Raw genomic sequence first — 271,172 nt, 5'->3', positions numbered from 1 at the left:
TAGCACATGTAAACACACACACATGCGCACACACACAAAAGCACACACTCACACACACACACACGCACACACTCACACACACTTCAATCACCGTCGACCATTGAGCTGCATAGCACATGAAAACACACACACATGCGCACACACACAAAAGCACACACTCACACACACACACGCACACACTCACACACACTTCAATCACTGTCGACCATTGAGCTGCATAGCACATGAAAACACACTCACACACACACAGACACATCAATCACTGCCGACCACTGCAGCTACATAGCACATCTAAACACACACATCAATCATGGCAGACTACTGCTGCTACATATCTCTCTTACACACACACACACACTCACACCCAAACACACACACTACAATCACTGTCGACCATTGCAGCTATGTAGTACATATAAACACACACAGACACACAACTCATTGCCAATTACTGCAACTACACCACATATAAACACACTGAGAGACATACTTCCTTACACCCACTTCAATCATTGCTGAATTTTACAGCTACTTATCACAAATATAATACACACACACACACACACACACACACACACACACACACAGACACACATTGTGTGGGCAGACTAGAGACTGGAGATATAAGTCACAATACAAAACAACATTAAATCCTCTCTCTCTCTCTCTCTCTCTCTCTCTATTTGTATTTCTACATTTCTGGGAGTGTTGTCCTACAGGCAGATCAGTTTTGAGTGTTTGACTTTTACAGCTATCTTGTTTCTTCAACATTAGTTAAAGTATTGTGCTTCTATCAGATGAGCATGTTTGAAGATCATATTTATTGGACACTGCACAACACCGTCTTGACCTAAAACTGGTCACAAAGTACAGTCACGGCAGCACACTTGCTAGCTATCAAGCTAATAGAATGCTAGCTAACACAGCTCCATGATCTAACCCCCACTCTGCCACACACACACACACACACACACGTGCGCACACACACGCGCACACACACGCGCACACACAAATGTTAGAGATTTGTAGTATTGTGATCTTGTTACAAATTTCAAACCAGCTTCATCCTCCATTTTGAACAGAAAGCTGCATTAAACTGCCACAATGCCTCCTGACTAAACTTGATCCGTCATGCAGTGCTCAGTTAGCCAAATCCACACAAGCTGATAAACCTATTAAACAGATGTTCTGTTAAACAGATCAAGTGAAAGGCAGGCAAACTTTGTCATTTCTGTGGTTTAAAGAGTGCAAAGGAAAGAGCTGATGATTCTTCCTGCTTTTTTAGACTGTGCAATATTCAATCAGCAACAACCTTCATGTCGAGTGTCTAATAGTAAATTGCAGTTTCTGCTGCAGCTGCATTACTGTGCTGACTGAATATAACGCAGATGACTACGTGCACTGTCTAATAACACCACCCACTTCTGCGGGGATGATGATCCAACCCAGAATTTAGCATTGCTCTGATTCCCTCTACAAAAAGCTAACTTTTTCCTAATGGATTACGGCAGAAATTCCGCCTTTTTTTCTTTTCTTTTTTGGGATCCTTACACATTTTGTTTGAGATAACCTTCACAGCTTTACCCAGGTTTTATCAATTCTGAGGCCTATATTGAAGCTCCAAAAGCAAAATGCTCAAGGCTATACACAAACTCAACCATGGACTTTGAAGCTTGAACTCAATACAACAAGACTGTAGAAGATTTGTATTGCTGTTTAGCGTGATGAGTTCAAGTTGAGATGAAACTACCCTTCTATCATTCATAGACTGGACTAATTTATGTTATAGAAGCTGACCATTTCAGCTACATAGAACCCACACACAAACACACACCTATATCAATGAATTGATGATTGATGTAAGGAGAACATTTTTTTAAGAAGTTTTTGTCATCACTGTTTTGGGACTGTTGTAATGTTCAAGTTTCACAACATTGTTGGTGAGAGAAGATACTTTGCACAGTTTCCACAACAAGAAATCTAACTGTAAGAGGAGAAATACTGTGACACAAAGAAGATGAGAAAAGACGCAGTATTATAACAGAACGTGTTTTCTATCTGAAATGCATCCCCACACCCCGCTGTGGATTATTCTCGTGTTACTCACTGCTTTATTGAATTGATACGGCTATTAGAATAAAACTTGCAGCAGTTTATTACTGCAAGGAAGGTGTGTGGGTGTGTGTGTTTGGGATCCTTTTCTTTCTATATTCTTTCTCTATTTTTTTTTTTTTTCATTTTCTTATTCTTCATTTTCTGTATTCTAGAATCAGCATGTAATCATGCTGCAATGTTGTAATGTCTTGTTCTCTCAGGGTTAAAGCGCGACTAATAGCTGCCGCTGTCAGATGAGAGAAAGATCCCAGCAGGAGTAACAAGGAGGAATTTCAGTGGAAGTCATGCTATTGTTCCCTGACCTTTACACACACACCCACACACACACACACACACACACACACACACACGTGTCTCCACTCAGTCCGCATAGACAATCACATATATAAAAATACAGACACTCACATACACTGACACACAAACACAGAAATAAACACTCACATACATAAACACATAGACACACAAACACAAGCCTCGACTCAATCAGCAGACACTCACATAAATAAACACTCGCTCACACACAGACACACACACACACATCTCCACTCAATCAGCATATACACACAGACACACTCACTGATTAATTATTAATTATTTGTTTCAATAATCTACATTAAAAACAAACCTAATTCAAACCTTTTCAGCTTGCAGAATTCAGATGAACACATTTGCTCTGTGAGTTCTGCGTTCTGTTCTCCCTGTGTGTGTGTGTGTGTGCGAGATTGTCTATGTGTTTGCATGCATGTAAGTGCATATGCTGATTGAGTACAGACTTGTGTGTAATCTTCAGTAGAGATATAATCATTTTTATTTTATTGATGTACATTATTCACTTTATCTGGATCTGGGTCATGGTGGATCATGACTTATGCACACACTCAGTTATTATTACTTATTCATACCTTATTTCAAATGCTGACTCCCACAGACGCAATACAGACGAATTCCAGGTGCTTGCTGCAGTGTCTTTTTGATGACGTCATAGTGGGCCTTAAAGCTGTTGCCCAATCAACAGTGTCGGTTAAAATGATGCAGAATCAATTATTCATTACGCTTCTGATTTGAAAATTGTAGTATACAACACTCTGTAGTATAATTCTCTATAATGGGAGCTCTTTAATGGTCAGGAGCCGCACATACAAACCAGGCACTGCATTATCAATACAAAACAAAACTAGCATCAACAGTGAACATGAAATAAATGAAACGTGACTCTCACATACATACCTGGAATATTACATTTACATTACATTGGTTATAGTGAAACCTTCTCTGCTGGTCTAAGAAACTGTTTCTATATTTGTTCGTGAGTCGTGGTTTTCACTCAGCACTTTGGAACAATAACGATGTAGCTTAAGGTTTATTAAATTTGGTACAACAACAGAAACATATTCACCCTGTGCTCAAGAGATCACAAGCTCCAATCCGGAGGATGAGACTTCACAGCCATCAGGAGGTCATTACACGTTCAGCTGTCAATCAGAGCAAAACTAGGCAATCCTCAGCTTCTGTGAGATCATGTACAGAATGTGGAAGAGGGCAGAGTGTTTTCCTGCATTTCTGCATCCTGTGTGATACAGTAGGATTTGGCAAATGACCAATTTAACTGAGTGGCTAAAACCAAAAAAACAAATAAATAAGCTGCTACGAGGGTAAAGGGAAACTGACAGAGATTTCTTTCAGGGTTCAACTTTGTAATGAGACACAACAAGAAACAATGGGGTCACCAACGGCAGTTCAAGAATGGAGAGTAGACAATAATCTCTCTCTCTCTCTCTCTCTCTCTCACACACACACACACACACACACACACATACAAAGCTAATTAGCATGCCAATAGTTTGACCTCGTTCCCCTGTCACAGATTACCACCCAGTTCATTCCTATTCATTTAGCACCACCAAGCCAACTGGGTATTTAAGACAACTTTTATAGCTAATTATAGCTAGTTTATGTTCCTGTGTTCAACCAATGTTACTAACAACCTAGTGCTTGTAAGCATACAGCATATTTAACACTAACACTGACACTGAGACATAAGCTATATTACACGCGACATTATGCTTAAGGTCATACTACTTTATCTCCTCGTGTCCTGTGGCTTCAGCTTAGACCTGACTAATCTCATAATCTTGCGTAATTTGACTAGAAGCTAGCAAGCTAGTCTCTGCAAGGTATGATACATGTTTTCTAGTGACTCTTGTGTGTATGATGTGATGTGATGTGATGGGTATCTCTTTATACCTTTTGCCACAGGAAGCATGGCTGAGGCACTGTTTCACAAGTTCAGCTCACACCTTTAGGGTTACGGGTTTGATTCCTGCCCAACACCTCTGTGTAGTTTGGTGTTGGATTACTGCTCAGAAGACCGTGAGTTTTAAATCCCAGGTCCACCAAGCTGACACTGCTCGGCCCTTGAACAAGACCCTTAACTCTCATTTGAGTAAATGTAATTTACTCTGAATGAGGGTGTCAGCAAAGTGCCAGAAATGTAAATGTTGCTATGGAGACAAGAAAGATGGGACTGGATTTTTGGATGCGTTAACTCCTCAAAGCAGACGATACCATTTCATCTCCTCTAGTCTTCACCAAACCCTCCCCTGATGTGGTTGTACTACATTATGGATTGTAATATGTGGAGGTCTATAGGCTGAGGGTTGTACAGGCTGGACAACTTCTTGTCCTGCATCGGATGCTGAGAGAATGTAGCAGGTGGGGTGTGGTTGTTTCTGCATGGGTCTGACATGTGACAGCTCATATTGTCTCAGTTATATTTATGAGATTTCTCACTCTCTCACCATGAACATTTGTAAGCAGAATTGGTGACAGGCGACGTGAAAAGTTACTGACCGTGTTCAGTGCCATGCGACACGAGCATAAATAAAACACACATGCACTTCACACCAAGACTGCTATGTGGGAGTGGCCTTCTACCAAGACTGTTAAAACCCTAGTGTTAGCTATGGACAAATACCCTTTAATATTTAGATTCTAGACACAGACATTACTTTTCAAATAAAAGAGACAGCACTATACACATACACACCTACACACACACATAGAGGACTAAAACAACTGAACCTGCTTGTATGCCGCACCCGTTATCTCTCCCATTCTCTTCCCTACTCTCTCTCTTACCCTAGGTGTCAGGATGGAGTGTTCACTCCCTCCCTCTCTCATCCTTCCATCGTCCGTGGACATCCAGTGCTCTTCCGTCTCTCGCTCCAACAGGTGAGACCAAAAAGATCAAAATCCGCCAAACACACACCCGCACACACATGCACACTCTGCAGCTCACCTCCTCAGAGCTCAGAGCGTCTCACAGCTTACACACCCACACATGCACGAAATCACATGCATCCACGCTTCCCCTAAGCTCATACTCCGTTACCATGCACGTTCAAACACGAGAACACACACACTCACACGCTCACTGCCAACAGTTGTTGAGCTCTGGCCACTCCTTCCTCTCTCTCTCTCTCTCTCTCTCTCTCTGTCCATCTCTCTCTCCCCCTCTCTGCTGTTGCCAGGCAACTATTCAGTTGGGCCATCCCCTGACATCAACTAGAGCGTGTGAGCCTACCACTGCACACACTTACACACACAGTTCTCCAGTAAACCTTGTAAAAAAAAAACTGTAAATTGTTAATACCTGTATTTTTCGAATTTGTTCCATTTAGTTCATATACACAGGCTTCTATGAGAACATTTTTAAGGAAAACTCTCCGTATGAAATATATTTATATTAGTGACCTTGTGATTGTGCTTGTGTGCTGCTCTGATGACACAAAGGTACATTGCTTTTCACACTGCAGCTACAAAAGGAATAAAAGTATCAAAGGTTTGAAAGCTAAGGATTTGGTTTGGAGCTGAAAACAGAAAGAGTTCCTTTACTAACTCAATTTTTTCATCCAATTTCTTTCATTCTTATCCTACACAGATCCTGGAGTCTATCCCAGTGGACTTGGGGCATGAGGTGTGGGGCACCCTGGACAGGGTATCAACCCGTCACAGGGCACAATCACACACACACCATGGACAATTTAGAGATGCCTATCAGCCTACAACACATTTTTTTTGTCTGAGGGGGAAAACCAGAGATCCCTGAAGAAACTAAAGCATGGGGAGAACATGCAAACTATTATTAATTTATCCAGTTCTCAAGCTACTGGAAACAGCACACACTCAATATTCCAGAATCCAATGCAGCTATACAATGCCATCATGCTGAGTTATGAAAGCAGGCAAGCAGGACGGTGCAGAGGATGATGTTAGAGTGAAATTAGGAAAACTGATCTATTCATACAGAGGTGACTAGCTTTAAAGGACTAAAGCTCTGCCGCATCACTCTCTTCAGGCAACGATGAAGCGCTGGTTAAATCTATCTGTCTAACTGGCTCCACTATGAACAGGGAGTCAAAAAGCATTGTGGATAATCGTGATATCTAGAATTTATATTTTGCATCATGTCTACTTAAATCACTAGTCGCTAGTTACTCAAAACCATTGATAGTTATACATCAATCAAAGGTGCAGTGTGTAACCATTATGGTAAAACATTTAAAAAAGTATTCTTGCTGAGTCAGGAAAGGGAAACGTTTTCTAAAACATGGTGCTCCTGAACTGATGTGGGTCACTCTGGCAAGCCTGAAGTAGTCTTCACAGTCAAAGCAGTTGGGTCACATTTGGAATTCATGTACATCATACACCACTGATACTTTATACATTATACATCATTACGCTCCAGTGTTTTTCACTGCATGTCTCCAGTCACAGTTCCTACTACTGGTTGCTACAGTATAATAATCACGTTTATCAGTGGCGGGAACAAAAAACATTCCACTTGACAACCAATCAGTTTCTTTTCCGCTAAAATGAAACCTTCTGGAGGGAGATTTGGTTTGTGTATAACATACAGTACAGCAGTGTTTTTTCAGGCATCATATCATACGAGATAAAGAAGAAGCAGTGTGTGCTCTTTGCTAATGATCACGTGCGCACTACTGTCTTCACTCCTATTGGTAGTCGCTTCCACCAAGTCACTCAATATTTGCATAAAGTTCACGTTTCTCAACTTTGCCGCATGGCCGGACACTCCTACTTTCATCTAGTGGTTAGTGTTTCATTGAAAATAAATGCTTTCCAGTCAGTAATGTCTCTGTGACTTGCTGTACGTGCGAATATAGCATTAGTTAGCTATCGATGTAGAATTGATAAGAGACTCGAATGCATTCTTTCTGTAAAAAATTAAAAATACTGCAAAGAATTCAGTGGTGCACCTTACACCCTGGAGTCTTATATCCAGGAAGCACATGCTTTAAGCTTGTTATCATTCGGAACAGTAGTGAGTGAAAGAGGAGCCATTTTTCATTCTGCTTCCCACACTGCATCAGTTCTGCCCCAGTTTCTAATTTTCCATAATTCCCAGGAGTTCAATACAAACGCACTCACCCATACACACACACACACACACACACACACACACACACACACACACACTCTCACACTGTACATACAGTAGATGGTTCTTATGATTGTATATAGTAAGAAAGAGAAGGTGAAGCACAGAGAGGTAGGAGGAACACAGACAGAAAAAAGGAAGAACACAGACAATGAAGACAGACAGACAGACAGATAGATAGAGGTAAAACTGGGAGCGTTGGATGGAACAAACACAAGGGTGGGTGTTATTTCAGTGCAGGCATGGCACATCAATACCACTTCCTGTTCACACATCAAAAATAAACCTCATGTACCACAGACACACACACACACATGCACACACACATGCACGCGAGATATGACACACACATAAGGTGTAACATTAGCTTTACTCTCAGTGTATAATTGTCGCCACTTTGACTCAATATAAGTGTGCAACTATAAGTGTATGATGGTTCAAGAGTGACTGATCCTCAGGGCTTTAATCTTGCCATAAAAAGACACACACACACACACACACAGAACTGTGCAGTTGGCACTCTTTGCATTCTCAATGTCGCTCTCAAGGTCAGGATCCATTCATCTGTATCTTCACAGCTCCATCCGAGTCTCTACAGCTAAGTTACACACTAAAGATAAAACAAACCTGCACTAAACGTCCATTGCAGTTCCAAGATCTTTTTAACATTTAAAATCTTACATATACAGTGTGTAGTCTAATAAATGACAGACTAAAATAAATGGGGACTGGAGGCCGGTATTTATTCAATGAAAGTTATCTGTATTCAGTGTTGCATTACACAGCCGATTAAATCAATTTCCTATGCTCCACATTTAGATGCAAATGTCCTGCATGCAGTTGATGCCCGTAAGGTTGCCAGATTTTCTTGAGTAAAAGCATCTTAAACAGGGATTTGCAGTAGCCTCTCTACAACACTTTCCTTCAAACACGAGCATGTACCTTTAAAGACGTTCAGAAAGATCAGAGATCAGAGAAACACAAACCAAAGAAGGAAATAACTCGTTTTTTTTCTGTGTTATCAAATGTAATATGAAAAAAGTAACACAAAGGGATGAGATCATTTAAAAATTAAAACTAAAAAAAGCCTAAAACAATGCTAAACAAATAAGAAGTACAAAATAGCACTTTTTATTTATTTTATACATATATGTTTAAACCAAGTTCTACCACTAGATGTATATTATTTTATCATGCTTTTAATTTGTTATTTGAATGAATAAAATACGAACAGTGTAAGAATTTTTTTTCAGTGCACTGAACTGCTAATAAGAAGTGTTCCTTATTTATACAATAATCAATTTGTTGCTCAGGAAAAACAGGGTTTCAAATTAGAGACAGTTCAGCATTGATGTTGCTTTTAAACAGCCTACTCATACTGACCACTTGATAAGACGTATATTATTTATCAGTCTATTTTGTAGGTTTATAGCACCTGTTTATCTGTTAGCTCTGAGCCTGAAGTCATGTGGTATTGCAGCTAGACAAGTTTGTAAAGAGACAACGTGTGGATAAATCTTAAAAAAACCCATTACCCCACACAATCTTTCTTTCTTCAATTCATTCTCTCCCAGACAAATTTTCCCTTCTTTGCTTTGTAAACTTTCAATCTTTGGAAAATACCGAAATCATGTATTAATTATTGAATTATTATCTTTTTTCCAACCTAAATTGAGCTCTCGCTGTCATTTCTATCTATTACCACTAGATGGCAGTGTTCAGTAAAAAAGAAGACTTTTATTCAACTTATTATTTGAATACTGACATCTAGTGTTGGGACACACAATTACACTGTGTGTGTGTGTGTGTGTGTGTGTGTGTGTGTGTGTGTGTGTGTGTGTGTGTGTGTGTGTGTGTGTGTGTGTGTGTATGTGTGTGTGTGTGCGCGTGTGTAAAATCACATCTTTTTAGGCAGGTCTTAATATCTACTGCTTAAAAATACTGGGGGCCTTTGAGCACGGCCTTTAACCCTCACCGTTCCAAATTCACTGTGATGTAGCATATACACTCACCAGCCACTTTATTAGGTACACCTTACTAGTACCGGTGTGGTCTTCTGCTGCTGTAGCCCATCCACCTCAAGGTTCGACGTGTTGTGCGTTCAGAGATGCTCTTCTGCATACCTCGGTTGTAACGAGTGGTTATTTGAGTTACTGTTGCCTTTCTATCAGCTCGAACCAGTCTGGCCATTCTCCTCTGACATCTGGCATCAACAAGGCATTTGCGCCCACAGAACTGCCGCTCACTGGATATTTTCTCTTTTTTGGACCATTCTCTGTAAAGCCTAGAGATGGTTGTGCGTGAAAATCCCAGTAGATCAGCAGTTTCTGAAATACTCAGACCAGCCCGTCTGGCACCAACAACCATGCTGCGTTCAAAGTCACTTAAATCACCTTTCTTCCCCATTCTGACGCTTGGTTTGAACTGCAGCAGATCGTCTTGACCTTGTCTACATGCCTAAATGTATTGAGTTGCTGCCATGTGATTGGCTGATTAGAAATTTGCGTTAACGAGCAGTTGGACAGGTGTACCTAATAAAGTGGCCGGTGAGTGTATATGTGACAAATAACGTTTTCTCTCTATCTATATATGTTCTCACTTTATCAATGACTTAAAATGCATCACTAACACCCTCCAATTCATTCTCTCCTCCACTGGTTACACCCCAAAACACCACCCATCGAATCAAAACAAGCCATACAAGAAGAAGTAACTATTCAAAGTCACTTAAATGTGACCAAGCAATGCAACATTTATCTAATTTAAAATAAAAAAATACATATCACATGCTCGGAATCATCCTCCTACCTGATAATAGAAGTTGTCTGTCTGATATGAGTTTGTGTCCATGGTGGTTGAATCCAGAATGTTCTTCAGGATCTCATCACAACCTGAAAGAAGACAAATGAGGCAATATTTATCATGAGTATATTGCCTGACAAAAACTATTTTTAAATGTATAGTACAGATGATGGAAACCTCCATCCATTTTCTGTGCTGCGTATCCTACACAGCGACAAACGGAGTCTGGAGTCTATCCCAGAGGACTCCGGACACGAAGCAGGGGACCATCACCGGAGACACTCTCACACACACTCACACACTACAAAAAGTTTAGAATTACCAATATTTAGAATCATTTCTTTGGAAAGAGGGAGAAAACTGAAATACCCCCAAAAGAAACATCTGAAGCATGAGGAATAAACCACCACGCTCCCAACCCTGATGGAAAAACATGAAAGTAACTTGTGCCTGTGGTCTTCCAGAGTGGTGTAAGTGTTCATTCATATTCAGTATCCATTTTTGTCTCTTATATTAAACATATGTGTTTAATATTGAAAGAACTGGTTAGACTGGTTTGACTGGTTAATGCAGGAGAATCAGAATATATATAGATTACTTAATTCTATTTAAAAAAGTGTATTTTAGTAAAGTATTTTAATTTTGTAAATAGTGTCAAGGCTGTCGGGTCAAAACAAGTGGAAGTAAATTTCCACTTGTACAGCATATAGTACACCAGATCGGATATGTCAAATGTCATCACATCCCAACCTCGGGCACAGAAGGTGACTGACCACAGGAGATGTAGTACAGGAGACAAGAGCCAGAAGACAATCAGAGGGAGAAACAGAGTGTGTGTGTGTGTGAGAGAGAGAGAGAGAGAGAGAGAGAGAGAGAGAGAGAGAGAGAGAGAGAGAGAGAGAGAGAGAGAGAGAGAGAGAGAGAGAGAGAGAGAGAGAGAGAGAGAGAGAGAGAGAGAATTAAAGTCATCTAATTAATCCATTGTGGAATTGTTCTGGATATTTACACTTGTTTTGCCTAAAGACATAACTATAGCTTGCGAGTGGAGAAACTCACTGATGATTACAGAAAGCAGGTAAAAAACAAGCACTGGTTAATAAATTTTTATTCTCTTCTAATAATAATGGCAATAATGATAGCATAATTGTTTATATCATTAGTATTGTGAATAATTAGGCCAAACCCAACAGTGCACACTATAGTACTAAATAGTATGAAAACACAAAAAAGCAAAAGCGTGAAAAAGACACCAGGGGCAACAGGACACATCGATGTTAGTACTGAACATACTGCTAAATCAAAACAGCCTGGGAATAAAACAATATTTATTTACAGGAACATTTTCCTAATAGCAGCTTTAAAGTTTCAGGGTTAAAAGAGTTAAGAAGATAAGCAGCATTTCCGGATGTAGAGATAAACGTCTCCTCAACTGAATGAGGCGTCATAAGTGCCGATGGAGCCGTGCATGTGTCCTTTTCAGTCAATTTAATCCCATAAATCTGTTCAATATATGACACATATTGTGATATGGAACATTGCCTATTACAAAAAAAGCCACTCAGACCCATTTATAGTGATACAACAGCAAGCTTAAGTACACCATGAATTAGTAAGAGCAGATAATGTGTGTGTGTGTGTGTGTATGTGTGTGTGTGTGTGTCCTGGGGCCTCATTAGCAGCTCAGGACACCAGGAGACAAGCTCCAAAAACACACAACCAAACATACAGTGTGACTCCTCTGAGCCAGTTACTCTAGTGTGTACACCAGTGTGTACATCAAAGCATCAAGTTATAATCCTTAAGAAACTAGTAAACACCACTGACCACTGTACACTGAAATGATTGATTTAAAAATGCTTGATTTGTATGTTTGCATGTATACATGCAAAAATAACAATACTGCTTCTATAGATACTCATAGAAATATATAAATGTTACATTCATCAAACTGTTTACATGCTTACATTCATCAAACTGTTTACATGCTTACTGTTTACAAGCTGTTTACATGCTGTTTTGCACACTTTTTTACTTTTTTGCTCTTTGCACACACTGTCTAACATTTCAGTCATTTTGCTCATACTGTACAATATTTCAGTTGTTGCTGTTTTTGCACAATCTTATACACTATTTCAGGGACCTGCTGCTAAGAAACTGTGTTCATTCTAGTATTACTGCACGCAATATTGTCTGAACAGTATTTACATACAGTATTGACACTGGTCGGTCAGCGCTGTTTTTTGTTTACTGTCTTTTGTGTACTGTCTTTTTTCTATTTTGCGTATTGTCTTGTAACCTTTTGTCTGCACTGTCTTTTGTCCAGCACTGTCTTGTCTGTCTTGTTTGTATTGTCCTGCACTGTCTTGTTTGTCGTGTCTTGCACTGTTTGCACCAGGTTGCACAGTTGCACTTTATGTGGCTAGGACTACTTACTAAGTCCTAGCCCTGTCTTTGTTTTATGTAGCACCATGATCCTGGAGAAACGTTGTCTCATTTCACTGTGTACTGCAACAGCTATATATTGTTGAAATGACAATAAAAGCTTCTTGACTTGAAATGTTTTGTAATAAAATCCACTTTTCTGTAGCAATGATCCTACTCTGTGTCATAGGGCACCTGTCTTCTGTCCCAGAGGACTTGGACACAGGGTGGATAGGGTGCCAATTCATTAAAAGTTCACGCACCATTCACACAACATAGGCAAAAAAACTGGAGTATCCTGAGGAAATCGTGATGCACAGGGAGAGCATGAGGGAGGAACTGAACATCAGCGTCAAGGGTGAAGTGCAAGCATTAATTTCACAGACTGACTTAATTTCACTGATTTCTTCTTCAAAATTATAAACCTTATTAATGGATCCCCTACCCACTTGTTTCTTTAAACAGATAATACCAGTAGCTATCCAACCCATTCTAAGATAATAAATTCTTCCCTTAGCACTGGCTATGTGCCGAAATCTTTTTTCCTTTGATTAAAAAATCTGACCTCGACCCAAGCCAGCTATCCAACTATAGGCCAATATCAAACCCCTCCTTTATCTCCAAGATCCTAGAAAAGGTTGTAGCTCAGCAGTTATGCTCATACCTACATAGGAATAATATTCATGAAATGTATCAGTCAGGATTTAGGCCTCATCATAGCACAGAGACAGCGCTGGTTAAAGTTGCTGGTCTCTGATCAGGGTTGTGTCTCTTTGATGGTGTTGCTTGATCTTAGTGCAGCTTTTGATACCACTGACCATGCTATTCTCCATGATAGGCTAGAACATGTTGTTGGTGTTAAAGGGACAGCCCTCTCCTGGCTCAGGTCTTATTTGACAGATCACTATCAGTTCATAGATCTAAATAGTGACTACTCTAAACAAACTAAGGTAATGGTCTGTGTTCCGCAAGGTTCTGTTTTAGACCCATTGCTTTATCTCTCTATATGCTACCCCTTGGTGCAATTATACGTATACATGGTATTGTTGATGACACCTGCATTGCTGATGACATATGTTTCAGCTAAGATTGTGTGAAGGACATTAGACAGAGGATGCTTACTAACTTCCTCCTTCTTAACTCTGACAAGACAAAAGTGCTTTTACCAGGTCCACAGGCAGCCAAACGTAAGCTTTCTGATTACAGAGTAACTCTGGATGGTCTTTCTATTACATCATGTGCAGCAGTAAAAAACCTTGGTGTGATTATTGATACCGGTCTCTCATTTGAAGGGTAGCCTTATTTCATCTCAGAAACATTGCTAAGATAAAAAAAAAAGATGTCATTATATGATGCAGAAACATTAGTTTATGAATTTGTTACCTCTAGGTTGGCTTATTGTAATGTTTTACTGTCTGGATGTTCCAGTAGGAACATAAACAAGCTCCAGTTAGTCCAGAAAGCAGTAGCAAGTGTCCTAACTAGAACCAGAAGATATGAACATATCACCCCATTGCATTGGCTCCCAGTCAAGTTTCTAATTGATTATAAAATACTATTACTAACCTATAAAGCACTTGAGAGATCTTTTAGTTTTTTATGATCCATCATGCCGACTTTGATCAAAAGGTGCAGGCTATTTGGTAGTACCTCAAGTAAGAGGCTATAGCAGGGGCAGAGCTTTTTCCGTCAAGCTGAAGAAGGAGTCCTATCGAGCCTGGTTGGCTTGGGGGACTCCGGAGGCAGCTGATAGGTACCGGAGGGCCAAGCAAGCTTCAGCCCGGGTGGTTGCGGAGGCGAAAACTCGGGTCTGGGAGGAGTTCGGTGAGGCCATGGAGAAGGACTATCGGTTGGCCTCAAAGAAATTCTGGCAAACCGTCCGGCGCCTTAGAAGGGGGAAGCAGTGCCCTGCACACACTGTTTACAGTGGGAGTGGGAATTTGCTGACTTCGACTGGGGACATCCTCGGCGGGTGGAAGGAGTACTTCGAGGATCTCCTCAACCCCACCAACATGTCTTCCACTGAGGAAGCAGAGACCGAGGGCTCGGTTGTGGACTTGTCGATCCCCCAATCTGAGGTCACTGAGGTAGTTGAAAAGCTCCTCAGTGATAAGGCACCGGGGTGGATGAGATCCGCCCCAAGTACCTCAAGTCTCTGGATGTTGTGGGGCTGTCTTGGTTGACGCACCTCTGCAACATCGCGTGGCGGCTGGGTACAGTGCCTTTGGACTGGCAGACTGGGGTGGTGGTCCCTCTGTTTAATAAGGGGGACCGGAGGGTGTGTTCCAACTACAGGGGGATCACACTCCTCAGCCTCCCCGGAAAAGTCTATGCCAGGGTACTGGAGAGGAGAATTCGACCGATAGTCGAACCTTGGATTCAGGAGGAACAATGCGGGTTTCGTCCCGGTCGTGGAACACTGGACCATCTCTATACCCTTGCCAGGTTGCTGGAGGGTTCATGGGAGTTTGCCCAACCTGTCCACATGTGCTTTGTGGATCTGGAAAAGGCATTCGACTCTGTCCCTCGTGGTGATCTGTGGGGGGTGCTCTGGGAGTATGGGGTCCGGGGCCCTCTGCTAAGGGCTGTCCGATCCCTATATGACCGGAGCAGGAGTTTGGTTTGCATAGCCGGCAGTAAGTCAGACTTGTTCCCGGTGCATGTTGGACTCCAGCAGGACTGCCCTTTGTCACTGGTCCTGTTCATTATTTATATGGACAGGATTTCTAGGCACAGTCGGGGGCCGGAGGGAGTCCGGTTTGGGGACCACAGGATTTCGTCTCTGCTTTTTGCAGATGATGTTGTCCTGTGTGCTTCCTCAAATCAGGACCTTCAGCGTGCACTGGGACGGTTTGCAGCCGAGTGTGAAGCGGCAGGGATGAGAATCAGCACCTCCAAGCACCCGGAAAAGGGTGGCTTGCCCCCTTCAGGTTGGCAGAGAGCTCCTGCCTCAAGTGGAGGAGTTTAAGTATCTTGGAGTCTTGTTCACGAGTGAGGGATGGATGGAGCGGGAGATCGACAGGCGGATCGTGTATCTTCTGCAGTGATGCGGTCGACATACCGGTCTGTTGTGGTGAAGAAGTCGATCTATTTACCAGTCGATCTACGTTCCTACCCTCAAGTATGGTCATGAGCTTTGGGTCATGACCGAAAGGACAAGATCCCTAATACAGGCGGACGAAATTAGTTTCCTTCCGTAGGGTGGCTATCTCCCTTAGAGATAGGGTGAGGAGCTCAGAGTTGAGCCGCTGCTCCTCCACATCGAGAGGAGTCAGCTGAGGTGGCTCAGGCATCTGTTTCGGATGCCTCCTGGACGCCTCCCTGGGGAGGTGTTCCGGGCATGTCCAACCGGGAGGAGGCCCCAGGAAAGACCTAGGACATGCTGGAGGGACTATGTCTCTCGGCTGGCCTGGGAACGCCTCGGTATTCCCCCGGAAGAGCTGGAGGAAGTGTCTGGGGAGAGGGAAGTCTGGGCATCCCTGCTTAGTCTGCTGCCCCCGTGACCAGGCCCCGGATAAGCGGTAGAAGATGTATGGATGGATGGACTCAGACATAGTCTCAGTGTTTTAGTCCAAGCTAAAAACATATTTGATTAGTCTAGCTTTTTATGAATAGCATTTCTTAGGTAAAGAAGCAGATCTGGAAGGTTCATGGGCATAAAGTGTTTGGTGAACTGGGATGTCTAGATGTTCAAGATTGCAGACTGTGGAGTGGTGGGACGCTTTACATCCCAGGAAGCCCTCAGATCTGTGTCACCTTCTGGCCCTAGCCTTTTAGTTATGCTGTCATAGCTAGTCTTACCGGATTCCCTGCCTGCACTTTGCACATAATTTAAATTTACATTGTATATCACCTGATTACAATTATAACTAACAATTTTCTTCTCTCTCTCTCTCTCTCTCTCTCTCTCTCTCTCTCTCTCTCTCTCTCTCTCAGTGTTCCAAATTCCTACTCTGATTGTCTCTTCTTACTTCGTCAATCCTGATGTTCTACCCGTGATTGGAGTCTCGTCGCCCTGTGTGCACTCTGCCGGGGATTGCATGGTCAGCCAGTGTCTCATGGGATTGTTGTGGAGGGAGCCACCCGGAGACTGTCATGCCTTCTTTGAACCAATGTTGTGTCAGTCAGCTGTATGGTCTGGTCTTTATCAGCAATCATTTGAAGACTTTGACAGGAAGAAATTAGTGTTAGGTCTGTGGTGAAGAGTTTGTGCTAACCCATTTCCTCAGGAGCTCTCGGTTGCAATATTATAAACTGTTGTAGAAAGGACATTATTTACATTTACATTATTTGTGTCACCCAAATGAGGATGGGTTCCCTTCTGAGTCTGGTTCCTCTCAAGGTTTCTTCCTCATATCATCTCAGGGAGTTTTTCTTTGCCGCCATCGCCTCCGGCTTACTCATTTGGGATAGGGATAGATATATAGTATTTTAAATTTTAAATTAATATTATTGTTATCATTATTATTATTTTTTTTCTACTCTTTTTTTGCTCCTATAATATACCTGCGGTTAGTTTAACCATGCTTTCAGAAACAGCGGCTGGATTAACCACAGTAGGGTCGCTATATTGTCTTCAACAATAAAAATACAGACATATGCAGAGATCACATAGTTTAAACTACAAACCAAGAAAGAAAAAAACTCAATAATGCATGACCTTTTAGGACTAATACCATGATAATAAGATCACACACAAACACACAAAGAAATTGCAATGTGTATGGATGTAAACTAGGGGAAATCTCACACTGTTACCTTTAATGGCGAACACCCCATGGCAGAAGTCTTTAAAGTTGATCTTGCCGTTAGCATTCGGGTCCAGACACTCAGCAAACGTCTTCATCTGGAAAATGAGGACGAGGACGAATAAACAAATGAGTAAATAAACAATCAGAAGAGCACATAGTAAATAATATATAACTTACATAAGCAGTGAAGCAGTGAATGGTTTTCTTGGTTGTAGGTAATGAATCAACGACAATGAGAAAATGGATTCTTTGCTTACAGCAATTTTTTATTTGACTCACACCAACAATTTTTTTTTTTCTAGAGAATAACAACATTTTTTTATGAGGTTATAGCTGAATAATCATGCATTTATACTTGCTTAAAAAACTGATGAGAAGTTAAAGCATTTATTAATCAAAGGTATAGATGTTTATTAAGATACAGGGAAAAAATAATTAAATACACCCCATTCAAGACTGACACCAGAAAATAAGCTCTGGTTTTAAATGTTAATAAATAATAGTGTCTGATAAATGAATAAATGTTACTGTATTACTTTCACTTCAGAGCCGCCAAGACCACGTTTTTCTCTTCTGAAAATATTCACTTGGTAACAATAAAGTGATAACAGTGAATCTAATTCATGAACCTTTTATTAAAGTCGAGAGTAAATGTTTTTGTAAGCCAGCAGAACTAAAATCAACCGTAAATGATGAGACATTTAGCTGATTTACATTTGGTGACGCCCATAAAACTCTGTAAAAGGCAGAACTCACAGCAACTGAAGTGACAAGTAAATGGCAACAAAAGACAGAAAGAAGTGTCAACGCCAATAGAAATAGATATTCTTTATCAAGATTAACAGCACCTCAAAAGTCCAGAGGTGAATTAGAGAAAAAAAATAAAAGTGAGATGAAGAAAACTGAGAGAGAAAAAAAACTACTGTAATTAGGGAACCAAGTATATCACTGGGAATCTGCTCATTTTAGTGTTTCTGTGTTCCTACCAAACATCTCCTTCATGCTAATGCACCATCTGGAAAAGCATTATGTGTCATTAAAGTATATAGGTTTCTTAGGATGTTAGCACACCACAGAGTATATGGCGCATAACAGCTTGAGACATCCCAGATCACTCACTTATCACGTATAGTGCTGGCTCTAATAAAGTGTTGCACAGCATGGGAAAAAGATGCTAAGGGCAAAGAGTGCCGATTTATAAGCCAGCTTTCATCCTGAGGGTTAAATCCGCAATCAGCTGAGACAACTGTTTAGGGTTTATGGCTGTACGCAGACAAATGAGCCTTGGACAGCATTTGTTTATTCATAATTGAATGACTAGCTTTATTTGTCTTCATTTTATGGGTTTGTGTTGGCTTTAATGCCAGCAACATAAAACGACTTGGTTTCATAAAACATATGTTATTCATAGAGCTAGCATGAGGACGTATTTTTGATCAAGACTCTAAAGTCTAGATCTAGATAAAAGCAGTTGACAGAATAATCCATATATAAAAGGGATGAAATCTGTGTGAATTATATGAAGTCAAGGTATCAAGGGATCAAGGTATTTATTAGTTTGTCTTGAATGCAGAATTTATACACACTCAGGAGCAAGAGTAGGAATACCAATGTTTTATTTCTGAAATAACAAGATTTTTATAAATACCATAAAAACGAATTGTGTAAAATGTTCCTGTGAATGAATTATGAATGTTAGGTGAATGTTAAATGAGGCCAATTAATGGTCCCTGTGCCTACAAAAAGGTGAATTTGTAAATCATCTTCAACCTGCACAAAATTTGTATAACGTCTTCCAATGTTTGCTGTGCAGTAGTTGTGAAGGTGTAACATGGGGAAATTCGACTTCTTTTCTCTTCAGCACAGTGATTCTGAGAGCCTGCAGGCTCTGCCATTCATCATGTCACTAAATGTGTAAAGAAATCACACTATTTGCTTTACTGGTCAAACAATCTGCATCTTAATCACAAGATGATCTACACGACAGTTAGTGCTCTATGATGGTGCTGCTTTTATGATTAAACTGCTGCTCAAATTATGCCATGAGTACAATGGATATCAGGATCCTGAGGAACAGCCCTGTGCTTTTTTTTATTTACCTGCAGGGTATATCGATTGCCTTATCACTTATTTCCCAACTGTGTCATTAAGCCTTGTTCTGGAACATTGCAATTTATCCTTCAGCACCAATAAAGTGCTGATAGCCTGTCCGCCTCTATGTCTGTCTGTTTGTCTGTTTCTCAGCGTGTCTGTCAGCATGTCTGTCATTCAGTCAGTCTGTCAGCGTTTCTGTCATTGTGTCTGTCTGTCTGTCTGACAGTATGTCTCTTTGCCTGTCTGTCTGTCTGTTAGTCAGTCAGTCAGTCAGTCTGTCTGTCTGTTAGTCAGACTGTTTGTCTGCCAGCCTGTTTGTCTGGCTGTCTTTCAGTGTGTCTGTCAGCATATCTCCCTACCTGTCTGTCTGTCTTTTAGTCTGTCTGTCAGCATATCTCCTGGTCAGTCTGTCTGTTTGTCTGTCTGTCTTTCAGTCTGTCTGTCAGCATGTGTCCCTGTATGTCTACATGTCTCCCTATCTGTCTTTTAGACTTGTCTGTCTGTCATTCAGGCTCTCTAACTGTCTGTCTGTCTACCTTTCTGTTAGACTGTTTGTCAAACGGCATTAAACAACAAAATCAAATTAAACTCTTGTAATCTGTCAGTGCATGGCAACAGGGCTGTAGTTAAGTAACCTACATAACCAGCCATGTTCATGAACTATTCACTTCACACAAACAAGAAAAAAACAAACCATGCTTTCATGTCACAGGCATCACTGAAGATTCCCTCATTCACAGTGGATATAATGCTGCACTGTTTTAGTTCAGAAAGCGCGTAATTAATTATACCGTATGACAATCGAGCACTAATTGGAGGGAAAAAGCTTGTGTTGATCCAAACTCTGAAGGGCAAAACTGCTTACATCTTGAATGTTTAACTACAGGTCTGTTTGTGTTCTAATAATCATGGCTCATTGATATTGAAAACCCTGGCACTTTCACAGAGATAATGCTGATGTATATGTAATTATTTATATTTATACATTTTATATATGTTTATATATAAATTTACAAATACAATAATAATAATAATAACAGCAACAATAATAATACATTATTATTATTATTATTATTTTTTATTTTATTTATTTATTTATTTGTGAGAATCTATTATAACACCTACACATACTATTAATCACCCCAGTGTCATCACTGATCAGACTCATGCATAATCAGCATAGCAGAAAGCTGTGTGCCATAACAAGTGCAACAACAGTCTGAACAACAGCAAGCAATCATTCAGTATAAAAATAAACATATTCAGGACAAGCCGATTTGTGTCACACACATCCAGCATCATGTCTAATTTAACTGTCTAGGTGAAAAACAAAATGCATGTCAAAAATGAGTAATGCCAACCTGTTTGACTAAAACCACACACACACACACACACACACACACACACACACACACACACAGCCAGAGATTAACAGAGACAGCAGACTACACAGAACTGTAATGATGATAGCAATTAATGCTAAACAGTTAAGTGTCACTTAACAAATACTAACAGAGATCACAAAAGATTAACAGAACATTTAACAGCTTAAATATAATATGAAGACTATAAGTAATATAGTAAGACATATTAAATATAATATGATGGCGTTTTTTACCTCTTCATCCGTTTGGCCGAACTGCCTCCCGAGATGCACGAAGTGTTCAACTCGAATAAATCCACCTTCATCTTCATCACACATGTCGAACACTTCTTTCAGCTTATTCACTAACAGCACGAGATGCTCTGGCTGGGAAGAAGAAATGCCCTCCATCGTTTATCATTAATGTCGTTCAAAACACGATTACATGAACAGCACGGAGAGCTGGAGTGTCACTGCCATCATCAAAGCTCTCTCTGCTTTACTGTTGGCTTCATCGTCGTCATCATCATCAGCAGCAACAGCAGCAGCGTTCTCGTCATCATCATCAACATCATCAGTACCATATGATCAGAGGGAGGGTGATGGTGGTGATGTCAAACAGAGACCCCGCCCACTTCCTGATCGCCTTGTTACTGAGGAGGAGAAGCTAAATGGCTAAGCAGCTATAAATGAAATGTATTATTAATTATTGTATTAATCTTCACTTTTCCATATTTCCTGACTGATATATTGTTTCCTTTAGCGTCTCAACCAAAAGTAGCATTAAGTCAAATAGAAAAAGTAATAAAATAAATGTTAAAAAAAAAAAAAACAATAACAATCTCCATTTGATATTATGGATTTAGAAATATCTTTATTATCTTATCTCTGGTCAGAATTACAGGCAATTACCTTCCTTTAAATAAATAAATAAAAACTGATTATATAGTCATATTTACACATTAAAACATTTTATATAAGTAGCAGAGTTTATCTGTTGTTTTTAATATATTATGAACCTGGCTGTACTAAATAGAAAGGAAATTTCTATCTATAAGCAATTTGTTAAAGTTCCCTGGTAGAAAAATGCTACCTGGTCTATTTCTATATCTTCCAAAACTGTATATTTTGTTTGTGTGTTTTGACGAACGTAGCCTCAGATCCGTTTTATTCATTCTGAGATGCTTTTCTGCTCATTATAGTTGTTGACTGTTGAAGTTGAGTTCTTGTCTGATCTCTCAAGGTGTTTCCAGCCGAACAGCAGCTCCTCGCTGAATGTGTTTTGTTGTATAAATTCTAGCCACTGTGAGAAAATCTCAAGAGATCAATATCTCCAGTAAGTCAGCCCATCTGGAATCAACAACAGGCCAACTCTGTGAGGATCCTGAGGCATTTAGAGATGTACCAGCTCCAGTTGGATTCTGCTTCATGAGGACGCAAACTACATGTGGTCTTTGAGGACAACAACCTCCTAATCAATGCACAATTGTAGGACTGAACATTTATAAATCACACCCTCCAGTGTCACCCAAATGAGGATGAGGTTCCCTTTTGAGTCCGAGTCAACGTTTATTCCTCTTCCATTCCGTTATTCCTTTCCAGTTGCCTCAGTAAATTCAGATTACATCATTTGGGATAAATACAAACACATTTAACATGTCTAATATTAATCTTGAACCTTTGTATATCAATCTTTGCATAATATTCAAACACTTTTAATATATTTTTAATGTTCTGTAGAGCTGTTAAAAGCACTTAACACATACATTTTAATTGAAATTGAACGACCATTCTGTGTTCAAAGCTTCTTGTATCACATCTTTTTACTCTGATGATTGATATGAACATTACAAATCTTAAACTGTGTCTACATGACTTTATGCATTGCTGCTGCCATATGATATTTGTGTACATTGAAACTTTCATCAATAAGAGACCTTCTCTATGGATCAGGCTATCATAGGAGACACCTTGTGGTCGTTCATATGGATCTTTCCAATATACCATGTGTTTCTTGAAACTCCAATTCCAAAACCATGCACATTAATGTGGAGTTTATCCCAATATTACTGTTACATAGCAGCTTCCGCTCTTCTGGTAAGGCTTTCGATTAACTTTTAAAGCATGGTTGTGGGGATTTGCCTATTCACTATTCATATTATTTCATTTGATGGATAGCAAATTGTTTCATACCTGCAAGTGAATAATTTCTCATTACATTTCCACTTCTTTGAATTCCCTTGGGCATTATTCTTGAGCACCATTGCATAAATACAGTGAAATTACAGTGAAATAAAAGAACTTTCCCACCAGGAATTCATACAGGATTTCTTTCCAAACTGTTCTCTCATTTATTCTTATATCTGACAGAGCAATAAGGTGCTTAATATTTTACCTCCTGTCTGTACATACATTTAAGAAAATAAACATTTATACAAATAAAAACCATTTATTCAGTTAATATTCACATTGACTTAAAAAGGCAATTGTAATACAAAAGTGCTACTAAATTCAAAATGTTGTCAGTTTGTGTTCGGCAGAATAAGCCTGGGTTCGATGAGCGACTCCCAACGCTCAGTCATCTACAAAAAACACAAGAATAGAACTGTTATAACACTCATTTACACAATACGGCATTCGTTTCACCTTTAATTGCGCGTCTTGCTAGTCATGAATGTGATATCTTGGCAAAAGTGTGAAGTGTACATTATGCAGTTATTCTACCAAATTAATCAATATATGCTTGGAAAATGAGTCTAGAAAATCTATCCTAAGCAAATAAAAGGGGGAACACACCAATATTTGAAGTGAATTAATTTTAAGTGCAAAAACACAGTATTTAGAGATACTGATAACACACAGTACACATACTCTCTACAAAATCCTAATATGTGGTTTGGAGAACGCGTGCACGTGTTACCTGAGAACCGAGAGCGACCGCATACTCCACTGTCTCAGAGCCGTCTGGGTTCACGTACACCAGATCAAACTTCCCAGGTTCAGTTCGAGCTAGAAGACAAAACACATTGTAGCTCAGGCAATGCTGGGTTTAAACATGTTGAACATAATATACGTTAAAAGCTAATTTACAAGCTTAAGTATGGTAACAAATATCCAATGTAAGAAAGGAATCCATAGAAGACTCCACAATATGAAGGAATGACTGGGAAGGAAGAAACAAAGATATCCAGAATCCCTTTTTAAGTTAAAATAAGAATGTCATCACACAATATAAAAGAAAATGCAGCGGAATTAACACTCTGACCAATCAGAATTAAGCATTCAGCAGTGCAGTGGTATAATAGCAGTCATTAACCAGATAAGTAAGTGATTAAGCACCAATCGATACAGTTATCACAAGAGAGAACCATTTATAATTCTAAATTTCAAGACATGTCTGCAAATCAGACCATTAATATGCACATTAAACCATCAAGTCCAGTAAGCCAGCATTTTAGATCAGTATGCACCTTGTGTTTGTACACAACAGATTGATGTACAATAATGTAGAAATACATATATAGCACTTCATTAGGAGCATCTGTATACCTACTCATTCATGCAACTATTTAATCAGCCAGTGCAGTGTATAATATCAGCCAGCAGATTGTGTACAAAATGTGATTCAATAAATTGGGACAGTGTGGGTTTTTTTGTTTTGCAAGAAAGAAAGACAGAAAGTAAGTCAAGAAAGAAAGGCAAGAAAGGCAGGCAAAAAAGGCAAGAAAGGAAAAGGCAATAAAGAAAGAAAGGCCAGAAAAAGAAAGAAAGGCCTCAGATTCCTTTTGTGTGTGGAACCCAGTGTGGTTTTCTGCTTTTGTAGCTCATCCACCTGAGGCCAACTTCACACTGAGCTGTTCATCTGCTCACCGTCCTGGTAAATGTTATATCTTTACAGAGACCTTCAGCCACATGACTGGCTGATTAGATAACTGCATGAATCAACAGGTGTTCATAATAAAGTGTTCATTGTGTCTACACTGTATAATTCCCACTGAGCTCCATCATGTACCTTGATTCTGCGTCAAAAGCTCCAGTTCAATCATGTTAGTGCTGTGATTAAAACCAATGATCTTTCCTTCCTGGGGAAAAACAAAACAAAAAATCAGACACTTCCTCCTGTTTATCATATAAAACAGTTTACTATAAAAACGGACAGAGGAAAACATTGCAGACGGAAGATGAGGGAAGTTTCCTCCGGTCTTTTATACGCCTTTTAATGGTGACACTTGTACTGGTTGTGTTTCAAATCACAGGGTTATGATCAATGCACTTGTTAGAAAAAAAAAAAAAGTAAAAAAAAAAATTTTTCATCCTTTACATTTATTAAAGAAACAAGGTCAGGAATAATAATAATAATAATGCATGGCCTCTTAGGACTTCTGTATAAAGTGGAAACAGATGTATGCTTTTTTGTGGTTCTGTATACAAGTGTACAAACAGCACTGAAACCTACTTTATACTCCGACACTTCTGGTGTGTAGTTCTCTGTGAGCTCTAAAAGCTGTGGGTGGGAGAAATAGAGCAGATCAATAAATAATAAAGAAGGCAGTGTAATAAATAAAACATTAACTAGATTTGTAAAGTTTTTCACGACAAACTTTGATGTTGGCTTTGACAAAGCAAGTATTCGCAAAGGACGGTGTTTTTTGGAGGCGAGCGGACATAAGGATCAGTGTTACGTTTGGAGGCAAGTGGACAGAAAGCTAGGGTGCCAAAACATTTGGAGGCAAGTGGAGACGAGCATGTGACGTCATCCGAATACACGTGAGGCAGTTCCCCTCATTGTTCTGAGTGTTTTGATATATGACATGTCAATGATGTAAAAAGTTTTTTGATTTTGCATATATTGGGGGCAGGGTAGGGGCACGGTGGCTTAGTGGTTAGCACGTTCGCCTCACACCTCCAGGGTTGGGGGTTCGATTCCCGCCTCCACCTTGTGTGTGTGGAGTTTGCATGTTCTCCCTGTGCCTTGGGGGTTTCCTCCGGGTACTCCGGTTTCCTACCCCCGTCCAAAGACATGCATGGTAGGTTGATTGGCATCTCTGGAAAATTGTCCGTAGTGTGTGATTGTGTGAGTGAATGAGAGTGTGTGTGTGCCCTGCGATGGGTTGGCACTCCGTCCAGGGTGTATCCTGCCTTGATGCCCGATGACGCCTGAGATAGGCACAGGCTCCCCGTGACCCGAGGTAGTTCGGATAAGCGGTAGAAGATGAATGAATGAATGGGGGCAGGGTTGTGGGACAACCGAAAGGCCAGTCGGTACACCAATTTAAAAGTTTGTTCAGAGTATCACCCTAAAGGAGCTGGTCCAGTTTGGTGTAGATAGTTCGAAAGCTTCCCAAGTTATAAACCTCCAAAGTTTATAATGGGAGTCTATGGGAAAAAAGGCCACTTTGAGACCCGGTACCAGAAGTACCGGTATTCGGATCGCTTAGAAAAGTAATAGCAACAAACTACAGACCAGGGTCCACAACATATCCGAATTTGGTGCATGTGGCTCGAAAGCCCTAGCTGGAGTTACTCTTTATAAATTTTTGTCTAAGCTTAAATAGGAAAACAGAATGTTGGCTTCTACAAAGCGACATAACTATAGAACTCGGACCTGTTCTTCTCTAAAAATAGCTTCATTTCAATGCAGGTATTGAAATCTCTTAGTTACACAAAATAAAAGATTAAATCAATTAAAAAAAAGAAATAAAAGTCAGTAAAACCTTTGTGTATTAACTAAAACTGAAAGCACTCACACACGAACACTTACACTCGCACTCACATACACACCTTACCTTAAAAACTATTTTCTGTCCCACTGCAGGAGGAGCAGCGAGGAGAGGTAGAGTGCTGTAATCCAGCCTGGGACTCGGCTCTGGAGGATTCTGCCACACCCAGACGCACGCACGCACACACACAGACACGCACGCACGCACAGACACGCACACAGGCAGACGCAGACGCAGACACACACGCGCACACAGGCAGACGCAGACGCAGACACACACGCAGACACAGACACACACACGCAGACACAAACACACACGCAGACGCAGACACACACGCAGACGCAGACACACACGCAGACGCAGACACACACGCGCACACAGGCAGACGCAGACACACACGCAGACACACACGCGCACACAGGCAGACGCAGACGCAGACACACACGCAGACACAGACACACACACGCAGACACAAACACACACGCAGACACAGACACACAGATGAAATATCACATGAAATAACCGCTCGGCAGATCACTGTTCACGGATGTAGTACATCTAGGTTCATCGAGTCATACCAAATCAAATGATTCCCGACTTACATTGTCTGCCATTTAGAATGATGTATTAAGATGCTGTACTTGTACAAATGCATTGTAATATCGTTACAAAGCTCAAAGTGTCATTGTCTTCTTCTGAATCCAATTTAAATGCTTACACACTTACTACATAATACATAGCAATGGAATGTTGAACACTTCACGTACTCAACACTCACAGCTTTGCGTTTGTAGCAGATGGAAGGAGCTACAAGAGGAAAATAATTTCAAGATTTATTTTTCAACATTTTAAAAATTCTGCTGAAACATGCTTTGCTGTCTAATGTTGGTCCTTCAACTTTTATCTCTGAGGGCGACATGGTAAAAGGACTTAGGATCAAATTTTAGTAATGAGGAGTGGTTATCTGTTTGTACGTGTTTTCAAAAGGTGTCTCATTATCGGCCCACGAACAAAATGATAAATTTATCCACAGGACTTATCTAACTCCAGTCTGACTTCATAAAATGTTCCCCAATTCTTCTCAATTATGTTTCAAATGTGGGACAGACATTGGCACAGTGATGCATGTGTTTTGGGACTGTGATAAATTCAAATGTTACTGGAAAGAGATGCATAAGTTTATTCGGAAGATTATTGGAAAGACTTTTGCATCTCCAAATGTTTACCTTCTGAACTGTAAAGCTAGTCAGTGCCTTGACTGTGACAAAGAAGGTGTACTGAACTTTTGTATATATCTAGCGAAAAAATGTATATTATTACTATGGTCAACTCCTCAGATACCCTCAGTCAATATGTGGATAAGTCAAGCCGCCACTCTTTTACCTCTGGAAAAACTAACGCATGACCTGCATCTTTGGTCTTCTTTGTGGAACTTTCTGGAAGATGTTCGGTAACTGATATATCCTTTTAATAGTCCCGGTTATTTACTTCGATATGCTCTGCTGTATTATTATTTATTTTTATTATTTTTTCCTATTATTGTATTATTTTTGCACTTTGCATGTCTATGTATGAACACGTATTTCCAAAGATTGTAAGGTGATATGGCCTATGTGGCTGTATGAGATACCGGTACCACTGTGTTGTGTTATTGCTAAAATAAAATAATAATAATAAAAAAAACTAATAATTAAAAAAAAACATTCTGCTGAAGGTAGTGGCATCACATCGTGTGTGTTTGATGTCATTTGCCACCGACTGGGAAACGTCTTATACTTCCACATTAATAAAAAAAAACTGTTACTGTTCCATTTGGCACGATACTAACCTTTCTTAAACTTTTACACTACAAACTAAAGTGCATAGAGCATAGTGTAAGTACATAGAATGTCATTTAGTCCATAACTTATGTCTTTAACATGCCTAGAACACTAGAACTTCTCACCTGCAGCAGCACGCTTCTATTCGTTTGGATCACTTTCTCCTTTCTCTGCTCTTCATCGTCATAATTATGATGAAAATTTTGCTTCCAAGGCGTGCCTCTGGCCCTACCAAAGCCGCCCCTGACCCCACCTCGACCTTTCACCCTGTCCGTGAAGCCCCTCCCCCTTCCGCGAGGGGTCAATCCGATCATGAGCTGAGGATTTGGTTTCTTTATAACAAGCTCTATGTCGCTGCTGCTGGATGAGTCCGAGCTCGCCTCTTTGTCCTTGTTGTCCTGGAGCATCGTCCCAACTGGAGTGGACGGAGTCTGAGACGCACCGTTTTCTACCACAGCACACGAGTCGGGTGCAGGTTTTACGAGTTTGGGTGTCGCAGGGACATTTGCTTTGGCCGCCTCATCTTCAGAAGACGAGGAATAATCTGAAGAAGATTGCGTTTTAGACTTTTTAGGATTTCCGTAAGGTTTTTTGGAGCTGGAGATTTTGCTGGCTTCACCTTTGCGATCAGAAGGAGGTGGCTGTGTTTGCAGTAAGGACACAGATTTAGAGCTGCTCAAAATTTTTTGCTGAACTGAAGATTTTTTCCCTTTTCTGGAATCATCTTCTTCTTCTGATGAGGAGGAGGCAGTGTTAACGGATTTCTGTTGAACAGGAGTGGATTTCGCAAGAATGTTTACTTTCCCGTTTGCTGCTGAAGCTTCATCTTCTGATGAGGGCGATTCTGAAGAAGTCACTGTTTGTGTTTTCTTTGCTGCTGCCGAGTTTGTAGCAGATTTCACTGGAACAGAAGACGTTTGCTCTTTGGGTGTCTTGGTATTGGTGTGTGTTTTGAAGCTTGTGTTAGGTTTTGGAGATTTCTTCACTGGGACTTTTTCCGATGAAGATTTTCTCGTCACAGGATGTTTGGGTTCCGCAACCTGAGTACGTTTGGACTTGGATACAGAAGGATTTTGAGAATCGTTCTCACTGCTGTCTGAAGAATCTGAGCTTCTATCACACACACCTGATGAACTAGCTTTTCCATTAGTAAGGCTAGAAGCAGCTTTCTTGCTGCTCTTGTCTGTCTGGGACTTTGTGGATGAATTCTCTTTAGCAGGGACGGCTGCTTTAAATACGTCTTCACACTCCACCTGTTGCTCTTCAGTCTTCTTTTTCTTTGCTTTGTGTTTTCTCTTTTTCTTCTTTGCACCCACTGGTTGCGGGAAACCGTCTGCCTCACTCGCTTCGAATCTGTTCTTCTTGGCTGCTGTTTGAAACGAGCCTTCTTCGTCTCTAACCCGTTTTTTCCCAGCATGCTCACAAGAAACACTGGACACCTTCACCCTGTTAATGACAAGGAAAGAAGAAGCATCACAGATACAATTGCAAGTAAACAACAGCTATAATTGGCCCAGTAGGTATAGGAAATTGAATCAGAGTAGAATAAATCACTAAAAACCTGGGCATTCAGGAGGTGTGAGAGTTTCACCCTATAATAACATCGGCTCAACACATCTTAGTATCTTCACAATATAAATATAAAATGAATTGTTTTGCACTATTCAATCTGATTTGTGGGGGGCACGGTGGCTTAGTGGTTAGCACGTTCGCCTCACACCTCCAGGGTCGGGGTTCGATTCCCGCCTCCACCTTGTGCGTGTGGAGTTTGCATGTTCTCCCCGTGCCTCGGGGGTTTCCTCCGGGTACTCCGGTTTCCTCCCCCGGTCCAAAGACATGCATGGTAGGTCCATTGGCATCTCTGGAAAATTGTCCGTAGTGTGTGATTGTGTGAGTGAATGAGAGTGTGTGTGCCCTGCGATGGGTTGGCACTCCGTCCAGGGTGTATCCTGCCTTGATGCCCGATGACGCCTGAGACAGGCACAGGCTCCCCGTGACCCGAGGTAGTTCGGATAAGCGGTAGAAGATGAATGAATGAATGAATCTGATTTGTACTGAAATCTAAGTTTAAACAAGCCAAATTAGACACGATTGCATTTGTACTACAAAGTGAACTGGAAAGCAATACAGGAATTATGTAGTAATGCAATGAAATATGCACAATGTTTTAAAGGAAGTTACCTTATACTGTCATTATCACGAACCACATAGATGCTCTCTGCAGGAGGAAGAAAACAATCCTCAATGAAAAGGTCCAAACATGTTTGTCGGCTGTAGTCGAACTTTTCTCTAATAACGCAGCACAAATCTGCAACAACACGACATTTATTCAAATCCACCAGCACCCAGCTCATGCGGCAGTCGGGCATGCAAGGAGGAGAGTAATCAAAGTGTAGCCGAACTCGAACCGCGTTGACACTGGAGGCCGCCATGTTCCTGTGACCACGCGGGAGGAGCTTCTACATACGGGAATTTGATGGTTACGTCACCGCGAATACGGAAGTGAATTTCACCCCTTCGTTTCATTCCTTAAAGTACTATTGTGTTCTTTTATTTACGTTAAAACATTTTAGTGTTGCGTATGGTCTAAAATATATGACCCAGGATTGTATACATGACCCTGTGGTATAGTTCAGCTCGTTTGTGGCTCATTTCAAACAATAAGGTAGCAACATAACAGAAAAGTAAATAAAGCTGATAGACCAATCAGAGGCTTTGACACTAAAGACTCTTTCTTTAAATAATAAATCAATACCTCCATCAAGAAAATACAATTACAGTTACAGTATCAACAATTATGTTTTTTTTCCTTGATATATAACATTTGTGGATTGACTGTAGGAGTAATGTTGTCCCTGTGTCATTTATTATTGAAATACACCAATCAGACATAATATATCCACAGGCCTAATAATATTGTCACGTGGATATCTACACTAGATGTCGAATTGGGGTTCAGAAAATGCGTCAAAACCGCCGCCATCTTTGTACAGGGGGCTTGTACTTCAAATGCATGCACGATGCCGGACTTCTGTGCTGTGTTTGGTTGTTCAAACGAAAGAAATATAAAAACCAGACAGCAAGGGATTATATTTCACAAGTGAGAATGTGTTTTATGATGTTGAATGTTAGGAAATTATATTTCTTGTTCCGTTGGTTTGTTTTAGTCCTTGGTTAACGACCACAGCTAATCCATGTTAGTTACCCTTTAGTTTTTGACAGTTAGGAAAACAGACAATGTTTGTAGATTCCGAAGCTCTTAATAAGGACATTAAAAATTGACCCATGCTTTTTTTGCTTAAAGGTGAAGACCCAACTTTATGTATGTTTTGTAAGATTCCCTTATCTGTCAAACATATTTTATTAGATTGTCCTGGACTTAACACAAGAAGAATGCTCTTTTATCAAGTTACTTCACTTAACTAAGGACATATTTAATGACATTATGCCTGAAAAGGTTGTGGATTTTTTTATTGTATGTTAATTTTAAAAAAAAAGCATGATATGACTTTCTGTTTATATTTGTTTTGTTTTTATTGTATTTGTATGATATTTGTGTTTTTGTAACTACATTTTTTCTATGAAAATAGCTTTGATTGCTGACATGGCATTAAATAAAATAATCTGAATCTGTTTGTAGATTCCCAAGTGATAAACATATTTTGAAAAAGTAGATTATCTTAATATCAAAACCTTAAATTTTCTCTGGACTCAATGATAAATACATGAGAAGCCTTTATATACAGCGAGATGGTTTGTCATGGTGAAGCCTATTCTGGAAACGCCAAGGTACTGTTAGGAAACAAGCACAGGAACAGACCATGATGCCTTGAGTTGTGATGCATTTACATTGCCACCTCATGAATAATTAAAAAACAAAAAAGAAACATAAACGCATAGTCTTAAAAATTAGATTTATTTGCAGCCAGTCAACAATAAATAGACTTGACAACTTTCCATTTTAAATCTAACAGGCAAGGCTTGTTATGTTTTGTTACAATTGATGATTTGATTATCTCTTGCTGTATTAATAAACTGGAAAGTAATTGAATTCACAGTATCAGTGCAATACAGACAAAAATAAAATCAAACTTTTTTTATTTGGCTTCAAATCAGCTTCAGATTTATGATAATGATAAGATTTTTAAGCATATTTCTAGGCATTATAACATATATGCATATTCACATCCTACTTAATGTTATTTGGATTATAATTAAAAACATATTCCACATTTGAGATTTCCTGATCTCAGAGGTGTATGAAAACATACTGTGTTATACCACAGCGTTGATGAATTATTGAATCTGATTGGTCAGAAGTTGATTAAATTATTGTAATAATAAACAGGCATGGTTATTGTTCCACAGAAAATATCCTTCTGGTTTTGCATTTTAAAGGCACGTAGATTATAAATGTGTTTTCGGAATAAATATGTGACAGTAGGCCTGTAATTAGCATGTATTTTGGTTATATCTCATGGTAAAGACTTGGAGTCTGAGACCCTCCTCAAGCTGACTTTCGATGTGACTGGTCACATTTTTTCAATTTCTGAGACATCAGCAGCAGCCTGAATAAAGAGAAAACACCAACACAAATACTTAGTATTGCACTGAACATAAAGTCAAATGCAGCAGCATACAAAGAAATCCAGTGTCTATGACAACAATTGACACCCATTTCCTGTACCACTTTTGCTACACAGGCTCACGGGGAGCCTAGATTCTGTCCCAGGGGACACCTTTTACAGGGTGCAAACCTATCACAGGGAACAATCACACTCACTTACACGCCTATTCACATGCCATCGACAATTGAGAGCTGCTTACAACCTTACGATCAGCTTACAACCTATGTCTTTGGACTGGAGGATGGAAACAGGAGTACCCAGTGAAAACACAGACAGAAGCGTGGGAATTGAACCTCCAGCCCCAGAGGTGTGATGCACTAAGCCACTGCCACTATTTTAGCTGTTAAGCCAAATACTGAGTACAGCCTTTAAACCTCGGACTGCAAATTCATGACTAATCAAAAATCAAAAAAGTTTTGCTCCGTCATGTGCCATTCATGTTCAAACAAGTTCGGGAGCAAAAATAAGTCTGGGGGTCACTTAAAGAATAACATAGAATAACAATTCTGGCAACACACTGATTCACACTGTAAACAATTTATGGCTCTGTTAAAGTGTCAGTGTTTTACAATACCTTGTAATTTGTCCTGAGAGTCAAATGAATATATACTGTACAAGAAGTATAAATCACAACCACACAAGTTGACAAATGAAAAAATCCTGGTACTAAGAAAAGTGTTTACGAATGTTGAAATTCAGCATTGGCCAAAAATCTTGGTGCATCACTACAGTTGGGTATTAAAAGACAACCAGACGTAACAGTGTGTCACAGTGTGTCAGCAACATTGGAGATGATTTCTGGTGTGTGTCATATGAAAAGGAGATATTTAAACCATTGGTTCTTGGGCTATGTAAATATCTTGGTGCTGGATTGAGACCTATACTTTACAGTACTACAGCACCACTGACTAAATTGTAAACACAGACATACACTCAGTTGTTCTTGATGGGGAATCATCTAATCTTTCCCTGCACTTCATCTTTAAATTTAAATACAATATCTAGGTTCATTCTTTTGTCACTCTTCCTGGAATCTGGAATATCACCTCTTTTCCGTTAGTTGACTGAGTAGTCCTGAAGAGTCTGAAAATTCATATTAATATTATTTACACACCAGGGTTTAACATCTCAGTATTCCTATCATACTCTACCATCAAATCTAAATGTGGCTACACAGGCTAAAATAATAGCATTGACCATTTCTATTGATGAATATATAAACTTAGAAAAAACTCTCACAGGGAAATAGCCATAAGAAGAGTAGGAAGCAGCTGGTTGTATAGAGTAAGGCGCTTCTGAATCCAAGAGGTCTGGTTGATAGCTCTGATATGCTAAAAAGAAAACACAATAACAACGCATAAGTAATACATATCAAGAATATTCTGAAATGATGATATAAAACAATACAGCCCCTGCAGCCTCTCTGCAGCAATCTTTGCCTACTTTACTAAATAATTTGTGGAGATTTTTCAATCTCTACTGTATAGTTGAAAACTGTCATTTTTTTTATAACTTACAAATAACCTAGAAAATTAATAACACCATGATAAACCATGGTCTGATTGATAAAAAGATATTTTAAATGGACATTAAAGATAAATTAATAAAATATAATCTGACTGTTATCTGACTGTAGGCTGAATTAAGCTTTCATTACTTGATCAGTATCAATCAAGTTCATAATGCTTTACACACAAACCAAATGTATTGTCAAGCACCAGGGGGCACTAATCACTCAAGCAATGTTAAAAGTGAGGCTATGCAAGGCATTGTGGGATTTTGTGCTTAATGAATAAGTATCAATCATGTTCCAAAAAGGGGATGTGTGGAGTTTGAAGTATATTTAAATCTGAGGAATGCAATGTGTGCTTTTTACAGCATTTATAAAAATAGCTTAAGCTCACAACTATTACAGAAAAAAAAGTGTTGCAGCATCATCACCTGGTGTGCAAAACCCATACTGTGAGTGATGAGGCAGGATGCTCTGCTGTCCGAGCATGGAGCTGGAGGGATGTGAACACGGCACATCGTCGTATAACTCGGAGACAGGCACATGTTCATTTGTATACAAAGATACTGGAGAAAGACACATGCGATGCGGGTAAGGAGTTTCCTGATGTCCAACCAAGACTGAACCTGAAGAGATAGAATCAAGTCTGACATTAATAAAGTACAAAATGCAGATGATGATTGAGGCCACAAAGTTAGCTAGCTGGTGCTGTATTTTCGCTTTTTTTCTGCATACTCCTATATATGACTAATCTTTTTCAAGGTTACTGAATTTCCTCATCCAGTCCTTCAAATAAACTGGGATAATAAAGTTTCAAGATTTAAAGCATTTTCACAGTGGCCTAAAAATCTGTGTTTCCTCTAGGTTTCAAATTTAACATAGAAAGTAACTGGATTGGTTATATTAACATGTCAGTAGGTGTGTGTGTGTGTGTGTGTGTGTGTACACAGTGCCTCCTATTCAGGATACCCAGTTTTCTTGGGATGACTGAATGAATAAATGAAGGAATTAAAGCATTCTGTTCTGTCTATTTTTTTATCTACTTGATGAAATACTACCAACCCTCTCTCATCACAGCAGAGTTTTCTTGTGGTGAAATAAACATTGCATGATGGAAACATTTTGATGATCTGCTGGTCAGCGGGATCCCAGCATGAAGCTTGGCCTTGTTGACAGGAGTGAGTCTCTTTAGTGTGACTACAAGCTCTGGCTTTTCCCGTTTGAATTTGGGGTTACAGAAGTGGTGCGGTTCGGCCACGTCGAAGCTGCCGAGTTGCTGTCCAGAGACGTCACGGTTTGGAGGCAATTTTCTGAATCCATAAAGATTCAGCTGGCGAACGAAACTGGTGAAGTGCGTCGTTTTGAAGTACGCATTTCTCTTCCTAGTCTGGGACATCAGCACTTCAGCGTTGAAGGCTTGTTCATATATAAGTATCCCTTCTCCACTGGCGTCCCAGCAGACTGAGCAAACTTCAGGATCGTTGACCAAATGCCATAATTTGCCAGGGAAGTTGCTGAGCTTGTTCAACGAGCTGAAACATGCTTCTTTGACCTCCACACCAGCTAAAGAATCCATCCTAGACATCTGAGTGAAGAATGGAGATCAGCTGTAGTTATTTATTTATCTAGAAATGTTACAAACTACAAGAATTCAAGAGCATAACAGTTGCTCTCTAGCACTGAGGCTATAGTAGAATGCTATAGCTAACACATAACATTCACTAACAGCATTAATGTTACCATAGTTGAACGTGAGATTTGCCCTAAATATTCAAATAAACACAAACCCAAAAGGCTATTTCTGTAGGAATTAAACGATCAAGTGTAAGATATTTCTAATTTTTGAGAACATACACCTGCTATTTGGTTTCGTTTGTGAGATATTTGTCGTATTGTCGTATTGTCGCTTCGTCTTCGGGAACCGTTACTTCACTTCGGCTTCGAATCACTTAAACGAGTTGCTTCTTCCCAATCACGCGCTCCGTCATTAACATATTTATGAATATTTAATGAGCTCGCGTCGGATTTATCCAATCAGAGTAAAGCGAGTCTTTGAATTTGAACAATTACAAGTCCTGCTGAGTACTGAAGGTTTTTATAAAAAGATTTTATACGCACAGAGTAAACTTTTAAAACTCAGAAACTATGTTTAATAGAAACTATTTTAGTTCAGAAACTATGACAAAAATATGGGAATATGTAGCCTCATTAGCAAAAATAAATAAATAAATAAATAATGACGCTGTAGCCTTAATCTGTAAACCCTGAGGGGGCGGGGCGACGTCTACAACAGACCATTATTGGCCTGTAAATCCTGAGGGCGCGGGGCGACGTCTACAACAGACTATTATTGGCCTGTAAACCCTGAGGGGGCGGGGCGACGTCTACAACAGACTATTATTGGCCTGTAAAACCCTGAGGGGGCGGGGCTACGTCTACAACAGACTATTATTGGCTGATGAGTGGTTAATCATCTCAATCATCTCCTTTTGCTCTGCTCCTATATTATAACTATGGTTGATTGACCTGTAGGGGACAATCTATTGCCGTTTGACTTGGTTTAAATACAGCAAAGAAGAAGATGTTAGTAGTAGTTTCTTTTTTTATTGCATAACGACAAACATAAAACACACATTTTGTTCAATGCCACACGAACAAGAGGTATCAGTCACATAGGTTACCAGAAAAGAAAGGAAGAAAATTACAAAAAAATTGAATTCTTTTAAAATACTACATGTTTTCTGAGCTTTTTTGTTTTTTACTTTTTCCAAAGGAGTGCTGTATAACTTGAAATCATTTATAAAATGGGACAGATTTGGTTTACAAAGGGCCCACTTTGTTTTGTGTATATGGTACTTTCCTAATACAATAAATAGCTGTATAATTTTCAAGAAACTCCGTGTAAGACAGACAACAAATACCCATCAGAATTTAACAGCTGTTTTACCAAAATAATCCCTTCATTAAGCCAGTTCTGATAGAAAAGTGATTTGTTTTTAAATAATATTACTTTGTTATTCCAAATGCAATAACTGTGGTGATAAATTGTGTTTATAGATCAAATTCCATGCTAACAGGGTCTGTCTATGGAAACCAGCCAGTTTAACCCGAATTTTATCAACAGAAATATTATATTTCAACAAAAAATGTATGACCCCAATTGAGTTAAATATATATTTAGGAAATACATTCCAAACTAAATTCTATGAACCATCTAATCTTGAAAGTATTATTGAGTGTACTATAATCCAGAACCTCTAGCCCCCCTTGTTCTTTAGTATTGCATATGACCTCTTTCTTTAAATAATGGGGTTTTTTTTCACCAGATAAAGTCACAATATCTTATCCAAATCGTTCATCACAATACAGGGCACATCTAATGATAAAGAATTGTATACAGATCTGGAAATACCTTCTGCCTTAGAAAATAACACCCTCCCAAAAATTTATAAATCTCTCATTAACCACAAATGAAATTTCTTTTTTGTTTTTTCAATAATTGGTTCAAACTTTAACTGGCTTCAGTAGTAGATCATAGATATCTATACCACAGATGTCGCCTTGGGGTCCTAAAAATGCGTCAAAAACGCCGCCATCTTTGTACATGGGGCTTGTACTTCAAATACATGGACGATGCCGGACTTTTGTGCTGCGTTTGGATGTTCAAACAAAAGAAATCTAAAAACCAGACAGCAAGGGATTACATTTCACAAGTGAGAATGTGTTTTATAATATTGAATGTTAGGAAATTATATTTCTGGTTATGTTGGTTTGTTTCAGTCCTTGATTAAAGACCACAGCTAATCCATGCTAGTTACCCTTTAGTTTTTGACAGTTAGGAAAACCGACAATGTTTGTAGGTTCCGAAGCTCTTAATAAGGACATTAAAAATTGACCCATTCTTTTTTTGCTTAAAGGTGAAAACCCAACTTTATGTATGTTTTATAAGATTCCCTTATCTGTCAAACATATTTTATTAGATTGTCCTGGACTTAACACAAGCAGAATGCTCATGTGGATGAGCGAATGAATAAAGTGCTCGCAGACTGGGCAGGAGAAGCTAGGAGAAAAAAAAGCGATCTTCTTTGCATTGAAATTTTGTTTTTGCTGCAATCAAATGCTTAAATGACAATGTCAATGTCATGCTGTGGGTCTTGAATCTCTTATGGCATGTAAAGGCTTGGCTTTCCTTAAATCTTTCCTTTAATCTTCAATGAAAAGTAAACTGAAATTATAGTTTTTAGTCCATCTAAACTTTCAAATTCCCCGAAACTAGATTTGGGAGGGATGTCTTTGTGTCTGAAATCATGGGATAAAAAAATCTTGGTTTCATTTTTGATGATGGTCTAAAGTTTGACCGACAAATAAATTCAGTCGTCAAAGCTTGCTTTTTTCAGCTGCGTCTGCTTTCTAAAGCTATGTCTTTTCTTTCTTTTAAAGATTTTGAAAAAGTTATTCACGTTTTTATTTAATCTAGGCTGGACTACTGTAACTCGCTTTATTTTGGAATTAGCCAGGCAGCTTTATCCCGCTTGCAGCTTGTCCAAAATGCTGCGGCTCGACTCTTGTGTGGGGTGAAAAAGAGGGAGCATATTACTCCTATTCTACGCTCACTACATTGGTTGCCTGTTTGTTTTAGAGTGGATTTTAAAATTTTGCTCCTCGTTTTTAAATCTCTAAATGGTTTGGCCCCCCCTTATCTCAGTGAGTTATTGATTGCGTATCAACCCACTAGATCCCTTCGGTCTTCCAACCAGGATCTATTGTTTACCCCAAAGTTGAGGCTTAAGTGCAGGGGAGATTGTGCTTTCTGTATTGCTGCCCCCAGGATCTGGAATGCCTTGCCACTGTCCATTAGACAAGCCTCTTCTCTTAATATTTTTAAGTCCAGGCTAAAGACATTTTTATTTTTAAAAGCATATGGCTGATGGGTTATCTGTATTATTTTTCTGTTGTTTTGTTGTGTGTTTCTCTGTTTTTAATTACCTAATTTAAAGAACGACAGAAGTTTGTCGACAGAAGTTGTAAGTAATTGTGCTATATAAATAAATTGTCATTGTCATTGTCATTAAATATTGTGTGCACATTCATAATTACCAGAGATTAGAATTGTACAAGTGCAGATTAGTATATACCTGGACGAGCAATAGTAGTAAAGTATGCAATAAGCAAATAAAGAGGATGGAAAGGTAGAGTATATATTTACAATAAGAAAATTGGTAATGTTGCTTCCTCGCTTCCAAAACTCTGGGTTTTTTTCTGTGTAGAGTTTCTCTGCATGCACCTTTTGTGTTCACCTGCACGGGTGTCCTCTGGGTCCTCTGATTTTCTCTCAATTCACAATTACCAGCTAGTGGATTGGTGAATGAGTCTTTGAATGTGTGTGTACTTGATTCCCTGCAATGGGCTGGTATCCTGAACTGGTGTTCATAGGATACGCCTCAGATCCAAGTATAAAGTGAACACCAAAGATGAATTTAATATATTAATAATTAATTAATACGTACAAAAAGTATGTTAATTCGAGACTAAGTCTTAACAGTAACAGTATAGATGCGTGAATAAGATGTCAACAGACAATGTGACAGCTCTTGTCATGTGAGTCTTATGTCATGGGTCATTTATTCGACTCTGTTTAATTAAACCTGGATTTTGTCATAGATATCTAGACACTAGATGTCGCATTGGGGTCCTAAAAATGCGTCAAACCCGCCGCCATCTTTGTACGGTGCTCCTTTACCTCAAATGCATGCACGATGCCGGACTTTTGTGCTGCATTTGGTTGTTCAAACGAAAGAAATCTTAAAACCAGACAGCAAGGGATTATATTTCACAAGTGAAAATGTGTTTTATGATGTTGAATGTTAGGAAATTATATTTCTTGTTCCGTTGGTTTGTTTTAGTCCTTGGTTAACAACCACAGCTAATCCATTTTAGTTACCCATTAGTTTTTGACAGTTAGGAAAACTGACAATTTTTATAGATTCCGAAGCTCTTAATAAGGACATTAAAAATTGACCCATGCTTTTTTGATTAAAGGTGAAGACCCAACTTTATGTATGTTCTGTAAGATTCCCTTATCTGTCAAACATATTTTATTAGATTGTCCTGGCTTAGTGGTTAGCACGTTCGCCTCACACCTCCAGGTTTGGGGGTTCGATTTCCGCCTCCACCTTGTGTGTGTGGAGTTTGCATGTTCTCCCCGTGCCTCGGGGGTTTCCTCCGGGTACTCCGGTTTCCTCCCCCGGTCCAAAGACATGCATGATTGGCATCTCTGGAAAATTGTCCGTAGTGTGTGATTGTGTGAGTGAATGAGAGTGTGTGTGTGTGCCCTGCGATGGGTTGGCACTCCGTCCAGGGTGTATCCTGCCTTGATGCCCGATGACGCCTGAGATAGGCACAGGCTCCCCGTGACCCGAGGTAGTTCGGATAAGCGGTAGAAAATGAATGAATGAATGCCTGAAAAGGGTTTGGATTTTTTTTTTATCGTATGTTAATTAAAATTAAAAAATGTATAATATGACTTGCTGTTTATATTTGTTTTGTTTTTATTGTATTTATATGATATTTGTGTTTTTGTAACTACATTTTTGCTATGAAAATAGCTTTGATTGCTGACATGGCATTAAATAAAATAATCTGAATCTGAATCTGTTTGTAGATTCCCAAGTGATAAACAGAGACGTCAGCATTATATTTTGAAAAAGTAGATTATCTTAATATCAAAACCTTAAATTTTCTCTGGACTCAATGATAAATACATGAGAAGCCTTTATATACAGCGAGATGGTTTGTCATGGTGAAGCCTATTCTGGAAACGCCAAGGTACTGTTAGGAAACAAGCACAGGAACAGACCATGATGCCTTGAGTTGTGATGCATTTACATTGCCACCTCATGAATAATTAAAAAACAAAAAAGAAACATAAAAGCATAGTCTTAAAAATTAGATTTATTTGCAGCCAGTCAACAATAAATAGACTTGACAACTTTCCATTTTAAATCTAACAGGCAAGGCTTGTTATGTTTTGTTACATTTGATGCTTTGATTATCTCTTGCTGTATTAATAAACTGGAAAGTAATTGAATTCACAGTATCAGTGCAATACAGACAAAAATAAAAATCAAACTTTTTTTATTTGGCTTCAAATCAGCTTCAGATTTATGATAATGATAAGATTTTTAAGCATATTTCTAGGCATTATAACATATATGCATATTCACATCCTACTTAATGTTATTTGGATTATAATTAAAAACTTATTCCACATTTGAGATTTCCTGATCTCAGAGGTGTATGAAAACATACTGTATTATACCACAGCGTTGATGAATTATTGAATCTGATTGGTCAGAAGTTGATTAAATTATTGTAATAATAAACAGGCATGGTTATTGTTCCACAGAAAATATCCTTCTGGTTTTGCATTTTAAAGGCACGTAGATTATAAATGTGTTTTCGGAATAAATATGTGACAGTAGGCCTGTAATTAGCATGTATTTTGGTTATATCTCGTGGTAAAGACTTGGAGTCTGAGACCCTCCTCAAGCTGACTTTCGATGTGACTGGTCACATTTTTTCAATTTCTGTGACATCAGCAGCAGCCTGAATAAAGAGAAAACACCAACACAAATACTTAGTATTGCACTGAACATAAAGTCAAATGCAGCAGCATACAAAGAAATCCAGTGTCTATGACAACAATTGACACCCATTTCCTGTACCACTTTTGCTACACAGGCTCACGGGGAGCCTAGATTCTGTCCCAGGGGGACACCTTTTACAGGGTGCAAACCTATCACAGGGAACAATCACACTCACTTACACACCTATTCACATGCCATCGACAATTGAGAGCTGCTTACAACCTTACGATCAGCTTACAACCTATGTCTTTGGACTGGAGGATGGAAACAGGAGTACCCAGTGAAAACACAGACAGAAGCGTGGGAATTGAACCTCCAGCCCCAGAGGTGTGATGCACTAAGCCACTGCCACTATTTTAGCTGTTAAGCCAAATACTGAGTACAGCCTTTAAACCTCGGACTGCAAATTCATGACTAATCAAAAATCAAAAAAGTTTTGCTCCGTCATGTGCCATTCATGTTCAAACAAGTTCGGGAGCAAAAATAAGTCTGGGGGTCACTTAAAGAATAACATAGAATAACAATTCTGGCAACACACTGATTCACACTGTAAACAATTTATGGCTCTGTTATAGTGTCAGTGTTTTACAATACCTTGTAATTTGTCCTGAGAGTCAAATCAATATATACTGTACAAGAAGTATAAATCACAACCACACAAGTTGACAAATGAAAAAATCCTGGTACTAAGAAAAGTGTTTACGAATGTTGAAATTCAGCATTGGCCAAAAATCTTGGTGCATCACTACAGTTGGGTATTAAAAGACAACCAGACGTAACAGTGTGTCACAGTGTGTCAGCAACATTGGAGATGATTTCTGGTGTGTGTCATATGAAAAGGAGATATTTAAACCATTGGTTCTTGGGCTATGTAAATATCTTGGTGCTGGATTGAGACCTATACTTTACAGTACTACAGCACCACTGACTAAATTGTAAACACAGACATACACTCAGTTGTTCTTGATGGGGAATCATCTAATCTTTCCCTGCACTTCATCTTTAAATTTAAATACAATATCTAGGTTCACTCTTTTGTCACTCTTCGTGGAATCTGGAATGTCACCTCTTTTCCGTTAGCTGACTGAGTAGTCCTGAAGAGTCTGAAAATTCATATTAATATTATTTACACACCAGGGTTTAACATCTCAGTATTCCTATCATACTCTACCATCAAATCTAAATGTGGCTACACAGGCTAAAATAATAGCATTGACCATTTCTATTGATGAATATATAAACTTAGAAAAAACTCTCACAGGGAAATAGCCATAAGAAGAGTAGGAAGCAGCTGGTTGTATAGAGTAAGGCGCTTCTGAATCCAAGAGGTCTGGTTGATAGCTCTGATACGCTAAAAAGAAAACACATTAACAACGCATAAGTAATACATATCAAGAATATTCTGAAATGATGATATAAAACAATACAGCCCCTGCAGCCTCTCTGCAGCATTCTTTGCCTACTTTACTAAATAATTTGTGGAGATTTTTCAATCTCTACTGTATAGTTGAAAACTGTCATTTTTTTTATAACTTACAAATAACCTAGAAAATTAATAACACCATGATAGACCATGGTTTGATTGATAAAAAGATATTTTAAATGGACATTAAAGATAAATTAATAAAATATAATCTGATTGTTATATGAGTAGGCTGAATTAAGCTTTCATTACTGGATCAGTATCAATCAAGTTCATAATGCTTTACACACAAACCAAATGTATTGTCAAGCACCAGGGGGCACTAATCACTCAAGCAATGTTAAAAGTGAGGCTATGCAAGGCATTGTGGGATTTTGTGCTTAATGAATAAGTATCAATCATGTTCCAAAAAGGGGATGTGTGGAGTTTGGAGTATATTTAAATCAGGAATGCAATGTGTGCTTTTTACAGCATTTATAAAAATAGCTTAAGCTCACAACTATTACAGAAAAAAAAGTGTTGCAGCATCATCACCTGGTGTGCAAAACCCATACTGTGAGTGATGAGGCAGGATGCTCTGCTGTCCGAGCATGGAGCTGGAGGGATGTGAACACGGCACATCGTCGTATAACTCGGAGACAGGCACATGTTCATTTGTATACAAAGATACTGGAGAAAGACACATGCGATGCGGGTAAGGAGTTTCCTGATGTCCAACCAAGACTGAACCTGAAGAGATAGAATCAAGTCTGACATTAATAAAGTACAAAATGCAGATGATGATTGAGGCCACAAAGTTAGCTAGCTGGTGCTGTATTTTCGCTTTTTTTCTGCATACTCCTATATATGACTAATCTTTTTCAAGGTTACTGAATTTCCTCATCCAGTCCTTCAAATAAACTGGGATAATAAAGTTTCAAGATTTAAAGCATTTTCACAGTGGCCTAAAAATCTGTGTTTCCTCTAGGTTTCAAATTTAACATAGAAAGTAACTGGATTGGTTATATTAACATGTCAGTAGGTGTGTGTGTGTGTGTGTGTACACAGTGCCTCCTATTCAGGATACCCAGTTTTCTTGGGATGACTGAATGAATAAATGAAGGAATTAAAGCATTCTGTTCTGTCTATTTTTTTATCTACTCGATGAAATACTACCAACCCTCTCTCATCACAGCAGAGTTTTCTTGTGGTGAAATAAACATTGCATGATGGAAACATTTTGATGATCTGCTGGTCAGCGGGATCCCAGCATGAAGCTTGGCCTTGTTGACAGGAGTGAGTCTCTTTAGTGTGACTACAAGCTCTGGCTTTTCCCGTTTGAATTTGGGGTTACAGAAGTGGTGCGGTTCGGCCACGTCGAAGCTGCCGAGTTGCTGCCCAGAGACGTCACGGTTTGGAGGCAATTTTCTGAATCCATAAAGATTCAGCTGGCGAACGAAACTGGTGAAGTGCGTCGTTCTGAAGTACGCATTTCTCTTCCTAGTCTGGGACATCAGCACTTCAGCGTTGAAGGCTTGTTCATATATAAGTATCCCTTCTCCACTGGCGTCCCAGCAGACTGAGCAAACTTCAGGATCGTTGACCAAATGCCATAATTTGCCAGGGAAGTTGCTGAGCTTGTTCAACGAGCTGAAACATGCTTCTTTGACCTCCACACCAGCTAAAGAATCCATCCTAGACATCTGAGTGAAGAATGGAGATCAGCTGTAGTTATTTATTTATCTAGAAATGTTACAAACTACAAGAATTCAAGAGCATAACAGTTGCTCTCTAGCACTGAGGCTATAGTAGAATGCTATAGCTAACACATAACATTCACTAACAGCATTAATGTTACCATAGTTGAACGTGAGATTTGCCCTAAATATTCAAATAAACACAAACCCAAAAGGCTATTTCTGTAGGACTTAAACGATCAAGTGTAAGATATTTCTAATTTTTGAGAACATACACCTGCTATTTGGTTTCGTTTGTGAGATATTTGTCGTATTGTCGTATTGTCGCTTCGTCTTCGGGAACCGTTACTTCACTTCGGCTTCGAATCACTTAAACGAGTTGCTTCTTCACAATCACGCGCTCCGTCATTAACATATTTATGAATATTTAATGAGCTCGCGTCGGATTTATCCAATCAGAGTAAAGCGAGTCTTTGAATTTGAACAATTACAAGTCCTTCTGAGTACTGAAGGTTTTTATAAAAAGATTTTATACGCACAGAGTAAACTTTTAAAACTCAGAAACTATGTTTAATAGAAACTATTTTAGTTCAGAAACTATGACAAAAATATGGGAATATGTAGCCTCATTAGCAAAAATAAATAAATAAATAAATAAATAAATAAATAATGACGCTGTAGCCTTAATCTGTAAACTCTGCGGGGGCGGGGCGACGTCTACAACAGACCATTCTTCTTCTTCTTCTTTCGGCTTTTCCCTTCAGGGGTCGCCACAGCGAATCATCTCTCTCCACCTAACCCTATCTTCTGCATCCTCAACACTTGCACCCACTAGCTTCAAATCCTCATTAATTACATCCATATACCTCCTCTTTGGCCTTCCTCTTTGCCTCCTGCCTGGCAGCTCCATGTCCAACATTCTCCTACCAATATACTCACTCTCCCTCCTCTGAACATGTCCAAACCATCTTAATCTCGCCTCCCTAACTTTGTCCCCCAAACGTCCAACATGGGCTGTCCCTCTGATGTACTCGTTCCTAATCCTGTCCAATCTTGTCACACCCAAAGAGAACCTCAACATCTTCAGTTCGGCTACCTCAAGCTCTGACTCCTGTCTCTTCTTCAGTGTCACTGTCTCTAAACCATACAGCACGGCCGGTCTCACCACTGTCCTGTACACCTTCCCCTTGATTCTTGCTGATATTTTCCTATCACACAGAACTCCTGACACCTTTCTCCACCCACTCCAACCTGCCTGCACTCGCTTCTTTACTTCTTTCCCACTCTCTCCATTACTCTGGACTGTTGACCCCAAGTACTTAAACTCCTGTACCTTCTTCACCTCTTCACCCTGTAACCTTACTATTCCACTTCCCTCCCTTTCATTCACACACATGTACTCAGTCTTACTACGACTGACTTCCATTCCTCTTCTCTCCAGCGCAAACCTCCACCTCTCCAGGTTTTCCTCCACCTGCTCCCTGCTCTCACTACAGATCACAATGTCATCTGCAAACATCATCGTCCAAGGAGACTCCTGTCTGACCTCCTCTGACAACTGGTCCATCACTATAGCAAACAGGAAGGGGCTCAGAGCCGATCCCTGATGCAGTCCCACCTCCACTGTAAACTCCTCTGTCTGACCTACAGCACACCTCACCACTGTCCTGCTCCTCTCATACATGTCCTGCACCACTCTGACATACTTCTCTGCTACTCCTGACTTCCTCATACAGTACCACAGCTCTTCTCTTGGCACCCTGTCATACGCTTTCTCTAAGTCTACAAACACACAGTGCAACTCCCTCGGACCATCCCTATACTTCTCCATCAACATTCTCAGAGCAAAAATTGCATCTGTTGTGCTCTTTCTCGGCATGAAGCCATACTGCTGCTCACAAATTTCCACCACCTTCCTTAACCTAGCTTCCACTACTCTTTCCCACAACTTCATTGTATGGCTCATCAACTTTATCCCCCTATAGTTGCTGCAACTCTGCACGTCACCCTTATTCTTAAAGATCGGCACTAACACACTCCTTCTCCATTCCTCAGGCATCCTCTCACTTTCTAATACCCTGTTGAACAAACTAGTTAAAAATTCCACTGCTGCCTCTCCTAGACACTTCCAGACCTCTACCGGGATGTCGTCAGGACCAACTGCCTTTCCACTTTTCATCCTCTTCAAGGCCTTCCTGACTTCATCCTTTCTAATCTTATCTACTTCCTGTTCCACAGAGTTCACCCCTTCCACTCTTTTGTCCCTCTGATTTTCCTCATTCATCAGCTCCTCAAAGTATTCCTTCCATCTCCTCTGTACACTCTCCTCACTTGTGAGCACCCTTCCATCTCTATCCTTAATAATTCTAACTTGCTGCACATCCTTCCCATCTCGATCCCTCTGTCTAGCTAACCTGTACAAGTCCTTCTCTCCTTCTCTAGTGTCTAACCTAGTGTACAACTCATCATATGCCTTCTGCTTGGCCTTAGACACCTCCCTCTTCACTCTGCGCTGTAACTCCTTGTATTCCTGTCTATTCTCTTCAGTCCTGTCCATATCCCACTTCTTCTTGGCTAATCTCTTCCTCTGTATACTATCCTGAACTTCCTCATTCCACCACCAAGTCTCCTTATCTTCTTTCCTCCTTCCAGATGACACACCCAGCACCTTTCTCCCTGTCTCCCTGATCACTTCTGCTGTAGTTTCCCAGTCATCCGGCAGCACTACCTGACCACCCAGAGCCTGCCTCAACTTCTGTCTAAATTCCTCACAACATTCCTCCTTTTTCAGCTTCCACCACTTAGTTTTCTTCTCTATCTTTGACCTCTTCCTCTTACAGACCACCAGAGTCATCCTACACACCACCATCCTATGCTGTCTGGCTACACTCTCTCCCACTACCACTTTACAGTCACTAATCTCTTTCAGATTGCCTCTTCTACAAAGGATGTAGTCTACCTGTGTTCTCCTACCTCCACTCTTGTAAGTCACTCTATGTTCCTCCCTCTTCTGAAAATACGTGTTAACCACAGCCATGTCCATCCTCTTAGCAAAGTCTACTACCATCTGTCCTTCAAGGTTCCTTTCCTTAACTCCAACAACAGACTATTATATAATAATATAATTATATAATAATTATATAATACTATTATATAATAATATATTATATAATAATGGTCTACAACAGACCATTATTGGCCTGTAAATCCTGAGGGCGCGGGGCGACGTCTACAACAGACTATTATTGGCCTGTAAACCCTGAGGGGGCGGGGCGACGTCTACAACGACTATTATTGGCCTGTAAACCCTGAGGGGGCGGGGCGACGTCTACAACAGACTATTATTGGCCTGTAAAACCCTGAGGGGGCGGGGCGACGTCTACAACAGACTATTATTGGCCTGTAAACCCTGAGGGGGCGGGGCGACGTCTACAACAGACCATTACTGGCTGATGAGTGGTTAATCATCTCAATCATCTCCTTTTGCTCTGCTCCTATATTATAGCTATGGTTGATTGAACTGTAGGGGACAATCTATTGCCGTTTGACTTGGTTTAAATACAGCAAAGAAGAAGATGTTAGTAGTAGTTTCTTTTTTTATTGCGAAACGACAAACATAAAACACACATTTTGTTCAATGCCACACGAACAAGAGGTATCAGTCACATAGGTTACCAGAAAAGAAAGGAAGAAAATTACAAAAAATTGAATTCTTTTAAAATACTACATGTTTTCTGAGCTTTTTTGTTTTTTACTTTTTCCAAAGGAGTGCTGTATAACTTGAAATCATTTATAAAATGGGACAGATTTGGTTTACAAAGGGCCCACTTTGTTTTGTGTATATGGTACTTTCCTAATACAATAAATAGCTGTATAATTTTTCAAGAAACTCCGTGTAAGACAGACAACAAATACCCATCAGAATTTAACAGCTGTTTTACCAAAATAATCCCTTCATTAAGCCAGTTCTGATAGAAAAGTGATTTGTTTTTAAATAATATTACTTTGTTATTCCAAATGCAATAACTGTGGTGATAAATTGTGTTTATAGATCAAATTCCATGCTAACAGGGTCTGTCTATGGAAACCAGCCAGTTTAACCCGAATTTTATCAACAGAAAAATTATATTTCAACAAAAAATGTATGACCCCAATTGAGTTAAATATATATTTAGGAAATACATTCCAAACTAAATTCTATGAACCATCTAATCTTGAAAGTATTATTGAGTGTACTATAATCCAGAACCTCTAGCCCCCCTTGTTCTTTAGTATTGCATATGACCTCTTTCTTTAAATAATGGGGCTTTTTTTCACCAGATAAAGTCACAATATCTTATCCAAATCGTTCATCACAATACAGGGCACATCTAATGATAAAGAATTGTATACAGATCTGGAAATACCTTCTGCCTTAGAAAATAACACCCTCCCAAAAATTTATAAATCTCTCATTAACCACAAATGAAATTTCTTTTTTGTTTTTTTCAATAATTGGTTCAAACTTTAACTGGCTTCAGTAGTAGATCATAGATATCTATACCACAGATGTCGCCTTGGGGTCCTAAAAATGCGTCAAAACCGCCGCCATATTTGTACAGGGGGCTTGTACTTCAAATACATGGACGATGCCGGACTTTTGTGCTGCGTTTGGATGTTCAAACGAAAGAAATCTAAAAACCAGACAGCAAGGGATTACATTTCACAAGTGAGAATGTGTTTTATGATGTTGAATGTTAGGAAATTATATTTCTTGTTCCATTGGTTTGTTTTAGTCCTTGGTTAACGACCACAGCTAATCCATGTTAGTTACCCATCAGTTTTTGACAGTTAGGAAAACTGACAATGTTTGTAGATTCCGAAGCTCTTAATAAGGACATTAAAAATTGACCCATGCTTTTTTTGCTTAAAGGTGAAGACCCAACTTTATGTATGTTCTGTAAGATTCCCTTATCTGTCAAACATATTTTATTAGATTGTCCTGGCTTAGTGGTTAGCACGTTCGCCTCACACCTCCAGGGTTGGGGGTTCGATTTCCGCCTCCGCCTTGTGTGTGTGGAGTTTGCATGTTCTCCCCGTGCCTCGGGGGTTTTCTCCGGGTACTCCGGTTTCCTCCCCCGGTCCAAAGACATGCATGGTAGGTTGATTGGCATATCTGGAAAATTGTCCGTAGTGTGTGATTGTGTGAGTGAATGAGAGTGTGTGTGTGTGCCCTGCGATGGGTTGGCACTCCGTCCAGGGTGTATCCTGCCTTGATGCCCGATGACGCCTGAGATAGGCACAGGCTCCACGTGACCCGAGGTAGTTCGGATAAGCGGTAGAAGATGAATGAATGAATGCCTGAAAAGGGTTTGGATTTTTTTTTTATCGTATGTTAATTAAAATTAAAAAATGTATAATATGACTTGCTGTTTATATTTGTTTTGTTTTTACTGCATTTATATGATATTTTTGTTTTTGTAATTGAATGTTTGAAATGAAAATAGCTTTGATTGCTGACATGGCATTAAATAAAATAATCTGAATCTGAATCTGTTTGTAGATTCCCAAGTGATAAACAGAGACGTCAGCATTATATTTTGAAAAAGTAGATTATCTTAATATCAAAACCTTAAATTTTCTCTGGACTCAATGATAAATACATGAGAAGCCTTTATATACAGCGAGATGGTTTGTCATGGTGAAGCCTATACTGGAAACGCCAAGGTACTGTTAGGAAACAAGCACAGGAACAGACCATGATGCCTTGAGTTGTGATGCATTTACATTGCCACCTCATGAATAATTAAAAAACAAAAAAGAAACATAAACGCATAGTCTTAAAAATTAGATTTATTTGCAGCCAGTCAACAATAAATAGACTTGACAACTTTCCATTTTAAATCTAACAGGCAAGGCTTGTTATGTTTTGTTACAATTGATGCTTTGATTATCTCTTGCTGTATTAATAAACTGGAAAGTAATTGAATTCACAGTATCAGTGCAATACAGACAAAAATAAAATCAAACTTTTTTTATTTGGCTTCAAATCAGCTTCAGATTTATGATAATGATAAGATTTTTAAGCATATTTCGAGGCATTATAACATATATGCATATTCACATCCTACTTAATGTTATTTGGATTATAATTAAAAACTTATTCCACATTTGACATTTCCTGATCTCAGAGGTGTATGAAAACATACTGTATTATACCACAGCGTTGATGAATTATTGAATCTGATTGGTCAGAAGTTGATTAAATTATTGTAATAATAAACAGGCATGGTTATTGTTCCACAGAAAATATCCTTCTGGTTTTGCATTTTAAAGGCACGTAGATTATAAATGTGTTTTCGGAATAAATATGTGACAGTAGGCCTGTAATTAGCATGTATTTTGGTTATATCTCATGGTAAAGACTTGGAGTCTGAGACCCTCCTCAAGCTGACTTTCGATGTGACTGGTCACATTTTTTCAATTTCTGTGACATCAGCAGCAGCCTGAATAAAGAGAAAACACCAACACAAATACTTAGTATTGCACTGAACATAAAGTCAAATGCAGCAGCATACAAAGAAATCCAGTGTCTATGACAACAATTGACACCCATTTCCTGTACCACTTTTGCTACACAGGCTCACGGGGAGCCTAGATTCTGTCCCAGGGGGACACCTTTTACAGGGTGCAAACCTATCACAGGGAACAATCACACTCACTTACACACCTATTCACATGCCATCGACAATTGAGAGCTGCTTACAACCTTACGATCAGCTTACAACCTATGTCTTTGGACTGGAGGATGGAAACAGGAGTACCCAGTGAAAACACAGACAGAAGCGTGGGAATTGAACCTCCAGCCCCAGAGGTGTGATGCACTAAGCCACTGCCACTATTTTAGCTGTTAAGCCAAATACTGAGTACAGCCTTTAAACCTCGGACTGCAAATTCATGACTAATCAAAAATCAAAAAAGTTTTGCTCCGTCATGTGCCATTCATGTTCAAACAAGTTCGGGAGCAAAAATAAGTCTGGGGGTCACTTAAAGAATAACATAGAATAACAATTCTGGCAACACACTGATTCACACTGTAAACAATTTATGGCTCTGTTATAGTGTCAGTGTTTTACAATACCTTGTAATTTGTCCTGAGAGTCAAATCAATATATACTGTACAAGAAGTATAAATCACAACCACACAAGTTGACAAATGAAAAAATCCTGGTACTAAGAAAAGTGTTTACGAATGTTGAAATTCAGCATTGGCCAAAAATCTTGGTGCATCACTACAGTTGGGTATTAAAAGACAACCAGACGTAACAGTGTGTCACAGTGTGTCAGCAACATTGGAGATGATTTCTGGTGTGTGTCATATGAAAAGGAGATATTTAAACCATTGGTTCTTGGGCTATGTAAATATCTTGGTGCTGGATTGCGACCTATACTTTACAGTACTACAGCACCACTGACTAAATTGTAAACACAGACATACACTCAGTTGTTCTTGATGGGGAATCATCTAATCTTTCCCTGCACTTCATCTTTAAATTTAAATACAATATCTAGGTTTACTCTTTTGTCACTCTTCGTGGAATCTGGAATGTCACCTCTTTTCCGTTAGCTGACTGAGTAGTCCTGAAGAGTCTGAAAATTCATATTAATATTATTTACACACAAGGTTTAACATCTCAGTATTCCTATCATACTCTACCATCAAATCTAAATGTGGCTACACAGGCTAAAATAATAGCATTGACCATTTCTATTGATGAATATATAAACTTAGAAAAAACTCTCACAGGGAAATAGCCATAAGAAGAGTAGGAAGCAGCTGGTTGTATAGAGTAAGGCGCTTCTGAATCCAAGAGGTCTGGTTGATAGCTCTGATACGCTAAAAAGAAAACACATTAACAACGCATAAGTAATACATATCAAGAATATTCTGAAATGATGATATAAAACAATACAGCCCCTGCAGCCTCTCTGCAGCATTCTTTGCCTACTTTACTAAATAATTTGTGGAGATTTTTCAATCTCTACTGTATAGTTGAAAACTGTCATTTTTTTTTATAACTTACAAATAAGCTAGAAAATTAATAACACCATGATAAACCATGGTCTGATTGATAAAAAGATATTTTAAATGGACATTAAAGATAAATTAATAAAATATAATCTGACTGTTATCTGACTGTAGGCTGAATTAAGCTTTCATTACTTGATCAGTATCAATCAAGTTCATAATGCTTTACACACAAACCAAATGTATTGTCAAGCACCAGGGGGCACTAATCACTCAAGCAATGTTAAAAGTGAGGCTATGCAAGGCATTGTGGGATTTTGTGCTTAATGAATAAGTATCAATCATGTTCCAAAAAAGGGATGTGTGGAGTTTGAAGTATATTTAAATCTGAGGAATGCAATGTGTGCTTTTTACAGCATTTATAAAAATAGCTTAAGCTCACAACTATTACAGAAAAAAAAGTGTTGCAGCATCATCACCTGGTGTGCAAAACCCATACTGTGAGTGATGAGGCAGGATGCTCTGCTGTCCGAGCATGGAGCTGGAGGGATGTGAACACGGCACATCGTCGTATAACTCGGAGACAGGCACATGTTCATTTGTATACAAAGATACTGGAGAAAGACACATGCGATGCGGGTAAGGAGTTTCCTGATGTCCAACCAAGACTGAACCTGAAGAGATAGAATCAAGTCTGACATTAATAAAGTACAAAATGCAGATGATGATTGAGGCCACAAAGTTAGCTAGCTGGTGCTGTATTTTCGCTTTTTTTCTGCATACTCCTATATATGACTAATCTTTTTCAAGGTTACTGAATTTCCTCATCCAGTCCTTCAAATAAACTGGGATAATAAAGTTTCAAGATTTAAAGCATTTTCACAGTGGCCTAAAAATCTGTGTTTCCTCTAGGTTTCAAATTTAACATAGAAAGTAACTGGATTGGTTATATTAACATGTCAGTAGGTGTGTGTGTGTGTGTGTGTGTGTACACAGTGCCTCCTATTCAGGATACCCAGTTTTCTTGGGATGACTGAATGAATAAATGAAGGAATTAAAGCATTCTGTTCTGTCTATTTTTTTATCTACTTGATGAAATACTACCAACCCTCTCTCATCACAGCAGAGTTTTCTTGTGGTGAAATAAACATTGCATGATGGAAACATTTTGATGATCTGCTGGTCAGCGGGATCCCAGCATGAAGCTTGGCCTTGTTGACAGGAGTGAGTCTCTTTAGTGTGACTACAAGCTCTGGCTTTTCCCGTTTGAATTTGGGGTTACAGAAGTGGTGCGGTTCGGCCACGTCGAAGCTGCCGAGTTGCTGCCCAGAGACGTCACGGTTTGGAGGCAATTTTCTGAATCCATAAAGATTCAGCTGGCGAACGAAACTGGTGAAGTGCGTCGTTTTGAAGTACGCATTTCTCTTCCTAGTCTGGGACATCAGCACTTCAGCGTTGAAGGCTTGTTCATATATAAGTATCCCTTCTCCACTGGCGTCCCAGCAGACTGAGCAAACTTCAGGATCGTTGACCAAATGCCATAATTTGCCAGGGAAGTTGCTGAGCTTGTTCAACGAGCTGAAACATGCTTCTTTGACCTCCACACCAGCTAAAGAATCCATCCTAGACATCTGAGTGAAGAATGGAGATCAGCTGTAGTTATTTATTTATCTAGAAATGTTACAAACTACAAGAATTCAAGAGCATAACAGTTGCTCTCTAGCACTGAGGCTATAGTAGAATGCTATAGCTAACACATAACATTCACTAACAGCATTAATGTTACCATAGTTGAACGTGAGATTTGCCCTAAATATTCAAATAAACACAAACCCAAAAGGCTATTTCTGTAGGAATTAAACGATCAAGTGTAAGATATTTCTAATTTTTGAGAACATACACCTGCTATTTGGTTTCGTTTGTGAGATATTTGTCGTATTGTCGTATTGTCGCTTCGTCTTCGGGAACCGTTACTTCACTTCGGCTTCGAATCACTTAAACGAGTTGCTTCTTCCCAATCACGCGCTCCGTCATTAACATATTTATGAATATTTAATGAGCTCGCGTCGGATTTATCCAATCAGAGTAAAGCGAGTCTTTGAATTTGAACAATTACAAGTCCTGCTGAGTACTGAAGGTTTTTATAAAAAGATTTTATACGCACAGAGTAAACTTTTAAAACTCAGAAACTATGTTTAATAGAAACTATTTTAGTTCAGAAACTATGACAAAAATATGGGAATATGTAGCCTCATTAGCAAAAATAAATAAATAAATAAATAAATAAATAAATAATGACGCTGTAGCCTTAATCTGTAAACTCTGCGGGGGCGGGGCGACGTCTACAACAGACCATTATTGGCCTGTAAACCCTGAGGGGGCGGGGCGACATCTACAACAGACCATTATTGGCCTGTAAATCCTGAGGGCGCGGGGCGACGTCTACAACAGACTATTATTGGCCTGTAAACCCTGAGGGGGCGGGGCGACGTCTACAACAGACTATTATTGGCCTGTAAACCCTGAGGGGGCGGGGCGACGTCTACAACAGACTATTATTGGCCTGTAAAACCCTGAGGGGGCGGGGCGACGTCTACAACAGACCATTACTGGCTGATGAGTGGTTAATCATCTCAATCATCTCCTTTTGCTCTGCTCCTATATTATAGCTATGGTTGATTGACCTGTAGGGGACAATCTATTGCCGTTTGACTTGGTTTAAATACAGCAAAGAAGAAGATGTTAGTAGTAGTTTCTTTTTTTATTGCGAAACGACAAACATAAAACACACATTTTGTTCAATGCCACACGAACAAGAGGTATCAGTCACATAGGTTACCAGAAAAGAAAGGAAGAAAATTACAAAAAATTGAATTCTTTTAAAATACTACATGTTTTCTGAGCTTTTTTGTTTTTTACTTTTTCCAAAGGAGTGCTGTATAACTTGAAATCATTTATAAAATGGGACAGATTTGGTTTACAAAGGGCCCACTTTGTTTTGTGTATATGGTACTTTCCTAATACAATAAATAGCTGTATAATTTTTCAAGAAACTCCGTGTAAGACAGACAACAAATACCCATCAGAATTTAACAGCTGTTTTACCAAAATAATCCCTTCATTAAGCCAGTTCTGATAGAAAAGTGATTTGTTTTTAAATAATATTACTTTGTTATTCCAAATGCAATAACTGTGGTGATAAATTGTGTTTATAGATCAAATTCCATGCTAACAGGGTCTGTCTATGGAAACCAGCCAGTTTAACCCGAATTTTATCAACAGAAAAATTATATTTCAACAAAAAATGTATGCCCCCAATTGAGTTAAATATATATTTAGGAAATACATTCCAAACTAAATTCTATGAACCATCTAATCTTGAAAGTATTATTGAGTGTACTATAATCCAGAACCTCTAGCCCCCCTTGTTCTTTAGTATTGCATATGACCTCTTTCTTTAAATAATGGGGCTTTTTTTCACCAGATAAAGTCACAATATCTTATCCAAATCGTTCATCACAATACAGGGCACATCTAATGATAAAGAATTGTATACAGATCTGGAAATACCTTCTGCCTTAGAAAATAACACCCTCCCAAAAATTTATAAATCTCTCATTAACCACAAATGAAATTTCTTTTTTGTTTTTTCAATAATTGGTTCAAACTTTAACTGGCTTCAGTAGTAGATCATAGATATCTATACCACAGATGTCGCCTTGGGGTCCTAAAAATGCGTCAAAACCGCCGCCATATTTGTACAGGGGGCTTGTACTTCAAATACATGGACGATGCCGGACTTTTGTGCTGTGTTTGGATGTTCAAACGAAAGAAATCTAAAAACCAGACAGCAAGGGATTACATTTCACAAGTGAGAATGTGTTTTATGATGTTGAATGTTAGGAAATTATATTTCTTGTTCCATTGGTTTGTTTTAGTCCTTGGTTAACGACCACAGCTAATCCATGTTAGTTACCCATCAGTTTTTGACAGTTAGGAAAACTGACAATGTTTGTAGATTCCGAAGCTCTTAATAAGGACATTAAAAATTGACCCATGCTTTTTTTGCTTAAAGGTGAAGACCCAACTTTATGTATGTTCTGTAAGATTCCCTTATCTGTCAAACATATTTTATTAGATTGTCCTGGCTTAGTGGTTAGCACGTTCGCCTCACACCTCCAGGGTTGGGGGTTCGATTTCCGCCTCCGCCTTGTGTGTGTGGAGTTTGCATGTTCTCCCCGTGCCTCGGGGGTTTTCTCCGGGTACTCCGGTTTCCTCCCCCGGTCCAAAGACATGCATGGTAGGTTGATTGGCATCTCTGGAAAATTGTCCGTAGTGTGTGATTGTGTGAGTGAATGAGAGTGTGTGTGTGTGCCCTGCGATGGGTTGGCACTCCGTCCAGGGTGTATCCTGCCTTGATGCCCGATGACGCCTGAGATAGGCACAGGCTCCACGTGACCCGAGGTAGTTCGGATAAGCGGTAGAAGATGAATGAATGAATGCCTGAAAAGGGTTTGGATTTTTTTTTTATCGTATGTTAATTAAAATTAAAAAATGTATAATATGACTTGCTGTTTATATTTGTTTTGTTTTTACTGCATTTATATGATATTTTTGTTTTTGTAATTGAATGTTTGAAATGAAAATAGCTTTGATTGCTGACATGGCATTAAATAAAATAATCTGAATCTGAATCTGTTTGTAGATTCCCAAGTGATAAACAGAGACGTCAGCATTATATTTTGAAAAAGTAGATTATCTTAATATCAAAACCTTAAATTTTCTCTGGACTCAATGATAAATACATGAGAAGCCTTTATATACAGCGAGATGGTTTGTCATGGTGAAGCCTATTCTGGAAACGCCAAGGTACTGTTAGGAAACAAGCACAGGAACAGACCATGATGCCTTCAGTTGTGATGCATTTACATTGCCACCTCATGAATAATTAAAAAACAAAAAAGAAACATAAACGCATAGTCTTAAAAATTAGATTTATTTGCAGCCAGTCAACAATAAATAGACTTGACAACTTTCCATTTTAAATCTAACAGGCAAGGCTTGTTATGTTTTGTTACATTTGATGCTTTGATTATCTCTTGCTGTATTAATAAACTGGAAAGTAATTGAATTCACAGTATCAGTGCAATACAGACAAAAATAAAATCAAACTTTTTTTATTTGGCTTCAAATCAGCTTCAGATTTATGATAATGATAAGATTTTTAAGCATATTTCTAGGCATTATAACATATATGCATATTCACATCCTACTTAATGTTATTTGGATTATAATTAAAAACTTATTCCACATTTGAGATTTCCTGATCTCAGAGGTGTATGAAAACATACTGTATTATACCACAGCGTTGATGAATTATTGAATCTGATTGGTCAGAAGTTGATTAAATTATTGTAATAATAAACAGGCATGGTTATTGTTCCACAGAAAATATCCTTCTGGTTTTGCATTTTAAAGGCACGTAGATTATAAATGTGTTTTCGGAATAAATATGTGACAGTAGGCCTGTAATTAGCATGTATTTTGGTTATATCTCGTGGTAAAGACTTGGAGTCTGAGACCCTCCTCAAGCTGACTTTCGATGTGACTGGTCACATTTTTTCAATTTCTGTGACATCAGCAGCAGCCTGAATAAAGAGAAAACACCAACACAAATACTTAGTATTGCACTGAACATAAAGTCAAATGCAGCAGCATACAAAGAAATCCAGTGTCTATGACAACAATTGACACCCATTTCCTGTACCACTTTTGCTACACAGGCTCACGGGGAGCCTAGATTCTGTCCCAGGGGACACCTTTTACAGGGTGCAAACCTATCACAGGGAACAATCACACTCACTTACACACCTATTCACATGCCATCGACAATTGAGAGCTGCTTACAACCTTACGATCAGCTTACAACCTATGTCTTTGGACTGGAGGATGGAAACAGGAGTACCCAGTGAAAACACAGACAGAAGCGTGGGAATTGAACCTCCAGCCCCAGAGGTGTGATGCACTAAGCCACTGCCACTATTTTAGCTGTTAAGCCAAATACTGAGTACAGCCTTTAAACCTCGGACTGCAAATTCATGACTAATCAAAAATCAAAAAAGTTTTGCTCCGTCATGTGCCATTCATGTTCAAACAAGTTCGGGAGCAAAAATAAGTCTGGGGGTCACTTAAAGAATAACATAGAATAACAATTCTGGCAACACACTGATTCACACTGTAAACAATTTATGGCTCTGTTATAGTGTCAGTGTTTTACAATACCTTGTAATTTGTCCTGAGAGTCAAATCAAGATATACTGTACAAGAAGTATAAATCACAACCACACAAGTTGACAAATGAAAAAATCCTGGTACTAAGAAAAGTGTTTACGAATGTTGAAATTCAGCATTGGCCAAAAATCTTGGTGCATCACTACAGTTGGGTATTAAAAGACAACCAGACGTAACAGTGTGTCACAGTGTGTCAGCAACATTGGAGATGATTTCTGGTGTGTGTCATATGAAAAGGAGATATTTAAACCATTGGTTCTTGGGCTATGTAAATATCTTGGTGCTGGATTGCGACCTATACTTTACAGTACTACAGCACCACTGACTAAATTGTAAACAGACATACACTCAGTTGTTCTTGATGGGGAATCATCTAATCTTTCCCTGCACTTCATCTTTAAATTTAAATACAATATCTAGGTTCACTCTTTTGTCACTCTTCGTGGAATCTGGAATGTCACCTCTTTTCCGTTAGCTGACTGAGTAGTCCTGAAGAGTCTGAAAATTCATATTAATATTATTTACACACCAGGGTTTAACATCTCAGTATTCCTATCATACTCTACCATCAAATCTAAATGTGGCTACACAGGCTAAAATAATAGCATTGACCATTTCTATTGATGAATATATAAACTTAGAAAAAACTCTCACAGGGAAATAGCCATAAGAAGAGTAGGAAGCAGCTGGTTGTATAGAGTAAGGCGCTTCTGAATCCAAGAGGTCTGGTTGATAGCTCTGATACGCTAAAAAGAAAACACATTAACAACGCATAAGTAATACATATCAAGAATATTCTGAAATGATGATATAAAACAATACAGCCCCTGCAGCCTCTCTGCAGCATTCTTTGCCTACTTTACTAAATAATTTGTGGAGATTTTTCAATCTCTACTGTATAGTTGAAAACTGTTTTATAACTTACAAATAACCTAGAAGATATGTAAATTAATAACACCATGATAAACCATGGTTTGATTGATAAAAAGATATTTTAAATGGACATTAAAGATAAATTAATAAAATATAATCTGACTGTTATCTGACTGTAGGCTGAATTAAGCTTTCATTACTTGATCAGTATCAATCAAGTTCATAATGCTTTACACACAAACCAAATGTATTGTCAAGCACCAGGGGGCACTAATCACTCAAGCAATGTTAAAAGTGAGGCTATGCAAGGCATTGTGGGATTTTGTGCTTAATGAATAAGTATCAATCATGTTCCAAAAAGGGGATGTGTGGAGTTTGGAGTATATTTAAATCTGAGGAATGCAATGTGTGCTTTTTACAGCATTTATAAAAATAGCTTAAGCTCACAACTATTACAGAAAAAAAAGTGTTGCAGCATCATCACCTGGTGTGCAAAACCCATACTGTGAGTGATGAGGCAGGATGCTCTGCTGTCCGAGCATGGAGCTGGAGGGATGTGAACACGGCACATCGTCGTATAACTCGGAGACAGGCACATGTTCATTTGTATACAAAGATACTGGAGAAAGACACATGCGATGCGGGTAAGGAGTTTCCTGATGTCCAACCAAGACTGAACCTGAAGAGATAGAATCAAGTCTGACATTAATAAAGTACAAAATGCAGATGATGATTGAGGCCACAAAGTTAGCTAGCTGGTGCTGTATTTTCGCTTTTTTTCTGCATACTCCTATATATGACTAATCTTTTTCAAGGTTACTGAATTTCCTCATCCAGTCCTTCAAATAAACTGGGATAATAAAGTTTCAAGATTTAAAGCATTTTCACAGTGGCCTAAAAATCTGTGTTTCCTCTAGGTTTCAAATTTAACATAGAAAGTAACTGGATTGGTTATATTAACATGTCAGTAGGTGTGTGTGTGTGTGTGTGTGTGTGTACACAGTGCCTCCTATTCAGGATACCCAGTTTTCTTGGGATGACTGAATGAATAAATGAAGGAATTAAAGCATTCTGTTCTGTCTATTTTTTTATCTACTTGATGAAATACTACCAACCCTCTCTCATCACAGCAGAGTTTTCTTGTGGTGAAATAAACATTGCATGATGGAAACATTTTGATGATCTGCTGGTCAGCGGGATCCCAGCATGAAGCTTGGCCTTGTTGACAGGAGTGAGTCTCTTTAGTGTGACTACAAGCTCTGGCTTTTCCCGTTTGAATTTGGGGTTACAGAAGTGGTGCGGTTCGGCCACGTCGAAGCTGCCGAGTTGCTGCCCAGAGACGTCACGGTTTGGAGGCAATTTTCTGAATCCATAAAGATTCAGCTGGCGAACGAAACTGGTGAAGTGCGTCGTTTTGAAGTACGCATTTCTCTTCCTAGTCTGGGACATCAGCACTTCAGCGTTGAAGGCTTGTTCATATATAAGTATCCCTTCTCCACTGGCGTCCCAGCAGACTGAGCAAACTTCAGGATCGTTGACCAAATGCCATAATTTGCCAGGGAAGTTGCTGAGCTTGTTCAACGAGCTGAAACATGCTTCTTTGACCTCCACACCAGCTAAAGAATCCATCCTAGACATCTGAGTGAAGAATGGAGATCAGCTGTAGTTATTTATTTATCTAGAAATGTTACAAACTACAAGAATTCAAGAGCATAACAGTTGCTCTCTAGCACTGAGGCTATAGTAGAATGCTATAGCTAACACATAACATTCACTAACAGCATTAATGTTACCATAGTTGAACGTGAGATTTGCCCTAAATATTCAAATAAACACAAACCCAAAAGGCTATTTCTGTAGGAATTAAACGATCAAGTGTAAGATATTTCTAATTTTTGAGAACATACACCTGCTATTTGGTTTCGTTTGTGAGATATTTGTCGTATTGTCGTATTGTCGCTTCGTCTTCGGGAACCGTTACTTCACTTCGGCTTCGAATCACTTAAACGAGTTGCTTCTTCCCAATCACGCGCTCCGTCATTAACATATTTATGAATATTTAATGAGCTCGCGTCGGATTTATCCAATCAGAGTAAAGCGAGTCTTTGAATTTGAACAATTACAAGTCCTGCTGAGTACTGAAGGTTTTTATAAAAAGATTTTATACGCACAGAGTAAACTTTTAAAACTCAGAAACTATGTTTAATAGAAACTATTTTAGTTCAGAAACTATGACAAAAATATGGGAATATGTAGCCTCATTAGCAAAAATAAATAAATAAATAAATAAATAAATAAATAAATAAATAATGACGCTGTAGCCTTAATCTGTAAACTCTGCGGGGGCGGGGCGACGTCTACAACAGACCATTATTGGCCTGTAAACCCTGAGGGGGCGGGGCGACGTCTACAACAGACCATTATTGGCCTGTAAACCCTGAGGGGGCGGGGCGACGTCTACAACAGACCATTATTGGCCTGTAAATCCTGAGGGCGCGGGGCGACGTCTACAACAGACTATTATTGGCCTGTAAACCCTGAGGGGGCGGGGCGACGTCTACAACAGACTATTATTGGCCTGTAAACCCTGAGGGGGCGGGGCGACGTCTACAACAGACTATTATTGGCCTGTAAAACCCTGAGGGGGCGGGGCGACGTCTACAACAGACCATTACTGGCTGATGAGTGGTTAATCATCTCAATCATCTCCTTTTGCTCTGCTCCTATATTATAGCTATGGTTGATTGACCTGTAGGGGACAATCTATTGCCGTTTGACTTGGTTTAAATACAGCAAAGAAGAAGATGTTAGTAGTAGTTTCTTTTTTTACTGCGAAACGACAAACATAAAACACACATTTTGTTCAATGCCACACGAACAAGAGGTATCAGTCACATAGGTTACCAGAAAAGAAAGGAAGAAAATTACAAAAAATTGAATTCTTTTAAAATACTACATGTTTTCTGAGCTTTTTTGTTTTTTACTTTTTCCAAAGGAGTGCTGTATAACTTGAAATCATTTATAAAATGGGACAGATTTGATTTACAAAGGGCCCACTTTGTTTTGTGTATATGGTACTTTCCTAATACAATAAATAGCTGTATAATTTTTCAAGAAACTCCGTGTAAGACAGACAACAAATACCCATCAGAATTTAACAGCTGTTTTACCAAAATAATCCCTTCATTAAGCCAGTTCTGATAGAAAAGTGATTTGTTTTTAAATAATATTACTTTGTTATTCCAAATGCAATAACTGTGGTGATAAATTGTGTTTATAGATCAAATTCCATGCTAACAGGGTCTGTCTATGGAAACCAGCCAGTTTAACCCGAATTTTATCAACAGAAAAATTATATTTCAACAAAAAATGTATGACCCCAATTGAGTTAAATATATATTTAGGAAATACATTCCAAACTAAATTCTATGAACCATCTAATCTTGAAAGTATTATTGAGTGTACTATAATCCAGAACCTCTAGCCCCCCTTGTTCTTTAGTATTGCATATGACCTCTTTCTTTAAATAATGGGGCTTTTTTTCTCCAGATAAAGTCACAATATCTTATCCAAATCGTTCATCACAATACAGGGCACATCTAATGATAAAGAATTGTATACAGATCTGGAAATACCTTCTGCCTTAGAAAATAACACCCTCCCAAAAATTTATAAATGTCTCATTAACCACAAATGAAATTTCTTTTTTGTTTTTTCAATAATTGGTTCAAACTTTAACTGGCTTCAGTAGTAGATCATAGATATCTATACCACAGATGTCGACTTGGGGTCCTAAAAATGCGTCAAAACCGCCGCCATCTTTGTACAGGGGGCTTGTACTTCAAATACATGGACGATGCCGGACTTTTGTGCTGCGTTTGGATGTTCAAACGAAAGAAATCTAAAAACCAGACAGCAAGGGATTACATTTCACAAGTGAGAATGTGTTTTATAATATTGAATGTTAGGAAATTATATTTCTGGTTATGTTGGTTTGTTTCAGTCCTTGGTTAACGACCACAGCTAATCCATGTTAGTTACCCATCAGTTTTTGACAGTTAGGAAAACTGACAATGTTTGTAGATTCCGAAGCTCTTAATAAGGACATTAAAAATTGACCCATGCTTTTTTGCTTAAAGGTGAAGACCCAACTTTATGTATGTTCTGTAAGATTCCCTTATCTGTCAAACATATTTTATTAGATTGTCCTGGCTTAGTGGTTAGCATGTTGGCCTCACACCTCCAGGGTCGGGGTTCGATTCCCGCCTCTGCCTTGTGTGTGTGGAGTTTGCATGTTCTCCCCGTGCCTCGGGGGTTTCCTCCGGGTACTCCGGTTTCCTCCCCCGGTCCAAAGACATGCATGGTAGGTTGATTGGCATCTCTTGAAAATTGTCCGTAGTGTGTGATTGTGTGAGTGAATGAGAGTGTGTGTGTGCCCTGCGATGGGTTGGCACTCCGTCCAGGGTGTATCCTGCCTTGATGCCCGATGACGCCTGAGATAGGCACAGGCTCCCCGTGACCCGAGGTAGTTCGGATAAGCGGTAGAAAATGAATGAATGAATGCCTGAAAAGGGTTTGGATTTTTTTTTTATCGTATGTTAATTAAAATAAAAAAATGTAAAATATGACTTGCTGTTTATATTTGTTTTGTTTTTATTGCATTTATATGATATTTTTGTTTTTGTAATTCATTCATTCATTCATTCATTTTCTACCGCTTATCCGAACTACCTCGGTTCACGGGGAGCCTGTGCCTATCTCAGGCGTCATAGGGCATCAAGGCAGGATACACCCTGGACGGAGTGCCAACCCATCACAGGGCAATTGTAATTGAATGTTTGAAATGAAAATAGCTTTTGATTGCTGACATGGTTCATTCATTCATTCATCTTCTACCGCTTATCCGAACTACCTCGGGTCACGGGGAGCCTGTGCCTATCTCAGGCGTCATAGGGCATCAAGGCAGGATACACCCTGGACGGAGTGCCAACCCATCACAGGGCAATTGTAATTGAATGTTTGAAATGAAAATAGCTTTTGATTGCTGACATGGTATTAAATAAAATAATCTGAATCTGAATGTGTTTGTAGATTCCCAAGTGATAAACAGAGACGAGTTGCAGTTGCAGCACTAAAGACTTTTTTTTAAATGGGTAATTCAGCTGAAAGTCCTGGAAAGATGTCACCAGTTAGGTTGGCAGTTCAGCCTCAAAGTCAAACTTTGTGGGGGTTTTTTTTGGTTTATGTGACTTTAGTACATACTTATTTAATGTGGCAAAAGTATTGCGGGAAAAGAATAAATAAAAGATTGAACAGTCTTTGGCACCTCAACTATCTAACTTTCACATTATGTTCCTCTCAAATTTGTGATTTGCTTCCACCTGCAAATTGCTTTGTGTATCATATTTAATAAACCAATACAATTTAAATGTTTACATTAACATGTATAGTCACACCATTGTAGCAGTGTTGCATGCAGTAGGCTATAAGGTAAGTAGTGATTGTTCATTTGAAGTTTACTCAAGTGGAAGAATGTAACTAATAAACTTACACCTACTAGCACTATGCATTATATTGTGAAAAAGTAGATTATCTTAATATCAAAAACCTTAAATTTTCTCTGGACTTAATGATAAATACATGTCTGACCTTTGGAACACACCAAAAAAACTAGAAATCGCATTCATGACGATTTATGGTGATTTTATTTCTTTGCCTACTTTGACGCTAATGCATTAAGAGGAGGGGGTCCCCTGTACCAAGATGGCGGTGCAGTTGACGCATTCGCTCCAATGTACTGCCGTATAAAAGGCGACATCTAGTGTATATATCTATGGGATTTTGTGAGCAGGCTTCATGGAAACCCCCGCCCCTAACCTTTTCCTTTTCTTATGTCAGCTGACTCGGGAGTCATATGATGTTCGCTTGTTGTTTTTAGCGTTGCTGAAGTAGCTGAGAGTCGGTACCGGGAACCGAGACGGCTGTAAAGATGGCGCGGTGCTGCATTGGCGCTTATTTACTTGCTACACTGCTGTTAGCGACTTATTTTAACACAGGTAATTATTCACTTTTATCAGAGGAAACTCACTTAACTAAGGCAGAGATTATGTACCCGAATGTGCAGTTATGAGTTCTGTAGGTTTGCATAGGAACCGTTTTCAGTTCCGTAACTGTATCATTTGTTTTGATTCGTTTGAACTCGTTTGGAGCTTGTTTAGGACTTTGAAGATGATCCTTATTTCTGAGATCAAGATTTCTTTCTCGTTTGGAGCAGCAGCGTCTTTTGAACAGCCATAATGCTTTTAAATATACGTCTGTCTTTAATCTGCACAGATTTTTACATTTTTTCTGGTGAATAGTGAAAGTGAAAGAGGAGCCGTTTTAATGTGAACGTGTATCATGTTAATATATCAGAGTACCGCAGCTTTGTAATAAAGCACTGGAAGTATCCGCTCTTAAAGGGAAAGTGCACTCTGAAACCCATCCACTATATTCCTGTACTTTATTTCTGGTTCTGGTCACGGGGGTGCTGACGTCACGGGGGTGCTGACGTCACTACCAAGTGTGCTGTTATACTGAGTATCAACAGGGTACAATATGGAAATAATGGTATTTTTGCTCCATGAACAGATTTGCACATTACAGTTCAAGGTCCATCAAGTGGGATTGTGTCCCTTCCATCTTCATATTACAAGCTTTCATATAGTCCTCTAAAAAAAAGGCATTCAGAAACTTGATTCGATCAATATTACCAATTATCATTCTTGCAGTTTCGGGAAAAGAGGCATGGGATTACGTGGACGTACGTGATGGCGCTCATATGTTCTGGTGGCTTTACTACGCTAACAGCTCACCAGCCAGCTTTCAGGATGTGCCACTGGTCATGTGGCTTCAGGTGTGACTCTCATAAAATGCTTTTTCACTATGAGACAAAAATAATTGAATAGATTTGTCTTTCAGTATTTTTATGTTGATGGTTTTAGAGAAATCACATCACTTAATCATGTTGTTTTGGATCAGGGGGGTCCTGGAGGGTCAAGTTGCGGTTTTGGAAACTTTGCGGAAATCGGACCTCTTGACACCAACCTTCAGCCGAGAGAAACCTCCTGGGTACGTGTGAAAAGATTTATCAAATTTTTTTTGCTAAATGCAAAGAACTCTGACTTGGTAAGTTAATACAAAAGCTATTAAGCTACACACCATGTTCTATACTATGTATATCAGTGAACAAAGGGTTAAAAAATCTTTTGTTGTGTTGTCTGAACTCTGTATCATTGTTATAGTGGAGAAGTGTGAATTGTTTGCTCATCAAGCAGCTCACAAGCCTCCTCATTTGTCCTGCTCACCAGCAGTTAACAATACTCTAGATACAGAAACAGTGTCCTGACTAATCTTACAGTATAACAGACATGCAGTGATAATCAATTTGGGTTGAAAAGAAGGCATTCAGAAGCTTGATTCGATCAATATTACCAATTATCATTCTTTCGCAAGCCAAAGAAGGAGTCTTCGAAGTAAATAGGTGCTAGTTTAGCATTGTCCAAACTGCATTTCTAAATGATCACACACTCACATGAAAACACTTCAGAATCCCAAACAAACATGGTTTTGTGGTTTCTGATGCTGTTACACACTCAGCTTTATGAGTGAAATAAGAAAAAACCCCAGAACAAAACAAAATAGAATCATCAGCTCTCTTGAAACTGAATCAGTTCATAATTTTTATATCACATGAAATTGTAGTGTTGAGAGAGAATATATAGAAAATATGGTTTTATGTTGTATCTGTGAGTTTGTGTGTATGTGCGTCAAGTCAAGTTATTTTAATCATGTATAGCTGGTGCAGTAGACAGTGAAATGAAGCAACGTTCCTCCAGGACCCTGGTGCTAGATAAAGACACAGAGCTGCATAAAACAACACAGAACTAAGGCTGAAAAGTAAAACTTAACCTATTAACGTAGTACATGTGTGCAGCCTTGTGCAAACAGCACAACACATGAGCGTATACAATACACTACAAGTTGTAGCTGAATTTAAGTTGATTTGTATTTGGGTTGTTGATTTGAAGGTCGGGGTTCAAGCCCCAGCACTGCCAACCTGCCACTGTTGGGCAATTTATCAAGGACCCTAACAATCTTTAATCCAGGGACGCTGTATCATAGCTGCTCTGAACACAACCTCCTCAGATGTGATATGTGAGGAAAAGAATAATAAAGACTTCTATGCCCCAATTTCATTTTATTCATTCAAGACCGATATGACAGATACATTACTATAACCCCAATCAGTGTACAGTTTTGTTTGATGTGCAAAACAGCTGTAGCAGCATTTAAAATATGTAAAAATGTAATCTGCATATATAGTGTCTGTGTGTTTAGGTGAATGCAGCGAGTGTATTATTCGTGGATAATCCGGTTGGAACTGGTTACAGCTACACAGACTCATACGGTGCTCTCACTAAAGACGTGGCGATGGTGGCATCAGACATGATGGTCCTCCTACAGCACTTCTTCTCCAAAAAAACTGAGTTTCAGGTAACACGCATGCAGTGTCAACAAATACAACATGAAATCACAATTACACACCGCATACACTACCTCTACTGATGTGTCTGAATCTGAACAAAGGGAGTGTTTAGTCTAGTCTATCCAGTATGACTGAAATCCTCGACTGTATATTTCCTCTCTCTTGTACAGAGTGTGCCTTTCTACATATTTTCTGAGTCTTATGGAGGAAAGATGGCTGCTGCTATTTCACTGGAGCTCACCAAGGTATAGAAACATGCTCACTTTCAGGTTGTGTATAAAAGCGGGCCTTTCTATCAACAATGTACAAGTTGTACAATGTACAACTTGTGTAAGATGTAAAATTATGAGTATAAAGTGTATAGAGAACAGCATGAATTTTTTCAGTCTGATCTCTAAAATCTACATTTTTACTTCCTTTAAACGTCTCCAAAGCTATATACAGTATTCTAAGTGTGTAATGGTTTATTTCGGTGTTAATATGTGCAGGCATTAATACATCGTCATTTCGTTTCTGTTTTCTGTCGCTCTCTGTAGGCCATCAGGAAGGGTTCCATCAAGTGTAATTTTGCAGGCGTGGCACTGGGAGACTCCTGGATTTCTCCTATTGGTCTGTACTTTACAAAAACTTCGATTTTTACAGTGTAATCCTTCTTAGAAAGTCACGTAGCAGAATTAAGGTGTCTCGCTGCAAAGATGATGGAAATTTAGTTTATTTGCAGATGTGATCATCATACAGAAAGTATAAAGGTTATGGTACAAAGGTTCCACAAGGGCATGTGATCGTTTGGTGGAACAGAAAATGAGTCATGTGTGATATGAGTCAAAAGTGCTGACTTACCAAGTGATTTACGTGTCTGTGAAGGGTCGCATCTTTCATATGAGCAAGATGGTGTCATGACTATCTAGTTTAAGACGTTCGTACCTAAACGTACAGAATACAGAGGAGGGGATATTGTTGCAGACTGATGCATTGTGGGTAACTGTGTGCTCAAATAATTAATACCAATAAAAATTTCAACTGAGGTCGTAAGTTCACATATGTCTTCAAGGAAGGGGGTGTAAACTTTTGAACAGGGTGTTCGGTGACGAGTTTTATTTTGTCTTTTGGGAACTGCGTAATTATCTTATGTAGCTGAAGGGCAGTACTAAATAACAATCTTTTGAAACAACATAATATATGCCAATCTTCCTGTTCAACAGTTTACACCCCCATGGCTCTTAATGTCTCAGGCTGCTTCCTTGAGCATCAGCGAATGTTTGCAGCTTGTGTTCTAGTCATGTACGAGTCCCTCAGTTATCCTCAGTGGGAAAAGATGGACCTCAAAATCAAATAGTCGCTGTTGGAATGGGGTCACACATGCTGACAATGGTGAAAAAGTAAAGAATGTGCAGAAGCTGGAGGATATTTCTGAAGAATTGTGGGATGTTTAACATCTTAGGACATACAAAGGACTCATGAAGAACTATTCAGTCATTAATCATCTAGATAACAAAACACAGTATTGAGAATCAAGCGTGTGTAAACACCTGAACTGGTTCATTTGTGAAAATTCAGACCTTATTGTGTTTTGTGGACAATACGTCACTATTACCCCAGTATTTTTGTCAGGTTTCTTGTTATGATTTAATATGATCAAGATCAATTCGGTTTTGACTTTTGATATTCACGGCTAGCATGTCGCACGTCCAAAGACTCCAAAGACATTTTGTGGAAATGTAGTTACTGATTCGTCCCTTATGAATGGAACACAAATAGAACTATTTTGCTTTGTGTCTCGTATTTTAACTTGTCTCATTGCCTTTGGACATTCCCAAAGTTCATATTTTCATTGTTTCGTCTTTTGTCTTGTGTAATTCAAACGCAGAAAGTGCACCAATAGCACTCTTTATTTGGGATCTTGGTACATTCTATAATAAACTGCTTTCTTTTTTACTATAGACTCTGTTATGACATGGGGACCCTACTTGTACAGCACTGTAAGTAATACATTATTGCAGCAATATTGCATACACTGCCAGCTAAAAGCGTATCAGCACACTAGCTTTGTTGTTTGTTTGTTTAATTGACCTCAGGTTAAAAACAATAAAAAAAAAAAGAACATACAAAGTAATATGGCTACTTGTGTAATTGTTGATCCGGTCAGATTTTCTGTGAGGAATTTCTCAAACAACTGTTTATAGCTGCTATAATGTAAGTGATAATAGGAATGAACTTATTTCATGCACAGTCATCAACATTAGATGGAAACATAAAGGGGAAAATATTGTTAGCATTGCTATGGTTTAAGAAGGAGAAAACACTTAGGGGTGTAAAGTTATAATCAATGTACAGAGGGTGACTCTAACTTATCTTTACCTCAGGCTGCTTCACACAACCCTTTGATTATTTTCCTGTAACCGTAGGCACACGCATGTTGCATTCCTTACATTGAAACACTGAAAGAGCAGGAATTCAAAATTATTTGACTTACACGATCATTATACTTGTATAAAGTGTATATATATATATGTGTGTATATATATATATATATATATATATATATATATATATATATATATATATATATATATATACACACATATATATATATATATATATATATATACATACATATTTGCTAATGTTAAAATTGGACTTAAGGTGTGTGTGTGTGTGTGTGTGTAGTCCCTGCTGGATGATTTTGGGCTGGGTGAGGTAATGCGAGCGGCTAAAGAAGTTCAGAAGGCTGTTGAACAGGAGCAGTACGACAAGGCCACGCAGTTGTGGAACATCGCAGAGAACGTCGTAGAACAGGTCCGAGACCTCCAGACACACTGTATTGTGCTGCTCACTCTTACTCAATCAAGATGTATTGTGTGTGTGTGTGTGTATGAGAGTTGATCTCAGTGCTACTGGACAATTTAATCCATATTATGCTACCTTTACACATACAGCGACTCACGACAAAGCAAACAGAGCATCTTTACGTTTATTTTCATGAGTGACGAACTTTTAGCGACATGAACGACATAATCCATTGGCGACCAGATAATAAAATTGGCCGTGTCCATTGAAATTACAAAGTCGAGAACATTTTAACTTTATACAAATGAGCGACTCAGTGCCGCAGTGAAGACGGTAGAGCGCACCTGATCCAGCATAAAGCACACAATGTTTCTCCTTTATTTCCTATGATATGCAGCATATCTTTGCAAAATAAATCTCCCTCCAGAACTTCCCACTTTGATGAATAAAGTGACAGACAGACAAATCAGCAACAAAACAGAAAACAGCTGGACTGACTTTGGAACATATCATGATTTCTTTATGTTGATTTAAAGTGGATTAATGAATTCATATTTAAATTTTGTTCCAGAACACCAACGGTGTGAATTTCTACAACATCCTCACTCCGAACAGCGACATGCTCAAATCCAGCACAGAAAACCAGGGCTATCTCTGTAAGATGCACTTTCTTAATTCAGTCAGAACACTTGTACAATCTCTGGCTATTTTGTAAATAATTAATAAAACATGATGGTGCTCGATGTTTTAGGAAAATATCAACAGCAGGTTGATAATCTAGACCCATGAACTTTGAATGTTTGTTACTTTTTTGTCTGCGTCACAGCTGCTTTAAAACAGCGACATGTCCAACCGCTGCATGGCCAGTCCCTCGACGAGCTGATGAATGGACCAATCAGGAAGAAGCTTGGCATCATTCCCAGCAATGTGACATGGGGAGGTAAACATCCATCTCGAATAAATGATCGTTGTTTGTGTCTGTGTGTGAGTCCATTGTTACCGTGGTAACACTTCTTCAGCTGCTGTTAGAAAATTTAATGAAAATGAATTTAATGTGCCTGCCCAGGCCAGTCTGGAGATGTGTTTTCCAGCATGTCCGGAGACTTTATGAAGCCTGTGATCGACATTGTTGATGAGCTTTTGGCTGAAGGAGTGAATGTGACTGTCTACAACGGCCAGCTGGACTTAATCGTGGACACCATAGGTAAAACACCTCATTACTGATCAATTTAGATTTTAAAATGAATATTATAGGATGACAAAGGCATTCCAAGTTCTTCTTTGTTATAACAATAGCCATTTAAAGGTAATCAGTGATGAACAGATTTTCTGCTAGAGAAAGAAAGAATATATGTACTTAAACTTTCTTACAAAACAACACAATTTGTGTGTTACACACAGGAACAAACTTAAATGATTGTAAAAAAAACAAAAAAACACCTTTGTAACACCCTTTATTACTACACAGTAACAGACTAAAACAAATTGATTCAAAATATAAACGTGTAAACATATTTTCCACAAATATTCTTTTCCAGACAAAACTCTTTAACTAACAAAAAATAAATGAGATATTTTAGAGTTAATGAGAGTTTTGTACAAAATACTTTTAACCTTCATGTTGTCCCTGGGTCTTTTTGACCCCGCTGGAAGAATTGTATCATAACTTTGGTTTTCTTCCACATATTTGCCTGAAATTTACCAGGATTGTTCCAAATTATGAACTTTGCAAGCAAAATTAATTTTGTCTATTTTCGTTGAACTATGTGTTCAGAACAGTATATACGCTTTCGTTATCCTCTTGGGTCATTTTGACTCGGCCACATTTAGTGGGGCAATAGGTCACACTTTTGCCCTTTTCAGCGCAATGAACATACATACAGACACAAAAATGCACACGTAAAATGTCCACTAACACACGCACCCAAAACACACACTCACACCCCACACACACATGCACACACACACAAACACACACACAAATTGGGCATTGCATTTCATTAGGCCTCCAGAAAAGAAAAAAAGCCAAACATTTGTAAATATTTCATACTTTTGATATGCCTTCGCCTAGCAGAGGGCAAAATATGATCTACCGAAATGATGCTACACACACACACACACACACACACACACAGAGTCAAACACTGTTCAAAGCATTAGGCATTGCAATTCAGTTGGCCTCCAGACAAAAAAAAAAGCTACACATTTGTAAACATTTCACACACACACACACACATGCGCACACACACACAAACACACACACATATTGGGCATTGCATTTCATTAGGCCTCCAGAAAAAAAAGCTACACATTTGTAAATATTTCTCACTTTTGATATACCTTTGCCTAGCATAGGGCAAAATATGATCTACCGAAATGATGCTCTATACACACACACACACAGACACGCACACACAAGCATTGGGCATTGCAATTCATTGGGCCTCCAAAAAAACAAAAACAATCATTTGTAAATATTTCACACTTGTTATATGCATTTGTCCAGCTGGGGACAATATCTTTTCTTCTTCTACCAACAATCTTTACACACACACACACACACACACACACACACGTGTTTTCATATTCAAATCATATTTGTTTCCTCTCTCTTATTTATGAATTTAGTTGCATCAGTCAGCTTTGGCCTGGAGATATGCTGAGTAATGTTTGACATTTATCAGCCAGTGGTTATCCAAAATAATATTTAATAATTTCTGCTTATTTTACTCAAAACATGGCAAAATTTCATAAGGGTTATCATTCATAAATTAAGTATAATAAAACAAAACATAAGGAGGTAAACAAAGTTTTATTCACATGAAATTATGCCATGTTTTTGAGTGTGTGTGTAGCCTGTTGTTGGTTGATCAGATGACATCAGGTGGGTAAAATACATATTACGAGTGTAAAATAGATATTATACACAGAATGGTGCTAATTGTAGAATTTTTGATTTATAAGCATTCAAGTCAGTTTGGCCTGTAAAAAAACAGGTTTTATTATTTGCTGACATTAAAAATGGTCAAAATGGTTTCAAAACAATCTCCTGCCCTTGAAATATACCAGCCTGTAATCGTGCATCAACTTTTGTGCCTCAATAGTGAAAATAATTCAAAAATTTTTTATTTTTTTTTTTTTTTAATTAAAAAATGAGCCATTTTTGTATATAAATAAGGTTTATTATACCAAATATATATATATATATATATATATATATATATATATATATATATATATATATATATATATATATATAATGTGTGTGTGTGTGTGTGTGTGTATATATATATATATATATATATATATATATATATATATATATATATATATATATATATATATATATATAATTTGCAAAATATATGTTAATATGTTGGAAACAAGTTAGCCTTTTTTTTTTTTTTTTTTTTTTTTTTTTAACCTTTTTAGTCTATCATATATAGTTAATTTTTTAAAAGCAGTCAAAACAGACAAGGTCAAGTTGACTCAGCACTCCTAATTTGTATAGGAGGACAACACAAGGGTTAAAGCCACTTCATGTTTGTAAATCATCTGATTTTTGTTCCATTGTAGTATTTGTTTTATTGCTTGTAAGTCAAACAGAAAAGTAGTCGTGAATTTCCAGACAAAATAAATATTGTAGACAAATCACTGCAAACAAAAATGCTGTCAGCTGTCGTTCCACATCCCAAACACATTTTTTTTTCCCCCCAGAAGTTATTTAATAAAGTTTTTGTGTACTTTTTTTTCCCCCATACATCAATGTACACTTTAGGTCCAGGCTTTATGTCATTAATAAATAACAGAATTACAGAGTAATGTGTTTGTGTGGATTTTGCAGGTCAGGAGCTTTGGGTTAAAAAGCTAAAATGGGACGGACTTAAAAAGTTTAACCAGATGAAATGGACGGCGCTGGAAGACCCGCAATCGACAGGACAAACTGGAGCTTTTTATAAAACCTACAAGAACTTTGCTTTCTACTGGATCCTCAAAGCTGGACACATGGTAATGAAGTAGTTTTAATCCTGACTTTACTGTATAAGGTGAATATATATTAATACAATCAACCACATTAAAGTAAGAATGAAAGTCAGTGAAGAATGAAAGAATTTTGGTCAGTGTTGTTGAAGCTGAAGGAGGAAGTCATCATATACATCATGTATATCATATACAGGGTATACATTCACGGTCATATGCTTATGTCTGAAAGTCGGGCTACTTCCACTTCCTTTAAAAGATGCTTATCAATGTAAAACCTTGAACAATGTTTTAAACTCATGGTATCTTAAGTATGTAACCTAGTGAGCCAGCATTAATGTATCCAATGTTAGAGATTTAAGCAATTATGTACGTCGCTCTGGATAAGGGCGTCTGCCAAATGCTGTAATAAAAACTTTTTCTTTTATTTCCTCGTAGATCCCGTCTGACCAGGGCTCGATGGCTCTGAGGATGTTGAAGATGGTGACGCAACAGGAGTGAAAACAGCTGCTTGTCCAATTTAGACAATCAACACACTTTACCAAAATCAGTGCTTCTTTGTTTTCTGGCTTCACACCAAAATGTTTTCTTTTATTTGATCAAACTGACTTTTATAGTGTTTTATCAAGACAAACCGTCTGAAATAAATAAATGATTGTTTTTCTACATGTTAGTTTAGTTTTAATTAATTCTCAGCACACATAGTTTACTTAAAATCACCTGTTAGGGCATGGCAGAGCAAGCGGGAAAAGGTCTAGTGATTACAATTTACTACATCACTGAGTAAACCAGGAAAAGAACCATGTCTCTCAGGAAATGCATCACAATGTGCACTAAACTGCACTAAGCTAAACATTTGCTGTGTTGACTGATAATAGTCTGAATATTTACTATTCGGTGGCAAAAAGAAACATTTAAATGTATAATTAGTTAAATTGTGATTTTTTTTTTTATGCATTTTCTTTAGTCTATGTGGGAAAAAGCTAAGTCTGAACCTTGTCTGGATTGTAGTATACCTTACAATATTTATAATAGAATTTAAAACAAATTAGATGTTAAATAGCAAAAAAGGCAAAATGAAATTACTTACACAACAGGTACATGTTGTCTACAGAGAAGGTGTTTTGTTTAGGCTATACCACAGATGGTCTTTTATCTAAATGGCCTTTTCCCTTTTCTCTATTTTGGTACTAAGCAGTGAGTTTATTCATTAAAAACCTCCAAGAATGAAATAAAATGCACTAAGGTGCCACTTTATTATGTTACCTTGGATCTGCTCTCTATTACAGGTCACTGAATGTAACCCAGCATTTGCATAGTATTCTTACTGTCTACTTAATTAAACACTGCTACACTATATGGTCAAAATCACAACAACATTGTGAGCCTTTCTTAAGCTGCTGTCAAATGCTGGAGACATAATTATAAAACATATTATATAACATAATTAATATAAAATGCCTTTGTATGCTGTATTGTACAATTTCCCTTTACTTGAACTAAAAGATGCAAACACTGTTCCAGCATGACAATGCCCCTGTGCACAAAGCAACGTCCCTGAAGACATAGTGCGATAAGGTTGGAGTGGATCTCAAGGGCCCAGCACAAAGCCCTGACTCTGACTCAACCCCACTGAACACCTTTGGGATGAACTGAAACACTGACTGCACCTCAGACCTCATCACTCTTACATTACATTTACATCATTTGGCAGATCCTCAAAGCTACATCAGTGACTGATCTGATTAATGCTCTTGTAGCTATATAACACAACCCCCCTTTCCAAATATCAGTCTGCTTAAGAAAATTACTGACAATTTAGTCAGATAAAACAGGCAGGGGAAGGTATTTTATTAAAAAAAATTTTTTTAAAAGCAGTAGCAATACAAAATACACACTTACAGTTGCTTTACTAAAACGGTCTTTGTGTGTATGTTTATGTTTATGTATCAGAGGATTGGGTGTAGCTCAGGGTCTGTCTCCCCCAGTGAGACTCAGGCAAGCAGCAACCTTCTTTGCTCACCGGCTCCACTAGCAGGTCAATCACTCCAAACTTGTGTCCAACCTCAATCTCTACCACACGGTACACTGTTGAATACGCTCGGCCGATAAGAACGGGCGGTCCAGGCCCGACCCTAGGATCCGGACCACGTACGTGACGCCAATACACACGAAAATACCGTTGCAGTCGAGTCGGGTAGCTCCAGTGTAGCGTAGCGTTCAGAAATACTTTTGTAGCTTTACCATTGACATCAACGTCTCCTCTGTGCCACACCACATCAGATACACACATGTTCTCGATGGGCAACTTAGGCATGAAGATAGACTCTGGATCCAACACCTGCAACAGAGTGGCAAAAAAGGAAAATCTGAGGTCATTGTTTCTATAGTAGCAAAAATGAGAGGTTTAATTGTTCTTTTAGGTTTAAAATGTTCTTTTAGGTTTTCTGACGCAGAAGAGTCTTCAGAAAAAAACTTGTAGATTTTCTGTAACGACAAGCTTCATTTTTTTGTTTGTTTTAACCAAGAGTCGGACAAAAAGGGGGGCTGATGATAGAACATTGCTGTTAAAATGTAAATATATAAGGGAATGACCTTCTTTCACTGGCATCACAAAACGTTAAATAAATGATGTACGATGTGTTGTAAGCCATTGTTCGTTTTGGCAAATCGCTGTGGTATATGAGTAACAAAACTAAAACTATAAATAAAAGATTAGTTCTCTTTTACCATGATCTGGCCGATCCTACAGTTAAATGGAAGATCCTGTGATTCTGCTTCTTTTCGGGACACTCTGACACACACCTCTCTTAGAGTACTACTGGACCCCTCCAGCAGAAAACACCTAAACACAAACACACACAAACACTGTTATATTACAGAATAACAAATGGCATTTCAGGGGCGAGACAATAGCCTCATTTAGCAATAAGTCCTCCAAGTTCACATGCAATACTTTATAAAGAAAGAAAGAAAGAAATAAACCCTATTTTTGCACGTTATTTACCTACATTTTGGAAATGTCTCTCTGATTAGAGGATTGATATCATTTGTCTGTATATGTAGACAGTAAGAGTTTTATTCATTTGTGATATTTCAGTACACATCTCATCTCTGAATCTGTTCAGCTCACTGGTTTAGCTGATGCTAAACCCAAGCTGAAGGTAAAATAAAGCTCATATTTCTGCTATTTTGTGGCTTGCCAACCTCAATAATCAAGCCATTTTAGAACTCAGTAGCATGCTTTCACTTAGTTTCTCAACGATCAGCTACATTTTCTCCAGTGCTAGCTAGCTAAATGTTTAAAACTTAGCTAAGGGATTTGACTGACCTTATACTTATTCCTGTTAATGTTATTTTACACTTCAGCTTCTAACTATTGATTTATGTTAATTGACTATGTTTTAATTAGGTTAGGATGAGAGACGATGCTATAGTGTGAGCAAAATTAGATGTCTGGTTTTCCAGCAGGCTAGCTAACTAACATTAAGCTAACCGTTGTACTGTGAAATTCAAACTTGTTCTCATGTTCACTCAGTTAGGTCACATGGTAGCTAAAACCAGCAATATTAACTATGCGTTTCCATACAAATGTCCCCATCGTTATTCACTGTGACCTGATAATCCAGCCGTCTGCATTCTGCTCTCCATAGCTCTGAGTGAATTGCTTCACCAACTCATGATCTTCATCCAACCCCACTGGAATCACATTACCAACTGAAACACACACACAAATACAGACATCATTAAATAGTAATGTAGACCTAGATTCATGTGTGGCTGTAACGGTTATACTGACTAAATAAGAGCTAACTCAACACTCACTCATCATCTCCTCGCTAATAGCAGCATCTGTGGTTTTCAGCTCTAAAGAGATATCCACTCTTTCTGACGGATGATAGACACATGATATGAACGTCCTTGAGGCCAACGGCACGTGGAGTGAAAATATCCTAAAAGGGAAACCATGTAAAGAGATGTTAATGATATTTATTTCTTTTATAATCTCCTTAAATCATACTTTAAGCTATACTGAATCTTTCACAAACTTTTCTTTGAGATCCTCCAGGTCCATGTTGATATAACTGCATCATGGAATCTAGTCAGATTTATGAGCTGTAGTTTTATTGCATGACTCTCCTGTTATGTCACATCTCAGAAGCGCTCTTAGATTCAGGTCTAGTGATTGGGGAAGCCAGGAAAGTAAACCGAACTCAGTGTAATGGTCATGGAACCAGTTTGGAGTCCCAGCTTCCTAACAAACTGCAATATGTGAAACAATGCTGTACTGAATGAGAAGTAAAGCCTTCTTCTGACTAAGGCGAATTACCTTAGCTCTGTGTAGTTTTGTGTAGCACCGTGGTCCAGGAGAAACGTTGTTGACAACGTGGTTCATGTGGTTAGCAACAATACGCACCATGAACACTGATCACCAACACTGTTACACCACCGTTACGATCACCATCAGCCTGAACTGCTGACACGAGGCAGATTAGCTCTATAATTTTAAGCTGGATGCAGGTGGTAATCACCTGTCTGTACAGACTGTGACTGTTGTTGGCTGACATGAGTGTCCAGCTATTTACATTTCATTTCCCCTTCACACTATTTTAGTTTATCTTTCAATACTATTTTTTGACTAGTTTCATTTTGGTTCTATTTTTATAACCCGGCCAGTCATAAAAATAATTCACTAGATGTTGTACTTTGTAAGACTGTGTATGTGACAAATTCAAATTTGAATTTATTTTAACTTCAATGCACTCGTTGTCTCTGGCTTGCTCACTGGCAATATAAAACTATTTAAGTTTGAAACTTTTATATCACTTTTAGATTTCTGTAAAGCTGCTTTGTGACATTGTTCCTTGTTAAAAGAACTATACAAAGCAAATTGAACGGAACTGAATTATACCCTCCACTTTATGCTTGGATGTGTTTAGGATGCCGAGATGCTTTTCTTTTCACAGTGACACCTTGTGACAGTGAAGAGTTGTTACTGGAGTAAGCATAGACTTTGTGTCAGTTCACATCAATCTGGCCATTCTCCTCTGAACTCTCTCTCATTAACATACTATCACAGCATGCAGAAGCGATACTTACTGGATGTTTTTTGTTTTCTGCACCACTCTGTAGACTATTGTATGTGAAAATTCCCAAATCAATAGTTTCTAAAATACTTAAACCTATACCATGCCTATTCTAATGTTTGAGAACATTATTCAAAGCTCATGACTGCATAAATGAGCAAGCATCCCAAAATTATGTTGCTAGTAAAGAGGCCAGAAAGCATATATTAATTTATTTTATTATATACTGACATACTGACATATGTACTGTTTTTTAATTATTATTCTTTACCTGGCACAGATTTTAGACAGTGATTTGGGCATGATTCCTTCCAGGAGGAGTGAACTCCCTCCAGTCCACACTTTCTCTGAGCAGCCTTGAGTCTGAAACCAGCCTCCTGCTTCCAGATTCTCCATCACATAAAGAGGCTGCAGCTCCTGCGAACTCAGGTTCATCCAGGTTTTATTCTGCTCTACCTACGAATTACACACGAATCAACACGTTAGACTGCCTGAGATTATTGGGTAAGATTTTAGAGGATTTAAAAAGCTTTTCTTATTGGCTGCTTTACCATGTTTCTTCAGCTTGAGACATGTTACATTAAACATACCTTCCCTCTCCAGTAGAATTGACTTCCATAACCCTGACAGAATGAGGAGATAAATGGAAGAGGACACTCAGGACGGTGAATGTAAAGGAAGTCTGACAACAAGCCCCAAAATCTAAACACACACACAGTATTTGACCTATTAAGGACACTTCACAAATAATTGACACACATTGATCATTATTATAAATGTATTATTCTCTCCATCTTCCTATTTAGCATTTTGCAAGTAATTAATTTATTTACTTGTCCTGGTTCTTGCGGAAATCCTCCTTGTCGTGGCACTCGTAAACCCAACCAGGAGCAAAAATGGCAGTAGAAAGTCTGTGTTTACGCACCAGCTCAAGAGCCTAAAAAAAACACATCAACAACACGATTCATTTAGTTCACTCCTACAAATGCTACGCTTCATCCCTTCTGCTTTCAGTCAAGCAAAGCACAATGAAAAGGTTTTCAGTAAATATTATTTACTGTTAATCTGTCTCTTGACTTTCATAACAAAGTAAATCTCACCTTATTTGTTTCAAACTTTCCTCCTACTACGTCTCCTCTTGCGAACACGTCAATGCCGACATAAATATCAGCCAGACGCTGCTGTGCTGCTGGATCTGATGCCATATCCTCCAGGCTGCTCTCTGTCCAGTTATAGTTGGTGAAAATTCCATCACACGCATCAAAAAACACTCTGTTTAGAGCAGTGAGATGTTAAATGTTATACAAGCTTCACACAAAATAAATCCATCTCACTTTACCTCAAACCTTACAGTGATAGACATGTAGACCCAGGAATGGCTTTAAAAAAATCAGGCTTGTCCTAAAGATTTTACAAAAAGAACAACATTGAGCCCAACAACAACCCTCAAGTGGCTTAGTGGTTAGCACGTTTGCCTCACACCTCCAGGGTCGGGGTTCGATTCCCGATCCACCTTGTGTGTGTGGAGTTTGCATGTTCTCCCCGTGCCTCGGGGGTTTCCTCTGGGAACTCCGGTTTCCTCCCCCGGTCCAAAGACATGCATGGTAGGTTGATTGGCATCTCTGGAAAATTGTCCGTAGTATGTGAGTGAATGAGAGTGTGTGTGTGCCCTGCGATGGGTTGGCACTCCGTCCAACCCCCATGCCCAACCTTTCTGAGTATGTTAGTATTTTAGTGCAACTTATACTGTGTAAACCTTTACCTGAGACTCACCTGTTGCTGTTGTTGAGTTGGTTTTGCCATTTCAGGCTACCGTCCTCCAGAACGCTGTCGTACCAGATCACCAAACTGCCGGGAACTTGCTCATGCATCTGGTCAGTGAGGTAACGCAGGAATGGAGCCATGTGTTTCACAGAGCCTTGCTACACATACAAACACACACACACACACACACACACACACACACACCATACAATCTTTGTGAGCATCTTCCATTGACATACTGAGGCTATGCCTATACCTAAAATCTTAATTTCACAAACTAATATTAAACCTATTTACCCTTTTTATTTTCACAAATAAGCAATTATTAGTATATTTCATTAAGGGGAGCAACAAATGCTCACCACACCAACAAACCTGTCAGATATTCATATCCTAGCCGACATTCTCCAAAAACATGCCCACACCCACAGGTACAACACAGCTAACACACTTTTAAACTTAATGTACTTAGCCTTCTAATGTACTTAATGTTCTTACTGTACTTAATGTACTCTAATGTAACTTAAACTTCGCTCACACTCAGCATATTCTCTATGTTTATGAGCCATCCGTCGAAACCGTAACAGTGCGCAATCTGCACCAGCTGATCAGCGACTGATCGATACTGCTCCTCTCCAGCCAGGAAAACCTCACATATCTTCTCTCCTTCGGTCCACTCTGTGATGAAGGTGCCTGTATGTGAGACAGAGGCAGAGAATGAACATAAACAAAAAAGACCTGTTATTTATTCCTAGTTGCATTGTTTCCCTTTTTAATCATGTAAGAATCTGCAATGCTATACAACACAATAATTCAAATGACACAACTTTACATCCAACTGAGTCAAGGAGTCAATCAGTATCCCTCCTTCCCAGAAGAGAATAATTTCTTAAAGCAAACAGTATTGAGCAGAATTTCAAATCTCTCTCCCTCTCTCTCTCTCTCTTGTGTCTCTCTCTCGTGTCTCTCTCTCTCTCTCTCTCTCGTGTCTCGCTCTCTCGTGTGTGTAGCTGAAAATCAAAAATTCACATAAAGCGCATTCACACACCTGCCTTCAAATTCCTCTGTGTTACACGTAACTCTCTGAACTATGGCAACTGCGCTAACTAGAAAAGAGATTCTTACCCGTACATGTTGGGGAGAACACTGACCTAGCGAGAGCACGCCGTGTTTGTGAGCAGCGTTGGTCCACATGACAGGAGGGATGGTCACCATATGATGGCTGAAGTAGTTGAAAATGTCAATATATTCCCAGTGATAGAACACGTACGGTGTGTCCACCTCGGCACCTTGAATAAACCTTAATAGAAAAAAAAAAAAAGAAAAACATTATCTTTGCCTCAATTTATGCACTTAAGCCCTTGCTAGCTGAGGAATATATAGTAAGCACAAATTGAACACAGACATTTCAGGCTAAATATACTGTGGGATATACTGTGTAAATATACTTTATAAATATACTTCCTATACTGTGGGATTTCATGATCGTGATCTGCCAGAACCGATGATTTTTTACAACCCAAAATATCCACCTTAATCTTTTCCTCTTGTGACGTAAAAATGTTCTTGGTTGGTCTATCAGCCATTATGGAAATGGCTCTCTAGCACTGCTTGACTGAACACACCATCTCTATAGGTACAAGGAAAACAGGCATGAAGACTCTGTTCTTGTGGTTTGATGGTGGAATGAACCTCCTTTAGATGTCAGAACAGCTAAATATTCAAACATCATCTAAAGATGTACCTCTTTCTCAAGTCATTACATTTACATTGTGTTGTCTGTGTGCTTTTCTTTATTACCTCCCAACAGAGATTTTAGACTACAGACATTCTTAGTCAGTGACCCAGTGAACCAGTATTGATGTGTTAAATACTGTGTAAAGACAGCGGTGAAATGCCGTAAATGCAAACGGAAATCCATAGTGAACTCTGATCATTAGTGAGCTTTGACTCTTTAACCCCACTTCCATGTTTTTAGGACCATTCCAGGTTGAAGGTATAACAAAATGTTTGAAAAGTTTAACGGGCTTAGTGGTTAGCACGTTGGCCTCACACCTCCAGGGTCGGGGTTCGATTCCCGCCTCCACCTTGTGTGTGTGGAGTTTGCATGTTCTCCCCGTGCCTCGGGGGTTTCCTCCGGGTACTCCGGTTTCCTCCCCTGGTCCAAAGACATGCATGGTAGGTTGATTGGCATCTCTGGAAAATTGTCCGTAGTGTGTGATTGCGTGAGTGAATGAGAGTGTGTGTGTGCCCTGCGATGGGTTGGCACTCCGTCCAGGGTGTATCCTGCCTTGATGCCCGATGACGCCTGAGATAGGCACAGGCTCCCCGTGACCCGAGGTAGTTCGGATAAGCGGTAGAAGATGAATGAATGAATGAATATTTCTACAAAGCACGGTACATAGCTGCTGATGGAAGCGTTTCCAGTTTATTTATCGCTGCAAATCACTGGTCACTGTACTATGAAGTCACCAGTATGGCATTTATACTACTTTTTTATTTTAATAATAATAATTTTCAAGTGGGGGCACGGTGGCTTAGTGGTTAGCACTAGCAACGTTACTAGTATGGCAACCATTATAAGGGACGACTACTGGCAACTTGCAGTGATGCACATATTAAGTGTTAGTGATTTTAATACAGTGATGAAGTCAGTTGGGGACAGTACCTGTCCTCCAGGTATCCTCCCATCATGTCATGACAGACGAGCGTCCTCATCTGAGAGTCTTGCAGTGATGGCCATCTTTTCTCCAGTGGGACGGTGGCCTTGTTGAATGGATTTGCACTGCTGGGCTTCCAGGAAAGCAGCTCATCTAAAGACTTCAAGGCAGAGCTGACGGGCTCCGTTGTGTCCGGATCATAGTGCTCTGCTACTCGATGTGCATTATTTGAAGAAGAAGAAAACATGGCATGAATTTTACAGAGGTATTAAAGTAGATGAGTGTATAAATGTTTTAGTCTGCATTGGGTCTAATGTGAGGTGAAGCGCTTGCAGGTCCTCTTTAGTATGGTGGTGTGCAATTTGGGACATGGCTCATGTGATTTTTTATTTTTTTTTTGCTTTTGTGACAATTGCTTTTTATCCGTAAATACTATACACAAAATGTTCAGAATTGTTGGCACCCTGGCAAGAAGTGCAACCAAAATAATCACAGGCACCTAGTTACAGTATGACAGGGGAACACTATTACTGTTCACAAATGTAGAAATAAAGAGTTAATTTCTGTCAAAAGTTACATGAATCTAATATAAAACCAATCTTCATACATGTGTTTGAAATTCTGTGACATTGTGGTATCAATTATGCGTAGAGCTGAAGTACTGTAGTAATATAATTAGTTACGTCACTGAAATTGGATCCCAGCTGACCGAAATTGGAACCCGGCTGGGGGAGGAAACCGACAAAGCACAGATTCAAAAGATTCAAACTCCACGCACACATACACACAGAAAGCAGAGGTCTGTCTAAAGAGAGTCAGGACAGAGAACTTGTGCTTTTCTGGTTTCACTTTTTTGCCTCATTAATATCAAGAGAGAAAAAGGAGATTGAGAAGAGAACGGCTGTTTGTAGCTGTCATTATGTAAACGATAACAGGAACTTGGAATAAATACAAAGTATAGATCATTAATAAATGACAAACGTTTTAGAGAGTCATAAAACAGGTCAGGACATGCTGTTATAGAAACTGACACCTCATTTTCAACATGATTCATTCCATACACATTGGAAGTAGTGGATAGAAAGAAGAAGAAAAAAGGAAGTAAATCATTCCTGACATTTCGAGTACCTGGTAGATGAGACGTCTTGAAGGTTATGACTTCATGGACACTTCTCTGATTCTCTGACTCATCTGAGCAAGACTCAGTTCTGGTGATGAGATTAATATTGACATTGACATTAACATTAATATAAGTCAACTGAAATCTTTCACTTTCTTTCTGCTACAACAGACATTTGGATGAATTAGGAATAAGGAAAAACTAAAAAACTATTAAAACTGAACTAAGATTCAAAGTAAATAATTGTATACAGTGTGCAATTGTTATAGACCAAATGTAAACAGTATAACCATAAATACTCACCCTGTTTTAGCAATCTTTCCACCTGCATCCTCTGTCTCCTCTCTCTTCCTTCTCAGGTTAACACTCTTATTTTCCATTACATTCGAGTCACCGTCCATAATAAACAACAACTGCTTACTTCAGATTTGCAGAAAAGGAAAAGAAAACACAAATTTGCAGCATGTCTTCAGAGACACCAATGAGTTCTTCCTGGTTCACTCTGATTGGTTGAACTGGTCACATGGCTACCAGAAGAAAATATACACATTAGTTATAGAAATATAGAGACATTTTTGAGTCAGTTTAAATCTGTAGTGACCTGTAGTTTGTTATTGTTTGTACATTGATGTTTTGTTACAGATAAACGTTCAGGTTTTATCAGTTTCATCTAAGTCTCATTACTCCAACAGATAGCTTGTTACATAGAATCAAATCATAGTTCTGTACGAGTCGACTCTAGGTGTCACTTGAGAGCCGATTCGCATTCATGAGCCGTTTTAAATCTCTTTTTATTGTTCTACCCGTTAGTAACGGGCCGTGACCGTTACTCTATTTCCGTAATTTAATCACAATGCTTTCATTAAAATCAATATTCAACATATGAGCTTTCTATTAGTTTGTATTAGACAGTCATATCTTAGACTTTGAATAGAGAAAGAGTTTTTTTTTTTTTTAAATATATGTAAATTTAAATATAAGGTGGAGTAAGAGCACATGGAAAGATCACCCATATTCAGTCACAGAAGACCGCTCATTAGTCAAAACACGGCTGCACAAACAAATGACACTGAGTCATTTAGGAGCCAAAAGAGTCGGCTCTCCATGGTGAACGAACTGATATGACTCAATGGAAACACCTTCATTCTATTCTTACATGAACGTCTGCAGTAAATTGTGCCTACAAATATATGTTGCCAGTCTTAATTGCAGACAGACTAGTTCAGGTTTATTCTCCCCCAAGTGACAACTCAGTATTAGAAAAGTCACAGAATTAACACTCAATTGCACTGAAGATAATTTAATGTGTTGCTCTTGTGATTTTTTGTGATTTTTGTGAACTATTAATTGATGCTATGATCCTACGATCCTGTAATCCTCCATCCTATAATTTCTTCATTTATTTTATAGAAATATATATATATATATATTATAGAAATATTTACTTTGATATAGAAAAAATATAGAATATATATGTACATATATAAAATAATAACAATATATATTTTCTATATTTTTTCTATATATATTTATTTGAAAACAACATCAGCAACAAAGAAAACACACTGATATCTATATCTATCTATATCTATATATCTATATATCTCTCTCTCTCTCTCTCTCTCTCTCTCTCTCTCTCTCTCTATATATATATATATATATATATATATTCTCCGGCTGGAAGGCGTGGCTTCGCTCACCGGAAGTGAAGACAGAAGTGGGCGTGGTTAAGTGGGCTCCTAAACAAAACCGTCTGTCATTGCAGTGTATTTTTTCTGTGCGATTTTCAGGTTAAATGGTTGTGCTCGGTGTGGATCAGTCTGTTCTACCTGAACTCTCCAAAATGTCCGCTGCGAGTCAAGCTGAGAGAGCTGTCCTGGTGAGGCTATTATTATAATGCTATGTTTTGTTTTGTTAGCTGCTCTTTTGCTTCATCAGCTTTATCTATAGTCTATTAGGAGATTATTAGACCCAGAAGGAGATGAGATCAATCCCCATGACACTCCTGTTTCAAATAACATGCATTTGTTTTTCTTTTAGTTGTCAGTATGTAGACCTACAATTAGCTTCAGCTCAGTCAAAGACATGTTGACTTTCCTTTCAGCTTATGTGTAGAAATGTGTCCAAATCATATGCATTCATAATAATGATATAACTTTCAAACATCTTTTGCATCATTTCTCACACAGGAGGAAGAGTTTAACTGGCTCCTTAAAGAAGAGGTTCATGCCGTGTTGAAACAGCTGCAGGACATTTTGAAGGTGAAAGTCATTTAGATACAGAATAATTGTGTTCAGTCTCTTAAATGTCAGACAAATCACCAAGAAATGTATTTCTGTCATACAGGAAGCTTCAAGACGTTTTTCAGTGCCCACACCAGGGATGGAGGGTCAGCTCAAACAAGAGAACTTCATCCTTGGGAGCTCCACGTAAGACATTTCTCTTGGTTTAACTGCTCTATGTGTGGGGTTGAATTCAGAGAGCATTTTAACATCTAGATATTTAAAACTTTAAGACTATTTACAGTTTGTGTCCTGTGTTCATGGGTGTGTATATAAAATAAATATGATCTGGTACAGATCCAGTGTCTTTAACCAATCTAACGTCCATCCTATAAACTTTAATAAATGCAGTACTAGAGTGCAAGTTTATTACGGCTACCACTAAAGCACACACTGTGGCAAACTACTAATAAAATAAAGTACTGCATTTGATCTGAAATTGATAAATAGAAAGACAAAAAAGCTATAAAAGATAAATTGGAAGAGAGATGTGATCTAAAATCACAGCCTAATTTGTATTTGTTCATTCCTTTAGGGTGTGGGGCGTGCAGGTTCTAGGGAGTTTACGTTATGACATAAGCCGGCAACTGGAATTTCAATTTGAATTTTTAATTTTGGTGGTAAAAGTTTAATACTTAAATCTGAAAAAGAAAAAAAAAAAAAGAATAAATGCTTGAGAATAAATTGTGTATGGTGGTGAATCAGCATAACACACAAGTAAGCAACGCTCCTAGTGGATAGTGGTTGTGTTGTTGCATCAGAAAGTTTAGTGTACGAAAATAAAAGTAACTTTTTACGATAACGAACAAGCTAAAATGTCAGCTTTACTGTAGCAACGGAAATCCGACTTATGTTGTTGTTTGTGCGCTAGGTTTTTTTTTAAATCAGGACCTCTGAGGTTTAAATTAGGCTGCTAGTTTATTTGGGTAAAAGAACTAAATATATTCACAGAGCTTGTTAACAGTGCTGCCATTTTGTTTCTTTGCCCTTAGGTTTTTGTTGGCTTAGCTGTAGGTTATATAGTTGGGGTCATAATCTGCAAAATGTTAAGAAGGAAAGAGATCTTTAAAACTGTTTGTTTTTTATTTATTAAGTTCTGGCTTGAATAAGCTATTTTACATAACAAGCTATTTTACATAACAAACGTTTATATCCAACGCACAAAACACAAATAATAACAAAATGTGCATAAATAAATTAATGCTGTGTATTGTTACCTGGATGATCAATGACTGTTTTTTTTTTGTTGTTTGTTTGTTTTGGGATAGTTCTTCATGAGTCACTTGTTTGTCCTAAGCCATGGGTGTCCAACCTTATCTTATCCACTGGCTAAAAGTTTTTGAGATCTAACTTTTCACGCTAAGGATAAACAAGGGATTCGTAGACAACTATAACATAAAGGTGCAAATATTTACTGATGCTCAAGAAAGCAACACATTACATTAAGAGCCATGGGGTGTAAACTTTTGAACAGGAAGGTCGGTGTACATTTTTTTTTTTCATTTGGGGAAACACGTCAATATTTTCTAACTTCTAAAGGGCAATACTGAAAAAACAAACAAACAAAAATCTTTAAACAAAAGAATAATTTACACTAATCATTGTGTATGTGTTTGTACAAAATATACAGTGGGGTCAAAAATCCCACGTTAAAAATCTATTTTTTTTTTTTTTTTTAAACAATGTTTATCACTTTGAAATATTGAACCAAAGAAAGTAAATGTTTAATATATTCAGTATTCAAGATTCTGCAAGATTTCTTTTTCCCTGTATAAATGTATGCAAATGTGTGATTTTGATCGTGTTGCACAACTACTTTGTACAAAAGGTCAGATCTTCCTCATGCCTAACGTCATGTGTTCAGACGACAATCTAAAATGGGTCATAAGGTTTTGCACAAGCTTCTGGTCTCCATGCCAGAAAAAGAATTTCTAAAAATTCTACTTTTAGTCTATTGTGGTTCAATAATTTAATCCGGAATGAAAAAAGTTGTCAACATTTACTATCTTTGTTTTTAACTCAAAAATTCTATGTAAACGATTTTATCTCAAAATTTTTAAAATTTTAATCTTAAAATTCTTAAATCTTTTATGTATTTCCAGTTTATAGGGAAAAATATTACAGATTTTTCATGTGGTCTCAGGCACATTATATGTGTATGTATATATATATATATATATATATATATATATATATATATATATATATATATATATATATATATATATATATATATATATAAAGAAAGAAAGAAACAAACCACAAGGTATTTTTACTGTGCATGAGTGAATATTTCAGCACTTATCATTTCATGGAAAATAATTTCTATCTCTTTAAATACAAAAAGAATGAGGATAAACATGCTAATACAAATGATGATAAACATGCTAAACTACAAGCTAAAGTAACAAAGCTCTGTGTGATTTTTTGTTTGTTTAGCATGGACCAGGTGAAAGGAGTTCTCACTCTGCAGGGAGATGCTCTGACTCAGGCTGTAAGTCTTATGTTGCTCTGTCATATCCATTTCTATTCCTTTAGTTACATGAAGCAATAGTTCAGCAATTGGAACAAGGCTTCCAGAGAAAGAGGATGTTTCACACAAAAGTGCCCTCTCAGCAGTAATTAAGTGCTGCTGTAGGAAATTAAAAACCAGTTGATAAAACGAGTGATAATGTAATAATTGTTGGCATTCAATTGTTGGTATTGGGTTCCAAAGTTTTAAGAATATAGACAGGGCTCTCAAGTATCACGCATTGAGAGTGACAGTCATGCATTTCGGTCTTTTCTCACGCTCTCCCGCCACACATTGTATTTCTCATGCAGAAAAACTGACTATTTATCATATATTTAATAAGCCGCAGCGCCCAAAACGTATCTGTCCGCACCGCTGTCTCTATGGAACCGTCAGGAATCAAGCGCGTCTTCCCTGGAGTTCTTAGTCAAGCCTGACACTTATCAGCCAATCAAAAAAGAGGCTACACAGTAGCCAATCAGAAAATAGCGCTATTGTATCTGGGTAAGATTTAACGCAACAACCAATGAAAAAAAAAACATATTCATTAGAGAGGGTATTTTTGATGGTCGGTTTGAACAAAACCTCAACACGAAACAGCTTGTCTCTGGACGGGACATTGTCCTCAATCATGACCCTAAAAATGGCTGGGCTTGAGCCGAACTGTTTTAAATGGGAGCAACATTACAAATGATAGAGTCGAAAAAGGCAACAAACACTTACAATAAACAACACCAGTCATAATCTCTAAAAAAAATAATAAATGGAAATTGAACAAATACTTGGTTAAAATGTGGTCAGTGATCCTGGTGAAACACAGTTTTCCTTTTTTTTTTTTTTTGGGGTGTTGGAGATGTCACTCTTGCCTGTCTTCAAAACTTGAGAGCCCTGATATAGATAAGCTTTTTTTTTTAATAGATCTTGTATTTTAAATAAATGTTGCAAAATCAAAGAAGTCATGTATAGCAAATGTTTATTTTCCCCCAGAAAACAAGATAATTAGATGTCTGTAAAACAATATATCTGGGCTAGTTGCTAACTAGAATTAAAGGAAACAAACTTACAAATCTTACGACTCAACAAACTAGCCTAACCAGATAGCATACCTGCTAACCAACATTACAAGAGGCTAACAAGAAAAGTTATCATTATAAGAAATCATCATATAAAAAAAATCACTGTTGGTCAACCCATACATTTTTTATCACAGGTGAAACGATTAGCTCACAAACTAGCATCATATTTAACATGCTACACTTTATTTTATATATATATATATATATATATATATATATATATATATATATAAAAATTACCACAAAGACTAACTCACAGACAGACAAATTAGCATCATGGTTAAACAGGCTAATGTAGTCTGTTTATTACATTACTATCTAGCGTGCAGATTAGAATGATAGCAGATTTCACACAAAAATAAAGAAAGTATCAAAATAAAGAGGTCTCTGTCTTTTTAACAGGCTAACCCACAGGCTAACCAACAAGCTAGCAGTGTAGTAAAGAGTTAACCCAGAAAATATTATCACATAAAAGACTATAGTTTGGACACTAGCATCTTATTTGATAGGCTAGCCCACAGATTAGCACCATAGCAAATAGGCTAGTACAGAAAGTAACTTTAATATTAAAAATGTTAACATAAAAATAGAGTTATAATAATTATTAATTATAATTATATTATGTATTTGTGCATAGTGGCTACATAAATGTTAAAAGTTCATAAAATTCATCCTGGCTGAGGAGAAAGCCGGTAAAAGAATTTAAAAGTCTTAAAAATGTGCTGATGAAATGCTCATATGGTTTTGTTTTTATTCGCTGCAGTCTTTAATTTTGTCTTGGACTTTGAATCCAGCTAGATTTGAAGTCATTAGCTGTATCGTGATGTTGCTTTTGCAGGATATCAATATTAAGGTGGCTAAAAGCACTCAAGTCATGCATTTTGCATTCCGGGAGGATAAACAGTGGAAATTACAACAGGTGAGCTCTTGCATTAATCAACACGAAGTCTAACCTTATTTGCGTTTTGAAATTCCTGCAGAAGCGGATTAAAATTGAATATAATAGAGTTGACTTGCTATAGAGTGAGACGTCTGCTAGTGGAGCAAAAATAAATACCCCATGTTGTGTCCAAAATGTCACTCAATATTAATATGTTATATATATATTGTTACTGTGAGACACGGTTTTTCACTTCCTAGCATATGCTGCAACATGAGATACAGTTTTACTTGCTGCTATGTGCATCATTTTGTGTAATGATCTCTTAAGCCCAGCTGATTTATGACGTGAAACCGTATATTCTTCATTCATTGTTACAAGTGTAAACAAAGCATGTTTGTTACGGTGAGCAGAAATCACACACATGTATCTTGCATGAATGGAAAGCTCCATCATCAGTTTGGCTCAGAGACACATCTCTGGAGGTCAAAATCTGCCACACTGTAGCAGCAGCTAATGGCAAAGCATCAGCAAAGTTGTTAGATTACATTTATTAGTCTGTACTAAAGGCTGATATAAATCATAACAATAAATAGTAAATATTGTTGTTCTTTGGTTGCCACAGCTGATCATCTGATGAGTTTTTGTTATAGAAAAGCAAGTACAGTTCGTACATAGACGTTTGTAGCTCAGGATTTATTTTGTCTGTTGTAGTCTCAATGCAGCCTTACCAGCTTTACATCTCTATTATGCAGCATGTTTGGACTGAGCGTTAAACAAAACATTGTAATTATAACATGTGCATAATGCACTAGCACTAGCATTTTGACCATCTGAGGTGTAATTGACTTAACTCTGTGTAAATAAAAGCAGGTGGTCTGTGTGTGTGTGTGATCCAAAAGTGTGGATCACTTTTTTTAGCTTGCTTTTAAAAGCCAAATACCCCTCCCTCCACTTTCCTCCATTCATGGGAAACATAATATAATAACGTGTGTTTGCTCACAGATCCAGGATGCGAGGAACCACGTGAACCAGGCGCTTCAGCTGCTCAGCAGCCGTGATGAGAGCTATCACTTCAAAACCGGTGCGGAGGTCAATAAGGTTGGTCACTGCTACAGTTTAAATAGCATTTTACTTTATTATTTTAAACTAAATAATACCTTCTACTGCTTCCTGTCATTTCTGCATATCAATGTCATCATACACGTGTATGTTTGTTTTTGTGATGGCGGAAGTAAATGGGCAAACAGAGGTGACCACATTCTAGAAAAAAAAAAATCAGTTTTACATTTCTATGGAACCAAGAACAGCACCACCAGTAAGTAACATTACAGAGAATATGATGTAGAGGCTGCGTCTGAGTCATGAACATGACCATGTATATGATTTCATAGAAACTAGAAGTAAGTATATTTGGCAAACATTTCACAAATGAACAGTGCAGCATAGCGCTTCTGTTCTTAGACATGATTATGAGGTTGAAACATATAATCGGTGGTTGCCTGATTGTATATAAATTACTGTGCTAAACTATTATAATAATAGTTATAATTATAATATAACTGTAATAAACTTTACTGATGGGATTTTTTTCATTAGGTGTCATGTACAGATAGTATGTTTCTGACTTTCTTTCATTTTAATGGTTCACTCTTTACACATTTCCAAACAAGCAAATGATACATACAGAAGATAAAGGTCATGTCTCAGTGACAAGGAAGTGCAATGCGATCCCTTATCTAACTAAATTCACTGAAGCAGATAGTCACAATTTCTCCTGAAAGGCTTCAAGGAAGCTGTTTCTAACAGGAGAAACTTGAAATCTACATGTGTGCATTAAAAATAGTAGAAGAATTCAGTGTCATGTTTTGACAATATGAGTCTTAAATGGGGAGTCTTTTCGATGGCCTCCAGATCCACCATAATTTGATTAATATAAAGAGGCTACTGAAGCTGAATGAAGATTAAAGTCTAACTGCATGTGTGGCGTTTGTTCCAGCTGATGGACGCAGTGATGATGCAGTTAACCCGAGCACGTAATCGTCTTACCACGCCAGCTTCCATGACTCTGCCTGAACTCGCCTCCACTGGATTAATGGTAAATAGGAAATTCCTAAAGACTAAAGCATGTTAAAGGACGTTATTTTATGTTCATATAAGATGTCTAAACAAAGTTAATGCTTCTTTTTGTATCACGTGTATCTGATTCTGCAGTAATGAAACACTAATCAGTAGAGTTTGACAGCTTAATCATTACGGCTTTCTCTCTGAGGCATAAGTAGGGCAATTAAATCATCTAAAATGAACAGGATGATCCCAGGAGTTCTCAGTTATAAGTCTGATTGGTTTCTTACAGATGAGAACAGTACTTTGCTACTGAATGTTGAATATGTGACTCAGTGTTTCTACACATTGTGGTTTTGAAACAAATATTTGGTTCTCTGCTTTGTTTTTGTGGATTCGGACTTCATCCGCCACACCCACAAACTGCTGGATGAACGTCTGATGCGTACGACACACGACATCATAAAGTCTTTCCAATTTTATCATTTCATTGGCTGGATTCTACATGATTTCTGGGAGACGTGTGTCACGTTTTTTACGCTCCACCTTAAAACAAAGCCTTCATGACTCTCTACTTCCCTCAAGGAAAAATGAAGCCGTCTTGATTTAAAAGTGTGACAAAGAGCACTTATGAGTGTCAGCTAAACGCTGGATTTTTCAAATGATGTCAAGTTCATGGACTCTTGCATTAATTTGCATGATTTTCTTAGTTCATTCCCTGCTCTATTTACTGACTCTGGTGTGATCACTACAGCTTTGATTACTGCTTTCTCTCCAATGATCTAGCTCCGATTTTCAGTATTACACACTGTACGAAACAAAAAGTCAACAAATTTGTTTGCTGCCTGTAAACCCTTTCCCACACGTTTTGTTTTTTCTCCTCAGAGGATGTTCACGCCTCCTATGCCCGGTGACGTGATGGTGAATTTATACATAAATCTCAGCAAACTCTGTCTGACTGTCTATCAGCTGCACGTGCTTCAGCCCAACACTACCAAGGTATGGCAGCAAAACCGGACAATTTTTCATCATGCAAAGCAGAATCCAGACCAGGCTGATGGGTTAGGGCATTTTGTACATGTCTCTTTTTAGACACCTTTATGCCAGTATAACCTTTATAGATTTTACCGCTTCCTTGAATAAAAACTCGGATGTTCACACAAACGGATACCAACATACTTGCATATTATATCATGTTAATAAATTGGAGGAAGTAGCAGCCTCATTAGCTTTGTGTTATTTATCTCTGTCTTACAATCTTGTTCATATCTCCGTAAAAACTTAGCAACTTTCTTTACTGAGTCTAACTGAGAAACTTAAGTTTCTTCTCATTCCTCTTTGTGTCTTAAAACGGCAAAAATCGAGAAGCCCATCTGGTAGTGCAGGGATTTTAATTTACAATTAAATTAAACTCTTTCCAATAAGTGTCCTATGTGTATGTTACAATCTATTTTATATCAGCTTCACTTTGACAGCAACGAGTTACACAAATGAGAAATATATTTTCATTATAAGATAGAACATTAAGCGCAGTATTTACAATAATAAATTTATTTGCATTTATCTTTTTTTTTGTTAATTTGTAGAACTTCAAACCAGCAGGAAGTTCAGTTCTGCATAATCCTGGAGCCATGTTGTAAGTGCTTTTTATTATGGTTTATTTTTGAGAATTACTTATTAAGTATTTTGTGCCTTGCTGTGATGTAAAGGTTGCTTTTAATAACAAAAATCTTCACAACAACAGTAATAATAATTTTATCGATCATAACACGTAAATGATCGTTTATATTTGCTATACGAAAGAAAAAGGAAATATATATCTTTACCCACAGTGAAGTGAACAACACTAAGTTTGAGGTGAGCCACGTGCACAAAGTGGAGTGTGTGGTGCCGTGGTTGAACGACACGCTGGTGTTTTTCACCATCTCACTGCAGCTCTGCCAGCAACTCAAAGATAAGGTGAGCATGACTGTTTTTGTCCCTGCACATTTACTGTGTGCTATGCGGTGTTGGGGTTACTTTAATGTAGTGATACCAAGAGCAAAAGTAACAAATATAAATGCATACACAAAGTCTTCCTAAATTTAAAGGCAAATTGATTCAGATAGTAAAGATCTTTTTATGATTTATGGCACTTAGCAGTGGTCTTATTCAGAGTGACTTCCATTTGTCTCATTTTTACAACTGAGCAATGGAGGGTTAAGGGCCTTGCTCAGGGGCCCAGCAGTGGCAGCTTGGTGGCCTTGGGATTCAAACTGCTGACCTCCTTTGATTCCTATCGCATGATGACGTCCGTGATGAAGTGATCAACTTCTCTAGATTGCTGTGATTACTCCAAAGCTAACAGGAAGACAGCTAACATACGGCAGCTAAATATTCTCAGTAGAATTTGAGCATCTGCATTCAACAGAGCTTATCATCTGGTGCGACCTGCTCATGGTCATATTAACTAGAGCATGTTTCATGGATCATGAATCATTTGTAAGAGTGGCTTCCACTGCAAATTTATAGCATTGTTAGCATCTGTGAGCTATCAGGGACCAAACCAGACGTCACTGAATTTCCAGTTGAATATGGCAACTTTATCAGATTGAAAGCTTTCCTGGCTGCAGCTGTACAGTATACATGGCACAATTCAAGGGACTATTTGAGGGTTCTCTTGAAGGAGGTAAGCTCCATACGGTGTACATTTGGTCCACCATTTGTAGAAGGCAAAATGAAGAAAGGGAACAATGGTCATGGATATTTATTGCAAATACGGTATTATTCCTGACTGTAACTTTGTTGACAATCGAGATATAAATGTAGGCATGCATAAGAAAATATTCAATAGCTCCAAGTTAATTATAAAGTTTATTATTATTATTATTATTATTATTATTATTATTATTATTATTATTATTATATAATTCACTTTTTTTCTCACATTGCAGATTTCTGTGTTCTCCAGTTTCTGGAACTACAGGCCATTTTAAGCTGACCAAAGATTGAAATTTGTACTATAAGTGCGGAATTGAATATATAAACATAGAAATTAACTACACAACAGAAAACACACCATATAATGAATCCATGTAGTATTTAATTTAGGACCAACTGTTAATTTATTTGTGCACATCATAAGTGAAGTGAAGAAATATACGTCCAGTCCATGTCATGTCATGTAAGTGAAAGATAAGGGTAAGAAAATTAACGTTAATTTTTTTTTCTTTATTGTTGTTAAGTAAACTTCAGATTTTTCTGTTATATAAGAAAAACTGTGAAATATTGTAAATATCTAAGAGCTATGATCAAAATCTGTTTTTTTCCGATGACACTATTTAGCGGCATCATTCCTAAAAGTCCTTTAATGGTCCATGATGCATTTCATTTCATCGCAGACACTATTTTTGTTTGTTCATTTAATAGTTTAATCAAAACTGTATATAATTTCCCCACTGATGCAAATGTCAAATCTGCTGAGACGCATTCTGTGTCTTTAGTTTGCTTCTTTACTTTTGCAACGGTGATACAAATGGCATTATTTGAAGAAAGTGAAGGATATTTATTGGTTATTTGATATGTTGGTTAGTTTACTGTGCTGAACTGGAGGCTGTATTTATTGCCCAGATGTAGTATTGATGCTCCAAAGCAAAACTAAATAATCAAACATTGACGATTGGCAATATTTTGGGTAAAAGGGGACATTGTATACCTTTAACTTTGTGCTGATTATAATATATTTGCATTAATATAGATTGTATGGCCAAAGGTATGTGAACAACTGACCCTCGCTCGTATGTGGTTCTGCCCCAACTGTTGGAAGCACACAATTATATAGAAAGGCTTTGTATGTTGTAACATTATAGTTTCATTTCAGTGGAACTTAGAGGCCCATGAAGTTCCATGAACACATGGTTTACCCAGTTTGTAGTTGATTTGTCCTCTTACAAGGTCTTGAACCCCACTGAACACCAGTGAGGTGAACTGGAATATCAGATGTCCCAGAGGAGAAGAGGTTGTTATTATAACGCAAACAGACTAAATCTGGAATGGGAGGTTCAACCAGCGCATATCTGGTGATTTTGTTCGGACATCTTTCTCCTTTTTGGCCATATTCTCTTAACTGCACACTACATAACCAGTAATGAAATCATTATTGCACTTATACATTCCATGTATTCCATGTTGTTTATCTTCCTCATCTGATAAAAAGCTAGACATTGTGTTAAATTATTCTTATATTTTATTTATTCAAATAAACGACTTTTCTGTGTTCTGACTGTTCTAACACAGAACAGTGATTTAGTGTAATAAGATGTTTTTGCTTTCTGTTGTTTCATGTTGACTCTAATAAATGTGCAATAAATGTGTTGAAGTCTGCCATGGCCGTGCCGTCTAGGTTTTACTTAAAAGCTAGCGTAGTCTGGTGTTCTGGCACCAGTATGATCAAGAACCAACTACTTTCTCAAGAAGAAACATTTTCCTCACACTGCAAATTTTCCACAATAATAACTTGTTGCTACCTGTATATAGAAGTGTGTATACGTGAAAGTGTGTATAACCCGTCTGATTGCGTCCTGATGCATATGGCCCACAGCAGCGAAGCGACTGGAAATCTTTACTTTTTAACAAGAGCTGCCGACTCTGAGCTACACGACTAAAAGCAACCTTTGCCGACTAGATGTCGGTGTGTCCTGTGACTCTGCAACCAAATCTCCAACCAGAATGTTTCATTTTAGCAGCCAGAAAATGATTTGGAATTGTAGTTGTGCCACCCATTGAAAAACGTTTATTACCATGGCAACCAGTGATCGGAACACCCAAGGGTGAACTTCAAAACCACTGTATGTAGGTTGCATGAGGCTGAGACCATGTGATAACTAGTTCTGAATGAAAATTATTTAGATCAAGGCCCAGTGTGTTAGATAAGCATTAGGTCCGATTTCCATGGCTTACTTCTGTCTTACACGGTGTCTTAATATTTTAAATGAACTTTTCTGTAACATGTCATTTTGACTGAAAGGGGAAAACAACGAATTAGCTAGCTCCAGTATTTTACTTTTAATATCTCCTTAATTTTGAATGTGTCAACTTCTTAAAAAAAAAAAAAAAAGACCTCTGTAAATGTTTAACACTTTTGGAAGCTTACATTCATTCCTGCAGTTACATATTACTTAAGCTACTGTCTGGCAAAATTTTCCTGGTGAACTTAAGATGCAACTTAAAGAGACAGAGAGAGGCAAGAACTAAAACCTGTTTGCTTCTCAAAGCCAATCAACATGCTACACTGTATAGTATAGTACAGTTTATTGTACTTTTTTTGGCAATCATTTGACAGACCATCATAAATATACTCGTAAAGTAAGAAGGAAGTACAGTATAGCTACAGTTAAATGCACAGGGCACTTGTATGTATTAAAATCAGTCAGTCATTGTAAACTATAAGTTCAATTCGACTACAGTAAAGATTCCTCCATCATATTTACAGCGCGTTCGTTCTGTTTACTTCCTCATCCTTCTGCATTTTCTGACACTCAGTTTTTTCAGATGTGAAAAATTACAGAAGTTAAAAACATTATTAAAGAATTATTTCGAAAGGCATCAGGTATACGCTGGACTGCAGTCTCGAGCTTTATGGCTCCAGTCCCATGTTTTCGATTCCCACTTTATGTCTTCTGGGCTGTAAATAGTCAGAACGTTAGTTTCTGTTAGCTGAAAGAACACCACAGTGTATTTTTTGTGTGTATTCCTATTCTTGTTTAGATGTAAATGTAACGCAGTACCTTTTCGTCGCAAAGGCAGCAGCAGCAACAGCAGCGTATGAGAACCAGAATGATGAGCAGCAGAACCATACCTGTGGAAAGGAAACCATACAGTTACCACTGAGTCTGAATTATCCACACTGGAAGCTTTAAACACGACCTGCCAGTGTGAGCAGAGTAAATTCATTTCTTACTGCCTTAGATTATGTACAGCCTCTACCATACAAGTGGTTACTATAGAAATGGCAGGACCAATAAAATTTGAATATTCAACAGCGCTGTGGTCAATAGTGAGGCGAATCATTTAAATACACAAATGTATTCATGGAAAGTCTTAGAAATGTGGGCTTAAAGTTCAAGAGAGGATCCTAGTAAAGATAAAAGTTATTCACAAAGCATCTTAAACCTTAAAAGAGATAGATTGTGTAGGGATTGTGTTTGTGATCGATCATATTAGAGATGCGCTAACATGTCTGACAGAAATGAAAGTAGTCCCTTTATTGTTTAAGATGTATGGTGTCATTTCAAAGTGAAGGAATATAACAGACCATATTTTAAAAGTGGTCTCTTTTATTTTATTGGACAACCAATCACAGTCTTCAAAAGAATGGGTCATACCCAGCAGTGGGATTAAACGATAAAAGTGTTTGTATTTTTTTCCATGTGTTATTTTCCTTGCTCAGAGTTGCTCTGAGTTTGGTCCTGAATCACTCTTAAGCTAATTAAAAAATTTAAGCTAAATTAGGAGCTCTGTGAGATCATCCTTAGACGCTTGAAGAAAACAGGCTCTGATGTTTAAACCTGTTAAAATATGCTGCAGCAGATCCTCTGTGTCTGTACAGTAAGGATTTGTTCCCGCTTTTAATGGATTGTGTTAGACATACAGAACCGAGAACCACATTTCCAGAGCTACCAGATTTTCTTCCTCGTGTAATCCAGTTTGACTCAGACATACCTCTTTAGCCTATAGCCCATATCAAGACAGTTTTTGAGCTGGTACCTGAAACGATTCGCAGCCTTACTGACTCACCGATGAAGATGAAGAAAATGGCGAAGGAGGCGATGTCCCAGTCTGACTGAAACATCTGCTTGTTCTCCAGCCGGGTAAAAACATCATTGACCTGGTTCTGAAATTGTTGCTGCAGGTTGTTCTGAGACATTGTGCCTGGACTGGAACAAAAAAAAATAACACTTCTCAGCTGAGATATTTTGTCTGGTACACTTATACGGCCAGAGCTTTGCGGACACCTGAACGCTATACAGTTGTATAGATTGTGTTCGTATGATGTAGTGTTACAATTTTCCTTCACTGGATCTGAGGGCTAAACCTGTTCAAGCACGACAATGTCCCTGTGCACAATACAAACATGAAGACAATAGACAGTTTCTAAGACAGGTCAGGTGTCCACAAACCTTTGCACATCGAGTGTAGACAGACTTCTCTGTAGAAATCTTTGATATTTTTTCAACTCAGGAATTAGATATAAAATATACAAAAATATAGAAATATAAAAATACAAATAAACAAGTAAGTAAATAAAAAAATAAATAGGATTTAAACTGTTAAATTTACACAAAGAAGAATGCTTACAAAGTATAAATAATAATAATAATAATAATAATAATAATAATAATAATAATGCAGAATTTAAACTGTTTGGCTGATTCTTAAACATTTTTTTTAGAAAAAACTGAACTAAAATCTCATAAGAAAAAAACTATAAGCTCATAAATACCACTTATTGTACACTTTTTGCTTTATTTTTCCTTCAAACATGTTAACAATCTAACAATAACAAAGATTTCTCATTATCTTATTTTTTTATGAACGTTTCTTTCAGTCTAATTTCTTCTACAGGATCCACACAGACTGATTCAGTGAAACATTTACAAGGAAGAACAATTTTATTGTTGAACTAAAAAAAAACATTAAATTAAGTTAATTTAGGTTAACCATTAAATAAACCCTGAGTCCTGACTCAAGTAACTTCTGTCTAACTCGGATTCAAAATAATAAACAAGCCAGAAAGTAAAATATGTTAATATGTTTAGCAAAACAGTGTTTATGTTATAATCATGAACAGAAACAATGAATATGACAGTAACGTTACAATAAATGACTGCTTTACAGTTCAGAGTTTTATCAATTATGTTATAATGAATCGTGTTACAGAAGTGTGTAGAATTCAGTGTCACTTTTTTAAATTAATGCCATAAACCAACAATACAATGAGATATATTCTTTACAAGTACAAATACACAGCAATTAAAATAAAAGAAACTAGATTTGTAAAGTTCGTCACGACAAACTTTGATGTTGGCTTTGACGAAGGAAGTATTCGCAAAGGCCGGTGCTTTATGGAGGCAAGTGGACATAAGGGACAGTGTTACCCTTAGAAGCTGAATACTCTTGAGGAAGTTTCCCTCATTGGGCTGAGTGTTTTTATGTCACATGTCCATGTTGTGCTAATTTTTGATTTTCACGTGACATCACCAGAATACACGTGAGGTAATTTCCCTCATTGGGCTGAGTGTTTTTATGTCATATGTCCATGTTGTGCTAATTTTTGATTTTCACGTGACATCACCAGAATACACGTGAGGTAATTTCCCTCATTGGGCTGAGTGTTTTGATATATGACATGCCCATGTTGTGCTAATTTCTGATTTTCACGTGACGTCACGTGACGTCATCAGAATACCCGCGAGGACGTTCCCCCATTGTTCTGAGTGTTTTGATATGTCACATGTCAATGTCAAGTTTTTTGATTTTGCATATATTGGGGGCGGGGCTGCGACACAACCGGAAGACCAGTCGGTACACCAATTTAAAAGTTTGTTCAGAGTATCACCCTAAAGGAGCTGGTCCAGTTTGGTGTAAATAGTTCGAAAGCTTGCCGAGTTATAAACCTCCAAAGTTTATAATGGGAGTCTATGGGGGAAAAGGCCATTTTGAGACCCGGTACCGGAAGTACCGGAAGTACCGGTACTCGGATCGCTTAGAAAAGTAATAGCAACAAACTTCAGACCAGGGTCTATAACATATCCGAATTTGGTGCATGTGGCTCGAAAGCCCTAGGAGGAGTTACTCTTGATAAATTTTTGTCTAAGCTTAAATATTAAAACAGAATGTTGGGTTCTTACAAAGCCAACATAATAACAACAATGTCAGAGGACAAGAACAAAATTCTAACAAACAAAAGGAAAAGGGTGCTACCCTATACATCATGTCTGCTTACAATATTATAAGCTCGAATTGCCTTTTTTGCTTCGACAATTACACAAAACAGAACAATAAAGCTTGAAATTAATTTTTAAAGCAAAGAAAATTTGGTTTGGAGTCAGATCATTTCATTTTATGAATCTTTCACTTTTTTACTATTAGGGCCTGAAATTATCGTCATCTCCAACAAACTGAACATCAGTGGGATTTATTTCCCTACTATTCTTTTTTTTTTTTGCTCTCTCTCTATATATATAAAGCAGAGTGCTGTTGTAAACATTAAAACGACCCAAACTCACCTGTTATTTAGCTGTTTTGTTGATTTTTTTTTTCTCTAGAGCTTCCGGGATACACCTGTCACCTGCCACTGCTCACCTGCCTCTACCTGCGCAGTTTAGTCCACTCTGCGCATGCGCAACATGTTCTGACGTGTAATGGCATAAACACGTTTACAACAATACAAACCCTTAACAAAATACGCCACAGTGGGATTAAATACATTCACACGCTTTTTATGATGTAAACCAGATCATAGATTTTGTCAAATATAAAATTCCGATACATTTAGGGGATAAATAGAAGGCTCAGATTGATACTTACACACACTAACCAGCAGGTGGCGGTGTCTCCGTTCACGAGTCCCTCGATCCCAAACACAACCTCTGACCCTTTTGTTTACGTGGAGATTGGAAAGACTTGTTTGTTTTCCCACCCGCATTTCGTAAAATTCAGCCTACTTCACAGGGATTGGTTGTTTTCTCACAATTACTAGCAGGATTCAAATTGAATCTTTTAGTAATTAAACCTCCCTTACAGTTAAACTCAAAAAAGGTTTAATCGTTACGTTTATCCGACAATTTACATGTATTAACTTTATCATTTTATTAGTAATCAATAATCAAAAGTCCATAGGAAAAAATGAGAATTATACGTAATCTGTATCATATTATTTATATTTTTCTATTTAATGTGTCTGTTTAAAATGTTTAAGGACACTTTTTCTGGAACAAAACTCCCAATAGTTATTTATGCTGCTCCACGGTGGAGATGGGGAAGTGGGCGGGGCTTGTCACAAAACGGGTGGGGGAAATAGAACGCTGTTTGAGATTTGCGTACTTCCGGTTTTTCCAGTTGGCAGCTCATAGAAACAGCGATGGCCGCGGTTCCGGTTCAGTCACTCCGGGTGTCGGATATTAAAGACCCGACGGTGTTGTTTGAGCGTTACAGCACCGATGAAATCCGCGCGGTGGAGCGGAAAGTACGCGGAGAGATCGAGCAGAAGAAAGAGGAGCTGCGGCAGATGGTAGGAGAAAGATACAGAGACCTGATCGAGGCTGCAGACACCATCGGGGAGATGAGGGAGTGTTCAGAGAAGGTGGTTCTGTCCATCAGAGACATGCAGAACTACTGTCACACACTGAAACACAACAAACACACTCCTCAGGGCAGTAGAGCAGAGGTGGGTTTACTACAGTGTCCTTATTACTGAGGACATGGTGCTGTTGTCTCCTCATGATGACACAACAATACAGTGGCTGGTGGGAGAGTTGTAATGAAATGTGCTTTTTTTTTTTGATGATGAAGGTTGAGAAGCAGTCACAGGAGAAGTTCTACACTATGGCGGCTCAGATCAAACTCCTGCTGGAGATGCCTGAGCGGATGTGGAGCGCGCTGGAGGGAGCTCAGTACCTGCAGGCCACCCAGCTTCACCTCCTCTGTGCTCACCTGCACCGGCTGCTCCACCTGGACACGACCACCGCTTCGTACAGCCCTGTCCTAAGCCGCTTCCCCATCCTCATACAGCAAGTGGCCGCCGCTGGACACTTCAGGTAAAGCTGAGCCCAGTCCGCTTCTGACTGATGCTAAAAATAAAGGTCTGCGTCTACAAAACCTTGTCGTATAAACAGTGACACCTGGCCATGCGTATGAAACCAGAACACGTTAGATTGAGTGCTTTAATATAAACTCTGTACCAGGAACTACTTTCAGATCCACACGGTTATAGGAAACTAATTATTTTTGCTCTAAAATAAAAAAATGCTGGATGTGTGTTCTGCTGATTTTAAAGCCTCATCCCTCCTCCTCAGGTCTACAATCCTGCTGGACAGTAGGTCGGTGTTGCGTGGACGAGCCGTGTCGGATCAGGCGATTGCTGAAGCTCTGGTGTCCACCATGCTGCTGGAAGACAGCTCACCTCGCCAGGCCCTCGCTGACTTCCTGCTGGCCCGAACTGCGTCCATACAACAGCTTCTCAAGCAGCCTCAGCACGGTACACACACACTCACACACACACAAACACACACTGTTTTAATATTGTTTATTCTCAGATCCACTTTATATTGTCCATGGATCATTATGGCTGCTGAGCACACACATCTAATCCCAACCCTTAAGTTGTGTTTAAATCTAAGCCAATTTGAATAAGAGTATTCAAACTGGCACTAAAAAGTAATTTGTGGAGGAAACAAGAGGGGATCGATGGAAAAAATGAGGGTTTCTTCTATCGGGTGTATCAAAAGTCCAGAAGATTTTTTATTGTTATTCTGACATTGTATAGCTGTAGTGAAATGAAACTACGTTCCTTTAGAACACTGAGGAGACGTAAAGACACAAGCTACAGAGACAACCCAGTGCTAAGGGCTGAAAAGTCAAAATAAACCTATTAAACTATGAGTTAAAGATCCCACCATCCATTCCCAAGTTAATAATAAACCAGTATATTTAAAACTAAACAAAAAAAGTGGCAGATGGAACAGGACCAGTGTGCGTTCAAATCAAACCATGTTTCCTTCATTTCCCCTTTGAATCCAGACAAGACCAGACTCCAGACTTATACATGCTCTCCTTCTGAACGCTGAAGAACCTCTAGCTCTAAACAATACTAGACAAAGCTGGGAAAATGACTTACTTCAGAAAAATCCCAGAATTCTTTATTGAATATTAAAATGAAGGGCTGTATAAACCTGCTGATGACAGTAAATACTTGATACTGTAAGTTTTGATGCATTTCCATCATATTATAAGAAATTCTTGAATATTATATTAATTATTATTTTTTGCTTCAGGAGCTGGGATTAAAGCGCAGGTCTGCTCTCTGGTGGAGTTGTTAGTAACTACGCTTTATCAGGCCCATGCTGTGTTCTACCTGCCCCCAGAAGGCCGTGCGGCAGAACCTAGTCTGGGCTACGGGTTACTCTTCACCACCCTAGAGAACGTCACATCCGGTAAGAAAGAAGCTACGTCATTGCCTTAAGCTTAAGACGCAAGTAGGTCTTCCTACTACTGGTTGCCATGGTAATAACCTTTCTCAGAGGGTGTGAAGCTACAGGAAATCTGAATGCGATTTCTTGTTGTTGAAATGGAACGTATTTCATCTTTCGGTGTTGTAGGTAAAGGCAGGAAGGTGTTACATGGCGAGGTGAGTGCAGGCAGCTGGTTTAAGTATCTGCCTTCTTCTGTGACGGATTTCCAGCCTGCGCTGCGAACGCTGGCTCAACCCATCCAGAGCGAACAGCTCCGGGACACGTTGCAGCACTGGATCGACACGTGAGTCTCCCTGCGCCTGAATCCTACCGATCCATTATAAACGTACTAAACCAAAGATTCCGAGTAAATAAGGAAATAAAACACTTTAGGACCTGCTGTTAGAGGAAGTAACGAACACTAGGAACCTTTCAGGACGTATAAAAAAAACAGCTTGAAGACTTTCCTTTTAAACCACAGCAGATTGGCAACATTTAAATATTTGTTAGGAATTAGTGAATGTTGTTCATGTTGGACTTTTTATCCTTTTATAGCTACATTTTCTTTTGTGGAGTGTATTTGAATAAGGTTCTGGTTATCGCTGTAAACACAGATGTTGTCACTAATCTTTTTGTTTTTCTGTCTCATGAATAAAAAGGCAAAGAGTTTGGAGAGACATTAGATAGATAAATGGATAGAAGGATAATAGATCGGTGAACAGACAGATAGAGGAACAGGCAGTGGATGAAGAGCTTTACTCTAAATGCATTCAGCCCTTTTTTGTCCATTAAAGCTTGTTGAGATATTTTGCAAGGATGAATCAAACCCCAAAAGAAGACAATCTGATTTCATCTGACTTGTAGAATAATCCTCTGTCACTCATCCTTTACTGTGTGTGTGTCAGGTGTAAAGAGGACATGCGCAGCGGCATGAGCAGCCTGCTCATATATATTAAGAGTTTGAAGGGTTTGGCCTCCATCAGGGACGCAGTGTGTGAGCTGCTGAGCAGCGACTCCATCAGTCAGCACTGGAGCGGAGTGTGTGAGCGCCTGCTGGATAAACCGCTCGACCTGTGGCATGACCTGCTGCAGCCACTTTTCCTGCACAGACTACAGGTAGAGTGTCACTATCACATTGATGCTGACATTTGGACAATTTCTTGCATCTGAAAGTAGGAATGTCATCATACGGTCATGGCCAAAAGTGTTGGCACCCTGAGATTTTTCCAGCAAATGAAGTATTTTTCACAAAGTATTGCAATTACACGTTTTGCTCTACAGATGTTTATTTCCTTTGTGTGTTATTGAAACAACACAAAAAATGAGGAAAAAGCAAATTTGACACAATTTCACACAAAACTCTTAAAATGGGCCTGACAAAATTATTGGCACCCATAACTTAATATTTGGTTGCACACCCTTTGGAAATACTAACTGACATCAATCACTTCCTGTAACCATCAATAAGCTTCTTACACCTGTCACCAGGAATTTTGGACCACTCTTCCTTTGCAAACTGCTCTCATATTGAATGGGTGTCTTTTCCCAACAGCAATTTTAAGGTCTCTCCACAGGTGTTCAATGGGATTTGGATCTGGACTCATTGCTGGCCACTTCAGAACTCTCCAGCGCTTTGTTGCCATCTATTTCCAGGTGCTTTTTGAGGTATGTTTGGGGTCATTGTCCTGCTGGAAGACCCATTGTCTTGGACGCAAACCCAGCTTTCTGTCACTGGCTAGGACTACTTACTAAGTCCTTAGCCCTGTCTTTGTTGTATGTAGCACCCTGATCCTGGAGAAACGTTGTCTCATTTCACTGTGTACTGCAACAGTTTTATATGGTTGAAATGACAATAAAAGCTACTTGACTTGACTTGACCTGACTGGGCCCTAATTTGCGACCCAAAATCCTTAGCTAATCCTCAGATTTCATGATGCCTTGCACACAGCCAAGGCACCCAATGCCAGAGGCCCCAAAACAACCCCAAAACATCTTTGAACCTCCACCACATTTGACTGTATGTACTGTGTTCTTTTCATTCCGTTTTTGGTAAACAGCAGAATGATGTGCTTTACCAAAAAGCTCTATCTTGGTCACATCTGTCGACAAGACGTTTTCCCAGAAGGATTTTGGCTTACTCACGTACATTCTGGCGAACTGAAGTCTTGCTTTTTTATGTCTCTGTGTCAGCAGTGGGGTCCTCCTGGGTTTCCTGCCATACCATTTCATTTCATTTAAATGTCGACGGATAGTTTGACCGATGCACCCTGAGCCTGCAAGGACAGCTTGAATTTCTTTGGACCTTGTTCGGGGCTGGTTATCCACCATCCGGACTATCCTGCATTGCAACCTTTCATCAAATCTCTCTTCCGTCCACATCCAGGGAGATTAGCTACAGTGCCATGGGTTGCAAACGTCTTGATCATGTTGCGCACTGTGGACAAAGGAACATTTAGATCTCTGGTGATGGACTTGTAACCTTGAGATTGTTCATATTTTTCCACAATTTTGGTTCTCAAGTCCTCAGACAGTTCTCTTCTCCTCTTTCTGTTCTCCATGCTTTATTGCTCCATGCTCTCCATTTTTATATTGCCCACAAGGAGCGTTACATGTTTGAAACAAACGTATTTATCCACAATTTTGAAAGGATGCCAATAGTTTTGTCCGGCCCATTTTTGGAGTTTTGTGTGAAATTGTCATTTGCTTTTTCCTCTGCTTTTTTTTTTTTCTTTTTTTAAATTTATTTATTTATTTAGTGTTGTTTCGATACACACAAAGGAAATAAACACTTGTATAACAAAACATGTAATTGCAATACTTTTTCTGTGAGAAATACTTCATTTTCTGGAAAAAGTTCAGGGGTGCCAACAATTTTGGCCATGATTGTATGTGGGAGACTAACTCAAACTTGCACTCAGCTTAAAACAATTTATTTCATTGTCTTCTTTCTGTCTGTGTGTCTGTGCAGGTGATCACTCAGGAGGGCATGGAATCGATCTCCAGCAGCTGCAAACAGCTGTTATCCTCCACACTGCAGGAACTGGAAGGCGAGGCATCAAGCCGTGGTTCTCGCTTTGAGAGCGACGTGTCGTCATTTCTTTGGTGCGAGTCTCAGTCGGATTTGCCAAGCGATGCTGCGTGGGTGAGTGTGTCTCAGCGCAGCTCTCAGCCCGAAAGCGGCTTGTCCATGAAGACTCACGCCCTCACACCGTGCCTCCAGAACTTCTGCGCCACCCTTGACTCCAAACTTAAGGCCCAGCTTGAGGATCTGGGGCACTTCCTGCCCTCGGACGCCCCTGTGTCGTGTCTGAATCGCTACACCGACGGGCCAGCGGTGGAGCAGGCACTGAGTGAGCGCTGCACCGCCTGTCTGATAGACATCATGAGCAGCGTCCGCACCGAGCTCGCAGATTCCTCAGGTCGAATGAGCTCTGTCCTTTTCCTGGCCAGACTGTGTCAGTCTCTGGGGGAACTCTGCCCCAGCCTGAAACAGTGTATTCTGGGCCGACAGGGGGACAGCAGAAACACAGGAAGTCCCAGGGTCCAAAGCAGGAAGTTGGGAAAAGCAGGTGTGAGTAAAGGTTTAGAGCTCAGCCCAGCTCAGGTCACATGGGCCAGAATGAAGGAAGAGCTGCTTGCTTGCAGCATGGAGGCATATCGCATCTGGAGCTCTGCTGTGTCCCAGGTAACTAACACACACACACACACATTTTTCAGAAACGCTCTCTCGCTATACACACACACATTATCACAAAGTAACTAATTAAACCAAAATAGTGTAACAAATGTATAGCTCTCACTCTGTGTGTGTGTGTGTGTGTGTGTGTGTGTGTGCACTAGAATTTAGTGAAGCACTTTGCAAGTTCTCTGCACACTACAACAGCCGGTTTAGTCCTAATCACTGCCACAAACTGGGAGGAACTGGAGATCCAAGAAGAGGCGGAGTCAGGGAACACGGTTGTGTCTAAAATCCATCTCCCAGTCCAGGTGAAAGCTTTAGCCTCATTAATGCACTGTTATAGAACTGGGGTTTGCACAATGCAAGACATAGATATTATTAGGTTTATGCTGTGTGTGTGTGTGTATACAGCCCTCGTGGTACGTTCAGTCTCTGCTCTTTCACCTGTGCCTGGAGGTGAATAAGGTTGGAGGTCATGCCGTGCCGAGGATCACGCTGACCGAGCTGCTGCGAGCCTGTCTGGATCAGGTGCTCGCAGAATACGATAAGCTCACTCAGAACAAGGTGAGTCTGCCTGTCTGCCTGTCTGCCTGTCTGCCTGTCTGTCTGTCTGTCTGTCTGTCCTACTGGTTTTCTTTTCATCTCTCTCTTTATGCCACTGTCTTCCACTCATCTTCTCTCATGCTTTGTGATTTTATTTGACCTCTCTCTCCACATCATCGTTATTTCTCTCTCTCTCTCTCTCTCTCTCTCTCTCTCTCTCTCTCTCTCTCTCTCTCTCTGTCTGTCTGTGGTGTAGGATGTAGTGCCCCCTATCACTCAGAATCGAGGCCTGCAGCTGCTGTTTGACCTGCGCTACCTCAGTGCCGCTTTAACAGCTCGTACAGAGGACACTAAGAGCTCACGCTCGCACGTGCAGCCCAGGTAACAGAACATACAGCATCATTATACAGAAGTCTCACGGCCGTTCATTACCAGCACTCGTGTTTATCTTCAGCTGCATTTCCAGTGTTTGCTGTCTTTCGACTGTATTTCAGGATCCAGCAGATTTGCGACGCTCTAGAGAGCCACATTGATCCGTTTGACCTGGACGTCTTCACTCCTCATCTGAACAGCAATCTGAACCGGCTGACTCAGAGAACGTCGGTAAGTAACTCAAATAAATACTCGGTACAACTGCGGTGAGCAGAAAAGCATCTCAGAAAGCACAACATGTCAAACCTTCAGGAGCAGGAAACGACATCAGATTTTTCACCAGACAACATCTAGATTTCTTTTAGATCTTCTGAGTGATTCTTCACCCCAATCCTCATGCAAAAGGTAGAACTCCTAAGCAATGGCCTGCAGTTACCAGATCTTTGGCTGTTAAAACTCCTACAGGAGATTTTTACTCCACCAAATTCATCAAAATGTCTTTTGGAAGAATGGTGTTGATACATAAAGTATAGTTCCACATTGAATCCGTGCCAAAGTTTGTCCATTCCTCTCCCAGCTGTCTGTATATACTTGGGGACATTTAACATTTAAGACAATTGTCAAAACAGTTAACAACTGTTCAAACAACAGTTATTCAACTCTTTTGAATTATTTGCTTTGCTTCATCTCACAAAAAAAAAATACTTCAAATAGAGAGAAACTTTTATTTGTCTCTAGTTGTGAAAGCCAGCATCTTTTCAATCTTATATAGGAAATTTTTTTTTAGTCCAAAAAACCTTATATTTTCTTTTTTTTTTTTTTTTTTTTTTTTAGAATTTATTGTATGCCATATTACCCTAGTTCAGTGGTCTTCACTATTTTTTTCATGTGAGCCACACTGATAGGACAAAGTCAATAGGAGAGCCACTTTCACCGCAAAGTATGCCAAGTTATTCAGTCTTAAATAGCTTATCTGCTTAAATACAATGTACAATATTGCAATACAATAATTACCCGAGTTGCGGATGATGCATGCTCCCCATCAGTTACCTCTTTTGTCACTGTCACATTGCTTTGTTGCTGTTCATTTTGTGCGTGTTATTGTTTGATAAGAAATCATACAGTAAACACAAGTTGTTAACTAGCATGAAACACAAACTAGCTTCTGACAGGCCGCCAAAAACTGGCTATTGCGCAGAACGCAGTGAGTCAGTGACGAGTCAAATAATATATATAAATATATATTATTATTTGTAATAGAGCACATTCGTTTTTCTATGCTTCCCTGATTGTTTTTAATGTTATTTAAATGAAAAATACATTTTAACCACATGATCATTTCATCGTATTATTGACTGCCATGCGAGCCGCGTATTAAAGCTTGGCGAGCCGCAGGAGGCTCGCGAGCCGCGCAATGAGTAACACTGCCCTAGTTTGTGGATACTGCTGGAATTTGTGTATTTCCCAATGGGATATCCATCCATCCATCCATCCATCCATCCATCCATCATGTCACACTCCACGGTGGTGATTAATAGCTCAAAAATTAAAAACTAAACACTGATTAAAAACAAGACACTCTTTAAGGGCTTGTAGTTTTTTTTTATACGTATTTCTGTTTTCAAAGCCTACTAGAGGAAATATTGTCTTAGAATTGTTTGTAGCAGTTTAAACCTGAAGGTGTTTATCGTTAACCACTAAAATTCTGTGCAAGGTTCTCAACAGAGGGGAAAAACCACATGAACATCCTGACTTATATCAGACCTGCGATAAAATAAATGAAGAGTCGATTTCTGGCAATGGAAGCTACTGTACTGGACAAGAAGCTTAACTGTGGAGTCTTGTGAATGTGTGTGAGAATAATTTACGTGTAAAACGAGTAGAAATGATGTTGAGTCTATTCATGTCTAATTTAGTAACCAATATGGAGTGTAATACTGGACAGCCCTGGATGGGTTCACCTCATAACTCAAACACTCTATCATCCCTGTCTCGCTGTCTTGTCCTAATGGCTGTTCTCATTATTCTCAGGTGCTCTTAGGTCTTTTAACCGGCACAGAGAAGCAGTTCACTCCCAGAAGCTGTAATGTGAGCTCACAGGAGCCATACAACATCCTTCCGCTGGCCAGCAGTCAGATCCGGTATGGCTCGTTACACTTATTCACTCACTCAATGGATTTTCTTGTTTGTGATATTTTAGAAGGAGGTTATGAACCTGAATTTTTTTTTCTTCTTCCAACTGACAGATTTGGCCTGCTGCCACTGAGTATGACCAGTTCCCGGAAAGCCAAGTCATCTTCTAGAACATCAGATATCTCTAGACCGCTTGTGAGTGTATATTACGAATCATTGTGTGTGTGTGTGTGTGTGTGTGGGTGTGTGAGAGAGAGAGAGAGAGAGAGAGAGAGCACAACAGAATATACTGCTTGCTGACAGGATAGCTGGAGTATTTCCTCCTTTAAGTCCCAGGTGAAAAGTTCAGTTTTGTCCAGGTTTTACTTCCTCTATTAATGTCATTTGTTTGCTTTCAGTTTTCAGTTACGATGTTCTAGAGAGAGCGAGAGAGAGACGAATTTCCAGATCTCAAAGCGCTTGGTGAAGTAACGTTAGTGTGTGACGATGCTGTGATTTTGCTTGCAGGGTGTTTTTGCGAGACGCTGATTTGCATGTCAGTGGTTTTAGTTGGAAATTAATGGAACGGTTTGAAATGCATGATTTATCAGCATCTTTCTGTTACACTCTTATGATTGGAGCCAGTTTAGACAAACCATCATAGCAACCTTGTTAAAAGATTAGCAATATTAGGAAAACGTCTGGAAATGCACAGGTGTATTTCACGACTATATTCTTGGTCCATGTTCCATGCATTTTTTTTTTAGTATTTGTGCACTTGAGAATTTTTTCCTACTCATTCGTCTCATTTTTATTTTTTTTCAGATTGCTCCGTCGTCCAATCCCGTTTCAGAAGACACCTTCCGACCTGGGAACCTCTTCAGGCAGTTAGCCAATCAGGATGAGGATCCGGTTGGCCCCTCCCTCTTTAAGTTAGGCTGGCTTTCTGGCATGGCCAAGTAATTTTTTTTTTTGGGTGAAGTTTAAGGTTTTTAATGTTGTTCACATTCTGTATAAATAATATATGCATATAAATATGGTTTGAGATTAAAAAAGTGTGCTTGTTTGTTTTTCTTGTACTAGGAAATAAAGCTGTGTGTGTGTGTGTGTGTGTGTGTGTGTGTGTGTGTGTGTGTAATAGAAACCTCAATTTGTTTGAATTTAAATTATAGAATTTGCACTTACACTTTGTATATACAGACTATAGTGTCGAGTGTTGCTTTATCCAGAACGTCCTCATGCAAGTTTGCTAGGTCGAGGACTTGAGAGGCAAACGAGGAGATTTTTAAAAGCAGTCATTTTAGATCTCTGGCACTAATGAAAGAATAATAAAGTGAGCCAAAAATAAAGAAAGTGAACCAACACAGCCCCCTAAATTCTTACGAATGAAACAAATCATTCAAAATAAAAGAAGAATAAACGAACATCTGGATGTTTCTAAATCAGTTCAGTGTATATCCTTATTTTTATTTTTGTCACTTCATTAAGTTCAAAACTAATTTGCCTCTAAAGTGAAGGGATATAAAGGAATGGTGTACAAAATAAAGCGCAGACAGACAAATTGAAATCATTTTATACTACAACTTAACAACTTTATTCACATCTCACCTGCAGGCAGTAATGACAAGAACACGTCAAGAACAAGACACTGAGACACAGGAAATAATTAATGAGAAATGACCCATCACTGTTTTAAGCTAAATATAAACTACAGAATGCTGTTAAACACATCCACTTATCTCCGTCTATAACAGAAGACTATAATTGGGTGCGTTTTCAAGATTAATTCACTCACTGCTTATGAAATAACTCAGCCCTGTGTACAGCTCTTTATCCTGGGATGTGGATCTGTAGACTTTCCCAGAAACGCTGGACACAAGGTGGGAATACAGCTTCCCATAGTTACTATAACTATGGACAGAACGGTCTGTCACAGGCCAGGATACGCACACGTTCACCCACATTCACACCTAAGGGCAAATTAGTTTTAGAAGGGTATCTGAGAATGAGAAGGAAACTGGACAACGTGGAGGAAACTAAAACATTTGGAGAACATGCAGAATTCCACATAGTAACTTGAGCTCAGTGCCAATTCTGATAACCTTAGATCAGTGGCATAATTTTTAAGTATTTTTTTTTTTCTTAAATCTGATTAAAATTTGCCAGGACTGGACACATGTACATCATTCTACAGTTGATTGCTAGGTATAGCTCAATTAAACACTTACTTTTGTTTAGTTGTGATCAATAGAGATCCTGACAAGCAGGAAGTGGGGGCCACAAGCACTTCTTGTCAAGTGGAAGTCTTGTTCAAGCCCCAGTACCGCTGAGCTGTCACTGTCCGGCTGCTATGCTTTGGTCCTAAATTCCTAAGCTGCGATACGTGAAGAAAAAGATTTCACTGTTCTATTATCTATATGTGATAAAATGGGCTTCTTCTTCTTAAGTCTGAGTCATTGGACAGGGCCATAATGAGAGATAAAGGGAAATGTATGAGCAGAGATCAGAAGCACCCATAAGACCAATAACTCAAGACCCTAAGCAAGCATAAGTGGAAAAAGGTTCAGAAGAGGAAGAAGATAGTTCTCGAACCAGGCCTGCCAAATATACCAAATCTCCATATGTGGGGCCATAATGAGGTCCTTTTTCCCCAGCGAACAGCGAACAGCGAACACCAAGACTAGGTGGCTCAAGACAGCACCAGAAGCATCTCCAGTGCCATCAACACCAGCAATCACAACTAAACATCTCTATACAGCTTCTTTATGAAAAGATATTGCTGTTTAAAGCGCTATATCCATTCATTCTCTACAATGCTTATCCTACTGGGTCATGCGGAAGCTGGAGTCTATCCCAGGAGACTTAGGGCACAAGGCAGGGTACACCCTAGATAGGATGCCATTTTATTGCAGGACACACACATTCACACACCACACACTTGAGACATGGGGAAATAATGGAAAATAATTGAAAATACAATAGTAATAATAATGCTATCAAATACTAATATATTAAATAAAACTATAAATACTATTATTTATAAGGTTATGATTTAAAGGTACCAATGATTCTGCAGCTGATGGGGGACATGGTGCAGATTTTAATGTAGTAAGTAATCGTAATCCTACTAATCGATGTAACATTAAAAATTATGCTATTATGCAGTCAGTGTGAATTATGCTCTAATTTTTCTGAACATTGTCAACACAGTTTCACTAGTTAGATCTAATATGCATACAAGATGGGATTCGTATCTAACTTTTTATATAAACTCCTTCACTTGCGGTCCAGTTTGCTGGCCATCAGTTTCTTAATATCGATCGGTCCAGCTGCTGCAGCTGCTTTGGCTTTTTCCTCCTGTTCCTGCTGCCACAGGATGATGGGGTCGATGCCGGGTTTGCGGTTTCTTGCATTTTGCTCCAGTTGACCATCACTTCACAGGGTAAAGAATAAATACAAGTCTGAATCACAACAGTCCAAAAATTCCTCCTGTAGATTAACAATGAGACCTTTAGCGTATACTGAAGAATTTGGGAATCAATTAGTTTATCAAAACCTTTGGAAACTATATGTTTCAGGTGACTGATCACCGCCACCACCTGGATAATTATTTGGTCTTGGTTTGGCTCACAAGACAAGGCAAAGTTCACCAAAGGAAATTTAACAGGAATCCAAAGTCCAGCTAACTGAACCAAATCAGGACAGTGGTGACTTAAGTGGTTAAGGCTCTGGGCAGTTACTTAGAGGACCAGGGTTCAAGCCCCAGCACTGCCATGTTGGGCCCTTGAGCAAGGCCCTACACATTCTCTCCTCCAGGGATGCTGTATCATGGCTGAGCTTGTGTTCTGACCTCACCCTCACCCTCCAAAAGTTGAGATGTGTGAATAAAGAATTTCACTACGTTGAAGTTGTCTTTTCCCCTTCAGTCAATTACAATTTTTGCCTTGTGAATTCTGTTCATTTTTGTCCTGAGTGCTGCTTTAGATTAAACCATAGATGTCGGCACCTTTAATGTAAACTCCTCAAATTAAACAATTTCAAATCCCTTTATCTGGATACGCCATAACACTTACGTGAAGTTATGTGGCACGGGTGAGATCGCTTTTTTCTGAATGTCCTTGTAGACTGGTGACTTCAGATAGCGATAAAATGTGTCCTGTAGGCGATATGCAGAATTACAGACCAGTCATTTAGCAATAATCATTTAAAGTTTCCGAAACCTTCCAAACCTTCTTCATCAGCATGAAAATGTGTGTTTGAGCTGCATCCAGGACATTGCGGTGTGGATGTTCCAAACCCTTCACTGTCAGTCCCATCGTCCGACCGTCGATGTTAATCCAGCGTGGAGCTCCTGGAGATAAAAAAGTCCTGCGTACACACAAACATAAAATTCAGAGTGTTGTTGTTGTTGTTGTTATCATCGTTTTCTTTTCTGGAAATGGAATTCCAGTAATCAATGTTTAAGTCTGCCAATATTAAATATATAGGTATGTATCTTCTCTAAAATGTGTTGTTATGAATAAAATAAATGCAAACAAATGAGGAAAGTTCAGTAGTTTCTCCTCAATACACTAGGTACAGGACACAGAATAAAATATACAGCTCTAAATAAAACACTTATTTCAAAAGTAAATGGATCATTGTTCAGAAGTAGCCAAGCAATTATTTTAATGGTACTGAACCCTTTTACTACAAAGGTCTCACTTAAATATGGTCTCAGCTTTCTCAGACATGGATGCTGCCGCTCCCCACTTCATCTCCTCAGCAGCTTCCCAAAAACCCAAATTCTCACCTGGAAATAATCATAAATCAATGAGCTCTCATCTACAAGCTTAGCTCCACAGTCCAGAAATGTCAGTAACAATCAACACACACCGCTGAATTCCTTCTTCAGGAAGAGTTTGAAGTCAGCACGGCCTCGTGGATCGTTAAGTAACTCATAAAAGCTGAAGGACCAGCGCTCGACTCTTGACTTCGTAGGGATTTCAACGCTATGTAGCAAAATCAAGTGCAAAAGCATTATTGCATAATAATATCAATTTATCATTTATTGACAGTAGCACTAATACACCTTCTGTAACTCTGCTTTTTAATCGAGACTGTACAAACATATTAATTATTTTATCAGTTGGAAGCTTGTATATAAAATTAGCTAGGACACAAACTAAAAGATATACACTATAAATAGATACAGTTAAAAGTTGGTGTGTTATTTTAAAAAAAGGTAAATTTGCTAATAAGCATCTGCTTTTACAGTATCTGTTTACTGCTAACCATTAACAGAACTTTAACTTGTATACTATACTATATACTAAGCATTCAGTGTTGGTACAGCATTGTTTTTTTCTGGGAAAAAACCCAGAAAAATCACCATGTCATATTTGTGCATTTTTTTAAATTATACAATTTTCTCAAATTTTTTTATATACTTTCAAAGTCAGAGCTCTAAATGTGTGTCAATACCAATACAGATCCAATACCGACATCCACAGAGTAATAAGGTCAATTTCAAAGGGCAGTTTGTGTCCTGTGCTCATTAAGGATGTGAAACTGCACTTCAAATCAGTAGAATATTTGAACAAAATGTGCATTTATACTGTCACTGCTGTGACTTATGAAAACTCACAGTGTTCATTTCCAAGATCTGTTATGTAACTTTACATAACATGCATTTAAATAAGTATTATTATTATTAGTATTATTAGTTGTAACAGTTGCAACTGAAGTCAAAAACTCACTTTCTCATGTTCAGATCCCAGTATGTGACATCATCAGTTTGCCAGGGGTTGCTGGGAACACATGGTTTGAGAAATGGATCGTGGTCCTGATATGTTGTCATGTGTTTCACAAGGCTGAATGCGTAGGAAAACAAAAGTACACAAACATAAATTTGTGTAAAATAAAGACCACAAGCACTCCATCAAGCACTAATACAGAACTGCTCCAATTCTCAGGATTATCATTCCTTACTTATAAAGTACTGTGAGTTCTTGTAGGTTGAATGCACTTGGAATAATTACGTAACATATAAAAGATAAATATCTTGACTACTGGTGGACAAGTCAGACCTACAGTACCAGGAACAATCAAGGTCTGGATTTACCAAAACTCCATCATGCCCAGGATCCCGTGGCCTACTGCTAGTTTATGAGGTTCCAATCATAGTCAAGTCCCTGAAGAGGAAAACCTTTACAAATGTATGTCAGAGGTTCTGGTCCCCTCCAGTGAGCAGCCTTACTGAGGCATTTAAGGTGTCTATACAAGAGAGGCTCTTCGGTATAGAGAATCCAAGGACCCCAAAGCTAGCATTGAGGTCAGAATGGGTAGGAGGTGGAGAGCAGTCAAGGCACAAAGTTCTAACGGGGAATGTAGTAATAGGCCAGCCTGGGTTAGACTATTTCCTCAGGATTCCAATAGAGAAAGTCCATGGCAAGGAGAAACACCACCTGATCTAGGGTGAGGTTCAATTAGGTGGAGTGGAAGAGAGAGCCATCAGGTTGCAGGCCTTTAACAGCAGGGAGTATGGATGAGTTGGGAATCTGAAGTGCAAACATCCAGCAGGCAGACTACCACCATACCCAGTTCCTAATACAGGCAGTTTATGATAGCTTGCCAAGTCCAGCAAACATCCACATTTGGGGAAAACACAAAACCTATCTTGCTCCCTTTGCTCTAGAAGGGGATCAATAGAGCACATTCTAAGCAGACTCACAAAGGCCCTTGTCAAAGGTCACTCTCACTTGTGGCATGACAAGATGCTCAAAGCATTTGCTGAAATAGTAACCTCAGCTTTCCACACTGGACATAAACGACAACAGTCAGTAAGCAAAAGAGAAGCCTTCCCCATAGTCATGATTGACAACAGGTCTCCTTGCATCAGTTGTTGATTGGCAAGCAGACCATATAAACTCCACAACATTCCGTACTGACATGGCATGCCTTTAAGGTACCTCCAGACAGGTGATTATTGTAGAACTCAAAAGTGAATTAAAAAGAATACATGGAGAAGGCATTTGTAAGAAAGTGTACCAAGTATCAGATGATGGTGAAGCAATGTAAGAACAGAGCTGGAACACTCTCTGCAAACCAACAGAGGTCTATTGCCAGAGCTTTGCAGTCCACGCACTCTGAAAAGTCTTTACTTGGCTCAGCTAGGGTTTGGAAAAAAAGGAGGGACATAAATTCTCAGCAGACAGAGACTATGGATTAAGAGGGCAGCCCTGTGGTCTACTGCTGCTGGGGCACATACTGGGGACTGATCTCTCCATCGGGTTAGAAATATTTTATCACAGACCAGATCATATATTCCACAATAATTGTGCTCCTAAAATTGTGTTCAGATTTGGATATTTAATTGAGACTAAGTACACATTGTGTAATTATTGTTGTTGTACTCACGCTCCCAGCGACACTGAAGATTTGACCCGTGGTCTCATGATGATCTGCTGCAAGTAGATGATCTAAAAGACAAGAATAGTTAGAATAGAAGAGAGCAAGCTAAATCCGTTTAAAACAAAATATACACTTAAGCGATTCCACTTACAATTCTTCTATAGTAGTCAAAGGTTTTTTTCTAGAAAAAAAAAAAGGTTTCAATATTAGTATTTTTACAACAGGCCAGTATTTTTTAGTGCAAACACAACAAACAATACACTTTACCAACCCACATAATTAAAAGAACCATTGCACACAGAGAAGTTACAGCTGATCAGTATATGTATTTTAAAGGATACTCAAAGCCACCGTTTATCATAGTAACAAGCATAAAAGCATGTCAGCTAATATATTTCTATAATATATAATATATGGGAAAAAAAACTATTAGTTTTTCTTTAAAAAATGAAAAGTACCGACATCACATACCTTTGACATAAGTTGTTAAATAACAAGAATTATGGTTTCAAGCTGTAAGACTGGTACATGAAGAATGCACACTATAATGTATTAGGAGTACGTACCTAGGAAGTGTGTTGTGTACTGGGAGTGTTATTTGTAGTATTTAGTGGCCATACAGAGCCCATTGGTAAATATATATGGAGAACGTATGTGTGAACGTATAGTAATGGGTGTATGGGAGATTGCAGTGGGTGTCTATGTACTATGTGTAGTTTATGGAGGTGTATGAGGAATGTACATGTAGCGTAGTGTGGGAATGTACATGTGGGAATGGGCAATGCAGTGTATATACTCCGAAAGTACTGGAACAGCAAGGCTAGATCATGTTTTTAGGACAACATGTGACTGACAGGTGTTTCTTGTTGCCCAGGGATGTCCTGATAGACTGATGGTTTAAACAATCCCAAAACCAACAGTCAGTTACAAAACAAACAGTCTCCACAGGAGAGAGGTGATGGTATCACAAGCCACCATTTGAAGACAAGAAGAGTAAAAATATAGAGGGTATACTTCAAGATGTAAACCACACATCTGCAGTAAGAAACAGAACTTGATTGGAATTTGCAAAGTTAAGTTTTGGAACCAAGATAATAGGAAAAGTGATCATCCAAAGTGATAGGAAGGCCAAAGTATAAAAAAAGCTGGATAATGATCCAAAACATGCTGGCAACTCAACAAAGGTTTTAGACTGGCCAAGTCCATTACCAAAGCTCAAACCAATTGAGCACTAATTTCACTACTTGACTTTAGGGAGAAACAAAGAACAACGTTTGTGGTACGAGCTCGGAAGCTTGATGCAGTTATCGCAAGCTAAAAATATATAACCAAATATGAAGTGTTACTTACTTTAAAATCCTTAAATATCTATTTCATTATTTTTGCCCACCTGTGAATTGGGTGGACGTCCATCAAATGTGGCATATTCTAAATTGTTTAACACATCTAGATATAAATATCAGGAAATCAAAATTGAAATTCTGATCTATGGATTCAGATTTATCTTTTTTGATCTAAAACTTAAATGTCTTCAGTGTATAGCAAAACAAAAGAATTGGCCTTGCTGTTCCAATACTTTGGGAGGAGAATTTATTATGTAAAGTTAACCGAAAGGGTACATGTAGCTTTTAAAATAGTGTTAGAACTGTATATACATATGTGTATATATATATGTATATGTATGTATATATATATATATATATATATATATATATATATATATATATATATATATATATATACATATATATATATATATATATATATATATATATGTATATATATATATATATATATATATATATATATATATATATATATATATATATATATATATATATATATGTATATATATATATATATATGTAGGCAGTAATTAATAATACTGTATATGAGTAGTGTATGAGAAATTTATGGTTAATGAGTTAATGAGTAAATGATTAATTTATATTCTAGGGTCAGTGAGCAGACTTCATGAAAACCCAGGTTACCCATACAGATTAAAGAAAAACAAAAAATGCCTGAAAAGGAGAGAGAGAACAAAAAGTTTATTAGAAATAGTCCAGATTCATAAACATAGTAAACATTGAAATATCACAAGTGAGGTAAGACCCAACATAAAAATACACTCATTACAAACAGCCAAAATGTCATTTGGACCTTGGTCTTTTGTGCTAATTAACTGTTAGCAGAGTCCAGCAAACTATTTAATCTGCTTAAAGTATCATTAGCAGAGGTTATTTTGAGCATCTGACTTTAAGAGCAGGGAAGCCATGTTAGTGTGTGGAGCTTAGCTTTAGGTTTGGGCAAACTGTCACATAATTTCTGCTGTTAAGTCATTTTTAATTTAATGTAATAACATCTTTACTAGTACATTTAATTATTCAATACTTAACAGGAGACTATTTTAATAATTCAAGAATTTGAAAGACAGGCAGACATGAGTTATAGTTAAAAGGGGAATTTAATTTCATTTAATTTAGGGGATTTTATTTAATTTAATCTAGGGGATTCTTAATTTTTCTATTCATGAGTTGTATGTTCTATTTCATAAATTGTATAAAAATCATTACACACTATATAGAGAATGGATGGGGGTTTGCTTTGCAAGACCAGGAACCAGAAATCCTCTTAAATACACTAGCAAAAACCATCCTTTGCCATTGCAGTACTAAGGCCCAAGAAACACAGCTAAGCTGATCTAATGTTCTTAGGCCTCTTAGCATTAAAGTCTACACTCAGATGCCACTATAGGAAGTGCTGTCTTGTAGCTACATTTCCAGCATCTAGTTGAGATGAATTCAGGCCAATACACGTCACTAGAGCTGATAAAGTACAGAACAGCTCCTATTAATGTGACAGGGGTTTAACTGAGGACAACTGTGACAGGAAGAAGATGAGGGTGCATCAAAACAGTAAGGGATCGTTAATCTGCTGATGCATTCTCACCTTTCACCTCTTCGTTGTTGGGATCAATAAGCCGATCCATGCCGTAGTCCATGGCACTGTGAGTTTGAGGCTGTGAAGATAGAGAGATACACTTAATAGTAACCCCTTCATAAAACTCCTATATATACACACACTGTATGTAGTATATCTTCAGGATTTACTTAGAAATATGTTTTATTAAATAATACCCTGCCTTATAAAAGTTTTACATTTTATAGTGCTGAAAGTAAAACAGAATTAATTGAAAAGACAAATCATGAAGATTCATAAATAACCAATAATATTTTTGTGGAGGAAAAAAATATATATAGTTTGCAAAATCATTTACAAAGAAAAAAGTGTAAAACCCTTAAATCCATTCAGGTGCAAACACTGCCATCAGTCACATAATTAGTTAAACTGAGTTGACGTGTGTGTATGTGTCTGTGTGTGTGCGTGTGTGTTCAAAGTGTCATATAACCACAATATAAATACACCACTTCCTGGAAGGCCCCAGAGTTTGTTAGAGAACACACCTAAACAAAAAGCCACATGAAGAGCAACAAGCTTCTGAACCAATTCTGGGACAAAGTTATTTAGGACAATCATAGCAATAACTGCAAGAACCCAAACAAAATGATAACAAATATAACAGATTTAGTGCATCTTTACTTCACAGACCCAACTTTGAAAACGGATTTGCTAATTCTTTTGAACGGTGATTAAAATTCAATACACTAGATAACAGAAAACAACAGATAGTCAACAGACACAAAAATATACTCACTGGAGGTCTGTGTACGATCCAGTAGGCCCTTTCCTGACAATCATACACAACCCGATCTGCTTTGTCCCTTTCCTTCCCAACACTGCAAAAAAAGTAAAGCAAACCATTACTGGGAAGCTAAACACATGGTTACTTTCTAATAAAAGTTTAGGTTTTTCTTTGTAGCAAGTAAATTAAGTGCATAATGTGTTCTTCACAGGAATTGAATCTCTTTTTAATGTAATGTAGCAGGGCTAAGGTAGAGCAACTGTTGCGATTACAAGACAGTTGGTCATCTGACCCCACTTTTCAACACTGCTATGCTTTAGTGCATTCATTTGTTCCTGAGAAACCTAGAATATGAAATTTATTGTGCACAATTTTATCTAACCTTCTGAATGAATGCTAACAAAGTGAAAAAAAGCAAGCGACAGCCAAACTAGCAAGTAAGTAAACTTGAAAAATTAGCAAAAACTTACCTAGTTAGCATAATGTATTGTATATTCTAGTTTGGTATAATTTAAATGTTTTAACTAAATTCTTCATATTGTTCAGTGTGAAAACTGACCTGAATTGCTCTTTGGCTTGCATCACTATAAAATCCCATTTGTGGTGAAGCCATTTGTGAAGCTTGTTGTAGTTCTCCTGTTTATTGCATTAACAAACTGCTGTTATTGCTTTTTCTCAAAAAAACAGGATATTGTGTGGCATTGTGTGTGTAGATGCTTTGTGTAGAGAAAGCAGAACCTGTTCGTAGTTTTCAAGCGTCCCCTTCTTTCGCATGTTTCTCTTCACCAGATAAATTGCTTTAGTGAAAACAAGACAGGAAATTTAACTGTGTGCAAACTCTTAAAATCAATTCATTTCTATAAATCAATCTACCATCTATTCACCTATGCAATGGGATAAAAAAAAAACTTCTACTGGATTATAGCACAAGAAACAGCACAGCATAGGATCAGAACAATACAATAATTTTTTAGTAAAACTAATGTGCCACTGTTTTGATCAGCTTTGAAGACAGAGTTCAGCCAAAAATGAAATATATATAATAACGCCTAGAACCTTCAGCACCATTTCACATCTACTACAGGTTCATTAACTATCAGCTTCTCTTGTGTCATTCTATAAAATACAGATGGTTAGGACTAGTACGTTGCTGTGTTCTAAAAGAAATATACACATTTCAGGACATGCTGTGATGAGAAATTAACTGACTTAATTGACAAAAGAGCTGCATCACACCATCCTGTTGATAATTATTGCCAGTTAACATCATTCCTCTTTGTGGGTTGTTTCTTATATGTAATATGCGTTTCCTAGATTGTTTGAAGGCTGCGGTAAAACTGGGTGTGTTAAGGGCCACATAGGAAAATCTATTAATTCCATAATATAATTTGTTTAAAATACCATAATCAGTGTCTTCTTCCTTCCATTTCTGCACAGGCCAGAAGTACGGTGTCTACGAGTGTAAAAATTTAAGAATCATTTGTATTAAAAGATTCAGTGTAAAACTGGGAAAATATATACAACTAAAGATGATATCATATACCTGGAGGTTAAGCACCATACGGTAGTATGTATCAAAACCAAGTGCACTACTATTAGATGAATGTTAATAAAAACGTTAAATCCCATAGACATGCTAGCAAAAACATGGACAAACAAATTTGGTTTCATCATTAGTTCTACACAATGCTGCTTCTTGTTAAAACTGGATATTTAGAGGTGCCCTGCCACACGTATTTCATTACTTTTCTGGTAATGTCTGAAGTTTACCATGGACTCTGTAACATTTTTTGTGGAAAAAATGCCTTGGTTACCTTGTTTCAAGCCATTCTAGTGTGGTATAGAAAGCCTGCAGGAAGACTCAGCTCGATTTGCGCCAGTTCTCTTTAATATTCAATGATCTATGCTGCTTGGCTCCGATTGGCTAACCGCTAGGATATGAGAGCATGACTATTCATTCACCCAGCGCAATAAGTAGCCTAGGCTAGAGGAACTTTGTTTACAATCACCAGGAATTGCGACAGAATGGCTTCTTCACAAGCCCGTTGACGTTCAGCCATCCTTGCTGTATAGGAAACTCACTGAGCTACACGAATTCTGGGGGCGCGGTCTCAAGTGGGAGAGCTCATGAATAGTAATGAGCTCGATCAATTCCACGTCACACTGAGCACGTCAAATTGACCTGAAGTGGCTAGAGCTGACAGGGGAGGTATCAGTTCATTTTCACATTCCCGACATAACACAAACACATATGGACCTAACACATATCAAAAAATACAAGTAAAAACGGTTTTGTGTGGTAGGGCACCTTTAGAAGGTGACTGAGATAAACCATACTGCAAATTAGCATTAGCACAAAGTTCTGTATTTATGGCAGTAATCGTTAACGTCATATAAAAACTGTAATTACTGAGACTTGAGCAGCAATTCTGATGGGAGTTAGCGAATTGGTATCATAGCTGCATCTAAAAAAACAACAACAGTATCTGATCCCAAATTATACCTGAAAGCGATAGAGACTGGCATCTGGCTTGAGGATGAGTCTTTTGTGGTCTTGTAATGGGTAGATGAAGCCAAAAGCAACTAACATGGTGCCAATTGTCCGTGCCTCTAAGAAAAATAGTTATAAACCAAAGTGTGGTGAAGATACAGATGCAAGCACATGCTGATACTCAATGGATAACTAATTACCTTGATTATCAACCTTCATATGACTGGCAATCCATGCAAGAATGTCCTGTCCTGTGATACAGACACACATGCAAAAACATATATTTATATAAAACATACATTTATCATACACAGATTTAAAGGGAGCCTGAAGCCTGATCTCAGGGGACTCAGGGCACAAGACAACCTGGACGAGGTGGCGGTCTATCACAAGGTACAATCACACACACTCTCATTCACATTACAGAACATTTAGAGATGACAATTAGCCGAGAGAGAGTTTTAGAGAGGGAGGGGATGGTTAATCAATGCATTAATTCATAATAATTCATTAGATTATTAAATGTAAAAACAGAACAAATATGCCATATATGTGTGTGTGTATATATACACACATATATGCCATATTTGTTCTGTTTTTATATATTTATGTATTTTATATATTATATATGGAAACTATGGTAGAAAATTGCAATAGGAGAATATATACTGTATACAGGTGCATCTCAATAAATTAAAATGTTGTGAAAAAGTTCATTTATTTCAATAATTCAACTGAAATAGTGAAACTTGTGTATTATATAAATTCAGTACACACAAACTGGAGTAGTTTAAGTTTTTGGTTCTTTTAATTGTGATGATTTTGGCTCACATTTAACAAAATTCAAAGAAAAAAATCCAAACGAACTGCAGGCCTCACTTGCCTCAGTTAAGGTCAGTGTCCATGACTCCACCATAAGAAAGAGAGTTGGCAATAATGGCCTGCATGGCAGAGTTCCAAGACAAAAACTGTTGCTGAGCAAAAAGACTTCTGTGGACTGACGAGACAAAAGTTGAACTTTTTTGAAGGTTTGTTTCCCAATATATCTGCGCAAAAGTAACGCTGCATTTTAGAAAAAGAACATCATACCAACAGTAAAAGATGGTGGTGTTAGTCTGATGGTCTGGGGCTGTTTTGCTGCTTCAGGACCCAGAAGAATTGCTGTGATAAATGGAACCATGAATTCTGCTGTCTACCAAAAAATCCTGAATGACAATGTGTGGCCATCTGTTCGTGACCTCAAGCTGAAGCAAACTTGGGTTCTGCAGAAGGACAATGATCCAAAACACACCAGCAAGTCCACCTCTGAATGGCTGAAGAAAAACAAAATGAAGACTTTGGAGTGGCCTAGTCAAAGTTCTGACCTGAATCCTATTGAGATGTTGCGGCATGACCTTAAAAAGGCGGTTCATGCTCAAAAACCCTTCAATGTGGCTGAATTACAACAATTCTGTAAAGTTGAGTGGACCAAAATTCTTCCACAGCGCTGTAACAGACTCATTGCAAGTTATTGCAAATGCTTGATTGCAGTTCTTGCTGCTAAGGGTGGCCCAACCAGTTATTAGGTTTAGGGGGCAAGCACTTTTTCACACAGGACCATGTACTGTAGGTTTGGACTTCCCTTAATAATAAAAACCTTAATTTAAAAACTGCATGTTGTGTTTATTTTGACTACTATTTAAATTTGTTTGATGATCTGAAATATTAAAGTGACATATTAAACGGGCAAACACTTTCACAGCACTGTATCTATCTATCTATCTATCTATCTATCTATCTATCTATCTATCTATCTATCTATCTATCTATCTATCTATCTATCTATCTATCTATCTATCTATCTATCTATCTATCTATCTATCTATCTATCTATCTATCTATCTATCTATCTATCTATCTATCTATCTATTTTTATTTTATTTTATTATATTATTAGCCCCCCAGGAATTTTGGAACATTTTCCTAAAGATCTTTCCAATTTTTGTAGCATTGATAAAACTTGATATAATCAAACATTCGCCAGTGCTATTTAGTAGCTTTTGGTACATTTTGAAATATAAAATACATTTATAGGCTTGCTTTATAATCAAATATAGTGAAAATGGGGTGGTCAAAAATATTAGCCCCTTGTGAATATTTGCTTTCAAAACACACCCAATTAATCAATCAGCTTTCAAAACACACCAAATTAATCAATCAGTTTTCAAACCACACCTGTGCAGTCAATTGGCTTCCTAACAACACCTGGGCATTCAATCAGCATTAAAGGACTCCAAGGAACAGGGCACTTGAACACATTATTGGGAGAGACTATTTTTACTCACCATGCCAAAGACAAAGGAAATCAGTCTTGAGCTCAGAAAGAAGATAGTGGAGACTCATGATAAGGGGGAAGGTTATACTGCCATTTCCAAGCGTTTCACAGTGTCTAGAACCGCCGTACGTTGCATCATTGCCAAGTACAAGGAGACAAATTCTGTAAGAAACAAACCTGGGCGTGGTCGTAAGCGCAAGATTTCAAGAACCCTGGAGAGGAAAATAGTCAGAGATATCAGCAAGATGCCCCGGACATCTGCCAAGATGATTGTTGCTGACCTGGCCTCTTCTGGAGTTGATGTTTCAAGGAACACAGTTGTGAGGGCTCTTCATCGTGGTGGGCTTCAGGGCCATCGTCCCAGAAGAACCCCTTTACTCAAACAGCGGCACATCACAGCTAGACTGAGGTTTGCCCGTGAACATTTGAAAGGTAAAGATGAGTTTTGGGAGTCTGTGCTTTGGTCTGATGAGACTAAACTGGAACTGTTTGGGCACATGGATGTTGCTTATGTTTGGTGAAGAAAGGGTGAGGCCTTCAACTCTAAGAACACAGTTCCCACTGTTAAACATGGTGGTGACAGCATCATGCTGTGGGGCTGTTTTGCAGCTTCAGGCACAAGGAGCCTTGTTCGGGTGCATGGCATCATGAAAAAAGAAAATTATGTTGACATTTTGAGGGATAATATGCAGAAATCTGCTCGTAGTCTAGCCTTCGACGCTGGGTCAACGCTGGGTCTTCCAACAAGACAATGACCCAAAGCATACATCGAAATTGGTCCAACAGTTCCTGAAGGATACCAAAACCAAGGTCCTGGAGTGGCCCGCACAGAGCCCAGACCTCAATCCTATTGAGAATTTGTGGTGAGTGCTCAAAGTCAATGTCCATGCTCGGAAGCCATGTAATTTGGACCAGCTGGAGCAATTTGCAATGGAAGAATGGGCTAAAATCCCTCAGGAAACCTGTGCCAACCTAGTAAAGAACTACTCTAAGAGGTTGTTGTCAGTTGTGGCTCAGAAAGGGTTCACTATTGACTATTAATGACCGGGGGCTAATAATTTTGGACATTTCATTTTTGCCCTTTCTTGTTTCAACTCACTATTTCAATTAAATATCCTAATCAAACTTAGTGGAGATTTTGTCTTTGTTATTTTGGAAACAAATACACTATAAAACACTTGTTGTTAATGGTCATTTCCATGGAGAAATCAAGAGTTTTGTCTAATTTCATAAGGGGGCTAATAATTTTGGCCTCAACTGTATATATATATATCTCAAAGAACAAATGAATAGTAGTATAAATGTATAATATAAAAGCAAGGCATGCAGATGCTTGGAGGTTTAGTGAGAGGATTATCTGTACTGTTAATGTAGATTAAAGGACAACTTTAGAGTTACAAATCAGCAGACACACTTCATTTGACTGACAGTTGCCATGTTTAGCCAAACCTGATTAGCCGTGCTTTATATTAACTTCACTTGCAGAACCAGTGATTCACAGGGAGGGGGATGGATGGATGGCTGGATGGATGGATGGATGGATGGCTGGATGGCTGGATGGATGGATCTTCAGGACCAACAGATTGAAGAAAAGCTTCGTTCATCAGGCTGTCAGGAAGCTGAACTCACTCCTGAACCTGCCCCACCTTCCCTTTTCTGCCCCAAGCACCACAGATCTATGAACCCACCCCCACCCCTCCAGATCCCACATCCCCAGGTCCTTCCACTCCCCCCTCCCACTAACATAACATAATGTCTGACATACATGTGTACTGAATTTTAAGTACTAAAGTAACCGTAATAGTAAGAATGTAAATGTCTTTATATTTGCAGTCAAAAATGCAAATAAAGAGGAAATTAGAATTTACAGAGCTAAAAAGAAAGTCAATAGTGTAAGAAAGAAAGAATTATATACTTTCTTCAGCTTACCTGCGATGACATGAGGAATGGAAGTGGTGTTCAATTTCTGCTCAGATGATTTTACCCCAGATTTTGAGTCCTGCATTGCCAGCACCAAGGCTTCGATCTGTGAAAGGATAAACAAGATAGTGCATGCTCAGTACTAACAGGTCTATAAATGCACAGACTGGATCACAGTGCATTTGTGAATCTGATATAAGGAACCATGCAGATTTCAAAAGCATATTCTAAGGTATCAGTCAAATTTTTCCATGATAATAAAGATGTATTGATACAAAAGCCTAAATAGTGTTTCTAAAGACATATAGAGATTGCTTTTCAGTTTGATTGAGGGCCAGTAACTTGACTGGACGTGTGATGTTCCAAGAATGCTTATATGTATGATAGCTAGTTTGAAACTACAATAGTGTTAACAACATCGGCTAATAATTACGGCTCTCTGCGTGCATGTTCGTACCTTAGCCACAGCTCATATTCAGTATCAGTATTCTTGTGTGTGCAATATAGATTAATTATAATTGACATATAAATTTAGCTACAAGTATTGAAAAAAATCTTTTCCAATGCTTCTTTGTGTAGTTAAGGTTTCTTATAGTTTGTTAAAAGGTCTGTTATCACACTTTCTGACAGGAAAACAATGTTGAAGTGTTCTACACAGAATTTTAAGGGTTCCTCTTAAGGTCCAAGTATACAATAAAAGTTAAATAAATTTGCTTCATGGTTACAGCTGACTAGTTTACCCTTATCAATGACAACTATTATATATTCAATTATATATATATTGAAATATATTGTGCTAATGTTTGTGATTTGAAAGATGTTCCATGTATGTAAAGCACATCATCTTTAGTGTTTTATGCCATTCCTGTCATGCCCTAGTGCTGAACTGGTGGTTTGAAAAGATATGGTTGGCTACCTTCATGTGTTTGGTAGCTTGTGTATGATAGGGCCAGGACTAAATTAGACAGAAAATCAGGGGAAAAAAATACACCTACTGTAGTGTATCCATTTCTCTTTACGTTTATATTTGTTGACAAAAGGGGATTAGATTTAGTTGTATTGGTGGTTCTGGGAAGGGGTCAGTGCCTCTAAATACTTGCAGTATCTCCCATGCAGATCAAATACTGCCTAATATAACAATCGAGCAATTTTTTAAATGCCTCATCTACCCCAGCATAATACTATAGTTGTGTAATTTGTATATATTCACGTTATGTAATTTTATATTGGAAATATCGCATTATTTGGAGAAGAATAAGGTTCAATGTTGATGCACGGTCAATATATTCTAAGCAAAAATATTCTGTAAGTTTTTGGTAAGTTTGGCGGCTACTTGAGTGTTTAAAATTCAAGCACTAATTACAACAACATCATTTAGTGTTAGTACTTAATAATGGTATAAACTATGAGGAAACGATGTGATTGCAGTCTGTTTAGCAGAGAGAGATTTTTGTCAAAAAAATGTTTTTTTTTTTTTGCTGAACTATATGTTTGTGTGTCATGTCTGAATGGGTCTCACAAGTAGCACACAATATCCCTCTCCATATTAAACCACATTTGTACATTAAGCGTGACATATTTTCGCTTATCAAACACAACCACATAATCTCAGTAACAGAGCTGTTATTTAGTTGGTCAATAAAAGGTCTATTTGAGTAGTTTGGGAGCACATAGTGTCCACAGCATAACGTGCATAACAACAGATTTATAATCTTATACTGATTGCATCATGCTCAAAAAATGTCAATTAAAACAAATGAATATTAATAACAATAAAAACAATGTTTTGTAACAGCAACAAAAAAAGCTGCTAGTGTGTGAATGTACACGTACCTTCTTCAGACAGGACATTCGAGGTCTATAATGCTGCCCATGGTCTCGGATTAATTTAATCGTCATTTTTCTTTCAGTTCCTAAAAAAATAAGTAGTACAATTGGAATTGCTGCTCTCAAACAACGTGCTGCTGAGACCCTGAGCTGCTGCACGTGAAAAGCAAATTAGGGCAAATTTGTCCACCAATCACAAAGCAGATTATTATTTTTTTAATCTCCACAGCCAACCTGTTCACCTGTCAGTGTACGCAATCTACATTAGACTGTGTTGTGTAAAGATATACATCGCAGAATTTCTACTTAATATGGTTTACACATTGCCTATATGTACATTTCACTGCACCAAATGCATTAACATTTATATCCCATTATATAAAATCTGATTTCAACTTTTCGGTATTTTTCTGATAGTAACCTTACCTTATTCTTCATTTCTTTGTCTTGCACTGCAAATAATTTATTAGGAAGAACATATTTCTCAACATAGATACAACCGAGTCTTTCTTGCTTAAATTTACCATACTGTAAACTCTCTTAGATCCATTCATAATAAATAGTTCCTAAAGAACTACGATCATATTTTTCTGGAATACTTTCCTTCTAAAGGTGTTCATAATTGAATAAAAGCTGAGCTTTCGAACGTCCACTAGATGCCATTAGTGGACAAAAACAGCGCCTTGTGTGCAGCCTGACAACTGTTTCACTGCGTTCTGTAAAGTTTTGGAGAAATGAAAGCCAAAAAACGGCAGGAGTATTTTGCATTTTAATGCAAAACATTTTTATCTGAACCTGAAATAATGTGCTTTATTAGGTACAGGTGCTTTATTATACTAGCATGGATTCCACAAAGTGATGAAACCTTGATTTCCAGATTACGGTCCATGTACATATGAGCTTCTGCAGATGCGTCAACTGTAATCCCATACTGTATGTACTTTGTTGGAATCAGGTCTGGTGACTGAAGATCATGAAAATACACAACTCATTGTGATATTCATGGTATCATAGCTACTTTGTGACATTATTATGCTGGAAGATGTGTAAATGGATGTCATAAAGGAATCAATGTGGTGAACAATGCTCAGATTTTGCAGATTGATGCAGAGTTTGTAAATGATTTACAATGAAACCTTTCCCCACATCATTAAACCAGCCATATCACCAGCCTGAGATGCAGATATAGTAATTTGGGGCCCAAAACAAATCTATTACAACATAAGACAAGGTTGGGGGAAGGGGCTTGCATTGAAACTGCTGAAATAACCACAATATCAATCATTTACTTATTTTAACCTAAATATTTCAAATTTCACCAAATGTTGTTTAACATCAATTATTATAGAATTTGCACTATTATGGGGTCTTTGGCTTCTGGGTGCTTAAGATTACTTAAGTGCTGAGTCCACCCTTATATCAGGCAACATATTTAACAATCTTCAACTTCCTGACTTCAACAGATTCCTGTTTTTGGCTACGAGGAGTGAAACTGATGTAATATTCTGCTGTTTTAGCTCATGTACCGCAAATTATGTGCATTTTAAGATTTTTTTTTTTTGCTTAACAGATTTGGAAAAAAATCACTGGATGTTTTTGTTGTTTTGTACACTTCAGTGTACTTTCTAGAGACCGTATAGTTGGAAAATCCCAGGAGATCAGCAGTTTCTAAACTATTTATACCAACCCATCTGGAACCAACAACCAAACAACAGTCAAAGTCGCTGAAATCACATTTTTTTCCAAATTCGGATGTTTAAACTGAAGCGCTTGACCTGTATCTGCACGATTTTATGCATTGTGCTGCTGCCACATGATTGGCTGACTGGATAATTTCATCAGTGAGCAAGGTGTACAGGTGCAAAATAAAATGGCCGGTAGATATAATTCTGTATGTTGATAAAGTCGCACCTACTGCACTGCTTTCGACGGGTGATAGTAGTAATCATGCCGTGTTAGTTTAAAAATCTACAAAAGAATTGTATGCCCCGAATGGCCAGTGACACGCTATAGGGCTTCAGCAGCTGCTCTGAGCAAGTAGGATTTCAGATAGCCACAGGCACATGATTCAAATTTGATGGCGTGAGAGCAAAAGAAGGGACACATATGCTCTGGTTCTGTCATTTCCAACAGCATCGGATTATTACTCACCCCCTAGCAATTGGGGACTGTTGGCACATAATAATTTGCTTGGCTGCGATGCAGAAGATGGCATAAGGGTAATGCCCTGTTAGTCCAGTGAATGTGAGAGAAATAGAGCTGTACATACACTTCTATCCCATGAACCAGAGTGAAACTGTGGTACTGAGTGAACCACTCAGTGGGGATACAGGCTCTGGCCCTTGGAGCTTCAACTTCTCTGCATATAAAGGAAATGGAAAGACATCCAGCTTCCTATCCTGTGATTTAGAGTAAATCTCTAGCACAAAGAGAATGTTTTAGTGAGGATGAGTTTGGCGACATAGGGACAATTAAGGGACGCACTTCCTCTGACCCCATTAAAGCCGAGTGCACCAGTTTCAAGTTTCTAAGAATTCATATTTTACAAAACCATTTTAATATAGTTCAATTGATAACGACAATGTGAAGTGAAGTGGGAATAAGTCCTGAATCGGACACCAATAGATCACATTGCACATGTAACTGTGAGGCAGCAATACTGTCACCTATACACTTTGTTTCAACACATATATAACTATTAAGTCACTGATGCATTACACTTCATTCATTATTGTGTCTCTATCTATCTATCTATCTATCTATCAACATATATAAGGAGTATATTCCAAGATTTTAAAAAATCTGTTTGCATTTTTAAAACTACTCATAGCACCTTTGTTAGTTTAGGGAAGTTCTTTGGTCACACAATGTTCCCACTTTAAGCAAACTGCTCCTCAGTTACTCTTAACTTTCTGTATCCAAAACCAAAGATCATACAAACTTCTCCTAGACAAAGACTAAATGTTTAATTGTATTATTTAGAAAAATAACCACCACTTCCAGCAATGTTACTACTACTAATAGCATTGACCTTTAAATTTAATAGATTTAGACTGGACTTTGTGAAATAGGAAAAATAAAAACATTATTATTATTATTATTAGTAGTAGTAGTATTCAGCCGAGAGGATTCTTGCTTAAAAAGTAGCCCAGCGCTTCATCTGTATGAAAAAGAAAACTCCTACAGTAGTGTGAAAGAAGGCAGGACAAAATCGTGCACGCGCTTTTTACATCCCGCTTTGGCGTCCCGCCCGCGCGCGAGCAGAACTCTTGCTGTTTGAGTGCCTCTGAGGCGCGCGCCCGCGAGCTTGCCTTAGCTCGGCTTGGCTTTAACTCCTCCCTACTTGTATCGATGAAAGTTTGTGTTACAAAGATGGCGGATTTCCTGCCGTCCCAGTCCTTTCTATCCATCTGTTTCCCTAAATGTCTACTAAACACAAGCGAGGCAGAACAGCTGAGGATATCTAAAGAGATCGACAGATGTATTTCGAAAGACAAAACGTACGTGAAGCGGCTGGTGAAGATACTTTTGCTCGGCGCCGGCGAGAGCGGCAAGTCCACTTTCCTCAAGCAGATGCGCATCATACACGGACAGGACTTCGACCAGCTGGCCAGAGAGGAGTTTCGAGCGACTATCTACAGTAACGTTATTAAAGGTGGGTGCGAGATAGCGGTTACAATCTCCCTTTGTTTCGTTTTAATCCCCCTGAGTTGTGTATTAGTGGCGTGGAAGTTCTGGGCTGTATCCCAAATACCGCTCTGGTCCCTACATAACTGTCTTGAGTGTGGTATGATATAATGGTTCGCGCGCACTACTTAGTGCTCTTACTGTTCAATGCTGAGGCGTTTGGTGACGTCCATCAACAAGCTAAAGCTAACTGGCTAATTTTAGTGTGTCCAAAACTAAAAAGTGGTAGAAACGCCCATGTTTATTTTGAACCGTTGCGGCTTGAATAAAAATAAATAAATAACAGATTTAAATAGTTTTTGTTGTGTTTTCACATTATTGTCATATATACATATGGATGAAGTAAGGAGAAAAAATATTTATACAAACGTTTAAGAAGTAATGCGTAAAAATACGGAGTCTGGTTAGGCTAGCGTTAGCAATCTGGATGTGTGGAATGCTAACAACCACAACAGCTCAAATTAAAATAGTTTTTTTTACACTCAAGAAGCAACACTTTTTGTCTGTATTGCTTGATTTTTTTTATTTCGATTGACTTCTACCTTTTATTTCTTTATTTTGTTTGCTATAAAATGACTCGATGCTACGCGAAGTGTTAGCGTTGCTAATTATCACCAGACAAAATAACGCGTCGTGAGAAATAGCAATGAGCAAAAGTATGTTTGTTTAGTTAGAACAGTCGGGCTTGAATCTCCTCATATCCATCTATAATATGATAATACAGTAAAGTAGCGAGCTGCATGACATCCCCACAAATCCTGACGTTTAACTTGGAGTTTATGGTGTAAGAAATAACACACATTGGACTGTGATCTTCTGGGAAATTAATCCATACCTTGGTCGTGCCTTATTACAACACAAGCCTATGTGTGTTATTCCACATGTACTATGACTGCCCACTTCTACTCACTTCACCTTATCGACAATGATACGTTAATTAATACACATCGTCTTAATCCGTTTCTTATTAGGTTTAGATTATATGGTGTGTCCAACATACAAGTCCCGCTATAGAAGATGTCACTTTAGAAACATTATTGTTGGTGATCTGTTATAGTAATATAATAAATGTGTGGTGTTTCATTTTCCTATAACAGTTCTTAAACCGCAGCAGTTGAAAAAAAATATCCACTAATAGTTATGTGTAATCTTGGGGAACGTTCTGTAAAACAAGTTAGTTCCTGTTATTACTAATGTTATAACAGTTAGAAGCAGTTGTTTCTGCACCAGCATCTCTCTCTCTCTCTCTCTCTCTCTCTCTCTCTCTCTGTGTGTGTCTCTCTCTCTCTCTCTCTCTCTCTCTCTCTCTCTCTCTCTCTCTCTCTCTCTCTCTCTCTCTCTCTGTGTGTGTGTGTCTCTCTCTCTCTCTCTCTCTCTCTCTCTCTCTCTCTCTCTCTCTGTGTCTCACTCTCTCTCTCTGTGTCTCTCTCTCACTCTCTCTCTCTGTGTCTCTCTCTCACTCTCTCTCTCTGTGTCTCTTTGTCTCTCTCTCTCACTCTCTCTCGCTCTCTCTCTCTCTCTCTCTCTCTCTCTCTCTGTTTTTTTAGTTTAATTGTCTTTTATTGGCAGTAGTAACTTGTGGAGTCAGCTTGGTAATGTAGATAAAATCAGTATCATGTTTCTGCCTCTATCTAGATGACTTTAATGATTGGCTGCATGTGCTGTTTCTTCACGTCATAGGCCACACTGAGATATTTTTTGACTTTCGTTTGTGGATTAAGTATATTTTTTACTTTTTAGACATAGGGCAGACTGTACAGACATTTAAAGCTGTTCTGGCTTATCTTCCAGATGATGTATGGCTCTCGGTTGCCAGTGGCTTCCTATTGGTCATATACTGCACCACGGTGGGTGGAAAAAGCATAGCTTCAACGTCATATGAAGTCATGTACAGATAATAGAGAGTATTTAGATCCTAAACACATACGTATTAAACACTGTGCACTCAGTAGGTCATCGAAGCGGTTATTGCAGTGCGTATACTTATTAAAACGACCTCCTTTTGGCCGTATGGTTGACTGCACAGGCAGTCTTTGTTCCCTGTTGAACCTGTTGTGCATTACACAGTGTTGCTATATCATACAATTTGCAAGGCACCTATATAGCAAGTGTCAAGTCTTAAATACCTAATGTTAATTAAACATTCGCTTAAACCAAAAGGAAGATAAACAGTTAAATCCAGTTTTACTTAGTTCTATTTAAATATAGAATAAGAAGCAGAACAACCTTTTTAAATATACCATGCCCTCCAGAACTATTGGCACCCTTCATAAAAACGAATGTTCTTGTATATGGGGCGTGTGTGTGTGTTTATGACACAGTATCATGGAAAGAGCAGCCAGTGACCTGCACTAATCAGGACATAATTATTAAAATCATCAGAAATATGTGGCGTAGTCAGACAAGACCATTAGCATGTTGGGTGACAAAAAGCATCTGCACACAGGAAAAAAGACCTGAAAGAGAATATAAAGTATGTGTGTGGATATATTGATACTCTGGGGTTGCTTTCAAGGCGGGTTGCTCAGGGGCTAGTGTAAAGATCAATGGTGGTATGAAGAACAAGTAATGTGATACTTCAGCCCAAATTTTGATTGCCTCTGCTAGGAGGTTCAGACATGGCCTTAGCAAACGTACTTCTCCAGGACAGAAGTTGCAAAAGATTCATTTGCTATGTATTGAATAAAATCCTTGTGTGCATGAGCTGAAAAGTCCATTTATTTTATTTGGTATTCCTTTTATCTATTAAATTGATCATCTTTTTTGACAGAAATCATTATCCCGTTTGCAGCACATTTATCTAGAGATGAGGCTTCAGATGACCAGCTAGATGTAGAGCTTTTATAAAGCTATGGCATGTGCTGGTTTCTCGTGAAATTCTCTCTCTTGCTGAAGATTGATGATAATCACAAGTAATAATAGAGGGAAGTGCCGTCAGCTTTCTTTCACATACACCAGCAGTGATTGGGTGTGAGAGAGGGTGTTCCTATTCTCTGATCACATGCCACGAAGGGGAAAAAAAGAGGGGTTAGCAAATTCGGCACAAGTACTCGGGTACGGTACGGTGTGGCTCACTTTGGGTGGAAATAGTGACAGCGTGCATGCAGATGGACGATTCATTTACTGAGCTGTGCCGTCGGGTGGAAAAAAAGTGTTAATAGTGTCCAAACCTACGTGTAATAAATCCTCACATTGTATTTACTCATTAGTTTCCTTGGAGGGCGGATGTGATGAATAATCAGTTGATTATTATATAACGCACAGAGTAGTGAGTAGTTGCTCGTGTAGGGAATTTCCAGTCATCTTATTAATCTAAAGATTTCCTTGCCGAGATTAACAAATATACTGTCCTGATCGGAGTTACAGCAGTATGCCCCCCGTGTGTGTGTGTGTGTGTGTGTGATTTATGTTTCACACACATTTCTAAATTCAAATCGCAAATAGTTTAAACCGAGCAAGTCATTAAAGAGGAACAAGATGTTTAGTAGATTCACTATAGTCACTTTTACTTCACAATTCCTCAGAAAGGTTCAGGAGGTTCCAGTGGGAAAATGGTATGATTGTTGCTATGCTTACATCTCGGAATGGACCATTTCACCCTGTCGTTTTACTGTTTGAGTTCAACCTTTCTATTTATAATTGTGCAATATATTATTTTATCTGTCCTCTAACGATTGTGTAAACACAGACCTAGTCAATATGGATTTTCAACATGGTTGTCATGGTTACTCACTACCATGTATGTGGATTGATTTAAAAGAAGTAGCTAACGGTGTTAGACTGAGTTTGGTTGGCTAGCTAGTGATCTAAGTGCGTTTATCTTCTTCTGTCAGGGTCTTTTTTTTTATTTACTATACAGCGCGTCAGGTATTTACACCCCAAAAATTCTGTGTGTTCTCGGTGAACGGTTCAATGCTGTGCTTTTGTCATTGTATCTCTCATGATAGATGTGATTTTGTTCTTGCCTAATATCTTACTTTTACTCTTACTTTCTGAAAACCGCTCTACCGTTAAACAGATCATGCCTACGCATTTGAAAGCCCTTATCTCCATCTGTAACTTTGTCATGCTCAGATGTATCTAACTTGATTAACAATAGTGATCATGCTATTTTAATATGGAGAACTACTTTGGTTTTATACTGATGGAGAATGACATTTTAAGAATGACCCAAAACTCATTGTGTTCTACAAAAGTTTTACAATACTTTAAAAAAAAAGAATCGATCATCTTTGCAGACCACAGAACCCGTATCTGCCTCTGAAGGCGCTATATGAAGCAACGGCTCAATATCATGCGTATGATATAAGGGGTTATTTTGCATGACCTTTGACTTCATGTCTGTTTTCATGAGAAGAAAGGCGAAACATGTGTCTGCCGTTTCCTGTGCCTGAACTCTTGGCTTTTTTTTTACTCATGACAGTTTGAAGTTGTAGTTAAGGTGGGAATTTTGCTAGAAGCTACAGTACAAAGCTGCAAAGCTACAGGTGCCTGTTCTTTTTCTGCGTGTGTCTGTAATGCAGAGCCACGATTCCAGTGATAACTGCAAACTTTATTCAGATCTTTGCTTTACTCAGGCGTGGCTAGGCTATATCTCTGTCTCATCTTTACTTTGCGCATTTCAAATGCACACATCACGAATTGCTGCTGCTTGCCTGCTGAACCCTGCATTCGAGAGCTGAGACTCTGTAAGTCACACATTTTAGACATATTTTTGCACAGTTTGCATATTTACATCATGCCCCTTAGCTGTGTTTGTACTGTATCTATGGCATGCTATTTATTTTAAGGTGAAGGCTTACTGTTGGATTCATGTGTTAACTCATGCTCTGTTGCTATTGCTCTTAGGTGAAGCATATGGCTTCTTCACAGTCAGCAGATGATGATGACGGTGTGGAAAATATTTACGCTGGATATATATATATATATATATATTTATATATATATATATATATATATATATATATATATATATATATATATATATATATATATATATATATTTTTTTTTTTTTTTTTTTTGCTTTAAAAATTTCAGTGAATTCAAATCAAACATGAAGGAGTGATGAAGTATTTGAACTTCAAATGCTATAACGTGCAAAATATGTTGCATGTAATCCACACAAATGTAGCATGAAGACAGATGGGCTCTGACTTTGAATCTGATATTGGAGTTGTTGGTTGTTTATTTCCCCCCCCCCCAAGTGCACAGAATATAATATGATGCACAGAATGCATTATTTCTATTTATTAATAAAAACAAAATTCACAGTTATTTTTTTTTTTTTATCATCATTGATTCTGAAGCAGTGTTTGTTCAGTGGTTTAAGTTTATTTTATTTTATTTATTTATTTATTTTCATATTCTAAAAGAAATTTGGTATAAGGCTATAAATATTTTACTTTCATTAAATGCACACACAGCAGCAGCAGCATGAGAGGAATTGTTCACATACTCGCTCGCCTATCTTATGTACATCTAGAGGATTAGAAACGGCATCATCTTGAGACGTGGGAGCCAAAACACCCTGTCCATCAAGTTTCACAGTCGAGCTGAGATGTTAAACGATATAGTGTACAGCAACGTTAAACACACCCACCGACAAGCTCTGCTTCTTGTCTAAACCTTTTGCTGTTGTCATGATCTGCATCTCTAAGCAAAAACACTGACTTTTTTTTTTTTTTTTCTTTTTCATTTATTTCCCTGTATATACTGAGATCGAAAATCCAGAATGTTGATACACAAAACAGACATTTTGGAAATTTGAACATATTTCTGACATTAACTGTATGAAGGAAAGCATGGTATTGGTACTCAGTAATGTTCTGTAAATCAGCCTTTAATATGAGATGTGTTTAAAAGGGAACCGTTAGGTGCGTCTCATTCAGATCCCTACTCCAGTAGGGTCAGGAAGTCATCATTTTAAGAGCTGTCTCTCTCAAACGCAAAATCATTCAGTGCGCTGGAACATTCTCTCCCTGAAATATCCCACAATGCACAGCCAAGACCAAGGAGCATCGATGCTGACTGTTCTCTTACTGGAAATGTCATCTTTTCTAAAGCCTCTCAAGGTAGATCTGTGTAGATCTCAATGATTACTTGCATTAATTTTTGGGAGAGGTTAAACCGTTCAACTCTCTGTGAATGGGAAATGTTAGTACTCTCTGTCCTGTCCGTCACTGTGAAGCCTGTGAGCTGACGTATGTGGAAGAGGACAGATGCCGCTTTCCTCCGTGTGTTATGTGATGTAGCATGAGCAGCGGTTTAAAAAGATGTGGCTGGCTGGAGATGATGCAGATGTCATGTGGGAAATGGGTCAAATTGGGAGAAAGTATAATATGTGGTCCTATTTTTTAATAGGAGGGACGTTTCAATAAACGTTCGTTAACCGACGCACCAAGTACAGAAGCAGAAATCAAGAGAGAAATCCTATTTTACAAAAGATTGAGCCTGAGCGTTTGAGTAGTTTCTACCCTACAGACATTCAGGTGCTAGTTATCTGGTGTATAGTCTACAATACAAGACGAAGCAAGCGATTTAGAAATGTTTCTGTAATCGTGTGGCACTTTTCTCTTCATTCCACAAGTTTCATTCAACATCAAACAACATTTTTTTTTATTTTGCATTATTTGCTTTGTCCTGTTTGTGTCCAAAAATGTCAAAACTGGGTTATTTTGTCTCAAACAGGATGTCAGCAGGTTAAATTGTTTGTTTGCACACGGGTAAACAAGCACAGGCTCGTCCTCACACTGCCGATTTTGTACTTGAACTGTGTGTGTGTGTGCGTTCGAGATTTTTGGAGATTTGGGAATGTTTCTGAAGGCATGCAGGCCAGCACACACAGGACTCTGTGGGGGGAGAAGCAACTGCATGTAATCAAGACTTCTGTTATAGTTTAATCGTCATTGTATATGAAAGGTTCATTTTCCATGTAACCAGTGACCCGTCTCATGATGCTAAAGTTTTTAACAGTATAATATCATGATTAATTATAGTGTGTATATACATTCATTTCTGTCCCAAAATGTAATTAAAACATTGCAACTTTCTTATATTTTAGGTTTATTACACATGAACATGAAGCTTTTTCTTCTTTTTTTTCTCATGAAAATCAAAAATCCTGTATCTGAAAATATGAGTAAAATATGTAAATTTATGCACTGAATATTTGTTTGGGGCTCCTTTTGCAAAAATGACTGCGTCAGTGCGGCATGGCATGGAGGCGATCAGCCTGTGGCACTGCTGAGGTTTAGTGGAAGCCCAGGCGCTTTGATAGCGGCTTTCAGCTCATCTGTATCGTGGTGTCTGCTGTCTCTCCTCTTCCTCTTGACAGTAGATCATAGATTCTCTATAAGGTTCCGGTCAGGTGAGTTGGTCCTTGCTAGTCAAGCACAATAAAACAGTCAGCAAACCAGTTCCGAGTAGTTTTGGACCCGTCGGCAGGGACCAAGTCCTGCTGGAAAATGAAATCCGCATCTCCATAAAGTTTGTCAGCAGATGGAAGCATGAAATCTTTTGGTTGACGTCTGCGTTGACTTTGGACTTGGACCAACAGTGGACCAACGCCAGCAGATGACATGGCAACTCAAATCATCACTGACCGTGGACACTTCACAGTGGACTTCTTTGCCTCTTTTCTCTTTCTCCAGACTTGATTGGACCTTGATTTCCAAATGAAATCCAAAATTACTTTTATCTGAAAAGAGGACTTTGGAGCACTGAGTAATGATCCAGTTGTTTTTCTCCTTAGCTCAGGAAAAACGCTTCTGACGTTGTCTCTGGTTCAGGATTAGCTTTACATCTGTGTTTGGTGGCTCTCGCTGCACTGACTCCAGCCTCAGGCCACTCCTTGTGAAGCTCATCTACGTTATTGAACAATATTCTCAAGGCTATGGTCATCCCTGTTGCTTGTGCACCTTTTGCTACCACAGTTTGCCCTTCCACTCAACTTTCAGCACTGATATCAGTGGCTTACAATCCTTATGTAGGGTGTCAACGATTGTCTTCTGCTCAACCATCAAGTCAGCAGTCTCCCCCATGATTGTGGTAGTGTGTACTGAACCTGACTGGGAGAGTCGTGTTATTTATACCGCATAAAAAGTGATTTGCTCAGAGTGGAAATGAAATATTCTAGTTTTGAGAGACGAGAATGTTTTTAATTATCAAAATTAAAAGCAAAATAAATGTAATTGATTTTTTTTTCTTTCTGAAAATTCATTTTCTGAAGTTACTTGCAAAAATTATTGCATGTGTGTGTATAATATATATTATATTATATTGTATTATATTATTATAATAATTACAAATAATCTGTTGATAATCTGTACATCATGATGCATATCTTATTTTGGAAAAGAAAAAAAAAAATCATCTCAATATATATTTGTCAGCCACTCACCTCTACTGTCTGAGGTTTTTGCTTTCTGCTGCCAGGAATTCCAGAAGATCATAACATTTTGCTTCTCACCTTGATGCGAAGATCAGCCTTTCACTTTCGTAAACAGAAACGTTGACTTGTGCAGTGATTGCCCAGGAATGAGATGTGAAGAGGCAGAGAGTTGCTGTTAGTTTCGACTCCCCCCTCAGTTGCATGCTCTACATCGAGACACGCAGGCGTTCTCTTCACACAAACAGCTGTGACTTCTTCCTGTTTACTAACCCACTCACCTTGTTTGATGGAAAAATGGAAAAAAGAAAAAAAAGACGAACTTTGCACTCGTTCATCAAGCGACATCATTTTCACTGACTGTCTGTTGTGTGTCGAGAGAGTTGATGATCGTAGATGTAACACTACCGTTATTTAGTGTTGTGTGTTTCAGGGAACCGGCACGGCCAGTTTGGACTGATTCTGCTCTCGAGGGCGAGCGGTTTATTTGCGTATTTGCGAAGGAAAATGACTGCGGATGAATGTTTAATGAAGACTGGTTAATGAGTTCATTATTATTTATTTTTAACATTGTGGTGAATTGTGTTCTGCCTCAGGTATTCGTGTGCTGGTGGACGCACGGGAAAAGCTGCATATTCCATGGGGCAACGCATCCAATCAGACACACGGCGAGGCAGTGATGAGCTTCGACACGCGCTCGGCTCAGGGCCTGGTGGAGCCCAAAGTGTTCCAGCGGTACCTGCCTGCCGTGCGCTCTCTCTGGGCTGACAGTGGCATCCAGCATGCTTACGACCGCCGCCGTGAATTCCAGCTGGTGAGTCATGCACACACACACACACACACGCACACTCTCACACACACACTCTCTCACACACACACACACACACACACAGAAAGTTAACCAGAGTAACACATCGGTGGGTTTTGGACTAAAGATTTGGTTCTCCTGTATTTAGTATCTTTTTTTTTTTTTTGTCATATGGTTCTTTATCTGGCACTTTAATTGGAACATCTATACACCATTATATACATATTTAGCCTTCCAATCAGTTCAAAAAAGATCTGACAATGTGTGTTTTTAGCAACCTGCCTTGATAGTATAGGCTGCTGTTCAGCCAGTGCAGTAGTTTTAATCATCCACCCATTCTTAGTTAAAAACTTGTGTGTGGGACTCTCTCTCTCTCTCTCTCTCTCTCTCTCCCTCTCTCCCTCCCTCCCCCTCCCCCTTGAGTCATCACAGAGATGTTTATATCTGAGCGGAAGTGCAAACCACATTAGCAGCGCGCTCATCTTTCATCAGAAAAATCTCTTTCCGCTCACAGACAGAAAAACACAGCCGTGCAGATGAAGTTGTTTATGTACGCCCATCCTCGGAGACGGTGCCTGGGTTACCTCTTTTTACACCAGTTTGAAAGATCTGTGTGCAGCATTTACCGCATGTTCTATATATACAGTACAGCCAGTTTCGCTTTAGAGAAACCCGTGCACTGTCCATGCACCTGAGCTAATCTCACATGAGAACTGGAGATGATGTAGTCTGAAAGCTGTTTATTTATGTGCTACACCACAAGCTGCATGGCAGAAGTGACTACACTAAAGATTTGACAATTTGCGTTAGGACTGTTTAGAGTGCAAGATCACGGCTTACAGGAAACGTTGACCGAGAATGCTGCTCTACTGCAGTGACCTGCTTTTAACACCTTGATTTAAAGCTTTACTTAGAAGGAAATGCCAAGGCACGTGACCTGAGGCTTGTTTTCACTCAATACGGTAACAGCAGCTTTCTAGTGCAGAGGTCACAACCCTGGCTGCTATTGTTGTTATGGTTGTGATTTCAATGATTTAAAATACCGACCACTCGCTGTCTTAACAGGCTCACACGTGAAGCCCCACATCATCGGGCTGGGAGATGTTAAAAGATGGGTCAATTGTGACCATAAAAATATTTGTGCGAGCAGCATCAATAATCAGATCTGCTGTATATGCTGTTGTATCAAATACAGCTTAAGATTGGATTCTGAGATTCTTTTCTGCTCACCGTGGTTATAAAGAGTGGTTGTTGGAGTGTCTTGAATCAGTCTGAGCGTTCTGGTCTTAGACTCTTGGTGCAAGACAAGCTGGTTTCAGCATTTATGAAACGACAACCACGCCATGGGCAACATCTGTGAGACGTAGTGCACAAAATAAGTCTCGTCTCCGCCCACACCTCACCCCCACAAACTGCTGCCATTTTTACACATTCTCTGGTCACCTTGTGCATCTGTTGCAGTAATTTACTTTTATCTGGCCTCCCAAAAACTGCAACTTATTCAAAACTCTGCTGTCTGTATCACAACCCAAACTCCCATCATGCATCACATTACCCCCTCCCTTCAACAACTCCACTGGTTACTTACTACACACCGTATCGATTTTAAGATTCTTCTCCTCACTTTTAAAGCCCTTCATACCCTTGCTCAACCATACCTCTCATATCCTATACAGCTCTATGCTCCCTCACTCCCGACCTACGCACCTCCTCATCAAGGCTCCTCATTACACCCCCTGCCCGTTTAACCACCACTGGCGCTAGAGCATTCTCTCACGGAAAACATCCGTAACACAGATTCTCTCACCACGTTCAAAACACGACTCAAAACCTATTTATTCAGTGCTGGTTCCACATGATCTTACAGGCTGCACTTAATGCACCTTAAATGTTTATGGTTAGATAACTTTTTTAATATTGTTTTATTGCTGTTTACGGTTATTTTATTTATCCCTTGCTTGAATGTGTATAGTGACCCTGAGTGACTTGAAAGGTCTTTATTATTATTATTATTATTTCCTTTTTTTTTTTTTTTTTTTTTTTTAAATATCTCACTAGATAAGCTTTGGTTTAAATCATGTAAGTTCTGTATGCATTTATTCAAGGTTCTTTCCCTCCATGCAGCTTATAAAGAAGGCATATTACATTAAACACTAGAGGGCTTTCTGATTTTATTTCTTTATTTTGTGATCTGTCTGTCCACCATGTGTAACCCTTTGCTTTTTTCAGCCCGGTGTTTACCCACTGCTTCATTTGCCTTTTAAAACTCCTAATAACTGTTTGTGCGCCACAGTTCACCATGAATGATTACCTTGCTCTTAAACTATACAGTGTGAACTTGTTTCATGTGTATGTGGTTCCTCTGATGATACATTGCACTTGTTTATGTTCTCATATGTGTCACTAGTTGGCTTTCATGACCTCCTACTGCATTCAGAATCTCAGTTACGCCGGTTGACAGTTTCTATTAATATAACGTGTAAACTGTCAGCGTATCGCAGGTTATAAACGTACCATACGCTATTACATTTCCGTTACAATTTATTTATATTTATTTTATTTATTTATTTATTTATAATTGTAATTTATATTACAATTTTATAATAATAATATAGGATTTGAAAAGGCCTGTAAGAATAACCCGGTGTATCGTTTTCTTCCACAGGGTGAATCGGTGAAATATTTCTTGGATAACTTGGAAAAACTTGGAATGCCGGTAAGCATAATTCTTCTTAGAACACTGACATAGGCACATGTGCAGACAGGCGGGTGGACACAGCCGGAAAAACAGACAGAAAGACGTAGTCAGGACTGTAATTCTGCTGGACTTTGTGTTACAAACCACACACACACACACACACACACACACACATTCACACTGTTCAATGAAAGCTTGGATTGCTTTTCAAACAAATTCCCACCAGTGGATTAATTTATTAGCTAGCCCATTGATCAAATCCATAGATTAAAAAAATGTGTTAGCTAAAACTATTTCATAACTTTTAATAATTATTTTGAGACTCAAATTTAAGTAATTGAGACTTAAAAGGGACCCCATTCTCTTCTGTGTGAAACCAAATAGTGTGATTGAGTCATTAGTTGTCACACTCATGTTATGAGCATCACAGTCACCTTAGAGCTTTTATAATATCTATAATAATCTCTGCCTTTTTGTCTGTCTATATTGTCTATAATATCCCAGACAATAAAGTTGAATTACAGCTTTTGCTGTATTTAAGCACATTAATACTGACTAACATACAAATGTGCTAGTTATCAGCTTCTGTCAAAAAATTTTTAATAATCTGACAAAAATTCAGAAAAATAGTACTTAACAAAAATGAGATGTGAGCAATGACGTGACTCTGCGTAGTCAATACTAAAAATAGTTATTAATTTACCATTCAATTAATACGTAAAATGTTCTGATTGCTTGCTATGAATGGAACATGCTTGGTTCACTGGTCATAAACCCTGTCTCAGTTATTAACGCTTCAGTTTAGGGCACTTCTGCTTGTGCGTGCGCTGTTGTCAGTTTTGTTGACTCACATCTCTGTATCGGTTAATTTCCCTCTTTGTTTGCGTGATGCATGCGCTCAACTTGACGTCACATAACGCAGCTCTGTGTGTGTACTCTCGCTCTGAGAGGAAGTGTGCAGTTCCTGAGTTCAAGCTAAAATAGTAATTGGTCCAAATTTGAACATCACCCACGATTAAATCCTCCTGCATGAGCCGTGCTCATCCGATTTTTGTCTACAAGCTGCTACTGTGCTGAGTTTATCGCTGCTGTTACAGCTTTACATCTTAAACTGAGACTCCTCCTGAATATTAAACTGTGACTCCTCCTGAAAGACCCTGTGTATGTTGTTACTGTGGAAGCAATGAAGTGAAATGACTAAATGTAATGGCTTGCACATTAGATTGGAATGTTGCTGACTAGTTGCATCATCAGGGTTTTTTCCTCTGTCTATGTAGATTTTTTTTGGTGTCTTCCACTGGTGAAGCCCCTGTTTTTTTGTTTATCTTTTGTTTTGTAAAACGTGGCAGTGTCTGTAGTTTACCGGTTGACAGGGGCTTTCACCACTGACAGACACCAAAAATGCCTCGATGACTGACTGTCAGTGAATGAGAGACTGTCTGTCAGTGAATGAGAGACTGTCTGTCAGTGAATGAGAGACTGTCTGTCAGTGAATGAGAGACTGTCTGTCAGTGAATGAGAGACTGTCTGTCAGTGAATGAGAGACTGTCTGTCAGTGAATGAGAGACTGTCTGTCAGTGAATGAGAGAATGACTGTCAGTGAGTGAGCGGCTGACCGCCCGTCAGTGAGTGAGCGGCTGACCGCCCGTCAGTGAGTGAGCGGCTGACCGCCCGTCAGTGAGTGAGCGGCTGACCGCCCGTCAGTGAGTGAGCGGCTGACCGCCCGTCAGTGAGTGAGCGGCTGACCGCCCGTCAGTGAGTGAGCGGCTGACCGCCCGACTGACAGTGAGACTGGAGTGAGTGAGGGACAGGCCGACCGCCCAACTGACAGTGAGACTGGAGTGAGTGAGGGACAGGCCGGCCGACCGGCTGACAGTGACTGACAGTGAGGGACAGGCCGGCCGACCGGCTGACAGTGACTGACAGTGAGGGACAGGCCGGCCGACCGGCTGACAGTGACTGACAGTGAGGGACAGGCCGGCCGACCGGCTGACAGTGACTGACAGTGAGGGACAGGCCGGCCGACCGGCTGACAGTGACTGACAGTGAGGGACAGGCCGACCGACCGGCTGACAGTGAAAACAAAAACAAAAAATAGTCAGTGAGTGTATGTGTGTTTCCATTGAGAGTATGTGCACAGAATTTCCAAGTGTCTCACACATTTCTCTCTCTCTCTCTCTCTCTCTCTCTCTCTCTCTCTGTCTCTCTCTCTCTCTCTCTCTCTCTCTGTCTGTTTCTCTTCTCTCCTCTCACACACACACACACACACTTTTTCCTTCAAGCCCACTCAGATTAAGCACTCCTTCTCCTCTCCTCCTAACCGGTGGTGGTTGTTGCACACACCGGAAACACACTCAGACAGGACATTACATTGTCTGCTTGTTTGTTTGCGTGTCTGTGTCTGCGTGCACATTTCCATCTGAGCATCTGCAACACCCACGATTATCTCCTGAGCCTCTTAACCTTAATGATGTACATTAGCTGGACAAATAACTAGCTATAAGATAGGTGGATTTAATAAGTGGATTTTGCGTATTAGTTTTTTGTGTGCGTCTTTGTGTTGGGTTTGTGTACATCTGCCCAGGGTAACTCTACCTCCTTTCTTTTATTAATGTATTATTACTCCCTTAGTCCATAGCTTATCATTTTAGCTACTGCTTTTTAGCCTAGTCAGTTGAGGTGACCAGACAGCACTGTAAATTAACTTCTGTTGCTATTCCACAGTAGCAGCGACAGGTTTTTTTTTTTTTTTCCCTTTCCGCACCCACAAAACGTCACATGATTTTTGGGTATTTCATCAGATCCAAAGAAAAAATGCCCCTGATTAAATCCCAACCATCTCATTCAGAAAGTGAAAGTGCATGTGTGTTCACCGTTTCTTTTCAGCCTGTCGTCAAATCTGTGTGTATATTTATGGAGTGTGTGTGAGACGTGGGTTTTTGTGTGTGGTGTTGTGTGTGTGTGTGTGGTGCATTTACCTCATGCAGTACTGATGCATCCTTCCATATCTCCCTACTTGCTGTCGACTTGCACCCCAGTGAACATGAAGGGCTTTATATTGCATGACCTCATTCATAAAGGAACATAAGGAACTTACCTTTTTGCTCGACTGCTCGGTTTGTCAGTTTGAACAGACATCATATATACATCATCTCGAGGCCTAATCCATTATCTCCTGTAATTCATGTATTATTTGTGCCTAGTTTGATTCATTTAATTCTGTGCCCATGACTAGGATTAAACAAAATGACAACAAGAGTTTGACAACAACTAAATAACAGAAATATTTAAATGATAGTTTACATGAATTTGCTGTTTCACATTGATGTAAATTTCCAACTCAGGTTTTCTTCCTGTGTTAAGTTGCGTTTCTGCACCATCTAGTGGCACGTATAATGAAATGTTTAAAATAAGGATGGAGTTGTTTTTTTTTTTAAAAAAAAAAAAGTAGGAAACCTTAAATGTTGTTATCTAGCAGATTTGAATAACATTAACATTATCTGATTAAAAAAAAACTTGAGAAATGAATGATAGTTAAACTGCAAATGTTGGTGGTGTCATTAAATACATGCTTGCTACATTTATCAAGTTTCCTGGGATGTAAAAGAAGAGAAATAAGAAAATAATTAATTTTTCTTGTTTAACTTTACAGGACTATCTGCCGAGTCAGCAGGACATCTTACTGGCACGCAGACCCACCAAAGGCATCCACGAGTACGACTTTGAGATCAAGAATGTCCCTTTCAAGATGGTGGACGTTGGCGGGCAGCGCTCCGAGCGGCGCCGCTGGTTTGAGTGCTTCGACAGCGTCACCTCCATCCTGTTCCTGGTATCGTCGAGCGAGTTCGACCAGGTGCTGATGGAGGACCGTCAGACCAACCGACTCACGGAGTCGCTCAACATTTTCGGCACTATTGTCAACAACCGCGTGTTCAGCAACGTCTCCATCATCCTGTTCCTGAACAAGACCGACCTGCTGGAGGAAAAAGTCAAGACCGTAGCCATCAAGGACTTCTTCCCCGAGTACGAGGGCGATCCACACAGCTTGGACGACGTGCAGAAGTTCCTTGTGACATGCTTCCGCAACCAGCGCCGCGAGCAACAGAACAAGCCGCTCTACCACCACTTCACCACGGCCATCAACACTGAGAACATTCGCCTGGTCTTCCGGGACGTCAAGGACACCATCTTACACGACAATCTCAAGCAGCTGATGCTGCAGTGATCTGAACCCCTCCCTCTGCTTCCATTGCTTGCGTCCAAGCCTGGACCACTAAACCTGACTTTGGGGGGGGATGGGTCACAGAGCAAGTCTTAATGTGTGTGTGTGTGTGTGTGTGTGTGTGTGTGTGTGAGAGCATACACACAGGTTCAGCCTCACTCAGAAGATTATCTGTCTGAGGAAAGAGTGAGAGCTCCTGTGGTTCTAACTGCCTTTAAAGTCACTCAACTGAACAGCAACTCTCTCTTTTGTGTGTGTGTGTGTGTGTGTGTGTGTGTTTTGTTGTTGTTCTTTTTTAAACCCTAGCCTTTTTTTCTAACCTCTGTGCCTGGATTTGGCTCTGAAGCAGGTCCTTATTTCGAGTAAGCTCAGCTGAAGCACTCCACTTAGCATCACATCCTGATTTTTATTTACGCAGAATGATACTTTAGCAACATTTGCTAAGCTAACTTGTGCTATCTATCCACGCAGCATTGCGATCAAATCAGTTGCCTCTCAAGTGTTGGCTGTCTTACTGTAAAGTAGCATGCTGACTACAGATTATCTAGTGCGCAGGATTTGATTGGCAGATCAAGCTCAACTGTAGCTCCGACCCATGTGAACCCAGGGACGAGTTACGCTCTGTGAAATCAGGACTTGCTGTGTGTGCGCGTGTGTGTGTGAGATCATACACTGCTTTATTTCTGTGTCTGTGTGTGTGTGTGAGATCTGCCTTTCTTTTACCTGGTGCCTCACTGAAAAAGGCCTTCCTGTCTATAGCGTGTGTGAGATATGTGAGCATGCTCTTATCCACTGTTGCTGTTATCCACCTTCATTCACTTGTGTGAGTGTCTCTCGTCTGAAGAGCGTTTGTGTCCTGTCCAGGCGGCAAGTCGTTACAAGACTAAACAACTAGGCGAGAGCAGCTAAACGTCTCGTGTGTAACAGTCACGACAGGTGGAGTTTGTGTATGTGAGAGTGTGTGTGTGCACGCGTGGGGGTGGAAGAGTTCCCCAGCCTTTTCGTACTAAACCCATGCAACTGTACTAACGTTTTAATAGGAAGCCGTGTTTCTGAGCCTCTGCCTTTAATTGGCTGTGGTTCCTAATCAGTGGTGTTTTTCTTTTAAATTTTTTTTATGCGGCTGTTTTTATATATTATTTGTTCTATTTAGCTGTAAGTTATATTTTAAAAGTTTACACTTTTCACCACCACTGATGAAGTCCACTTCATAGGCATGTGCTTTTTTTTTATAAACATTTACGATATTATCACAATATTCAGTGTCTGTTTTTTTTTTTCCGTTCTTTTTTTTTTTCTTCAGTGATGATTCATTCTGTCCTGCATATTTTCAAACTTATCTGGTAATAAGAGGTTTCTTAACATTAGCTAGCTTACTAAAAAAAAAACTAAATAAAATAAAGACCTTGATTGGTTTTAATGACCTAAAAAGAATAGCTAGTCTAAATTCGGCTGTTGGCAAACTTCTCTAAAATATCACTGTAATTTTCTCCATAACAATACTGATTAAAGCTTGTGCGAAATAGTGCGATATACCGTATAACTGATTTTCGGTGCGTGTTTTATCTGTCGGTTACAGTTTAAATTGTAATCGGAGAGAGAAGCTCGGTTATATGCATGAATGTGTCGTTAGACCACTCAAACTGTAGAAAGTGATGCAGTGCGTGAGACACAAAACTCAGGGCTAAATAATGTTAACCACTTGTGTGCATGGAGACAAAATGAGCTGCGTGTGTGTGTGCTTTTTTTTTGTGTGGATACATTAATGTTTTTTATCTGACACTATGGCTGGATGCTGCGCTAAAAATTTGCAATTAGGTTAACAGGTAAAATGATAGATTGGAATATCTAATCCACTCCTAGTTATTGTAATAACACCTGCGACGTCAGTGTTCCTAACATTTTGCTTATTTGTTGTTGTATTGTGATATGGCTACTCTCTCATCATCATCATCATCGATGTCGTGCTGTCAAATCGTCATTCCAAAATGTCAAATGTTTTGTTTTTTTTTTTTTTTATATGTAACTAACTTAATGCTTCCAATAATCAGGCTATTGATTTATTCCCAAGTGCCATGATTGAAAGGTACCACTTATTAAAACCTTGTTTGTTCAAAATTATTGTTTTTAGAGAAACTCCTGCCTTCTGAAGCCAACAGAGCTCTGGCTCACAGCCAATATATATAATCATCATCATCATCAACCTGATGTCATATTCCGATGCCACGTGTGTGCTATGTGGCTCAGTCAGGTTCTGTGTGTGATGTTTGTGTCTGTGAGCACAGAGGTGACATGGCCTAGCTTGATCATATGACATCATGACAACTGATGATTTCACACCCTGCTGAAGATTTCCAACTATCATGGTCAGGTTCGTGATTTTGTCTAGATGTGGATTCGATCCCTCTTCGTCTTCCTCGCTCAATGCCACGGTATCTCTCATTGGTTGCTCTTTTTCTCATCGGGGAACGTTGAACCAGTTGATTTTGGTTCATCGCCCTGGCGAGACGAGTGTTATCCTTCAGTGTCCTTTAGTGCTTTAGTGCCTTTTAATGGCTGAAACGACATCATTTAAAACGTCACTAAACTCAGCTCAGGAATGTGGCATTATTACATTCCTATAAAAAGATAATTGTATTGTACAAAGCTTCATTTTTTATTTTTTTGGAAAACCATAACCATATCCTGGTTAAATTTGTCTCCTGAAATCCACTTGATTTTCAGCTTGTGTAGGGCTGGATGAGGTCACTCACTTTTTACACTGTTGCTGCTGTTCCTCAGTGATTCTCTCAAATGTTTATCTGGGTGAGAGAGAACCTGAACCCCGAAAGACAGGTTTCACTTTCCCAATGAGGTCAGCGTCATATAAAAAGACCACAAAGGCTTGTAAAGCCCCTCGGCTCGGGGTAAAGTCCCTCGGCTCAGTGCATTCCTCATGTCAGTTTTCTTAGATGATCATATGTCACACTCTGGGACTGTTTCTTTTACTAGTATGACGGTTACACCAGTGTCTTCACACCTCGATTAAAAGAAATGAAGCTGACTGCTCCACTTGACTGCTCCTGCATCGGCATCCTCCTCCTCCTTTTCCTGTTTCCGATGTCATTCTTCCCCCTGCATTTTTCATGTGGAGACTAACAGATGCTGGCAAACGAAATCTAGTTGCTCAGATGTGGTGAATAGATAAATGAAATATCAAGAGCAAACATGTGCCACAATGTTCATGGTGCAATAATCTGCATCAACTTGCTGTCAATAATACATTTTCGTATTAAACACTTTGTCACGTTTTATGATGTCTCACAATTGTATTAGAGAAAAACTGCTTAAGGATTAGGTCTTTTTTGTGACGTTGCCACAAAAAAAATAGGAATGTGATGGTCGGCACATGTCTAGTAGAGAGGCTTGGGTTTAAATTCGTATTGGGAAGTAAGTTTGCTGCTAACTAAACACGCTTCTGCTGTTTCCGTGTTAGTTATCTGTGAAACACTCATCATTCTGAAGCGTGCACGTGTGTGAAATTTCAGCTTCTTGAGGAACAGATAATGATGAACCCATCATAATGCATTTGGTGCATGCACAAGCCTTAGCTAGTGGCTGTGTTGATATGATATTGGTCATGGCAGTGAGTCTAGAGGCTAACGCTGTATTCAACACACAGACGCACTACTGTAATTCACTTGTATCTCTGTGCCTGAGTGTGTGTGTGTGTGTTAAGGTGTTTTTCCACTGAGGTCTTAACATCACGGTTATTATGCAAATGTGCAGCGTGCGAATATCTTCTCAACAAAATGGGTGGTTGTCTTCGTATGGAAAGGACTAATCAAAAATGTTTCCTGGAAAAAACCAGGATGTTGATTATGTAGAATTCATGCAACCTGCACAAAAGACTAAATCTAATTTAGTGCCTTTTTTCTTTTCTTTTCTTTTCTTTTCTTTTTTTTTGTAATTTTGTATGTAGATGTTTTAAACGTTCCATTTCCTGACCTTTTTATGTTGCTGTAATCTTACTAAACAAGTTTCCAACTGCAGAACAGTGACCTTGTGATCCATGTACAGTTTAATAATCTCTGCTTCCTCACTCCTTTTCTGCCTGTCAATAAACTACGTCCCAACAACAGTTACTCGTTCGCGTAATTTGAATTACTTTGACTTAGGGACCATTTGCTCCACTTTTATGTCAGTGTGTGCCATTTGACACTGATGATCTGTTGTGTTTATTTAACTGGACAGTGGGCGGTCATGAAGATTATGATCTCTTGTTCAGAATGAAGTGCCTTCCACTCTCTGAACTTTTCATCATTTTGTGAATAAGTGATCAAACCTCCAATCGAAATGGACTTCAAGTGGGATTTAAGTGACAATTTCAGAACAATGAAAGTTCTTTGTTTTGAACCAATCCACTGTAGTACAAAGTCTCTCAACTCCCTCACAGACTGGAGCATGCTTTCTAGTAATGTTGCCGTGTATTAGGCTCTATGTTTATTGCCATAACCCTGACCAGATTTCCAACTCTCTGACTCTGCTTATGAAAGGCATCCTCACAACATCATGCTGCCACCACCATGTTTCAGTGTGAAGATGTTCACAGCCATGAGCAGTATTGAGATTCTGCCAAAAGTTAAAAAAGTTAAAATACTCCTCTCACTAGAGAATACTGTTCCACGTTTTCCAAGTCTCAAATATTCCTACTGACAAACTGATAGCAGAAGTCTTGCAGAACACCCAACATTCTGAAGTGTGTGTGTGTGTGGGGACCTTCCCCAAACTTCCTACAAAGTTGGAAACACACGTTTGTATTAAGGTATTGTGTGCTGTAACATTAGTTTCCTTTCACTGGCATGTTCTACTATGACAATGTTTCTGTGAACAAATCCAGCTCCACAAAGACATGGTTATTAATTCGTTTTATGGTTTGCAATGTGTCTGACAGGATGCATACTGTTATCTCATGTGTTTTTTTTTTTCTCTCTCCTTGAGTCTTTGTAGCTTTAAGCTTAAACCAAACCTGTTCCAGCATGACAAAGCAAACCCCACAAAGACATGATTTACCAAAGCTGGTGTGGAAGAACCCGCTAACTGCACCATAGACCACTTTACCCAACATCAGTGTTTGTTTATTAAGCCACAAGAGCATTAATGAGATCAAATTCCCTTAGTCAAGCTCCAAAATCTTGTTAAAAATGCTTCCCTTATTATAAGAGGGAAGGGAAATTACACGTAGAGTGTGGCACAAAATGGCACAGAAGTGTACCGTATTTTATGCTCAAGTTTCCATAACGCTTTAGTCATATAGTGTGTGTTCTGTAACAAACTCTTCCAGGAATAAGTGTATAATTATTGACTGTGTAACATTTTAGTTACACACCATTCAACATTATTCTACTAATTATGTGAATGCTGGTGGCACCGGAACTAATTAAAGTGTTAATGATTCATTATGACCACTTTATTAGGAACACCTGTTCACCTGTCTGTTCATGCAATTGTACAAACAGCCAATCATGTGACAGCAGGACAAACGCATAAAAGCCCAAACTGCCCCATTTCACAGCCCAAACTGCCCCATTTCTGCCCCATTGTTAAAAACGAACACATTTCAGTAGGCAATTTGTTTAAATGATATAAGGCGCAAACAAGCGTGTTATGTGGGAAGTCCAGTATAAAGTTTGTTCTCTCTCTCTGTATTTGTGGGATGAATCTGTACCTTAACTCTACAAAAGATACAACATAAAACATAACATCCAAAATGCCATTTAAACCAGAAACAGTAGTTGACAAGCATTTGAAATATTTTTGCATCAACCTGACATTAGTCACTACATAAATAAAATATCGTTATTTCCGGTTTAGTGTGATGAATCTGCACCTGTTTTCAGTGTTAAATCTGCATCTGTTTTAGTGTTGAATCTCCACCTGTTTTCAGTGTTAAATCTGCACCTGTTTTTGTAATGGATCTGCACCTGTTTTCGGTGTTGAATCTGCACCTGTTTTCGGTGTTGAATCTGCACCTGTTTTCAGTGTTAAATCTGCACCTGTTTTCAGTGTTGAATCTGCATGTTTTTAGTGTTGAATCTCCACCTGTTTTCAGTGTTAAATCTGCACCTGTTTTCATTGTTGAATCTCCCACCTGTTTTCAGTAACACACTGCATGCTGTTCGGAAGTGCAGCATATTTTCCCTTCTGTGTATTTATTGATCAGACGACATGTTTTGACGGTGTTTTTTTTTTTTTTTACGTGAATTCGTGTGTTTAATTCCCTTGACTCTAGTTTTCTGTAGTAGGATGACAAACTCGACAGACTAGTTTTTTTTAGCCTTATGCACCCGGAAACACCTCAAGACTGAAACCCGGCGCTTTAAAGCGACTGAGCACTGATTTCACAAAGGCTTCATAAAACAGACTTGGTAAGTTTTTCGACTTAAATGTCCCAAAGAGTGTAAGTACGAACACATTTTTACTTTATAAGGCTCGCTTTTTAATCGTTACTTGACATGAACTGGGAGAAGAGATTTCCATTAAAAACAGTTACAAATTATGGCGTTAAAACCTTGATGTTGTGCCTCTGTGACATAATATAACTAAACCATGGGGGAAACATTACAGTAGATATGTTTGTGAAAGCTTTTATGAAGCCACCTGTTTCAAAACATGAAGTGTAAACATGAATTCAGGAATTCTGTGTGTTGTTCTTTAGTAAAAACACAACCCTATTGTGTTTGTGTAAGTTCCACAATGCTAACCAACATTCATGTTGGCACATAAATGCTTCAGCCTGATTGAACCTTCTGATTGACCAGAAGATATTTTTTTAAATTCTAAACAATCTCTAAATTCATGTTTTGAGTTTATTATCTTAAATAAGTCTCCCTGGACCTAAGTATCCGTGGTCTTCATCGGTGAACATTTTAAAGACTTTCATCAGGAAGGAATTAGTGTTAATTCTGTAATGAACTCTGACCTATTAGTTCCTCAGGAGCTCTTGTTTGCCCAATATCACTCGGGTATAAACCGATGTAGAAAGGACATTATTTACATTTATGTTATTTCCTGTTCAGTGTCACCCCGAATGAGGATGAGGTTCTCTTCTTGAGTCTGGTTCCTCTCAAGTTTTCTTCCTCATATCATCTCAGAGAGATTTTCCTCACCACCGTCACCTCAGGCTTGTTTATCAGGGATAGATGTTAGAGATAAATAGTAACTTAATCTTATACTTTACAATATTTATTCTGTTTCTATATTTATGTAAAGCTGCTTTGAGACGATGTCAATTGTTAAAAGCGCTATACAAATGAATTGAATTGTGACAGGTTTTGCAGGTTTTTCGCTCTAATCCTATTGAGAGTTTGTGTTACATCAATCTGATTTAAAGCTGAAGTGTCAGGGTGTAGCAGTAAGTCCTTGGTGTTACATTGAGTTGATTTGTGCATGTATTAATATATTACATGTCAAAATGATGTTACTTTCTCATTGTATCTGAGACATCATGTTGGAAAGATTCACATTTCATAGATTTTGAGATCTGGGCATAACACAAGTTTTTCTCTTTCCAAGGTGTACTTGAAATGGAAAGTCAAAAACAGGTGATTGAGAAACTTAGGGCCGCCTTCCGGTCCAGAATGACTTTTCCCTTACATTTCCGTCGCACTCAGCTGGAGGCTTTGTTGTCTTTGCTAGAAGATAACGAGGCACAGATCTTAGAGGCACTGCATAAAGACCTCGCCAAGGTACAAGTACATTCATGCTTGCACGTCATTACTACACTTTTTTATAGGCTGCTTTTATAGGTGACCAAAATCACCTCTGATGTTTCTGCAGCCCAAGTTTGAGGCAGTGCTGTCAGAAATCGACATGGTGTCCAATGAGCTTCGTTACACCATCTGTAACTTCGAATCCTGGCTTCAGCCAAGCTATGTGGGGAAAAACCTGGTAAGTAATGTGCAGGGTGTAACTTGTAAGTGACACAATTTTGCTTCTCCTTTTGTCTTGTTTCCATTCAAACAAGTGCCAAAACTAGAGCACGAAGCACATTGTGAAACACTTCCCTCATGACCAAATTGGACAGGTTCCAAGTGTTGTTACACACATTTAAGTGCACAAGCAACATCTTTTGGGTTTCTCTTCCCTGTGTTCTTTTTTTTGTATTTTAGGCAACAAAACTAGATGACTGCTTTGTACGCAGAGAACCTTTAGGGGTCGTGTTGATTATCGGTGCATGGAACTATCCTCTCCAGCTCATTTTAGCACCACTGATTGCTGCTATTTCTGCAGGTAAACCTACATTTCTAATTCATTTGTCAGGATGGGAAAAAAAACAACAAAAAAAGTCCCTTTTTTTAGCTATTCTACAGATTATAAAGCAAAATGTATTTATTTTATTATCTTTATTATTAACGTACTAGATTATAGGAAGTGTCTTACTGATCTTATCACGTTATAGTTAAAAGCCTTTAGTGATCTGTGTCACTAGCTCAGAACCTTAACCAGTTTAACCATGGATTAAAAAAAACTGTTATTGCATAGGAAACTGTGCAATCCTGAAGCCTTCAGAAATCAGTCAAGCAACCGAGCAACTCCTTTCAGAGCTAATACCGAAATACCTCTCTCAGGTAATGGCATATTCTTTTTTTTAACTAATAATTAAATAATTAAAATTTACTGAGACTTTGCTACAGATACAGACTTTGTATTAGGACTCATTTTATTTAAAAATGTTTATTTATGCAGTAAAAGTTGCAATAGCTCAGATTGTAACTGGTGACTCTGGACTTTTTCTAAATATCACACAGGAGTGTTTCGCTGTTATTTGTGGAGGAGCAGAGGAAACCAAATCTTTGTTGCAGAACCGATTTGATCATATTTTCTACACAGGTAGGTGTGAGTCACTGTAAGATTTTATTTTTACATTCATTCATTTAGTTGCCACAGACTGCTTCCTCATATCTTTGACTTTTAATTAGGATCTCAGGCGGTGGCACGGAGCATCCTGCAGGCAGCCGCAGTGCATCTCACCCCTGTCACTCTGGAGCTGGGTGGAAAATGCCCGTGTTTCATTTACGGCCATATAGACGTCAAGGCTGCTGCAAAAAGGCTTGTATGGGCCAAGTATTTTAATGCAGGGCAGAGCTGTGTGGCACCGGATTATGTCCTGTGCACAGCAGAGATGCGAGATAACCTAATTCCCATGATCAGAGAAGCCTTGGAGAGCTTCTATGGACAACAGATTCAAGAGAGCCCAGACTATGGCCGAATCATCACAGATAGACACTGGAACAGACTCACAGAGCTCCTGAGAAAGTCACAAGGAAAGGTGGTTATAGGAGGAGAAAGCGTGAAAGAGGACAAATACATGGGTGAGAAAATGAGATTTATATAGTTTTATATAGTTTTATCTTTATCATTTTATCATCATCATGGTGTGTTTTTATTTATAAATCTCAGAAACCTGATTGAGGACGCCCTTAATTAAAAAGGAAATGAGGTAGTTTATAAAGTAGACAGCAGCAGAAACCTAGAAACTAAAAGTGAAAAAAAAAATGTCACCGTGAATATTTCAGACAGCTAGATAAGTATTGGGCCAGTGTATTATATGAATCTTATTTTAAGCTGCTCTACAGTTTTAAGTAAGGACGCTGTGTTGTTTGATTTATTGTTTATTTTTTTCCCCCATCCTAATTGTAATGCTGTTCTGTCCTACACGTCCTCTTGTCTTCCTGTCTCCAGCTCCCACGGTGCTTGTGGACGTGACCGAATCAGATGTTCTAATGCAAGAGGAAATTTTTGGCCCCATTCTTCCCATCCTCACTGTGGAGTCTCTAGAGCAAGGCATCAGTTTCATCAACGACAGAGAGAAGCCACTGGCACTCTATGTGTTTTCTGATCAGTCTCAGGTAAGAAGCCAGAAAACCTCGAGACCTTTTCCAGTTGCCGGTTTATTGGAGAAAGGTGTCTTCTACGTACCATTATTAGCTACCATACAGGTTCACTTTGTAGCTATGTTAGGCTGATAAATTGTGCAGTAAACCTAAAGAGGACCTAATAAAAGTGCCAGTGAACATATAAGCCATATATCTAGCCTGGAAACTGTGTCCAAATGAGGCCAAACACCTACATGCACCTAGGCTACCGATATCCAAACTCAGTTTCTCACGACTCCAGACATGATGCATTTCTTCTCACAAGGCAACTAGGACATCAGCTTTGTTCACAACATATGATTACACTGATTAATTTGAGCTTTAATTCACTATATATAAAAATTTCAGTGGATCAGATTACACACACCAAGTTGACTGTTTGTTCAAAACAGACCGGACGTGATGCAGTGATATTTAGAAGCATCTGGTTGCCGTAATTAGAATTTGTTGGACTTGGAATATGTTGCTGTAAAACACAACACCTTTAAAGACCTTATATCATGGAAAAATCCATGAAATGCAGCCAAAGACCTCAAATAAATTCATGGCCTTGCACAAGAACTGCTTGTCCTTAGCAGTCATTTCCAAACAACTGAATCACTTCAAAAATAAAACCTACTGACATTACAAGCTTCAGGAAAGACTCGAATACTTTGGTCCTTAAGATGATGACATTGGCGATGATGACAAGAAATTGGTGAAGGGGTTGCAGGCATTCGGTACCAAAGTACGTACATTAAAAGAATACTACATTGCTCTTGAAATACTGTTGTGCATGGAAGAAGGCCAGCATAAAAAAAAATATGAGTTTGTTGAACTATTTTTCCATGATAATCATAAGACATTAATAAGACCAGGTTAATGGCACCTGTTCAAGAGGTGGGATATATTCGGGACTAAGCGAACAATCAGTTCTTGAAGAAAGTCATCCACAGGTCATATTGGGTGTTTCTGGTATGCAATGGCTAGTATCTACCAAATGTGTTCCAAGAAAGGTGCTAGCACACACTGTGTATAAGCTATGTAACCACAGGCTGGTCGAACTGGTGAGAGCATCAGTACTTGACCAGGGAAAAAGGTGGCCTGGTCTTTTTCTTTTACATCTAATTTGGGCTTGATGACCTCAGCATAATCAACTTTTATTCCCAGGTGGTGAATACAGTATTAGAGCAAACCAGCAGTGGAGGGTTTTGTTCAAATGATGGGATTGTTCACATGACACTTCCTGGTTTGCCTTTTGGAGGAGTAGGTAAGTGTGCAATCTAGATACAGGACTGTATTTGTGCTTTTCTTTTGCATTCTTATGTTTTGTGTTGTATTGTCATAGACCCAGTCTATCAAACACATAAAATATCCAGTCTATCAAAATGAGCTGTATAACTTGAACCAAGTAATTCAGCAGTGTAATTTTCCTCCACCTTAAAATAGTTAAATCACACAGACAGCATACGAAGGTGTTAAGTATGTGAGGTCTGCTAAAGATCTGTGTTTAACTTAATCCCAACTCGCATGTTCAGGTGCAAGCGGGATGGGGAGTTATCACGGCCGCTGGGGCTTCGAGACGTTCAGCCACAGAAGGGGGTGTATGCTGCGAGGCTGGGCACTCGAGCGCATCAGCGCACTACGCTATCCTCCATACCAAGAGTCGAACCTGGGCTGGCTGCGCTGGGCCACGCAGGCCAAAAAGAAGGGCTGGGGAGGATGCAGCCTCATGTGATCTTTTGTCGTATCTGCAGATCATCATGGCTTTTAACAGTAACTTACATTCCTGCTTGGTCAGTGGAAGGAAACCAAGCATGTAAAAGCATTCGAGAGAGAAAAACTATAAACTGGTTGTGTGCTACACATGGTGTAATAAAATGACACTTTTTCTTTCTTTACTTAATTTACAACACTATCTTCGAGATGACTTTTCATATGGTTAGGCACGTTGCATTACTGTTTTCTCAATAAGCAACCAGTCATGAGATTTGGGTCCCATTTAAAGTAAATATTACATTTATTCAAACTAATATTTCATAAAACATCATGTAAATATTCAGTCAGTACACAAGTTTGCATTTGTGCCACTGTGTTAAATTTCAATTATTCTTTAAAATAAAACACTAAACACTTTAGGTGGGTTTTTTTTATTGGTTATCCTGGTTTAGAAAAATCACCAGACTTTTTTTACATCACATGTGAGTATGACAAAGTCTCATTGTTATATAATTGTCCAGAATGTGTTTAACAGTCTTTACTGTCTGTGGATGAGGCTTGCTCAGTAGTGTGATACACACAACACGGGCTCAGGTTTGAATATCAGAGAGGAACAAGGATACTAGAGCATTGTAGGAGACGGTACCAGTGGCTAAGCCCGATCACTGACTGATCCTATGTCATGGTTCAGGTTTGTAAGAAGAGGCTGGAGTGGCTCCAGACTGTGACAATTCTGAGACTGAGGGTTCAGAGGAGGCAGAGGGGCTGGCTGAGGTGGTTGGTTCTTTCTGGACCAGCTCTGGCTCATCCTGCCCAGCCTGAGGAGGGTGGACCAGGACTCTGTCAATGATTCCAAAGTCTTGTGCCTCCATGGGACTCATGTATCGGTCTCTCTCCATCACGTTCTCTGTAGAGGAAGAACAAAAGGTGAGGCAAAAATATCCGGTAAATCTGCCTGAAGGTTCTCAAATATTCAATTATTAAATGAATTAATTCAATTAAAATGGTATTAATTAAAATGGCATCTTTTGTGTTGTTGTCATGGCATGACATTTTTTTTGTTGTTGTTAAGATAAATACAGTGCATCAGAATTCACCCGCTTGAACTTGGGGTGTTACAACCTGGAACTGAAATGGACTGGGATTACATGCTAGGGCAGAGTGGTGAGAAGAAAGTAAAAAGGAGAGAAAATTCTGTTGGAGATTCAACAAACTTGTGGCGGGGAAAAAGAAAAGCTCTGATTAGTTCCTTGGAACATATTGCTATTGTGGGATGCTCATTAAACCACTCATCATCTATGAAGCATGGTGGTGGTAGCATCATGTTGTGGCAATGCTTTTATTCAGTATGTACTGTAAAAACTGGTCAGGATTGAGAAGAAAGGAGATGGAGCCAAATACATGGAATTCCAAAGAGTGTTGAGACTGAGGCAGTGGTTCAACTCACAACAACAGCACATACTGCCATAGTGGCCCAGTCACAGCCCAGACGTCTATCCAATAAGAATTGTCACAAATTTTGTCAAAGGATATAAACCCTCTCAATAAAAACAGTACCTATAGTTTCCAAAGGTTGTCCTGTATGTTTACAGTAGATGTTGTTAATCTGTCTCTTAAGCTTGAGAATCTCCTCAGCCTGAATGGCGATGTCCGTTGCTTGACCCTGAAATCATCGATCAGAGATGTTTCAAATGCTCGCACAAACTAACAAGAACAAAACCAAACAAATCCTGCTGTTTTTCTTACCTTGGCCCCTCCAGAAAGCTGGTGCACCATTATGCGGGCGTTTGGCAGCGAGTGCCTCATCCCTGCAGTGCCTGCAGCCAGCAGTAAGCTGCCCATGCTAGCAGCCTGGCCTACACACCACGTAGAGATGGGGTTGAGGATGTACTGCATAGTGTCGTAGATTGCCAGCCCCGCTGTAACCACACCACCTACATGGAAATGAGAGAAACAAGATCATGAAGCAGAAGACAAAAACAAGACGTCTGAACCCATCAAACAGGAAAGAAGATTGTGAAGAACAAATAGATATTTGACCGTGCTGTGACCTCAACCCTGTGAGGTTCGATTACATCATCAGTTCATTTGCTGGTCAGAGGGTCTATTCATGTTCTTGAAATGTTGTGCTAATAACATAATTAAAACATAATGCCTCCACCACCTAAAAAAGGATGGAGAAATTACTTCCTGGAAACCGTCATGTAAACAAAATTAAATGTTCAATGGGGTGCTGGAAAAGAAAATATACTTCTAATCTGGAGCCAGTGTAAAATGTGCAGCTGCAAAGCATCCACTTAAAGGAACTTTAGATGGCAGCGGCCGAATTTAGCAAACAGAAACTCAATCAATCAATCAACGATTATTTAATGTAACAGTAAACAGGGATGAGCCGAGTGAAGAGCAAAGACAAGGCTGAGACTGGTGGATGATGCTGATCACAAACATATATTTATTATCTTTGCTAAAGTGAGAAGTCTCATATGACTTACATGTATTATAAGAATTTTGTATTACAGGTGTATGGTAAATGAAATACTAATTAAATTAATATAGAGCAGTTGCCTTTAGATACGTGTTGGTGTCTTTTTTTTTCATGTCTGGAGATCGGAGTGAATTCAATAAGTATTGAAAAACGACTGCATATAAACATTGTGACAGTGTGAAAGGTTTTCCCGGTTCGCCGGAAGTTTAACCTTCATAATGGAAAATTTTGCATCATTTTTTTCACTATTAATATTTTAGCATGCCCAATTTGTTTATGATGTTACATACTCTGACAGAATGTCTGTGAAACGTAACAAGCTACATGTTAGTATGGATTATTATCTTCGTTTTTGTCGTTAATCAAAAGTTTCTCTCACCAGGACTGTTGATGTACATGTGAATAGGCTTATTGTTGCTCTCTGACTGAAGGAAAAGCAGTTGTGCGATCACCAGACTTGCCAGCGAGTCATCGATCTAAAAAACAGAAATTCGAGTGAGCATGTAATATTAGGAGAAATTTGATTTCCACAAGAATCCTCCTTAGACTCGTGTTTTTGTTTTTTGGAGAGACTTACTGGACCCATGAGGCAGATTATTCTTTCTCTCAAAAGGCGTGAGTAGATATCATATGCTCGTTCACCTCGACCCTGTAAAAATGGTGGAGAGAGCAAGAGCTGATGCTTAAGCTTAAAGAAATCTTAAGTGTAGAATTCAGAGGAACTCGCAGTTTCAGGGTTCGTCTAACTTCTCTCAGGAATAACAACACGTACGGCACCAATCAGAACCAAAATCACTAAGCAGCATAAACATTTCAGCATGAATATATTTAGTTGAGATCTGTTTCAGGATCGACATTTTTTCGTCCTGGTGAGGATTCACGAAACAAGAATGGCCTGATTTGTGGGGAATCGTACACAAGTATTCGATGTAATAAATAATACCAAGCAATCCTTTTTTAGGGTGGCTCCAGTCCCCCTGTCTGTGATCTCAGCCACCCTAAAGGTTTTGATTTTAGGGCGAGCATCATTAGTACTGGTGTCACCCAGAACAGGAGAGTCCTCATGACCTCTCAGGGAGTTTTCACTTGCTCACTGAGGAATCCCAATTTACACCCGGAATTCTATAAAGCTGTTTCGTGTCAATGACAAAAACAAGCTGTACGACATATAAGTGGACATGAGGGCTGACTGAGACTTACTGTCTGTTCTACAACGATGGGGATGAGCGGATTTCTCCACGCAGAAGTCTGATGAAATAACCGCTGGCTCTTCAGAGCAGCTCCACAACACTGTAACACATTCTGTAACACACACAGCACTGACGGATCAAACTCCTAGTTCATGCTGAATATACCGATACTGTAACAGTGACATAATCAAATACATACAGACAGTTTATACTTCACTTACTCGTAATAACATGATGTCTACAAAGTGCAAAACCTCTCCGTTTGACCCAACTAATTGTTGCACCGGATGTAATTCTTATAACCTGTCATGTGACGGTGCAAAGTTACAAACTGACCGCTAGATGGCGCAATAGTGGTAACTTGCTGTTAGCAACGCGTACGCGTACGCATGATGGCCGCCGCGCGTTTCCTGCGTCGCTTGTACACGTTCTCACAAATGAACGCGTCCACGTGATGTAATGCCCAGTTGTGGAGGCAATATATCACCATGTGACACTGTGTCCTCAACTGGATTGCAGTATGTGTGCTTTTCTACACCGTTATTGCGTAACAACTACGTACTGTTGGCTGTCATTAAAATCACAGTGTTATATTAATGTGCTCCATCTAATACATTACATTAGAATACAATAGTAACAACTCACATGGGGACTTCGTGGCCCTGTCTAATCTAAAGTCTTTTTTTTTTAAATAATAAAATTTGGTGTCATTTAATATAAAAGTTGTAATCAATTTGATTAAAAATTTCTATACGAAGACATTTATTTAACATCTTGTCAACAGTCAGAGATTAAGCTGTTAGACCCCCTTGCCAATTCCCCAGGACTTGTATGACACACACAAGACCCAGAAAACGGGCAGGAAAAATCACTACTGACCCTTCGCACCCTGGACACAACTTCTTTCAGCTCCTCCCTTCTCTCAGGCACCACAGAACTTTGTTTACCAAAACTGCCAGCCACAGGAACAGTTTCTTTCCCCAGACAATCACCCTGATTAACAACTTACCATAATTATATTCCCTGCTTCATATCTATAAGTATTGCATTATCAGAACTGTCAGTCATCACACCATCCGTATAGGTTACACACACTACTGCTGCTGCATATTGTACAAAAAGCATAATATTGTACAATACTGTTATTTGCACTACCTTGTACTTCTCACACTTTATGTACATAACTGATCAGCCATATACTCTGTATTCATATTTAATACTCGTACTGTCTATATTGTATCACATCGTCTGTATTGTCTCGTATAGTCTGTTTTGACTTGTCTTGTATAGTCCAAGCCAAATGTATAGTATAGTGTTATTTATGTCTGTACTTTTTAGAGTCACAAACAGCTGGAACCAAATTCCTTGTGTGTGTGAATACACTTGGCAAATAAACCTGATTCTGATTCTGACTAGGAGGTTTTCTAGACAGAAGTGTTTTTGGTTTCCAAATAAGATGAAACACTGTTTTGGTGTGTGTCTGTGTGTGTGTGTGTGTGTGTGTGTGTGTGTGTGTGTGACAATAGAGGTATGTACGAAAATGTACGAAAGAGGACAACAGACTGGTGATAAGAGACATTTTTTGGCCATATACACTATATAGCCAGCAGTATGTGGACACCCACCATCACACCCATCTGTGTTCCTTCCCCAAACCTATTGCCAAAAGCACACAATTGTGTAAATTATGACTTTTTATTGTATTGTGGCTCAATGAGCACAAATCCATAATCCACAGCCATAAAATAAACGCATGAACCCTATTTAAAATGAGGCTGTGAGGTTTTTGCATAAATAAAAAAAAAAACAACAACAACAACAGAACTATCACATGCTGTGTGCTTCGTGTTTCATTCACTTTCATTCTTCGTGTAATCTGCTGAAATAAAAGAGAAGCAGTTTTGTGTTGAGGGGCGCTGTGGAGTCTCTCAGTAACAGACTTCGTCTCTTTCCAGTCACTGTTTAATCCGAACAGTCATTTGAATGAAATGTCAAACAACAGCTCCAATAGCAGTAACCTGGTTCTTGCCCAGAAAGCTGTGAAACAGCTGCGGCTTGAGGCAAGTGTCCGGAGAATCAAGGTAGGTCTGAAAATAACCCTGTAAACTAACTCGATAAAAGTGAGGAAATAGTGAATCTGTGACCGGACAAACTTGTTTGACGATTAAGAGACTGAAACTAATGTCAAAGTTCTACATAATGTACAATAAAATACCATTTTGTTTTCGTTAACGCGGTCATATCTGTATTATTGACATTCTAAGCGAATATAAAAATCGAATTATTTCAGTTTAAAGTCCCACACACCTGTTCCTGCTCCAGTACAGTGTAAACGCTTGTCTTTGATCAAACTAGTAATGTTATGTTTTTATCATCGTGTCAACGTTTCTACACATGGTTAAGATACCAGCTGTCTTATTATCTCAACTTCAATGATATATATATATGTAAATATAATTAAAAGATTAATTCGGTTTGAAGTTTTTATTAAATCATTACTCTACAAATGAAACGTTTTAATTAGTAGGAACTAGGGAAGGCGAACATCCGGGTATTTCCTCCCTGGGAACAGAGAAGCTCTTTGTTGATTGTAAGCTTGTGACCATGAGAAGGCTGTGAGCTTCTACTAGCCACAAGCATCAACATCTCAGGCGTCTAAAAAAACATATAAAAGTTAAAGACTTGGTGTGTCCTCATTCTTAACACGAACATCTGTGAACACACTATATACATTTTTAATCTGATAAATACGATTACGACATTCTCAGATAATGTGTATGTCAAAACAGGATACAAGAAAAAAACAGGATTACATTTACATTGAAAACACCATGTGTCCTACTGCGATTAGCTAATATGCACTTAACGTTAAGGTAGGTTGTGTCTTACAGACTATAAACTCACATTTATACATTCTTACACACACATCTAACTCATTGCTACGTCAGATGTTGGCTGATGATACGTCTTTGCACATCTTCAACAAGATTTAAAGTCTGGAAGCTTGGTTGAGATCCAAAATTAAATGCGTCAAGCTATTCTGAGGTGTGCTGAGAACTGATCGTTGTTTCTGTCTTGGAATGATACTGATAAAAAAATATGTTTGAGTCCATGTTGATTTTGACAACTGGACATTGGAGGCAATGTAGGAGGTTGGACACCACTAGTTTTACCCAATGCTTGTATACACTTCATCATGATAACAGCTTCTGGATCATTTCTGCAGTCTGTAAAAGTATAAAGTCGTAGAAGAAACATTATTTATTTTTCCCCTCTTTCTTTTAAAGTTAATAAGCTGATTACCATATTCAAAAACCTTGGGTTTTCCAACTTGCTTGTCGTGTTGCAGGATGCACATGTATTGAATTTTCTTTCTTAACTTTTTTCCCTAGATAATTTTTCAAATAGAGGTATTTTTAGTTTTAATTTTTTTCACTCAGAAATAACAAGGGTTTAAGCGCATATCCTGTTGCTCTCTGATTACATCAGGTTTCACAAGCTGCGGCTGAACTGAAGACATTCTGCTTGCAAAATGCCCATAGGGACCCGTTGCTTGTTGGGGTTCCATCCAGTGATAATCCATTCCGGCCTCCAAAATCCTGCGAACTCTTCTGAGGTACGCTGTGGTTTGTAATTTAATATCCCCTTTTATAAATCAATGGTATATTTGAATGTGTATTCAACCGATTCTGAAAAATGATCTGTAACTTATCCATCTTTTGACTCTCTGCCTCTCTTTCTCTTTCTCTTTTCTCTCTCTCTCTCTCTCTCTCTCTGTCTTTGCCTCTCCTACAGATGAAAGGGCGAAGGCCCCATAAACAAGTCTTACAAGTCGCTCTTCATTCACTTCATAAGTGAACTCTGCAACTGATCCAACACTGCTTTTACATTTTCACATCATCTTTATTATTAGCATAAAACGCTATAGTTTAAACCTGTTGTTTTTATGTGTCCTGTATTTGACCTTAAAATAGGGGATTTTATGTATTGTCTAATTACAATAAAAAATAAATTTTGTGTGCAGACATAAAAGGTCAATTAATTCTCAGCCTGTAGTGTGTTGTACAGTATAAGATATAACTGGTATATAAACTTGCTCATGAATGAGGGCATACATTATATTTAAGATGGTAGATGTATGTAAACCCAACACTGTTGATATGAATACCGCTTCTTTTGTTTAGATTACGGTATCTTACGTTATGTAAGGCTCAAGACATTTTGTCATATTGTTTTCTAAAAAAAAAAAAAAAAAAAACTAACACTAATATCTTCCTTTTCCGTGACTCGTGTTATGCCAAAATACCACGCAATAAATATAATATGATCGCAGATGCTTTGCATTCTCATGTGTACCACAATGCATAACAAACAGCTGGATTTCAGGTGTTATTACCTACTGATTCCATTTATTTTCTTTCTGAATATGTTTGATGTAAGGAGTGAGCATTAGTAACATAATGTTAAAGCAGGTGTCCAAGAAATTCATCATGATAATGTACTGATATATTATGTATATATTATGATTTGTTTTGGAGTGTTCTCTCTCTCTCTCTCTCTCTCTCTCTCTCTCTCTCTCTCTCTCTCAGTTAATAAAATCAAATCAAGACAAATCTCAATTCCTAAGAATTTGAGATGCAAAAAGTTACACAGCTGGAAATGCAATTGATACTAAAAGTTATAAGGAATTATAAATTAAAAGTCAGCAGAGAGACTACTTCTGGTTTCAGATGGTTGGGGGAGCAGAGTGATGAATTGCTGTATCGCAGTTCTCACTTTGATCCTGAGCTCATGTTACTGTCCATCTGGAGTTTTGCATGTTCTCCATGTGTGCACATTTCCATCAGGTTCTCCAGTTTCCTTCCACCTCCCAAAACATTGCTGTAGGTTGATGGCCCCCAGGTATGAATAAATAGCTTGGCTGCTATTGGTGCAGAGTTTATTCCAGGTTCGTGCTGTGATTATTTTCTTCTAACACTTCGAACTAATTTTCTAAGAAGGTTAGTTCGAATTTTACAGTGCTTTATTTTAATGTATAATGGTCAAAGCCTTGAGCTGCAGAAAATTAATTTATTAATTTTATTGCCCAAAAAGTATGAAGCATGTTAATCACTTTTTGTAAGTCGGCAAGTGAAGCTTGTATAAACTGCTATTTATAATAAGCGAGGACGTTAAAATCACGTCATGTTCTATAGCCGGGTTCTATCAGGTGCAGATGGTGTGTTGTGGTGTGGCCGTTAGGGGGCAGCAGTGAGTCAGAGCCGTTTTCTCCGCGCGGTTGGATGTGGTGCGCTGGTGCGAGCTGCTGTCTCTCTGCGCGAGCTCGAAGATGGCGGTGTCCGTGTTTCCCGGCGTGCGGCTCCTCTCTATTGGGGACGCCAACGGAGACATCCAGCGGCATTCCGAGCAGCAGCCCCTGCGGCTGGAGGTGAAGACCACGCCGGAAGCGGCGCTTTTAAACCTCTCGAACAGTGAGTACATTCCTGCTTTTTTAGCCTTTGTGTCCGGGACGGCCTTAGCCTAGCCACGTTAGCCTAGCCGCGTTAGCCTAGCGTGCTAGCAGCACCAGGCGAGTGGCAGCACCGCGCTGTTCCTTCACTGGTTACATGTGAAACAAGCAGCTAAATGTCACTGAGCAAATGATGTTGGTTGTTGTACTATTTGTAGGTGTGCACAGTGTTCGGGGTTATTAGACACGCTCGTGTTTATTTAGCACGCTGATGCTTCGGGTTATTCGCATTGTGTTTAGCAGGATACACTGATTACACATGATATTTACTCTCAAAGTGTCGAAAGTTCATTTTACATTCATATTAAACCTGACATCGTGTATTTTGAGTAGCACCGATTAGAACCATAACTTAGTGTTAACTTTGTCCTGGACAATAACACTGCATGTTGTTGGAGGCTAAGTAGCAGTAGCTGTATTTTCCTCCCACCTGCATTCCGAAAAATCACGCCTTGTGCTCTGCGATTGGCGGATATCTGAGAATGCGCCGTAGTGCACGCTGTGTAAGCCAATCAGAGCTCAGGAACCGGGGTTTTAGCAGCAAGGCCCTCCCCAGGTGGGCGGGGTTTGTCGGTATACGGGTAGGATAAAACATATGCAGCTAGCTAGCGTTTTGATGTAGATTCGCGCCTAGTCAGAAAGTTGACTGGACGTGTTTTCTTTGCCGTTGTTTCCACATAAAGCACGCAAACAAATAAAACACCTTTATATAATTTCTGATATTTTTGCCTGTAGGCGAGTCTTTGTGCTCGTATTTATCTAATCACGCGCCTGCCGACTGCCTCCACGCGCGTTGTTTTGTTTTGAAGCGTGATTGACGGCGCTCGTGCCTTCACGCGCGGCACACCAGGGTTTATTAGAGACTTGGTGGAAAAACAGTTAATATGAACCAGTGTAGCACAACATTTGCTGGTTTGGTAGACCACGCTGGATCTTTATATTGTTCCCTGCGGTGTTTAGGCATTCATCTTTGTTCTGTGTGGAACAATAGCGGCTCTCCGGCCGCCTGCTCATTCAGCGCTGCCGCTTTTGTTCACACCAAACTGATGCCCCTGAGAAGAAAAGGGTGAAGAAATGGTGCCGTGACCAAGATATAAAGCTTAACCTCTACATCCACAGCACAGTCTCACAGTTACAGCAGCCTGTTGTTTATTTCTAAAACACACTGGCGAGTTTAAAAGCATCAGAAGCTCCACAGAAGGAGTTTCTATTAAGTTGTATAATCCTATCTAGACAGGACTAAATTTATCCAGGGTTTCTGGGGCAGTTTCAGACACCACCTGCGATTTTATTTCCATCTCTATTGGCCATGGTTGTGTTTTTTGTCCATTCTCATCTGAAGCCGGATCCCATACTGCTTTTTTTTTTTTTTTTGGCCAAACTCTTATTTTAGTCCCATCTGGATCTGCACGTTTGTGATTCTACACAGATGTCGCTTCATGTTTGGGGGAATCATTGACCCTCCCCTGGTACTAAACACTTCTCGAGTCATGAACTGAAAACACATATACAATGTATTGAAAGTAAATCTGAAAAGTAATAATCACAATCTTTGTTCCAAAGACCCAAAATAAAACAAGCACCAGCACGATGTAGCATGATAACTAGCATGATGCATGTGACACAACCCGCTAGATACTCATTTCTCCTGTGGTCATTTTACAGCTTGTGTGGATATGAGTCTTATCACTGAATAGACACACAAACATATTTATTGCTAATGGGACTTATTTAAAAGCTGCCATGCTTGCATCATATGGCCACGCTTTGTTCGCAACATGATAAAATAATCACTTTTTGATGGGGAACAAAATGTAGATTTGTCCTGCATTTTTCTCATTGGAGGAAACACACATGGTCTATCCAGGTGAAACTGAAATCAGAGACATGTCTGTGAAATAAGAAATGACTGTAGATCCTCACAACAGTGCAGTCGTGTTTGGTTTATGAGGGAATTGTAGAAGTGTAACCTGCTTCTGCATTCTTGTTTTTGTGGGAAATTACTCTGTACCGCAGTGCTTATGAATTCTGCAATCTGATTGGTCAGAAGGTGTTAGTTAAGTATGAAGTAAAATGGAGTTGCTGTTCCCACCCCAAAGGTCATTTTCCCCCAAATAAAAACCTTTCCTAAACCATAGCAATTTGTGGGTAGTGCAAATTGTTAATTTATTTTAAAAAAAGTTTTTTTAGCCACTTATAGTTGCAATTAATCTTGAGAAATGTGTGAGACTGAAGTTTCATCACCTGCCTTCACTTTAGCTGCCTCTTTTTTCTTTTTTTCTTTCTTTAAATGGGAGCAAACGGAGCTGCTTTTAGAGAATTTTATTCAACAGCCTCTGACCAATCAGACTCTGTGTGGAGAATTTTCTTCAGGTTCACCTGATAATTTATAGAATAGAACAGAAGAAAAGTTTTTGACATGTATACATTATAGGATTTGTGAAGAAAGAATTTCACTACTCCATCTTTCATATCAGCCATGATACAGCACCCCTGGAGCAGTGAGGGTTAGGGGCCTTGCTCAAGGGCCCAACAGTGGCAGCTTGGCAGTTCTGGGGTTTGAACTCCGATCAAATGCCCAGAGCATTAACCGCTTGAGCCACCACTGAAACCTTTCCATGACGATGAATTGATTTGATATGTCTATCAGCTCAGATGTTTTTTGACAAAGTGATATTTCTTGTTTAGTTGAGTGAACCTGCAGTTTCAGTTCACCGCTGTGTCTGCAAAAGTGTCTGTTTCTTCTTGGTGCTGTGTTTCTAAAGCAGCCAGACACATGGCCTCTCTAAGTACACAAGGACAAATGATAAATTCATTACATTACAAATTCACTACCACCCAGTGTAAGTGTTGCCTTTTGGTTGCCCTAAAACTAACTGCTAAAAGTTGTAGCTTATAATGTAGCACGATCCAGGAAGCTGTTTAGCTGGTTAAAGGTGTGTTAGGATGACTGAGATCAGACAAACAGCCAGTTTTCAATTTTTTCTCAGCAACTTGATAGACTTTTGTAAAGGCCACAGTTTAACGCACGGTTGTTGTTTTTTGTTAAGCATGTTCTGTGCATCTCATGGTTATTTGTGCAAGTAAGTAACAAAAATGGACTACTGCATGTTTGAGTGTAAAATAAAGACAAAGGGAAACTATTGTGGTTAACATCTGCTTCTAGCAAAGCTGCTAATGTAGCACATCATCTATGTGCCCTCATTACAAAGTCTACTAGTTGTTGCCAACGTTGTGGCCACAGTGTTCTGCTTTCACATTTCACATAAAGGTGATACTCCATTTGCCTTCAGACTTATTTATAGTCTTAAAGCTTAGAACTTAAACAATAGAACTGTGAGTCAAAAACCCAGCCCTAGTTTCTGTTTGTTTTGAGCGTCTGAGCTAGTGATCTGTCCATGTCAATGTATGCTACTGCTCAATACACCAACATCAAATAATGCAACTCTGGATGCTTTTATTAGATGTAGTTTTGCTTTTCGATGCAAAATATAGGACTGTTGGGTTTAAAACAGAGAACTAGATACATGCTGTGGGCTTTACAATGCTGCTGAATGCAGAAGTTAAAATCTGTGGCAGAAACAAAGCTGTTGACTTTTACGGATGTTTTTAATAGTTTAAACCTTTACAGTTAAACAGTTATTAATTGTTCACATGTTCAAAAACCTGATAAAACTCTATACTGAGTAATTATTTTTAGGAGGATTTATGTATTTATACATCACATCGCATTAGAGGGAAAAATTATTTGAAACCACCAAACCTCTTCAGGTGGAAGAGCTCACGGAGTAACGACACCCCCCCCCCCCCCCCCCGCCCCCCAATGATGCTTTGTAAAGTACAGGACTTCGTCCAGTATGTTCATGTGGGCTATCAATAGCATTAGGTTTAATCCTGGATCAGCTGAGACGCTGTATTAAATGCTAGTGCAGCTAGTGACCCGAGTAGAGTGTGTGAAAATTAGGAATATGAAACTGTGAAAGTTTGTGTTAGTTTGCTGGGTTGTCCGAGGAGGTTAGTTACCCAAAAATGTCTGGTCTGGGAGTTGGACCTAAATAATATAATGGCTATGTTTTGACCTGTTAACGTATGTTCTCTCTGCAGATGAGGAGTCGAGCGTGTTTAAGTGTACATTGTCACGGGAGACGGAGTGCAGTCGTGTTGGGAAGCAGTCCTTCATTATAACACTGGGCTGTAACAGTGTGCTTCTGCAGTTTGCCTCCCCCACAGGTAACCCTCTCTCAGTCCGTTAGCCTACACACTGCCAAAAAAAAAACCGTGTGCTCCTGAAGCTTTCTGTGAAAATTAGCAACCCACAGGAAGTCTTCAATTAGATTGTGTACCTGCGAGCGCACAGCAATATGTTCAGATATTTTTAGTTATTTTAGACATCTAGCCATCACACCATGTGTGTGTTTTCCCTGAGCTGTTCATCATTTTGAAATGCACAGCGGTTTCAAATGTGTTTGTATTACGGTTCTGATGGGCCACGTAGTGTAATCGCAGTTGTTGTCAACTCTTAACCTGCTGCTGCTGCTTTTGGTCACTCACAGATTTCTCCTCCTTCTACAATCTGCTGAAGAACTGCCGCGGCCATTTGAATGAGCACTCGGTGTTCAGCGAGAGGACAGAAGAGTCATCGGCAGTACAGTACTTTCAGGTGTGTTTTTGCCTGCTGATTGGGAGGCTGCGGGTTTGTGAGTGTATGATTGTGTGCCTTAAAGTAAACTCCAGTGCAAATGCTGACGAGTATGAAAAAGCCTTTGTGGCTAATTGCACTAAAAAACTAAGAGTCAACTGAAATGAGTGTATTTAAGCAAAACAAAAGCTTAATCAAGAAGATATTTCTGTTGGCACTTCTGCATTCAAGTACTATGTCCAGCTTCCTCCTAACAACATACCAGCACTGAATCTTCTTTATATATAATGCATGATAAGAGGAATTTGATCTCACTCCTTAATACAGAATCTCTCCACATCTTCCTGGGTCCTGCGTTCTCTCAGCTCACCCTATGTCCGTTAAAGGAAGTTTAGGTTTGAGGATGGGATGGACTTGTGAAAAGCTCGATTCTCTGCTGAATCAAAATCCTGTTCATTTTTTGCTCGTGTTTCGGGTTACTGTCCCGCATCAAGGTTTAATTTCAACCCAATTGATGCTTTGGCAGAGGCAGAGAGATTTGGTCCTGGAGTTTATGGAGTCTGTGATGCACATCGTAGCAAATGTTTCCAGAAGAACTTCAACGTTCAGGAGAAAAGTACAGTTTATAAGAAAACATGGTTTCGTTATGAGCCTTTTCCTTATGGTTCAAGTAGAGGTGCATCCTTTTTCATGTGGTGATGTGACTGATGTGGCTCAATTTTAAAAAATATACTAATATTTATATTTCCTTCACTTCCTGTTGTCCTTCAGTTCTATGGCTACCTATCTCAGCAGCAGAACATGATGCAGGATTATGTACGAACTGGAACCTATCAGCGGGCCATTCTCCAGAACCATACCGACTTCAAGGACAAGGTATTTTCCGCCGTAGTCGGCTACGTTATTCCTCGTATACGTGTGCGCTCACCAGCCACTTTATTAGGAACATCTGTACACTCGTACATTTATGCAGATATCTATCCAACCAATGAACCATGCAAATACATGTCAAGAGCTTCAGGAAATGTTCACATCATACATGACAATTGATAAAATGTGATCTCTGACTTTAACTGGGATTAAAGTTGATGCTACCAGATAGGCTGCTATGAGTATTTCAGAAGCTGTTGGGTTTTCAAAATCTCCTGGTATTTTCCACACACAGCAGTCTGTAGAGCTTTACAAAGAATTCTACAAAAAGCATCCTTTGTGCAGAGGGTCTGCAGGCTGAAGCATCTTGTTGATAAGTGAGATGAGATGAGAATGACCAGCCTGGTCTGGACTGACAGGAAGTTTGTTCTCAGATAGCTCAGATTGTTAGGAGAAAAACACCTTGAAGCGCACCACACATTGAACATCAAACCTTGAGGTGGGTGTGCTACAACAGTGTTTCTCAACACTGGGCATGTGGTAGCCTAGTGGGTAAGATGTTGGACTACTGACAGGAAGGCTGCGAGTTCAATTCCCAGGGACCCTGAGCAAGGTCCTTAACCCTCAATTGTGGGGTGGCTTCTGCTTAGTTGGAATGAAAACCTGCACCCACAGCGGCCCTTTGTGGATAAGATCGGACACCGCTGATGTAAACGTAAATGTTTCAATCACAGGTACGCGGACCCGTGCCGTAATTGCAGGGGGTGCGTAAAATAATTATAAAAAATTAAGTTACCTATCCCATGTTTTTTTATTTTTATTGTATATAGAAATTTATTACTAAAACCAGAAAAAATAAGGTTAAAATTCTAAATTGTTTTAAATGACCTTATGTGCATTTTTATTTTGCCGCCATTTTACTCCTTCCTGTAAAAACAGCCAGTACATTTGTTTATAGTGCATTTCTTTCGGAGAACTGTCACACAGAGGGGAGCAGCCGCCATGGACAGGTGGCTTAAAAAAATTGATGGGCCATCTACCAGCAGGCCTGACACAAAACAAGTAACACCAGCCCACCAAACACATATACATGGTTGTATAATGTATTGTGAAGTATGTGTTTTGTAATTGTAATGCAGTAGAATGCATTTTTACTTGTCAGGTATTAAAAAAAGTGCAGATTTCACACCAAACAAAAAAAGTAACATTCAAATAGATCTTGTTAAAAAAAAAAAAAAATCTCAAATTAATGGACATATGGTGTTAAAACAGGCTGAAGTCGAAAGTTGTTCTGAAATTGACAGTGTTGTGATTGATTTTGTAAGGTGTCATTTCAGTGCAATTGAATTAAATGGCCAGATGCAGTTTTAGTTTTCAGTTATGCTGACAGTTGTCAGATTTAGTTATCATCTCTTAATTATTCATATTCAGGTAAAAATTTGGTTTTATTCCTAGAAGCAGTGGAACCCAGTTTTGTGGTCTTCTGCTGTTGTAGCTCATCCACCTCCAGTTTTGTTGAGATGCTTTTCTGCTCACCATGAATGAAAAAACTGAGTTACTTCATCTTTCCTGGCAGCTTGAATTAATTGGCTCGTTTCCTTTGACTTCCCTGAGCAACAAAATGGTTTCACCCAGTGTTTTTTGTTTTTCCTCATCATTCTGCATAAACTCTAGAGACTGTTGTGTATGTGTGTGATTCCCAGTAGATCAGAAGCATATGAAATATTCTAAAACGAGCCCATCTGGTATCTTCATCCTTGCCAGAGTCAGTCAGTATGATTACACTTTTCCTCCATTCTGATGTTTGAATTTTCCTCCACGTCTGCAGCCATGTGATTGGCTGATTGGATCACACCTCCAATGTTTAGTGGTACAGGTTCCTGCACATGGTGAATGTATATTGTTTGCACTTTATAGCCTTTTTCTCATAACTCTACCTGCTCCTTAGTTTTGCCCTGTCTGATTGAGCAGGGGAACCAGATTAGATATTTTATTATTTTTTTACATTGCCAGTGCACTTATCCAGGGCAGAATACAGAACTGCATTTGAAGTCTCTAACTAAGATTAAATATTACAGGAATTAGATTTGTTTTGTGTTTAAATGTTCATTTAAATGATCTGGTTTGAAGAGAGAACACAAAAGAAAGAGACACCTGAATACAGACAGTTAAAGTTGCAGCATAGATTATGTTAATCTATATTTAATTATAGCTGATGAAAATTTTCTGCATTATGTTGTGCAAAATAAACATTTGTTCACGCGCTACGTTCACTCTACGGACCCTTTACTACTGCTGGGGTCAAACTGACCTGAGACATTATTGGAGTTTTAAAATCACTACAAAAAAGTTTTTAAACGTATCGTCTTTATCTCAATCTCAATAATCTAGATAATGTTTGCAATCAATAGATTATAATGATTATAGATTAGCAACTATAAAGTCCTCGATGGCATAAATCTGGAAAGAAAATTGAAATGGAACAATGTTTCAATTAAAATTATATATTTTTAAGTGATTTATCAAATCCAGGTTATAGAAGCTTGGTAAACAAAAAATGAAGAAACACACAGACTCTGTTCAAACCATGTTTTAATCTTTACTACTTTCTCCCCCTTTCCTTTCTTTTGAAACTGAGCTTTGAGATTATTTTCGTCTGGAAGTGCACGTCCTGTTTCCCCGTGCTGAGCAACACTGACACTGATTATTAGTTTTCTGATGAGGTGTGGAGTCCAGATGACGTTTTTTCTTTCATAGCTCAGCTTATGGTCGCTTACTTCGTCTTTTAGAAATGTCCTTCTCTGTAGTACATTTGTTCTGTGTTGCCGATGGTCTGGTGTCCATACTACAAAATGACAGTAGACTTGCAGCTCGTTCTCTTTGAAATGCTGTTTTTCTGTTACAAGTCTTATGAAGTTCTCTGTAGTGTGTTAACAAACGACCCAGTGTTCTGAAATCCTTGCTTATTCCTGAGAAGGAATTAAAGATTAGTTCTGGATCAATCTTGTGGTTTGGATGCAGTTATTTTACCCTTCTGCCCTCTTTCGATCCTGTAGGTGGTGTTGGATGTGGGATGTGGCTCAGGGATCCTGTCGTTTTTCGCGGCTCAGGCTGGAGCACGTAAGGTGTATGCGGTGGAGGCCAGCACTATGTCTCAGCATGCAGAGGTGCAACTCCTTAAACACAATGGTCCAGTCTGTCATGTTAACACACTAACTTTATGCCAGCATATAAATGGCTGTTTGGACATGTGTGTTGTGTAGGTTTTGGTGAACAGTAACAGGTTGACGGAGCGTGTGGCAGTAATCCCAGGAAAGGTGGAGGAGATCACTCTGCCTGAGCAAGTGGACATCATCATCTCCGAGCCCATGGGCTATATGCTGTTTAACGAGAGGATGCTGGAGAGCTACTTGCATGCCAAGAAATTCCTGAAACCGAATGGTTAGTTGTGTGCGTGTGTGTGAGATTTCAGGCTCAATGTGTTGAACTGTCAGATTCTTATAATATTGCTGACTTGTTTATGATTTGTGTTTTTAGGTAAAATGTTCCCCACCATTGGAGATGTCCACCTCGCTCCTTTTACAGACGAGCAGCTCTACATGGAGCAGTTCACCAAAGCCAACTTCTGGTGAGCTTCTGTAGTGAGAGCTAATTGTTTCTCCTTTAAACTGTGTACACAATCGTAGCGTTGCCTTAAATTTTAAGTAAAAAGGGGCAAAAATGAAGAAAAGGAAAAATTTGGGCAGATTTTACTAGTATGTCCCAACAGAAGCAAAGCTTTGCACTCAATAACATGTCTGATGTTTCCCCTTGCACACAACTCTCCATCGTGGTCCTTTTTGCTTGCTGCCTGAGCTACCACCGATTGTTCGTTTGAATCGAAGCCTGCCATGTGTTCCATTCGGCTTTGCAAAAACATGTGAGAATACAACCGTCACACCGAAACTCAAATATCTCCTCTGGTAGCACCTGAGTGAGGTAGTGCCAGTCCTGTTCTGAGGACTGAGCAAATGCTGTTCATTATGGTTGTTGTAGGTGTGAACTACGCTGTGAGGCACAAACAGAAATCAGAGCTTTTGTGGTACAAAACACTTCTGTTTGGTCTCTCTGAGCAAGCTGAAAGGAATTAAGATATGCAATCAGCACATATCAAAGCCAGCATCCAGTGACCTCAGATCAGGACAGAAATGTCAATCGTATATATTGTTTATGTTGGCAAAATAAAATGTAGTATTGCTACCTCGGTACTAGAAACTCACTACTCTTCACTATTTGTAGCAGCACTAGGGACAAAAAATCTGACTCATGCAGAATGTATTCTGACCTCACAGTATTCTGACCAGTTGACTGAAGTGCTATTATTTTTTTAAATACAGATTATTTTTGTGTAAGTGGATGTTCTCGTAGACATGAACAAGCCTCTAAACAGAATAAATCTGAAAGATTAAAGACAAGACAATCCTAACATTTCATCTTGTGTGGTTTTCAAGGTACCAGCCATCGTTCCATGGGGTGGATCTGTCTGCACTGAGGGGAGCTGCCGTAGATGAGTACTTCAGACAGCCGATTGTGGTAAAAAGGGTGTAATAAACTGTGGAGTTTGGGTGTGTGTGTATACATTCTACATGTTTTAGCTGGTAGGTAGAGTCGGATCAGCGTGTGTGTGCGTGCCCATGCAGGCATATGCTCGCTCTCAGCAGTGTTGCAAGAACCAGATCTGATTTCTGGGAGCCTGATGTGTTGAGGAATTGCAGGGTCAATTTATTATCAGAGTTTAACAAATAAGGAAATGTGTCTCATTTGATAGAGAGCAATTACTGCACATTGTATATCATGAGCATAATAAGCCTTTTGCTGCAAAGCAGACAGCAATCAAGGAAATATGTTTCCATTTACAATGGCTTTGAAAACATGTTTTACAGGTTAGGTGGAATCAGCTGTACCGTTTGTGCATAAAGTTGTGATCTTAAAGGGGCAGCAGTTGATGTTTCTTTTAGTTTTGACTTGTACAAATAATCCACAAAATATATAAATCACGATGAGGGGAAAAATCCATGACATCAGGACAAACACAATATGTGGCTGAGAAAACCACTTGTTGGCTTGGATATGGAGGGGCCATTTTATACCCAATCCCTGTATCACTATAGACTCTAGGGGCCATTTTATACCCACACACTGTATCACTATAGACTCTAGGGGCCATTTTATACCCAATCCCTGTATCACTATAGACTCTAGGGGCCATTTTATACCCACACTCTGTATCACTGTAGACTGTAGGAGCCATTTTATAGGATAGCTATGCCACCACCTTTTATTTGTTTCTCATTGGTTCATATATTCTACATAATGCTAAGTGCTTTTCGTGTGCTTTCTTTTCAGGACACGTTTGACATCCGAATCTTGATGGCCAAGTCTGTGAAATATACAGTTAACTTTTTAGAAGCTAAAGAGGAGGACCTTTATAAGTATGTTGTTTATTATTATTTGTACTGGCTTATCATTCAGTGATGTCGTTCCTTTTCCCAGTCTTAAGGAATAAACAGGTTCTTGAATGACCATCTGTTTTGTTTTCCCCAATCCAGGATAGAGATCCCCTTTAAGTTCCATATGATGCACTCAGGGTTGGTGCACGGCCTGGCTTTCTGGTTTGACGTTGCATTTATGGGCTCTGTGTAAGTTTTGTGTGCCATAATATTTCTCTGAGGCTTATTTAAACAAACAGAGTGCATGAATATTTGGAGTGAGCTAAAAATTGTTGTGTTCTTTCTTCATGCAGGATGACTGTGTGGCTTTCTACGGCACCCACTGAGCCCCTGACTCACTGGTATCAGGTGCGCTGTCTGCTGCAGTCGCCACTCTTCGCCAAAGCTGGAGACACTATGTCGGGCACGGCCCTGCTCATCGCCAACAAGAGGTTACACTTAATAATAATAATGTTTACTCCCAGGAAAGTAGTTTTGTTTTTACAGTTCAATTAACAACATTTTATTGGTCTAGGCAAAGCTATGACATCAGTATTGTTGCTCAAGTGGATCAGACTGGCTCCAAGTCCAGTAACCTCCTGGATCTGAAGAACCCCTTTTTCAGGTGACTTGGTGCATGTTTATTATAGTATATTTATTACTCATGTTTGTTTATAATCCTGTTTAAACAGTCTGCTTGAAGCAGGAAACACCATCTCATCTCTGTTTGTTCAATGTGTTTGTGCAGATACACAGGCAGCAGCCCTAACCCTCCTCCAGGCTCACACTACACCTCCCCCTCTGAGAACATGTGGAACACTGGGGGAGCCTATAGCATGAGTCAAGGCATGGCTGTGTCAGGTAATACACACACACACAACCTCTTGAACAGTGAATACTGCACTGGACTCATTATGTGTGTGTGAAAGCCTTTAAAAACAATTGAATTAAACGCTATTTACTACGTTGTGATGTTTGCAAACGAGTTGTTTTTTATTGTTCTCTTATTCTCTCTTTTTCTGTCTCTTAATTTCAGGAATGCAAACAGCTTATGACCTCAGCTCTGTCATTGGTGGCAGTGGCTCTACAGTTTCCCACAACAACCTCATCCCCCTTGGTACAGACATGCACGCATGTACGGATCCACACACAAACCACACACACACACACCCACACACCATAAATCCACACCGATGAGCACTTTCAGGCATCCTTTATGAAGTGCAGAGGTGCCAGACCATGACCCCATTTCTACCCCTTGGGGTAAAGAAGCTGCTTGAAAACCACTCTGATTTTTCCCAAAAAGCAGCATGACTAAGCACAATTCAGGTTTGTCACAGTGAATGAACCTACAGGAAAAGGTGCCATGATTGTGCATTTGCAAGCCGCTTGTAAGCCTGCAGAAACCTTCTGGACAGGACGGGTCTCTCGGTCATACAAGAAAATGGATGAAATGCTAATTTAAGTAGCAGTCATGCCAGGTCTTCCAGAAATCTTAAGGTTTCATACAAAGACACTGACTCTGGGATTAGAGCAAAAAACAAATATAGATTCAAACTGTAGATAATCATGAACCACTGCTTATGTTTGTTATTATTACAGATATATGGAAAAAGGGCCTAGATCACGATCCATAAACTATTTACAAAAACGTTTTCAGGAGTTTAATGGAGGCCCTGAACGTTTTTCTCTTTTCACAGTGAACACGGGGATTGTGAACCACACTCACTCCAGAATGGGCTCCATCATGAGCACAGGAATTGTCCAGGGTATGTTTGTTCTTTTTTTGAACACTCTGCTGCATACCAGATCTGCTGCATACAGTATTCTCACAGCACTGTTGAGGAGTAGTGTTCCACTGATCACAATGTTTCTGCAGGTGTACACGGCTAACTGCTGAGGTAATAGGGAGATTGTTTCAATCATTTTTTTTTTTCTCTCTCTCCCCACAGGAGCTACAACCCAGCAGGGTCCGAACAGCAGCAGCACCCACTATCCCGTCACTAACCAGTTCACCATGGGCGGTCCTGCTATCTCAATGGCCTCACCCATGGTCATCCCCAGCAACACGATGCATTATGGGAGCTAAGGCCCCTCCCTGCTTGCCCTCCCCTTTGCATGTCCAGCCTCCTAAACTGACCACAGCCTAAACCAGATTACCAAATCCAGTGCTGCAGCATCTGACTGTCACCTTATCTACCCGCCCCCCTCCTTGATGTATATTCGTATATAAATATATATAAAACCTCTCTTGCTGTCTCTTTCAGTACCACAGTCCTCCCCACCCCTTCTGCATCCCACCCTACAATGCCAGCCTTTTCTCTGTCTTGAACAGTCGGAGATGTGATGCCATCGCTCTCCTCCTCCTCCACAGTAGTGCAGTTCCAGGATTAGCCACAAGGAGGCAGTGGACTGTTGAGCTTTGGGATTTGATGGAATGTTCTTTGCAGAACTTTTTTTTTTTTTTTTTAAGTAAATAATTATCAGATGTACATTCATACAAGGGACACTTAAAAATGTCAGTGATGGACCGTTTGTAATGAACCTGAGATTTTTGGCAGGGCCGACTTGCTGTTCCCGGGTCATCTTTTTTCCTAGATTGATTGTTTTCTCCACATCATATCAAGCTGTCCAGCAATATCAACTTTTAGTATAAATATAGTCTCAGCCACTTCGACCTTTCTAAACATCTGCAGTGCGACTGGATTTCTTCTCTGGCTTTCAGGAACATTCAGGAACTGTCATTGCCTGTAGGATAAGTAGTTTAGATAGATGGATACCATCTTGTAGCTCATTCCATTTCAGAGCAACACTTTCATTTTTTATTTCTTTTTTCATAAATAGTGCAGCCTGAGATATATGTGCAGCTAGCTGTTCCCTCCTGTTTGCAGCAAGGTTAGCAAAAACTAACCATGTATTAAGCTAATGAGCATTTGAGGAATCTCCTGTTCCTGAGGTCTGCATCCACGCGCTCTCCGGCCATCCAGGCACAATGCTGGAATTCTGGAACGGATTAGGAGGCATTAGTTCAGGAAAGAGGACGGATGAACTGGATGTCAGGCTCTGCACACACCCGTCGGCCACTGCAGCAGGACAATTGCTTGGATCGACAGAATCCTAGTTTACATTCCCCCAAATCCTTATTGTTTGACCTGTGTCATGATCTTGTATTTTTTTTTTTTTTTTTTTTTTTGTGAATGTAATCACCTGTCAAACCTCTCTGACCCCTGATCCTAACTTGTTTTTCCTGTCCCTACATCTCCTACCTCCCCTTGCTGGGCATTGCCTAGAGAAAGACTCTTGAAGGTATGCATTGCTTCCAGTCACCCATTTATATATATTTTTCCCCTTTTCCGTTCAGCCATTGATTGGATTTAGAAACTTTAATTGAAGAGACATCATGTTAGTTTGTAGAATTAACCCCCTTTCCTTTCCTTTTTTTTTTTTTTTATTTCACAAGAAAAGCAACAGATAAAAGGAAAAAAAAACATGCAAATTAAATGTTGGAGACTTTCCTTTAATGTCTGGCTTCTTGTGTAAAAGAGGCCAAACTCTTTACAGTTGCTTATTTCCCATCGATTGAAGGGTCATTACTTCCAAATTGTCCAATTTCAATTCTTTTCACAGGAGACAGAAGACATTTGGATAGATTTAATTTGCTTTAATGCAGTGAAAGTTAGTGTTGGACTTTTTTGGTAATCCTGTCCAAACTTGCTCCAAATTTTACTTCGTGTTCCTCCATGGATAAATTCCAGCAGAAATACTAAGCTGTTTATTTGGCTGTTCTTTTTGTCCAGCCCTGACCTGCCACATGGACTCTGTGGTTTATTTGAGCCAAAGCATGTGTGTGTGTTTTTTTTTTTTTAAAATAATAAAGTATGAATTTTAAAGCCATTCAATCCCAGATTTGGACAAGTTTGAAAATGTTTAAAGAAAAAAACTTAAGTAAACCAAATATAGCAAGGTTCCAAATCTGTTGGCTTACCTTCAGATTCACTTATTTCCTGCACTACTGCTACATCCCAAATGCTTTTTACTTCCTGGTTTACCTTGTTGTCATAAGGTTAATTACGCAAGGAACCTGAACAGAACAATTAGAAATGTACATAAGATGCAATAAGATGTTTTAACATAGTTGCTTGGATTATTATTTTTTTTTTTTGTTGAATTTGCCCCAACACCAGTTGAATCATTATCCACCTTCATCACATTTGATTTCAGCACGTTAGACATCGGAGAATTGTTTAGGTCTGAAAGTTATCACGATGTAATACATTTTATTCACATTTGAGCCTTCATTCAAATTTTTTTAGAACAGCAACCATTCCGAACTAACTCTGTGACTTCACGCTATATTTAATAGTAACATGGTACATATCGTGTTGAGTAGCAGTATCCTCATTGTCCAAGCATGGAGTCATCCAAATCTCCCACCTCTGTCTAATACATTACAATCCGAGTAAAGCTTCACCTTCCAGTTAATCAAAGAATAGCAGGTGCATAGCAGCCGAAGTCATCTCCATCTCACTTATGAGCTGTTCAGTCAGTAGTGCGTTAGCAAACGGGGGGATTTTCCATCTAACCTGAGCTCATGGCGGGTTATTTGGGTTTGCTCAGAGTGGTTAGTGCTGTGAGATTCAGGCTTGAAGGCGCTGAGGAAGGGTTGAGCGATGGGATTTGTGCTGCCGCTTCGAAGAAATACAACTGAAACAGAAGATCAGATACAGTACAATGAAGATGAATGTCTGTGAGTGAAGAGAAGTTTAGTCTGAAGTCTAAAATGACTTCTAATGTAGAATCTACCATGGACATGACCAGCCTTGCATGAACACCAGTCAGTTTGAGTGAGAAACAGATTTCTGGGTACAGACATTAAGTAAGACAACTTGGGAATTGTTTGTTAATGATTGAATCGAATAGGTTCGTTAGTTTTATATAGTTGTGAGTAAATCACCTTGCAGCCGATAGCCAGCAGTGCATGGAGCAACACGATGGCTGCCATCACAGAGAACGCCGTCATTTTGGTGTCGTCACGAACCGCAGGCCAAAAGGTGATGACCAAGACAGCGCCAGAGACTGACATGGCAATCAGAATCAAGAGCCACTGCAGCCAACCGAATGGAATGATCCATAATATCTTAACAGGATAAGTAAGGAGAAAGTTTCCACAGAAAGTAATTTTACAATTTAGTCAACAACAACAAAAGAGACACCATATCTATGTATGAAGGTCCCACTGAATTTATTAAGGGGGTAAAAAAAGTTGACAAATGTAGTTTTTCCTGTCAAGAGTACACTCTTACATCACAACTTTATGAATATTACATTATACATTAATTTGAAACCAAAAAGATAAAGTTTCTTCAGGCTAGTTTCTACCTTTTGCTTTGGTCTGTAACATCACAGTTTAACTTTTGTGACTGAAGATGTCTTTCCTGACTGATTTTTGGCTAGCTATGGCAAAACGGACATGATCCTAATCGATTGAATTTATGAATCTATTTGTCAGACAATGGCTGTTTGTATAGTTGACAGAACACAGAGTTAGACAGAAATTTGATGCTTTGCACACTGGCCGTTGGCTGAGGTTTGGTTCTATCATCATCAAGCACACTGGGAACACAAAACTACTTGTTTTTTTTCTATTTTGCTGTAATTGTGTGTGTGTTCTTGTTTTTCTGCTGTGGTACGTTTTCTTCTTCCAGTGTCTTAATAATGCACCTCACTTCATGTCTTCCAAATGTTCCCCTGCCAATCATGCCTTACATGTGGAAACTAATGATATCAGCTAAAACAAGTGCAGATTACTTAAGTTCCTGAACAAGTGCAGACCCGAGTACAAGTCGTGTTCATTGCAGTCGCACCACCTCCTAAGGTTCGGTACTTCCTGTTCCACATGATTCTTTTTAATTCTGAAATAAAGTTTAGCTGGTGCACATCTACAGTATATATTTGACAAATTCACCCGTGTTTGGTCCATGTAAGGGTTTTCTCAGGCCACCACACATAAAGCCACAGTTTCTAACGGGATCGGCGATGGTCAAACTTACCGAAGTAGGAATGTAAATGAAGAGCGAGTAGCCATAGACACACACCGTCTCCAGGAAAGAGTAAGCACTCATCTGTCGTGCGGTGCTCTGTCGCCAAGTCATGAAGCCCCACACAGCCAGCGGTACAAGCCATGCGTACAGGAACACGGTGACTGCTGCGATCGTCACTGTTGGAAATAACATTTTAAAATTCAATTCAATTCATTTGCATAGCGCTTTAACAACTGACATTGTCTCAAAGCAGCTTTACAGAAGTAGAAACAGTGGCAAAGGAAAAACTCCCTGAGATGATATGAGAAAGAAACCTTGAGAGGAACCAGACTCAGAAGGGAACTCTTTCATTTGGGTGGCACTGGACAGGAAATAATGTAAATGTAAATAACGACCTTTCTACAACAGTTTATAGTCGAGTGGATGTGAATTGTGCAACCAAGAGCTCCTGAGGAACTAATATGTCAGAGTTCATTACAGACTTAACGCTAATTCCTTCCTGCTAAAGCCTTCAAAGTAATATTTTTTTTATGCACAATCCCAATGGAATGAATCTGATTTGATCTCAAACAGGTTCTGACAAAGTTGTTAAATCTTGCAGCGCAGACAGTAATTCCGGCTGTAAGGCAAATCTTTTCTACCCATCCAGAGATTGTACCACCTCCAGTTGTGTTCGCTTCATGAAGATCTCAGAACTTTAGTGAGAAGAGTCCAACTCTGTGAGGATCCTGATGCATCTAGAGATGTACCAGCTCAAGTTGGATTCAAGATGCCAACTACATGCCAACCTCCTAATCAATACACAATTGTCAGAATGTATATGACTGAAAAAAGGACATTATTCATAATAACACTCTCCAGTGTTATCACACACCCTCTAGTGCCACCCGGACGAGGTTCCGTTTTGAGTCTGGTTCCTCTCAAGGTTTCTTCCTCTTCCATCTAAGGGAGTTTTTCCTCACCACAGTCGCCTCTTATGTTCTGTAAAGCTGCTTTAAAACACTGTCCATTATTAAAAGTGCTTTACAAATGAAAATGAATTGAAATGAAATCACAGCTTTATATTAACGTGCATGTTCTATTACAGTGTATGGATGTGTGGTGGATACACCGCGCAGTCTAAGGCCCTTAATCAAATTTAAAATGTTAAAGTATTTTTTTTAAAGAAGCCTCCAGTGTCAGCACCTTCTAACAAACACTCCGAGTTTGCCTTATTAACAATAAGAGAAAGGATATAAATGACAAAACATGACAAGTCATGCTGTCATTATAAAATAAGTAAGGGTGTAGTGTTACAACAACGCATCTCAAAGTATTATTGAGAAAAAAAATGATTTTACACGTGTGGGAGATTCTTCTATCTGATGTGTCTTACCTCTGTGGAATTGTGGTCTATAGTGATATTGTGGGTCACCCATCTGACTCAGAAAGGTAGAGAGGTTCCCACTAATGGCCACAGAAAAGACAAGAGTCGCACATATCCAAAATGGCCCTGTGAGAGAAGAAAGCATTAAAAGTGCAATGAATATTTCATGACAGTCTGCCATTTTTGCTCGCAAACGATTAGAAATGCTTGAATAAGTAACAGCAGAAAACAAGCACTGTTCCTTACCATATAAATCTGGGTTACTGCGAATGTGATGTTTGATGAAATTTCGTCCCGGTAAAGGTAGAAGCGACCCTTTGATCCTGTCCAACACCTAAGGAATTAATTGTTTTGTTAATTCAAGTGTAAAAAAAAAAACAAAGAAATAGATTAGATTATCCCAACATTCCATACCTGCACCGTATCCACATCGAAAAATGACTGATAGTATTCAAATGTCCAGAAGCCGCTGGTTTGCTTCTCACCTCTGAGTAACTGCAATCAAAACAATACAATAAGCAATCACCATCCAGCTCTTTAATGATGTGTGAATTGTGATGGTAAACACACCCCAGAGCTCTCCTGCTGGTTCTCCTCCTCATCATCTGACAGGTTCAGTCTGACATCTGAGGAAGACGTGGCTGCTGCACCAGAAGAGGCAGGAGTGGAGACGCTGATTGTGGAGGCGCCCGGGTCAGCAGACAGGAGATCTGCAGCCTCCTCGAACTCTAACGCACACAAAGAACACACAGCAAGGCAGGTTTATAGTGAAACTACCCGTCCTACCTGATCATACAAAGATCTTCATTTTTACTCTTTTCATCTCTTTTAGAATTATATAGAGACTATAAATCTGACACATTTGGAACTGATTATTGTCTGTGTGGAGTTTATGATGTTCTCCCAGTATATGTAAAGGCTTTCCTCAGGAATCTCAGGTTTTCTGCCACTGTTAAAACATGTAGTGAGGTGGACTGGTTACACTACAATGGCCTTTAGGTTTCAATGTGTATGTACAGTAGAGTCCAAAAATTTCACAATGCTTCTAGTTTGCATTCATTTCCAAAAGTTTTATTACAAATGATGTTATTCACTACAGTTTGAGTGAATCTTTGAAATACTTGAAGGAATTTCAGAGTTTCTTAGCATTTGTTTCGTCCCAATTGTTATTTAAATGACAACTTGCAGTCGACCGGATTTGGACTCCACAAGTTTTAATCCATTTTAGATCAAATCCCTCTGAACACAAGTTTCAGCTGGAAAATCTGTCCTTTTGTACAAAGCAGTTAACACAATCAATATAACACATTTGCTTATACTTAAATAGGGGAATTAGAACAGGGTTATAATGCAGAATCTTGATTGTTAAATATTCTCTCTCTCACAGACACACACACAGATAACCAGATTGTACACTGTAATGGCCAAAAGTTTGTGGACAACTAAACATCCCATTCCAGATATAACCTTTGCCCTTATAATAACTTCCACGCTTCTAAAAAGAAGACAGAGTTGTGTTCATTTCAGCCACAAGAGCATTAGTGAGATCAGATGTCAGTTGAGGAGGTCTGGGGTTCAGTCAGTGTTCCAGTTCATCCTAAAGGTGTTCAGTAGCGTCGTGTCAGTCAGTTCTTCCACTCCAACCTTGGTGCATCATGTCCTTATGGTCCTTGATTTGTTCACAGCTGGAACAGGTTTAGGCCTCTTAGTTCCAACGCAGAATAATTGTCATGTTTAAGCATATAAACACATTCTACATAACTGTGCACTTCCAGCTTTGTGGCAATAATATAGGGAAAGCTAACATATGGATGTGATGGATGGCCAGGTGTCCACAAATTTTAGGCATATAGTGTTAGATTGTTTTTAGCCATTGTAACTTATTCACCACCCACCTTGAAACTTCAGTTCATCAGCCATGGTGTGAGATCAGAGTCTTAAATAATGACTGTAAAAATAATAATCTGGTCAATGCAGTGATCATTAAACAGACTGTACAATAAAGTATTAGATTATAGTGTAATATCAATCAGCTAAACTGGTATCTTCTACAGGAACCTGAATAGTGTTTTTTCCCCACAGGATATAAGCTTTGGTTCATCAAACAGTCACCAACCTGATAAGAGGAGCAGTCGGTCCTCTCTCGACCTTTAATAACAGCTCAATCCTCTCGTTCACAATATAACAGCTATATCTGAACATCCACAAACTGAACCTAACCTCATGAGAAAAGAACCATATTTAAATAACGTGACGGTTTAAAACTGAGCTCGCGCAGGTTCCACGTCATCTAGTCGCTTTGACGGTTCCTGCAGTTCCTGGGTATGGAACTAAAGTCACGTGACTGAACTCGGCTCGTGGGACGCAGTTTTTATACCCTGGACTACAGACCATCATTTATTATATAATACTTTTTTTTAAATAGAAGTATAACTAAACACGATAGAGTCAAAATGATATATCTATATAATCTATCTATATATATATATTTATTCATATTTATTTATTTATATCATTTATTTCCTAGAGTTCAGTGTTTTTATATATATATATATAGGAAATAAATGACGTTTATCTGAATATTATCCGCATAGTGACAAATAATTAACAGTTTAGATAAAAAAAAAAATGACATTTCTCTAAAATCATTAGTCATTATGACTCTGATATTACAGCTTTAAAGGTAATATGAATTTAATAATGACTTAATAATATTGTGTGTAATCCTCAGCTTGCATTCAGTCTTTTTTCTTTGTTGTTGTTAAAGTAATAAAACAATTACAAGCCCTGACCTGTTTTACAAACTGAAAACATATCATAGTTCTTCCGGTTTAATGTAACTCTTGGTTCTAAAAATGGCTGAATCTCAAATGCTTCCGTCCTCCCTTTGTATGTGCACTAAATATCCGTGAAACTAATGCCTTCTGTAGCCTATGTAGCATCCTGTATGTCCAGCAGATGGCAATTTGGCCGTTATCGCGCATGCGCGCTGTGGTTCACACGCTAACATGGCTGCCTTGGGGAGATGGTGCTCTACTGTAGCTGCTGCCACCAGCAAGGGTACAAGATGGGAGAGACTGAGAAACAGTCGTGCAGGTGAGCTTATTACCTAGTGGCATATAGCCAGGTTTATTTTAGTATATTTTAATATATAATAAGAAACATTTCTGTATCTGTTTTTGTCTGTCTCCTTGTCTGTGTATGACTGTCGTTCACAACTGTTTGTTACTCTCATTTTAAAACTGGTGTTTAACTCAATAAAACTTCATTTTGAGGTAACTAAAAGTGACACCTTTTAGTTTGTTCAAAAGTGGCACTTACCTGTTATAACGGATTTTTTTAGTGTTTACAAACCAGTGCTTCTAAAATCAAAATAGCTTTTTTTGTTCCTGATATATATATTATGTACTAATATATTGATCTTATATTGTTTTAGACAACAATAGGATAGTGTATCTAGAAAGAAAAATAGAGAACAGTTATAACTTTCCTAGTATATTAGGTTTTTGACAATATTGTACTTATCTTGTTCTCACCCAATCATATTCTCTCTTGAAAGTGTTTGTCCCGCCTTTGAAGACAAGTCTTACTCTATAGTAGCAACTCAGATAGTCAGTGTGTTTTTAGCTTTGTGTCCTTTAGAACACTGTTTCCTTTTCCAGGTACCTTTTGCTTGAGAATAAATGGTTAGAATTTAGTTATTTGGAAGAGGAAAAAAGTGTGTAAGTTTGTGGATACGTGACTGGCAAACACTTGGCTTGTGTGTAAATCAGTCAAACACGACGACACCCTGTTTTAAAAGAAAATACATCAGCATACAGAATCAAATCACACCTCTTTTAGTGGAGGTTGTAAATTAGTCAATTACAGTATGTGTAAATGACACATAAAATCTGTTAAATCTGACCACATTTGTTTGGCAGGTTTGTGGTGCCACAGCCTTCTCGGTGACTATAAGGAAGCGTGCCGTGAGATATTTGTTGGTGCATTTGAAAGGCCTTTCAAAGCCAGTTTTTATGTGGCTTTGCTTGGAGGTACCTATGCCTGTTACTACACCAATCCAGACAGCACATCTTTTCAGTCTAGAATACTAGAGACCTCCAACCAGCTTGCCCTCCTCTCTCCGTGGATTCGTAGTGGCACGTCGGATGGGCATGTGCAGAGCTTGGCCAAGCTGCGCAACGAGGGCCGTTTGCGATACATCAGCCTGGGCATTGTGTCGTTGACCTACATGGCAGACTATGACCCTGAGCCCAGCCTGTACGAGGCACGATGTTCTGCACTTTCTGTGCCCTGGTCACAGTTGCGTGAACGTGTGTTGGACATAGGTTTTGCGGGGCGCTGGTGGATATTGGAAAATAAAATGGAGAACTATGATATAAATGAGGAGGAGTTCAAGCATCTCTCACCTGCCCTTCTGGCCACAGCACCCCCTACACCACAGGAGACAGAGAGAAATGAGAGACTGCACCAGGAGTCCTGGAAGGCTCTGTTGATGGAGGGAGAAGAAGAGATGGACAGTATGTAGAAAAGTGAGGAGGTAACAGGAAAAGGAAATGTGAGCAATACAAAACAGGACATTTAATATGGTTTATGTGTTTATGCTAATTTAGACCTGTCATGTATGAATTTGTGTTTATCAGCCTGGACAGACATTACCAAACTCTTATATTTATTATAATCCTCAAGCAGAAATTGCCTTCTGAGAAAATGAAACTTATTGACACCTTGCTTTCTGGTCTGCTTATTTTAACTGGCAAAATGATGAGTAACTTTCTTCATTTTATTACATACACCAACATTCTATCTTCACTCATTGAATACATTTTTGAGGAATACTCTAAAGTCTTTTGCTCCTCCCATTCTGACAGCTCCTCCTCTACCCTATTCATCAATGCCACCGAGCAGAAATGATGTGCCTTGTTGGACTTTTCTCAGCATAGTGTGACTCTGACATTATGGTGCAGGTCTATTCAAGTAAAATCTGGAAAGGTCTAGTTCCCAACAAACCAAGATGGTCATGTTTAGAAAATGAGTCACTCGTTTTTAAAGTATGTTTATCCGTTCTGTGACGGTATAGATTTAATTTGCTGAGATAGTTTGCGAGTTAGTGAGATTTCATTACTTGACAGAATAAAGTTGCACAGGTGATTCCTTTTCATTCCCACAGGCTACAGATGTTTGGTTTTCACAACTCTGCTCATTTCATGTTGTCATACATTTCTATTTGCAAGTCAGCAAGTCTACTTGGTTCACATCAGAGGTCATGTTAAAACAATTTGTTATAGACATAGATATTCAGGCACCATGAGCAACAATTGTATGCAAAGATATAAAGTATAGAACCACATCACACCATGTCCTCAGGAAAGAGGCTCTAATGAATTCTCTGGCATGAGCAAACCTTGTTCCAAAAGGTTAAACATGAATCCCAAGACATCGACAAAGAAGCTGGTGAAATTGCAGCAATCAGGTGCCAAATTATGTACATCCAGAATGATTAAAAGAGTGTTACATTACCATGGCCGGTCATTGAATGAAGACCTGCCTGTCTGGTGAGATGAAACACAAATGTAACTGAAAAGGGGTGAGACATAGAATCTGCAAATCTGTGAAACACGGGGGTGGCAGCATCACTGATTTTAACCAGAGATCCACAGCTGTAACACAAAAACTTTAAGACAACAAAGTGCAACGTTTTCACAAAGCACTGACCTGAATCCTATAGAAAACTTAAAACAAAACAAAACAAAACAAAAAGCATGTTTGTGGAAGAATGAGCAAAATCTCCAGCACACTGAAGTTCAAGCACCTGTTCAGGTAATGCTGCCTAATACTAACAAAGCATATGTTGATTTCCGGCGCAGTGAAAATCCGATCAAATGGCCATAACGTTTGTTCCCTACACAGTTCTGCAGTAAAGCAGACATTGTTGTGAACTTATCCTCAAAAAGCTTCCATCATTTTTGCTCACACAAAGACACACACTGTTTTCAGATGGTGGGTATTGATCCTGTGGCCCCTCCTGCTGTGTTGACTCTTATTTCTGATCACTATCCGATCTCCTGGAATGGATTGTATATCCTGATCCTGCAGTGAAGAACGCAAACTGAGATTGAGGAAAGCGAGTGATGTGCACTGTTTTATCAGGGTGCATGAGTATAAATAATCCTTGATGTCTTAGCTGAGGAAGATAAACATTAAGGGCCAATACTATTAATAGAGGCATAGATTATGTCTTTGTTTGTGACTGACCAGAATATTTATGAGGCTTTCTGGAACATCCATATTGCCTTCTGTGGTTTTTTTCTCCCAGTGGAATACACACTGTCTAGCTATATCACAAGGGTAAGGCTTTCCTTAACTCCTTGTAACCTTATCCCACTTAGGCATGGAAAGAAATCCACTATAATGTGTCCAGTGATGTCATTAATGCACATCTACAAAATGGCTTTGCTCAGTAAACATCATGAGCTGAGATCTGTTCCCTCAATAATTTTAGCACCCTTCCTAATTAATCCTGTTTTAGTTCAATTAAAGCCTTCTGCTGTTCTTTCTGCTGATAAAGCTTTGATCCAGTAATGAAACATTTACGTAGCTGGTCAAAGGAAACTGCAGACATCCGGTGCTTGTGTCTGCCTTGTCTCATAATTTGGAAATGGACAATAGGCGAAACCTCTCTGAAGCACCCATCACTCTGTAAAACACACAGCTCAATCACATCCCTTTTAAATGCTGTCCCTAGCTTGCTTCATTTCCTTCAGTCAGACTGATCTGAGATAACGCTGCAGCAAAGAGCACTGAGAAACCAAAACAAAAGGTGTGCTGATAAACTCTTGAAACTCATTATTATTTTTATTAGCATTATTAAATAATAATGATAATAAAAATAATAATGAGTTTCAAGCACAATTATTAAGGAAAATTATTATCGGAAGAATCAAACATACTGAACGATTACAGATAAATATGTCATTTGAAATAAAAAAGCTGAATTTTTGACTCCACGTTTCAGTTTTCCACAATGTTACTTCATGCTGTCTTTCATCTTGCACTAAGCTTCTCTCCCCCACCTCATGCTGCCTTTGCCCTATTGACTATTGACTGCCACTCTGTCAAATATGTCTCAGTAGCCAGCGCTTAGATGGATGTGGCTGCGACTGCAGCAGAGGTGGAGGCTAATGAGTGGTCAGTACGGCCCAGACGCTGCAGGAGAAGGTGGGTCAGAGGTGACTAGGGATAATATTGGGATTAGAGAAAAGGTTAGGGTGGAGGGTGGGGGTGCTTTGCCCATGGGTTTGACCTTATTGATTCTCTACCTACAACCACATCATACATATGGGGAAAAATGAGCTGAAAAGAAAACACTTGTTTATTTAAAAATGTGTGAAAAAGCAGTGTAGGTCCAGCGTTGTTACTGTGAGGATGTTTGAAATGCTTTGCTTAACTTCAGTCAAATTATTATTAAGTTTTTATTAAAAAAAAAAAAAAAAACAAGATTTGAAAATTGGGTTTTGACATAAGGAGTAAACCAGTGGGTATTTATCATTTTCTTTTACTTTGGCTAGGAAGTGTTACACTAGGAGGTTTAAAATAGTTACGGTTTTGGCTCAGGTTTGAAAGGGTTAAATGTCTGCTGCACAGTGGGAGGAAAATGTGTGTGCGTGTGTGTGTGTGATTGAGAGCACAGAGGATAGTTAGTGAGAAAGAGGGAGGTATAAATATAAATGTCTGTGTGGTGTGTGAAAAATTTTGACGATGGGAGAGACGGCAGACTGAGCATGCATGCAGACATACAGAGAGAGAGAGAGAGAGAGAGAGAGAGAGAAAGGGTAGGGTGGGGAAGAGGGTGTCAGAGAAAGGGGGAGGGAAAAACGAGAGAGAGAGAGAGAGAGAGGGGAGGGAGAGAGAAGCGAGAAGCAGAGCTTTCACAATTTTCATTCAAACTGACACAGCCTGCGTGTCCTGGTTTGCACTTCCCTCCCTCCCCCCTCTTTCCCTGCCTTTCTCTCTCTCTCTCTCTCGCGCTCTCTCTCTCTCTCTCTCTCACACACACACACACACGCTCACGCTCTCTCTCTCTCTCGCTCTCTTTCTTTCATATACACACACATGGAAACAACAGACAGTCGTACAGTTAAGTTTGCTACGGAAAGAAGGACGAGACCACATAGGTCAAAAGCTTCGCTTGGAGCAGAAAGAAGAGCAAGAAACGAGGGATCAGAAAAATATGGTGATATTTTAAAAGTAGGAAGGGAAGCAAAGAGGGGGCAGAGTTTTAAAATAGTAGAAAGAGGGACCCAGCGAGAGGGGGGGAGAGAAAGGGAGGGATATGCTGAGATGGAGGAATGCAGGGTTGGAACGACAGAACTCGACGTACATAGAGAGAAAGAGAGCGAGAGAGAGAGGACGGGAGAGCAGGAGTCAGACTGGGTGTATACATCTGAGCTCTCTCACAGGGGCTGTAAGAAGGTAAGTACATTTTACCTCATACATTTCTTGTGGTTTTTTTTTTTTTTGTTCCTTGCTCCTTGTATAGGATTGAAACTCTTGTCATTTATTAAGAATAGATAACCGGTGTTGGGAGCTCCAGGAGATTTTACATCAGGATGCGTTGTCATGCCTGGAGGCGGCTTTTTCCGAAACCGGACACAAATTTGATGTGACGTTGATGACAAGTGTTGCTTATGTGTTCAGACAATACTGCGAACAGAGGCTAATCTGATGTTATCCACAAAGGCATGCATGAGCCTTGTATCTGCATGTGTTTCTATGCTACTTGTGGACATATCTGGGACTCATCTGTTCTTAAAATCATTCTCCATGACTTGCAGTGTTCAGTGCACTTTTCACATTTTCTCTGTGTGTGTGTGTGTGTGTGTGTGTGTGTGTGGATACATGTACACATGCCAGGCTGAGGAGGTGGTGTCAGTCCCTGTGTAAGTGAACAGCAATTTGATTAAAGTATTGATCTCGTCTGGGGCAGGTAGACGTAACCCAGACGATGAGGGTGGGTGGGTGGGGGAGGAGGGAAGGTTTCTCAGGGGGTAGGGGTGGGGGCATCACCGGTCACTGATCACATAAGCACAGACATGTTTGTCAATAACTGTCGTTCATCCCGAGTCAAACTATTCTCCAAGGTCTGGTCTGACATTTCAACTACACGCAAGTTTTTCTTTGCTTCAAGCTAGGACTAGCCAGGTCATTAATATTATGTAAATATCTCGTGCATATACAGCTTTGGGGGAAACACTCTGAGTGCGGCCATTCTGAAAAATGGCTGTGCCTCCCTTGAACTTATTCACCACAGGGTCATGAGTTCAAGTCCCAGGTGGAGGGGGCCAGTTTGGTCTGTCTCGGTAGGCTTATTCTTCCTCTGAGACCCTTCCCCCATGTATTTCTGCACCTTGTATGCTCAGCAACGGCTGAACAAATGCCATCGTGTAGCTGCTCACGCTAGTTAGTGAGCCATCTAGCTTTAACCTACAGAAAGAATATTACCTGGGAGTAATGTCTTTAAAAATATGATTTCTTTTAATCCATCTGTACGTATGTGTGTGTTTGTGTGTATTCTGACCCTGCTGAACCTGCAGAAAGAAAAACGGATGGTCACTACCAGACAGACCCTCTTTCATAGGAAATGAGACCCTTTGACCTTTGCCAATCATTGTGTCTGGAAATGCAAAGCCTGGAATCGATCAATGCCCCCCTTCCTCGCCCAGACAGACATGCACTCTCCACCTCTGCTCCTTCAGCTCCCCATTCCTTCCCTCTACCCCCTTTCCATTTTTGTCCTCTCTAGCTAACAGAGTGCTCCCTTCCCGTTTTCCCGCTCAACCCCTGGCCCCTGCTCTGCTCCCTTCCCCCATAATCAGATAATAGATGCCAGAGTGCTTATGTTCAGTTTCTTGCTGCACTTGGTCACTCTACATATGACCATGCCTCAAAAGATAGCATTCTCACTGTTTAGCATCATGCTCAGAACCTTGCTGGTGGGCTTGACGTTTTTGTGAATAATAGGTGCATCCTGATAACATGCTTTAAATATTATTAAGACGGTCGCATGTGTAAATTTTGCATCAGCATAATTCTTTTGGTAAAAGTGAAAGTTAGGCGAGTTGTGGTGAACATTCAACGCTGTCGGTGAGTTTTAAACTGAGAGAAACCATCGAGTGTTGAGTGTACCCTGCTTCTCGAGCTCACACCTACCACGCAGGCCTTATGTGGCTTACGCGTTATATGTGCAAGAGGCTCTTTGCTGCCTACCGAGCCAAGAAAACTGCCCTGACAAAGCATCCCTGATGGCATCACAGCTGAAGTGAATGACACTATCTTTGCTCTCTGCTTATGGTCCCGATTCACATTCATTGCTGTCGGTGGGTTTTTTTTTTCAGGATGACTCGCTGGACAATGAATGAGAACTGTGGACTTTTGTTCCAGCTCATCATGCAAGCACACCTTTTTTTTAATGCTTATGAGAAGTTTAACTGATCTGTTCATATTTTGTTTCATTGTATACAGGTGAAAAAGGTGAAAGTTGGACGACAATAAATAATAAAGTCAAGAGGAAATCTAAACTAGATGTTTGAATTGTCTTTTTTTTGTTGTTGAGTTTTTTGAGACATTTTGTCCATAATGCAGTGCTTTGGTGGATTTTGGAGGTAACAGAATACAAGTCAGTCACTCTGATCTGCATGAAGCATGATGCCCAAAGAAAGTGTCAACATCAACGGCACGCTATTGAGAACAGTGGAAAACCCAAAAAGGGCTGTAGATTTTAGTGCTCTTTTGTCACTACTACTGTTAGGTTAACATCTGCTGTTTGCAAATGATGTGACCACTCCACATCCTCCAAACAACTCCTACATACAGGACTACCATAAAAAAAAAAACACGTACTCATCTCTACACTCTCACAAGAAAATGAACCACGCTGCAGTTTTACCCTTAAAGTTGCCATGATGAAATTTTTTAGACGAATGAAAAATGATTTAAAAATTATCACTGAAAGCTTTACTCTTAAAGCAAATTCATTGTACACCACATGCACCCAGGTAACCCTAACAAAGTGCTAAAGAAAAGTGCAATTCCTTACCTTTACTTCTGAGACTGCATGTTCTATGCTAAATGTTAAGGTGTTGTAAATTAAAAATGTGATGCATTTAGTATCACTGGGACTAAAGACACCACATTCTGAGTAAGCAGTGACGGATGCAACTAATTAAAAGTGCTCAAGAAACCCTCAGTGTGGAGAGGGTGAGCTGCAAGCAGGCCTACGGACACGGAGGACAAGAAGTGCCGTTTTTTTAACGAATGAATCTTTACAACTCTGTGCTGTGTTCGAGCGTGAGAATGGAAGTGAGCCGGAACTACAGAAAAACGAGGTCCTTAGCCTTGCTGACATGAAGGGAATGCTAAAGCAATAATCACTTCTATATTGTGCACGTGAAGGTCTTGCAAGACAAACTTACTGTCTGTCCAGTTTTGAATGATGCAAGATGTTCCAGTATTTGACACACTCAATTATACTCCATTGGGCATGGCGGTATGTGCATGGATTACACAATTACATAGATTTCAGTGACTGATCTGACTCAAGCTAAGCCAGGGGGTATTCCTATTTTGGGGAGGATATCATCTTGTGTAATTATTAGGAAGAAAGAGAGACTGACTGTAGAATCTGACTGTAGAATTTGCTATAGTGACTCGATAGACTATATGTAGCTGTTATAGTTGACGGTACAGCCTTAATTATAAATTTGGCCACTAAAAAATACAGTATATTAGCATTCTTGTCTTGCACCCAGTGTCCCTGGGATACAATCCACAACCCAGATCCACAAACCCTGAACAAGAGCCTCAATCATAAGAGGAAAGCCTTTTTTTAATGCATCATTAAATGCATCTATAATAAACGTTATATAAAGACCCCACCTCTGTCTTTGGTTCTGGAGATACTAATTCTTAACTCAGAAGAAGACTAATTAAGTTTAACTTCTGTCTCTTTTCCTGTCTTTCTTGTTGTTTTTTCTCTTTGCTCCAATCCTATATGTATAGGACCTTAAAGATTAGAGTAGAATAATCTTTACAAAATACACATATCATTATTTCTAAGAAGAGCTTTCACGAAAAAAAAATACATGCCTGCTTTGGTGAACCACCATCCAAAATAAGCCGCAAGACCGCACCCTTGGAATCACCTTCTGCAATTTCTAACCACTAATCATCTCTGCCACCCCATATGGTTACATATGTCAGTGACTAACCAAAATTAGGACCATTCCTAAAACTCCACCAACAGCACAAACACTCTACAAAATAAAATAATACAAAATAAACAAAAGATGAAATCGTTTCAGAGTGACTGATTTACGCATGAGCTGGAAGACTTGTGAAAAGAATTTGCTCTTTTGAATGAATAAAAGAGTTTTATTATAAAGATTTATAATATTATTTATTATTTATAAAGAGTTTGTTTTGGAATTTTTTTTGGGAAAAAGGTCTTTAACTACTTTGTTTTTATAAGTATGGGTTTGATAACAAGATTTTTTTTTACGATACACAATATGTATCAAAATATACAGGACATGATATATGTTCAGTAACAAACCTTTACTGAATGCATACACAACACCTAAAACGGAGTACAAAATTACATTTGAACAATTTACAGACTCGTTTCATTTAGAAACACATTACAAAACTTTAACAATGTTTCCAATGCAAAAAAAACATGCCATAAAAACTTCCCAATAGCTGAAAAATATTTTGATATTAAATCATTATATTATCCAGCCCTAATACCAAGGCGTATTTCTATATAGTGTATTATATAGCAGTATTATAGTCTATTGAATGATTGGTAGTGTGTTAAGCCTAATGAGATGACACACACACACACACACACACACACACACACACACACACACACACACACACACACTACACAGCTTTACCCTGCCCACAGCCAGTCTGCTACGGTTCACATAAAACAAAGCTGACTGATATAGCAGCCAGTGTAAAAAAAACACACAATGGCTGGAAATCACACATCAGCAACAACAATCTGCATTTCTTTGTCACAGATCTGATGAATACTCCATTATGTATGTAGAAACAAAAGTATAATAATAAGGACCTCACTTAACATTTAGAAAAAAATACATATGATTAAACTTTTATACTGTAAAAAAATTTGCCTGGTGGATTTTCTTTCTTTCATACATGCCAAAAATAAGGTAGAAGTAGCTGTTTAATCAGACATGCGATATTTCATGCCCATATGTAGACAGCAAGATAAAATCTATACAATGTAATTGTTCAATCAGTGCCATATTGTGAGTGGTACATCAACAGGATTCAAGACTGAATAGGAAAGAAAGATATGATTTAATTGCAGTAGGAGGAACAAGGGAGAAGCTTCCTCAAACAACATATAATGACTTACCAAGGAATGTTCCAAGCATTGATATACACTAACACAACAAAAATGACTGGAACTAAAACAGGAAAACTCAATATAAAGATCTACACTGAACTTTAACGCAAAGTATTCCAGTAAATGAATACTATAATTTAGTAGATATGCACTATCATTGTTATGCTTCATGTTCATATCAAACTGTCTCAGTGCAAACAATATGGAAATACATTTTTTTTTTCTAAAGAGTGAAATAATTTTATACTAGTTTGGATTTTGCAATATTTCTGATGCGTAGGTTTTCCCTAATGTGAGGAGAGCCCCATATAGCTGACCTGGAGGTATATGGCACTGTTGTGGATAGAACCACCCGGAGACAATGATGATGGCTTTGGACTGCTGTTGCGATGGTTGGTTTTGTCCTCGGGTCTCCGTCAATAAACATTTGATGGCTTCAGTAGGACGGATTTTATTTTAAATCTGTAATGAACTCAGAAATCACGCCAATACTTTCAAGTGGCTCAAAAGCTACGGGTTACACAATTCCACTTGTCTGTATACAATTTGTAGAAAGTAAATTTCCTCTCAAGGTTTCTTCTTCATATCATCTCAGGGAGTTTCTCCTTGCCTCCATTGATTTGCCCATTAGCGATAAATTAAAATTGTAATCTTTTTCAAGTCAATTCAGGTCAAGTCAAGAAGCTTTTATTGTCATTTCAACCATGTATAGATGACACGGTACATAGTGAAAGGAAACAACCTTCCTCCAGACCAAGTATAATAATACTTGTACGGTACATAGTGAAAGGAAACAACCTTCCTCCAGACCATGGTGCTACATAAAACAACACAGAGCTACATAAAACAAGACAGAACTACATAGAACAGCACAGAGCTAAGGACGGACAGTAAGTTGTGCTATCCACATAAAGCATTTTTGACCTGGAGTGGCTGCTGTGCGTTACTGCCGTGCCGCCATCTTGGATCACTATGCCAATAATAATAATAATAATAATAATAATAATAATAATACATTTTATTTGAGGGCACCTTTCAGACTCTTATGGTCACCTTACAAAAATACATTTAAGAAACACAGCATAATATAAAACATACAAACAGACAAAAGAATAATAAAATAAAAAATAATAATATATAAAGTAAAAAAAGATAATCAATAATGGACAAGTTCAAATATAAAATTTGATATTTGAATTTGAACTTTTTATAAAAGTTCATCAAACAGGTTGTTGGTAGTCTGACCTGCAACTATTTTTTTCTAGTATTTTGGATAAAAATGGTAAGTTCAAGATAGGACGAAACTTTATTAAGGTTCTTGGGGTCCGCACCAGATTTTTTAAGTATAGGAGTTATGCAGCAATTTTAGGGGATGAAGGAACATGACCAGAGAAACAAAGAACAATGTATAATGTTAGTTATTAAAGTGGATAAAGAAGGCAAGCAGGCTTTTACTAAGTAGGTTGGGAAAGGATCCAACTGACTAGTTAAAGGTTTGGATTCATGAATAATCAACGATTAGTAATAGTTGGCAGTTTAAACTAGATAATGAAGAAGCAGAGGGTGTAAGAAGAGAAATGGAAAACAAAGAACAAGAGGTGTTCAGAGAGGTCATTTGATGATGAATATTATTAATTTTAGCACTAAAAACTCATCTCATCAAACTAACAAACTAACTATGCACAAATTTATTTTGTTGTATTATGATAAGATCATCTCCATCTACATTTCAGTGCTAACTCTAGTCATAAACTTCCTATTCAGGGTTGTGACAAATCCCCGCCAACAAAGCAGAAATCCTCACCCCAGGTGGGACACCAGACCGTCACTGGGCACTTATGTACACACACACATTTATGTTATATGTTCAATTTAATGTAATCAATCTGACATCGGCATGTGTTTCAGATGTGGGAGAAAACTGGTGGAAATCCATGGAAACATAGGCATAACTTGCAAAACTCCACACAGATGGTAACTCGAGCTCAGGATTGGACTCAGGATCCTGGAACTGTAAAAACTGCAAAAACGTTGCCATTGTGCTGCTGCTAATGATTTTCAGAAAATGTTACATTATAAAAAAAAAGTACTGTAGTTAGACTACATTTTATACTGAACACGCAACTGAACGCTATATAAGTTCTTGCTCATTAGTAACCATCACTATAAAAAGAATTTAGGGAAAGATCCTCATCAAGTCTAGTCATTTTACTATCACATTAACACTCAACTTTACAATAAAGTCCAACATACCTCAATGCAAAGAGCAGAGATTTTCAGCATATCTATTTCCTATCATTTAAAAGGATTTACAATTGTAATATAGCATGCAACAACGTTTGTTCTGAAAAGCTCAGCGTATAAGCTAGTCACTAATCAGATACAGACATAGAAGATACTATTAAAAGATAAACTACAAGACATGCCATAACATAGAAATTATAATACTTTCAAATGTTCTTAATGAGAAACAAATCTTGCCCAGGTCTAATTGAGCTATGATGCAGTATTGCCAGGTCTGTTGTTTTGAGGCGACTTTGTCATCTGGACATACCGATACTTTGATGGCCGAATATGTTTTCCATGAAGTTTATTCTAATAAATCTCTGAAGTTTAATGGTTTTACATACAACAGAATAATTCAATCATAATTATGCATAAACTCAAGCTTTGTGTATTGAGAACTGTAAATGCATAGTTTTTTACATATGCTTTATGGTATGAGGTTATGATGTGTTTAAAATTCAATTCAATTCAATTTTATTTGTATAATATTTTTAACAGAATCTATATACTGGTATTGTCTAAAGCAGATTTATTTATATATTTTTTTCCTATTGTGCAAGCCTGAGTCAATGGTGGCATGGAAAAACTCCCTGAGACGATATGAGGAAGAAACCATGAGAGGAACCAGACTCAAAAGAAAGCCCATACCAGTGTGATTATAAATGATTTACTTTCTACAACTGTGTATAGTCAAGTGGAACTGTGTAAACAGGAACATATTTTCAAAATTTATTATAGATTTATCATTAATTCCTGTCTGCCATCAAATTTTTAATGGTGGAGACTTAAGCACAAAAACTGACCGCTCCAGCAGCAGTTGGTCCGAGTGACACCACAGTCTTGTGATTCTATCCATAGTAGGACATCATGATAGATCAAGTTTGGAGAGAAGAAGTAGTCAGGAACACTGGGAACTCAGGAGTAGCATGTGTAGTAGTGAAAATGTAGTGAATTAAGTGAAATGGTGTATCATTTGAAATAAAAACATACAGTAAGTGCATATGTAATTAAAATAGCAGACTAATTTACTCTATTTTCTGCCTGTATTGACCTTTTAGAAGCTCAAAACCTAAAACTTAACATCTTAAAAATCACAAAATGACAGTTCCAATAAAACAACAGGGTATGCTTTATAGGAAAATAACCCACACTGTGGTGGTGTGATAGTTTGCCATAACAGAAGTGGTGTGATACTTTCCTATGACAGTGCATACTAAAGTGTTTTATTCCTTATTTTTTACCTCATCAATTTGCCAACAATCACAATTTTTAATGTGTGGCAGATATAAATAGTTGTTCCCTCACCAGCCTCTGTTTTTAAGTTGAAAAGCACAAAGTCCTCTGTACTAAAGACTCTCTTTACAACAATCTCTTTAAATGTTAAAATGAACAGAAAACATTAATGACAATGATTTTTTTTTCATATAAATGCAAAGCAATATTAGTGGTTTTTAACCTCATACACCTCTGCCTGTGATTGGTCCAAATATCACATGCTTGCTTGTATGAGCACTTATTTTTGATGTCATAACATTAGCTTAGCTTCTTATACTTAAAAGTATACTCATACAAGCAAGCATGTGATATTTGGACCAATCCCAGGCTGCATTTTCGACTGCGTGTTTCCTGTTGACTCCGTTTTATTTAGTCCTTTCATCATTTAAAGTATACGTCTTTTATGGTCTCCATGCTGGCAGTGCGATGTTTACTGAGATAAAGCCTACCTTTTCTTACTTGGGTTTCAATACATAAATATCTTCTTGTACTAATCTTCCCCTTCTTTCTTTGAAGTTGCTTAGTCCCTGGCAAGATTAAACGCTGACATAAATTGTGATGTTGTTTACCCGCAGCTATCTCGTACAGATCTTGTACACTTACCATAAAGTCTCTCTGTCATTAATCCTGCTGTCTGTGTCACCATGTCCTGTTATTATGTCTTTCACAGAAGTAAAGTAAAACCTAACATATAGAAAGAAATACATCTAAAGTGGATGCAAAACGTCTACACACCCCTGTTAGAACTGTAGATTTGTTTATGTAAAAAAAAAAAAAATCATGCAAATCACATTAGATCATTTCATCATCACCTTTATTGTGATATATTACTCAACTCAATTCAAGAGGAAAACATACAGAAGGAATTTAGAGAAAAAAAGCTTGATATATAATATCCTGGTTGCATGAGTATGCACACTCTTTTGTAATGGAGCTCAGAATTAATGAATAACATTCAAATCCATGTTGATCATACACCTGTCATCGATGAAGTCGTTCTAACTAAATAAAGCTGTTTCTGTTGGATTTTATTGACATCTTTTTGGTTTCATCTAACTGCTGAAGCCATGGTCTGCCTAGACCTTATAAAGTATGTCCAGGATCTTATTGTTGAAAGCTATTTCTTAAGATCAATTACAGACATTAATTAAGAACAGGAAAAAATTAGGAAACTTATCAGTGAGGCTGCCAAGATACCAATGGCAAGATTACAAATGTCTGGGTAGGGTTTGTTTACCCATTGAGAAGCATGGTGGTGAATGCAGCATTATGCCACAAGGCTGCTTCTCATGAGCTGGGACTGGGGCTCTGGGCAAAATAGAGAGAATAGCTCTAAATACTATTCTGTTTTGCCACAAAATCTGTTGGACAGCTGAAGATGAAGAAAGTTTCCCCCTTCAAGCATGGTAATGATTCAAAGCACAAATCAAAGTCAAGAAAGGAATGGCTTCAGAAGTAAGTTAAAAATTCAGAATGGCCAAAAACCTGTAGAATGATTTGAGATGACTGTGCACAGGAGAACCCCTCACAATTTGATAGATCTGAAGCATTATTTCAAGAAGAGAGTGCTGAGTAAAGATGTGTCGATTCTTTTTGTCAATCAAAAAGTTTGGCCAGTGTTTAGCCGAAGTTTTTGTTTACTTTTTGTTTAAAATTTGTTAGTTGCAATAACGGTGGAAAAACATCCATCATGATTTATCTTTGCTGTATCATAAAAACCTGTAATTTTAACAGCAGTGTGTAGACTTTTTATATCCACTGTATTGTATATCCTCAAGAGAAATTATATGGTGTGTAGTTCTCCTGCTGATTAAAAAAGAATGCATCCTGGATGTAAGTGTTATGTGTGATAGTTTTGTTCTCTTTGCAGGATTGTTAACACACTACAGTACATGCTACAGGAATTTTTTTTCACTCTAGATATCTTCACTCCCTGTGACTAATTTAGCTTAGATTCACAATTAGGGATTATTAAAAATAGTGTATAAGGACTGGTAGGTTGTTGTATATTGATATTTTTACACAATAAAATTTGGTGTGGCACATACTGATATGCTGCATGGTGGTGCAGCGGACAGCATTGCCATCTTACAGCTCCTTGGTTTGTCCATGAGCTTTGGTTACTAGAGTTTCTATGCATGATCTCACCATGTCTGTGACCATGTCACCATGTCCCTTGCAGCAACCTTCCAGTAGGTGTTATGGTTTCACCTAGGCATTAATGTGGTGCTCTGTGATGGACTGGCCTGTCATTAGGGTGTTCTTGATCATTTGGGTCCATCGCAAACCTGACAAGGATAAAAATGGTTCCCTGATAAAGAGTAAGGTCAGAAATACATTGTTTAATGGATGCCATTTCATTGGTAATCTCCAAGTACACATACATTAATACACTCATTCATATCTTGGGGCAACTTAGAGTAGCCATTCAACTTACTGTCTTATCAAAATTTTGGAAGGATGGATGAAACCAGCATTCCCAGAAGAAAACCACATGAGCACAGGGAAAAGTTAAAGCTAACAGATTTGGTTACTTTTAAACTACTTCAGGGATTTTATTTTTAAGAATGAGCCTAGCAACTTTTTGAGAATATATTAGGAATCATGCTGCACTCGATACAGCTGACTTGTCACCAGTGTGTAAAGCCAGATCGTTTTGAACTTGTGCACGTTGATGTTTCCATTGTCCCACCCTCACACATCTTTGTTCTTTGTTTTAAACTCTATTGTTGGTAATATACAGTATTAAACACTAAAAGAGAGTTATTCCATCACGACTCCTTATCTTTCATGATTACTCTCAAGCTGTTATTGACTGAAGTTATATTATTTTGTAAATGCATAAAACCAATGACCAATGGCGACTTCTTACCATATTACTGATTAGAAATGTCAGTGAACAGCTACAGAAATGTATTCAATTGAAAATAGAAACAATTCAACAGAAATAGAAACTGTAGAGCCTACAGAATTCTATGTGGGAATCAGTTTATGAATGAAAACATTATAACATCAAGAAAAGCTTGACAGCCCATTTTGTTAGGCCTCTGTAGATAATTGTACTTTAAGAAAAAAAAACGTGTCTGTAACCTGGTCCTTATTGTGTAGAGAAAATTCTATTCGGAAATCCAAAGATAATGGAAAACTGTCTGCAGCAATTTTGTAATTGGTAATTTGGCAATGATGATACACATCAATAATGAATATAATGATTTATATTATATAAATATGCAAACATTAGTGATTCTAGTCAATTTTGATTAATAGCTATATATTTCTAAGGACTAAAAAGTGAATTAACTATTGATCTTGAGACCAGGGTCTACACAGGGTAAAGAGATACAGCTACACAGTCACATAGACTAGAGAGTAAATGGAAAGCTTGCTGTCATCACAGGAAACATGGATCGAGCCAAATATAAGAAACGTTTTGGGGAGAACCTGTTCCAGTAAGCCAGACATCTGCATTTAGGGTGAAAATATGTGTTCCAACAGGACAAGCACAGGGGCAAATTTATGAAGAAAAGACTTTTTGGAAAGACTGAGTGAATGACTGTATAAATCAAAACCCAGACATAAATCCATCTGACAATCTGTAGCATGACCTTAAAATTGAAACCAATATTCGTCAACTAATTTGATAGAAATTTGCATTGAGGAGTAGAAGAAAATTAAAAAAATAAATAAATGTACAGACCTAATATAGACACAGCCAAGATAAAAAATTATTTCAAATAAACCATCTAATTACTTTATTTAATTATATTGCTGTCAATTTAAAATGATAAAAAATGCTTATTTTCTTAAATTTGTTAAGTACAGCAAAAAGAAATGATCACTGTGGTGTAAATACTTTCTTGAGGCACTGCTTTCTGTGAGAAACTGTTTATGTAGCATTTTTGGAAGGAGTCTCCAATATCTTTGTAACCTGAATAAAACCTGAAGGTTTTTTGCCATGGGAAAGTTCTCAACATGGAGGGTTTTGCGGTTATTCTGTAACATGACATCTGCATTTTTTGCCTTATTAACATCAAGAAAGAGACTGGTGAGGGAACAACTGTTTATTGTTATTATAGCAGGAGTAACAGGAAGTAACTCATGTTACAGGTGTTCCACAGCATTAAACATTCAACAGTCAAAGACATAGTTAACCAAATGGAGCTGGATCAGTTACCAAGCTACTTGAAGTGAAGGCGGAATGAGGAGTTGGGGGCATTGACCAGGGACATGCTGATCTGTGACATGCTGCAATCCTCCCCTGATCAATGTGGGATTGAGCAGTGAGTATTCTGTGGTGTACATACAACGCAAACTTCCATTCATGGATACCCAGTCTGAGGTGTGGCACAGGGTAAATCAAAATGGGTGAAGGTTAGATGAGTGCAAGGGGATATGCAAAAATACACAAAAGTGGCCATAGATATTCAATTTTGAGTATAAAACCATAGAATAGAGGTGGTTATCCCTCACTTCACCCATCCACTGATATTGGTAACATCTTGACCTGCATTTTTGACATTGTTGAGGGGAATGTCTGTGGATGCCCCTTACCCTTTGGGGGAACTCCCTCCACGGGCTTCCCCTTGTAGCAGACATGAGACCAAACCCTCAGACACACCTTCAACCAAGTAAAAGTATTTGATGGTCAGTGGGTTTAGCTGAACATTTTGTTCTTCTTACACTTCATCATTATTCAAGATTGAAGCAGGACACTCAAACAAAACAATAATCAACCCGGGTATTGGCCCCAAATAACAGTAGGAAAATGGTCCAGGCCATTTTTCATAATCTTATGGTGGAGCATTTAGGTCAGGCCAAAAGAGTGAACCATCTAAAGGCTTGTTTCTGTGAGCCAGCCACTTGCGGAAAGGTTCTCCAATGGTGTATGGCATGTTGTCATGTTGTATTGGAACAAACTGCACAAGGGCACTTCTTTGTGTTAGTCCTGTTGGATTTACAATTATAATCTATATTTGAAGTCTTTTTTGTTGAAGTTATCAGTTGTTCATTGATGCAGACCTGAGGGCAAAACTGTTAGTAGCAGTTTTTTTTACAATTTCAAGGCTATGTAATAGAGAACATCCACACCCATCTTTTTGGTTTCTATGTGGTACAATCCATGGTAATCTTACTGATTTTTAGGCTGTCCATATGGGTGAGAGAGAGAAACACAAATTATTAGGCATACTTGAAATATTCAGCATTTGAGGGTTGCCCTGAAATCCTTGTGATGAATGGGAGGAAGTTTGATGTTCCATTAGCCCAGCTGGCTGTCTATTATAGTAGTCCTGTGGGTAATTATTCTGATGTCACTAGCCCAATGACTGAGTCTCACTAAAAAGGGAGCAGCAGATCCAATCCAGTGGATGGAGCCGTGCCAGCAGGCTTCTATTCAGGTAAAAGCGGCACTCTTTGGCAGACCACTCTTACATTCTTCTAACTTCTTTCTCTCCTTTGTCTTGCAGACTGGTATCATTGGACAAGGTGCTGTATGCCATGCTGTCCCAGATGGTGTATGGGAAGAAATACCCATGCTGTAGTTCAGTCGCTATGCAAGAAAGTACATCAAGAAATCAATTGGTTGAGAGTGTCTGGCCATGAATTTGGCAGTCCTTACCCTTCAATGCAATCTGTCAAGACAGATCTTCACTCTCTGTTTGAAGCACACCACATGGCAGTGACTCCAGCACATAAAGGATGCCAGTGTATGTTGTTGGTATCTGGCAAATCAGCCTTTTAAATATGGCTAGACACTTCCAATGATTGGGTTAATTGGTCCCCAACCACTGTGGTGGTGGGAACATAGTTGAGCACTAGTTTGTGAATGGAGGATGAAGCTGATAAATTGCTGCAAAGTGAATTAAAATAAAAAGGAAAAATAAAGAGCCCCATTATGAGTTGTCTCAATCTTGCCTCCCAGTTAATTTCTGGTCAAAATTGACTATTTGAATGTTATAAGTATGTGATGATTTTCTTGGATGAAATTCTCCCAAAATTTGTAAAACATGGCATTTGTAGTACAGTTATTTTCCTGTCAACTCAGTAAAAGCAATCTGACAATCTGACAATGACCTCTCTCCCCCTTCTTGTGACAAACCAATTACATATGCAAAATTATCACTGACTAGATGTTTTTTTGTTTTTCTCACCATTCTGTGTAAACTCTACATACTGTTGTGCCTCATGTGGTGGAGATCAGGGGTTTCTGAAATGCTCAAACCAACAATTATATAACAAAGTCATACACATGACTACACATTTTCCTTCATTCTGAGGTTCAATGTGAGTTTAACTGAAGCTCCTTACTTATGTAAATACTTGTAAATCTGTTCTGCTGCCACTTGACTGGCTGACTGGATAATTGTAGTGTATTTTATAAAATACTGTACACACACTAGATAAAATACATTTACACAACAGCCGCTTTTGTTTGTGTGTAATATACGTGTCTGTGTGTGCGGGTGGGTATACTGCCTTATCAAGAAACCGCAATGCTGCTGAGCTGATAGGAGAAACGTAAATTGGCTGATGTTCAAGGCAAGCAGACTGAAGACACAAATCAGGTCAACCATTACTACCTGACAAGGAAGGAGCCACCTGGTATGTCACTGCCATCACATCACATCTCTCTCTCTCTCTCTCTCTCTCTCTCTCTCTCTCTCTCTCTCTCTGTCTCTCTCTCTCACACACACACACACATACACACACACACACACACACACACACACACACACACAATCACACACTTTATCTAACCCCCATTCTCTTTCCCACATGTACACACACAAACATCCAAACTCCCAACCCCTAAGCGTGAGAACAGGATGGGCATCTTGGTGCATTTGAGCTTGCCTAAGGCAGTGGGACATAGATCTGGGTCAGAGCTCTAAATCCTGTGTGGTATATCAGGCCAAGCATGTAATTTTGTTATTTTATCATTCAAGTCAAAGGCAGACGATATGCCCTGTTGACTGGATTGATTTGTATAGCAGCATGCAGAATTTTAACATTAATAATAAAGGTCTTAAGTCATGTTAATGGTTTGTCTGGTCTTGAACTCTTTCCCTGAGAATGCCAGGATGTCAGTTCATTTCTGCCACCTCATGGCAAGACTTAGTAAATACTTTTATAAAGAACTTATAGTATTTCAAGAACTGGGTCTCGGTGGTGCCGTTAGAAGAGCATTGAGTTGCTGACAAAAGCAATAAAGAGAGTGATTAAATGACGAAAGAGGCTGGAAATCAACAACCCATAATTTCCTCCCAGATGCTTCTGAATAGTCCTGTCTGTCTTTTCCTTTAGGCTTTTTAAATCCTTTTCCCCTTAGGAAGCATGCTGATTGAAAAGCAAAATGAGCTTTAAAAGAATAAGATTTTGTTCTCTAACATGTTTAATTATTGAATGAATGAATGAATTTATTCTTTTACAATAACTGCTTTATCTTGGTCAGGGTTGTAGTTGATCTGGGAAATAATGAGTGCTAGGCAGGAATCCTGGATGGGATGTCAGTCCATCACAATGCCCATACACTTACATTCACACATTCATACCTCATTAAGAACTACGGGCAATTTAAAAATCATTCGTATCCAAAATAATAGTACTAGATCATAAATGTGTAGAGAAAACATTATTATTAAAATGACTATATCTCTGTATGCCCTTGTCTAATTCTCAGAGGTCAATTGATTTGGATGCAGATGACGTGTTTTCATCCCTCCCCATACAAAGGTCTTCTCTTTTCTCTGACATAACCCATACATCAGTACACCCAGATGATCCAGCTTCTTCACCAATAACAAGAGGTCCTTTCTTCTTTACAACAAAGTGCATCAGGCCCAAATCACATGGCATGACCTTTAAGGTTTAGCTTGCAAGTGTTGCCAAATATTTGTGTAGAACATTAATTTTATTACAAAACCTTTTACAAAAGTTGTGGCATGAATATTAAACACATAAAACACATCAATGGTAATTTTGATGATTACCATTGTCCACAATGTGGAGCACTGCAGGATTAAGTAGGCCCTTGACAATTTTAGCAAGCATAGATTGTATATGAGACTCCCTCTAGGGGTTATGTTAGTAAATACAGCATTACCAAAAAAAAAAAAAATACTGTATTTAGTATATATTGTATCATTGTAAATTTTCTAGCAGTCATAAGCCTTCCGTTTACATTCATATTTGTCCCAATGTTTTCCTATGTGATGAATGCATTTTACTAATAAATATACATTTATCATGGGGTCGAGGAGGTGATTGATAGGTTTTAATGGAGTTCAACTTTGCATTGTGAGCCAGAAAACCACATATAACAAACAAAACAACCAAACATGGGAATGTCATTCATTCCCCTTATTTTGTTCTATTTTTAGTTTTGGTCAATTTCTATCCAGTTTTCACTCTCTCCTCTCATACAACAGGTGAAGGTAAAGACTGATTGAAAAGTTTTAATCTCAAATCCCACCACTGCCAAACTGTTGCTGCTGGGCTCTTAAGCAAGGCCCTTAATCCTTAATTGCTCATTTGTATAAATACGATATGTGGTAGCTTAGTGGTTAAGGCTGTGAGTTTAAATCCCAGGTCCATCAGTCTGCCACTGCTGGGGTCCTTGAGCAAGGCCCCTCAAGTACTCAAGTATATGGGTATCTGTTTCTCCACTTGCAATGTGCCATGAATTTAACTTATTCATTTATGATTTATGCAACAATGCTTGTTGGAAGCTAAGTTAGTGTTTAATGATGTTTTTCACCCTCTGTATGAAAACCTATGTTAGGTAGTTTTATGGACATAAGCAAGCCACAATTTTGTCTCTACTGCACAGAAACTAGATCCAACTTTTATCTACTACACAGCAAATTGATGAACACAGAGTGTTGATATGCAAACATGGTAGAGTGGTTTGTTTTCTTTGTTGCGTTCAGGGAAACGCTTCCGCTCCCTGAAAGCAAACACAGAGAGGATGAGGAGAAGCTTCTTCCCACAGGCAATTCGGATCTTAAACCAGGAGACACCCAGGATCTAACACGGGACCTCTCTCTCCATCCCCACTGTTCTATGCACCCTCCTTTTTTGCACTGACACTTTAATTCTGGACTGTCACTGTCACTTCAACTCTGGACATGCACAGCACAGTGCCACTTTATACACTACAGTATATACACTATTTACACACCATACTGTACCTGGACACTTTAAGGACAATCTTTAAAAACCATACACATTTATGTTATATGTATATTTCTGCATATGTATATACATTATTTCTCCATCTATATTTTCATATTTTTATATAGTTTTTATATAGTTTTCTTATATAGTTTATACTTTTTTATTATTCTATTATTATTTTATTTTTTTGCTTTTTTTATACTTTTTATTCTTATAGCGGACAGTTGCATAAAGCATTTCACTACATGCCGTACCCTGTATGTATGTGTATGTGACAAATAAAATTTGATTTGTTGATTTGTTGTTTGTTACGAGAAGAAACTAGTAGCTCAGTGGGACTTCTGGTTAGAAGGCTGTGTGTTCAAATCCCACTATTGATCACCAAGCTGCTAATTCTGGGCCCTTGAGCAAGGGTCTTAACCCTCCACTACTCAATTGTAAGTTACTCTGGATAAGAGTGTCTGCCAAACTCTGTAAATAGAAATGGATGAAGTTTGTTTTTGCTGTGTACACTATTATGAGAAATATGGTACTCAACTATTTTTGGCATACAATCATGCAATGGGAAACAGTTGTGCCATTTTTGTCCATTTTATCTACAGGTTATGGAATCTTTTTCTACATAGAGGGTGTGTTTGAAAATATCTCCGTCTAAGGCCAAAACACTGGGGACTTGTAGGATCCTCCAGGGCTTGTGATTTTTAAACATTTGGGACCACAACTGAGGACCAAAGGAAGAAGAACTCAGATCAAGTCTTCTTAACAGATTAACAAACAACATGTGCAACTGAAGTATTACATACTACTATGTTATCTTTGTCTTTTACCTCTTTAAGTCTTTAACCATCACATAATATGACCATACTTTACAATATTTATTTCTCTCTCTCTCTCTCTCTCTCTCTCTCTCTCTCTCTCTCTCTCTCTCTCTCTCTCTCTCTCTTTTCAATATTAAAGAATGGATAAAACAAAACAAAATATAGGCATAAACCTCCTCACAAGTTTGTTACCTACATGAAAGGGGCTATATTTTAAAAAACGGATATGATATCATTTTTAGGTCTGACAAAAAAGTGGTATAAATATAATATTCCGTGTCCGGGGATTGGGTCGCCGAGGCTCCCGCCTTCGACTGCCACCCAATCCACATTGCACCAGCCCCGGTTTCTCCTGCAGGTGGTGGGCCCACAGGAGATCGGCCCCACGTCGCTCCTTCGGGATGAGCCTGGCCGGGCCCCATGGGGTAAGACCCGGCCACCAGGCGCTCGCATGCGAGCCCCAACCCCGGGCCTGGCTCCAGGGTGGGGGCCCGGTTGCGCCATACCGGGCGACGTCACGGACCTTGCTATATTTCTCTTCATAATGGGGTTTTGAACCGCTCTTTGTCTGGCCCGTCACCCAGGACCTGTTTGCCTTGGGAGACCCTACCAGGGGCAAAAAGCCCCAGACAACATAGCTCCTAGGATCATTCAGGCACGCAAACCCCTCCACCACAATAAGGTGGCGGTTCATTCATTCATTCATCTTCTACCGCTTATCCGAACTACCTCGGGTCACGGGGAGCCTGTGCCTATCTCAGGCGTCATCGGGCATCAAGGCAGGATGGTGGCGGTTCAAGGAGGGGTAAATATAATATTTAAACAATTTAATTCTTTTTATAAGGTCTGAGAAACCTGTAACACAGCTTGGGTAAAGGTTTACGAAGAGGTGGGTAAAGGCTTACGAAGAGCATCCTCTGAGACATAGAAAGCCAGCCAAACACATATTTACATGTTGTTGCACATGCTGTATCGCAAAGCAGCTTTACATGCTCTGAAATAGCAACCCAGTCTCAAGGCAGTTTGTGACATAGTCACGAAATTTAATCTATTGATTCGTGTTTGTGGACATGAATTTCCTTTTTTTTGTGTCACTCAACCGTTGCTATGGAGACGGAGCCAGTCCGCTTTGCGATTGGGTGATTTCTGTAGGCTTTCAGGGTTTCATGAATTCTAAACGTTCAAATTTGATCATTACATTCAAGTAACATTACCTGGGAAGTGGTTTGAGCGCAATGAAGGAGAATACACGGCCTGCAGAGAAAGCCTTCATAGCTACAATTTTTTAGTGCTGCTAGATCAGTGTATCTCTTCAGCCTAACTGAAGATAATAAAAATAATCCAAAATATTTTTTTAATACTGTAGCAAAATTAACTAGGAAAGCGCACACCATCTATTTGTAGCTGTAATGATTTCATAAATTATTTCAATGGAAACATTGACATCAGGCAGAAAATTCAGACCATTAATTTAATACCAAACAAATTGATAGATAATTCTGTAGATAATATTTCTGTTTTTGATCAGTATTTAAACTGTTTTAATCGCCTTCAAGAGACATATTTTCAATGACTTTTCCTCAAAATTATCAACCTGCATAGTGGATCCCCTACTCACGTGTTTCTTTAAACAGATACTACCAGTAGCTATAGAACCCATTCTAAAGATAATAAATTCTTCCCTTAGTACTGGCTATGTGCCGAAATCTTTTTTCCTTTGATTAAAAACCTGACCTCGACCCAAGCCAGCTATCCCACTATAGGCCAATATTTAACCCACCCTTTATCTCCAAGATGCTAGAAAAGGTTGTAGCATCAGCAGTTATGCTCATACCTACATAAGAATAATATTCATGAAATGTATCAGTCAGGATTTAGGCCTCATTATAGAACATAGACAGCGCTGGCTAAAGTTGTAAATGACCTGTTACTGGCCTCTGATCAGGGTTGATCAGAGGCCAGTATTGATTGAGGGTTTGATGGTGTTGCTTGATCTTAGTTCAGCTTTTGATACCATTGACCATGCTATTCTCCTTGATAGGCTAGAACATGTTGTTGGTGTTAAAGGGACAGCTCTGATTACAGAGTAACTCTGGACGGTCTTTCTATTACATCATGTGCAGCAGTAAAAGACCTTGGTGTGATTATTGATACCGGTCTCTCATTTGAAACTCACATAAATAAAATCACAAGGGTAGCCTTCTTTCCTCTCAGAAACATTGCTAAGATAAAAAATATGATGTCATTACATGATGCAGAAACATTAGTTCATGCATTTGTTAACTCTAGTTTGGATTATTGTAATGTTTTACTGTCTGGATGTTTTAGTAGGAGCATAAACAAGCTCCAGTTTGTCCAGAACGCAGCAGCTAGATTCGTATCTAGAACCAGAAGATATGAACATATTACCCCTATTTTATCCTCATTGCATTGGGTCCCAGTCAAGTTTTGCATTGATTATAAAATACTATTACTAACCTATAAAGCTCTTAATGGTCACGCACCACAGTACCTGAGAGATCTTTTTTGGTTAACTTCAATCAAAAGGTGCAGGCTATTTGGTAGTAACTCAAGTATAAAAGGCTACAGCAGAGGGCAGAGCCTTTTCTTAGAGCTCCATAGTTATTGAACAGACTTCCAATTAGTGTTCGGGACTCAGACACAGTCTCAGTGTTAAAGTCCAGGCTAAAAACACATTTGTTTAGTCTATCTTTTTTATGAATAGCTTTTCTTAGGGAAAGAAGCAGATCTGGAGGGTTCATGGGCATAGAGAGTTTGTTGAACTGGGATGTCTGGATGTTGTCGGCTTACCATCCTCACAAGTCGCTCAGGTTTGCAGACTGTGGAGTGGTGGGACGCTTGACATCCCAGGAAGCCCTCATGTCTGTGTCACTTTCTTGCTCTAGCCTTTTAGTTATGCTGGCATAGCTAGTCTTGCTGGAGTCTGCACTTTGCCCATTATTTACATTGTAATAAATTATTTATATTGTCCATCACCTAGCACCCAAATCATACCTAACATTTTTACCTCTTTCTCTCTCTCTCTCTCTCTCTCTCTCTCTCTCTCTCTCTCTCTCTCTCTCTCTCTCTCTCTCTCTTTGTCGAACTATATATGCCACTCATGAGGTCCCAACGTTCCGAGTTCTTAGTCTCATCATCTCACCTTATGGAGCTACTTCGTCAATCCTGATGTTCTACCCTGTTTGGAGTCTTGTTGCCCGGTGTGCACTCTGCCAGGGATTGATCTGCATGGTCAGCCAGTGTCTCATGGTATTGTTGGGGAAGGGAGCCACCCGGAGACTGTCATGCCTTCTTAGAATGTTGTGTCAGCCAGCTGTATGGTCTGGTCATTATCAGCAATCATTTAAAGACTTTCACAAGAGGAAATTAGTGTTAGGACTGTGCTAACCCATTTCCTCAGGAGCTCTCGGTTGCAATATTATAAACTGTTGTAGAAAGGACATTATTTACATTTACATTATTTGAGTCACCCAAATGAGGATGGGTTCCCTTCTTAGTCTGGTTCGTCTTAAGGTTTCTTCCTCATATCATCTCAGGGAGTTTTTCATTGCCGCTGTCACCTCTGGCTTGCCCATTAGGGATAGGGATAGATATATAGTATTTTATCTTTTAAATTATTATTTTTCATTTATTTATTATTGTAATTATTTCTTCTTCTTCTTCTTCTTCTTCTTCTTCTTCTTCTCTCTCTCTCTCTCTCTCTCTCTCTCTCTCTCTCTCTCTCTCTCTATATATATATATATATTTATATATATATATATATATATATATATATATATATATATATATTTATATATATTTAATGGGATGATGCAGACACCTGATTTTGTAAAGGAGAAATAAACATGACATGACTAATACTGCTCTTACACAAAAACAACAAGGGCAATCTATAAAGTGCAGTTCAAGCACTGTGTTGATCACAGCTTGATCAAGCAAAGTCTAAGACATGACATGTCTGCCAATTGGCCACCTCTGTAAAGCTCTATGGGATGCCTTTGTGACTTGTGTATTTTAGCACATTAATGCTGACTGTGGACTGCCTCAAAGAATCTTCAACATGCACTGATGGTGTAACCATGACAACACAAATGGTTGAGAAATAGAGATAACAAAACATCTGAAATATTATTGGTAAATACCTGATGTTTCTTTAAGAAATTGCAAACATTTTCATCTTTCTTAGAGAAAGTGGTCATATCTATATATTGATTTTAAGGCATTTGCTAAAAGATAGGTCTGATAAAATAAAAAACACTCAAGTGTTAGAAAATACGAAAGGATATATTGTTAGTGTGAATGTTTTCCAACCCCAGATAAAATCCACCACAAAACTGCTATTGTTCTCGAATGGCTTCTTAAGCTTCTCTTTTCTTTCTGTTGTCAACTTCAGGTGGTACAATCAATCATACAATGAATATAACACTAACGAAATCCACACACAGTCTTCTGCAACATGCCAAAAACTAAGTACAAGTATCTGAACATTCTTGGCACCCTCTCGATACCTATTCTTTTGGGCTTTTATCAGCCCTTTGAGTGATTGGAAGTACACTTAGAAACCTAGCCACGACCCATTCTATGGCCCATTGCATATTTGATTGGAGTAACTATATTTTAGAGCGGTGTATTGCTGTGTGTTGCCTGAGTGATAAATTAACAGAGCTGCAGTAGCAGCAGTGCTATTGATGCACTGCCATTCACATTGTGCTGTCCTCATTTCAGACACCACATCAGCTTTTAAACATGCTATTTTAAGATTCTTTGTATATCCAATATAATAAGCCTCATAAAATTGTTTATATAAGGTTTAGACAGATAAGTGAGGATACAGGATAGCAGAATTTGTAAAATACAGATATCTAGATATCTGAATGTCTCCATTTTGCCTCCAAAATATTTTATTTTGAATATCTAGGAATCAATGACTTTAGCAAGCAAGTCAGGCAAACATGGAACTTAATTATTAAAGAAAAGAAATGAGGACAAGGTATGTGAAAAACTAAATTAATAAATGTATTGTATAAATAAAAATAAACACTAGATGCCACCCAGATGAGGATTGGTTCCCATTTAAGACTAGCACCTCTAAAGTTTTGATCCTAATATTGTCTCAGGGAGTTTTCCATTGCCAATTTTGTTTCTGGCTTGCTCATTAGGATTAAATATAAATTTAAAATTGAAATTAAAATGTTATTATTTCTGTTCTGAATTTTTATATTCCTGTAAAGTTGCTTACAACAATGTCCATTGTTAAAAGTCATAAATTGAATTGAAATAAATAAATAAGAAAAAAATAAAATAGAAATAAGTAAGAAATCAAAGGATGTCCCTACATGGACAGTCTAAAGAGATACAGTACAGTATCCATACAGTAACAGAAGTGAGTACACCCCTCACATTTTTGTCAATATTTTATTATACCTTTTCATGTGACAACACTGAAGAAATGACACTTTGCTGCAATGTAAAGTAGTGAGTGTACAGCTTGTATAACAGTGTAAATTGGCTGTACCCTCAAAATAACTCAGCACACAGCCATTAATGTCTAAACCGCTGGCCACAAAAGTGAGTACACCCCTAAATGAAATATTGGGCCCAAAGTGTCAAACTTTTGTGTGGCCACCATTATTTTACAGCATTGCCTTAACCCTCCTGTGCATGGAGTTCACCAGAGCATCACAGGTTGCCACTGGAGTCCTCTTCCACTCCTCAATTACGACATCATGGAGCTTGTGGATGTTAGAGACCTTGCGCTCCTCCACCTTCTGTTTCAGGATGCCCCACAGATGCTCAATAGGGTTTAGGTCTGGAGACATGCTTGGCCAGTCCATCACTTTTACCCTCAGCTTCTTTAACAAGACAGAGGTCTTCTTGGAGGTGTGTTTTGGATCATTATCATGTTGGAATACTGCCCTGTGGCCCAGTCTCAGAAGGGAGGGGATCATGCTCTGCTTCAGTATGTCACAGTACATGTTGGCATTCATGGTTCCCTAAATGAACTGAAGCTCCCCAGTGCCGGCAGCACTCATGCAGCCCCAGACCATGACACTCCCACCACCGTGCTTGACTGTAGGCAGAACACTTGTCTTTGTACACCTCATCTGGTTGCCTCCACACAAGCTTGACACCATCGGAACCAGATAAGTTTATCTTGGTCTCGTCAGCTGTAAGCTCACTACTTTACTTTGTTGCGAAGTGTCATTTCTTCAGTATTGTCACATGAAAAGCTATAATAAAATATTTTGAAAAATGTGAGGTTTGTATTCACTTCTGTCAGATACTGTACATAAGATTGCTGTGAATAATGCAGCTTCATGAAGAGGGCATAGGTCTGCAATTTCCACAAACAGTTTTGCACTCAAGTCTCCATCAGTAAACAGTTTATAAATGGAGTTCATGTTAAAACTAAAATTAATTTTCAGGTTACACAAATAAACTTTTTGACCATGTAGTACATAGTTATAAAAGAGAGTTATCTGCTGTCACACAGATGAGGATAGGTTCCCTTTTCGTTCAGTTTCTTCCCCATATTGTCTCAGGGAGTTTCTCTTTGCCATCATTCATTTATATATTGCTGTAAAGCCGCTTTGTAACCAATTACATTTTCAAAAGCACTAAAAAATGAATCGAAATAAATTGTATTCATGGCCACTGTATAGTTATTAGCAATATCTGGGGTTTAGTCACTTAGTCATGTGTCACTACACTAAACTGACTAAAGTGTCTCATGTCAGGTCTATGGAGTCTACACTGGTGGTATATGGACTTTTGTATGGACTATGGTATATGCATTTATTGCTTTCAAATTACAGAACAGGTATTAAAATATGAACAGGTATTAAAATATATTTTTCAATAATAAGAGGATGATTTTATTTGCACTTAATCAAACCACTGCTGTGTGGATAACACAGTTAGGTACATTCTCAAAAGATTATAAGCTCTTATGGTTAAACTGTGATGTACCTGCCTTGCACAGTGCATTGGTTGTATTATAGCATACTGTAAAAAGCATACTAGTCAAAACTTTTATTTGAAATAACACAGAAGAATTTGTTCAGGCACTGGTTCATCTTCTGGTTCAGTGGAGTTTCATATTCTCAGTCTTACTGCCTCCCCTTCTAATCTTGTCCAATGCCACAAGTGCTGATTCGTTTGTTTCCAATCAGTTGTACTTTATCGCTACACAGTAGATCTACGTCACATCTACTAATCCATGTGCAGTCCATGTGCAGTGCAATAATTAATTAGTTATTATTAATAATAATAAATAGTGCAATGGACTATTATACTATTTTGTTTATTTATACACCACAACAGCTTACAATTGAGATAGGATACAATCTAATATTAAAGCTGAGTTCATGACCTCTGAAAACTTAGTACTAAAATATACCTTTCCATGTTACTGATGGTGCCCTCAAGTGTATCTATTCCATAAGTAAAGATTTACTCTTTAATGTAACTATTTTACCTATGTTTTTATTATTGTTTTACTATAACAATCGAATTTAACATTCGATTTTATTTGTATAGCTCTTTTAACAATAGACATTGTCACAAAGAAATTGTTGTACTCTTTAATAGCCAAGCCAGAGATGACAATAGGAGGAAGAAACCTTGAGTGGAACCAGACTTAAAAGGGAACCCATCTTCTTCTGGGTGAGTAATGATTTAAGGTTATAAGTCATTACTCTTTCAGAACTGTATAGAGAAATATTTCTGATTTGTATTAAATTCCTTACAGAAGATTTACATTCCAGACTTTGTACTTCCCACATAATATTATGCATTTGTTGCTTCTTTTATCATGTATCAGTTTACTGATATCATCAGTGAGTGAAGTTTCTCTGAAAACAAAAGGAGTCCCATATTCCATTTGTGCTGAATGTCGATTCAATTTAATTCAATTTATTTGTATAGCGCTTTTAACAATTTCCCATTGTCTCAAAGCAGCTTTACAGAAGTATGGAAACAGAAGAGAGAGAAAAAGAAATAATAATAATAATAATAATAATAATAATAATAATAATAATAATAATAAATATAGCTGCAAGCAGCGATGACGGGCCTTCGCACGTTTGTTCATCGCTATACGGTGCCTTCCAGAAAACAATGCACGGTGGGCAAGTGCATCAAGTGGGTAAATATCAGTGGACTATTTTATGTTGTTACTGACCCATTTGGGGACTGTAGGTAAATGAAACCCCACATTTTAGACAAACGGGGGCGCTAGTGAGCCACTTAAGAGACACACCTTTGTCTGACCTTTTTGTCCACACTTAACAGCCGACAAATGTGATGTATGTGTCAAATTTCAAGTTAATCTAAGCACGCCAAAAGACTTAAATATGCCTGAAAAAGAAAGTAAAGTTTGACACGTTACCATGAGAACAGTGTTTGAGATATCAAAAATCCGTTCGCAATTTCGCATCTGCAATATCTCTGCACCATGTTGGCCAAGTCTGGTCTCAATTGCATGAATCCCCTAGGAGGAGTATTTAAAAGTTTACTGCATGAAGCTGACAAAAAATCCACCTTTGTGACTGACACACTTCCTGGGGCCTGTTGGTGGCGCTATACCTGGGACTCACAATAAGCACATAGATGCGATCGGAATCCTTGGCCGAACATACACACCGCGTGTCATCACAATAAGACATTTTTTGCTTTAGATATTAGACACTTTCTGTTTCTCTGAATTCGCCATAATTTTGTCGCCTCGCCATGGCAGCACCGTTCGAGATATCGAAACTCACTTCGCAATTTAGCAAGTGCAATGTCTCGGCATCATGTTCACCACTTTTGGTGTCAATCGCATGAATCCTCTAGGAGGAGTATTTAAAAGTTCATTGCATGCAACTGTGAAAAAATCCACCTTTGTGACTGACACACTTCCTGGGGCCTGTTGGTGGCGCTATACCCGGGACTCACAATAAGCACATCGATGCGATCGGAATCCTTGGCCGAACATACACACCGCGTGTCATCACAATAAGACATTTTTTGCTTTAGATATTAGACACTTTCTGTTTCTCTGAATTCGCCATAACTTTGTCGCCTCGCCATGGCAGCACCGTTCGAGATATCAAAAATCCCTTCGCAATTTAGCAAGTGCAATGTCTTGGCATCATGTTCACCACTTTTGGTGTCAATCGCATGAATTCCCTAGGAGGAGTATTTAAAAGTTCACCACATGCAACTGTTGTGACTGACACACTTCCTGGCGCCTGTTGGTGGCGCTATGTCCGAGATTCACAATAGGCACATCGATGCGATCGGAATCCTTGGCCGAACATACACACCGCGTGTCATCCCAATAAGACATTTTTTGCTTTAGATATTAGACACTTCCTGTTTCTCTGAATTCGCCATAATTTTGTCGCCTCGCCATGGCAGCACCGTTCGAGATATCAAAAATCCCTTCGCAATTTAGCAAGTGCAATGTCTTGGCATCATGTTCACAACGTTTGATGTCAATCGCATGAATTCCCTAGGAGGAGTATTTAAAAGTTCACCGCATGCACTTATAAAACAATCCAAAATGGCCGACTTCCTGTTGGGCGGAGCTCATAGTTTAGAGCGCGAAAGTTGTTCGGGTCGATGAGATCTATATGCGTACCAACTCTCGTACATGTGCGTACATAATTGCCCGATCTGTGCACCAATGTTTGTTTTTGCATTACAGGGGGCGCTACAGAGCCCCCCTGCCACGCCCGTATTCCAACCTTTGTCCAATCCTAGTGTCGCGCGACTCTGACGTGTGTGCCAAATTTCAAGAGTTTTCGAGCATGTTAAGGGACCCCAATTGGCCAATGTGTGGGGAAAAAAAAAAAATAAAAAAAAAAAATAAAAAAAAATAAAAAAAAAAAAAAATATATAGCTGCAAGCAGCGATGACGGGCCTTCGCACGTTTGTTCATCGCTATACGGTGCCTTCCAGAAAACAATGCACGGTGGGCAAGTGCATCAAGTGGGTAAATATCAGTGGACTATTTTATGTTGTTACTGACCCATTTGGGGACTGTAGGTAAATGAAACCCCACATTTTAGACAAACGGGGGCGCTAGTGAGCCACTTAAGAGACACACCTTTGTCTGACCTTTTTGTCCACACTTAACAGCCGACAAATGTGATGTATGTGTCAAATTTCAAGTTAATCTAAGCACGCCAAAAGACTTAAATATGCCTGAAAAAGAAAGTAAAGTTTGACACGTTACCATGAGAACAGTGTTTGAGATATCAAAAATCCGTTCGCAATTTCGCATCTGCAATATCTCTGCACCATGTTGGCCAAGTCTGGTCTCAATTGCATGAATCCCCTAGGAGGAGTATTTAAAAGTTTACTGCATGAAGCTGACAAAAAATCCACCTTTGTGACTGACACACTTCCTGGGGCCTGTTGGTGGCGCTATACCTGGGACTCACAATAAGCACATAGATGCGATCGGAATCCTTGGCCGAACATACACACCGCGTGTCATCACAATAAGACATTTTTTGCTTTAGATATTAGACACTTTCTGTTTCTCTGAATTCGCCATAATTTTGTCGCCTCGCCATGGCAGCACCGTTCGAGATATCGAAACTCACTTCGCAATTTAGCAAGTGCAATGTCTCGGCATCATGTTCACCACTTTTGGTGTCAATCGCATGAATCCTCTAGGAGGAGTATTTAAAAGTTCATTGCATGCAACTGTGAAAAAATCCACCTTTGTGACTGACACACTTCCTGGGGCCTGTTGGTGGCGCTATACCCGGGACTCACAATAAGCACATCGATGCGATCGGAATCCTTGGCCGAACATACACACCGCGTGTCATCACAATAAGACATTTTTTGCTTTAGATATTAGACACTTTCTGTTTCTCTGAATTCGCCATAACTTTGTCGCCTCGCCATGGCAGCACCGTTCGAGATATCAAAAATCCCTTCGCAATTTAGCAAGTGCAATGTCTTGGCATCATGTTCACCACTTTTGGTGTCAATCGCATGAATTCCCTAGGAGGAGTATTTAAAAGTTCACCACATGCAACTGTTGTGACTGACACACTTCCTGGCGCCTGTTGGTGGCGCTATGTCCGAAATTCACAATAAGCACATCGATGCGATCGGAATCCTTGGCCGAACATACACACCGCGTGTCATCCCAATAAGACATTTTTTGCTTTAGATATTAGACACTTCCTGTTTCTCTGAATTCGCCATAACTTTGTCGCCTCGCCATGGCAGCACCGTTCGAGATATCAAAAATCCCTTCGCAATTTAGCAAGTGCAATGTCTTGGCATCATGTTCACAACGTTTGATGTCAATCGCATGAATTCCCTAGGAGGAGTATTTAAAAGTTCACCGCATGCACTTATAAAACAATCCAAAATGGCCGACTTCCTGTTGGGCGGAGCTCATAGTTTAGAGCGCGAAAGTTGTTCGGGTCGATGAGATCTATATGCGTACCAACTCTCGTACATGTGCGTACATAATTGCCCGATCTGTGCACCAATGTTTGTTTTTGCATTACAGGGGGCGCTACAGAGCCCCCCTGCCACGCCCGTATTCCAACCTTTGTCCAATCCTAGTGTCGCGCGACTCTGACGTGTGTGCCAAATTTCAAGAGTTTTCGAGCATGTTAAGGGACCCCAATTGGCCAATGTGTGGGAAAAAAAAAAAAAAAAAATAAAAAAAATAAAAAAAATAAAAAAAAATATAGCTGCAAGCAGCGATGACGGGCCTTCGCACGTTTGTTCATCGCTATACGGTGCCTTCCAGAAAACAATGCACGGTGGGCAAGTGCATCAAGTGGGTAAATATCAGTGGACTATTTTATGTTGTTACTGACCCATTTGGGGACTGTAGGTAAATGAAACCCCACATTTTAGACAAACGGGGGCGCTAGTGAGCCACTTAAGAGACACACCTTTGTCTGACCTTTTTGTCCACACTTAACAGCCGACAAATGTGATGTATGTGTCAAATTTCAAGTTAATCTAAGCACGCCAAAAGACTTAAATATGCCTGAAAAAGAAAGTAAAGTTTGACACGTTACCATGAGAACAGTGTTTGAGATATCAAAAATCCGTTCGCAATTTCGCATCTGCAATATCTCTGCACCATGTTGGCCAAGTCTGGTCTCAATTGCATGAATCCCCTAGGAGGAGTATTTAAAAGTTTACCGCATGAAGCTGACAAAAAATCCACCTTTGTGACTGACACACTTCCTGGGGCCTGTTGGTGGCGCTATACCCGGGACTCACAATAAGCACATCGATGCGATCGGAATCCTTGGCCGAACATACACACCGCGTGTCATCACAATAAGACATTTTTTGCTTTAGATATTAGACACTTTCTGTTTCTCTGAATTCGCCATAACTTTGTCGCCTCGCCATGGCAGCACCGTTCGAGATATCAAAAATCCCTTCGCAATTTAGCAAGTGCAATGTCTCGGTATCATGTTCACCACTTTTGGTGTCAATCGCATGAATTCCCTAGGAGGAGTATTTAAAAGTTCACCACATGCAACTGTTGTGACTGACACACTTCCTGGCGCCTGTTGGTGGCGCTATGTCCGAGATTCACAATAGGCACATCGATGCGATCGGAATCCTTGGCCGAACATACACACCGCGTGTCATCCCAATAAGACATTTTTTGCTTTAGATATTAGACACTTCCTGTTTCTCTGAATTCGCCATAATTTTGTCGCCTCGCCATGGCAGCACCGTTCGAGATATCAAAAATCCCTTCGCAATTTAGCAAGTGCAATGTCTTGGCATCATGTTCACAACGTTTGATGTCAATCGCATGAATTCCCTAGGAGGAGTATTTAAAAGTTCACCGCATGCACTTATAAAACAATCCAAAATGGCCGACTTCCTGTTGGGCGGAGCTCATAGTTTAGAGCGCGAAAGTTGTTCGGGTCGATGAGATCTATATGCGTACCAACTCTCGTACATGTGCGTACATAATTGCCCGATCTGTGCACCAATGTTTGTTTTTGCATTACAGGGGGCGCTACAGAGCCCCCCTGCCACGCCCGTATTCCAACCTTTGTCCAATCCTAGTGTCGCGCGACTCTGACGTGTGTGCCAAATTTCAAGAGTTTTCGAGCATGTTAAGGGACCCCAATTGGCCAATGTGTGGGAAAAAAAAAAAAAAAAAAAAAAAAAAAAAAAAAAAAAAAAAAAAAAATAATACTCCCGAGGAAAAACAATAGGGCTTCGCACCATTCGGTGCTCAGGCCCTAATAATACTCCCGAGGAAAAACAATAGGGCTTCGCACCATTCGGTGCTCAGGCCCTAATAATAATAATAATAATAATAAGCAAGAAGAAGAAGAAGAAGAAGAAGAAGAAGAAAATAAGAAGAAAAATAAAAAAGTGAATATATACAATTAAAGTTTAAAATTAAATTACAGAAAGATTAACTTAAAATTTATTATACTATACATCTACCCCTATCCCTAATGATCAAGCCGGAGGCGACGGTAGCAAGGAAAAACTCCCTGAGATGATATGAGGAAGAAACCTTGAGAGGAACCAGACTCAGAAGGGAACCCATCCTCATTTGTGTGACACTTATGTCCCCTACTATAATGTCTAATCCATGTTCTTACAGAAAGGTAAATTGTTAAAAAAAAAATAAAGGATGTAGACTTCAGGGTACCAGCATAGCAACAGAGAATGGTACAGTAGTAGTGTAGAAGTCTGGATAAAGGGACAAATAGTGACCTTTGGGGATTAAATCATTATTCAATGGCACTGAATCATTATTACCTGAAACACATAATGGATTTATATTTAACCCAAAAATAAAAGAATGTGTTAGATGACACAACTAAAAATAACGTTCAAATGTTTTTCCTGTGTTCACATTTGGCTTTATGTTCTTGGACATCACCACTTGTGATCAGCACTTTCTAAAAGTTTGTCTTTAGGTTGATGCCCGATGACGCCTGAGATCATCGGCTCCCCGTGACCCGAGGTTGTTCGGATAAGCGGTAGAAGATGAATGAATGAATGAATGAATGAATGAATGTCTTTAGGTTTTTTTAGCCTGACTGAATTTTATTACTTAAAAGTAATAAAATCTTTGTGTTTTTGGAAATTAATAAACCTTATTTGATGTTACTTTTGTCTCGACTGTCAGTTAGTGTACAGTCCACTGCGCAAGACAGAGGATGCAGATTGGAGGGAGGTGAGAAAAACCAGATTCAACTGATTCAGCAAACGTCGGTTGCTTAGTTAAATAAAGTGTAATGAATAATAGGAGTCGGTTGTGAGACTGCTGCAGCACATCATTATGCGGTAAACTGAGTGGATCTCAGGATGCAGCTACTCACGAGCAGCACCGACCGGAACATGTCCTTGGAACAAATCATGGATTTCGCCATCGCTGCAAAGAAGCAATGCAATTGATACAGGGATTAATATTCCAGACAGACATGAAGTGCACACTGTAGTGACCGCGGGATTAAAGCGCTTGGAGTCGGAGCGGAATTAACGGAGCTGTGCTACGGATTTGTTCAGTCGCTTTTCTCCTGGAGCTTGTAGTTATCGCACTTCTCAGGAATACAGGTGAGAGGGAGATCGATGGTGAAGTCATTTTGGTGAGACAACAGCGACTGTTAGATAAAGTGCGCCAGGAGGGATTAGTGCGATTAAAATAAAAACCTACTACTTTGGGAAAACTCAGTGTTTGACATGGGAGAAGTGAGGGTTCGGCTTCCTTTTGGTTGGACACAGGCTTGCTGTCAAGAAAACGGCGCTTTAGAAGCTGAGCGGGAGAAACGATGGGCTGAACTGTTCCACCAGCTCGATGTGGATAAAGACGGCAGGATCAATATGAACGAACTTCGGAGCGGTCTCGCGGCGTGGGGGGTCGTCCGTAGTGACGTGGACGAGGTGAGACACGCGCAGACTTTTAACATAACAAACTAAGAGAATTAAAGACAGCAATGATTTTACAATTTGTCACATTTACTACTAGTTTCTGGTAGAACAAAATGCAGTGTGTGTTTGTGTGTTGGTGTGTGTGTTGGTCTGTAGGTGTGTGTGTGTTGGTGTGTGTGTGTGTGTGCGTGTGTGTTGCAGCGACGTCAAGTTCTGTTTATAGTAATTAATTAATCCACTAAAATAGTTGCCTTCGTCATTTGAAAACTGGGTCGAGGGGTGGTTCTACAGATGATCTGTTTAAGACTGTGATGTGATTGTACTCCAGACCGAAGACTGAAGCTATTTTGGATTTTAGAGAGCACAAGGAACTTCTAAAGTTGCAACCTAAACACCCTTGTAGATTTCTGAATAATTCAGAGATCTACTGTCTAATGTTTTAATGATGTGAATCTGTTCAGGTTTCAGGTTATGTACTGCTTTGCAGTTTCACCTAATACTATTACTATCACGCTGTCAACTTCCCTTGAATATCTTCTCCAACTTCCTAACAAGATTTTCTCTCTTAATTATCATATATCAAGCTCAAATACATCATTTGTGGAGAACAGTGATGATTTTAAAAGCTTTGTGCTCAGTTTCTTACCCAACATGGACCAATCACAATATGATATAAAAAAATCTTTCTGTAATCGGATGCAATTGATCTCATTTTACAATTAGCCAGTTAGGTGTAAATAATAATCAAACACAAGGAAAGTGAGGTAACAACGAGGTAAACTGAGGTAACACTGGGTGAAAGATAATATGGAAAAGAATATATGAAATATAACACAACATTTACAACTATTTAGATGGGAAAACATGCATACAATCATCCAGACAAAAACATTGATGTTTTGTAACAGTTTTGCAGCACTGTTTAAGTTTTTGCACACATTTGCAATTCAGCATTTATGATTAGTTTTAAACAAGGATAGCCTTTAATTGGATTTCACATGCTGTTCTTCCAAATCTGACCCAATTTAAATTTTAAAAAGGATGTAATTGGGTTGTCTCTTAGAATTAGAATCACAGTTATGACACATGTCCTGGATAATATGCAACTAGTACAAATAATAAGTTGTCACTTCATGACCATAACCTCATGTGGTTAGCTACGTCATGCTTGTCCATTTTCCCATGCCCGTGTTGTTGAGGAGGTGAGGAAGTGGATTTAATGATGCTGAGTATAGCGCTTTAATCCTGTTTCTTTCTAATAAGTCTAATCCCTTTATTGTTAAATCTGCACCATCAGCTGATGATGTGTTAATGTACAGTAGCTAGTGATACTCTAGTATTTGATTGTATTTTTCCACGGATAAGTGTGTAATTAGAATACACGTTTCCTAGTGTTTGATTTGGTTTGTAGAAGTGTGGGCTCTATAAATCTAAGTCCATAATTTATCACAAATTGTAAATTTCCCCAATTTCCCAAAGTTTGCCAAGTTTCCTGTATTTCAGGTCAGGATGGTGAACCGTTTCATCTACCTACCCAAAATGAAATCAAATGATAGACATAATTAATGACCAAATTTTTGGGGACCTGACGTTAGACAAGCACTTGCAGAGCATACCTACAGCTCAGTGCTGATAACATCATGCAAAGTGTGCATAACACTGCTGGAAATACTGTTGGATATCCATTACATTCCTCTGATGCTGCAGAGTGAAGTGCGCAACAGGTATGACTGCAGATCCCACTATTCAGGAAAATGGTAAGCTCCTTTACAATACTATTGCACGAGCAATACTATTATGTATACAGCTCAGGTGAGCTTAGTACACCGGCTTTGGATACAGTTACTTATGGTTAAGAGTGAATTTAAGCTGTGATCTGATAAAACAACATACTGAAGCCATAGTCTTGGGATCTGTGTCTATGTTATGGAGACTAGCGTCCTCATTTACGATGGCTGTTGAAGCCTTCATGCTACGTGCACAGCTGACATAAGAAAACTGATATAAGACATGTTGACTAGCAGAAGTTTAATATACCTTCCACTATGTTAGGAACATCACAATTACAAAATACACAATTACATTTATTATATAATTTCCATAATTATCTGAAATATACATAGGTACTTTCTCCTTTAAAAATGCAATAATTGAACAGGGATAAAGATCATGCGTAATCATTCAAAAAGAACATGCGTAATGGCTGCAATGGCAGTTTTAAAAATCATTAGGCTTGATATTAATTCCTTATTTAGAAAGACTGGTCTAATGCCGTGGTATAGTTGTTGATAGCGCACAAGGACATAAAGCTAACACTAAAATATGCAATGGGAACATTAATCATAGAGGCAGCAATTCAGGCTATGTGATTCCTACAAACAGCAAGCTGCAAATCATTTGGGTTAATAAACAGAGATGAGAAGCTGTGTTTATCAACCCAAATGATTTGCAGCATGCTGTTTGGTTGGTTCAAATGGCATGACATGCTTGAATGGTTCAAATGGCATTGGTGAAAACATTTTGCACCATCTGCTGCTGATACCTGGTGAGGCCACTCTAGCTCGATGATTATCTCCTTCTGTCTAAAACACAAACTAAATATGTGAGGCAACAGATTGCATGTAAACAGCCTTTTTCACATGTGACAGTACTCAGCTCAAGGATACAGTGGGTAAAAATAAAAAATTCAACATTCTGTTAGCATTTAGCAGCTCAGTTCACCTCAGTTTAGCTCTTTAACAATTTAACAATTTAACAATTTAATACAAATAATAATAATAATAATAATAATAATAATAATAATATTAATAATAATAATAATAATAATCGATGCTCTAGACCTGGTTCTGTCTTGATAAATCAGTTGCTGTCCATGACAACTAGCATTTTTACCTCCAATGGATCCAGCTAGACTCCAGTATCAAAGCTGGCCCTCCAATTCAGTTTGTTGTGTTTCTTTTCGGCCTTTGCTCCATTACAATTTCCCCAGCACACAACAGCATAGAAGTGTGCACTGTATGCAGCTGACTGGTAGAAATCCTACAGGAGTGATGCGCACACATCAGAGGGCCACAATCTCAAAAAGTAGAGATGACTTTTGACTTTTTACCCAGATCACAACCTCCACATCCTCTCCATCAATGCTGACAGATGATAGGTGGGACATGGACCTCTTGAAGCCCACCACCAACTCTTACTGATGTTTACCAACCAAGTCTTACTGATGTTTAGTTCCAGAAAGTTTCTCTCAGCAAAGTTCACACCACACAAAGTCTGCACCAAGCACCTGTACTCATTTTCCTGCCCAGCTCTGATACACTCCACTATAGCCATGTCATCGGACAATTTCTGAACATAACAGGACATAAAAGTCTGAGGTGTACAGGTTAAAAAGGAAGAGAATCCGTACAGTCCTTTTAGGGCCCCAGTGCTGCACATAGCTATATCTGACACAGCCATGGAATCTTACAAACTCTGGTCTGTCAGTTAGGGGGAGGGTTGTGTGGGTCTTTGTCCAATGTTCTTAGAAGGTTCGCCAGTGGAACCAACTTTGAACCAGCATCAGTACTAGCTCTGAACCAGCACCCGGTTCTTTTTGGTGGAAATGGGGTACAAGGTGTGTGAAGTAATGGCAGTTGAAGAGTAGAGATGTGAGTAGAGATGAAGAGTGTACGGGGTAAGAGAACTGCTGATTGAACGAGTTGCTGTTGTCCAGAGATGAGAGGTACTGGAGGCAAGTTAGATAGAGCGTTTTCTGTTCTCAACTGATCCAAGGTTTATTACTGGGGAAGCAGTATACAGTTTTAGAGAGTATGACATTGTCTACACAGAAGTTCATATAGTCTGTCACCAGACCTCACCATGTGGAAAATAGAGCACATTCTACTCTGTAAAATCAAAGCATCCCTTCAGTGATTCAACTGCCTCAGGAGACCACTTTCTCACTTTCCTGTTTTCACTGGTTGCTGCTGTACCATGGGCTTATACAGGAGTGTTACAGGCACCAGGTTATGATACTTTGTTGCTGAAGGCATCTTTGACATATATATGTCAAAGATGTATATGACAATATATGTGCGGATGGAGTCTATTTTCATTTATGGAAGGTGGGACATGAACAATGCACAGAATAGAGAACTCCCTCTGCGTATAATATGGAGACATTATGACATTTAACAGCTAAAAGATTACTTTTTTAAAATTTATTTTATTGCAATAACGTGTATCAGAGTGCTGATTAGTGCTGACTAGTGACCTCTTCACCGAAAGGCGTTAGCAAATGTACAGCAGATTGGGATGGCCACCAGATTCACTAGATGACATCTACAACAAGATGCACATCACCAAAGGGCTTGTCACGAACGCGGGGGTAAAAACAGACCCAAATGCAGGACAGCTTAACAGAAACAGGATTTATTAACTTAAAAAACACGAAACAGGACAAAGACGAACCAGACAAAGACAACAGCAGACAAGGACAACAGAGGATTCCGCGCTGCACAAGGCAACGTGGCTCAACTAAATAATAGAAATAATTAACAGACATGAAGGACAGGTGTGCAGAGGCGGGGAGGAAAAGACAAGGGCGGAGCAGACACCTGAACAAAGAACATAAACAAAAGGCACATGGCCAAAGTCCGGGCAGAGTATTGACAGGGCTAGTGTTTTCTCTAATTTAAGGTACCCTGCTTTTGATAGTTTTAGACTTTTTGGTACCAAAAACTGGTTCATTGATTCTCATAGTATCATACCTAGAAGTGATTATGGTGTGACCCACCAAGATTTAAATCTGTCGCAAACTCCTGAAACCCAGACCTGGAAACCTATCTGTTGCCTAGATTACTGGTTTGGAAAGATTGTGAATAATTGTGATTGTAAGGTACCATAGGATAAGTGTGTATGTACCTGTGAATACATTTCACTTTCAAACCCCCTGTGCCCCTTCCCAAAGCATGGATTTGAAAGTACAAACACTGCATAAATCCAGTGTTGGAAGGTCTGAGGTATATCCCCTTGAGTACTATCTGGCACTTTGTATGTTGGCTCCAGACTCCAGCTTTCACAGACCCACACACTGACCTTGCATAATGAAAGCATTTACAAACAAAATTTTTGCTCAGCCCACCACAACTCAACTTGCCACAGTATGGTATCTAAATAATTTTTGAGGTGCATCAGGACATGCTGCAAACGCTTGAAACAACTCGAGTACATGACCTTCACTAATTCCACTGTAAACCAATGGGGGTAGTCGTCAAGGAGGAAGAAGAACAGTAGGTTACATATATAACTGTGGTTATGCAACTAAGCAGAGGACTGCCAAGCCATGTGGGTCACTTGGAAACCACAGTGGAAACAAACACACGTGGGAATATAACATAAAAGGTATATAAACATATTATTTATATTTATTCCTTCATCACCAGGAGCCTGTCCTATGAAAACTGAAAAACTACAAAACGTCTTTTGGAGACTCTTTTCCCTCTGATAGGAATGGTGTTGTTGTGTGCCAGCATTGTGTGGCCATGCACTTAGGCTATGACTGTGCTAATCATGTCCTGTAATGCAAGAGGAGAGATTAACACTAGTCCACATTGTGCTTGGGTTACTGCTGCAAGGCCTCAAAGCATAGCTACATATTGTAGTCCCAGCTGTGCCAATTTTACATACTTTTCCACCGTCATACATACAATTGTGAAACAACCTACTTATAATAAATATTATGACAACTGATAAAATGAAATGTATTATGGATTTCATTTGCATTTAATTGTTTCTTGAAATAATGGATAAATGCTAAGTTATGGCATCAATCTTTTCCATTCTGGTGCCTGGTAAATTTCTGTTGATGAATTTCTGTTGATTCGATTAAATCTCATACATATTAAAATGTCAAAATAATGAAGCTTCCAAACAAAAATAAATTCCAGTTTAAACATAATTAACTACATTATATAAGTATGCTGATATTTTCAAATAACTGTTATCAAAATATTTCACTATGATCTTCCTTAACCTCTTCATGTCCTTTACAAATCACCATTCCTGTCTCACTTGTGCAATTTAATCCTGTTTCTTCCTCCTTCACCCCAGCTTCTTTCTTCTTCCTCTCCCTTACATCTCACTTCTCCCTGACCGATGCCTCTCATTCTTGCAGATAGTGCGTGTCAGTGATACCAATCATGATGGACAGCTTGACTTTGAGGAATTCACAGAGTACTTGCGCACCCACGAGAAAGAGCTCAGACTCATGTTCCACAGTTTGGACAACAACAATGATGGTTTGTGTGCTGTTCACACAAAGGAAAACAAACAACATAAAACATCAACCATTAATCATATTTACTGTCTGTGTGTATTTTCCCTGAGTAATGTAAAGCTGATTTGTGACACTTTCCAAATCTAAAAGCTCTGAAATGAATGAAAAAGCACATAGTCAGTGTCAGTAATCAAAAGATATGTTGTATTCTGATAATAATACTTTATATGATCATTTTGATAAAAGAAGCAGAAAAGACTATTTTTTTAAAAAGTAGACTAGATGCTCCCAGAGGAAAGTACTATACAATCAACAAATGAGTGAATCTTGTGTATGTTCTCTTAATATGCATCCAGGAGCAGTAACTCATTGATACATTGTGCTATTCTTTATATAATAGTTGATGTCTAACAAAGATGAAGATAATGATGTGCTTTATTATTATTTAGGTCATATAGATGTAGGGGAAATCCAGCAGTCTTTGCGAAGTCTGGGTGTTAAAGTATCGATTGAGCAGGCCTCCAGGATACTGCAAAGGTTTGTGCTTCGGAAAAGGCCCACAAATTCAGTCTTCTGATTAATTATAATCTTTAGTTTGATTTCTTTTGTAAAATCTTTTTTTGTTTGTTTGTTTTCAGCATGGACAGAGATGGCACAATGACCATCAACTGGAATGAATGGCGAGACCATTTCCTGTTCAATCCATTCCACAACATGGAGGAAATTGCTCACTTTTGGAAGCACTCTTTGGTTAGTTTCTCAAAAGTGAAAGCTCATTTGTTGTGTTCACCTTTTTGACAAAAAAAAAAAAAATACTTTGATACCTGTTGCTGTAGATGCTTGATATAGGAGAACACCTGACAGTGCCGGATGAATTTTCTGAACGCGAGCACAGGGCAGGGTTGGTCTGGAGGCAACTAGTTGCAGGCGCGATTGCAGGAGCTGTGTCCAGAACTGGAACTGCTCCGCTAGACAGACTTAAAGTTTTTTTACAGGTAAAGGCAGAACATTTGTCAAAGTTATTTCTTCCTGTTGATTTGGCAAGTTTACCAATAATAAAATGTGATGAACATATATTACCCCACTATACATACTCTAATCTACTTATGTTTAAGTGAATTATGCTAGCTGGATAGCTTGTCAATAATAGTAATTTTTCAGACAATGAACAATGAACTATTCCATTATACAGGCACAATATTTTTGTAAAGTAAAGATTATTTTGTCAAAATCCTTTCAGCACCTTCTCCTTTATTTTGTGAAGGATTTTTGTTTAATAGTGTTTTCTTGTTGCTGCAGGTTCATGGATCAGCAGGTTTGAGTCTGTGGTGTGGACTGCAGCGAATGGTGCAGGAGGGGGGTGTCATGTCCTTATGGAGGGGCAATGGCATAAATGTTGTCAAAATTGCTCCTGAGTCTGCAATCAAGTTTATGGCATATGAACAAGTAGGACACATCACAGTGAATGTGTGCTTTATTTTTTTGTGTGTGCATATACAACTTTGCCTCTTGCTCTTTTGCCAGCTTCCATGGTTATCTACAGTATGTTAGATTTTGTGATGGTGACAGAACTACTCTGTAACTAGAGCACTGGAGTTTTGGTACAGACCCGTTGCTGCTTAGCATGTAAACCACAGTGTGCTAAACTGTCATTTATAGTTGCATGTTGCACTATCAATGATTGTCAAACGGTGGTGCCCAAGCCAAGTGGCTATACTGACTGTAGAATTGAAGTTGCTACCAAGACAAACAGGCAATAGAAAAGTGTGTGCAAAGGAAAATAGAGATAAATCTAAATGTTAAATGCTTTGTTTTGCTTTAAGAGCCGGAGTAAATGTACATTTGAGTTCATTGTATTCAAATCACTCATTTTCATTCTCCTATGCTCATGCCAACACCTGATTTCCTGCGATTCAGAAATGTCAAAAATGATGCTCTTTTTCTGACAGTGCTACAGGATTATTGATTATTGTGTAACCAATATGAAAATATCATGTTTAGTAACTGAAGCTGGTCAATATATAACCATCATTTTGGCAAGTGGTCAGTGGAATTATTGGTAATACAGTGTCCATTTGCTGTCATTCCAGTACAGTGATCCTTTTTTCAGCTCCTTCTCTATTTCATTACATATAACACTTGCATTGCAAAAAAGAAAAAAAAAAGTTGATGTTCTGCAGTTTTACATATTTATACATTGACAAAATTATAAATTTGTAAGCATCCTTTTACCTGTCATGTAAAATCCTGTAGATAAAGTGGCTAATGCGAGGCTCCAAAGAAGGGGGAACACTGAGGGTTCAGGAGAGGTTTGTTGCTGGTTCGTTGGCTGGAGCCACTGCTCAAACTATCATTTACCCAATGGAGGTAAGAACGAGAAAAGTTTAAATTTGTATGCTTCTCAATATATATATATATATATATATATATATATATATATATATATATATATATATATATATATATATATATATATATATATAAAATAAATAAACCAAAAAACTTTGTATATATAAACCAAATAAATAAACCAAAAAACTTCAGCTTTGTTATTCAATTCAATTCAAGTTTATTTGTATAGCGCTTTTTACAATTGACTTTACAGAACATAAACATAGAACAAAAAGGTTATTATAAAGAATAATATAAAGATTAATAGTTATATCTAATAATAGTAATAGTTATATCTAATAATAGTGTCATTACATAATTTACTTCAGTTTGTATAGCTTTCTATCGATTTACCCATTTGCCTGTTTGTACTTCCGTCCATCAAACTATCTGCCTAATCTATCTACATGTCAAGAGAATATGCATTAAAGATGTTCACCTATGACATTACAAGTGGAAAAATGGTGGACACTAACTGAGCATTGATTTCAGGGTGCATTGATTTCCACCATTTTTCCACTTGTAATGTTCAGATACTGTACCTGATAACAGAGCAATCTAATAACTCCTTCACTTCAGAAAAAACTATTCACAAAAGGCTTGACTGAACAAATGTTTTTTCAGCCAAGATTTAAGATTTGAGATTTTTAAACTTTGCTTTGTAAGAGAAAGCTCTGGGGCCTGCATAGCCTTCACCAAGTACCAACAGATTCACCTTTTAATCAAAGTAGGTAAGGCAGATTATAAAAAACAAACATTTGCTCAGGAACTGCATTGCAAGACTGCTCAATGCCTTATAGGCCAGTCATTATTTGTGTATTATTTTTTAATTGAATTTAATTTTATATTTTTGTTATCTTCAATTATGGTGGAGAGAGACACACACACAGTGATCTAGCAGCACTAAGACATTTCCTTGGTTCAAGAGGCTCTGCTTCCAAGATACATGACATACTATTAGTTTAGTTTTGACAGTTTGACACATTTACGTACATTCTAATTTTCTAGTGTCTGTAGTCTGTTGAACATGTAAGCTGAATATGTAATTATTGTAGCAGGGTTCTAGTTTTTTCTCTAATTACTTTTATATAAAGTGTAGCTACATTGTCTATAGCGAAAGTAAACATTGACTCTGAGTAATCTGAGTGATTTTAATTACCACCATCGCCTCTGGCTTGCTCATTAGGGATCGATGTTAGAGATATATAGCAACTTGATTTTAATCTTTAAAAATTGTATTCTGTTTCTACAATTATGTAAAGCTGCTTTGAGACAATGTGAATTGTTAAAGGTTTTATACAAATAAAATGAATTGAATTGAATTGAAATGAATTATACGAGGCTGTGGTTACGTTCTGAAGAGCCCATACTGAATCCAGAACAGAGGCAACTGCTGTTTTCAGAGGGTCTTCTGGGTTATAAAAATGAATTTTTGATTGCTTCGTCTAAAGAAACAACAAGGTTTGATATGAAATCCTGAAATTCACAGAGGAATTCAGAATGTGGCTCTTGGGTTCTGTAAATAATAATTATTGTAGTTGACTCAGTAGACTTATTTTTTTTGTGGGTTTTGTTATGTTAGTTTAATGAACCATTTACACACATTGAATTTATGTTTAGGTCTAGCTCTTTTGTATCACACCTACATTATCATCATAAATAACTGTGACAGGGAGGCTGGTGTATATGTAAATGATGTATCCAGGCAGACTAGCTTCATTTAATGCCTCATACTCATCTGGTTTAATCCATAATTCTGATAAACACAAAATGTTCAACATCTTATTTGTTAATTTCATGTTAATCATTAAATCTCCTACATCAAAAGCACTTATTGTTAATAAGTACTCTTAACTTATTGTCTTATTGTTAATATGTGCTTTGGATGTAGGAGATTTAATGATTAACCACTTAACTAGCTTCAGTTCCTAGGTTCACTATGATATAATTTAATGCTAATCAGATTACCAAAATAAACTTTCATTCAAAATTTTTGTTTAGTTAAGGGAACAGATTCAGACTCAATTTTGTGGAACCCTGGGTGACGATTCATTTCAGTTAGCAGATGGTTGGTGTAGCCTGCTTGCCTTCTGAACTTGGCTCTGGTTTGTCACAAAGTTACTAGGCCTGTTGGGAGACTGTGCTGTGCTGCAAGACATGAGAGCAGCACCTTCCTGATTGGCTGGAGCATCGACTTAGGGGCAGACACTGAGCACTGTATAGACGAGAGGCAATTTAGTGAGCTCATCTTGTTTGTTTAATGTGCCTCTTTCAGTCAGGTACTGAACAAGCAAAAGTTTAACAAAAATGTCTTTTAAGATGCAGACATGACATGTGCTTTCATTCTTCACTGATATTTATGAAACTAGCTCCCCTATTTCCCATGCATACTTTAAAATAAAGGAAATAAAAATAGACAATAATAAGAGGCCATTTACACATCTTCCCTTGGAAACCTCTAGAGGTAAGAAAGTGAGACTAAGGGAAAAGGTGAGAGATCTGCTGTGGGAGGAGGAGAGAGCTCTGCTATAGTACTTGGATATACTTGGAATAAGTGGATTTTATCTTCAGCATCATAATTTGTTATATATTTTACACTTTTTTAACTTTAAAGGGTTTTAAATCAGAATATAACAAAATATTATTTATATTATCAGTATTCATGAGGACTGACAAAGTAGCTCCGTAAGAAGAATTGATCAGGATAGGAACTTGGAACTCTGGGAGCTCGGGAGTGGCATATACAGTATAGCTCAACAGAGAAAGAGAGAGAAAGGGGAGGATCCTCAGGTGATGGACAATGTAAATTATGTACAAAGTGCAGACAGGGACTCCAGCAAGATGAGCTATGACAGTATACCTAAAAGGCTAGAGCCAGAAGGTGACACAGACATGAGGACTTCCTAGGATGTAAAACGTCCCACCACTCCACAGTCTGCAAACCTGAGCGACTTGGGGGGGTGGAGTGGTAAGCCGACAGCATCCAGATATCCCGGTTCACAAAACACTCTATGCATATGCAAAGTGCATATAAACACAAAGGTGCAGGCTGTGATTTTTAATATGATGTAATTTTATGCTAATAAAGTTACTAAAACAAATTTTCTAATAATAATAATAATAATACATATTAAATTAAAAAAAATTATAATAAAACAAATTTTCTGAGTGTTTATAGTTTTTTGTTTAGCTCGGGAAACAGTCACAGTCTCTATATTGTGAACCCTGGGTGACGACTCAGACGGTCGGATTAGCCCGCTTGTCTGCTCCCTGGCCCTGGCTCCGGGTTGCGCTATACAAATAAATTAAACTGAATTGAATTGAATCATATGCTGGCATTAAACCATTTAGACTTTTAAACCTTGCAAGGACTTGAGCCACATCATATCTGATTGGCAGCTGTGTAATCAAATTAGACATGGAAGTGGATACCATCATCATAAAGTGTGGAATTTTGTGCAATTAAATTGAGAAATTTGGAATGATTCAAAAAATAAGAATTTTCTTCTGCTTCTTCCTTTGTCTGGAAACAAAACATGTAACAGTAGGTTAATTTGCTGTATAATTATCATCTAGTTTTCTTTCATTTCATTATTTGTACAATCCTCTCTTAGGTGTTGAAGACACGTCTTACTCTACGAAAGACAGGGCAATACTCTGGGATGGTAGACTGTGCAAAGCAGATTCTGCATAAGGAAGGAGTGCGAGCCTTCTACAGGGGCTACATACCCAACACAATTGGCATCATTCCTTATGCTGGCATAGATCTGGCTGTTTATGAGGTACGTTCAAGTAAGTGCATGCTATGTGCAACAACTCAATTCTGTCATTTGTAATAAAATAAAACAATGAGGGTGAAAATCTTGATGAATAAGAAGAGGTTTATTCCAGCATAGCAGTTACAAAATACATGAAGTACTTACACATTTGTACTCAAGTCCATGCCTTTTGTTTTGTCTTCTTAATATTTCCTGGTCTGCTCCAATTATCTCTCTTTTTCTTATTCTCCCATTTCCCATTTCTCCACAGACTCTGAAAAATGCCTGGCTGCAGAGGTATTGTATGGGTTCAGCTGATCCTGGTGTATTGGTTTTGCTTGGCTGTGGAACTGTTTCAAGCACCTGTGGACAGCTAGCCAGTTACCCATTAGCCCTTATTCGTACTCGCATGCAGGCGCAGGGTGAGTGAGGTCCTCAGTCACTGAAGATCATTGCCTGCATATCTCTGCATATTTCTATAATGGTATCCTGTGCTTTTGTCTCTGCAGCTTCCACCGAGGGTGCTCCAAAACTCTCCATGGTGGGCCAGTTCAAGCACATAGTGACTCAAGATGGTGTCCCAGGTCTGTACCGTGGCATTGCCCCCAACTTCCTGAAAGTCATTCCTGCTGTTAGTATTTCCTATGTGGTCTATGAGCACATGAAGAAAGTCCTAGGAGTCAATTCATAGAAACTCCTTCCACAGAACGACAAACAACAAATTAAAATTAGAAACTGTGGGCATGCCTTCGAAGACTCTAATGAAGAATAAACCAAGACGACTTACACAACCATTAGAAGAAGGAGACAGAGGCAACGGCGTGCATCAAAATGCTCAGAACCTAATCTACATTACATCCAATCATCTGCAGTATACTTATTAATAATATATGGAAGAATGGCACTTCATTTTACTGGTTTTAAGATGTGTTACAAACACATTCCTTATCCTGTTTTAATGTAATTACTAATTGCTATAGCTGCATATTAAAATGCTTGTTTAACAAGCTCAGAGAACTATTTTTACAGAATTAAACAATGCTTTATTGACATTTTTGTAAGTAAGCTGATTAATAGATAACACTTGAATGTTGAAATACAGTGTTTAAACTGATATTGCCTTTATCAGCAAACTAATGCATGTTGAAAGTGGGAATTTTGATTGAAGATTTTATTTTTGCAGTTGCTCTATATATTTATGTCAATGTGTTTTTGTTGAATAGTAAAAAAATGCTAGCACTGCATAACATGTTTTAAACCTATGTGTAAATTTTTTTATTGCTTATTTCAAGCATTAAATGCTATTATTTGTCTATTAATAAATGCTTAAAATTAGTCACATTTCAAGGTATATTTGTAGCTTTATGTGCTAAGATGCATTTGGAAAAAAAAAATTCTGAAGTTTTCATATCTAACTGTACCGAGGCATGACATAGAGTAGAATCTGTGTAGAATAAGTGGAGCTTTAATGAAACACAAAGTCCACAGCAAACAAATCAAACACTTAATCCAAAGGCAGAAATGGTAAAACAATCAATGGTCAAGACACATAGCAATAGGAGCAAAAAAGCAAAGGCTTTGTATATTAGCAGAACCAGACAATGCGTTACAACATGGCGTTACACTCATGCGGATGTGTTCCGTGTTACAGAAAGTGCTAAAACTCTGGTGACAGTTCCCTCTGACGTCATGGTGGAGGGGTAGTGAGGGTTGGAGTAACAGAACCCCCCAACCCCCAACCCGGAACACCTCCTGGTGCTCTACTTCTCCTAGGGCGGCCCCTGGGTCTTGGAGCAGGCTGTTCAGGTTTTTACTTATGAAAATCAGAAGTGAGTAAAGGGTCAAGGATGTCATTAAAACTGACCCAGGACCTTTCCTCTTGGCCGTACCCCTACCAGTCAACCAGGTACCGTAGCCTGCCCCCCCTTCTCCTAGAGTCCATATGGAACATACTATATTGAGATTGTTGTGGATGGAGCTGCCCAGAGACTGTCATCCCTTCTTTGAAACAATGTCAATGTTGTGTCAGTCAGCTCTATGGTCTGGTCTTTATCAGCAATCAGGTCTGTGCTGATCTCAGAGATTGCAATGACCCATTAGTTCCTCAGGAGCTCTCGGTTGCACTATTATAAATTGTTGTAGAAAGGACATTATTTACATTTACATTATTTGCTGTCCAGTGTCACCCAAATGAGGATGGGTTCCCTTCTAAGCCTGGTTCCTCTCAAGGTTTCTTCCTCATATCATCTCAGGGAGTTTCCTTGCCGCCGTCGCCTCCAGCTTACATTGGGGATAGGGATAGATATATAGTATTTTAAATTTTAAGCTCATATTTTTAAATTAATTTTAAATTTTAGTGGTTAGCACGTTCGCCTCACACCTCCAGGGTTGGGCGTTCGATTCCCGCCTCCGCCTTGTCTGTGTGTGGAGTTTGCATGTTCTCCCCGTTCAAAAAACTTGAAATTTGAAAAAGAAAAGATTCTGATCCTGTTTTCACTGAGAATGATTGTATAATTATAATAATTATTATTTGAATCAAATGCATGTTAGCAGTATAAAATCTATTTCTATTGGTTTTAGTCAACAATACCTTATAATGTCTTTCTTTTTCCATTATACTTTTATCCCCTTTTTAGCTCAGTGGTTAAGTTCAAATTCCAGTTCTGTCAATCTGACACTGCAGGGCCTGAGAGCAAAGCTTTACATAAGTGTACGTTGCTTTGTGTAAAGTCATCAACCAAATGCTGCAAATGCTGTAAATATCTGCAGAGGCCCAGATGTATTTATGTAACTGTTTTGAAACAGTGAAGAACGTTTTAAGAATGTGTATGAAAGAATAAAGTTACATTTATGTAGACAATGCAACAAAATGGAAAATAAATTTTAAATGTGTCATTTTTCTGTTTCTTTACTGTATTTTTGAAAAGCCAAATGACAATACAAAGGACACAGGCCCATGGCACAAAAGAAGAATGTGAGAGATGTAAAGAAAAAAAAAAAATTATATTGAACAACATAGACTGATAGAATAGGGGGCATGGTGGCATAGTGGTTAGCACGTTCGCCTCACATCTCCAGGGTTGGGGGTTCGATTCCCGCCTCTGCCTTGTGTGTGTGGAGTTTGCATGTTCTCCCTGTGCCTCGGGGGTTTCCTCCGGGTACTCCGGTTTCCTCCCCCGGTCCAAAGACATGCATGGTAGGTTGATTGGCATCTCTGGAAAATTGTCCGTAGTGTGTGATTGTGTGAGTGAATGAGAGTGTGTGTGTGTGCCCTGTGATGGGTTGGCACTCCGTCCAGGGTGTATCCTGCCTTGATGCCCGATGACGCCTGAGATAGGCACAGGCTCCCCGTGACCCGAGGTAGTTCGGATAAGCGGTAGAAGATGAGTGAGTGAGAGTGAGACTGATAGAATCGAAGGTGCGGTGTATTCAATGTGGTGTACGCGTCACATCCTACTCCGCTCCAGTAGGGGGCGATATCTTTAAGAGTTTAACTCTTTCACGTACTTCCGGTTACGCCATTTTCTTCTGCCAAATGTTCGGTCAGTGTTCCGCGTCTTGGTGATTCACAGACAAATTGTACACAACTCGGTTAAAACATGGGAAGGAAAAAGAAGAAGCAGATGAAGCCTTGGTGTTGGTATCCTTCATGAGAACAGCTGTTCGTTTCGAGATTTGAAGTTTCGTTTTGTTATTCAGCTAGCAAACAAATGTAGCCAAGCTAAAGCAAAACATGATGTCATTCGAAGGCTTATTCCGTTAGTCAGTCATTTATATATATATATATATGTATGTATGTATGTATGTATATATATGTATGTATGTATGTATGTATGTATGTATATGTATATATATATATATATATATATATATATATATATATATATATATGTATATGTATGTATGTATGTATGTATGTATATGTATATATATATATATGTATGTATATGTATATATACATATATATACATATATATATGTATATATATGTATATATATGTATATGTATAAGTGTGTGTGTGTGTGTGTGTGTGTGTGTGTGTGTGTGTGTTCCATGAAGGTACAAAGGAAGCGAGAAGCAGCTACTCCAAACACTGCACATAGTAATATTTAATTCCTGAAGTGTTTAATATCAGTAATATTGTCAATATGTGTTCTGGTTTATTCGATTCAAGGGGCAAATCCCATAGACCGGAGGTATTCAACTAAAATTTAAAGAGGTCCAGTAAGAGAAAATTTCTTGAAACAAAGGTCCGGAAGATCATAATGTCTAACTAGTTAGTGTGATATATATTTAAGTAGCCTAGTAGTTGTATCAACATCTGCAAGCAATCAATACCTGACTGTCAAATCAAATAAATTCAGTACAATTCAAAAACATTTTGACAATATTTATTGTCACGTAACATAGAACTAAACATATGTATGATTGTAGACATGTATAACGTTCTCTCATTAAATAAATAAAAGTAGGGCTACATTTCAAAATAAGAGAAAATAAATAAAATGTGAAAATTGTGTATGTTTAAATAAAGTGCTTAACTTTGCGGTTATGTGGAGGTGCTCATTAGTGAGCCTGGAACTATATTTAGTTTGGATTATGTTCATTGTAGAGAAAGCTGCCTCGCAGTTGTATGTAGAGCCAAACATGGTCAGGATGTACAGGGCTACTTCCCTCAGACGCTGTCTTCAGATTAGAGTGGATATGTTTGTTCAAAAATTTTTTTGTCGTCTCATAATGGTATTTCACAATGCCTCATAACATGAGACATTCTGCTGAAGTGTGACGTGTGAACAGAAATCAGTCTCCATTGCACTCGTCTGTTTCTCTCCCTTTCTCCGTCTCGCGCGTCTGTTTCTCTCCCTTTGTTTTCTACTTCATGTGTAACTTTACTCTAATTCTCTCTCGTCTGTCTTGCACTGTTGAGTTGCAGTGTTTACTTCAGGAACGCACAGACTTGATTGGTCTGTGCGTTTCCATTACCTTTACCGTAAAGGCTGTAAAAGCTGCGCCGGTTAAAATAAAAGCATTTCGTCAAGTTCTAAATCATAACCTTTTGTTTTGGCTGTAGGTCCGGGTCCGGATTGGGCAGCTTCTGGGTCCGGACCCGGACCGCCTGTTAGTGACCTATGCCATAGACTAACAACTGTAAGAGCTCAATGTTGCCTGTAAGAACCTTCATAGTGACTGATTTTCAGGTGATGTTTATGATTTGTCACATGGCTAAGCAGACACTGAACAATGTAAGCTTTCTCTTTTCTGCTGTAGAATTTCACCGTGTTGTATGTGTGACAAATTAAAGGGTTCTTCAATTAATATTTAGACACTACTTGGATAAATCTATTACATTAACCATACTTATTGATATTCTGGGGTCTTGTAAGTTTGTAAAGACATAATTAATCACATAGCTCTAAAAACAGTAAAGGCATTAAGTACAGGAACAAAAGCAGACAAAAGCTACCAGTGATCATTGGTGTAGATGTGACCAAGTACTCTGTATAGATTTCTCCATAAATTTCTCCAGTTGATGACATTAAAATTTCTTTATTTTTTTAAAAAAACGTATGGAAAGGAAATAAAAGTGCCTTAGTACACAAAGTTAGACCAGCCAAAAGCTAATAAAAAGGACAATTTTGTAGGTAATTTGTTAGTACATTTTGTTTTTTTTTTCTAGCTGAGTATCAGAATCAGGTTTATTGGCCAAGAATGTTCACACACACAAGGAATTTGGTTCCAGCTGTTTGTACTCTCAAAAGTACAGACATAAATAACACTATACTATACAAGACGATGAGATACAATATAGATAGAATGAGTATTAAATATGAATATAGAATATGACTGATGGAGTGTACATGGAGTGCAAATAACAGTATTGTGCAGTATTTTGCTTTTTGTACAATATATAGCAGCAGTAGTGTGTGTAACCTATACAGATGATTTGATGACTGACAGTCCTGATAATGCAGTACTTATAGATATGAAGCAGGGAATATAATTATGGAGTGTTTTTGAACAGGGTGAACAGGGGCCTGGGGAAAGAAACTGTTCCTGTGTCTGGCAGTTTTAGTAAGCAAAGTGTCTACCATGATTCCATCTTGCTCCAGTATGACCTTAACTGACAATGCAGGTACTGTAATAGGGATTTTGATGACGAAAAGATTCTTATTCAGCACCAAAAGGCCAAACACTTCAAGTGTCACATATGTCATAAAAAGCTATACACTGGTCCTGGTCTGGCCATCCACTGTATGCAGGTTAGTATGTGTTCATTTTCCATGATCTGTGATCTCCTTGGTGCTTGAGTTTAAATTAAGTTCCCTTTTCTGTTGTGCTGAAGGTTCACAAAGAAACAATTGATGGAGTTCCCAATGCCATACCTGGAAGAACAGACATTGAACTGGAAATTTATGGGATGGAGGGTATTCCAGAGAAAGATATGGAAGAAAGAAGACGAGTACTTGAGCAGAAAACACAGGGTAATTTAATTTACTAAGTCATTTTTTTCTCATGTATTTTGTCTGACCCTTTTATGCATGTCATGTATTTACCCCTAATTACTGGTACATTGTTTATGACTCAGAAAACCAGAAAAAAAAACAGAACCCAGATGACTCTGATGAGGATGATGATGATGATGAGGCAGGACCATCATTCCAGCAAGCAGCAGCCCAGCCTCAGGCTGCTTACGCTCCTATGGCACAGCCTGGAATGGCACCTGTGCCCACACCAGGCATGCCACCTGGGAGCTACTCAGGTGAACCAAATAGTTTGTTTTTAAAAGGCTTTAATAATAAAATAGACTGGCAAAATGCATCTTTTATTTAATATGCATCCTGATGTGTCAGTTGCCAATTCCTGCTGGGATAGGATGAAATACAGCTTGTGCATTATGGACTACATGTGACCCAATATGCTTGAATATTGCCTTTTGTAGTTTTTTTCAGGAAAAGATACAACTGCAGCAAGTGGCAGAGATATGTCAGCACATTGATATGTTTTTATGTTTAATTTGTCCAGGAATGCCACCAATGATGCCTGCGGTCCCTCCCATGATGCCAGGGATGCCCCCAGTCATGCCAGGGATGCCCCCTGGGTAAGAATTTACCAATAACAATGGTGTTTGATCAGATACACTCCACCCGAAAGTATTGGAACATCAAGGCCAATTTTTTTACTATACAATAAGATATTTTGGGTTTGATATCAAGATGAATGAGACAATAGATTATAAATTCACCTTTCATTTCTTAGTATTTACATCTTTGTATTCAAGAGGTTTAGTTAGTCATCTGCACTGTGAAAACACAATGGTTTATACAGCACAATGAATTTCTTACTTTGCACGTCTCCCTTAGCAAACAAAAAAATACAGTATATACATATTAAGACTTAAGTAAGGTGCTCAGTGTGTTGTGTGGCAGCAGCCAGTGGGGGTTATGGGGTGTGAGGTAGTGGTGGTGTGTTGTTCAGGAGTCTAATGGCTTGTGAATAGAAGCTGTTTGAGGGTCTGACTTATTTACTCTTATATACACTTACAGTATTTACGGTGTACTGTGTTAGTTTAATTGTTTTAACAATAACTCTGAATGTCTACTCTTGGTATGAACCCTGGTTTATGTGAAGACTGCATTTGTTGTTAAAAAGGATAAGGTCTAAAGAAACATTTTATTTACCAGTTTACAGAGAATTGCATAAAATCTAATTGGATCATCACAACCTGCCAAGACAATAACAATAAATACATCTGTCCTGTTCCTATATTTTAGCTCAAGTAATAATGGGAGTGGTCATCTGACTATAACTATCTATAACTAGTTAAAGCAAAAATTCTGATCTATCGTCTCATGTTCATCTTTTAAGCTCAGAATTGGCTTGGTCTTATATGTTTGGAGGGAAATGTATAAGTTTTGTGGTAATAATGCCTTGAACTTTTTCCATACTGTCAGTGACACAATCTGTTTCCCCCCAGCATGATGCCCATGGGTGGGATGATGCCACCTGGACCAGGAATGCCTCCGATGATGCCAGGCATGCCACCAGGTGCAGTTCTTTATTTATCGATTTTATTACGTTGGATTAAACAAGGTTGTACTATATGATATGAGTTCTCACTTTTTTGGGTATAATTTACCTCAGGAACCACTAAAATAGTAAGTATAGTAAAATACATTATGTCATAGTATAATAAAATATTATATAATAATTTTAATTATTAAAAAATAAGGTTTTTCTCTCATTGCCTACTATGTGTTCTCCTATTTATTATATAATCAGTATGCAATTGAACCATGTTATCAGTACGTTGAGATTTTTTGTGTGGCTTCTTTACCTAGCATTTTCTTAGCTATGTAGAAGCTTTTTGGATTTTTACATTTGATATGCAGCTAAAATTATTCATACGGAGCTTTGCTGATTGTACCTTTGATCAGTTTCCGCTGATAAAATGTTTTTTTGAAGTAAGCGTGCCCTTGCTGTAAGCAGATTCATTGTGTGGTGCCTAGCATTTATCCTGATTCTACCCTTGTGTACAGTGAATGCTAGCATATGCTAGTGATTACAAACACGTGACAAAAACCCAGCCACTTTGGTTGCCCAAGCCATTGTGCCCTTAGTTCCGTTCCCAAGTCCAGATTGATGGGGAGGGTTGGAAGGTCATCCAGAATAAAACCTGTGCCAAATCAAGTATGCTGATCATACACCAGAAATACATATTGGATCGGTTGAGGCCTGAGTTACCAACAACCTCCACTTATGGAATCTGTGCTACTGTTGGGTGAGGAAGAGCGGAAAACCATCTCCAGAATCAATGGCAGAGAAGGAAGTGTAGGATTGTGGATTTGAGAGACAGAACTCTAAATGTTTGCACTATGACTGATAAAGGGAGAGAGTTAGCTGTCTATGGTGTGGAGAAAGGTGGACATGCTTTATTTATTAGAGCATAAGGCTAGGCTTATTGGAGGTGAGTTCAAACTGTCAGTGTAGGGGTGGGGTACATGGGGTGGGGATTACATGGGGTAATCCTGAAGTGAGAGTTTATTAGGAGTGAAAACTGTGTCTGACAGAGTGATGATTATGAGGCTGGAAATTGAAGGGGTGTTGATAAATGTCATCAGTGCATATGCCCCACTAGTGTGGTGTGTGATGGAGGAGAAAGATGGTTTTTGGAGTGAGTTAGATGAAGCGGTGGAGAGTATACCCAAAGAAGAAAGAGTAGTGATTGGAGCAGATTTCAATTGGATTTCAGATTGCCATGTAGGTGAAGGGAACAGAGGTGATGTGATGATAGGTAGGTACAGCATCACAGAGAGGAATGTGGAAAGACAAATGGTCAAAGATTTTGCAAAAAGGATGGAAATGGCAGTGGTGAATACATATACAGTGATACCTCGAGATACGAGTGCATTGACATACAAATTTTTTGAGATACGAGCTGTGATTCGACCAAATTTTTGCCTTGAGATACGAACAAATTTTTGAGATACGAGCATCCGAGCCGACGCTGCAGAACAAAGACCCACAACAACATCGTGTGCTCTGTTTCCCCCGCCTCAGCTTCCCGTGTCTCACTCGGTTAGTGTTTGTGTAGCTCATTTTAACACTTGTGTAAAGCTCTGCTTGTATTTTGTGCTTTTATTTTGCGTACAGTACTTAAGTTATGTAACTTTATCGCATTTAAAACCATGGGTCCTAAGAAAGTGAGTGTAAAGGACCGTGTTGTGAAGTTTAGTTAAGTTCCATTTAAGTGTAAAGTAGCATTAAGTGTGTACAGTAGCGAGCAAGTGAACGAAAGTGAAAGTGTACGTACGAGACCGAGACAAAGTTCCTCCTAACTCCTCCGCCTGTTTACTCCTCCCTCAACCTCCGTGCACATCTTCCGTTAGCTCAAGTCGTCTGATCTCCAAGGTAAATAATACACTTTATAGTAAAACCAGTTTTTTTAACATTCTCTTTTATTACTGTTTGTTTTATACAATATTTGTCATTTATAAATACAGGTACTGTACATTTTTCATATTCAAAACACAAACAAAACAACTGGAGTGGAATTTTGCGAGCTGGAACGGATTACTGGGATTTCAATTAATTTAAATGGGGAAATTGTTTTGAGATACGAGCAATTTGAGATACGAGCAAAGTCATGGAACGAATTAAACTTGTATCTCGAGGTATTACTGTATTTATATATATATATATATATATATATATATATATATATATATATATATATATATAAAAGGAGGAGCACAGGGTTGCGTGTAAAGAGTAAAGGAATGTGTACAGTAATACAGTGTACAGGACTGTAATATTCAATTAAATTCAAGATTCAATTAAATTTATTTGTACGGCTTTAACAATTCACATTGTCTCAAAGCAGCTTTACAGAAGTATAGAACCAATAAAAACTTGAAAGTTTAAAATTAAGTTATTATATATCTCTAAAATCTATTACTAATGAGCATGTCAGAGGCGATGGTGGCAAGGAAAAACTCAAGAACCTTGAGAGGAACCAGGCTCAGAAAGGATCTCATCCTAATTTGGGTGACACTGGACTGTAAATAATGTTTTTTCTACAACAGGTTGTTGTTGAGAGAATTTGCGCTGACCCATTAGTTCCTCAGGAACTCTTGGTTGCCTAATTCCAGAGTTCACCACAGACCCCACACTAATGAAGGCCCAACCATGAAGCTGGCATACACAGCAGTGGTTCAGAGAAGGCATGACTGTCTCCGGGCAGCCCCATCCACAGCAATTCCATGAGTCACTGTCTGTTCATGCAGATCAATCCCCAGCAGAGTGCACACCAGGCGGCGATACTCCAACCCAGGGGGTAGGGCGCCAGGTTTGATGAAGGTCTGGAAGAAGAGGCAAGATCAAGCAATCTGAAAAAGATTAGAGACTGTAAGGTGGTGGCTGGGGAGAGTGTCTTTAGACAGCACCGGATGGTGCTCTGTATGATGACATTGAAAGCGAAGACATAAAGGAGAACTGAATCCAGGAATCCTGAGAACTGAATCCAGAATCAGATGGTGGATGCTGAAGAAGGAAGACTATTGTGTGAATTTCATAGAGGAGATGGGACAGGTGCTAGGAAGTGATGAAAGACAGGACAATTGGGTAATTATTACAGTTACTGTCAATAAGGGAGACAGCAAGGAAGGTATTAGGTGTGACATCTGAACAGAGGAAGGAAGACAAAGAGATTTGTGGTTGAATGAGGAAGTACAGGAAAGCATAAGGAGAGAAGCTGGTGAGAAAGAATTGGGAAGGCATCGAGATGAAGAAAGTAAACAGGAGTACATGGCTATGCAGTGCAATGTGAAGAGAGACATGGCGAAGGCAAAGGAAAAGATGTATAGAAAGCTATATGAGAAGTTGGATAAAAAGCATTTGTACCTATTGGCTAGTCAGAGAATGAGCTGGGAGGAATGTGATCCAGGTTAGGTTCTGTTGCAATAAGAAATGTGCTGACAAGAAATGAAAATGTGTTGAGAAGGTGGAAGGAATACTTTAAGGAGCTTATGAATGAAGAAAATGAGAGATCAAAGGCTTGATGTTGTAGGGATGCAGTGCAGGGGATTAGTACGGATGAAGTAAGGACAGCTATTTAAGAGGATGAATAGTGGAAAGGCAGTTGGCCCAGATGAGATACCAGTGCAGGCATGGAGATGTTTAGGAGAGAAGGCAGTGGACTTTTTAGCCAGAGGAGAGGTGATAATCTGTTAGCAGCAATGTGGATTCAAGCCAGGGAAGACACTACAGGTGCTATGTTTGCTACGAAAGTGTTGATGGACGAGTATAGAGAAGATCAGAAGGAGTTGTTTTGTGTGGTTGTGGATTTAGAGAAAGCTTACGACAGGGTACCTCTAGAGTTATTGTGTACAGGTATTGTATGAGGAAGTAGGGAGTGGCAGAGAAGTATGTGAGGGTGCTGCAGGATATGTATGAGGACAGTGTGAAAGTGAGGTGTGCAATAGGAATGACGGACTATTTCATGGTTCATGGTGGAACTGGGATTGCATCAAGGCTCAGTTCTTAGTCCTTTCTTGTTTTCAATGGTGATGGAAGAGGTTGAGATAAGCCTGGAGAGGTGGAGGTACACACCAAATAGAAGGGGAATAAAAGGCAGTAGAAACAAGAGTACATGCATGTAAATGAGTGGGAGAACAGCAAAATGGTACAGTTGCAAGGAGTAGATCTGAGGAAGTTGGATGAGTTTAAATGCTTTCGGTCAACTGTCCAAAGTAATAGTGGTAGAGAACTGAAGTAGAGTGTTAAGGAAGGGTGGAGTGGGTGGAGAAGAGTGGCAGGAGTGATTTGGGATAGAAAGGTGTCTGCAAGAGTGAAAAGGAAATTTTACAAGACTATTTTTATGAGCAATGTTGTATGGTTTGGAGATGATGCCGGTGAGTAAAAGACGGGAGGCAGAGCTGAATGTGCTGCGATTTGCATTAGGAGTGACACGGATGGACAGGGTCGGAAATTATATTAGAGTGACAACGCAGGTAGGACGTTTTGGAGGCAGTGCAAGTTGAGATGGTTTGGCCACATTCAGAGGAGGGATATTGTGTATATTGAAAGAAGAATGCTGAGGATGAAGCTACTGGGCAAGTGGAGAAGTGGAAGGCCAAGGAGAAGAGGTTTATGGATGTGGTGCGGGAAGACATGCAGGTGGTTGGGGTGACCGAGGAAGATGCAGAGGATGGGCTGAGATTAAGAGAAATTATCCGCTGTGGCAACCCTTCACAGGAGAAGCCGAAAGAAAAATACTTGCTGTTCAGTTCAAATAAGTCAGATGATTGATTCATGAAATGATGCAGTGAATGATGCGTCAGATTTGGACTTAAAGTCGTTTCTGTGTCATTCACCGCAATGTAAATTTAGCTGCAGCCTAGTAATTCAGTGCAACACATCTTTTCCCACTCTGCGTCCCACACTTTGACAACCGAAAGGGATTTACATATGCTTAAAAGAAATGGTTAAAGTCCTCTGTGATTTGTTTTTCATAACAGGCATGCCTCCTCCTATGGGCCATCGTCCAGGTATGAGCCACATGCCTCAGGCTCCTGCCTCCGCCACGTCAGGCATGATGCCAAGAGCAGCCACACCTGCAGCCACAGTTGCTTCTCCACAGCCTGCTGTAACCAAGCCCTTGTTCCCTAGTGCAGGACAGGTGTGCCCACATTTCTCTTTTGTTTTATATTTTGAATAATCCTTAATAACTAGAGATACAGTCCCATAACTTGGGTTAGTATAATTATAGACTCCATATGCAGACTATTAGCGATGCATATTATTCAGATCAGGGCGTTTTTATTAGTTAATTAAAAGCTTGGTATTGAATGTGTTTTGTTAGCAGAGATTAGTAGTGCTCACGTGCTACTATCATTAGCCACTTTTCACACACCTTTTAAAGGGTACATTGTAAATATACACTGATTTTTTGAGAGTATGAAACACAATGAAGTTATTAATGCACCTGTGTTGAGGGATTTTGCTCTTTGCTTTTTCTCCATGCTGCAGATGGGGACTCGAGCTCCCAGCACAAGCTCAGCCTCCTCCAGTATGGACACTTTGTCAGCACCCTCTAAGCCGCTGTCGCAAGTATGCAGCAGCCAGCTGACCTAGTGAAACTAGGCTTTTACAAAACTATTAAAGCTAGCAACAGCTATACTGGTGCACTTGTATGCACAATGCTTCTCTGCATAATCATTATTGCCCAGTCTCTTATTATCCTTTTCCGCTGATGGGGTGCCAGTACCTGATCTCATTCTTTTTCTTTTTTTTTCCAAAATTAATTTGAGAAGTCTGGTTCTTGGTGGGTTTGCTGGTACCAGCACCTTATTGGTAGAAAAAAAAACAGTAGCTAGTATACCCTTGGAGGACCAGAGCACTGTGCAGTTTGTCTTTTCTGCTCTATAACCAAAAAGCTAAATTAACTATTAATAAATTGTAGATGCTTCTCTTGAAAATAGCTGTTTAGTGTCATGGCCCTCCAGGACCAGACATGGCTAATGGGAATGTTTATCATGGATACTATTAGATGTTTTAATGATTATAACTCATTTAGGTTCTTCTTTATCTCCAGGCTGTGCCTGGGGCAGCAGCAGCCACTTCTGCTGCTCCCAAAGCCACATTCCCAGCATACAGCCAGCCTACGCCCTCTGCTGCAAGCGCAGGTAGCACTGTGGCCAAACCTGCCACCCCCATTACAAGTAAGCCTGCCACCCTCACCACTACCAGTGCAACCAGTAAGTTGATCCACCCTGATGAGGATATCTCTCTGGTAAGTGTCCAAATATGGCTCCACCATTGTAAAGTAAGTAATTATATCAGAATGTAGGTACCATGAATGCTATAAAATTTTAGGCTGGACTGCTATATATATATTTTTTATTGCTTACTCATTGTGTAACTTGAACAGCAGGCATTTGCAATCTTGTCTAATTGCAATTTGTCTCATTTTCTGTGTGTCAGGAGGAGCTACGTGCTCAACTACCACGATACCAGTGTAAGATCCCTAGCACAGGGCAGGCACACATTAGCACTCCTCCTGTTGGGCCAATGGGAGGGGTGTTGCCTGCTCAGCAAGGTGCTTCTCCACAACAGCCAGGTGCCAGGCATCCCCTGCATGGTACAATCACTTTTTGGGTTCATTTTTATTTGATGCAAGAGATGAATATAGATGTAATATATATTGAATATATATATAACCCCTCTTTTTCTCTCCTTTAAATCAGGGCCATATGGTACCCCATCCCAGACAGTGCCTGGCTATGTGCCAGGGGCAATGTCACCTTACGGACAAGGACCCCCAATGGTTCCTCCTTACCAGGGAGCTCCCCCAAGGCCGCCCATGGCCATGAGGCCTCCTGTAATGTCCCAGGGAGGCCGTTATTGAAGCTCAAACACCAGTCTCCGATAGGTTTGGTGATTCAACCATTTTCTCATGTAATGGTGTTCTTAAGAAGCCAAATCATTAAGCATAATTGTAATTCAGTTTAATAAGGGAAATGGAAAAACAGCACTGGTTTACGCATGAAACTTTGAATTTTGCATAGTTTTTATTTGAACCTCTAATATGTTGCCGATTCTATAGTGTGGCTTTTTTCCTCCCCCTATGTTCCGTTTAGGTTTTTAGAAGTGAAGTTTAGTAAATATGGTTCGTAATAATTTGAAGCGGCTGGAGTAACGTGAACAGTACTGCACCTTTTATCAAGGCAAGTCTTTGTAAACATACTACTGTACTAAACAAATTAAGCCTTCACAGCACCTTTGGTGCTGTTGGACTCCATGTCCCCAGCTTTGCTTGGTGAGGGCTTCACTTAGCTATAACTGTTTTTGTATGCCTGCTTATCCTTATCTACACAGTAAATTCTAAAAGTAATAGCTGATGTCAAAAGTGTCTGTATTATTATGAAAACTGTAATAAACGGTGTTGAAAACTTAAGACTGTTTCTTCATGACAGAGCGATGGATCTGTTCAAAGGTTTGTACTGGCTGCATGATTGTGATATGTGAAAGCAATGAAGTATCATTTGTTCACAACATCAACCCAGTCATCCACATTCATTTTAAATAACCCATGCAATAGTGTTTTAACTCCTGGCCTAATGAGGAGAACACAGTTTTAAGGAAAATAAGAATATGGATGGCTTGTGTGTCTTGTCAAAATCAGTGTGTCATATTCATTGAAGTAAGTCACACTCTCAGACCTAAAATAACATTCTTTTGGGTGGGGGGGTTAATTCTAGTATGTGGTCACGAAAAGATTCAGTCTAATGTGGTTTTGGGTGTCTATCTTGGGTGTGATTGGGGGGGGGGAGATGGGGGGGGGGGATGTAAGTTGAAACAGAAGTACTTTTGGACCCAGGTGACTGTGTTGCTAAACTGAGGATCTTTCTTCTTCCTGTAGCGATGCCATGGGACCGGCTGAGGTTGAGTCTCACTGGTGCCCTGTTCAGGCTGAGGCAAGTCACATGTTTTTCTCTTTAATTTCTTACGAGCGGGGGGCCCTCACAGCCTCATGGCTGTTGGATTCCAATGTCCCCAAACTTGTAGCAAGTTTGGTGATGGCCCCTGTTATTATTCACATTAGAAAAAAACCTATAACTAACCTCTACTGCTTTTGTTTCCAAAGTGCAGAGGTGGGAACAAGTAACAAGTAAGTTTCAAGTCATAATACTCAAGTCCCAAGTAAAGTCAGAGGGGTCCCAAATCCTGAACAAGTTTAAGTGCGTTCCTTACCGAATTGATTCCCATTTCCATATTTTACTTCAACAAAGTATGGTGAATTAAAGCCATGGTAATATATTCATAAACTGTTAACAAGAGTATAAACAAAAAAATTATTTTATCCACACCTAAAATGACACGTGCCACCGAAGACTAAAAAGTAGTGTAAACAAGTTTTGTCCATTGATTTGAAATTAAAAGCACTTATTCATGTTTTCTCGCTTTGCAAATAACAATTTCTGAAGGTTGTCAGTTGTTTTCCACAAACCTATAATGTGCATCAGGCATACATAAAATGATATTTCACAGGGATGTCAGCCTCCAGTCCTGCTGGGATACCTTAGAAATATGTCACCTTGTGATTCTCCAAATATAGCTCATGAAGTTCTCTGCAATTATCTGTTGAGTTTGTTTAGGTGTGTTTAAATGTAGATGAAATGCTAACATTTTTGTCTGGAGTCTGACACCTAATATAGTATTTAGTTCCACTGCTCAGTTGGTAAGTACATTAACTTCAAATTAAAAGTAATGGTGCTGTCACATTCAGGAAATTGTAATAATAATAATTATATATATATATATATACACACGCACACGCACACACACACACACACACACACACACACACACACTATTTATGATTTACCCTCAGGATTGATAAGCAGAAACTTCTTACCTCATATTAATCAACCTGTAATGCTCAGTCCTTCTTAGGCTCAATTATCGGATACATCTGGTGCTTAAATAACTGCTAGTAGATTTCTAATTATTTATGTACTGTAGATCTAGATATACCCTTTTTGTGCCTTGTGGCTCTAGTTCACTCTTCTCCACTACTCAAGTAGGTGCTAGTGACCATCAAATGTAAAGTATTAATGTTCTTTCTTAGAGCCCATATTAGAGTAACATTTACAAAGTCGATAGATGGGCAAAACCCAAAGCAAATTTCTGAGCTTTGGTGTGATGCAGCCAAAACTTACAGCTACAGCAGATATTCAGATATTTTTCTAAATTGATTTCTGAAATGTTTTCTAAAATGACACAAAATGAGTACTCACTTATACAGTATGCAATAACAATTTCTTTTAGATTATACACGTGACATTTACAGTGCTGTTTGTTGCTCTTGCTCTTCCTGTTTGTTTCACATCAGATACTGATCATATTACCTGTTGTGTTTAAGTGTCATTGTCTCAGGCTAGGCTTTCAAATGGTAAGCTTTGTATCCAGATCTTTGTTTATTTAAATTTTTTAAATACAAATCTTTTTAAATAAATGGTTTGACTGTGTTTTTTTTCTTTGATAGCTGTGTTTCAGCTGATTTTCTTTAGACTACCTGTAGACCAGATCAAATTTTATATATAGCTTTTCTACATATTTTATATGTAGAAAAATGACATCAATTGCACACCTCTAATTTGTATACCACCATAATAGAGTTGAAGCATTCAATATGTGATGGAAGTAGACTTCCAGCTTTATTAAAAAATATGTAAAATATTGCATTAGCTGTTTATTTTGAAAAACCCAAAACCTATAGCAGACCTATACCAGAAACAAGGCGGCCAAATCAAAAATTTGTTACATTTTCATAAAGAAGCAATGCACTAGGGAGCTCAGTAGCACCAGACAAATAAACTAGATGATTCTAGAAGTAAAACCCCTTCACATCATCTAGTCAAGTCAAGAATACGCTCAAGGAGGTAGGCGTATCATTGTCAGTGTACAATCATGAGGCGCATTTACATTTAAATCTATGGCATTTGGAAGACGCCCTTATACAAAAGTGCTTTTTTGAACCAAGAAGGGGAAAAATGCTAGGATTAGCTAGAAAGTATAGACTCCGAGCATCTGCTGATCGAAGCAGTAGGATGAATTCTAAAGTGTCTAGCGCTATACTTTCTGCACAGGTTCAGTCAAATGCTGCAAAACTGAAAGTGATGGTGCTTCATGGTACAGATGGATAATGACCTGAAGCATACCACAAAATCAACCCAAGAGCTGCTTAAAGCAAATAAAAGGAATTTTCTTAAATGGTCAAGTCAGTCAACTTTTTACTTACCGAAGACATAACTGACGGCAAAAAGACTCATAAACAAGCAGGTGCTGAGGGAAAGCACTGAAAAAACATCTGGTATTACTTTTATTTTAAGAGAATGGTGTACAGTTAACTGTACATTCAATGAATTTTTAAAAAAGGTTTTTTAAAAGAAATTACAATTTCGTGGTTTCTTAATGCCCTAGAAATACTACACATGAATTTCAAATATACTTTAATGGATAATAATGAAAAGAAAGCTGTGATTGTTTTTATAACAAAATAGTAACGGTATGAGCATCTGAGTATCATTAGAAAAGTGTTTTCCTCCCTTAGAGAAATAAAGTATACATAAAGACTACATTGTACGTGTTTTTTTTTTCCACTGTGCACTTTATTTTGTATATAAATCATGGAAAATTAATCAGCTCAGTAATTATTCAAAGCGTGTGACCTGACGCCAGCACCAGCTCAGTGATGTCCAATAGTGCTTTAAAAGTTATTTGTAGTTATTTGGACTCTGGAATCCATGCCCCTCAGGATGATGCTACTTTTCCTTATAACATGGCTCATAGTGACAAAACTGCTATACTGTCTATATTGATAAGTTCAGATATATTGAGATCTGATCAAGGATTTAACATGTTTTCTTTCCTTGGAATAAACCAAACGAAAAGGTTATTTTGCTGCAATTATATGCTCAGTGCTTGCTTTAATAGTGACTACTTGGGGCGACTGCTCATTCATACTGTTATCCAATCAGCCAATGAAATCTTTAAGTTACACATGTAACCTGGTTCTACATTTACGCCATTTATCAGATGCCGTTATCCAGAGCCATGTAGAAAAGTGCTTTAAAGTCTATTATATCTCTTCATAGCAACGCTGATTCACTAGGTCACAAAGTTAGGGTTCCATCAGCCTCAACTTTTGGCACTAAATCACATGGTGACCTGCTATATAGATTCAATTACTTAAGATAACATTTCTTTTGATTAAGTACTAATTACGTTCTTCTCAGATCAGTAAACAGAACATTTGGGTAAAATACATTTAATTTATTGAAGTTTTCTAGTTATTCTCCGGATGGCTGGAAACTTTCCAGTAGAAACAGGATGTTTGCTTGGTACTGACTTGTCAATCTTGTTTCTCATCATAGCAGCCCATTAAACCAACCAAAATGTTTATAATGATAATTTCATTGACCTTGCGAGTAAAACATTGCAGGTTAGTTGGAAAATGTTGGATTTGTTGGGCAACTAATGTTAAATTCTCAAATTACCTTTTTAAGAAACTACAAAGCGATTTACACACTGGGCTAGAAATTAACCAGCCCTTCTAGTATTTTCTTCAGGTTTTGCTGAGCTGGCAAGCTAGCTGGTAGATAAATTCTTTTCATGTGACAGCAAGTCCAACAAGATGTAGTTTAAACACCTATAGCGCCTCAAAATAAAACCCTGAAACTAGAAACCTGCAAATGATCCAGTAAATGCTGCCTCCTCCATTAAATTCTTAAGACCGAATGCAGTGACATCATGGGACAAAGTCCACAGTCAGCTGAAGGCTGCACTAACTTAGAATATCACTTTTGCGTAAAAGCAATTTTGATATTTAAACAGTAAAAAAAAAATCTTACAGCCAAAAAAATGCAATTTATTAATAGGTTGAAAGAAGCTCCATTGTTCATGTAACATTTCGGTGCATGTCATCAACAATCACATTCTATGAGGAGTGAGAGAGAGATAGAGAGAGAGAGAGAGAGAGAGAGAGAAAGAGAGACATTAAAAGCCACTGTCATTTTAAAATCTCAGTACAGGCATTTCCCTTAATATTTTAAAAGGCAAAAGCAACCCTCTGCCCACCCCCAACCCTAGTAACACAGGAACAAAGAGAACACACAAGACACCCTTATCACAGGCTACAAAAAAAACCCCACAGTGCTTTAGAGTGAGATGCTCATTGGTTTAGGAATAAACAGCATGGTAAAGTACTGGTACTGTAGTACACGATTAATAAAAGATGCTGACAGGAATAAAGAGGCAACATAATGAGTACAATGGAAGGAAAAGCCCCCAAAATAATTCCCCGAATCCCATGAGATGGGTCACAGAGGTCTTTATCACCTCTACACCCCACTTGTGCATAGATCATGATCCTTAAAAACCAGCTTGCTTTCAATCCTTCAAATTGATGCAGAAGAAATGCTTTTATACATCTTTTTTTTCCGTACATAATACCCGCCACGAGAGAGAATGGCAGAAAAGAAAGAAATAGTAATGCACAAATGTTCCTGATTTCGACAGGAAGGGACCTCATGTTAAGAAAATACAATAAAGATTACCACATACAGTACTTGTATGCTCTTTTACTGTCTTTCGAACAATCAAAATTCATTGATCACTTTGTCTAAAATGTAAAGCAATTTTAATATATAGACTTTTTTTTTTATATAAAGCACTCCATTGTTTAAAGTTCATTTAGAGTCCATTTTTTTGGTAAATATGTAACTGCTACGGATTTAGAAACAAAAAGGTATTTTTCTTCTGAAATCCATAACCTTCAGTGCTTCATTTTCTTAATTGATTTTTTTTTTTACTTATAAAAATGAACATTAAAATGGTGTGGAGTTGGTACTCTGGAACCCTTGCCTTCCTGAGACATGATCCACTTTTTATGTATGTGCAAGATAGTGAGCAATTATTTGCACAAAGGAAAAAAAAAACAAAAACATACAGACTTCAAATAGTCCATGAAATCAACAATGACAACACAAAAAAAAGTGAATCACAACATGACAACACTGATCAATCCCAGAGTTCTGCAAGTAGCACAATAATCTTCATTCAGTAAAGTGTTTGTTTTTTTTTTTTTGTTATTCATGATGGAAGTATGTCCTTTTTTGGACATTCCCACAGTAATTTCCTTTTTCTTTGAACAACATGAAATGCTTGTAAACTGTTGGTGGCCTTGGAGGAAAAAAAAATAAAAATAATAATAATGATAAAAAAAAAAAAAGGTAGGCACCACTGAATTAAGCCTTGTAACAAACTCATCTTTCATCATCTTCCATTTAGAATGAAGCCGACACTGTAAGTTACAAGTCCATCTATACCAACCTATGGCCACAATATATTTTTTTCTTTTTCTTTTTTTTTTCTTTCTTTTTTTAAATTTTTTTTATTTATTTATTTTTTACTTTTATAGTTTGGAAAAAATGGTGCAATACTCAGTTATTTTTCATGAAAGCAAAAAAAAAAAGCCACTATAAAGTAGATAATCATATTACAGATAAAAACACAATTTTTCCTCCCTCTAAGTCCTTGAGTAAACCTTAACACATGAATTGTCACCTTAACCCTCAGTACTTTATTTCATGTTGTACGATTAGCTGAAAGAGGGGAGGCAGACACTCAGTGCAACGCTAGAAGCTAGTAACAATACGTATCCGAATAGGTTTCTGACTACAGACTAGCAAAAAAAAAAAAAATTACAAAAAAAGGACAAATAACCTGTAAAGATACTGAATATAAACCATAAGGTGGGAACTAACCCACTAGAGGCGCACACTATATTTTGAACCTTTGCCCACTTGTACAGACAGAATAACAATCACAGTCATTCACCCATCAGAACACACAGTTTTGTGCAAACACACATACAATAGATGTCATTTTGCTTTTTTTTTTCCTTCCTCCACACATTCTTTTTTTAATTTTTTTTTTAAAGTTCATTCTGAACTGATGTTATCAAAAAGCTTGGAAGTGTATGAATGACAAAAACCATTACAAAACATTTTTCACATTACATTATTGGCGCTTCTTTTGATTCAAGTATTAGTATATCGTTCATTTTTGTAAATTTGATATGTTTATACTTTTGATATGGGTGCACAGAGAAAAAAAAAATAGTTGGCATTTTTAAATTGGCCTGGGAGAGCAAAATTAAAGTGGAAAGAGATAACCAGCTTTATACATGCCTCCGTTTTCAAATGTGCATGTATATAAACCAGTATGTGCATATTTTACCCAGGACATTAGAAAAGATTGGATTCTCTTTAAGCTGATCTCTTTCCTTCCCTAACCATCCCCTTTTCTTTTTTTTTTTTGCTTAAGCAGCGTTCTGATCGTTGGGGATGTGGGGGTGCATTAGTCCTAAATCAGATCCACAGTAGTGGAACGGACATTTAGTGAGGTAAAAAAAGACGAGACTGCTGCAGCTGTGTCTCAGTCATCTGGGGGATCAATCACTTAACCCCGCTTGTAAATGTGACGTCTGTTGGCTTTGAGTACAGTTGAAAGCAAGGCAGTTTGGAATAAAAAGGGAACAAAGACAGGCAATAGTGATTATTACTAGTGTCACTCACTAGGGCCTTTCCCCTTTCCAGACCTGGTGCCAACTGACATTTGCTCTTGTCCTGATTTTGATAGGTCCATAGGCACCAGCTTATATCACTGGGGTCTTACAATGTTCTACAAATGTGTGATGATGTACAATTTCTTTGAAAACAAAAACACGCAGCCCTTCTTGCATAAAATTAGTTGATTGGCCGCACAAAATTTGCCGTACAGAACTGTGAGCCTCACCGGCTGCTTCAGGAGCTGGGAATAATGAAAATATGAAACCAAATGATGTGGATGTTTTTAAGAAGCTGACTCTGTACCAAACTGCGTACCAGCCTACCTGTGATAGTTTTTCAATATTATTCAGGTTGCAGTATGGAACACAAGCCAGATCTGGATGTGAATTAACTGCAGCCTCTTCATCGTCACTGACGATATGAACGAGGAGTAGACTCTACTATGACGGGGTCATCCCTAACGCAATATAACCTGGGGCTAAATATACAGGAGTTATTTAATTCTGATGTCTTGGGGTGCTTAAGCTCCAGAGCAGTCAGAACAGAGCAGAATCCCATAAATACAGTGTCCCCACAGTTTGGCTTCAGCCAAGAGTCTACTACAGGTTTTGAAGTTAAAAATAATACAAGGACAATCTCTTATTTTTGGCTTAAAAATGAAAAACATGATGCACCCCACGTTAACATAAACTACCTACAGCATACCTAAGAATTTGGCAATCCCTGTTTTAGTTCACAGCAGTCCTTCCTGGAGAATTTTAATGCCTGGGGCAAGGCGCTACCCATCAGTTACCCTTGATGCCAGCCTGCATTCTACCTTTCCATTACCATGTATTCAACAATCTAAAAAAAGGATCAAAATCTGTAGAAAATCTGTTTTTGTTTGTTTTTTCCATGGGTTTCGAACATTTTTGGCAACGTTACAGAAACAGGTTGCATGCTGAAGAACTCGTACATACAAAGGCAAACACAAAATTTCCAGTAACGCCCACCGTTATGGTCGCACTAATTCTAACCAAAACTACAGAATATAAGAGAAAAAAAAAAAAGACACCAACCACTGAGCAACATAGAAATTCCCAGCTTTGGGTAAACTGTTTGGAGTTCTCCGAGTCTGCCCTGAGATTGCATGCACATAGTTTAAATCGTTTAGAGAGAAAGCAACAAGGGCTAAATTCAGATCTGTTTTTCGGGATTGGCATTCAGAGATGCATACATATGAACACATGAAGGCCACAGTAACAGGAAGCTGCCTGCAAACCAGCTTGACAAAACGAAATCAGGAAACGATGAGCTGTATTGAGTGACAGTGAACACGTAGGTCTCACTCAGACTT

General features: G+C 38.7%; 17 protein-coding genes across 27 annotated transcripts in view; 10 read left to right on the top strand and 7 right to left on the bottom strand.

Annotated features, from left to right (window-relative positions):
- Window positions 1-21,520, bottom strand: part of rab11fip4a (RAB11 family interacting protein 4 (class II) a) — a 41,910-nt gene extending 20,390 nt beyond the window's left edge. For 2 of the 4 annotated variants that reach the window (XM_060893204.1, XM_060893205.1), the window contains exons 1-3: window positions 21,263-21,520; window positions 17,558-17,645; window positions 10,385-10,467 (exon numbers count right to left, since the gene is read on the bottom strand). In XM_060893204.1, the coding sequence (XP_060749187.1) occupies window positions 10,385-10,467; window positions 17,558-17,645; window positions 21,263-21,418 (327 nt within the window). In that variant the 5' untranslated portion in view covers window positions 21,419-21,520. Of the gene's footprint in view, window positions 1-3,017; window positions 3,113-3,511; window positions 3,683-5,253; window positions 5,545-10,384; window positions 10,468-17,557; window positions 17,646-21,262 lie in introns of those variants that run through there. The other 2 variants (XM_060893207.1, XM_060893206.1) reach the window with 2 other exon arrangements.
- Window positions 21,521-23,440: 1,920 nt separating this feature from the next.
- On the bottom strand, window positions 23,441-31,030 carry coil (coilin p80). The gene is made up of 7 exons (XM_060892972.1): window positions 30,729-31,030; window positions 28,673-29,993; window positions 26,794-26,883; window positions 25,464-25,511; window positions 25,020-25,089; window positions 23,928-24,016; window positions 23,441-23,589 (listed from the first exon to the last, which is right to left on the bottom strand). The coding sequence occupies exons 1-7, from the start codon at window positions 30,977-30,979 to the stop codon at window positions 23,530-23,532; spliced, it is 1,929 nt and encodes a 642-aa protein (XP_060748955.1). The 5' UTR covers window positions 30,980-31,030; the 3' UTR covers window positions 23,441-23,529.
- Window positions 31,031-66,497: 35,467 nt separating this feature from the next.
- On the top strand, window positions 66,498-76,563 carry scpep1 (serine carboxypeptidase 1). The gene is made up of 13 exons (XM_060892061.1): window positions 66,498-66,658; window positions 67,373-67,497; window positions 67,623-67,712; window positions 68,982-69,137; window positions 69,300-69,374; window positions 69,666-69,738; window positions 71,071-71,108; window positions 71,797-71,925; window positions 72,488-72,572; window positions 72,743-72,856; window positions 72,983-73,120; window positions 75,761-75,924; window positions 76,336-76,563. Exons 1-13 carry the CDS (start codon window positions 66,592-66,594, stop codon window positions 76,396-76,398), a joined length of 1,317 nt encoding a protein of 438 aa, XP_060748044.1. The 5' UTR covers window positions 66,498-66,591; the 3' UTR covers window positions 76,399-76,563.
- A 1,164-nt stretch (window positions 76,564-77,727) lies between these two features.
- On the bottom strand, window positions 77,728-87,041 carry engase (endo-beta-N-acetylglucosaminidase). Its single transcript, XM_060892059.1, has 14 exons — window positions 86,832-87,041; window positions 86,537-86,616; window positions 85,417-85,618; window positions 83,900-84,048; window positions 83,287-83,441; window positions 82,758-82,906; window positions 82,085-82,256; window positions 81,818-81,921; window positions 81,575-81,686; window positions 81,256-81,440; window positions 79,723-79,850; window positions 79,515-79,614; window positions 78,628-78,742; window positions 77,728-78,238 (listed from the first exon to the last, which is right to left on the bottom strand). The coding sequence occupies exons 1-14, from the start codon at window positions 86,927-86,929 to the stop codon at window positions 77,840-77,842; spliced, it is 2,148 nt and encodes a 715-aa protein (XP_060748042.1). The 5' UTR covers window positions 86,930-87,041; the 3' UTR covers window positions 77,728-77,839.
- A 1,204-nt stretch (window positions 87,042-88,245) lies between these two features.
- Window positions 88,246-99,704, top strand: rogdi (rogdi atypical leucine zipper). The gene is made up of 11 exons (XM_060892579.1): window positions 88,246-88,407; window positions 88,718-88,789; window positions 88,875-88,957; window positions 91,250-91,304; window positions 93,237-93,317; window positions 94,284-94,379; window positions 95,278-95,376; window positions 96,228-96,341; window positions 96,929-96,978; window positions 97,175-97,301; window positions 98,276-99,704. The coding sequence occupies exons 1-11, from the start codon at window positions 88,324-88,326 to the stop codon at window positions 98,315-98,317; spliced, it is 903 nt and encodes a 300-aa protein (XP_060748562.1). The 5' UTR covers window positions 88,246-88,323; the 3' UTR covers window positions 98,318-99,704.
- Window positions 99,705-100,614: 910 nt separating this feature from the next.
- smim22 (small integral membrane protein 22) lies at window positions 100,615-104,742 on the bottom strand. The gene is made up of 4 exons (XM_060892580.1): window positions 104,609-104,742; window positions 102,117-102,256; window positions 101,108-101,178; window positions 100,615-101,004 (listed from the first exon to the last, which is right to left on the bottom strand). Exons 2-4 carry the CDS (start codon window positions 102,244-102,246, stop codon window positions 100,957-100,959), a joined length of 249 nt encoding a protein of 82 aa, XP_060748563.1. The 5' UTR covers window positions 102,247-102,256; window positions 104,609-104,742; the 3' UTR covers window positions 100,615-100,956.
- Window positions 104,743-105,426: 684 nt separating this feature from the next.
- On the top strand, window positions 105,427-115,308 carry cog1 (component of oligomeric golgi complex 1). Its single transcript, XM_060892548.1, has 14 exons — window positions 105,427-105,768; window positions 105,894-106,138; window positions 106,397-106,578; window positions 107,375-107,533; window positions 107,699-107,855; window positions 108,457-108,667; window positions 110,520-111,236; window positions 111,392-111,538; window positions 111,642-111,794; window positions 112,030-112,154; window positions 112,268-112,376; window positions 114,177-114,286; window positions 114,392-114,473; window positions 115,083-115,308. Exons 1-14 carry the CDS (start codon window positions 105,463-105,465, stop codon window positions 115,218-115,220), a joined length of 2,841 nt encoding a protein of 946 aa, XP_060748531.1. The 5' UTR covers window positions 105,427-105,462; the 3' UTR covers window positions 115,221-115,308.
- Window positions 115,309-115,824: 516 nt separating this feature from the next.
- Window positions 115,825-146,118, bottom strand: rgs9a (regulator of G protein signaling 9a). 3 transcript variants are annotated; one of them, XM_060891845.1, is made up of 18 exons: window positions 145,991-146,118; window positions 133,911-133,990; window positions 132,087-132,183; window positions 128,044-128,094; window positions 127,856-127,962; window positions 126,754-126,805; window positions 126,091-126,149; window positions 125,912-125,988; window positions 125,365-125,446; window positions 124,606-124,668; window positions 121,801-121,830; window positions 121,656-121,717; window positions 119,996-120,109; window positions 119,133-119,248; window positions 118,962-119,049; window positions 118,487-118,625; window positions 118,331-118,413; window positions 115,825-117,690 (listed from the first exon to the last, which is right to left on the bottom strand). In XM_060891845.1, the coding sequence occupies exons 1-18, from the start codon at window positions 146,040-146,042 to the stop codon at window positions 117,534-117,536; spliced, it is 1,509 nt and encodes a 502-aa protein (XP_060747828.1). In that variant the 5' UTR covers window positions 146,043-146,118; the 3' UTR covers window positions 115,825-117,533. The 3 variants fall into 3 exon arrangements, with proteins under 3 accessions (XP_060747828.1, XP_060747829.1, XP_060747830.1); XM_060891846.1 differs by lacking the exon at window positions 145,991-146,118 and adding an exon at window positions 137,409-137,544; XM_060891847.1 differs by lacking the exons at window positions 133,911-133,990; window positions 145,991-146,118 and having other exon boundaries at window positions 127,856-127,960; window positions 132,087-132,105.
- Window positions 137,235-157,826, top strand: gna13b (guanine nucleotide binding protein (G protein), alpha 13b). Its single transcript, XM_060891848.1, has 4 exons — window positions 137,235-137,559; window positions 146,575-146,792; window positions 149,452-149,502; window positions 153,137-157,826. The coding sequence occupies exons 1-4, from the start codon at window positions 137,256-137,258 to the stop codon at window positions 153,707-153,709; spliced, it is 1,146 nt and encodes a 381-aa protein (XP_060747831.1). The 5' UTR covers window positions 137,235-137,255; the 3' UTR covers window positions 153,710-157,826.
- Window positions 157,827-159,894: 2,068 nt separating this feature from the next.
- aldh3b1 (aldehyde dehydrogenase 3 family, member B1) lies at window positions 159,895-165,740 on the top strand. Its single transcript, XM_060892142.1, has 10 exons — window positions 159,895-160,113; window positions 161,261-161,433; window positions 161,525-161,635; window positions 161,857-161,977; window positions 162,230-162,315; window positions 162,496-162,577; window positions 162,667-163,059; window positions 163,430-163,596; window positions 164,773-164,872; window positions 165,141-165,740. The coding sequence occupies exons 2-10, from the start codon at window positions 161,272-161,274 to the stop codon at window positions 165,338-165,340; spliced, it is 1,422 nt and encodes a 473-aa protein (XP_060748125.1). The 5' UTR covers window positions 159,895-160,113; window positions 161,261-161,271; the 3' UTR covers window positions 165,341-165,740.
- clpp (caseinolytic mitochondrial matrix peptidase proteolytic subunit) lies at window positions 165,737-169,356 on the bottom strand. The gene is made up of 7 exons (XM_060892144.1): window positions 169,218-169,356; window positions 169,007-169,108; window positions 168,384-168,455; window positions 168,186-168,282; window positions 167,068-167,255; window positions 166,879-166,984; window positions 165,737-166,228 (listed from the first exon to the last, which is right to left on the bottom strand). The coding sequence occupies exons 1-7, from the start codon at window positions 169,227-169,229 to the stop codon at window positions 166,002-166,004; spliced, it is 804 nt and encodes a 267-aa protein (XP_060748127.1). The 5' UTR covers window positions 169,230-169,356; the 3' UTR covers window positions 165,737-166,001.
- Window positions 169,357-170,874: 1,518 nt separating this feature from the next.
- On the top strand, window positions 170,875-173,572 carry si:dkey-204f11.64 (uncharacterized protein LOC100537752 homolog). The gene is made up of 3 exons (XM_060892146.1): window positions 170,875-171,077; window positions 172,486-172,612; window positions 172,792-173,572. Exons 1-2 carry the CDS (start codon window positions 170,985-170,987, stop codon window positions 172,609-172,611), a joined length of 219 nt encoding a protein of 72 aa, XP_060748129.1. The 5' UTR covers window positions 170,875-170,984; the 3' UTR covers window position 172,612; window positions 172,792-173,572.
- A 659-nt stretch (window positions 173,573-174,231) lies between these two features.
- carm1 (coactivator-associated arginine methyltransferase 1) lies at window positions 174,232-188,997 on the top strand. 2 transcript variants are annotated; one of them, XM_060892140.1, is made up of 16 exons: window positions 174,232-174,467; window positions 178,610-178,735; window positions 179,059-179,165; window positions 179,916-180,020; window positions 183,071-183,181; window positions 183,278-183,455; window positions 183,552-183,642; window positions 184,505-184,586; window positions 185,400-185,485; window positions 185,603-185,692; window positions 185,797-185,934; window positions 186,018-186,107; window positions 186,231-186,343; window positions 186,519-186,599; window positions 187,183-187,251; window positions 187,435-188,997. In XM_060892140.1, the coding sequence occupies exons 1-16, from the start codon at window positions 174,326-174,328 to the stop codon at window positions 187,569-187,571; spliced, it is 1,746 nt and encodes a 581-aa protein (XP_060748123.1). In that variant the 5' UTR covers window positions 174,232-174,325; the 3' UTR covers window positions 187,572-188,997. The 2 variants fall into 2 exon arrangements, with proteins under 2 accessions (XP_060748123.1, XP_060748122.1); XM_060892139.1 differs by having other exon boundaries at window positions 174,237-174,467; window positions 186,519-186,617.
- A 742-nt stretch (window positions 188,998-189,739) lies between these two features.
- yipf2 (Yip1 domain family, member 2) lies at window positions 189,740-195,298 on the bottom strand. Its single transcript, XM_060892143.1, has 9 exons — window positions 195,006-195,298; window positions 194,785-194,837; window positions 193,460-193,617; window positions 193,304-193,384; window positions 193,136-193,223; window positions 192,899-193,015; window positions 191,533-191,699; window positions 190,437-190,619; window positions 189,740-190,186 (listed from the first exon to the last, which is right to left on the bottom strand). Exons 2-9 carry the CDS (start codon window positions 194,807-194,809, stop codon window positions 190,082-190,084), a joined length of 924 nt encoding a protein of 307 aa, XP_060748126.1. The 5' UTR covers window positions 194,810-194,837; window positions 195,006-195,298; the 3' UTR covers window positions 189,740-190,081.
- Window positions 195,299-195,838: 540 nt separating this feature from the next.
- timm29 (translocase of inner mitochondrial membrane 29) lies at window positions 195,839-197,620 on the top strand. The gene is made up of 2 exons (XM_060892145.1): window positions 195,839-195,985; window positions 196,813-197,620. The coding sequence occupies exons 1-2, from the start codon at window positions 195,898-195,900 to the stop codon at window positions 197,415-197,417; spliced, it is 693 nt and encodes a 230-aa protein (XP_060748128.1). The 5' UTR covers window positions 195,839-195,897; the 3' UTR covers window positions 197,418-197,620.
- A 36,649-nt stretch (window positions 197,621-234,269) lies between these two features.
- slc25a23b (solute carrier family 25 member 23b) lies at window positions 234,270-248,099 on the top strand. The gene is made up of 10 exons (XM_060892451.1): window positions 234,270-234,805; window positions 240,951-241,074; window positions 241,502-241,589; window positions 241,691-241,802; window positions 241,889-242,047; window positions 242,352-242,498; window positions 243,306-243,419; window positions 247,058-247,225; window positions 247,473-247,623; window positions 247,711-248,099. The coding sequence occupies exons 1-10, from the start codon at window positions 234,605-234,607 to the stop codon at window positions 247,890-247,892; spliced, it is 1,446 nt and encodes a 481-aa protein (XP_060748434.1). The 5' UTR covers window positions 234,270-234,604; the 3' UTR covers window positions 247,893-248,099.
- Window positions 248,100-250,710: 2,611 nt separating this feature from the next.
- znf207a (zinc finger protein 207, a) lies at window positions 250,711-265,675 on the top strand. Of its 5 annotated transcripts, XR_009649877.1 has the most exons (13): window positions 250,711-250,841; window positions 253,336-253,462; window positions 253,546-253,684; window positions 253,789-253,962; window positions 254,226-254,301; window positions 255,178-255,248; window positions 260,219-260,379; window positions 260,730-260,810; window positions 261,295-261,492; window positions 261,684-261,840; window positions 261,947-262,131; window positions 262,340-262,426; window positions 263,122-265,675. XR_009649877.1 is itself a non-coding variant. In XM_060892011.1 (12 exons), exons 1-11 carry the CDS (start codon window positions 250,801-250,803, stop codon window positions 262,105-262,107), a joined length of 1,386 nt encoding a protein of 461 aa, XP_060747994.1. In that variant the 5' UTR covers window positions 250,711-250,800; the 3' UTR covers window positions 262,108-262,131; window positions 262,340-262,656. The 5 variants fall into 5 exon arrangements, 4 of the variants coding, with proteins under 4 accessions (XP_060747994.1, XP_060747995.1, XP_060747992.1 ...); XM_060892011.1 differs by lacking the exon at window positions 263,122-265,675 and having other exon boundaries at window positions 262,340-262,656; XM_060892012.1 differs by lacking the exon at window positions 263,122-265,675 and having other exon boundaries at window positions 261,947-262,136; window positions 262,340-262,656.
- Window positions 265,676-271,172: the final 5,497 nt, after the last annotated feature.

The sequence above is a fragment of the Tachysurus vachellii genome, chromosome 18 (assembly GCF_030014155.1).
Source record: "Tachysurus vachellii isolate PV-2020 chromosome 18, HZAU_Pvac_v1, whole genome shotgun sequence".
Taxonomy (NCBI): domain Eukaryota; kingdom Metazoa; phylum Chordata; class Actinopteri; order Siluriformes; family Bagridae; genus Tachysurus; species Tachysurus vachellii.
This window is presented reverse-complemented; position numbering and strand designations above follow the sequence as displayed.

Excerpts from the sequence above, each read along its gene's own strand:
- coil (XM_060892972.1), bottom strand. The coding sequence starts at position 30,979 with ATGGCGGCCTCCAGTGTCAACGCGGTTCGAGTTCGGCTACACTTTGAT. Across the intron at positions 26,884-28,672 it reads ATAGAAGCGTGCTGCTGCAG|AATCCTCCAGAGCCGAGTCC; the intron begins GTGAGAAGTTCT and ends TGGGTGTGGCAG. Across the intron at positions 23,590-23,927 it reads CGGTCGCTCTCGGTTCTCAG|ATGACTGAGCGTTGGGAGTC; the intron begins GTAACACGTGCA and ends TGTTTTTTGTAG.
- scpep1 (XM_060892061.1), top strand. The coding sequence starts at position 66,592 with ATGGCGCGGTGCTGCATTGGCGCTTATTTACTTGCTACACTGCTGTTA. Across the intron at positions 66,659-67,372 it reads AGCGACTTATTTTAACACAG|TTTCGGGAAAAGAGGCATGG; the intron begins GTAATTATTCAC and ends TCATTCTTGCAG. Across the intron at positions 69,739-71,070 it reads CTCCTGGATTTCTCCTATTG|ACTCTGTTATGACATGGGGA; the intron begins GTCTGTACTTTA and ends TTTTTACTATAG.
- engase (XM_060892059.1), bottom strand. The coding sequence starts at position 86,929 with ATGGACGGTGACTCGAATGTAATGGAAAATAAGAGTGTTAACCTGAGA. Across the intron at positions 84,049-85,416 it reads GGAGGATACCTGGAGGACAG|GTTTATTCAAGGTGCCGAGG; the intron begins GTACTGTCCCCA and ends TTTTCTATTAAG. Across the intron at positions 78,239-78,627 it reads GTAGGATCGGCCAGATCATG|GTGTTGGATCCAGAGTCTAT; the intron begins GTAAAAGAGAAC and ends ACTCTGTTGCAG.
- rogdi (XM_060892579.1), top strand. The coding sequence starts at position 88,324 with ATGGTTGTGCTCGGTGTGGATCAGTCTGTTCTACCTGAACTCTCCAAA. Across the intron at positions 93,318-94,283 it reads AACAGTGGAAATTACAACAG|ATCCAGGATGCGAGGAACCA; the intron begins GTGAGCTCTTGC and ends GTTTGCTCACAG. Across the intron at positions 96,342-96,928 it reads TTCAGCCCAACACTACCAAG|AACTTCAAACCAGCAGGAAG; the intron begins GTATGGCAGCAA and ends GTTAATTTGTAG.
- smim22 (XM_060892580.1), bottom strand. The coding sequence starts at position 102,246 with ATGTCTCAGAACAACCTGCAGCAACAATTTCAGAACCAGGTCAATGAT. Across the intron at positions 101,179-102,116 it reads CATTTTCTTCATCTTCATCG|GTATGGTTCTGCTGCTCATC; the intron begins GTGAGTCAGTAA and ends TCCTTTCCACAG. Across the intron at positions 101,005-101,107 it reads GCTGCCTTTGCGACGAAAAG|CCCAGAAGACATAAAGTGGG; the intron begins GTACTGCGTTAC and ends GACTATTTACAG.
- cog1 (XM_060892548.1), top strand. The coding sequence starts at position 105,463 with ATGGCCGCGGTTCCGGTTCAGTCACTCCGGGTGTCGGATATTAAAGAC. Across the intron at positions 106,139-106,396 it reads GCCGCCGCTGGACACTTCAG|GTCTACAATCCTGCTGGACA; the intron begins GTAAAGCTGAGC and ends CCTCCTCCTCAG. Across the intron at positions 107,856-108,456 it reads TTGCAGCACTGGATCGACAC|GTGTAAAGAGGACATGCGCA; the intron begins GTGAGTCTCCCT and ends TGTGTGTGTCAG.
- gna13b (XM_060891848.1), top strand. The coding sequence starts at position 137,256 with ATGAAAGTTTGTGTTACAAAGATGGCGGATTTCCTGCCGTCCCAGTCC. Across the intron at positions 137,560-146,574 it reads CTACAGTAACGTTATTAAAG|GTATTCGTGTGCTGGTGGAC; the intron begins GTGGGTGCGAGA and ends GTTCTGCCTCAG. Across the intron at positions 149,503-153,136 it reads TGGAAAAACTTGGAATGCCG|GACTATCTGCCGAGTCAGCA; the intron begins GTAAGCATAATT and ends TTAACTTTACAG.
- rgs9a (XM_060891845.1), bottom strand. The coding sequence starts at position 146,042 with ATGATCTTCTGGAATTCCTGGCAGCAGAAAGCAAAAACCTCAGACAGT. Across the intron at positions 126,806-127,855 it reads CCAGTCTCTATCGCTTTCAG|ACACCGTACTTCTGGCCTGT; the intron begins GTATAATTTGGG and ends TTACACTCGTAG. Across the intron at positions 118,414-118,486 it reads TTTTCATGCTGATGAAGAAG|GACACATTTTATCGCTATCT; the intron begins GTTTGGAAGGTT and ends TATCGCCTACAG.
- aldh3b1 (XM_060892142.1), top strand. The coding sequence starts at position 161,272 with ATGGAAAGTCAAAAACAGGTGATTGAGAAACTTAGGGCCGCCTTCCGG. Across the intron at positions 161,636-161,856 it reads GCTATGTGGGGAAAAACCTG|GCAACAAAACTAGATGACTG; the intron begins GTAAGTAATGTG and ends TTTGTATTTTAG. Across the intron at positions 164,873-165,140 it reads TTTGCCTTTTGGAGGAGTAG|GTGCAAGCGGGATGGGGAGT; the intron begins GTAAGTGTGCAA and ends TCGCATGTTCAG.
- clpp (XM_060892144.1), bottom strand. Across the intron at positions 168,283-168,383 it reads TAATCTGCCTCATGGGTCCA|ATCGATGACTCGCTGGCAAG; the intron begins GTAAGTCTCTCC and ends TCTGTTTTTTAG. Across the intron at positions 166,229-166,878 it reads ACAACCTTTGGAAACTATAG|AGAACGTGATGGAGAGAGAC; the intron begins GTACTGTTTTTA and ends CTTCCTCTACAG.
- si:dkey-204f11.64 (XM_060892146.1), top strand. The coding sequence starts at position 170,985 with ATGTCAAACAACAGCTCCAATAGCAGTAACCTGGTTCTTGCCCAGAAA. Across the intron at positions 171,078-172,485 it reads CAAGTGTCCGGAGAATCAAG|GTTTCACAAGCTGCGGCTGA; the intron begins GTAGGTCTGAAA and ends TGATTACATCAG.
- carm1 (XM_060892139.1), top strand. The coding sequence starts at position 174,326 with ATGGCGGTGTCCGTGTTTCCCGGCGTGCGGCTCCTCTCTATTGGGGAC. Across the intron at positions 185,693-185,796 it reads GTTGCATTTATGGGCTCTGT|GATGACTGTGTGGCTTTCTA; the intron begins GTAAGTTTTGTG and ends TTCTTCATGCAG. Across the intron at positions 187,252-187,434 it reads GAGCACAGGAATTGTCCAGG|GAGCTACAACCCAGCAGGGT; the intron begins GTATGTTTGTTC and ends CTCTCCCCACAG.
- yipf2 (XM_060892143.1), bottom strand. The coding sequence starts at position 194,809 with ATGGCTGATGAACTGAAGTTTCAAG. Across the intron at positions 193,618-194,784 it reads TGATGAACTGAAGTTTCAAG|AGTTCGAGGAGGCTGCAGAT; the intron begins GTGGGTGGTGAA and ends TGTGTGCGTTAG. Across the intron at positions 193,385-193,459 it reads ACCAGCAGGAGAGCTCTGGG|TTACTCAGAGGTGAGAAGCA; the intron begins GTGTGTTTACCA and ends TTTTGATTGCAG.
- timm29 (XM_060892145.1), top strand. The coding sequence starts at position 195,898 with ATGGCTGCCTTGGGGAGATGGTGCTCTACTGTAGCTGCTGCCACCAGC. Across the intron at positions 195,986-196,812 it reads ACTGAGAAACAGTCGTGCAG|GTTTGTGGTGCCACAGCCTT; the intron begins GTGAGCTTATTA and ends TTTGTTTGGCAG.
- slc25a23b (XM_060892451.1), top strand. The coding sequence starts at position 234,605 with ATGGGAGAAGTGAGGGTTCGGCTTCCTTTTGGTTGGACACAGGCTTGC. Across the intron at positions 241,590-241,690 it reads GCCTCCAGGATACTGCAAAG|CATGGACAGAGATGGCACAA; the intron begins GTTTGTGCTTCG and ends GTTTGTTTTCAG. Across the intron at positions 243,420-247,057 it reads CTATCATTTACCCAATGGAG|GTGTTGAAGACACGTCTTAC; the intron begins GTAAGAACGAGA and ends ATCCTCTCTTAG.
- znf207a (XM_060892011.1), top strand. The coding sequence starts at position 250,801 with ATGGGAAGGAAAAAGAAGAAGCAGATGAAGCCTTGGTGTTG. Across the intron at positions 253,463-253,545 it reads TGGCCATCCACTGTATGCAG|GTTCACAAAGAAACAATTGA; the intron begins GTTAGTATGTGT and ends GTTGTGCTGAAG. Across the intron at positions 260,811-261,294 it reads CCTCTAAGCCGCTGTCGCAA|GCTGTGCCTGGGGCAGCAGC; the intron begins GTATGCAGCAGC and ends CTTTATCTCCAG.